Here is a 232,263-nt window from a genome sequence, read left to right on the forward strand (position 1 = left end):
AGAGGGAGAGAGAGGGAGAAAGACAGCACGGGCGTCGTGAGCGCGAAGGATAATTTATTGACTAATTAACGAGGATGTCCTTCATTACGGGTCGAGCAGCAGTCGTGGTCGCTTGCTCTCGCTCGGAACCGGCATTATTTGGCGCCCGAATATTTACGACCGCGTCCTCCTTCTGCCCGTGGAAGGACCCGGCCGGGTCCTCCGCCCCGATACCGATGCCGATGCCGATGCTGATGCCGATCCCGATGCCGATCCCGATGCCTCTTCCCCCCTCCCCCCCCCGTTCCTTCCCCGGAGGGGGGACAAACCGAGCGAGGGAGGGGCGCGCGCGGCGGACCCATAACGACGTGTCCCGATCTTACGGCGATTCGGGGACTTGGAATTTCCTACGCCCTACCCCACGACACGAAACTCGCGGGCGTTACTCTTCGGACAAAGGATCGCGCTTAAATCTTGCGAAACTCGTGCCCGTCCCTCTTCCCCTCTCGAATCTATACCGCCATCGTTATACCGTCTCGTTGTCCTCGATTTTATTATTTTTTTTTTCTTTCCTCTTTCTCTCGTCATCTTTCCTCTCGGACGATGACTCGAGTCAAGTTATCGTCGAGGGGGGATAGGATATCGTGCGAGGCGCGTATAAAGAGGGAAAGAGAAAGAAAGAAAGAAAGCGTGGAAAGGATGGCGTGCCTGTCCTTTCCCCGTCTTTATCGCGAGTTTATCACGGGGCGGGATGGGGGTGGAGGGAGGAACAAGGGGAAACCGATACGTAGAAAGGGAAAAAAGTAAGGCGAAATTAGTGTGAACTGCAAAGTGCTAAGAAGTCGCGACAGGATGGTTAGGTACACCGCTTAATGAAGATATAACGAGGCTGGCGCCCCGTGGGGTTGGCACGACGACGTCGGCACCGAGACGCCCCCTCCCCCTCGCCCACCTTCATTCCCCGACGCGGCTCGCTCGTCGTTTCTCCAGCCACCAACCAGCCCCTTTCTCAGAAGCTTCTGCTTCTGCTTCTGCTTCTCCGCCGTCGTTGGTGGCGAGGGGGGGTGCGGCGGGCCTCGGGTTACGCCAGAACACTCGTCCTCTTTACGATCGTGCGACGTGGCTCGCGAAATTCCGCGGACTTTATTCCTCTAATTACACTCGCCAACTTATGTCACTGCCACCGGAGAGAGAGAAAGATAGAGAGAGGGAGAGGGAGAGATTCTCCGTGTCGGTTAATAAACGATTCGGATACGTTGTTGGTCGGAAAAGCGGCCGATCGGCTTCCTTTGGAGAGGAAAGAGCCGTTGCTCGTAAAAGTGGTTTGCCTTATCTTATCCCGAAGAAGAAGACTATAAATTAGGCTCCGTTCAATCTCGTAGGAATAGTTGGGTTTTAATCCGCGAGGTGATCGATCGTGCCAAGGTTTATCCAGATGAATCCACGCGATACTTTCTATAGGCGTGATCTCTCTCTCTCTCTTTGCTTTGTCACCTTTTTCCTCTTACCTGGGACGGAAGAAGGAGCCTTTTTGTATTTCGCCTTGGCCGAAATTGGCGGGGATCCGTCGTCGGCGGGCCGCGGAACAACGAAACGCGAGAGAAGCGAGGAGAAGCGGGCCATATATATTTTCCCCTGGATGGCTCGGACACGGGCTCGCGTGTCTACACGCGTGAGCTCGATGCCACGTCGCGAGGAGACAGCGGGTGTCGGCCCGTACACGCACAAGCGCCGAAACGCCATCTTAATTATCGGCTCCGATTATTTATGTCGCGTCGCTCGCCAACACCGCTCGCCCACCTCGACGCTCAACCCCCCCCGACTCCCTTAATTTTTTCCGACGAATCCTCGTCTCTTTGACGACCAAGAGAGAATCTTCCATTTCGTCCTTGATACTCTCCTCTTTCTCCATTTTGACCAACTCGAGAATCTTTCATTTCGTCAATATTTTTCTTCATTTTGATGAAGAATCTTCCATTTTGTCCTTTATCTTCGTTAATATTCTTCTATTTTTCCATTTTGACGAAAAATCTTTCGTTTTGTCCTTTATTTTCGTTAATATTCTCTTTTTCCATTTTGATTAACTCGAGAATCTTTCGTTTCGTCCTTTATCCTCGTCAATATTCTCCTCTTTCTCCATTTTGACGAAGAATCTTCCAGTTTGTCCTTTATCTTCGTTAATATTCTCTTCTTTTTTTATTTTGACGAACTCGAGAATCTTTCGTTTTTAATCGAACTTTCACTCGATTAATATCCTGCTCTTTTTTCCATTTTGACGAACTCGAGAATCTTTCGTTTTGTTTTTTAATCGAACTTTCATTCGATCAACATCTTGTCCTTTTTCCATTTTGACGAACTTAAGAATTTTTCGTTTTGTTTTTAATCGAATTTTCACTCGATTAATATCCTACTCTCTTTTCCATTTTGACGAACTCGAGAATCTTCCATTTTTCTTTATCCTCGTCAATATTCTCTTTTTTCTCTATTTTGACGAAGAATCTTCCATTTTGTTCTTTATCTTCGTTAATATTCTTCTATTTTTTCATTTTGACCAACTCGAAAATCTTTCGTTTTGTCCTTTATCCTCGTTAATATTCTCCTCTTTTTTCATTTTGACGAACTCGAGATTAATATCCTGCTCTTTTCCATTTCGACGAAGAATCTTTCGTTTTGTCATTGTTTCAGGGAACGATGGAGTCGATCAATATCTTTCTCCATTTCAAGAATCTTTCGATCAAGTTAATTAATTACATATATATATATATCCCCTGGAATAAATAACAAGGATGACGGAATCGGGAACAACTTTTTCAACCGACGAAATAATCTTCCACTTGGATCGCCACTTTCCCCCGCGCCCCCGCGCTCCTTTGCCCGTTCATTTTCGAAAGAGGAGACGCGAGGATCACGCCAATTAATACCTCGAATCTCGTATCGCGTGGAAGGACGCTCCCCGAAGACGGAGGATAGAAAGGAGGCGAGTTGCCAGGACTGGAAAAGGGGACCCGCGGGGATTGATGGCCACCACCTTTAATGCCGTTTGTATGTAGCGGCGCGCGTAAGCGCCTCGCCTTACAGTAATTAGCTCAACAAACGCGCCACCCTGTCCCATCAATTGCTACCCTACGCTTTCGCTTCTCTCTCTCTCTCTCTCTCTTTCTCCCTTCCTTCCTCTCTCTCTCCAAGATTCCGCTTATACGCACGCAACTTCTGTATCTCTCCGCCCTTTACCCCGATGTTTCTCTCTCTCTGTCTCTCCCTCCTCCCCTTTCTCGAGCCCGACACTCTCACGTATCTTGAATTAAACATTCGATGCCTCCTGTCTTGGCGGCGTGCGCGCACCTCTTGCGTCGGGAATGCAAATGCAGAAACGTGGCTCCCTCCCTCCCTCCCCCTCTCTCTCTCTCTCTCTACGTGTGCGTGTACGTGTTAGGCCATCGTTTGGGCGACCAGCGGTCGCACAACGAAGAAGGGTGAACGAGAGACAGACAGAGAGAGAGAGAGGATAAGGGAGGGTGTTATCCTCGGGCGACGAATTAAAGGATACGCCGAAACCCGATTGAAAAAAACCACCGATGCGCGCATTCGTGTATAGCAAGTTCACGGCTCTCCCTTCTCCCTCCTTCTCCTCCTTCAGGATGTCCTTGTATCCCGACGATTTAAGGCCACGTGCTCGGTCGAGGAAACGAGGAACGGACGTTTCTTCACCTCTCCCGTTCTTTTTCGATTGTATTATAAATTAATCGCGAAAAGTGGGGGTGGAATAAGTTTAATAATAACGGGTCGGTTTAATAATCGCGGAATTCCGTCACGTACGCGGTGGACCACCGCCAGGCTCCCTGCCCTGCCCCTCCCCCTCGAGGGAGGAGAGGCATATTGCGCGGTCTTGATATTTACGATTGAAACAAATCAAACGTTATCAAGCATTCCGGGACGGCGATAAAGAACACAGAGGGGACGCGGAGGCATCCGTCCCTGGGGGGACGTCATCGGAAAAATCTTCCCCAGTTAACGCGCCGTCATATTTGCTCTCTTGTATCGATCTCTCGCCGATTACATCGTGTACGAATGTACGAAAACTCTTTTAAACGAAAAAAAAAAAGAAGCCCAATACCTAATCCTTGTTGTGCGAAAATCCATCTTTCCGTTTAGGAGGGATCGAGAGAAGGAACGGTGGTGGCGCGTTCCTCGGCGGAGGAGGGGCGGCGGAGGGAGGGGAAGGAAGGATGTGGCGTTCGGGTCCGCGGTGATTTAAGGGCGTCGCTTTACGTGTATCACACCGCGGCTCGTCCGTTACCGGAGAGGAGAGAGAGAGGGGAGTGGACGACCACGAAGGAGACGAAGGTCCAACGTTGTCTCTGGGACCGTTTCGCCCGTATCTATCGTACGCGGCCACGTTCGTTTGTCTTGGTGGAGCGCGAGGCCTCTGCCCGACGTATATAGCTTGGTTACACCACAGACCGCTGAAACAACGCCGGGCCCAAACGATCCAGTTGAGTTGATTTGTGACTACCAGGGTACACGCGGTCGGATGCTTTATGAACCGATCACCGTCCCTCGCCCGACCACCGTACGGGCCCATAAACGTCGCGCAAAGAGGGGGGCAGGGGGTGTATAAGGGCGTAAGGGATACCCTATCGTTAATCATTCGAGGATGAAAGGAGAAGGAGAAAGAGAGAGGAAGGAAGCGGATCGTCACGCGGATGGAAGGAACGAATTGGGGAACAATTTAGCATCCGCCTCGCGGATTCCACGAACTCGTTGCTTGCCGCGTCGATAATCTTCGCCCGGCAGACAATTCCTACGCGGCCGGCTCGATAATATATGCGGCAAAGATTCAGCAGACGATTCGTGGCGCGATACCAGAAGCCGAAGGGAAGGCTCGCTCGCTCGCTCGCTGTTTCCGAGACCGAAGTTTAAGTTAGGTTAGTCCGGCCTCGTCGTCGAAGAGAACGCGGATTTCTACGTAAACTCGCTCGCGAGATACGATCTGCGTTCGGGCCCTCCCGTTCCTCGTGAACTTCGATGCTCGACCACCACCTTATATACGTACGTAACGTATCGGTTTTTAGGTCGCTCTCGAGACTCTCCTCTCCCTTCCCTTTAATTCGATTAATTCGACTTCTCGAAGGAAAGATCCATCGTCGTTGCTGTTATTCGTTCTTATTCGAATTTTTCCCGGTCGAGAGAATCGAGAGGAGGGGCGTCGGTCACGATCCTCCGCCCTGGATCCACGAGGCAAGGTATTCTTATTATCCTGTACCCGGGCGGTGACAACCCTTATAAGGGCTGCCCTCTCCTCCTCTGGACGAGGAACGCTCGAGGTTACTCGAAAAATTTCTCCTCCCCCCTTATTAACATCGGGGCCGTTCGCGAGGCATAACGAGGGGCATTGTTGCATCCGGTTGATGGAAATTTTTCATTCGAGCGAAAGGGTTCGTTCTGGAATGGAAATTGAGGAAGGATAGTTCGGGGGATCGGTCGATTATCGTCCTTACGCGGATGACCTTGAACCTGGTGCCGCCGACTCGGGGTCGGCGTATATGCGAGCCGGTGTTTCTACTTTCTTGGGTGTTAATCACAGCCAAGGTCATCCGGGCCTCGCTCGTACAGGTGAAAGAGGCTCGGTGGAGAACGGCGCGGTGGAGGGGAGAAGAGGAGGAGGGGGGAGAGGATGGAGGGAAGAATATACACGGACACGCTGTTACGACGAACGGCCGATCCGTTACGTCGAACACTCTAAAGACCCACTTTAATCATGATCGGACGGAAAGATCGGCGCGATCGTGATCCATCGATCGCCCGGCCGGGACGTGTTTACGTGCTCGTTGGCGTCGTTACCTTATGCTAATCGATGCCTACACCTGTCGGCCGACGTGCCCCGACGTTTAAACGACTCCCCCGTCTGAATTATTCGCGGCCGAAACTGTCGTCGTCGTCTTTCTTTCTTTCTCCCTCCTCAACTCGAAATCCTTCCTTCCTCTCTCCTCGCTCCAAGAAAATGAAGGATCGAAGGAATAAAATTCGAAAGATGGTGCGTGACTCGTTATATATATCCGTGAATAATAATCGAATAAAATTTTCCTTCCCTCGAAGAAGAGAAACTCGTGTTATCGATAAAGTCGGCGAACTTGTCGAACAAAGATGCTCGACAAAGGGGACAGGAGGAGGAGGAGGAGATTCTATAAGGACGATGGGTGCCGAGTGTTGCACCAGGACGATCTAATTTACGAAAGGCGAGCGTTTCGGCCTCCTCGAGGCTAGCTTATCGGCTCGTTAGTTTTCGGTAGCCGAGCCGGCATTTAAACGAACCGTCCGTTCGTGCGCTACGCTCGCTCTCTCTCTCTCTCTCTCTCTCTCTCTTATTCTCTTTCTCTCTCGCTCCCTCGAGAGAAAGATCGGAGGTGGCTCGGTAATGATCCTTTCGTGGGTCATCAACGTTACGCCGGTGGACATGCATGCGCGGAGGCGAGTCCCTGTACCTGTACAGACGATCCGGAGGAAGGGGGTGGCAAGGAAGAGGGGTGGAAGAACGGTGGCCGGTGCATTATATGCAGAACAGGGTGCACCATAGTGCGCCCGAGCCGAGTCAAGTGGCGAAGAAGGGACGAGGGAAAGAAGAAGAAGAAGGAGAAGAAGGAGATGGGGGCTGGAGATAGGAGAGAGAGAGGGAGACTGTGGCTCGCCAACAGAGAGGGAGGGATCGGGGACGAAAAGATAGAGAGAGAGAGAGACGGAGGTAGCCAGTGGCCACTGGTCCTCTCCTCCTCGCGCCGAGGATTTATATCACGGTGCCTCTACTCTCTACGCGAGCGCGCGCGCACACACACCTGACTTATGCAAAACGAGAAGCCCACGAGAGTCCCCCAAATAAATGTCACCGGTGAAACAAAAACGTCCCTCTCCTCCCGCAAGCTCGCGCTCCACGATTCTCTACGCACGATCCACCTCCTCTAAGGAAGGTGGCCTTCCTCCCCTTCCACCCACCCAAGTTCTTCGGGCCTGGCCAGCACGAGGAGAGAAAGGGAGAACCATATTTCAGTGACGTCATTTCGGTACAAAAGCACGCGTGTAGAGGATCGCGCGAGTCACAATTTGGGGAAGGATTCGAGACTCGGCCCAGAAACTCGCGCGCGGTGACAAAGCACCTGCTGTCCCCCTCCTCGTGCGTGCATGTACGCCTCTTCCTTTCTTCTTCTTCTTCTTCTTCTTCTAACTTCTAACCTCTTGGTGGGTTAGAGTTCCCCCCTTTTTTTCTCTTCGCCTCTTTCTATTCCTCTCTCCTTCCCTCCCTCTCCCCTCTTTTCGAAACGAGTTCCAAAGAGAGATTCTCGAAAAAGAAGAGCACGGGCACGATCTCAGCCGGGGAGGAGAGGGGAGGGGTAAGAATAGTATAGGAAGGGGGACGGCGAGGAAACGGAAGTCGGGATTCCAGCGGGTACCATTGGCGCCATCTTGCCGAAAGCTCGCCAACCGACGCCGACCCGCCGTGCCTTACTCGCCTGATGTCCGGCCCTCTTCCACCGGCGGGTAACTCCCACGTCGATTTGCCCTCCGTTGCTCTTATTTTCCACCGGCTTTACCTGATTCTGACGGCCGATCGAACACCGACGTAAATATTGAGCATTTCTACGAAACGGCTGCCAAACCCAGCCGCATCTTCCTCCCGCTTATCGACAGATTCGGGGAATACCTTTGGGAAACGAACACGGCCCTCTCCTCGCGCGGGGGAGATCAGATAAAGAATACGATTTTACGTTATAACGTGTGTGTGTGTATATATATATATATGCTTGTTGGGAGGTATAGAATATTTGATTCTGCTCGAGAAGAGAAGAGAGGAAGAAAGAAGGAGGACGGTTGACTGATCGCGAAGGAAAAATTTTGGAGAGCGAGCAAGAATGGATTGAGAGGAGGAGGTTGTTTCTAATGCGAGCGGCTCACGTGGACATCGCGAGGGCTCACGCGGTGTTCGGTCCGAGCCGGTGCATCGTCTGATGAAGATAACGCCAGGCCCTGTTTGAATTACGAGCCGGGCCCGGCAATAATAAATTCCGGCAAACATTCATTTTCGTACACGCAAGTTTATGTCGTCCTTAGCAGGACTAAGCGCCCTCCACCGATGTCATTTAGCATCCCGGTGATGGTCCTAATAGCGGGCCCGGCTCCTCTCCTCCCCCCCCCCTTCGGTTCAATGGACCGGCCCCTTTACGATGATGCACACCACATCTTCTCTTGAAAGAATCGCCCCCTCTTGTTCTCCAATTCGTTATTTGCGAATTTTCGATTCGAGGAACGAGAGGTCACGAGATTCCTTTTCCTCTCTCGAGATCGTCGAGATCCGATTCTTCCTTCTTTCGGTGCTCGTGCATTCGCGGTTTGAAAAAAAGGAAGGGGGGGGAGAGTTGTTTTCGCACTAATTGGAGAGCAGTTATCGCGGTGGAGGGAGAATCGTTTCCACGGAATCGTGGATCTAGCTTGTGGATGGCGGCCGGTAAGCAAGCAAGCAAGTTCGAGCTAGCTTCGAGCAATGAAAAGCGCAACGGCGCTTCCCCGAGATAATGGCGATAAAGGGAGAAGAAGGAGGAGGAGGAGGAGGCCTGGTCCCGATTTTAATTGAGCCCCCCCGAAGAATTAAAAGAGAGATCTGCGGATGCGGGGGAGAAGAGGCGGCGACGGCGGGCGAAGGTAGGAGGAAAGGACAAGAGGAGTCGAAGGAAAGGGGGAGTGTAGGGCCAGAAAGCGTCGGGAACACCCGTGGCTACGACCAATCGCCTCCGCGGATGGAGGCCTGGCACGATGGACGGGCCAGAATTATGGGCTCCTCGCACGAGAATCGCGCGCCAACCCCCCTCTCCCTCTCTCTCTCTCTCTATCCATCCATCCATCCATCTCTCTGTCTCTCTCTCTCTCTCTCTCCCGAGAGACGCCTCGCGATTTACGCTCTCCGCGAGGATACTTCCGCGAAGATTGATCGATAAACGTCCCTCCCTCCCTCCCTCCCTCTCCTTCTTTTCGAATTTACGCGCCACCACCGTCGTCACGCGTGCGTCCAAGGCGCGAGAAATGAAACCGAGGGGAGGGGAAGGGGGATAAAAGGAGGAGAAGAAACGAAAGGGAAGGGGAGAATCTTGGAAAATTAAAAGCGGTCTCGCACGCATCCGGCCACGCACGCACGGTTTTTAAAGGGTTGTTGCGAAGGGAGGAAGATGCAAAGTTAACGGAGGGAAAGGGAGAGAGAGAGAAAGGAGAGTAATAAAAGAGGGACGGGGCAATCCCGGAGTCGAAACAAACGTTTTAATCCAGAAAACACGAGGAACTCTCTCTCTCTCTCTCTCTCTCTCGGCGCGCGCGCGAGTATCCCGGGGTAGGTGCGCGTGGGTGTTGGCGACGACGTATAATTTAAGGCTGCGAACGCAACGATTCAATTTCACAAGACCACGAAGTACGGACCGGGCTCGTATAAGCAAAACCGAGGGTCCAGCGAGGAGGAAATAATCTCTTGATTTGTGCCGCGAATAAAATCACTCGATTCATTTTCGTCCGTGCACGGCCCCCCTTATCTCGGGTGGAGGTAGCTCTCGGGCGGAGGGAAACGATCGGAAGTCTGACGTCTCTCTGCGTTTTGCGCAATATTGTCGAAAATATTCGTGTTCCCCTTACGGGCCGCCTACAGCTGCCCCTTAAATTCGTATCGAATTCGCGGCCGGGGACATTAACACGTAAGTATACGCGTGTACGTATTTCATCGGATAGGAGGAGGGGGAAGGTAGAAACGTATCTTTTTCGGAATCTTCGAATCGTTTCCAACCCGTTCCTTTCTCTCTCTCTCGCACCATCGAATATCGGATGTATATTGGGTCAGTGGAAAGTCTCTAGTCCCGTTGTCTCGGAGAGGAGCTCGATGGACGAAAATAATTCGATTGGCAGCGGATTCGATTTAACGTGAGAACCGGACCAGTTGCAACGAAGGTGAGGCCGAGGTATCCGGGGCCGAAGGATCATGTCATATATGTATATATGTATATATATATATATATATATATATAGACAGATACAGGATATAGGTGGTACACATACATACGTAGGTACGTATACACGAGGAGGCGCTCCACCTCGTCGGGGCTCATATAATTGCTGGCATCCATAACGCTGATGTATTTATGGCATTAACTCGCCTCTTTCTCGTACGCTGCCGCCCCCGACCCACCCCGCCGTGGCCATGCCCGTACCCGTCATGCAACCACAAGTAGAAATAATTGGTTGAAAACAGCGCGCTCTCAGGCGGCAATATATCCAGCTTACTCCCCGCTGTCGCATCGCTTAGATCACTTCCCCGCCACCAAAACTCGCTGCCAGCCCGCCTCCTTCGTTCTCCACCTTCTCCTCTTCTCTTCTTCCTCGCCGAGATTCTTCTTCGGAACTTCTTCTTTCGGACGGCTTCCCTTCTTCGTCGTCGTCGTCGTCGTCTACGTCCTCCTCGTCATCCTCCCTCTTCCCCCTCCCCTTTCGCTCTTCTTATCTCCACCTCACCCCGCTCATTTGAATAGCTCTTATTTATGAAAATTGAATTGAATGCTTCTCATTTATGAAGGTAATTGGTACCTGTCACGAGCCCAGGCCGTACGATATCCTACTTTATACGCGGATAAGCGGCGATAATTATTCTTGCAATTGAATTTATTTCTATAAGTCTCGTTTCCTTTCCCCTCCCCCCCTCGCTCGCATGCCGCGCTTCCCTGCGTGCCGATCGTTCAAAGAGAGAGAGAGGACGCGTCGCGTGCTCGAAGGGCGCGACTTTTCGACCGCCAAGGCGAAACTCTCTCTCTTCCTCTCTCTCTTCAGTACTCCCTCCGGGGAACAATCCTCCTCCCTTAAGGAGGAGGAGGAGGAGACTTTCCTTTCGAGCAGCAGCGATAGCCGGGGATCGGTAAACCAGAACAACGGAACTAATACTAATCTCTGATAAATTATTGCCGAATAACCAGTATTTACCGTGGCGGCATTCGTGCCCGAATAATCAATGGTGCGTAATCAATTTCTAATACTATCCCGATAATTTATCGTTAAAGCTCGGGCTAAAGTTGGGGCGAGCGCGGGGACATCGATAACGCGATCGGCCGCCTCCTTCTCCCCTTCTGCACATCCCCGATTTCTTATTTCGAATCGCCGCCTATTTTCGAAAGAGATTCCAACATTGTTATCTTCCTTCCTTCCGATCTCAGCACTCAGAAATAATTTTCGAGGAGATGGGGAGATTTCGAAAAAATCGATATCGTACTCGATCTTGCATATCGTCCGTTTTCGTTTCTCGAGATTGGCGCGACAATTTATGCGAATCGCTCTTTTCTTCGATGCCGAAAAATCATCGGAGGGGGGGAGGGAATAAGGAAAAAAAGGAAACGGTATTTGTCGCGTAACGCGAAAATTATCGGCATCCCCGATAGCAGCGTAATGCATCCAGCCCATTTTGCCAACATCAAGGCGTACGGCTTTATCTTCTTTACCTTATTAAAATTATCCGGTAGCAAGAACGTATACGATTATTCCACCTCTCGTCGTAAAAGTGGCCGTCGACTTTCGAGGCTGTAATCAACGTTCTCCTCCATTTCTCCCCCTCTTTTTCCCAAAAGAATATATATATACATATTTCTCTTCTCACCCTGTTGCAACGTAACGGAAGACGCGTGGGCCCCTCCCCCTCTCCCTCCAACGCTCGCGTTTCCCTTCGAAATCCTCGGCCTCCGAATTTTTTCCCTATCGCGATAGTCGAATATTTCGAAACGAAGAAGAAGAAGAAAAAAAGAATACATAAATGATACATATATATATACAACGAGCCACTCCCGTTTTCCTTTCCCCTCTCTCTCTCTCTCTCTCTCTCTCCTCGATATTGCGAGCCGCAAGCCAGTCGAGAGCCGAAACAGGCGAGAAGAAGAAGAAACGAGAAAACGAGAAGGGGAAGAAAAAGAGAAAAAAGAGCGTCGACAAAGTTTGGCGAAGGATTTTTCGAGTTTTTCGTCCGGTGGTCCTCCTCGGGAGGATCGAGGATCGAAGGACGGACGACGCATGCGTGGCGATAGGGCGTCAAAGAGGATCGGATGGCAGTAGGAGCGTCATCAGGGCTGCTCCGTCATTAAGCACACCGGTCGGCCGGTGTCTAATTAAGCGGGACGTTAAGTGGGGGCGTTCGATAAAGGCCAGGCCGTCCGATAAATTCGATTCGCCGGACAGCCGGTTAATACCCCGTGTTGTGTAGAGAGAGAGAGGAGAGGGGGGGGCCAAGATAAAACCGCGCGTTTTTCAGGAAGGTCTCGTTTCGCGGAGGATGACGGACCGGGGAAGTGAACGGTGGAGAGGAGGAGGGAACGTCCTTTCCTGCCTCCTCCCCCCTCTGACGTTCGTTCGTTCGGCTCGTCTCTTCCTAAGACGATCGCCTCCGTATAGGAGAGCGAAAGAGCGGAGATATGCAAACGTCTTGCCGCGAGACGGTTGAACATAACTCAGCCACACGAACGGGGCGCGCACACACCGAGCGCTGAGGACACTATAAACCTCGATACCGGGCGAATAAAATCCCGGATTTACAGTCCTGATACCGAGCGAGACGGTCCCTGTCCTGTCCCGGTGCTGTCCTGTTTGTCGCTGTCGCACGGTGTGGGTTGGCTCATCAGTGATGGCCACGTCCCGCAGTATCTTTTCCCTCGGCATCGAGTAGACCGGCCAATCTTGGACACGTACACGTATATACGCGCGCGCACGCACATACACGAGTCGTACGTACGTACGTACGTACGTAAGTACGTACGGAAATCGACGTAGCTCGGCTCGAAGGAGAGACCTTAGCCTCGAATCGTATGGTAACCGCGCCACGACGCTCTCTCTCTCTCCCTCTCTCTCTCTCTCTGTGGCTTGCGTGTGTGCGGGTTTCGCGATACTTAGAGAAACCGCTCCCTCTTATCACCCCTCCCCGCCTTCCCACCAGAACCTTGTTCGATACCATTTGAGGACCTCCAATAACCTATCCGAGCCATTCCGATAGGAGCTGTCAGCCCGCACCCACACGCTGTTGCGCGCGAGGGGCACCGGCGTGAGAGGCCGGATAAGCGTGAGCGCAGGTGTGCCGCACAAAATCGTCTGATCGACGTGCACGGGTACGTGGCTGATCTCGATGACCTTCGCCAAGGGTTTCGATTCGACGACGCCGCGGTACACGAGGCACGCCCCGGATACCATCTCTCGACGAGGTATCCTACCCTCGTATCTCTCTCTCTCTCTCTTACTCCTCCCCCCTCTCTCATTCGCTATTCTTTAGTTTTTCTTTCTATTAAATTACATTCGATTCGCAATCGATTGGAGGAGCGACGTAAGAAAGGATTAAGCGAATCGAATTTTTTTTCCAACCCGTTGGAATTTCGGGAAAGGTGAAAATGATGAATCGCGCATAGCTGGCTGACATTAGCCACGAGACCACTCCATCAACTCCGTGCCAGACACGTATACACACGTTATATATAAATGTGCGTCTGCGAAACTTCTCTCCCGAGCTTGGACTCGTTTCCTTCGCCCTCCACCTTTCCCTTGGGACCGAAAATTTCCACGCTCTTCGAGGAGGGGGGAGGGAGGAGTGGCGAAATGAAATGGTCGAAACTTCCGAACGGTTGATCACTTCCGTGGAAGGGAAGGGGAAGGGACAGGGGTGTATTATTATTCGATCGAATGGATTCGAATTTTGCGGGGGATAAAAGAGGAATTCGATAATATCGGGACGAAAGCGCGCGGTTTCATAAGCGCACCCTTATTAGCTCTGCCCTGCCTTCTCTCCCCCCCGCCCTGTTGAGAAGATGGAACGGTAAATGAGGTACGGTAACTATCCTTCCTTTCGCCGCGTAAACACGAGGCATTGCAGAATACACGGGCATTAAGCGGTGGAGAGCAGCGCGGATTCTGAGAATGCATATAATTAAGCACGTTGCATCTCCGACGGGGATCTCGTCTGTGTACGTGTGCGCGTCCAGCTTTGTGTGGCTGCTTGACTCGTTCGAGAGGCGAACGTTTGTCCGTGTGTACCTTATATAGATACGCATAAATATATGCCTAGGCCATCGTTGCCTCCCTCAGCCCCTTCGAGCTCCTCATCCCTTCTGTCTCCCTCTTTCTCTCCCCCCTCCCTCTCTCCGTATAAACACACGTACACGCTCTCTCTCTTTCTCCCTTCTCGTTCCCTCTCTCACAACCCTGGCCGAGTCTTCCCTTCCCTTTTCTTGCCCCGCGTTCAACGGTGATCTATGTATCAGCCTGTGCTCGCCGAACCGGGCAACGTGTGTCCGTCCCCCTCGTGTGCTTACTTTATTATCGGGGCTCAAATGAGAATTTATGCAGACATAAACGCTCGTGTCAGCAGCATGCCGCGTAGGTGGGGAGACACACCGTTGAACGGGCATCTGTCACCCTCTATGCTCTCTACCTGGTCTCCCCTCAAGACGGTCCCCTCGCCTTTTTTCTCGGGGACCGTGCGAAATTTAAAGAATCGACGAAATGCATTTAAAACATCGGACGGAACGGTTGGACGAACGACTCCGCCTTTTTTAAAACTGAAATGTGTGTATATATATATATATATATATATATATATTTTGCTGTTGATTCGTTCCATCATTCGATTTCAAACGAAATCGATCGATGCGCATCGATCTGCATGCGTATTGTTTCAAAAAGATCGGTTCGATTTTGGAGGGACAAGAAAGCGTGGGCTAAATAAATAAATGTTTCGTGAAAAAAGAGCGTACAAAAAATATTCTTTCGTAGGATGAATCGTCGTAAAAATGTCCGTCTGCCTCGATATAATATTTATATATATGTATGTATGTATTTATAGTCGCGAAAAGAATAATTTCTTAATTGATTTGAAGAAGATTTTTTTTTTTTTATAAAGGAGAATTGATAGATTTTTCAAAACGCGCCTTTGGTTATTATCGAATCAAGGAATAATGCGAATTTCAAATTAATATTTCATTTGTTTGATGTGTTAAATGGGAAGATAAATATTTGCTACACGCAAACCGATCGAGAAATTTTATACGCGGGAAAGCATTTCCTTTATTTTTCAAATTATACAAACGGTAGTTATATCGCTTGTCATTAATTGAAAGAACGGGCATAAATTTATTCCAGGAAGCTTTGCGCTTCGATATTTCAATATATCGGCACGATGATGTATTTCAAAACGCGTTTTCCTTTTTTCCGATTATCCGTTCAATATCAGCGTTGACATAAAATGTATCATCACTGTACGGAACGGAAGGAACGGTACCGCCATCACGCATCCGAAAATTAATCGGCGTGGGCGCAGCCGATAACGAATGGTGTTCCCGCCAAACGGCCAGTATATTTTACTTTGGACTCCGGTGTCTGTTATTTTGTGCGCATTCTAGCTGTCCAACTGCACGATTTACTCCTGAACTCGATCAGAAATTCTCGGCTACCGTGGATGGACAAATACCCACGAATCCATTAAAAAATTGCCACGTCCTAGGGAATTGTCTTTTAATTGAAATTGATCTCCCCGGCTGCGGAATATTATCCTTCAGTCTTCGTACGTGAGATATCGAGACGCATCACATGGTATTGCCAGTTTCACCATCTGGCATTCTATTTTTTCCTGACGTACCGGCTGATCGGTTAGATAGATATTCTTTTTTTTTTTCAGTCACCAAGATATGCAAACAATTAAATTTAATTAATCATTTATATGCAACGTTTATGCAAAATCATAGATCAAGTTGTAGATCGATTAATTTTTATTTGAAAAAAAAAAAAAAGAAACACGTTTGATCGTATCACTTTTTATTCTTCGCGTCGAATTACATTTATAACCTTAAAGTCGAAATGCAACGAGTAACTGATTTATACGAGTGCTTTAAAATAGACGTATAAAAAAGAAACAAGAATACAAAAGAAAGTAAATTAGTTATAGAATTACCGGAAATACGGTAAACGGGTTTCAGTTAGATACGATCGAGTATTCGCAAAGGGTAAAAATCGATAAATATTCTTCTCTACGGACAACCAGCTAATCGAGGTTGAGTAATATGGATATTGAGCACCTCTGCAATCTCGTCGAATCAGTTCAGTCGACAGGTGGCGGTAGAATCGAAGGTTCCGCGTCGTTTTCCGCCATCTTTAGTTGACGGATTCGAGGCAAGAAAGGCCAAGAGCTTCGTACGGAGAAGAGATAGGTGGATTGAACGTCGGGGGCAAAAGGGAATTTAGTGGATCGAGCGTAAGGTAGTGAATAATTCGTGTCTTTGTTCGAGCACGATTCACGAAATCGCCTTCGGTCGATCCTCGCGATACGGTAAGCGCAGTATAATTTTATCATTCGCCATTACATCGACCGATAGGGAAAAAATTGTCATTTCCGTGACGGCGGTGTTTACGCTGGGTGTGTCAAAGTGTTCTTCCTCTCTCTCCTTTTCTCGTTCGCTTTCTCTCTTCCATTAGTGTATCATAGTCCAGCACTCTTGTGTGTTGCCCCTTCCTTCCGTTCTCGCTTCCCTGCCACTCTCCGCTCTCCACTCTCCGCCGCTCGTGGATCCTCGGAAAATGGTGATGCATTGCATTCTCAGAGCCTTTGTTGTGCCGCACGCCCACGCGCGTCCCTCTACCTTTGGAAATCGAGCATCTTTCGCGCCTTGTGTGCATCTCTAGACACGATTTCCTACCGGATTCGATCGAATCAACGCGGCCCCCGCTCGTGTTCCAAAATAAAAGTGGAAGCTGCAACAACGCTCAGAGGAATCTTTCGATCGTGCCCACATTCCATGTAGTTGCATCCTCCTTCCATTCTTCGTGATACAGTGCACTGACCCTACGCGCGTCGTGGCGTCTTTGAAACTTTGAACGAGAAGATTAAACCTTCCTTCCTTCGTCGTATCGAGGAGATTTTTTTTTTTTTTTCTTAAGTTAATCTTGTGCCAATCGACGAGAGGTGTCCAACTCCAGTTCGTACTATATTTCTGTATTTCCTTCCGCGCTATTCACGCTACATTGAATGCGTTTGAAACATCGTGTTAACACGATGTTCGTTCACATGTTTAAATACATTATCATATATTGTAACGTTTTGTGTATTAACGTTTCCTTCTTCTTCCTTTTTCATATTAATATTATACACTTCTTATTACGTTTCTTGTTGTCGTGACAGGTTTATCACAAATGAAAAGTGACAGTTTTTAAAAATTGTATATATAGCATGATTTCTTTTTTTCTATTCTAGGTGTGGGTAGATTCTCCCGTAGGAGCCATGAGTTATCAAATGTCATCGAATCAATCTAGACCAAGTGAGTAATTCTTGTATGTTATTCGTGTTCAAAAGTTATCCAAACAATTTGTATTGATTTGTGCAAAATTAACTTTGTAGTGTCTCACGGAAATTATCAAGGTTTGGGTGATTTACCCATGGGTTCTGCCAAAGAACAAACTTTAATGTGGCAACAAAACTCTTATCTGGGTGACTCCGGAATTCATTCTGGTGCCGTCACCCAAGCACCATCTTTATCGGGCAAAGAAGACGATGAGATGGAAGGTGATCAATTGATGTTTGATTTGGATCAGGGATTTGCTCAAGGTTTTACGCAAGATCAAGTCGATGAAATGAACCAACAATTGAATCATACAAGATCTCAGCGTGTTCGGGCGGCAATGTTTCCAGAGACATTGGAAGAAGGTATAGAGATTCCCTCCACTCAGTACGATCCAGCTCAACCTACCGCTGTTCAAAGATTGGCAGAACCAAGTCAAATGTTGAAGCACGCAGTTGTCAATTTGATAAATTATCAGGATGACGCAGATCTTGCAACGCGCGCGATACCGGAATTAATAAAGTTGTTAAACGACGAGGATCAAGTCGTTGTGTCTAAGGCAGCGATGGTAGTCCATCAACTTTCCAAGAAGGAAGCTTCTCGCCACGCCATAATGAATAGCTCGCAAATGGTGGCTGCCCTGGTCCGTGCCATTTCAAACAGTGACGACCTCGAATCGACGAAGGCAGCGGTCGGCACGTTGCACAATTTGTCTCATCACAGGCAAGGTCTGCTGGCTATTTTCAAGAGCGGCGGTATACCAGCTCTCGTGAAGCTTTTGAGTTCTCCGATGGAATCGGTCCTCTTTTACGCGATCACGACACTGCATAATTTACTCTTGCATCAGGATGGTTCTAAAATGGCTGTACGACTCGCAGGAGGGTTACAAAAGATGGTTGCCCTGCTTCAACGGGACAACGTGAAATTCTTAGCCATAGTAACCGATTGCTTGCAAATTCTTGCGTACGGTAATCAAGAGAGCAAATTAATCATATTAGCTTCCCAAGGGCCGATAGAACTGGTACGCATTATGCGTTCCTACGATTACGAGAAGCTTCTATGGACGACATCGAGAGCATTGAAAGTGTTGTCCGTTTGCCTTAGTAATAAACCGGTGATAGTCGAGGCTGGTGGCATGCAAGCGCTTGCCATGCATCTCGGTAATCCGAGTCAAAGGCTCGTCCAAAATTGTTTGTGGACGTTACGAAATTTATCGGACGCTGGCACCAAGGTCGACGGATTGGAGGGTTTATTACAAAGTCTTGTACAAGTTCTTAGCTCTACCGACGTGAATGTCGTCACATGTGCCGCTGGTATTTTGTCTAACCTGACTTGCAATAATCAACGTAACAAAGTAACGGTATGTCAAGTGGGAGGTGTTGACGCTCTTGTGCGTACGATCATCTATGCTGATAGCCGGGAGGAGATCAGCGAGCCAGCGGTATGCGCGCTCCGTCACTTAACGTCACGCCACGTGGAGGCAGAAATGGCACAGAATTCTGTCCGCCTAAATTATGGAATTCAGGTTATAGTAAAACTTTTACACCCGCCTTCGCGTTGGCCGTTGGTTAAAGCGGTGATAGGATTAATTCGCAATCTGGCGCTTTGCCCCGCGAATCACGGCCCGCTGCGCGATCACGGCGCGATCCATCATCTGGTCAGGCTTCTGATGCGCGCTTTCCCCGAAACGCAACGGGTGAGCATCGCTATTCGATTGCTATTTTATTCTTATTTCTCGTTCTTTCTTACCGTACCGATATCGCCCTGGAATGCGAGAATAAAGAAAGATTGATTCTTCTTTAGCAGCAACGCTCGTCCGTGGCAAGCACCGGAAGCCAGCAAGCGTCAGGCGCGTACGCAGACGGTGGTGTACGAATGGAGGAGATAGTGGAGGGTACTGTGGGCGCGCTTCATATCCTCGCAAGGGAATCTCACAATAGGGTCATAATTAGATCTCAGAACGTGATTCCGATTTTCGTACAGGTAATTCATTAACTAATTCACTTTTCTTTTTAATAAATTATCTGTTGATGTATTTAAATTCTTTCTTTCTTTTCTCGTAGTTATTGTTCAACGAGATTGAGAATATTCAACGTGTCGCTGCAGGCGTGCTCTGCGAGCTCGCCGCGGATAAGGAAGGTGCCGAAATGATCGAGCAAGAAGGTGCTACAGCTCCTTTAACAGAACTGCTTCACTCAAGGAACGAAGGTGTCGCGACATACGCGGCAGCTGTCCTGTTCCGCATGAGCGAGGATAAACCACAGGAATACAAGAAACGGCTGTCCATGGAACTTACCAATTCTTTGTTGCGCGAAGATACGAATCTTTGGAATAACGCTGACTTTGGGATGGGTCCAGATCTACAGGTACGGGAAATTATTCACGATTGTACCGATTGCATGTTGTCTCGCTTATGTCGTGGTTAAATTTATCTCGTTCACAAAACACTTTGTAACATAGCCCCCCCCGATTTTTGGTTTTCTGTTTTCATCTGGCGGCATGTGCTGCTGCGATAATATAAAATTTTCATTCACGCTATTATTTACCGTGCCAGCTTTGAAAATAGATTGCAAGAATCCGTGAGCCGAGAAATTGCGAAACAATTCGTCATAGGTTCGTATAATTGTTCAATTGATTCAACTTCCTTTCTTTTTTTTTTCTTTTTTTTTTTTTTTTTCACATTTTGGTTACATCGTGTTAAGTAAATTGAGCCACGAGGGCATAATAACGATATCGTAATTTTTAATTTCTCGACTAGTAACACAGGCACGTGCGTATATATCTTTCCCTCATGTAAGTTTAGAAATGTATACCTAGATAGATTTGCAAATGTGAATGTCATCCATTATTCCACTTTGCACAATTTAATTAATATCGCTTTTATATTTATATATTGAATCAATTAGAAAGTAAAAATCCAAGTATACAATTGACAAGAAACTTTCACCCATTATCGATATACGATTATGAGAAATATTGTCCATGTGTTCATCATAATCTAACTTAACGAAATGAGAATGTACAATTTTTACATTCACTGCAAACACAAATCCCATGTTTACGCACCTATTACACCCATCGTAAGGGGATTCGTAAGATCATCGTGCCTAATGGAAGCAATGGAAATCTGTATTGACATATTTGTACAGCGATTATCTTTACCGAGATATATATATATATATATATATATATATATATATATATATATATATATATTCTTCATTTGCAACGTTATGCATGAGAATGCGTTTCGTTATTCACCATCCGTGTTCCACGACATGCACAACACCCTCCTTTAGACCGAGAATTACGACATCCGCGAATTAATCTATTTCTTGAGACTATTCGCGTATTCGACGTATATTGAAAAACGACCATTTTCTCTGCGCGGACTTGTCGGTGATACTGCTGTTGAAGAATACGTTTTGTGTTGATCTGAGCTACCTAATCTCTTCAGGACATGCTTGGCCCTGATCAAGGCTATGATGGTATGTATGGACAAGGACCCCCTAGCGTACACAGCAGCCATGGAGGCCGAGGGTATCAACCGCAAGGTAAGTTACACGAATCCTTATCCTTTTTTTTTTTTTTCTTTTTTTATCCAAAGTTATTGCTTTCGGACGATCGATAGAATCGATCGGGCGTAGATGATGAATTTTTACGAGGGGGGAGGGGATAATAATGTTTTTTTCGCGTTTTGTTTGAACGGTGCGTTCTTCGAAATTTTTGATTTTTCCTGCCTTTGTATAACCCACAAATCATCCTATCACTATTTGAGAGAATCAATTGGTATTGGTAATGCGGATTTATGTGTTTTTTTTCGTGTTTCTTTTTCTCTCTCTCTCTCTTTCTCTCTCCTCTACAACCTTTTCCCCTACTTGTGCGGTTTACGCGAGAGTTAAATATTTTTTTTTTAACCCTTTTCTTTTCTAAAAAAAAAAAAAAAAAAACAATCGATCATAAGAAGAAAGCAATGCATTTAATTTCTATGTTATTTTAACAGCAGCTTAACCCACGGACTTATATTAAAGTACAGGCTATCAACAGTATCTCGCAGTAACATAGGTGATACTCAGCTCTTACGTACTTGTTCTGTTATTATCTGCTTTGTTATTAAATCGCTATGTGTCGCTACATGTCTTTTTTACAGTGCTTTATTTTTTTTTTTTTTTTTTTCTTTTTTTTCAATTCACGTAAAATTCTTTATTTTGATTTTTTTTTTTTACTGTATTTGGCAAGTGTTGGGCGCGCAGACACATACACATATACATATACACATACGTATATATACATATGAATATACATACACACATTGCACGTTTTATGAATGTATTTTTTTTCCTTTTTTTTTTTTTACTTTCTAATTTCTTTTTTTTTTTTTTTTTTTTTTTTTGTCAAAAACATAACGGATTCGTCGTAGCGTGTTTTTTAATTTTCTTAATTTATCTTTTTAAAGTTTTATGCATGGTATATATATTTGTATCTTTATCATCTTTTCTCTAAGTGATCGTACTTTGTGGTGGAAAGAAGCATAGATAAGTATTCGTAAGTAATTAGATAAGATACGTTATTTTGCCATCGCGGAATAATAATAATAATAATAATTTAATCTGTTCTAATATAATCGGCGCGAAATATGCGATTTAAATTTTTTTCCTTCCTCGTGGCTGTCACATTATCTCTTTATCTCCTTTCGAAATTCAATCTAATTGGTTTTTTATCTTGCCCTGTTATCCGTTAGCGTGTATCGTTGACTTGATTGATCAAGTCGTTAAAAGGGATATATATATTAAAAAAAAAATCCAATCGATCGAAGCGATCGTTCATGTTTTATCACGCGGAAATAGAAAAATTAAAAAAATTCGACAATTTGGAGAGAAAGAAAAGCGCGCGAAATAGTTCGAACGTTTTTAACGCTTACGATTTAAAGACAGACATCGATCAATGTAGTAGTTTCTTGTCGATTAAAACGCGTAGAGTTTTTTTTTTTGTCACGCGGAGAGAGGCGCGGTTTTTACAAACAAAATTTATCGTTACGAATTTTGTACGAAACAGGTTATGACCAGATACCAGTAGATTCGATGCAAGGGTTGGAAATAGGTGGAGGGTCGACGTATGGCGCGATGGACACTATGGACGTGGCGCACGAGGGTGACCTGAGTTTCGATCATTTAGGAGAGCTTCCTGCACCGCCACAAGATAATAACCAGGTTGCAGCTTGGTACGACACCGATCTCTGAGAAATGTGCCAGCATCGTATCTCGCCAAGAGAAACGAATCCGTGAGGCTCTTGAGTAATTTCAATATAGACTAGTATTGAAATTACTAGCTTTGAGACTAGTATTGAAATTACTATTACTAGAAATCACTCGTTTCGGGGTTAGCGGTATAAATGGACGCTCGACTTTCTTTCTTCTTTTTTCTCCCTCCTTTTTTTTCCTTTCTTTTCTCTCTCTCTCTCTCTTTTCCTTGCGATTCAATAAAGATGCGCATTTCGAGGAAGGTATATGTGACGTAGCAAAAGGTAGCCGTGTGATCGACAATGGCGAGGCAATGTCGGCCAGGATGTCGAAAAAACAAATGATAACGATGATCGTTCGAACGAGGTGCGATATTATTGGATAAATCATCGTTGATTAATTAAATCAGTATTATATATCGTGTGTGTATATATATATATATATATATTTCGTATATATATATATATATATATATATATATGTACTTCCACTTTGTTGGATTTTTTATTTGACGAATAAAATTTGTCGTCGTTTCGTTATTACATCGACATTTAGCCAGCATTGTTTCGACGTTGCCGATTGTTCGAGTTGTATTATATAAATTCGTGAAAAAAAAAAACCTATCTGCGAATCGCGATTATCTATGAATACCGCCAACACCGAAACGATAGTATCATTCTTGAGTATCAGTGAATTACAATCAAGTATAAATATAAATGAATATCAATGAACTTTCGCATTACGTATTTTACAGGGTAGTTATACTTAATTTTTATTATTATCATTAACGTAGCTACGCAATCGTGGCGGTACTTTGCCTCGTTCGATGCTCTGTACGCGCCTCCGATCGCTGTCGATGTATTAGACCTAAGTGAGAGACACGTAATTCATACACACCATGTATATGTATCATTTAATTGTTCATACGAATAAACTGAACGATTAAGTATTATTCAATCTTTCGACCGAGCTGGTTCCATTCTCACCTTCTTTTTTTTGATTCTCCTTTGGATGAAATTACAAGAAACTCAGATGATATTTGTAACTATTTCAATAAGTACGTACGAAAAGAATTAATTTTTAAAAAAACTCGAGAATGTCGAAACTCCCAAAGATTATTATTAAAATTACAACAGATGGATAGAATCCCTTTAATTTAACGAAAAACAAAAACTTCCACGATAAAAATCTTGAGAATAATTTTATCGATTGTTAAAGAAGGAGATAAAACTATCTATCGTAATATTAAAAAAAAAAAAGAAATTAAATAATTTGCAGAAGGATGACGCCAACGAACGAAGAAAGTTTCGTGTAGAATTCGTAAACAATTGATCGAAGAGCGGGCAAACGGTATAACACGGCTGCGAAGCGTCGTTATGTGTCGGAGAAGGGCGCGTACACGTTTCCCCCCCGGGTCATTAATCGGCGGTAGACCGAGCGGCGCACATTCGTGCGTGTACCTCGCTGCTCGAAGGTTCGGCTGTCGGTTGTGCTTAACGGTTATTTCTTTCTGTGACACGAAGAAAGAGGATCGCCTTGACGGTTGCTTCGTAGAGTGTGAAAGGCCGACTCAACGTTCCCGGTAGTTGGAAGAGGGAAACGTTTCCGGCACGGTCCACGCAGCTGTCGTCCGATACATTCGTGCGGTGGGACGATATGATATTACGATGAATTTTACGTGTTAACATCGTCTCGCGCGTACCTACGTTTCTCTCGAAAAAAGGGAAGAAGAAAGAAATGGATTGGATCGTTGTGGCGTAAGAGCGGGATGGATGTATCGTGTAGTGATGTAAAATTGGTACACGAATATTGAACGATACCCGACCCCGATATCTCTGTCCGTAGATCTTTTTATGCGAACGGAGATAAACGAAAGTAAGTTTAACGCACGTAATATTTTTTTTTCTATATATATATATATATTTTTCATTTTCAGCGTTCCTTTTTTTTTTATTTACGAATCGTAAGATATTTCTTTTTGCATGTTCTTTATATTATTCAACGTATGCTAACGAAAGTATTTTTCTCGCAATTATTGTCGAATAATCGTAATCGTGCGATCGAAGCAACGCGCGCTTGTGCATAATCGAAATCGATACTGCTTAGGACAGGTTCAATTTCCATCCACCCTTGAAATTCAATAGTCTTGTGTTAAAAAAAAGTGCAACACGTACAACGCGTGTCGTAACGTAGAATTAAGTTCATTGACAAGCCCTTGGCGGATAAGAGAGGCGTTAAAGTTATTCGTAGTTTGATTCAACTAGTTACCCTTGGAGGAGTAGTAGTAAGTCTCGAGCGGTTTCGGTTGCAGTCAAATTCCTTGAGAACAGGTTAAAGGCTAAAAATATTCTTTGGATACCTTTCTATTTTTTTTTTTTTTTTTTTTTTTCTCTCCTTTCACATTCTCGACAAACAAACGGAGAATAGTTTATTCGTGCCTCGAATTCCGATTCCACGAAGAGGATTTGTCGTCGAAAACAAAAAGTTTCGTTGGAAAAATTTTTCGATTTTCCAACGAAAGTCGTAATAGCGGCGTCGCGGCGCGCCGCGTCGTGTCGCGGAGAACCGGTAATGACGTGAAAGTGCATCCAGAAGCGAAGGAACGATCTAGCAAACGGCGGGTCCCCGTTCCCTTGGCAGTTTCGTTTCGTTCGAGACAGCCTCCTTAACTCGTACAACTCAAGTCCGTTTCAGTGAAAGAAAAAAAAAAAAAAGAAAAAAGAATCGTCGCAATCTCGGTGATCGAACTTTTTTTTCCATATCGATCGAAATTTAATTAATTATTTTTTTCTCTTTTGAAAAACGCTTCTGAGATATCTTTATTCGTATATTAAAAAAAAATTTAGTGAAAAAGGATCTTTCGAATAAAAGATTGTAAAAGAAAGAAGCTATGTAGAAGAGCGTCTATGGTATAACGTACATATATATATACTTATCGCGGTAAATGCAGTGTCAAGTGCTGTATGCGAATAAGGTTTCGAAATATCTAGTTACCCGGTGTCACGTATTACGCGATTTTTCTCGATCGGGATTCGTATCGTGCGATTCGATTAATAACGTGACAATATGTTGCGTGACGCGCGCGCGTGTGCGCGCGTGTGCATGTTGCCGCGCGTGTCATCCGCGTAATGTAATTGTTGATTTTTTGCATAGGTGTCGAGAAGCGAAGGATACTGAAGATTGGGCGAAGAAGAGGAGGAGGAGGAGGAGGAGAGGGAGAAGGAGAAGAAAGAGCGGAGAGAAGAAAGTGGACGGAGTTGATCGAGAGGGTTATTTCGCTTCTTAAGAGAGCAAGTACACTACGTAGAAAGATATTTAGTGCGAATGGAAACGGTGAATAGAAACTGAAAATCGTGAAAATCGATATATAGAGAACGGAGTTGAACGAGACGAAAAATTGAATTTCACGATGATGTTGGCGCGGCTGCACGCCGCGGCTAATGTACCGAGGAAACGTTGATGGAGGAGAAAAGGATCGTTTTAACGGGTCGAAGATGACTGTCGCGATGGAGCACAAGCGTAAGAGCTCGTGGGACTCGAAGGTGAGACGTATGTGGCGCACTTTCCCCCCTGTATAGTAGTGGTAGTAATAGCAAGTGTCAGCTTTCCTCTCGTTACTCGGAATCGTCTCGCGGTTAATTAACGGCCGCTGTGAAATCGGGCGCGAAAGAAAATGTAGGGAAAAAGAATGCGATGAGAGATTGAACGACGAACGATCAACGACACGTTTTGTCTCGCCACGAAAGTGTGACGATGATCCTTCCTTCTCTCGGGGAAGGCAACTTTCGGCATAGCATTAACACGTTTTTCTCTCCGCAGAGGAGGAAGAGAGGAGGGAGGGGGAAGGGACGCGGCTGCGAAAGAAAATACGGGCGCTGTGCCAATTATTTTTTGCGGTCGCGTCGCGCCGCGCCGTTGGTCATTAAATGAATTATACTCGGGCCTATGCGGCGAGCCAATACAAGTTGCGCAAACTTGACTCGGACGAACGACAAACTTTAGAACGCGAGACGAACGATTAGGATCCGTGAACGGTGGATTCCTTTACCTTACCCGCGAAAATAAATACGAATGCCTGCCTCGAAGCGAGAGGACTAGGTCGGACGGAACAAAGAACGATGCGTTGGCAGGGTTGGGTTACCCTGGGTTGGGCCCTCCTCTCCTCCCGATGCACCGTTACTCCGTTTACCGACCGTTGCCCAATCCGGCATTCCGTTCAAATTATAACGCGAGCCGGCGTTTGTCATTATTCACGGGGAGGAGGGGCGCGCGGATTATATCGCGCCACGATCTTTCGGGTGGCGCGGTGGGAATCAATTTTCGAGGGATATCGCGCGTGTGAGAGAGAGAGAGAGTGAATGAACGTACGGGGAAGAAGAAAGAGAGAACGATTCGCGTTTCGAAGAGATAACGGTCGATAAAGCGATAACGCGATTGCTCTGCGTTTATCCTATTGCCCAGCCATCAGACTAGGTGCACGCACGTGCTCCTTATATATATATATATATATATATACACGTATATATAGTAGTACAGTGTAGACCGCTAACCGATTGTAATTTAAAGCAAGCAGAACTCGTTCCTAGATTCTTGCTCTTTTGGAAAGGTACTCAGACGTTTGGAATAACGGTAATAACGGTCAAGAAAGTCACGAGGAACCGGGCGAGCCAATGAAACTTGGTTGATTCTTTCCTTGGGTCGATGACACCGTTTCTTTCTTCGCGACAGACGGACATCTCTATTCTTATCTCTTCGAAATCGACGAAATTCGAACAACCAATTCGTTCCGTTCCAAACGAAATGAATGAACGTGAACGCGGAGGAGAGTGAAGGGGGAGGGGGGAGGGGCGACACGATGGAAACATGGAGGAGATCAAGATCGATTTTTTGCCGTCGTCCGTTCTGCCACGATCGGATTCTATCTATCGTCGATTCGACTCTGTTCTTGCGGAACCAGAACGGACGAAACTTTCACGAAAGTTTTGATCGCCGATGGAAAGCGCTTTTCTAACGTGCACTGTCAGCTCTTCATTTTTCTCGATGGCCTTAAAGCACATCGACCGTGTCCATTAAGCGGAAGCGTTCTCTTATAGATTCAACTAGTTTAGGAGCGCATCTTAATCTGTTCGGCCGATCTCTCTCTCTCTCTCTCTCTCTCGACACTGAATTCTACTTTCCAATTATACTTTCTGAAAGGCAATTTCAAATTTCGATCGATCGATCGATCGAAATCCTTGTTTTAAACGGGTCGCGAAATTATCGAGATACCGTGCATTCCCTCCCTCCCTCTCTCTTTTTTTTTTCGCGTTGGATCATAGGATCCGCCTTTCATCGGCGACTCGCCCGTTCCTCCAGCAAGAAAAGATCGAGTCTCTTGACCTTTCAGCCGCGTTGCATCGTTGCATCGAGGAAAGAAATACTTTTACCGCGCGCTAAACGCCGCCCGTTAAAGAATTTTCGTTCCCGAATAACTCTGTAATAATTCGCGATCGCGCTCGATTTAAAATAAAAAAGAGCTGAAATATGGTGAAAAGGAGCGTTTCCAAACGCGAGAGAATCAAAGATTCCCATTATCGTGCTCAGGTTTCGTGAACAGTACAAAGGTTTCGTGCTCAAACTTTCATTCGGCTTTCGTAATATCTCTATTGTTCGTCAAAGACACCCCTTGTCTCGATTAATTACGCAACGTTACGCGAATAAAATCCCGATTTGTCTTTAGTTTCGAGCACGCTTTTATGCCTGATTTATTCGCTTTTATCGCCCGTTCCAACTCGTCTGTCTGACTCGCAATTTCTTCTCTAAAAAGGAACGATGATGCAACGGAAATGACGAAAGACGAAAAATTTACTTTTCCCCGGGAAGAAAGTGCGTTCGATTTTTTAGCGAATTCACGCGAGGATAAAAACAAAAGGAGAGAGAAAAAAAAAAGAGAGAAAAACTCTCGCAAGAATTATTTTTTTCCCCGAGTAATCTTTTCATCGAGAGTGAAAATACATATACGTAAACTTTCACTCGCGAAAAATAATTTTCCTTCTTATTTTTTATTAACCACGTTCAAACTCTTATATCGATGTTGAAACTTGAAAATATCAAGAATCATTTTCACGACAATTAACAACTTTCGAGAACAACTCAAGTAAGTCTAAATGAATATTCCAATCGCGTCGAAGAAAGTGGAAAAAACTAAACGAAAATTCTTCAATTCTCTAACGAGAAACAATTCATTTATTTTCGATTAAAAAGGACGCTGTCTATCTATCGACTTTAGCGAAAGATAAATAGGAATTTTCATGTACGCGCATGAACATTCATGCGAACGAGAGAAGCGTCGAAAGTCGGGAAAAGGTAGCGATCCATCTTTGGTACGGAGCGTGTGCCGAACGTAACATTTGAACGAGGGCGTAGGCCCCTTTGTGCATTCGCGCGGACACACGCGCGCGAGCATCGCGGCTGTGTTGGTGACGAATGTGCACGCGCATCGGTGCCAGCACGATTACACGGCCGCTTACACACTTAGCGCGCGCGTCACAGAAGATAAGCTCATTGCTCCCGACGTTGGATGTTTAACGTTGTGTTCGTGCACACGCATGCGCGCCGAACACCAGCGCCGGTGTCGTAGCGCTGTATCGTGTATCCGTGGCACTCCGTGTTAAATGCACGCGCAAAATCGCACGCAACTTGAACGTGTTTGAACGCACGCCTCGAACCTGTTGTTACATAACATTTCGAGAATTACTTCGTAATTTTAATCGCGGAACATTTACAACCGTTCTTTAACGTATTATGTTTTTTTTTTTTTTTTTTTCATTTATTTATTTATAGGAGGTGTCGTCCGGTTGTAAGACATGCAAATTTATTGAGAAACCTTATTTGCCGTAATGACGAAGTGTGAAAATCCTTTCGAACGATACGTAATCTGGTGTAAATTTTATCTCTTTCTACGAGTTTTCTCCAATCTCTGTCTCTCTCTCTCTCGTTTTGGAGGATATAAAGATATGTAGGATAAAAAAAACTTATAATCGAGCCATTTCATTTATAAATTTATGTCGAAGAGAATTTGAAAGAAAAATTTTTTCAAGACTAAATAATTTTCATCGATTTTTTTTTTAATGTGTTCAAAATTCTTCCTCCAAAATTTATAATTCTTATTAATACTGTGATTATAAGTTTGATTCGAACACCCTATATATTATATAAGTAAATTAGAAAATAAGAAGAAAAGAACCGATTGTGTGTTTCATTTGGATTGCAAGACGGAAATAGAGAAATTGTTAATGCGAGTCGTGGTTCGCCGAGAAATCTCTCAGCAATGCCTGCTCCGTCGTCGTGTCTAGACAAATCTAGGGGCAAAAGAAAGGAGGGAAAGATTCCCAACGTTTCTCCGAACCGGAGAAACGATGCCAAACGATACATACCTGATACTTTTCTCTCTCTTAATTTTCTCTTCCATTCATTCGAAATAATTTTTACGTACACAACCGATTATTAATCTTTTCTTTTCTTTTTTTTTTTTTTTTCTCCCGTTTCCTTTTCAGATATCGGTAAGCACGGTAAGCACGAGAAGATTCAGCCGTGCAGGTACACCGAGTTCGATCCTGTCGTCGGACAGTGACATTCGATTTACGAGAAAACTCGGTGGACAGTATCGTTGCGGATGCTGCGTGTTAGCCGCGTTCCTACTCTTCCTTCTCTTCTCTGGAGTCTCCATATATCTCGGATGTAAGTACAACAAGTTGAACTTTCAGGCTGGCTGGTAATAAACGCGAAGTAGAAATTTCGAACGTTCAATAATTTCTATTCGATGTTTGCCCAACCAAGGAAGTTTTAAACGCATTTAGAAATTTCGCTCTTGCGCTTTCTCCGCCAACTTCGAGCGACGAAGTCGATTCGAGCGAAACTGCAAATGTAAAGTTACTCCACCGTCGGTTAACCGATTGTTCGTTAGATACGAGATGTATTTTTTACAAAATGGATGAGCCGTTCACGGTGCCTGAACATTTTGTGAAGCGTGAAGTGTGATCGTCTCGTTCGTAAGAATGTATGTGCTTTCCGCCTTGTGAATGTGCACTTCACCTTGAGATTGCATTCGTTTGTACGATAAACGGGTTAACGATGAAATAGCGGAAAAGAAGTATCTAATTAATGCAATCGCCGTTGATAAACAGGTAACGGTGAATGGAAGAGAAAGGATGTAAAATAAGTGGAACTTCGCGATACTCGGTGAAGACGAATTCCAAGAGATTTTTAAGGATATTTTAGAAATTATAGAATGTAAATGATAAAAATAGACAAGATCGAATAGACGTGGAATAACTGTTCAGTTGATTATGATGTTGAAAGAACATCTCGATCTATCGTAATGATCTTATCGAGTTTGGTAAGCTAAGAGAAAAAAGAAGAAGTGGATGATGCGGCCAGAGCCCATTGAGGTCTTTCAGCGTGCAAACATAACGGTACGACCGAGTTACCGAGAAAATACGTTTACGTACTCCGTAAGGATGTTTTATCCGCAGACGATTTAAGCGCGAAAAATTACGTGGATTCTTAGACGAGAATCGATTTGCCTGGGAAGAAAGCGAATACAGCCGTGACGAAGCGCATATAACAGCGTATGGAGCCCGATCTACGATTCATGCTGCGCGACTAAAAGAGAGGCAAAGGTCGAAGAAGATCCACGATCGTGTTGCGAGTCCAGCAAACAGGCCTTGAAAGTAGCAGAGTTAACGGTCTGACCGAGTTATCGAGCCGTCCTACCTGTCACCCCTCCAACATTCGACCTCAAAGGGGGGATCCGTGTCCTTGAATCATTTCGATGCTTCATCACACTAACCGAATTCCCATTTCGAAAGTATTTCGCGTTCAAAGATTATCGAATCTTTCGTTACGTCGAATTTAATCCCATTGTACATATTGTGATATTTCGTTATACGTATAAAACAATATGAAGATTCAGAAATGAAAAGAAATATTCGGACAGTGATGAGAACCAACCGAATTCCCATTTCGAAAATATTTCGCGTTCAAAGATTATCGAATCTTTCGTTACGTCGAATTTAATCCCATTGTACATATTGTGATATTCCGTTATACGTATAAAACAATATGGAGATTCAGAAATGAAAAGAAATATTCGGACAGTGATGAGAACCAACCTTTATTTTGAAGCTTTGTTCTAATGTTTAATTTTGCTCAGGATATATATATATATATATATATATATATATATACACATATGTATGCTTAGATAAAGATATATATATATATATACACACATACACATACACACTTAGATAAAGATCGAGAGTGAAGGAACTTTTTTTGAAGTTTTTTCATCCTTTTTCTTCTGAGCTGCGCGGACCATGGAGAATGTCCTTTTTATTACACTATACATCCAATTGACCGCTCGGTAGTAAAAACGCACGAGCCAATGAGGATTGTACTTTAACCTCTTCGGTTTATGCTTGTCAATTTTACATTTCATTTCATATTTCTTGTCCAGTTTCGTTCCTTGTAAGAGAAAAATTCTATATTTGAAAGTTACTTCTAAAGTGTAATGAAAATATCTGTTGTTTGCCCGATCCATAATCCGCAGAAGATCGTTCACTGTCCGCAAGAAATTGTATCGCGAACTGAAAAAAATAATCTTTGCGGCGTAAAAATAATCGACCAAAGGAACGGTGAAAGGTGAGCCTCGAGCCGTCTCGCTGTACGTGCCCGGTTGCCCTCAATTCCTTAGTTTGTATTTTCATTTATTGATTCGTTGAATGTTAACTACTTGAAAAATTGATAATAGTTTTTTTGATATAAAACAATGGGTAGTACTGTACCTAGCATTCGAACAAACAAAGCATTTTGTCTTAAGATGGATATTTAGAAAGTATCATTGAACATAAACAGTATCTCCCTGATAGTTGCTAAAATGGAAATCGGTCGATTAACCTAAAGTGAAACCTGTTCATTCGTTCTATACCGTGTCGTGAGTTATTTGCCAATTACGATAAAAAGAATCGATCTGACTCTTATTGACATTGTAAATAGTAATAGATTTTATAATATCAGGTAAAAGTATCGATTCTTTTCGTTTATTTTCAACAATTAGATATCGAATATATATCGAATATATATCGTAATATCGAATATCGAATAGATATCGTCTTGTATCGAACGGATAATCGTTGTTATTAAACTAATTGTTTAGAATGTCATTTTTAATTGTTTGATTTTTAATAATTTTGTTTTTCTAGACACGTTTTTAACGTCGGATCCTCCAGGTGATCAAATCTTCTTGGCAACATTCCGAGTGATCGAAGGCGATTCTTTCGTATCAGAATTAACAGATTCCTCTTCCGAAGCCTTTCGAATACGATCGCGAGAGTATCGTGATCGACTGAATCTAATATTTCGTCGTAGCTGGGTGAGAATTTCATTTCTTGCCGTGGAAATATTAGCACTTGATGGGTAAATATTTATTATTTAATAAAACCACCAATTTAATATGTTCAAATCTATAGATATATATATATACAATTTTACTTCGGAATCATATTCATTGTTTTAGTTTAAAAAGAATTGTATATAACATGTGCAATTTGAAGATTCTATAAATTATATAATTTACTATGAATAGTGTGTATACGCATAAAATTCATAATAATCAATTCACGAATAAATGATATTCTCTTGATTTCGAAAAATTGAAATTATTTTTTTAATTAACTGTTTATTGCACACATACAGATCCGAAGGTGGAAATTTGGTGGTCCATTTCGAGATTCGGTTTGATCCACGATATCAGACTATTACCACCGCCGATATCGTTGAAATTCTTACACAAGAAATAAATCCTGAAACCTCGAAATATTTAACAAACTTGACGATCGAGTTACCAAGTCTAGAAGTTCAAGAGAGCTTGAAAGCTCTCAACGCTCAAGTCGGTTTACAAACGACCATTGCAACACCTCCTCCAACGACTACACCACCACCTCCTAGAAGATGCACCAGTTTAAATTTGTCTTACTGCAAGCATCTACCGTACAACGTTACATCTTATCCAAATATATTGGGTCATCGTTCGTTGGCTGACGTGCAAGAGGATGTGATCGCTTTCAGGTTATATATATGTTCTCGAAACAAATTTTATCATATGCATGATCATTATTAATTCATACGATCTCGCTTCTACATTATTACAGAAACTTTTTCATTATAGAGAATTAGTCGATGCGGAATGTTATCGTTTGGCATACGACTTTGTATGCCAAATTTTACAACCGACATGTATATCCAGTCAACCGGAAGATTTGCTGCAATTACCTTGCAGAAGCTTCTGTAGAGAATTCTGGAACGGATGTGGCAATCGACTTCCAGATAAATTCAAACCGTTATTGGATTGTTCGAATTTCCCGGAATATGTGGATCAAGGTGGTTGTAGAGCAAAACCAGGTGAACATAACCTTTTATTTTTCAAACAATGAAAGATAATGGAATGAATTTCTGTAATTAATGAGCGTTATTTTATATGTAGGATGTGTACAAGCGCTTCAAGCAAAAGCATTATCACCGAGAATTTGCGACGGTGTAATTGATTGTCCTGATCTTTCGGATGAGAAAAATTGTGCTTACTGTCGAGATGGTTATATGCACTGTGGTATAGGTAGAACTTGTATTCCACGTGGCAAAAGATGCGATGGAAAAATGGATTGTGCCAATGGAAGTGATGAAAAAGATTGTCGTATGTATCTTTCAGATTTATTTATTTATTTTTCACTCTAGTTATTTTTTTCTTATCGTAATAGAATTTCATCTCTATATTCTCTATATTCTCCTCAGTTTCCTTAGCACCAAGTATTCGATCCCTTAAATCGCAATTTTCGGATACACCGTTCACTGCAAAATATAACAATGAAGGGTTTGTAGTATTTAACGAGAAAGGTACTATTGGTAAACTTTGTACCGCGAATCTGAATGCAACGTTACCAGGAACAGAAATGGAAAACGTTCTTCAAACTGTTGCCAATTCTTTATGCAGTATATTGACTTATACGTAATTATATATCATACATCTTTGATTTTTGCAACAAAGCATGTGAAATATTTATTTTAAAAACAATCATTTTTCTTTATAGAGGAATGAAATCCGTAGAAGTTCGAATCGATGATGAGGAGAATATTCAATATGTGCATATGCAGGATCCATTAGCAACAGAGATCACATTCGTTAGAGCGCCCTGTCCGAGCAAAGAAGTTATGTACATTCGATGTTCTGAACTTGGTACGAGATTCGCCTTAAAAGTTATCCATTTTTTCTTATTTTATATGAATCTCCAAAGTTAACTGACTTGTGTTTAGACTGCGGTGTACAATCTCTCCATGCAAAAAGTGATAATCGAGGTCTTAATAAAATGGCCGAGCCAGGAGATTGGCCCTGGCACGTAGCTCTCTTCAAAGAAGAGGTACACGTATGTGACGCCACGCTTGTGGCGGAAAATTGGTTGATTACGACAGCATCTTGTTTTCAAGGGTATATTTTATTATTTTTAGATTATTTCCAATATAAAAGTAATGTGTATGCAGCATTTCTTTCTGTATAACATAATCACAGACAGCCAAAGGCAGAATGGTCAGCGAGAATGGGAAGTGTACGACTCTCGAGTATATCGCCATGGCAACAAGAGCGTAGAATCATAGGTATGATTAAATCACCGGTAGAAGGAAGCACAACCGTTTTATTAAAACTTGATCGACCTGTGACCACATTTTCGGATTTTGTAAGACCGGTATGTCTACCTTCGAATCAAGATCCACCAATGAATTCGACTCATTGTAATACTCTTGGATGGGCTAGAAATCGTGAGTATTAAGTTTAATTACATATGATGTAATCTTAGTCTAAGTGTATCTAAGATTATGTTATATTATTGCTTCGATACACATTACATAAAAATATATGTAACTATATACTATATATTATGTATAAATATATGTAACACGCGTGTATTTTTTTATTTGTCACATCAAGAAAATGCTGAAGCGAAACGAGTTATACAATATCCACGTTGCGGTTATTGTGACCTCATAAAATAATCTTACTGATATCAATATAATGAAGCAATTTATTATTATTTATAATCATTAATATTAATAAATACTTTACAGTATTATTGATATATTATGAAAAAGAAATCTGTACGATTAATGAAAGGTATGAGAGTTCAGTTAATGATTCATTGTCTTTTAAAAGAATGATTTTCTTTAACTAGGAGACTTGCTGCAGAGAGTACAGCTTAGACACAGTGCGATGGAACGATGCGAAAATATTAGTATCGCATCGGTAAATAGTATTTGCACAGAATCGGCATATTTTACTGATGATTGTAATGTAAGTGACTTATGATTACGATACGGTACAAAAAGTCGTAAAGAAATATCTAAGATCATAAAATTATTATTTAAAATATTTACAGGAGGAAGAATTTGCTGGAAGTCCTATGTTATGTCTTCAACCAGACAGTCATAAATGGGCACTAACAGGTGTCGGTAGTTGGCGAATAGCGTGTTCAAAGACCGGTACTGAAAGGCCACGATTGTACGATAAAATTTCCTCGAATATCGCTTGGATAAAATCCACGATTTTTATCTAAAAATATTATTTAAATAAATCAATATGGACTGACAGGGACTGAAATTGCAATACATATACATATACAATATAGAATCATTTTTCGCTTCATCCAATTTTTCTATTGTATCTAATAGACTGTAAAATATACATATATTGTAAATTTATAATTGCGTGTCATCTTATCGTGGCATATATATTTTTCGTGTCGATTCGGTTTGAATCGATTGTATAGTTTTATCAGTTTGTTGTTATCATTGTTCGTATCGATATCTATGTATATGTTATCGCGTTGTAAAGAAAACAAAAATTGTTTTATTAAAGTATAGTCGAAAAAAACAATATGCAAAATTATTTTTTAAAGATAAATTTGTTGTTGCACTATGTACATGTCGTAATATGTATATTTTTTTCTATTATTATTATTATTATTATTATTATTATAAATAAATGTTTGTAAAATGTTTTGTAAAATTTATCATAGATAGATGGTGAAACATGATTGGTAAGATTGTATAATTAATGATCGTTACTGTGCGAAAAAAGTTGTGCGCAGTGTCAAGATATAAATGGTGGGAGGTTTCAACCAGGGTTACTTAATATAATGCTCTTCATGTGGAGGCAGAGCCTTAGTTCTGCAAATGCGTTGTCAGTTTTTGCGACGGTGTATAGAATCGAATCCAATTTACTCAGTGTGACCAAAAATATGGTAAGAAAATCCCTATTAATAAAATCTTTGATTTATTTATAATTGTAAAAAATATTACGTAACTGTAACATAGATTTTAAGAGATATCGCGTTTCAAATAAATATAAATATAAATGATGCAACTTAATACTTTTATTTTTGACAAAAATATACATAATGAAACGTATATTAAACATATATTAATTATAAATTAAAAAATTAAGCGTAATACATGCAGATTAAGTGTATTTATTATCAAAGATTTTATATATAATTGACAACGATTGGTATTAAATTGGAGATACAAATCATATATTTCATTATCTTGATTTTAAATTAAACCAATCAATCACCAAATTTTTTATCCAAAAAAATGTATTTTTTTTATCAAAATATTTTCTCAAGGAGTCGAAAAGTCAAAGGAATATTTCGGATTTAGCAAAAATCGAGGAGGTTGTTGATCATCCAATCGAGTTGTTTAGGATTTGGCAGGATGAAGCACGAAAATACAATTCGAAAGCGCTAGACATCTGTTGCTTGGCTACAACTTCAAAGTTGGTATTGACTATCGATTGTTGCCTTGAATACCTATTATGTACATTTTTTTAACGAAAGACTTTGTTGCAGAGATTGTAAAGTATCTGCAAGGAACGTTGTTCTTCGAGAATTTGATAATGATGGTTTTGTAATTGTAACGGATAATAGGAGTAAAAAGATTGATAATTTAGTAAGTTTATAGGAAATTTTGATATTCGACTTTTTTATTTATTAATCATTTCTGACAATTATAGGAAAATATTCCATATGCTGCAATGTGTTACTTTTGGTCTTATGTAAATGAGCAGAACCAAAAGATCCACAAACAGGTGCATAATAAAATCAAATAATCGTATATTTAATAAATACATAATGTCATAATGTTTATAGATAAGAATAGAAGGCATTATGAAAAAATTGGAGAAGGAAAATTTCAAGCATTTATATGACAGAGAGCCATTGTTTTGCAAAATTCGTTCTCATATATGCAAACAAGGACATAACGTTGATTGGGATGAATTAAAACAGCGACATGACAAAATATTTGATTCAGTTCGTAAAGGAGAAAATGATTTACCGATGCCGGATCATTTGTAAGTTTATCCACAAACATTTAATCTGATAATGAATATTCCATATTTAAATGTTGTTTCAGCGTTGGATACAAACTTTTTCCGACAATGATGGAATTTTATTTTGCAAGAGATTATTTTATAGCTGATCGTATACTATATCATGAAGATACATCGAATAATTCTTGGAAGAAACAACGTATAGCGGCATAATATCATACATTAAATAAACGATTATTGCGATTTATTATTCCATAATAAATTTTCATAATAATATTTAAAGAAAATTTAAAGAAAAAATTATTTTTAAAATCTAATTCTTTCTACAACCTACTCCTTTTTTATTGATTTCCATCATTAACATATGAGAAAATCCATGATAATCGAATCGTTTATCTATACAAATTAGATACAATAATTTTTTCTTTATTTATATTTTTATTATGGATAAAAATATAAAAAAAACGAAAAAGATTTTCTACGTCAATATTTTAAATTTAAATAAAATGGCGCTTAAATAAATTCCAGTGTATCGAACCGGTATTAGTCACGTGACATGCGCAAAGGATTGTACGCATAAGAACGAATAAGAGAAGTCCTATCGCCTGGAGCCGCGTTTTATACCGTTACGCGCAGGTCAGAAAGAAATTCCGTAAGAGCCTATGTTTGATGTATAAAGCGTACCTTTGACCTATACTATGAACAGTGTTCACCGGTCATCGGATCGAGAACACGCTAAAAGTACTGTGTGTTTCGTTAAGAAAATGCATAAGCATGCGGTCGACCTTAATCGTACACACAAAATCGCCTATCTTCTCCTCGAAGATGGTTCAGTCTTCCCGGGAAGACATTTCGGCGCGGAGAGACCGGTCGATGGTGAAATAGGTGAGTGTACGAGCAACACGTGCTCGTCCATTGCGTCTACGCACGTGCATGGCTGTTTCCATGATATAGCTTTATCTGCCGTTAGTTTTTCTGTTGTGTATATATACATTTGATTTTAATTCAATAAGCGTGATCGTTGTTCCCTTTAATTGAGCTATTATGAAACGGATGCTTGAATAAAAAACAAGAGTGAGATTTATACGTGATTTTTACAGACAGTGAATATTAAATAACCACGTGGATATATTAAAATCATTTTATTACAACTCTGTTTTCATATGTTATCGTGTTAAACAATCATCGCATTATTGCACTTCATACAAAAAATTTCTTTGTGTATCAGACATGTTTTGTTTATTTTTTCTGTGATACTTATCTTTATACTGACAGCAAAATTCAAACTTAAACACATGGTATATTTGAACATTTATATTTTATAATACATATATATATATGATTTATTTTAAATATATATAGTAATTTAATAAAATAATTTATCAAGAATATCATCTTGTCAAGACGAATAAAAAATTATTGCAGAGGTTAAAAAAATAAAATAAAATTATAAATAATATATAAAGATATAGGAAAATTAATAAAAAACATAAAGTGTCTGAAATTTTGATTTAATTAAAAAATGATGCAAAATAAGGATTTTATTAAAATACAAATAATTTGGAATAACGATATTTCAAATTATCAATCAATCAAATTTGTTTATAAGTTGATTAATCGATATCAACTGTATCGTTTATTATTTTTTCATCTTCAATATTTCGAATTGCAATATCGTAATTGAAACTCGTGTCACATTTTCGTAAAATTCACACGAAATCATAAAATTTTAATTATATTTTCTTGCTGAAAAATTTTTGGAAATTGTTTTATTTTTTTACAGATTAAATCAGAAATATTAAAATTACAATTTTTATACAAATGTTATCGATTAGTAAGTCATTCGTTTTTACTATTAGATAATTAGATAATATTAGTTTCTTTAGATACTCTGAAAAATTATTCCAAATGTACCGCATTTTCTTTAATAATTTATTTTTCAATTGTTTTCTCGATATTTTCTTTTTTCGATATAAATATTTACGTTTCGAATATTACTATTATAGTTTAAATTATTCTACATGTGGTATATATACACACTATTCGCATTGATACATTTTTTACAGTTTTCCAGACTGGTATGGTGGGTTATCTAGAGTCGCTTACAGATCCTTCCTACCATGCTCAAATTCTAGTGCTCACGTATCCACTGGTCGGTAATTATGGAGTATTTGCCCATGAAACGGATGAACATAAAATCCCATAGTAAGATGTCGAAAAAACGATTTAATGTTTTTAAAAGAAACAATTTTTTTTTTTTTTTTAATTTTTCGACTTATACATCTATACACTCCATATTCTATCCATATCTAAGTAAAATTTTCTCCAAAGTCACGTGACGATGACTTTTTGTCTTGCAGTTGGTTCGAATCGGATCAAATTTGGGCCGCTGGTTTGGTGGTCGGTGAAATTTGCGAAACTCCGAGCCATTGGCGTCAAATCAAAACCCTGTCCGAATGGATGAAGGAACAAAATATTCCTGGCATATACGAAATCGACACGAGAGCCTTGACAAAAATTATTCGCGAGAAAGGCACTCTGTTAGGTAGAATCGTGCTCGATCCGCCTTCGTCCAATCCCATCCCTCCGATAAAAGATCCGAACAAACGAAATCTCGTCGCGGAAGTTGTTCAGGTATAAACAAAGACGTTTACGTATTATTATTACACGTTCGATAAAAATTCCATCCCATATCGAGATTTACTTACCCAATAATACGGATCGTTGAAATTTTTAGTCCGCGCGAAGAACGTACAACGCCGCCGGTTATCCTCGCATATGTGTGGTAGACTGCGGTTTAAAGTACAATCAATTGAGGTGCTTGATTAGTCGAGGTGCCCGATTAGACGTCGTGGCTTGGGACTACGATTTAAAGAATATCGATTACGACGGCTTGTTTCTCAGTAATGGACCGGGCGATCCGGCCAAATGCGAGGCGACGATCGACAACATTCGATCGATCCTCGAATCACGAACGGGGAAACCGATATTCGGCATCTGCCTCGGTCATCAATTACTATGCATTGCCGCCGGTTGCGTCACGTACAAGATGAAGTATGTATCTGTATGTATCTCTTCTAAGTTCGTTGTTCGAATCTCTCCTCGAAACTGTTGTTTTTCACGCACAGTTACGGAAATCGCGGCCACAATCAACCGGTTACGCATCGTGGGACAGGTCGTTGCTACATGACTATGCAGAATCATGGATTCGCCGTGGACGCGGGCCAATTGCCAGCCGATTGGGAACCACTTTTTACCAACACTAACGATAACACGAACGAAGGTGTTATACACACCACACTCCCTTACTTCTCCGTACAATTCCATCCCGAGCACTCGGCCGGGCCCCAAGATTTGGAATGCTTGTTCGATGTTTTTCTGGACGTCGTGGTCGACAACGCGAAAGGGGGACGGCTCTCCGTCAAAGAGAGATTGGAACGGGAATTGAGCTTTCGCGGGGACGAGAATTGTCCCAAATTGTCCCCACGGCCGAAGAAGGTGTTGATCTTGGGGTCGGGCGGCCTCAGCATTGGACAAGCGGGCGAGTTCGATTACTCGGGATCGCAGGCGATCAAAGCGTTGCGCGAGGAATGCGTGCAAACGTTGCTCATCAATCCCAATATTGCGACCGTGCAAACGTCCAAAGGAATGGCGGATAAAGTTTATTTTCTGCCCATCATACCCGAATACGTGGAACAAGTAATAATCAATTTTACAATTTTTTAACGTTTGCTCTCTCTTTTCTTCTTACAAAATTCTTATTTTCAGGTGATACAATCGGAACGGCCGGATGGTGTGCTGTTAACGTTCGGTGGGCAGACGGCTCTGAATTGCGGCGTGGAGCTCGAGAAGAACGGGATATTCAAGAAGTACAACGTGAAAATTTTAGGGACGCCGATACAATCGATCATAGAGACGGAGGATAGAAAGATTTTCGCGGAGCGTATAGCGGAGATCGACGAGAAGGTGGCGCCTAGCGCAGCCGTGTACTCGATCCAGGAGGTAGACAATCGGTAGTTTTCGATTAAAAGGAAATTTTTGGCAATTAAATTTACTTAAAAAGCACGTGTGTTTTGTTACCAGGCGTTAGAGGCGGCCGAAAAATTAGGATATCCCGTGATGGCGAGGGCGGCATTCTCCCTGGGCGGTTTGGGATCAGGCTTCGCCAATTCCGTGAAAGAATTGCGAAATCTTGCCCAACAGGCGTTCGCTCATTCGAATCAATTGATCATCGATAAGTCGTTAAAAGGTTGGAAGGAGGTGGAGTACGAGGTCGTGCGGGATGCGTACGACAATTGCATCACAGTTTGCAATATGGAAAACGTCGATCCCCTCGGGATTCATACCGGGGAATCGATCGTCGTCGCTCCAAGCCAAACCTTGTCCAACAAGGAATACAATATGCTTCGAACGACAGCTATTAACGTGATCAGACACTTTGGCATTGTCGGCGAGTGCAATATTCAATACGCGCTGAATCCAAATACCGAGGAATATTACATAATCGAAGTAAACGCAAGATTATCTCGCAGCTCGGCTTTAGCAAGCAAAGCAACAGGATATCCATTGGCTTACGTAGCCGCGAAGCTAGCTCTCGGTGTACGTTTACCGGATATTCACAATTCCGTTACTGGAAAGACGACGGCTTGCTTCGAGCCTAGCCTCGATTATTGCGTTGTTAAGATACCCAGATGGGATCTAGGCAAATTTCATCGGGTATGCACCAAGGTAACGCGCATAACAATCTTTAATTATCATTTTCTTGACCCGAAAGATAAGATTTTTCGATCGATTTTTTTTCTCTTTTTTTCAGATCGGCAGCTCCATGAAGAGCGTGGGGGAGGTTATGGCGATTGGCCGGAAATTCGAGGAAGCTTTTCAAAAAGCTCTAAGGATGGTCGACGAGAATATTAACGGTTTCGATCCTTACGTGAAAACGCCGAACGACGAGGAACTGGAGAAACCGACGGACAAAAGAATGTTCGTGCTCGCAGCCTCTATAAAAGCTGGATACACGATCGACCGATTGTACGAGCTTACGAAGATAGATAAATGGTTTCTTCACAAGATGAAAAACATCATCGACTATTACTTGGTGTTGGAGAATACCGATCACACGAAACAATTATCCCACGATGTCCTGCTACGTGCGAAGCAGATTGGTTTCTCGGACAAGCAAATTGCCTCCGTGGTTAAAAGTTCGGAATTGGCCGTCAGGATACAAAGGCAGGAGAATAACATAAGGCCGATGGTTAAACAGATAGACACGGTTGCCGCTGAGTGGCCAGCCACGACCAATTACCTTTATTTAACTTACAACGGCACCGTTCACGACGTCGAGTTTCCTGGCGGTTACACAATGGTGATAGGTGAGACGACGACGAGATTTTCAATCTTCCAAATCTTACGCTTCTTTTTCCTTCCCTTTTCTTTTAGGATCCGGAGTGTATCGAATCGGTAGCTCCGTGGAATTCGATTGGTGCGCGGTCAGTTGTCTGCGAGAGTTGAGAAATTTGGGGCGGAAAACGATCATGGTGAATTACAATCCGGAAACGGTGAGCACCGATTACGACATGAGCGATCGCTTGTACTTTGAGGAGATATCGTTCGAGGTCGTGATGGATATTTACGATCACGAGTTCCCCGAGGGGATAATTTTATCGATGGGCGGTCAATTGCCCAACAATATCGCCATGGATCTTCACAGACAGCAAGCAAGAATTCTCGGCACCTCGCCGGAATCCGTGGACGGGGCCGAGAATCGTTTCAAGTTTTCTCGTATGCTGGATGGCATTGGTATTTCCCAACCCAGGTAAAAGAAATAAAAGAAGAAATTGTTAAGAGTTATTACTGATTATAATTGTGTATAACATTTACAGGTGGAAAGAATTGACCAACTTGAAATCTGCGATCGAATTTTGCGAGGAAGTCGGCTACCCCTGCTTGGTACGCCCTTCCTACGTGCTGAGCGGTGCAGCGATGAACGTGGCCCACTCGAACAACGACCTCGAGTCGTACTTGAAGAGCGCGAGCGAGGTGAACAAGGAGCACCCGGTCGTCATATCCAAGTTCATCCTCGAGGCGAAGGAGATAGACGTGGACGCGGTCGCCTTCGACGGGATTATACTTTGCATGGCCGTGTCGGAACACGTGGAGAACGCGGGCGTTCATTCGGGCGACGCCACCCTGGTCACCCCCCCGCAGGACATCAACGCGGAAACGTTGACGAAAATCAAAATGATGTCGAAGGCAATCGCCGCATCCCTCGGCGTCACCGGCCCCTTCAACATGCAATTGATCGCCAAGGTAAAACGTATCCTTCTCCAAGGAGAAGAGAATCGAGAATATAAGTGAAATCTTCTCGGCAGGACAACGAGCTTAAAGTCATCGAATGTAACGTCCGGGTGTCGAGGTCTTTCCCCTTTGTATCCAAGACTTTGGATCACGATTTCGTGGCTATGGCCACTAGATTGATCGTCGGGGAGGCCGTGGAACCGGTGGATGTACTCGCCGGATGCGGCAAAGTCGGGGTTAAAGTTCCACAATTCTCCTTCTCTCGTCTTGCAGGTATATATAGCTGAGAAAATAATCATATATATATATATATATGTTTAAATGATATAAATAATTGTGTATACGTTTGGATAGGGGCTGACGTGATGTTGGGAGTGGAGATGGTGTCCACGGGGGAGGTAGCTTGTTTCGGGGACAATCGATACGAAGCTTACTTGAAAGGGATAATGAGCACCGGTTTTCACATACCCCAGAGAGGAATCTTGCTTTCGATAGGAAGTTTCAAAGTAAGCATAATTCTCGAAATTAATGAAATTAATGAAGATAGTAATTAATTCGTTATTATTTATTTCAATTACAGCACAAGATGGAACTGTTACCATCTATTCGCAGTCTTCATAAGATGGGTTATAAATTATACGCTAGTATGGGTACCGCAGATTTCTATACTGAACACGGTGTGAAGGTAAGTGAGAAAGGATACAAATTGCTACAAATTTAAAACGTAAACGGATATTTAAATATTTACATATTATAAAATTAACTAGTCGAAATTTTAATTTACATTAGATATATAATAATTTAAATTTCGTTATTCGTATTATTCTATATGTATTAATTTTTCTAAATTAGATAAAGAAATGATAATCACGTTTTTTAATATTTTTTTTTTTAAATTACTCGCTAAAGCTTGAGAAATTTATTATTAGACAAATAGGAGGATCGTGTGTGCTTTGCATGCACATTTTTAAATATTCGTGGTATCGTTTAATTTTTTTTTTTTTTTTCTTTTTCATTTAATTACAAGTCAGAAACGGTAGCGATTGAGACTTTCGATTTTGAAATTTGATTTTCGTTTTGATTAATCGTCACGCTATCGCTCCCCTCGTTCAATCTGTCCGGTTCTTCGTACTGTGTCTCGTGAATAATTGCTTTTATAACGGTACGATTATTCTCTTGATGAGATCGCTTCTCTGATAATTTTTCTTTCGTTTCCTGTTGGACGGGCTTCGACGTGAACCGATCGCTCAACGATCCAACGTATATCGCGTTTTCCGAATTTCTCGCGGGAGCATTCGATTGCGGATTGCTCGATTTCGGGTTGTTGTGTGATTTTTGCGATTTCTGCGGCTTTTTCATCGTCCTGAGTGTTTTTATCTGGTCGCGATAACTTTGGGCGTCGTTCCTGTAATTCTCACCCTCGAAAAGTAGAATGGACAATCGATCGGCTTGATTCAGGTATATGGTTTTCTGCCGATACGCCTCGTATTGAATACAACGTTCAGCGATTTCTATGAAGTGTTTTATGAAGAATTGCAAAAGTATGCACAGCCTTGGACCTTCCAACTCGGCGCATCGAGTCTGGAAAAAAAAAAAGAAAAAGAAAAAGAAGAAAAAAAGAGATGAATAAATCGTTAGCTATTTTTACAATCGATAAAATGTCATCCCATTATGATAGATCATGTAGGATTATAGATATATAATACGATTAGAGTCAGATAAGATTAGACTTTGTTAGAAACACATATAAACTAATTCGATTGTATTATTCTCTTATCGTCGGTTAGAAGTAAATTCATTTATCAAAGAATACGTCTGTTACAAATTGTTAGAAAAAAGTATATCTCTCGTTTAATTAAACATGTATACCCGATGTACAATAAATATATATACTTTTCGAGCAAAGAACGGATTAGACAGAGCATTACTTACCGAGATTTCAATAATCGAATCCGTGGCTTTGCGTGCGTTGATCAACGTTTTATTCGTAATCGATTGGACGGAATGTTTGACCGGTTGCGTCTTCACCGTGTCCCAGAATCCTCTCTCGTCGTATTTGTCCTCCTGCTCGGACAAATTCGTATTCTTTTGCGGCGACTGCGACAAGATGTAACGGTTCAACTTTGGATTGATCAACGTCAACGTCTCCCCAGTCAATATTTTCAGCAACAGTTCAAAGTTCAATCTCGGGAAAAAATCGTTCCTGTACTGAATGTTCTCCATCGCGTGGAAAACGTACATTATCGGATTCTCGGTGATCCTCTTCAACTGTTTTTGCGTGTGCAACAGGTGTTCGCTCGGTATTCTTTGAAAGAGATTCCTACCCTTGACGAAGTAATCCTTCAATACAGGCTCGTTCTGGCTGATGTTGTAGTACAAAGAGTTGAGCAACCTCAACAAGCAAACCCCTGTCCCGTTCTCGGGCCACTTGGAAGGCTTGTCGTTCTCCTCGATCATCCAAAATAATTTGTGCCTTATGTGCGCGGTCGTCATTCCGAACATCGTGTCGAATATAGGCCTCATGAACGTCTTGTGAAGCATCAGAGCGATCAAGTACACCTGCACCTGGGCCTGCGTCATGCAGGTTTCGAGATACCTTTCCGCTGTCGGGAACACGAGCTGCCACTCGAGATCCTCGATGAGATTGCTGTTTCCACTTTTCGACACGTAGCCCTCCGGCGCGACGTAACAACCGAAATCCTTCACCTTGCCAATGTCCTCCTCGCTCGGCCAACTCTCCCTCGACCTGTTGAGCCACTCCTGGCCGCAGATCGGCCACTCCAGCCAGACGGCGGGTATTATCTCGTACTGCTCTATCTGGCTGTACTTGGACGCGTCCGATATCATGATTTTGTCGCAGTAGAGCACGCACCCCTCCCGCTTCATGTCCTCCACCGTCTCTCGATCGAAGTACAACGACTCGCCGAACCGGTACGTGAACAATTTCGTGAAATGTTTCATAAACTCGGTGCTGCTTATGTAGAAGAGGTCGTAGTTGTGACGTTTCATCGCCAGCCTGATCCTACGCTGCTTGCTGTTCAGATGCATCTTCTCCTCGGCCGGGTCGTAGATCTTCCCGTCCCCCGTGTACGTCACCTTCTTGAAGCAATGCTTGGGAAACTTTCCCTTCGTTACCCAACACTCCTCTATCTCCTCGAAACTGGACGAGGCCTGGGACATCCTCGAGCTCGGGTTGCAACTGCTCTCGCTGTATATCGCGTAATTGTCGGATCTGTACCCGGAACTGTTGCTGCTCGGGTGACGATGCTGGTCCTGACTCGTCAAACCAGGTTGGAATTTCGCGTTTTCCTTCTGTTGCCCGCCGCCCACCCTCGACCGATTCTGATTCCTTGCTCGCTCCTCGAACGACGAGGATCCCGCCCCGCCGGTCGCGTCGTAATCTTTCGTATCGACCGGCCGGGACAAATCCTCGATCAGGTTGGGCAACGATCTCGTGTGCTTGAGCCTGCTTCTCAACATGTCCTGCTTCGACTTGTACGAGATTGCCGAGTTGACGGACACGTTGGACCGCGCCTTCGCCCCGTAAATACTCCCGTCGCTGTACACCTCGTCATCGTCCTCGGATATGGAGGACAGATCCACGTCGTCCTCCTTGCTCGATTTCCTCTTCAAGAAGAAATCGTCCAACACTTGAAGCTGCACGTAACCTGCGACACACGTAGGGGAGCGTAAATCGTCAATTTAAAGAAGAGCGTTTTTTTTTTTTTTTTTATCGTTTCAAACCTTCGTGTCTCGCAGGTTTCAACAGTATGCTGTACATGGTCGAATCGTTGACGTTGCTGTAATGGGACGTGTAATTTTCCTCCGTGATGTCGATGTTGTTGTGGATCATGTATATGCGAACCGGTTGAAGGGGTTCGATCGTAGGGCGGAAATTTTGCCGCCTCGAGATGAAACCGACGTGGTTGGTGATGTGCTCCTGAAGAATGTCTGGAACCAGGACTCGTTTCTCCTGGATGTTCATTTTCAATTGCTCGTTCATCTTCCTCTCGCGCGAGGACTCCAGCTTCATCTTCAGATCCTTGATTTCCCTAAAAATGAAAAATTGGGCGATCGTTGATATCGAATATTTATTTTTTTCTTTTTTCTTTTTTTTTTTTTTTTTTTTTTTTTCCCTCCCCGAATTATCGATCGATAAATCAATCATCAATTGGGTTTTATCGTGGATGTACACGTGTTAATCGCCGTTATCACGAGGTCATGCGGGCAATGTGTCATAGATTCGGGAGAATAAAAAAATTGCTTGCCTATAATTATATCGAAAGAAGAATGTGCTTGGTAATTGATTATCTACTAGTTTTGTCACGTTCCACAGTTTTTCAGAATCGATCCCTCCATATTCTCGAAATTTATTTATCAGATCGGATCGGAATGTGGATCGATATGTATTAAGAGTTTTAAAATTTTTTCTAAAAAGAGAGACCGTGTAAAGTAATATATCATGCGTGATAAACGGAGTTATGATCTAATTTGCCATAATGGCTGTTACGTTATTTTATATCAAAGTGTATACACACGAATTATCATTACACTTTAATCGACGTTAAATTTTCTTTTATTAATATTCAATTTTTTTTTTTTTTCATATCGATATTTAAAGTATCTCTATTATATTATAAATATATCTATTTCGCCACTAATCTGCCTTTGAAGCAACAGGAAGTGAATATCGATAAATCAATTTTTTTCAAATCAATAATAAAAAGAAATAATCTGATAAAAGTAACGATAATGAATGCTAACGGAAAAAGAAAATTTTTTAAAAATTGGAAAAAGCAATTAACGATCTTGAAAAAGAAAAGAAATATATATATATATATCCTCACTCAATCTTACTTTTCGTAATTCCCGAAAAATTGAACGCACATCATGAGATTGTTCAGTATGAACAATTCCGGATTCTTTTTAATCATTTGTTTCAATAACAACAATTGCGGATCATTAAGGAATTCCTCGTTGATCGAACGATCGGACGATCTTGAAATGCTCTCGAACCGTGCACTTTCCTTGCTCTTCCTGCTCGTTTTCCCCGTCCGCTTGATCTTCGACTTCGAATTTCCCATTTTCTCCTTTCTTCTCTCTTCCCTCCAAAGGTGGGCAAACTGGTTTTTTACAAAAAAAAAAAAAAAAAAAAACTACGAACTATATAACCCTCTCATCTCCTCACTAGGCGGCAAAATATTGCTCCGTTCTCGAATCGGACACTTTGACGAAGAGTAAACGGCGGCGTTCATGACGCGTCTAATAAGCACAACGTGTAAGTAAAGTGTTCAACGAGACAGTAATCGAATATCGTCGATAGGTATCGTCCATCGTATCGTCTTATCACGTCGTAGGCAGCGAAAAACGTTTTTAATCGCTATATCTGCTGATCGAGGAGGAAGAATGGCGAAGGGCGGTTCTTCTTGTGTTTTCGATTCGCGCGAGCGAATCGTCCATGATCTGGAAAGGAAAAAAAAAATAATAAATAAATAATAAGCAAAGTATCGATAAAGCGAGGAAAAAAAGATATTTTAGTGTATTATATTGATCGGATCGTTGGATCGATTTCGATCGAAATTTTATCTTCGTGCGTGATTTTATCTCATCGGTTCTCATTAGTTGTTGTGGATTAATAATGGAAAAAGAATTGGGATTAACATCGTGGGGGGGAGAGAGAATTTTTTTTTTCTTTCACCAATAATTCACATATTGATTTCGTAAGATTTAAAACAAAAATGGAACTTTATCTAATCTCAAGTCTAAGTCGAAATCGATAATTATTATTATTATTATTATTATTATTACATATATATATATATCGAATCGAAAAAATATTTCTTGTATTTTTCAAATACAACTTGATACTTTTTTTTTTCTTCTTTTCTCTCCCATCTTTCGAATTCTCGAATTGTAAAATAATTGCGATTTCGAGAATTCGAAATAAAGCTTTAACGCGTAGAACGTCGTTATCGAGCGTAGATACGATGATAGATCAGATAGAATCTAATGGATAAATGTTACTTAGAAAAAAAAAAAGAAAAGAAAAATAAGATAAAGAGACGAAAGAGCGCAACATAATAATAATATAATTAATAATAAAATTTGAAAGGGAGCGAATGAATTGTTGTTTCCTTCCTTGGAAAAAATATTATTGGAAAATTTATATATTTATACAGGTAGAGCCTGTGCAATGGACGTTCGAGAACATCAGCGTGAACGAGGATTCGAGCCCTAGCGAACTTCGACACTTGGCCGACTTTCTGTCGAAGAAACAATTCGATCTTGTGATTAATTTACCAATGAGGAACGGCGGTGCGCGCCGGGTTTCCAATTTCATGACGCACGGATACCGCACGAGGAGGCTCGCCGTCGATTATTCCGTTCCTTTGATCACGGATGTTAAATGTGCTAAATTGCTCGTTGAAGTGAGTGTAAATAATTTGATATAATTATATCTCGTCTAAAAAAAGGTTCGTAATAATTTCAATTATCGTTTGAGACACGTGTAGAATTATTTCTTTTTTTATCTTTTCCTTCCCTTTTTTTTTTTTTTCGTTGAAGTGACTGTTGAAGTATATAACTGAATAATTCTTCATTAAAGGAACTAGAATAAAATTTTTTCGTTTCGAAATTTTCGATCGTGAAATTGATCAATTATTCCCCCAACATAATATATTTTCATAAAGTAATTATTATAATAAAAACACTTTAAACACTTGATTTTTCTAATAAAAAAGACTGGAAGCTATGGACGAAAAAATTTTACAATCTTATATCGGTTTGAACCCTGAGTGTAATCAGCCATATATATATATATATATATGAACGAGCAACATGCAATTGTCGACGAAGCAGCGGCACTGTTGTGATTATCGAGGCGTGACGTCACGATAAATACGCATTCTGTTTCGTAGGCTATGAGAATGCTCGGCGGACGTGCACCTCGAATGAAAACTCACACGGATTGTATGTCATCGCGGACGATGATTAAACTTCCCGGCTTGATCGATATTCACGTGCACACGCGTGATCCAGGCGCAGTGTACAAAGAAGATTTCGCTTCTTGCACGGCCGCCGCACTCGCCGGAGGTATCACCATGATCTTTGCCATGCCCAACACGAATCCCGCTGTCGTCGATCATCAATCGTTCGCTCTGGCCAAAGAAGTAAGAAAAAGCAAAACCGTTCGTTCGTTCCTTATCGAGTATAAAAATTAACACTTCTCTTTTCTTTCTTTTCCAGCGCGCCCTTTCGAACGCGAGATGCGATTACGCAATTTACGTCGGCGCCTCGTCCGACAATCATAACATAACGGCCGAATTAGCCCCGTTGGCGGCCGGTCTTAAAATGTATCTCAACGAGACTTTCACGACACTCCGATTGTCCGATCTCACCGTGTGGATCAAGGTATTGAAAGGTAATTTTTTCTCGTTTAATTGAAGTATTAATTTAATACCGTTCCTCTCAGCACTTCCAAAGTTGGCCAAAGAAGTATCCCTTGTGCGTGCACGCCGAGGGCCAGACAACCGCCGCGATTCTGTTGCTGGCCGGGTTGCATAACAGGCCTATCCACGTGTGCCATGTAGCACGAAAGGAAGAGATTCAAATAATACGCGCGGCTAAGGAGAAGGTATGCTTATTATTATTATTATTATTACGGACAAATTATGATTTCATTTCACTACGTTTGGCAGGGAATGGCAGTCACTTGCGAGGTGTGCCCCCATCATTTGTTCCTGTGCGTGGACGATCTCGAACGTATAGGACATGGCCGAGGCCAAGTGAGGCCATTGTTGGGAACGAAGGAGGATCAACAAGCTCTTTGGAATAATTTAAATATAATCGATTGCTTCGCCACGGATCATGGTCAGTTCTATTCTTCTTTCGAATTTCTCGCCGATTTTTTGAATAATAAAAAAAGATAAACTCGTTGTCTTCGTTGTTTTTCAAGCACCCCACACGTTGCAAGAGAAATCGAGCGAGAAACCACCGCCCGGATTCCCAGGCCTCGAAACTATGCTCCCGCTTCTATTGACTGCGGTACACGAAGGGAAATTAACGATAGAAGTAATTATTAGTTGCTTGCGTGAAATTAATTTTAAGATCCCAATCTCGGTGAGATATCGTAATTATGAAAACATTCCTTTTCGATGTATCATTTATGGCGAGATAACGTTATCTTGTTCCACTAAATTTTTTTTTTTTTGTTTTATCGGAAAGAAACTCTGCTTCCTTTTTTTTCTCTCCCTCTTTCTTTCTCTCTCTCTCTTTTTTTTAGGATATTATAGACAAACTCTATAGAAATCCGAAAAAGATATTTAACGTGCCAGATCAATCGAACACGTACATCGAGGTGGATCTCGACGATGAGTGGACGATTCCGGAGGCGATGCCTTTCAGCAAATCAAAATGGACCCCTTTCGCGGGGATGAAAGTTCGAGGTTCTGTTCATCGCGTAGTGCTGAGAGGGGAGGTCGCCTACGTCGAGGGGCAAGTTCTTGTAAATCCTGGCTTCGGCCAGGATATTAGAGAGATTCAATCGAAGATGAAAGTTCAGACAATTGTGAACGCGCCCGTGATCGACGTAACCACCAGTCGACCAAATTCGGCGTTGGACGGCCTTTTGTCGCCCAACTACGAAAAGTACAACAATTACATCGAGCGGATAACTGATATGTCGGAAGAGGATCAAAACGGTATGAAAATTCTTCTGGAACAAATAATTTCTCTCTCTTTGTTAAAAATAACCAGTTTGTTTATTCTTGCAGAATCGTACGCGCACAAATCGAACGTTCACTTCGCGTTGGACGTAGACACGCGCGAACAATCGAAACTTTTAACGAGCCAGCAACGCACAATCTCGCCCCTTCCCATCAGCAGCGCGACGAAATACAAAAGCGACAGCAACCCGAATCTCCTGTTGACCGCCCCGGTGCCGCCGATCACATCGGCCCACGTTTGCCACAATCTAGTCGGGCACAACATCCTGACGGTGGACATTTTCAACAAGGACATGTTAAAAGATATATTTAACCTCGCGGAGATCCTTCGCAGCGCTGTCAGAAAGGAACGACTGTTGGATCATATTTTGCGAGTAAGTTGAACGAGTGTATGTTATATCAGAAGAAAGATTTCAATTTTTGGCTTCGTAGGGGAAATTATTAGCTACGATCTTCTACGAGGTTAGCACGAGGACGTCTTGCAGTTTCGCGGCTGCTATGCAACGACTCGGAGGAAGCGTGATATACATGGACGGTACAACGTCGTCGGTAAAGAAGGGAGAAACTTTGGAAGGTTAATAATAATAATTAATAATCAATAATTGGATCTCAAAACTTAATGAATTTTATTGTAGATTCTGTAATAATGATGGCCGGATACGCGGATGTAGTGGTGCTTCGACATCCAGAGTCTACCGCCATTGCGGTAAATGTTTATCCAATTTTTTATTTTGCGAATGAAAATATTTTAAACGTACACTGTATCTGATATGACTGTTCAGAGAGCCGCCCAACACTGCAGAAAACCTTTGCTGAACGCCGGCGACGGTATTGGGGAACACCCCACTCAAGCGTTGCTCGACATTTTCACGATAAGAGACGAGATCGGGACGGTGAATGGGTTGACGATCACCATGGTCGGCGACTTGAAGCATGGTAGAACGGTCCATTCTCTCGCAAGGTCGAGAATATTATTTGCGCGCAATTTTAAGAATCTATAATTGATCGACCAGCTGTTGAATTATTCGTTACGCGTTTCAGATTATTGACACTGTACAACGTTGAACTTCGTTACGTGTGCCCGGCCGGCCTTGGTATGCCCGACCATGTCGTCAAGTACGTGTCCGATCACGGGATACGCCAGGACAATTTTGCCACGCTCGAAGAAGCTCTTCCCGACACCGATGTTCTTTACATGACACGCATTCAAGAAGAACGTTTCGCCTCCCAAGAGGAGTACAAAAAAGTAAGCCGTCGTATGCGTATACGGTTATATCGTTTCTCATCCTCGATGGTCTGTTATTTAATATGCAGAGTTGCGATACGTACGATAAATACGTACTTTGGTTTAAAATTTTTTTCTTAATCGCGATACGTTAACGTGGTCTTGACCGAAATTTTTTATTATCAAGATAAATCTGTTATGTATCGAGATATGAAGAAAAAAAAGAAAAGTTATATCGTAAAATCAAATTCTTCGATAAAAGTTATATCACGTATTAATTAAATTAACGCAATGTATGGTATGTTTACAGGTTTGCGGACATTTTATAATAACTCCACAGTTGATGTCACGCGCGAAAAGGAAAATGGTGGTGATGCATCCGTTGCCACGAGTATTCGAGATCAGTACAGAGTTCGACATGGATCCGCGTGCTGCTTACTTTCGACAAGCCGAGAACGGTGTCTACGTTCGAATGGCACTTTTGGCGATGGTTCTTGGACGCGCGTGACGTTATTAAGGAAAATAAGGAAAATAATATTTTCGATCGAGATCAAGATTAGCTTGATCTTTTTTTAAGTTTGTGTTATCAATAACTTAATATTAAAAAAAAAGACAAAATAATTCCAATTGCATTTCCAATTAACTGAGAGATAACGACGAAATTTTACTGTTGATCAAAGGAATAAATATATAAATGTCATAAATGACATGTTCAAAAATAGAAATAGAATAACGAAAACGATAAGGAAAAAAAGTATTTCGGCCGACGGCGACGAGTCAAAATATTATATTCGTCCAAATTATAATGGGAAAAAAAAGAGAAACATCATTATTATTAATGCCTGCGTAATTTGATAAGAGTATATTTTGATAATTTTTTATCTTTATGTAATATATTTACAAAAAGAATGAAAAATTTATCACCGATTCCCCCGTTTCCATGCAATTATTGTACACCGATGGATGAGAAAAACCTTATATTTTGTAATAAAAAATCTTTTATTTTTGACAATACATTTATTTACAATCTTCTCTCGTATGTACACGTATAACACATACACACGTAAATAAGTAAATACTTGTTTGGAATCAATATACAATTACACGTTTAAGTGGTTAAACGTGTATTATCGTATATTTCGCGTATCATAATAAGCGAACATATTCGCTTTTAACATTTCTTTCGCATTTTTATCATCAGTTTTAATCATTCAGTCGAATTATTAGTAATAAGATGATTAAAACATCGATGTTTCATCGTTTATCAATTGTTATAAGGTCGAAAGAATGAGTAGACCTCGAAAGAATAGACGATATTGTATATAAATGAAAATACTACTTCGTATTCAACTCGATTTCATTTGTTTCGATTTCGTAGAAAACTTTCCTTTATATATATATATATATAGTACATACTCTATGTACGGATTTGCACGAGTATGCATTCCTTCATCTTTGTTTTATCTCTCTTCAAGATTATATAAATAATCGAGTTATATAACAATATCTAAATCTACATTCGATTATTTGAGCAATTATTAAAATTTTATTAGATTATATCGTTGACTTTCGATCCCATTAAAATTATTATTTCAATTCGTATTATTTATAAATCTCTATGTTCGTTTTTTTAAAAGCAATCGCTAAATAATCGATTAACACGATCGAGATTAGTTGAGATGACTGAGATATAAATAAAAACATGAAAATCACAGTTTACGCGAACGATATTGAGTTGAAGAAGTTTGTGAAATATAGGTTATTTGCAAAATTCGATTCACGTCATTTATCTCCAAGCACGATAAGTCCACTCGATCTACGCAATTGGATTAACACAATTTTTCCGTGAATAACGCCGTAATATTTCTTCTGTCCATTTTTTTTTTTTTTTAATTTTTCCTCGAACTTATGTACTTGTTCCTTCGCGTTTGACGAAGGAATTGGACCGGTGGCATCTCGTTCCTTATGCGCGTTGAAAATCGACGTATCCCGAAAGATGTCAGACTATAACATCACGTGTTCGAAAGCCAGCGTCGCTAGCACCGTTTGGACACATATCAGACGCCAAGGATTTCGCGTCCTCCTTTTGATTTTTTCTCATTCGAGACAACGGCGGCATTTTCAATTTCAACTTCTTCTTCTTTAAAACATCCTTCTTTCTAAAAGAAAAATCAAATTATCGATCCTTCCTTTCCCCAAGGAGGAAAAATTCCCCAAAAGGATGATACGTACTGATGCTTGCAATCGATGAATATTCCCATTGAAAATAATATCACTATGGCTATGATGATACCGATCACGACTACCACCAGCGTTACTATCGCGTCCTCTTCTTCGGGAGTAAAGGGCTCCTCTGTCGTTGACCACGACACTTCTCCTGTTCAACATACAAAAAAAATACATGATATAATACAAATTTTAAAATAAAGCGATCTTTCGAAGGTATGAAAAAAATTTTTTTACACACATTCTTGCTTATTCTTTTTTCGCTTGTTTCTCAACAACTCGTATATAAATACATAAATTTCCGGCCAATGACCAAACGATATTGCAACGTTTCATTCTCTTGCAACATTCAAAAAAAAAAAAAAAAAGCATAGTCTTGCATATTTAAATTTCACGCGATACGTATGACAGATTTGGAAGGGAGGACGAAAGATTTAATAATTCGAAGCGATTGACGTCATCCCGTAGCTTCCGTTCTTCGTAAGAAGTTGCGGGTGACGTCTTTTCGTGCACGTACGTGCCGCCACCCTGATCAGATTCGACGGCGGCCAGACGAAACAGGAAATGAAAGGGTCTGAAACCGTTTGCTGGAACGTAATCGCTGGAAACTGGCGAACGAAAAAAAAAAAAGAAAAAAGAACGTCTTGTGTGTACTTATTCGAAAGCATCATTATCGCATACACGCTGTGTACTCGTGAAAGTTCGTTGTATCAAAAGTTGGTCGGCGGTTTTGGAATAACGCATTTAACGGTACACGGTTCGCGATACAACGAGTCTATCTATATCGCGTTAGATTCAGATTAAATCATCGAGGCTAAAACTTGTTCTGGATTAGGATTTAAAAACATAACAGGAAAGATCGTTTGAACACGATTGATGAAACATCCCTGTTTTTCCCAGTATCGTAAAATTCAATCTACTTCCTATCAACGTTTTTTTAAATCGACGATATTCGTAGAAGAAACTGAAAGTCTTTTTATCATCAATTCCAAGTATTTGATGGATAATTATAAAATTATAATTCCATCTTGGAAAGATAGAATCCATCTTTTATGTTCAATTTACGAATCGGAATTAATTGAAAATAAGTATTTCCCAGTTGAAAATGAAACTTTATACATTTAACGCCCATTGATTAATGCGAGGGGCGTTAGATGCATTGATATCAGCTCTATACAGATATAAATTTGTACGTAAAAAAAAATGAATTATTCATAATTTACAATCTATTTGTTAGATTTTATTCTTAATCTTGTGATATTATCTTTAATTTCATGGAAACGGCATTTCAATGAATAATTAAGGAAATATTTTTTTTTTTTTTTTTGTAGGTTACCAAGAAATTTTATCACATTTGCGCAATTGCTTTTAATTTCTGCCTCGTAAAAAAAAAAAAAACAACAAATCACACTGATAATATTGGATGATGAATATCGCAATAAGTAATCGTGTAACAAGATCCGACATAACTGTTATTACAATCGTGTGATCACGACAGGTTAGCAGAGTGTAACAATAAGTCTTTATCGATGCCTGTACGTACCAGTACCAGTGTGTATACCTATCCTTTCCTCTTGTGTCGCGATTTGTTTGTTATAAGCAAATACTTGTTTTCATCCAATAACTTGATTACCTTCTCCTCTTTTATAATGTCAGTATACATAAATCAAATTTTTTTTTTTATTTAAAATCCTAGATGTATATATATATATTTGAAATAGAACTCGATTTATTTTAAACATTCTTCGAAAGTTAAATCGTTTGATCCCACGATATTATTATTATTGATATTATATTACAGTTGAAGAATAAGTAGAAAAACCGGAATAATTTTTTCTATACGTTTCGTCCCTTACACAATCCCTTGTACAAACTGCCTAGGTATAACTGCGTATAGTGAAAAGCAACGTTCAACGTTTTGCCACCTGTTGCGTTTTGTACAGGACGTAGGTAAGATTTAGTCTCAAATTTTAACGTTTGAATTTGAAGCGAGAAAATACGAAGGAAGGAAAATCATCGATCGTTTCATTTTTCAAACGACACGTTTTGTGGTAAAATTTTTGTTAATCGGATTTTGATCGATAAAATTACTAATAATGGAATTAATAACAATTACCTTTGGTCGATAACGCATTTCCAAGACTGTCATTGACATTCCTGGCGTGCACCCCCATATCAGCGATGAATCCTTTCCTTCTTACTTCTCACTTTATTTGCAAAGAAGCGTTCGGAATCGTCCACGAGTTGACCGGTTCGAAATCACGAAGTAAACTGTCCGCCACATGCCTCGAGTCAAGTGATACGCTTGGTGAGGCCTCTACGAGGCAAACGGAAACCGCAAGCGTGCAATGAAGACCGACAATAATGAGCCAACAAGAAGAAGAAGGAGAGGCTAGCTACGCTCCGTGGATTGCGGGGAGAGAAAGGAGGGGGAGAGAGGAAAGAGAAACCTCACGGTCTCCGTCTGAGATTCCATGAGGATCGACATATAACTTCCATTCACCGTCCGTGATTCACGTACAATCTGGCATGTACAATTAACCTCGCCTGATAATCATTTCTTCTAAACTCTCCTTTACCTTTGCCAGTTTTTATGTCTTTTAGCGTGGAACTAATTATTAAAACAATAAGAGATCTTGTAACAATTAACTTAATACTTCTCGTTTAGTTTTACGTGATAATACATTAATATCAAGTGTTAATTATTTTTTTTTTTAATAGAATAAAGAATTTCCAGTTCCGAGGCTAAAGTTTTTAGCTAATTCTGCCATTTTAGAGGTTATACGCGAAATGAATATCGAATAAATAATCTAGGAAAAGATGAATCTATATAAAGGGATAAAAAAAATACACAGGACGTAATTTTCTTTATTGAATCTTCGCTTTAAAATAAATCGAGTCCAACAAATTTTCAACAAATGAAACCGGTTATTTCCGATTAGATATGAGTTTCCTTTTTGATGAGTAAATCGTTAGAAAAAGAAGTAATTATATACGTGAAAATTATATACGGAAAATATATTTTTTGAATAAATTTTTTCATATAGAAATTAATTTAAAGAAAATTTGACAATTTGCCAATTATATGATTTTTCTTAATATATATTTAATTTCAATTTTAATAAAAGCAAGAAGACTTGATAAAATTTTACTATTTTACTATTTTTCGATTGTATTATCAATGGTGGATATCTTGTATTTTGAAAACAGAGAAAAAGAAAATTATAAATAATTACTGTAAATATTAATTTACAGTAATACTTCTTTTAATTCTAAGAATTTATAAAAGTATGAATAAATGATATTGTGTTATACATTTCTTTGTATATTATATTCTATTTCTTTTTTCTTTTCATTCATTTCCATGTATAAGATATTTCAGTTGATACTATTCACGATTTACATCTCTATTATTGTATATAGCGAAAAATAATAAAATTTCAAATGAAACTTAAATAATTTAAAATAAAGAATATATATGAATTTATATTCTTGTATTATTAATTTTTTGAAAATAAGAATATAAAAAAATCAATGGAAGTTAATTTCATTCTTTTAAATAAAATTATATATTTTTTTAATAGATTGATTAATGCACCTCTTTATATTTCATAAAAAAATACTATTTTTTTAAAACTTTCTTAATTTAATAAATATTTATTTTTGTATAATTGCATTGTTGCTGAAATTTTTATATTATATTAAAAAAATATAAATTGATAGGAAATTGCTCGAGAAACAAAATATCTAAATAAATTTATAATTAAAAATATGTAATATAATTACTATGTAATGTATATTTATATATTTATATATTTACATATAATATGAATAATATACAATAAACGCTATTATTCAACAAATCAATGAATTTGTTACTTAAATAACAATATTAATTTATAGCAAGCTTTATTTCTATATTCCTTCTAGTTCTTTAGATTTAAGTAAATTACTAAAAAATGATTCGAGAAAATATTACAGTTTTCTAAGATAAGTATGTAAAAGGTAAGTAAAGAAAAGTATAAGGTAAGTATAATTTTTCTCTTCATTTATATTCTTTTGATAAAAAGTGAAAAATTTAAATAATTTTTGTATTATAAGAATGTAAATTGAACAGAAGTAATACGAGAAATTTTAGCAATTCTTGGAAATGACATCAAATTATTAGAATTTCTAAAATTCTGGAAATGACGTCAAACTCTTGGAATTATAGAAATTCTCTAACGTAGGAAAATTTTTAACCAAAAATTCATTTTTGTATTAGGAGAATATGACATGATAGGAAGTCGATCAAAAACTTTTTTCAAGAAATGACATCAAATTTTGAGAATTTTGAAATTCTAGGAAACTAATATGAATTTTTTAAATTTACAGGATTCTTGGAAGTGACATCAAATTCCTGGAATTACTCAAGGCCTTGAGCAAGATTGAAATTTTGAAAAGAAAGTCAAGAAAACGATTTTGTATCAGGAAAATAAAACTTAACAGGAGGTTGCTCACAAAACTTTTCAAGGATTTTTGTCAAGTCTTGGAAATGAAGTAAACACATTATTTTAAACATATTGGACACGCTACATAATTATAATTATAAGTTCGAAAAAGCCAAATTTACTTAAATAAATTGATAATTATGAAATATGTAAATTTATAACATGTAATTTTAATTGTAAATATTATTCAATAAATAATACTTTTTAATAAAAAAATGTCTTCATTATTTAAAAAACCTTACTCCTACATTCCTTCCATTCCTCTAGATTTAAGCAAATTATTAAAAAATGATTTTCGCAAATATTTAAGCTTTGTAAGACAAGTATATAAAAGGTAAGTATAAGGTAAAAATAAGGTAATTATAAGAAAAGTATAATTTTTTTAAAAAGTCAAAAAATTCATAGCCAAAAACATATAGTTTAGAAAATAATTAAGTTAAGCGAGATTAAAAAAAAGGTATAAAGGAAATTTCGGCGACCGAAGAAAAATTTTTGGCCAAAAACTCGACTTTGTATTAGGAGAACATGATATGACAGGAGGTCGACCTCCTACAAATTTTTAATTTTTGCTATATCTTTTAAACTATTGGTTTTTCGCTATAAGTGGGTTAATACTTTTTTATAGGAAATTTTATGCTCTATCGATTGGCGCTTTAAAAATACATGTTATCGGTAAAAAAATCAAAGTTGTGCTAAAAAAGCTCCTTATTGGTCAACCTACTAAAAAACTGAGAGCGTCATAATATAGCCCTTTCGAAACCAATCAACTTTTATTTGAAACATTTTTTAATATTGTGAATAATAAGCGAGATATTAAAAAAAAGGTATAAAGGAAATTTCGGCGACCGAAGAAAAATTTTTGGCCAAAAATTCGACTTTGTATTAGGAGAACATGATATGACAGGAGGTCGACCTCCTACAAATTTTTAATTTTTGCTATATCTTTTAAACTATTGGTTTTTCGCTATAAGTGGGTTAATATTTTTTTATAGGAAATTTTATGCTCTATCGATTGGCGCTTTAAAAAATACATGTTATCGGTAAAAAAATCAAAGTTGTGCTAAAAAAGCTCCTTATTGGTCAACCTACTAAAAAACTGAGAGCGTCATAATATAGCCCTTTCGAAACCAATCAACTTTTATTTGAAACATTTTTTAATATTCTGAATAATAAGCGAGATATTAAAAAAAAGGTATAAAGGAAATTTCGGCGACCGAAGAAAAATTTTTGGCCAAAAATTCGACTTTGTATTAGGAGAACATGATATGACAGGAGGTCGACCTCCTACAAATTTTTAATTTTTGCTATATCTTTTAAACTATTGGTTTTCGCTATAAGTGGGTTAATACTTTTTTATAGGAAATTTTATGCTCTATCGATTGGCGCTTTAAAAAATACATGTTATCGGTAAAAAAATCAAAGTTGTGCTAAAAAAGCTCCTTATTGGTCAACCTACTAAAAAACTGAGAGCGTCATAATATAGCCCTTTCGAAACCAATCAACTTTTATTTGAAACATTTTTTAATATTCTGAATAATAAGCGAGATATTAAAAAAAAGGTATAAAGGAAATTTCGGCGACCGAAGAAAAATTTTTGGCCAAAAATTCGACTTTGTATTAGGAGAACATGATATGACAGGAGGTCGACCTCCTACAAATTTTTAATTTTTGCTATATCTTTTAAACTATTGGTTCTTCGCTATAAGTGGGTTAATACTTTTTTATAGGAAATTTTATGCTCTATCGATTGGCGCTTTAAAAAATACATGTTATCGGTAAAAAAATCAAAGTTGTGCTAAAAAAGCTCCTTATTGGTCAACCTACTAAAAAACTGAGAGCGTCATAATATAGCCCTTTCGAAACCAATCAACTTTTATTTGAAACATTTTTTAATATTCTGAATAATAAGCGAGATATTAAAAAAAAGGTATAAAGGAAATTTCGGCGACCGAAGAAAAATTTTTGGCCAAAAATTCGACTTTGTATTAGGAGAACATGATATGACAGGAGGTCGACCTCCTACAAATTTTTAATTTTTGCTATATCTTTTAAACTATTGGTTTTTCGCTATAAGTGGGTTAATACTTTTTTATAGGAAATTTTATGCTCTATCGATTGGCGCTTTAAAAAATACATGTTATCGGTAAAAAAATCAAAGTTGTGCTAAAAAAGCTCCTTATTGGTCAACCTACTAAAAAACTGAGAGCGTCATAATATAGCCCTTTCGAAACCAATCAACTTTTATTTGAAACATTTTTTAATATTCTGAATAATAAGCGAGATATTAAAAAAAAGGTATAAAGGAAATTTCGGCGACCGAAGAAAAATTTTTGGCCAAAAATTCGACTTTGTATTAGGAGAACATGATATGACAGGAGGTCGACCTCCTACAAATTTTTAATTTTTGCTATATCTTTTAAACTATTGGTTTTCGCTATAAGTGGGTTAATACTTTTTTATAGGAAATTTTATGCTCTATCGATTGGCGCTTTAAAAAATACATGTTATCGGTAAAAAAATCAAAGTTGTGCTAAAAAAGCTCCTTATTGGTCAACCTACTAAAAAACTGAGAGCGTCATAATATAGCCCTTTCGAAACCAATCAACTTTTATTTGAAACATTTTTTAATATTCTGAATAATAAGCGAGATATTAAAAAAAAGGTATAAAGGAAATTTCGGCGACCGAAGAAAAATTTTTGGCCAAAAATTCGACTTTGTATTAGGAGAACATGATATGACAGGAGGTCGACCTCCTACAAATTTTTAATTTTTGCTATATCTTTTAAACTATTGGTTTTTCGCTATAAGTGGGTTAATACTTTTTTATAGGAAATTTTATGCTCTATCGATTGGCGCTTAAAAAATACATGTTATCGGTAAAAAAACAAAGTTGTGCTAAAAAAGCTCCTTATTGGTCAACCTACTAAAAAACTGAGAGCGTCATAATATAGCCCTTTCGAAACCAATCAACTTTTATTTGAAACATTTTTTAATATTCTGAATAATAAGCGAGATATTAAAAAAAAGGTAGAAACGAAATTTCGGCGACCGAAGAAAAATTTTTGGCCAAAAATTCGACTTTGTATTAGGAGAACATGATATGACAGGAGGTCGACCTCCTACAAATTTTTAATTTTTGCTATATCTTTTAAACTATTGGTTTTTCGCTATAAGTGGGTTAATACTTTTTTATAGGAAATTTTATGCTCTATCGATTGGCGCAATAAAAATACATGTTATCGGTAAAAAAACAAAGTTGTGCTAAAAAAGCTCCTTATTGGTCAACCTACTAAAAAACTAGAGCGTCATAATATAGCCCTTTCGAAACCAATCAACTTTTATTTGAAACGTTTTTTAATATTCTGAATAATAAGCGAGATATTAAAAAAAAGGTAGAAACGAAATTTCGGCGACCGAAGAAAAATTTTTGGCCAAAAATTCGACTTTGTATTAGGAGAACATGATATGACAGGAGGTCGACCTCCTACAAATTTTTAATTTTTGCTATATCTTTTAAACTATTGGTTTTTCGCTATAAGTGGGTTAATACTTTTTTATAGGAAATTTTATGCTCTATCGATTGGCGCATAAAAAATACATGTTATCGGTAAAAAAACAAAGTTGTGCTAAAAAAGCTCCTTATTGGTCAACCTACTAAAAAACTAGAGCGTCATAATATAGCCCTTTCGAAACCAATCAACTTTTATTTGAAACGTTTTTTAATATTCTGAATAATAAGCGAGATATTAAAAAAAAGGTAGAAACGAAATTTCGGCGACCGAAGAAAAATTTTTGGCCAAAAATTCGACTTTGTATTAGGAGAACATGATATGACAGGAGGTCGACCTCCTACAAATTTTTAATTTTTGCTATATCTTTTAAACTATTGGTTTTTCGCTATAAGTGGGTTAATACTTTTTTATAGGAAATTTTATGCTCTATCGATTGGCGCAATAAAAAATACATGTTATCGGTAAAAAAACAAAGTTGTGCTAAAAAAGCTCCTTATTGGTCAACCTACTAAAAAACTAAGAGCGTCATAATATAGCCCTTTCGAAACCAATCAACTTTTATTTGAAACGTTTTTTAATATTCTGAATAATAAGCGAGATATTAAAAAAAAGGTAGAAACGAAATTTCGGCGACCGAAGAAAAATTTTTGGCCAAAAATTCGACTTTGTATTAGGAGAACATGATATGACAGGAGGTCGACCTCCTACAAATTTTTAATTTTTGCTATATCTTTTAAACTATTGGTTTTTCGCTATAAGTGGGTTAATACTTTTTTATAGGAAATTTTATGCTCTATCGATTGGCGCAATAAAAAATACATGTTATCGGTAAAAAAAACAAAGTTGTGCTAAAAAAGCTCCTTATTGGTCAACCTACTAAAAAACTAAGAGCGTCATAATATAGCCCTTTCGAAACCAATCAACTTTTATTTGAAACGTTTTTTAATATTCTGAATAATAAGCGAGATATTAAAAAAAAGGTAGAAACGAAATTTCGGCGACCGAAGAAAAATTTTTGGCCAAAAATTCGACTTTGTATTAGGAGAACATGATATGACAGGAGGTCGACCTCCTACAAATTTTTAATTTTTGCTATATCTTTTAAACTATTGGTTTTTCGCTATAAGTGGGTTAATACTTTTTTATAGGAAATTTTATGCTCTATCGATTGGCGCAATAAAAAATACATGTTATCGGTAAAAAAACAAAGTTGTGCTAAAAAAGCTCCTTATTGGTCAACCTACTAAAAAACTAAGAGCGTCATAATATAGCCCTTTCGAAACCAATCAACTTTTATTTGAAACGTTTTTTAATATTCTGAATAATAAGCGAGATATTAAAAAAAAGGTAGAAACGAAATTTCGGCGACCGAAGAAAAATTTTTGGCCAAAAATTCGACTTTGTATTAGGAGAACATGATATGACAGGAGGTCGACCTCCTACAAATTTTTAATTTTTGCTATATCTTTTAAACTATTGGTTTTTCGCTATAAGTGGGTTAATACTTTTTTATAGGAAATTTTATGCTCTATCGATTGGCGCAATAAAAAATACATGTTATCGGTAAAAAAAACAAAGTTGTGCTAAAAAAGCTCCTTATTGGTCAACCTACTAAAAAACTAAGAGCGTCATAATATAGCCCTTTCGAAACCAATCAACTTTTATTTGAAACGTTTTTTAATATTCTGAATAATAAGCGAGATATTAAAAAAAAGGTAGAAACGAAATTTCGGCGACCGAAGAAAAATTTTTGGCCAAAAATTCGACTTTGTATTAGGAGAACATGATATGACAGGAGGTCGACCTCCTACAAATTTTTAATTTTTGCTATATCTTTTAAACTATTGGTTTTTCGCTATAAGTGGGTTAATACTTTTTTATAGGAAATTTTATGCTCTATCGATTGGCGCAATAAAAAATACATGTTATCGGTAAAAAAAACAAAGTTGTGCTAAAAAAGCTCCTTATTGGTCAACCTACTAAAAAACTAAGAGCGTCATAATATAGCCCTTTCGAAACCAATCAACTTTTATTTGAAACGTTTTTTAATATTCTGAATAATAAGCGAGATATTAAAAAAAAGGTAGAAACGAAATTTCGGCGACCGAAGAAAAATTTTTGGCCAAAAATTCGACTTTGTATTAGGAGAACATGATATGACAGGAGGTCGACCTCCTACAAATTTTTAATTTTTGCTATATCTTTTAAACTATTGGTTTTTCGCTATAAGTGGGTTAATACTTTTTTATAGGAAATTTTATGCTCTATCGATTGGCGCAATAAAAAATACATGTTATCGGTAAAAAAAACAAAGTTGTGCTAAAAAAGCTCCTTATTGGTCAACCTACTAAAAAACTAAGAGCGTCATAATATAGCCCTTTCGAAACCAATCAACTTTTATTTGAAACGTTTTTTAATATTCTGAATAATAAGCGAGATATTAAAAAAAAGGTAGAAACGAAATTTCGGCGACCGAAGAAAAATTTTTGGCCAAAAATTCGACTTTGTATTAGGAGAACATGATATGACAGGAGGTCGACCTCCTACAAATTTTTAATTTTTGCTATATCTTTTAAACTATTGGTTTTTCGCTATAAGTGGGTTAATACTTTTTTATAGGAAATTTTATGCTCTATCGATTGGCGCAATAAAAAATACATGTTATCGGTAAAAAAAACAAAGTTGTGCTAAAAAAGCTCCTTATTGGTCAACCTACTAAAAAACTAAGAGCGTCATAATATAGCCCTTTCGAAACCAATCAACTTTTATTTGAAACGTTTTTTAATATTCTGAATAATAAGCGAGATATTAAAAAAAAGGTAGAAACGAAATTTCGGCGACCGAAGAAAAATTTTTGGCCAAAAATTCGACTTTGTATTAGGAGAACATGATATGACAGGAGGTCGACCTCCTACAAATTTTTAATTTTTGCTATATCTTTTAAACTATTGGTTTTTCGCTATAAGTGGGTTAATACTTTTTTATAGGAAATTTTATGCTCTATCGATTGGCGCAATAAAAAATACATGTTATCGGTAAAAAAAACAAAGTTGTGCTAAAAAAGCTCCTTATTGGTCAACCTACTAAAAAACTAAGAGCGTCATAATATAGCCCTTTCGAAACCAATCAACTTTTATTTGAAACGTTTTTTAATATTCTGAATAATAAGCGAGATATTAAAAAAAAGGTAGAAACGAAATTTCGGCGACCGAAGAAAAATTTTTGGCCAAAAATTCGACTTTGTATTAGGAGAACATGATATGACAGGAGGTCGACCTCCTACAAATTTTTAATTTTTGCTATATCTTTTAAACTATTGGTTTTTCGCTATAAGTGGGTTAATACTTTTTTATAGGAAATTTTATGCTCTATCGATTGGCGCAATAAAAAATACATGTTATCGGTAAAAAAACAAAGTTGTGCTAAAAAAGCTCCTTATTGGTCAACCTACTAAAAAACTAAGAGCGTCATAATATAGCCCTTTCGAAACCAATCAACTTTTATTTGAAACGTTTTTTAATATTCTGAATAATAAGCGAGATATTAAAAAAAAGGTAGAAACGAAATTTCGGCGACCGAAGAAAAATTTTTGGCCAAAAATTCGACTTTGTATTAGGAGAACATGATATGACAGGAGGTCGACCTCCTACAAATTTTTAATTTTTGCTATATCTTTTAAACTATTGGTTTTTCGCTATAAGTGGGTTAATACTTTTTTATAGGAAATTTTATGCTCTATCGATTGGCGCAATAAAAAATACATGTTATCGGTAAAAAAAACAAAGTTGTGCTAAAAAAGCTCCTTATTGGTCAACCTACTAAAAAACTAAGAGCGTCATAATATAGCCCTTTCGAAACCAATCAACTTTTATTTGAAACGTTTTTTAATATTCTGAATAATAAGCGAGATATTAAAAAAAAGGTAGAAACGAAATTTCGGCGACCGAAGAAAAATTTTTGGCCAAAAATTCGACTTTGTATTAGGAGAACATGATATGACAGGAGGTCGACCTCCTACAAATTTTTAATTTTTGCTATATCTTTTAAACTATTGGTTTTTCGCTATAAGTGGGTTAATACTTTTTTATAGGAAATTTTATGCTCTATCGATTGGCGCAATAAAAAATACATGTTATCGGTAAAAAAAACAAAGTTGTGCTAAAAAAGCTCCTTATTGGTCAACCTACTAAAAAACTAAGAGCGTCATAATATAGCCCTTTCGAAACCAATCAACTTTTATTTGAAACGTTTTTTAATATTCTGAATAATAAGCGAGATATTAAAAAAAAGGTAGAAACGAAATTTCGGCGACCGAAGAAAAATTTTTGGCCAAAAATTCGACTTTGTATTAGGAGAACATGATATGACAGGAGGTCGACCTCCTACAAATTTTTAATTTTTGCTATATCTTTTAAACTATTGGTTTTTCGCTATAAGTGGGTTAATACTTTTTTATAGGAAATTTTATGCTCTATCGATTGGCGCAATAAAAAATACATGTTATCGGTAAAAAAAACAAAGTTGTGCTAAAAAAGCTCCTTATTGGTCAACCTACTAAAAAACTAAGAGCGTCATAATATAGCCCTTTCGAAACCAATCAACTTTTATTTGAAACGTTTTTTAATATTCTGAATAATAAGCGAGATATTAAAAAAAAGGTAGAAACGAAATTTCGGCGACCGAAGAAAAATTTTTGGCCAAAAATTCGACTTTGTATTAGGAGAACATGATATGACAGGAGGTCGACCTCCTACAAATTTTTAATTTTTGCTATATCTTTTAAACTATTGGTTTTTCGCTATAAGTGGGTTAATACTTTTTTATAGGAAATTTTATGCTCTATCGATTGGCGCAATAAAAAATACATGTTATCGGTAAAAAAAACAAAGTTGTGCTAAAAAAGCTCCTTATTGGTCAACCTACTAAAAAACTAAGAGCGTCATAATATAGCCCTTTCGAAACCAATCAACTTTTATTTGAAACGTTTTTTAATATTCTGAATAATAAGCGAGATATTAAAAAAAAGGTAGAAACGAAATTTCGGCGACCGAAGAAAAATTTTTGGCCAAAAATTCGACTTTGTATTAGGAGAACATGATATGACAGGAGGTCGACCTCCTACAAATTTTTAATTTTTGCTATATCTTTTAAACTATTGGTTTTTCGCTATAAGTGGGTTAATACTTTTTTATAGGAAATTTTATGCTCTATCGATTGGCGCAATAAAAAATACATGTTATCGGTAAAAAAAACAAAGTTGTGCTAAAAAAGCTCCTTATTGGTCAACCTACTAAAAAACTAAGAGCGTCATAATATAGCCCTTTCGAAACCAATCAACTTTTATTTGAAACGTTTTTTAATATTCTGAATAATAAGCGAGATATTAAAAAAAAGGTAGAAACGAAATTTCGGCGACCGAAGAAAAATTTTTGGCCAAAAATTCGACTTTGTATTAGGAGAACATGATATGACAGGAGGTCGACCTCCTACAAATTTTTAATTTTTGCTATATCTTTTAAACTATTGGTTTTTCGCTATAAGTGGGTTAATACTTTTTTATAGGAAATTTTATGCTCTATCGATTGGCGCAATAAAAAATACATGTTATCGGTAAAAAAAACAAAGTTGTGCTAAAAAAGCTCCTTATTGGTCAACCTACTAAAAAACTAAGAGCGTCATAATATAGCCCTTTCGAAACCAATCAACTTTTATTTGAAACGTTTTTTAATATTCTGAATAATAAGCGAGATATTAAAAAAAAGGTAGAAACGAAATTTCGGCGACCGAAGAAAAATTTTTGGCCAAAAATTCGACTTTGTATTAGGAGAACATGATATGACAGGAGGTCGACCTCCTACAAATTTTTAATTTTTGCTATATCTTTTAAACTATTGGTTTTTCGCTATAAGTGGGTTAATACTTTTTTATAGGAAATTTTATGCTCTATCGATTGGCGCAATAAAAAATACATGTTATCGGTAAAAAAAACAAAGTTGTGCTAAAAAAGCTCCTTATTGGTCAACCTACTAAAAAACTAAGAGCGTCATAATATAGCCCTTTCGAAACCAATCAACTTTTATTTGAAACGTTTTTTAATATTCTGAATAATAAGCGAGATATTAAAAAAAAGGTAGAAACGAAATTTCGGCGACCGAAGAAAAATTTTTGGCCAAAAATTCGACTTTGTATTAGGAGAACATGATATGACAGGAGGTCGACCTCCTACAAATTTTTAATTTTTGCTATATCTTTTAAACTATTGGTTTTTCGCTATAAGTGGGTTAATACTTTTTTATAGGAAATTTTATGCTCTATCGATTGGCGCAATAAAAAATACATGTTATCGGTAAAAAAAACAAAGTTGTGCTAAAAAAGCTCCTTATTGGTCAACCTACTAAAAAACTAAGAGCGTCATAATATAGCCCTTTCGAAACCAATCAACTTTTATTTGAAACGTTTTTTAATATTCTGAATAATAAGCGAGATATTAAAAAAAAGGTAGAAACGAAATTTCGGCGACCGAAGAAAAATTTTTGGCCAAAAATTCGACTTTGTATTAGGAGAACATGATATGACAGGAGGTCGACCTCCTACAAATTTTTAATTTTTGCTATATCTTTTAAACTATTGGTTTTTCGCTATAAGTGGGTTAATACTTTTTTATAGGAAATTTTATGCTCTATCGATTGGCGCAATAAAAAATACATGTTATCGGTAAAAAAAACAAAGTTGTGCTAAAAAAGCTCCTTATTGGTCAACCTACTAAAAAACTAAGAGCGTCATAATATAGCCCTTTCGAAACCAATCAACTTTTATTTGAAACGTTTTTTAATATTCTGAATAATAAGCGAGATATTAAAAAAAAGGTAGAAACGAAATTTCGGCGACCGAAGAAAAATTTTTGGCCAAAAATTCGACTTTGTATTAGGAGAACATGATATGACAGGAGGTCGACCTCCTACAAATTTTTAATTTTTGCTATATCTTTTAAACTATTGGTTTTTCGCTATAAGTGGGTTAATACTTTTTTATAGGAAATTTTATGCTCTATCGATTGGCGCATAAAAAATACATGTTATCGGTAAAAAAAACAAAGTTGTGCTAAAAAAGCTCCTTATTGGTCAACCTACTAAAAAACTAAGAGCGTCATAATATAGCCCTTTCGAAACCAATCAACTTTTATTTGAAACGTTTTTTAATATTCTGAATAATAAGCGAGATATTAAAAAAAAGGTAGAAACGAAATTTCGGCGACCGAAGAAAAATTTTTGGCCAAAAATTCGACTTTGTATTAGGAGAACATGATATGACAGGAGGTCGACCTCCTACAAATTTTTAATTTTTGCTATATCTTTTAAACTATTGGTTTTTCGCTATAAGTGGGTTAATACTTTTTTATAGGAAATTTTATGCTCTATCGATTGGCGCAATAAAAAATACATGTTATCGGTAAAAAAAACAAAGTTGTGCTAAAAAAGCTCCTTATTGGTCAACCTACTAAAAAACTAAGAGCGTCATAATATAGCCCTTTCGAAACCAATCAACTTTTATTTGAAACGTTTTTTAATATTCTGAATAATAAGCGAGATATTAAAAAAAAGGTAGAAACGAAATTTCGGCGACCGAAGAAAAATTTTTGGCCAAAAATTCGACTTTGTATTAGGAGAACATGATATGACAGGAGGTCGACCTCCTACAAATTTTTAATTTTTGCTATATCTTTTAAACTATTGGTTTTTCGCTATAAGTGGGTTAATACTTTTTTATAGGAAATTTTATGCTCTATCGATTGGCGCAATAAAAAATACATGTTATCGGTAAAAAAAACAAAGTTGTGCTAAAAAAGCTCCTTATTGGTCAACCTACTAAAAAACTAAGAGCGTCATAATATAGCCCTTTCGAAACCAATCAACTTTTATTTGAAACGTTTTTTAATATTCTGAATAATAAGCGAGATATTAAAAAAAAGGTAGAAACGAAATTTCGGCGACCGAAGAAAAATTTTTGGCCAAAAATTCGACTTTGTATTAGGAGAACATGATATGACAGGAGGTCGACCTCCTACAAATTTTTAATTTTTGCTATATCTTTTAAACTATTGGTTTTTCGCTATAAGTGGGTTAATACTTTTTTATAGGAAATTTTATGCTCTATCGATTGGCGCAATAAAAAATACATGTTATCGGTAAAAAAAACAAAGTTGTGCTAAAAAAGCTCCTTATTGGTCAACCTACTAAAAAACTAAGAGCGTCATAATATAGCCCTTTCGAAACCAATCAACTTTTATTTGAAACGTTTTTTAATATTCTGAATAATAAGCGAGATATTAAAAAAAAGGTAGAAACGAAATTTCGGCGACCGAAGAAAAATTTTTGGCCAAAAATTCGACTTTGTATTAGGAGAACATGATATGACAGGAGGTCGACCTCCTACAAATTTTTAATTTTTGCTATATCTTTTAAACTATTGGTTTTTCGCTATAAGTGGGTTAATACTTTTTTATAGGAAATTTTATGCTCTATCGATTGGCGCAATAAAAAATACATGTTATCGGTAAAAAAAACAAAGTTGTGCTAAAAAAGCTCCTTATTGGTCAACCTACTAAAAAACTAAGAGCGTCATAATATAGCCCTTTCGAAACCAATCAACTTTTATTTGAAACGTTTTTTAATATTCTGAATAATAAGCGAGATATTAAAAAAAAGGTAGAAACGAAATTTCGGCGACCGAAGAAAAATTTTTGGCCAAAAATTCGACTTTGTATTAGGAGAACATGATATGACAGGAGGTCGACCTCCTACAAATTTTTAATTTTTGCTATATCTTTTAAACTATTGGTTTTTCGCTATAAGTGGGTTAATACTTTTTTATAGGAAATTTTATGCTCTATCGATTGGCGCTAAAAAATACATGTTATCGGTAAAAAAAACAAAGTTGTGCTAAAAAAGCTCCTTATTGGTCAACCTACTAAAAAACTGAGAGCGTCATAATATAGCCCTTTCGAAACCAATCAACTTTTATTTGAAACATTTTTTAATATTCTGAATAATAAGCGAGATATTAAAAAAAAGGTAGAAACGAAATTTCGGCGACCGAAGAAAAATTTTTGGCCAAAAATTCGACTTTGTATTAGGAGAACATGATATGACAGGAGGTCGACCTCCTACAAATTTTTAATTTTTGCTATATCTTTTAAACTATTGGTTTTCGCTATAAGTGGGTTAATACTTTTTTATAGGAAATTTTATGCTCTATCGATTGGCGCATAAAAAATACATGTTATCGGTAAAAAAAACAAAGTTGTGCTAAAAAAGCTCCTTATTGGTCAACCTACTAAAAAACTGAGAGCGTCATAATATAGCCCTTTCGAAACCAATCAACTTTTATTTGAAACATTTTTTAATATTCTGAATAATAAGCGAGATATTAAAAAAAAGGTATAAAGAAATTTCGGCGACCGAAGAAAAATTTTTGGCCAAAAATTCGACTTTGTATTAGGAGAACATGATATGACAGGAGGTCGACCTCCTACAAATTTTTAATTTTTGCTATATCTTTTAAACTATTGGTTTTTCGCTATAAGTGGGTTAATACTTTTTTATAGGAAATTTTATGCTCTATCGATTGGCGCTTAAAAAATACATGTTATCGGTAAAAAAAATCAAAGTTGTGCTAAAAAAGCTCCTTATTGGTCAACCTACTAAAAAACTGAGAGCGTCATAATATAGCCCTTTCGAAACCAATCAACTTTTATTTGAAACATTTTTTAATATTCTGAATAATAAGCGAGATATTAAAAAAAAGGTATAAAGGAAATTTCGGCGACCGAAGAAAAATTTTTGGCCAAAAATTCGACTTTGTATTAGGAGAACATGATATGACAGGAGGTCGACCTCCTACAAATTTTTAATTTTTGCTATATCTTTTAAACTATTGGTTTTTCGCTATAAGTGGGTTAATACTTTTTTATAGGAAATTTTATGCTCTATCGATTGGCGCTTTAAAAAATACATGTTATCGGTAAAAAAATCAAAGTTGTGCTAAAAAAGCTCCTTATTGGTCAACCTACTAAAAAACTGAGAGCGTCATAATATAGCCCTTTCGAAACCAATCAACTTTTATTTGAAACATTTTTTAATATTCTGAATAATAAGCGAGATATTAAAAAAAAGGTATAAAGGAAATTTCGGCGACCGAAGAAAAATTTTTGGCCAAAAATTCGACTTTGTATTAGGAGAACATGATATGACAGGAGGTCGACCTCCTACAAATTTTTAATTTTTGCTATATCTTTTAAACTATTGGTTTTTCGCTATAAGTGGGTTAATACTTTTTTATAGGAAATTTTATGCTCTATCGACTGGCGCTTTAAAAAATACATGTTATCGGTAAAAAAATCAAAGTTGTGCTAAAAAAGCTCCTTATTGGTCAACCTACTAAAAAACTGAGAGCGTCATAATATAGCCCTTTCGAAACCAATCAACTTTTATTTGAAACATTTTTTAATATTCTGAATAATAAGCGAGATATTAAAAAAAAGGTATAAAGGAAATTTCGGCGACCGAAGAAAAATTTTTGGCCAAAAATTCGACTTTGTATTAGGAGAACATGATATGACAGGAGGTCGACCTCCTACAAATTTTTAATTTTTGCTATATCTTTTAAACTATTGGTTTTTCGCTATAAGTGGGTTAATACTTTTTTATAGGAAATTTTATGCTCTATCGATTGGCGCTTTAAAAAATACATGTTATCGGTAAAAAAATCAAAGTTGTGCTAAAAAAGCTCCTTATTGGTCAACCTACTAAAAAACTGAGAGCGTCATAATATAGCCCTTTCGAAACCAATCAACTTTTATTTGAAACATTTTTTAATATTCTGAATAATAAGCGAGATATTAAAAAAAAGGTATAAAGGAAATTTCGGCGACCGAAGAAAAATTTTTGGCCAAAAATTCGACTTTGTATTAGGAGAACATGATATGACAGGAGGTCGACCTCCTACAAATTTTTAATTTTTGCTATATCTTTTAAACTATTGGTTTTTCGCTATAAGTGGGTTAATACTTTTTTATAGGAAATTTTATGCTCTATCGATTGGCGCTTTAAAAAATACATGATATATTTAGAAATTTAGATATAAATTTTTTATCAAATATTTGTAGAATACTTACCTTTACTTACCTTTATATACTTACGTTATTTTAAAGATGGTTTTTCAGCAATGAAATGTTTTTTTAAACATTTTTTTAAATTTTTTGTAACGTTTTACTGAAATGTAGTTGTAGAATATAATATACTTATCTGTTTTATACTTATCTGTTTTTTGCCTACCTTTTAAGCATTCTTCTGTATAGAATAAAGAATTTTAATCAAAAATTCAATTTTTTAACAGGGGAATATAAATTGTTAAGAGGTCTACCGAGAATTTCGGCAATTTTTGGAGATGATGTCAAAAATAGGAAAATATTAGGAATTTTGGGACTAGGAAATAAATAAAAATATACAGATTGCTCACAAAACTTATTTTTTTATTTTTTATATTTTTTACAAATACAACATTTTTAACAAATATAATTACATTTATATTTACATTATTGCTATTTACAAAAATTTTTGGTAGGTTTAAGAAATTATTCGTAAAATATTTTCTTCTGCTTGCCTTAATGTACTTGTCCCATTTTGAAGATGATTTTTCTGCAACAAAAAATTTTTTAAATATATTATTGATTCAGAATTATAGAATATAATAAATTTATCTGTTTTATATTTTTTTTATATACTTACTTTTTAAACATGTAACTTCTAAAGAAATAAAGTTGTGCTTGATAAGTTTTTTATGAGTTGTCTTATTAGCCCTTTCGAAACCATTCAACTTTTATCTCAAGCATTTTTTAATATTAAGAATAATAAACGAGATATTAAACAAGAAAGATGAATATGGGTGATAGAAAAATTTTTGTTCAAAAATTCAATTTTGTATTAGGAGAACATGATATGATAGGAGGTTGATCGAAGAATTTTTTCAAGAAATAATGTCAAATTCTCAGAATCGTCAAAATTCTTGGAAAGTCATTTTAAATTCTTGAAAATTTCCTATTGAATTTCAAATAGATGAAACTTTTTGCTAAAAATTCAATTTTGTAGAAGAACGTGATATGATAAGAGATCGAAAAATTTCTCCTGTAATTGTTCAGCAATTCTTATGTAATGGAATCAAATTCTTGTGAATAATATCGATTTTTTAGAATTTCTAAAATTCTAATCATTATATTCTTGCCATAGATGGAACAAATTTTTTTCCATTTTTTAAATTTTCTATTAAAATAATATAATTAATAAATCTTCGTTATGAATATTTTTTCTGGAATTATTTATCTACGAATATTAATATCTTGTTCTTTTGTATTAGAAAAATATAATTTGACAGATGGTATACATCGTTGAATATTTTTTAAATGGTACCAATTCTTATTCTTATCTTTACCTTTTTTATCTCTGTACTCACTCTTATCTTTTATTTATCTTATCTATGAAATCTATCATCTATGGTGTTTTCAGAATCTTTTTCTTAATAGTTTTTAATCCTATAATGAAAATGCTTAAAGAATGTGTAAGATATATCTATATGCATACAGAACTTAAAATAATTTTAACATATCTATGTTCTTTCTTTCTATATGTAATATATATAGTATATATAAATTTCAAGTTTGTGTAAGATATGCAGAGAATATAGATATGTTAAACTCTTTTCAAGCTCTAACGAATATTAAAAATTATAAAACGAAAAAGTATTTTCTTTTTTTTTTTTGACTTTATTTATTTTTATTAAAATAATTACAAATAAAGATACTTAAATGTGATTAAAATATTCGATTGATACATTTTCTTTGTTACATATAATTTGGAATGCTGTGCATATTAAATATAAATAATCAATTAATCAATAATAATTTCCAATTGCCAATTCTAATATATAAATATATTTTTAAAACTATTTGTTTCACTTTTGATTACAAACTGTATAACGCAAAATCAATTTTTAAAAAAACTTCTAATATAATATACGATTGATATTATCTTACTCACTTTATACACGTATATTTGAGCCTCGATTCGTGTGACATTTTTATATTGTGCTTCGTTCCCCCTGGAATTCATCTTCCGGTCCTGTAATGGGTGTAGCAGAAATACGCGTCTGCCCCATGCAGTATTCCAACAAAGCCGCTCATAATCTGTAAAAGTACAAATAATCTGTTCCGAGAAATGATTGCAGTAGGAAATTATATAAATAACAAGCGCAACGTACGTAAGCGGCTGTCATTGCAGGATAAACATCGAATCCTGGCTTTATATAATATTCTGGGAGAAGAAATATCTTGGTGGAGAATGCCAAATAAGAAGCCGAGCTTAAATAAAGAAAAGAAGCTAATGAGTTGAACATCAGCTCCTGGAAAGGATGAAAATATGAATTGCAATTAATCGATTAACCTTAGGATAATCGCTTAATATAATATAATATAATTTCAACATACAAACAACGATGATTTGATTAACCTGTACGATTTTTCGGACACGATATAACAGGCAAGTAGTACAGCTGATGTTAAGAAACAAGCGGAAGAAGTGGTCAGAGATCCTTCGAAAGCCGACCCAATAGTTGTACTGTACCTCAGACCGTAATTAATCAACAAACTTTGTATTAAACCGCTAATGATCTGAGGAAAGATGCGTTCAATTGATTATCGTGCGATCGTCATATTTTGGATCATATTTAATGATCTTAAAAATCGAAAGGGTTACCGTTTCGCAGAGTTTCAGAACACCGGGCAGAGTTTTCAAAAATTCCAGATGTATACACGTGCAACATCTGCAGAAGCAACACTCGACACCTCCAGCGGCATGCGTGGCCGTGGAGGACATCCGGATCACGGGGCCGGTTCCGTTTTTAACCATGATATCGGATCCGTTCGTCGACCCAACGATCTTTATTTCCACGTGTCAAGCTGCTTCAGAGTACGGTATTCGTTGCCAAAACGTAGATAGGATGCCGCGATTGATTAAAACCGTCTCGCAGAGACTACACCACAGACTCTTGATTCGCCCTAATTGGTTAAACGGCGATTAATTCGCATCGTTACAAGGCGGAGGATGAACCGGCTCGATGATCCATTACGCGCTTCAACCTGTCGCTTGATCGATAAATGTGATCGAAGAGGAGAAGGAGAAAGAACGTCTCCTTCCGAGGGAACCACATCCGCGAGCACTTTGGAACGGACTGAGGGTGTTTTTCTCTCGTGCCGACGAGGAACGTTTTAAATGTCGTTGCACCCCCTGCGTCGCGCTCGGATACGGATGTGTCTATTTCTGGCACGCGCCGCGCCGAAATATGTAGCCGACCATCTCCGCTGTCGATGCGAGAAAAAAGTGATTATGTTACTATTAAAAAGAAAAAAAGAGAAAAGAGGAAAGGATTATTAAAAGGATATCTTTTTATTTATCGATCGATGTTTGGTTTAATTGAATCCGATGATCGTAAATGAAAAAAATGTGTAGCTTCTTCGATTGCTTGTATACATTTATGCGGTTGCATACATAATTCAATTGCAGTACGTTATGCGTATCGCACCTGTACTTTTTCTTTGCGCACCTTTATCAAAACTCTTCTCGCATACAAGTTGCTACGTGCAGATCTACGTCCTGTCAATGGCCGTGCGAAAGTTTCATTTTTGTCGACGTGCGCTCAAATTTTCTGACTCATATAATTGCGTCAGTTCAGACGTCGATCTGCATAAAGAGGAACTACGAGGCTTTTTGACTCGGACAAGGATTAATTGGGATTTGTTTTTTTTTTGGAGGTTAAGAAAGAGAGAGGAAGGAAGGAAGGAAAAATTAAAATACATTTCTATTTTGTGTAAATTAATTATTTTTCACAAAAATTTAATATTTTCGACAATCAAATTTGTAAGATTATACAAAATGCTAGAAGGATAACAAATTTTAATTGTGTTCATAAATGTATAATATCATATATAAAATATATATATATGATAAAAATAAAAAATACAGAAATTGTATTTCATAAAGTTATATATTGTAAATTAAAAAATATAATATAAATTTTTTAAAGATTGTAAAGAGAAATGATGAAAATGTATTCAATTGATATCTTGTACTATCTATGATCACCCGCCAAAAACAAATATAGATAAAGAGAGCAAGCAGTAGGAAAAGGATAGAGATAGAAAAAAATTATGGAATCAGCGCCATCTCTAGGATGCCGCAAATGAAACACATTTAGAAAAGAGAATAAATAATAGGAAAAGGATAGAGATAAAATAAGAATTGGCATTTAGCGCCATCTTTCTAATAATCCTTTTATATAAATGTTTTTAACAGTCAAAAGATGGGGTTGATTTTAATTCTTATTCTATTTTATTTTGACATTTAAAAAGTAGCACTGAAATTTTTATTTTGTTTTTCTTCTGTTTATTCTTTTTTTATATTTCATATTTTCTCTTCGTTCAAAAAACTTTCAATATCTAATTAACAACACTTCTTTGCCTAATTTTTTAATTAAAAATTTTAATCTGTCAGATTCATTTTATTATGTCATAAATATATATATTTATATATTTTATACATAAAATGTATCATTGATATACATTATTAATTATTCTTGTATGGATCATATAAGAATATTTTATATATAAAATTCTTTCTATATCTGTATATTTTTATCAGAGGTATATATTTTATATATAAATTTTTTAAATATTACATTAATTTATATATTTTTATAAATAAAAATTTTATAAATAAATCTTATAAAATAATATAAAATATTCTTTGTATTATTTCATGTAGATTCGCTGTATAAATATGTGTCAAATATATAAAATATGATAAATAATAACTTCTTTTATCATATTAAAAATCTTACTTCGTATAAAAATTTCTATTGAATAATGCTGATTGGTATCAAAATATTAATGATAATTTATGAAATATATATATGAAATATATGGTAACCAACTTCGAAGTGTTCGAAGATATTAAAAATTGTATAAGGTACGGTTCAAAGCGTTCAAAGTCCTCTGTATGTACGGAGAGCAATAATTGTACTGAGAAGATATAGCGCTGAATTTACCAATCCACAAATCTAAAACGAGATATAATAAATATAAAATTATAAAAATACGATGTTTTTAATTTTTCAACTTACTGCTGCCGCCATCAATACTTCGTATTCATTGTAACGTTTCATATTAGATACATGTACTATATATGTTAACGATGCTGCTAGATATAATCCAAATGCTATTGAATGATAAAGAAGTTCCTAAAATAGAAAGAGATAATATTTAATTTATCCATTATTTAATTTATTATAAATAAATAAGAAACTTACATAAGTAGTCTTTGCGATGATAGAAGATGTTGAAAGGGAAGCTAAACAACTTAAAAGCAAAATAAAAGTACCAATCATAAATGTTGTCGTCATTAAAAAGAAAAATAGTTCTGCAGCATATATATAATTCTGAGAAGATATGTGATGTCCCACTATTGCTACGCATATTATTCCAAGTATCTAAAATTTAAAAAAAATTCTTTTAAGCCTTGCATAATAAAAGATGATTAAATTTATATCATATTTTTTTAAACGGAAACAAAATTAATACCATCATAAATATATAATTGTATCGAGACACATATGTATATTTCTAATATAAAAACTTACTAATTCAAATAATTTAAACGAGCCGCTCCACGTTTTTAAGTAACCAGTATTGATGATAACTGCAGTAGAACTACTCGTTACCGTTTGAGTTCTAATAGTTACCGAATGAGACATAGTTATTTTCCTTACCGATTCTGAAATTTTAAAACACTACGTTATCATGTAAGTAATTGTAAATAACTCCAGAATATTCATGCGAGATCGTGAATGCAAAGAAGGCCAAGGCCAAAAATTTTCGAGGCTCCATTTAAGTATTCTCCACATTTCACCAGAGGCTCCTCCCTTTCGTGAAATTTAAGAATAATGCGTGTTTTTTCTCTTTCAAAAAAAATATAGATTTGTATATTAATTTCATTTTTTGAGTTTCTCACGTTACACTTAGTTTGCCAAGCAATGAATAAAAATAGAATAAGATTTTGTTTATATGAATGACATATGAAAAAAGAAATTCCGAATACTCTCACTTTCATTTCATTCATCTCGTCACACCCCTATTCTTTACTACCGATCGATACTTTCCAGACTTTCGGGATTACTCTCTCCTTTAATAATCAGAGATATCAGATAAATTTAACACATATATTTAATAGAACAAAATAAAATAAAGCAATTCTATCGATAAAACATTTAACAATAATACAATTTTATAACGAAATAAAAAATTGTATAATCCCCATACAATATATCGGCATTTTTTTTTTTTTTTTTTAATTCGAATCACGAATGTGTCCGAATTAAGCGCGACTATGAATAAACGTGAGTGAAATTTCGTCATCGGTTATTTTTAAATGAAAGTTCGTTTGTAAAAGAAAGTGATAACAACCGAAACTCGCACTTGTTTTTAATAAACTGTCAACTACTTTTAATCTTTTACTTTAGTTATATTTGATAATGATTAAATGATTAAAAAATTGTAAAGAAATAAATTCTAATACCTTATTTTATATAAATATGCTATTTCTAATATTTCTAATATCGAAATAATTTTATGTCAAAAATATATATATATAGTTGACTGAATAAGACTCCAGATAAGGATAAAGATTAATTATTTATCAATAATGATTTACTTTATCGCGATTATCGTAAAATATCTACGTGATAAGCTTATTCGATAATATATCGTTACGATTGTAATGCACTAATATGATTCACAACCGGCAAAAGTAAGCATTGTAGGCGCGATATATAATTTCGTAGTATACATATAAATCTCAAACTGACCTTAATAAGAAACGTGGTCGCGCCTTGAACGCCTGCGATTGACTGAAGTGCACGTTTGCGTTCTGGCGCGTTACCACAGTGACGTCATTGATGATATCATACTTTTCTAGTTCCATACTCGTAGAGATAAATATTAATATTATATAAATACAATTGTATTGTGGTTTTTAATCATTAAGTTTATTATCTTAATTTTTAATTATTATTTTGATAATCAGATTAAAATATAAAATAGTTTCAATTGTTCATAAAATTTTGTAATTTTTATAATTTTTTTCTCTTAAATACACTATACTTTTTAATTATTAAGTTCACTAGATAACAATTTTTTAATTATTATCTTAACCAAACTAAGGTTAACTTTTAATTGTTCAATAAATATTAATTTTTTATTTTTTTTTTTAATTTATTAAATACAGAAATTGTTGTTTCAGAATACAAATGTAATTAAAATATTTGAATTTGCAAGTTTTAGCAAGTAGATTCTAAACTTATTATTATTCAATCTTGAATATATACAAGATCTTCAAATATTATATACATATATCATTTTTACTTAAATCAAAAATAAATAAATTTTGTGCAATTGAATTTCGTTTAATTTAAAAAGTTAACAAGGAATAAATTTAGACATTTAAACACTTCGTTTTCATGTTTCACATTTTTAACTCATGAATAATTCTTATCGGATATCTAAAATTACTATATTTAAGCTTTTTCCTTTTAAACCATTGTGAAATGAAAACAAAAAAATTCCCTTTAAAAATATTCTTTACTTAATGTGGGAAGATCATAATCGAAATAAATAACATTATCGAATATGATCAAGAATAGATTTTGAAAACAATATCGAAAACGAACATATATTTCAAAAATAACGTGTACAGAAAAGGTACAATGTATTCGAAAACATTCATTCATTTTTATAATATAATATTAAATTTTTCAATGATACAAATTATATCTTATAAATATTCTATATGATTAAAAGAAAATAAAAAAAAAAAAGAAAAAAGAAAAAACGAGATGTACTGAATTCAATTTGTGCAAATATATTTTTTTTATATAAAACATATATGTATATGTAAATATATATATATATATATATATATAATGCGTGTATACATATAAATAAAAAGTCGCGATAATGTGAGAAAGGTACAGTGAAAAAGGAAAACTTGACGGGAAAGTGCCTCAATAAGGTACGTACATTAACGATTGAAACGTATATATAGTTAATTGCATAGAATTTGAAAATATCGACAATCCAATATGGATTTTATCGATCTTAAAGCACGATTTGCTTTTTAAAAGGATAATATTTTTTTTCCCCTTCTTAGCACATCTGTTTACACAGTGAAAGATTGAATCACGTAACGAAGAGAATCGACGAGACTCGTGGAAACAAAAAACTTAAGAAATCGTCGATATCTCTGATCGCAACCCGTCCAGAACTTCATTCCTCGTATAAGGGAATAATCCCTTATGAAAAGAAAACTATATAATCACAAATTGGCGCGACCCACCAATTCGTCAACTAATTTTTTATAAGGCACGTACACATAAGAGTTTCTTGTGTTTAAGCTACCACACACGATCAAGTTGGGGGCCTGGTTAGACTAGCTTCGACCCATTGATCTTTTTACAACCTTATGGCCGTCAACGGTCGTTGAACGACACGATCGCGACAACCCGAATGTATAGTAGCTTTGTCGTAGGTGCTCTTCAGGTACCTGATATTGTTTCGAGTACCTATCCTCTCCTTCAATGCGTGTTACTGCTGCTTCTCCATTCCACGTAGAGGAAGTATGTCCCAGCAGAGTACGCCAATGTGTTAAAGATTGCAAAGATCTGCAAAGAAAGAATTATTTTAACCGTTATATCCGTTGTCGTGTTTGTCGACGACTTAATATATATATATATATATATATATATATATATATATATATATATATACACACTCGTTAACAGATGAAAACCAGCCATTTTACGACTTCGACTGAATCGTTAAATTTTTGTCTTTTTAACATATAATTAGATAGAATATCATAAGATTTGTCATAAGATTCTTACCCCTGCGGCAATATTTCTCGATGTATATGTATGATTTAACGCGCTCCAGGCAGATAACTGTGCGATGAAAGCAATCATATAAAGTACGGTGAATATCGATGTATTCAACATTTCCTGTAATTAGATATTTCTTCGTAAGTATATATATAAATATATGTATAAAGTAGAAATTGTAGTCATCAAGAGCTGTTTTCCGAATTGTTTTTTTTACCGTTAAAATCCAATTGATAGGTAACTTAAGCGCCTCCCGAATCGACAGCAAATAAATGAAACACCATAACAGGGTGGCGATGAAAGATGTTACGATGACGAATAGAAACCAATGGGTTGCGGGAGTATAAGCCGGTGATGCGCATATCATGCATATTATACCAAGAATCTGAAACGAATTGAAACAATTATTCGTTTTGCTCGGCAAAATTAGATAAAATTTTATTAAATCAAGATTTCAATTTACCACTTCTTAAATTTTTCTTAAATTTCTTATCTATATTTATATAATAAGTATCTATATTTAAAACAAAAAGAAGAGAATTTAAGAATTTAAGAAATTATTTGTCAATCATTTCCTTAGCTTTACGCCGTATTTCATCGAATTTTTCGACGTAATCTTCGATCGATTTTTCAATTTTTATCGGAGCCAATTTCTCGAATTCCGAACTCTCTATCCTCGATTCAGAAAGTACGGGGAATTGTACGGATATCGCATTAAGAAAATAATCGTCCCTACGAGCAATTCTGTTCCGAGCCTTCTCCAATTTCGCATCCCTCTCCGCTTTCATAGTAACGAAAACAGCTCTTTTCGCCTCGAGCTCGCTAGGAACAATCCCTTTTCTATTCAACAGAACTTGTTTCATTCTGTCGAACTCCCTCGACCTCCATGCAACGTCTTTCGGAACCGGTGCACTTCGCGCTCTTTTCTCGGCTTCGAGCCTCGAACGCGTCTCTTGCTCCCTTCGAGCCTTCTCCCTCGCTTCTCTCGCCTTCTTCTCGCGTTCTTCGTCGCGCCTAGCCGATCTCCTCGTTGCTACGAGGGGATCGTTGGCGAGGAAATCGTTCTGCCAACTGGCGAAAAGTTTTTTCCTCCGCGTCTCTCTCCACGCGTATTCCTCGAACCAATCCATCGTCACGTTGCGAATTTCGGGCTCTTTGAACGCGCGAAACAATCCGCCACGATCGCCAACGCCGATCATTTTTACGCCTTCATCATGGAATAACGGAAGCAGGATCAAACAAGTGATCGATCTCGAAGACACGACTCGCGTGAATATCGGCTCGTTCGATTCGTTGTTTATGTTCCACATCTCGATATTACCGTCCTCGCTACCGAGATAAAATACACCAGGTTCATTGGCCCAGCAACAACTCGTGTACCAAGCGCAAGTTCTTCTCCAAAATAAAGGGGAATCCATATGATCGTCGTTCCAAATGGCAAACACTTGTCCACCGATCGACAACAGCACATCTCGGACATGCGAGGATCGTACGATCTCTGTAACGGGACCATTATGCACGTACGAGCAATTTAAAATGTTACAATCTACCGTATCCGTTAAATTTCCCTCGTGTGCTCGCGTTCCCCACTTACACTTTATCAATCCCTCCGCACAACCTATCCACAAATATTTTCTAAAATCTTTGCTCTCTGAATCGTCCGATTGATTTCCACTCGGCTCGTCAAGAGAAAAGCATAGAGGAGTAAAAGATTGCGAGCTCTCTGAAGCAAAAGTAGGAATTTTTAAACGAAAAATCGGGCGAAGAGGTTCGTCGAAATCCTCGCCATTGTGATTGACGGTTCGAAAACAAACGTTCCAAGCGATCGCTACGCCATCTTCGGAAACGGTAAGAAACACCATGTTAGAGGTAATAGATGATCTTGTCGTGTTTCCATTTGGCTCTATCCCGTATTTGGCAGGTATCCATCGAATCTTTCGAATAGGCAAGCGATGAGAGTGATGCTTGTGAGAAACAACTGTTGGCCGAATGCTTGGCAAATTGTTTTGCACCGCTTTAAATTTGACAGTTTCGTTATCGGAAATATCGTTCAAATAATCATTGATGTTCCAAATAATCACTTGTCCGGTGGAGCAACCTCCTATCACGTAGTCGCCGTTGTACGGGCAAAAGGAAACGGAATAAATTTCTCTGTGATCTTCGAGCGCAAGATGTGGACGGAGAGGATCGTTTAATTTCCAGACAAGCACTCTCGTCCGGAATTCACCTTCGCTTAAGCATTCCGTTTTTAAAGTTCGATTCGAAATGTTGATGTACGAGATTGCCAAGTGCTCTTTGAATTTCGAATGCAAAGAAATATCGGAAATTGCTCTGTTACCCGTGATACTTAGATAGATAAACGACACTTGTTCGGAAAGCGTGGCCACCTCGATCGTTGAAATTTTTCTTTCGTGTTTAGATAAATTTTCGATATCATCTACGTACAAATTAACAGCCGCGTTGTATTTAATAACGTCGATCATTTCTTGGGAACGAGTTTCCAAAAATAATTCCAAAGGTGTTTTTTGTTCCAGCTTCTCGTCCTCTAAATCTTCATCATTTCTCTGATCGATATCTTTTGCTTGTGATCGACCATCGTTATTTCGTTCCGATTCCTCGTTCAATTGTTTCGTCTCCTCGACAACAGGTGTCTCCTTCAAAATGTCTTCGTGGGTATATTGAGTCCAGGCGTTTTTAGGAAATGTAGGACACGTTTGAACAAACGTTTCTCGAGGTTGCAAACAAGTTTGACTAGCTTTACTGATGCATTTTCTTTCGATGATTTCGAATTTCTCGTCTTCGTTTACCAGTTGTATGTAACTGTCCCTGCAATCGCTCGCACCTCTATCGCTTAACGTTCGAGAGGTGTTTAACATTCTCCCAGGGAATAGGATTTCTATCTCGAAAAATTCTCTCCTATTCCTTACGAAATTATCATCCACTTCCGTGTCGCTGCCCAACGAGTTCCATGGTCTTGCGGTTTTTATTACTCTGTCGATAACTTTGCGCGAGATAATACCGGTGATGGCCTTGTTCCGTTCCCGAATAAGGCGTTTCGCTTGTTCGGTGAGGCAGATCACGAAATCATCGGAATTTAACCGAGTAGATGAATAGCCCACGAGAAATGTGTCACCTTCGTAAATATCGATTATTTCTCGAAAAGGTGCCAACGAATCCGACGATCTAGCGAATTTTACGATGACGTCTCGGTCCACGTATGCCCACGGATATTCCAGAAACACGTGTTCGCCAACTAAACAACCCAGTTCTCGCTGCATCTCGGGATTGAATCTCACGCGTTCCACATTTTCGATATTTTCGTCGATCAGCGTCCAACCGTGCTTATACTTGACTCTTTTCTTCGACATTTTGACTTCCTCTTTACTACTGTTTCGAACGTAATGGTAACAAACAAATCGATCAAACTTTATCGTATCAACCGGGTTCAATCGTCGAAATATAAACGAGCGTTATGTCATCTAATAAAATTATGTTTAAAAGGAGGGCAAATTTCAGACTCGGTCGATAAATATTCGTGTGAAACAATCTTAATTAAACTGCAAATATTTACTGCAAAAAATTATATATAAAAAAATGAAATATAATATAAATTATATATTTAATTATATTCGTATAAAATTATACAATTTCATAGAAGAATTCGCAATCTAATCATAATTTATCACGAATATTTGCTAGAAGCATCTTATATTGTAACTTATTTTTTATTATCTTACTATTATATGGGATTGCCTCGAGCCTCCTTATCTCCATTTCTTCCCATATCTGATCTATGAAATTCAAATATGCATAATAATGTATTATAAGAGACAGGAATGCATGAAAGGGTGAACGGGCGCGAAAGTGCGAAGGATTGGAACGCTGGAACCGTGTACCGAAGGAAGAATTTCACTTTCACCGTTTGAAAACCGTCGTCGACTGCGATAAACATTCAACTGAGAATTCCTAACATCGAATAACCCACACAAACAATCTATACAATTTAATAACATTAAAGTTAGACATCGTTCGAACGACTCATATAACTTTTGAAAACACTAGATTTTTTTTTCGTCCATTATTATTATTATTATTATTATTATTATTATTGGAATAATATATTTTGTTCATCATTCGTATGAGAGAAGTGGAATAACGATGATTCCTAAAATAACTTTACGGAGGATAAGTAGCTGTTAGGAAATATAGGTCGAGGTTCTACTATTAGCTTATACTATTATTCATGGTAGGGGAATGATCTGCATGTAACCTTAGCGTGCCACTTTTAATATACATACTTGTCCGTTCGAGAACGTATGTAATTAAAAAATTGAAAGGAAGCGAGATCGAGAAATATTTCAAAGAAAATCTGATCACGTTAAATGAGAAGAAGGAGCGAGGCAAGATTTTCAAGAAAGTCTATCTAAATTCTAAATATTACATGTTCAAGAGATCCAAGTTTTCGTTATTGAATAATCGTATGTGTAATCAAAGAAGAAGAACTAGAAATATTTTGATTGCTATGAATTAGATTCATGGCTAAGAGTAACATCTTGTGCCTATTAAGTATAAAACGTACGATATAAAATGAAAACGAAGCAAATGATAAAAGAATATGCAGATGCAGAAGTTGCAGTAACAGGAGTCTTTCCATCCACGTGAAATGTGATCATGTGAGCTATCTGCAACATGCAGAAAACCGCTTAGTTAGTTGAGGTTGAGATAATATGAAGAAATCCTTTGTACAATTTGTGCTAATAATAATTTAAAAAGTTATAAATGGTTTAAATGATAAACGATTAATTAAAAAAACTTTTAAACTAAATCGTGTGGCCTAATTCAAGATTTAAATTATAAAAAAAAAAAAGACACGAAGATCAAAACTCTCGAGACATCAATTCCGAATTTAAACCACGATATTGCTATGATGAGACATTGATTAAATCAACGAGATGAATTTTTATAAATCCATGTTGAAGATGATGTAAGAGTACTCTTTAAGACGATCATTTCGGATGTCCCACGCTTGATCCAATCTTTCCAGAAATAACACTTTTGTAATCGACAAAGAGGCGAGATTAGCCTGTTTTTATCTACGAATTTAATTCTCTCTCTCTGATGTTTGAACTCGTAAATTCCGAGAAATGAATAACTTTGTTTTTCATTTCATTGTAACAGCAATACCGGAAATCGGGAATCATAAAAAAAAAAAAAAAGAAAAGAAAAAAAAAAAGAAACATTTGATCGATTCGCATAAATTGATACGTTCCATGCTCGTTTCACTCATTCAAATTGGCAAACTATCAGGATTTACGCTACTTTGCGAGATGTTGTAATTTCTTTCTATTTAAATGTTATATCGTTCGCTTATGATGGAAATCTTTTCTTTTTCTTTTTTTTTTTTTTTTATCTAAAAATCTATTTGTTGTAATATTACGATTTGTTGAACAATTAAGCAACTTCAATGAGCCAACGATCCTATCACACTCGTGTAATCACGATGAAAACACATATACCGGCTATTAGAAATTAGCTGTATAATTAGCAATGTAAATCGCGTTAAATAAGGTTATATATTTATGGTTAAAATAATGATTATTCATATATGAATACATACGTTTCACTGAATTATCTGGTACAACAGTTACTTTAAGTTACTTTTATAAAAAAAAAAAAGAAAAAGAAAAAAAAAAACGTAAAATTCGCATTGCATCCATCATATTTTGTATTCTAAATATTTCTTTTAACATTCTCAAACTTTTTTTCAATGCTTATATTTAAGTCGCGTATGTGTATTTTATTACATAAATTACACTTTTATTGATTTGCATCATTCCATTAAAGAAGAAACAAAAAACTAAAGATGAATAATGCAAACAGGTTATTGCAATTCAAGTAGATTGTTTAGACAATCGTCTATAAACATAATACGAAATAGAAATAATGTTAAAACTTAAGTGATTAGATTGCAACAATGCACACACGTTACAATATTCAATGATTAATATCGAAAAATATGAATTATCAACGATTGAAAAATTCATAAAATAACGTAATGGACTATCCTTTCTCAAACGCGGAAAAATAATTTTTATGAATTGAATCTATAGTTTGTATTACAAGGTGCGGCTTGTCCTTGCGTATAAGATTCTTTGCGTTAACCGAGTTCGCTGAATAACTTGTTGCCGATATGCTTCGTGAACAACTTACACACCGTAGATACTTATGACCCTAGTGACTTTGCAATCGTGGTAATAATCGATAATTATGCAATCTCGCATTGCTCGACTATAGATTAACTAATATTTTTGTTCTTTAAATATTTCCATTTATCAAATATTTATAGAAGTGTTAAGTGTGAGTAATAATGTGTATCATCACACATTGATCTTTCGAAATTTTTTTCAAAAATACTTTAAATATATTTATTTAACATCACGCACAATATACGTGGTATTGTATCAAATAGATATAAGAAATGCTTATCTTTATGAAATTAGTAATAGCATGTATCCACATATTAACAATGTATACACGTTTCAACAATATAATCTTTTCGTTTCTTTCTTGCGATTCATCGAAGGAAATTATATATATATTAAAATTCTAATGAAATCATTCGTTTCTATTTGTGTGCATCATTACGAAATTTACGAATATAAAAGGGAAGAAATTTTCATTCCCTTGTTTTCATATTTAATGGAATAAATTCTGTGAAACAGAATTAAAAAGAATTGATTTACCGGTCGGTAATTAATTTATTAACGCATAATGAAATGCTATGGATATACATTTACTGGAACAAAAGTAGTTTACGAACACTTGGAAAAGTTGTAGATTCTATATCATCGATGACCATGAAAAATATTACATTCATTCTATTCATGGATAACACATGTATGTAATGTAAGATTAAAACTATGTATGGTATACGTATGAATATAAGAATAAATATGACGCATGTGAATGACACGACACATAGCAATTGTGTTATGCTAGTTGGATTATTTCACAATTATTCCGCGCATAATTTCGTTCTTGAACGAGTTCTCGTTGTTAAAAATTTAAAGTTCAAATGGCTAAAAAAAAAGAAAAAATAAGATAAAAAAAATTATTTATCGTTGATAATCATATTTTCAACAATTTGATTCCTCGATGCAAAGAGATATAAAATTTTGATGATTGTACACGTAGATTATTAGCTATAAATCAATCGGTAAAGAAGAACAAAAATCATCGAGAAAAAGTCAAGGACATCGTATAAATTTTTAATGAGTCGTTCCGATACCGTTGGAGCGGCCTCGCTATGGTAGTAGGATGGAACTGTGAATATGTGGGACGCCACGTATGGTCCCGGTCATTGGGATGAACATGTATGGTCATCGAACGTGTGTCTAGTTCTTAGGGACGTGTGTCGAACGAATCGAAACTATGCCACCAACCGGGAATTGTTCCAACATTTCGAACAATCATGCATGATTATCATGTTTGATTATAAAATCTGATTTTTCTTTCTTATCTTTTTAATATCGTTGATATTTCCGAAGTCTGAATACATTGTTGATAATTTTTCGAAACTTGATATCATGAAGTTTGAAATTTGTTGACGTGAAACAAGTCGTGGTGCAAAATAATAATTATACAGAATTGTTTTGCACGATACAACTTCTGCACTCTAATCCACTAATATGAGTTGAGGATAGAAAAAAAAAATCTCGTGAAATAAATAGCTTAGTATTTGATTTCTATCTGTTGGTAATTTAATCGCATGGTTACGCATATATTTTCTTGCTTATATTTTATTGCGTGTATTAAGACTATTTGCAGCAACCGAAAGCAAGGCGCTCTTTATTTACAAGCGAATGTAAACGTCAACGGGCGTGTCTCTGACTGCACGTGCGTGAACCAAAGAACGATGCTCACCGATGCCGATCAGTTAACGGTACCTTCGATTTCGACGGAGAATATCAGTGAAATATAGAAGATGTATGTTGTAAAATAAATATATATCGATAAAGAATTAATAATAATAATAACGTCACTATTCATAAATAGAAACTATTTTTTTTTTTGTTTTAAAATAATAGATAATAATTTGTTAATTATTTCAAGGAAATTACCGTTACGCAATTATTCCGTTGCAAATTTAACATCATAATGTAAATTATACAATTTGAAGCTACGTATATTTTCTTATTTCTTGAAAGATTGTAAAAATATATTAGACGCAAAATTATGCAACGTTCAAAATCATGCGTTTAAAATAACAATACCGTGTAAAAGAAACAGTGATCGTAGTGCTAAAAACAATAATGAATGTCTGCCAAAATCCAACGGGATTAACTACATCGCAAAAAATAAAACTTATTGCTAACCTAAAAGATAAACATGTTCTTAAATCTGATATGTGATAAATTATAGTACAATATAGCTTTGAAACGCAGAAAGAATACGTTAATATTTACTAATATGCGATATTCTATTTTCGTCTCACTTATGTAAAAATATCTAATCACTTGTTTTAAAAAAATAAAATATAATTTTAAGAAAATTACAATACAACAAATTTTGCTATTATCGTAAAAATTACTTTTGTAATGATATTCACCTATGCAATATAATTATATTTAATTTTATTGTCCATTTTATTCTCTATTGTAATTATGTATACATGAAAATTAAAAACAATGTTATGTCGTACTCACCACTTGTACAAGTTTAATAATACCGGGTATCGTCATGAAGTAGGGCACGTTCAATTTAATGTCTGCTAGAGGGCTAGGTTGAACCGGTTCTGTCTTCACGGTAGGCACCTGTCGAGGATTGTTGCTGGGATTGTTGCTGGAACCGTCCATCGTCACAACGGTCTCCGACATCATTACGATTATTTACAATTACGTTTTCTTCGCGGTATACCACGAGCTTTATTAATTTGGAATATATTCGACAATAAAAAAAAATACTAATGTGAACACTATTAGAAATGAAGGAAACCGGAATCGCAGTGTCAAATCTAAAACACCTGTTGTTAGATCACTACGGCCCTCACGGAGGCCTCACTACTGAATACCAACTAACTCATGTATAAGCCAGCGACCCGCTATTCCCCTACCCACTATTCTATTTTCCCCCACTTTTATACCATTCCTTCTTTAACTTGTCAACGAAGTTGAATTCAATCGCCATGTTTTATGTTTTCCGGTCTTTTTCTTCTTGATCATGTCAAGCGATATATATATATATGTTTCATTAAATTTTATGTATAATTTCCTAAAAATAATTTTTTTTATATTTTTTCAATTTTCTTTTTAATCTAATTTATTTTACTTTAATTTCTTATTTGAAATTATAAAATTATGATATGAAATCGTATTATATAAAATGTATATAAATAATAAATATTATAATAATATTATAAATAAATATTATATATAAAAATCTATTTAATAATCATACAAAATAATTTTTGCATTAACATTATATATATTTAGTTGATAAAATTTTAAAATATTTTAATATTAACGAATCTTGTTTTAAAAATGAAATAGTTAAAATTTAATCAATAATTATTTATATATTTATGAATGCATTAGCATTATATATATTTAGTTGATAAAATTTTAAAATATTTTAATATTTTATAATATTTTATAATATTAACAAATCTTGTTTTAAAAATGAAATAGTTAAAATTTAATCAATAATTATTTATATATTTATGAATATTCTATCACATCGAAAAGTAAAAAAAATTATTTGCAATTTTATTTTATTTAGATTGATTTTATTGATTAATTTTACGATGAATTTTTAAATTGTAGCACTTTTACATGGTTATAAGAGAATGTGAAAGATGATTGGTAAGGAAAAATGGAAAGGGTAATACGTAATGGCACATGAAGATAAAGCGATCCAATCACTTGTTTGTAATGTCACGTTATATATAATGACTTAAACCAATCAATACATTGCATTATCAGAATTGATGTTAACACGAACCAATAGCAAAGTTATTTTGTTCATCACTTGTAGTTTATCAATGATACTTTAAGTATTTATCGTGACGTGTACCTTCGTTGACGTATACATAAAGTAGTGCAATACCAAATAAAAATTATTGTAATATAAGCATCACATATTATCAGTTGTTTTTTAAAGGTAAAATATCTAAACATTTCTATATATAAACATTCATGCAGAAATCCTTAAATAACAATACATCATGTCGATATATATATTATATTATTTATAATATTTTTGGTGTTGTTATTGTAATAAATAATTTAGTTTTCTGTTATCTTATATTCTTCAATTAATTAAAAAATTGTTCTTATTTATTTATTTATATTTTATGTTGATATATTTATTTTTAGAAAAATTTATGCAAAATGTCTTTATATCCAACGCTCGAGGACATGAAAGTAGATCATATGATGAAGGTAAGATAGATTAATTAGAAAAAATTATCTACATAGTATTTGTGACATTGTAATTAACTTATATAATTTGTTATTTTTATAGGCTCAACTACAAAGAGAATCACAATATAATGTTCCACCTATATCACATGAACAAACTGGTCCATCTGCACCTGTTTATAATTCTCTTTCTACTGCATTGTATCCTTCATTGGGAAAATATATGGATTTAGAATTTACTGAAGAAATGATAGCACAAAATATGCCTGAATATTCTCTTGTAAATCGTACTGTAAATATACATGATATAATTTATATTATAGAAACTATATTTTAAAAATCTACATTTCAGATGACAGTAAATAATTCTACAACTTCAGGTTCTTTACCAGGCATAATTGCACCTTTGTCTGGACAATCTTTAGGACTACAGAGAGCACAAGTTACAAATGGAATAAGAGAAGTATGAAATAATAGATCATTTATGTTTACATGTATGCATTTAATGTATATATTAAAATTGATATGATATAAATAATTATCATATATCTTAAAAAAGCATAGTTTTTGTCAAAATTTCTGATTCTATCATTTTATATATTTTTTTTATTAGTTGATACTATGCAAAGATAAAGATGGGAAAATTGGTTTAAGAGTGCATGCTGTAAATAATGGCATCTTTGTATGCCTAGTAAGTCAAAATTCACCTGCTGCACTTGCTGGATTACGATTTGGAGATCAAATTTTGAGTATCAACGATGTTTTTGTTGCTGGATATACAATGGAACAAGTACATAAAATGTTACGAAATGCTGATATTAATGGTATTAAAGTAGTAGTAAGAGATAGGTTAGTTAATATTGATTATATAATATATAATTTCAATATTTTTTATTTAATATTTTATTGATTTTAGACCATTTGAACGCACAGTGACAATGCACAAGGATAGTACGGGACATATTGGATTCCAATTTAAAAATGGAAAAATAATTGCATTAGTAAAAGATTCTTCAGCTGCTAGAAATGGACTTTTAACAGATCACCAAATATTGGAAGTTAATGGAAAGGTTTGTGACATGTATAAGATTTACATGCACAATTCAAATTTCAATAAATTTAAAAAATATTCTTTTTTTTTTAGAATGTTATAGGTTTAATGGATAAAGAAATAACGGCAGAAATTGAAAATGGTGGAAATATAATCACAATAACAATTATTCCATCATATATTTATGATCATATGATTAAAAAGTATATGTCCATTAATATAGAATATTATGTGTAATATATCATATTGCAAATTTTTAATCACAATTATTTTTTTTAGAATGAACAACAGTTTATTGAAAACTTTAATGGATCATTCTGTGCCAGATGTTTAAGATAAAGACCAGGTATAGTACTGCGTTTATATTTACAGTATTGATAAACATTTTAATTAATATCTTTATAATAGTTATGTCTTAATTTTTTAACTAAAAAAAATATAAAAAAAATAGTTGAAGTTTCTCATAGATATACGCATTTAAATTGTTTTTTACATTTTCATAATATTACACATAATAAATATCTAATATTTTATTAATTGTGTTATTTACAATATATATAATATAATAATTATTTATTATTATTTACTATATGTAAGATATTTTTGTTATATAAAAATATATTTTAATCAATATTTTATCCTTTTAGAAAGAAAAGAAAAAAATAAAAAAAAAAAATAGTTTATAAATTTTTTTTATATTAATAATTCAATTTAAATAAAAATCTTTGAATAATTATATTCAATTATATATATATATACAAATTATATATATTACTTGTATAATATATATCTGCGCACATTTAAATAATTTTTTCTAAATTTTTAATGTATACATACTTTTTTAATGTATTTTCACTTAATTTTAAATTTTAAATTTTTATTTTTTTCTTTTTTATAATAATATATTTCATTCTATCTACTCTTTTATATAGTAAAAATTGTTAAATTAAAGTAAGATTTTGTACCTTACTTTTTTAATGTGCCAATTTTCTGTATAATATATGTATATCTATTAATAGATAAAGATAATATATGTATGTAATACATTGAATAAAATTTATGCTCGCAAAAATCAAAAGTTTCAAATTTAATATTTATATTTTATTCTTATCTATTATATTCTTATTTATTAAAATTTATATTATTTATCTTTTACATTTAAAAAGCAATTATCATTTTGGTAATCAATTTTGCATAGGCTTTGAAAATATATAAGTAATATTAATAATACTATAATAAATGTATTTTTTTCCACTTAAGGCGAGATTTATATTTCCTAGAAATTAAAACGTTTCTTGGAATTGTCAAAAATTTCAATAATAATATTTATAATTTCCATGTATCAAAATATACATTTTTTTTTTTTTTTTTTACTAAAAATTCAATAAAATTTATATTAAAGCTTTAATAAAATAAAATATAATTACGTTGATAAACAATGTGGATTTTATTAGTTTCGAAAACTTTCATTTATTATAGAAAACATATTTCGAAAAAGGTTAACAAATTCATTCTTTTGCAATAATTACTAATACGAATACGAGTGTTACTTGATAAACTTCTTGCAACGCACGCGCATTTGATCTGTTTGTTGAACATGGCAGTTGTTTTATTAATCATGTTTGCTAATATAGCACAACAATTATCAAAATGAAATGAAATATTAAATATTTGTAAAATGAATACAAAATTTGACTATTGGGTTAAAGAATTGTTATGTATCTGTTATTATCTATTATTATGTGAACTTATAAGTACCGTAAAATACTACTAAGTAGTGAGTGATATAAATGCGCTCGGCTATTAGCGTTATTTTGTCGAGTCCAGTACCCGACAACAAGATGTCTCATCCCGATTACGAACAAACTGCACATGATCATGCAGCATTGCTTTTACTTTTGAGACCTATTGGTACACAAATCAAACAAAAGACTATTACCAGGTTATGTGAACGGATAATTAAAACAGGCAGTAGATTTTCTGTTGCTGATTCTACTGGTGGAACACGTGAAATTCTTGCTAGATTCGTTAGGGAACATCCTGTTGAAAATAACGATTGGGGAGATTTCCAAACTCACAGAAGATTATTAGGATTAATTACTTTTGGCAAATATGACAATCAAGCAGAATTAAATGAGTTATGTAGAGTTCATGAAACTTTAAAAGTGAAATACAGTGCAACATTATATGATTCACGTGCTATTCTTTTTGGACCATTAGAATCAAATAATGTACACGAACCGCCAACATCATTTAGTACACCTTTGAATTTTAAAACTAGAGCAGTATTTTATACAGATGAGACATGTCCTGATCTTGAAGTTCATGTAATGGAGTGTCTAAATTCTTTATTCTGGATTTTAGAATCTAAAAGATTAGAAAGATCTAGAGAAAAAATAGACAGAGTCTCTCTCTTGTTGGCACCATTTGAAAAAAAAGATTTTATAGGATTAGATCTGGAATCTAGAAATAATAGAAAAAGATGTGTAGGCCGTATGACAAAACATTTAGGTGATTTGTGTCTTCAAGCTGGTCTACCAGCAGATGCCTTGAGTAATTATAATTCTGCAGCTAGTGTATTACAAGCTGTAAATGATTGGTTATGGCTAGGAGCAGCATTTGAAGGTTTATGTGCAGCATCTGCTTTAGTGTTATATCCAAATATGTGTAGAAGTCTTCCATTACAAAGAAATTCTTCCCTTCAAGAAGGTAGTCCAGGTAAGCAAAGGTATGTATAAAGTAAAATAATTTAAGATATGAAACTTTGATATCTTACATAATATAGATAATAATTTATTATTATATTTAGAAGAGGTTCACAAGCTATAGCTACTTTATTATCACCACCAGCTATAGAAATAGTAAAAAGTAATATGCCACATATTTTATTACCTGAAGAAATATCAAAAAAATATCGTGAGGCAATAGTTCACTATAGCAAATATCAATATGCTGGAATAATTGAGACAGAAGCTAGCTTTAAAGCTACAAGAATTTCAATAGAACAAAATTGTACTTTACAAGCTGCTTCTTATTTAAATAATGTCATACTTATAAACTTGCCATTGAGTGAGCAAGAAAAAGTATGTGACATAATCTGGAATGTTATTGATTTATTAAATATCAAAATATAACAATAATTCTGCAATATTGTAGATTGATCGGTTTACCACATTATCAGATTTATATACAAGTTTTGGTTTTATAAGAAAAGCATCCTTTTGCTTAAGATTAGCTGCAACACGACATGTATCTCAAAATAATCCTAATCCAGATTGGCAACAATGTTATAATTTGATGCTACAAGCAACTTCTGGATTTAAATTATCTTTAGATCCGGTTGATATGTCTCCTGGTAATTTCTTTTTATAGATCGATAAATTTTCATTGTGCTATGATGAAAATATTAAATAAAAATTTATTTGTATAGAATGTCATAGAGGTTGGCCTATTATTCAAATTCAAGTTATAAATGAACTTGTTACTGCTGCTAATCGTATGGGTAATCCAGCATTAGCAACAAGACATATGACATTCTTACTTCAAACAATGTACAATTATTTAACTCCTAACGAACGTAAAGAAACTGCTTTGCAACTTCAAAATGTATCTCAACAATGCGAAGGCGCTCCTGTACCTCTTGTAAGTTTCAAGGAAAAATGAAGATATTTTTCAGAATTGTTAATCAAATTGTTCTAATAGGTTTTAGATTCTGGTACAGTTATACCTCCTGCTAATTTAACGAATATTCCGAAAACTAAATCATTTATTTTAAAAAATATGCAACCGCATCTTCAACCTCAAAAAATCGAAAGAGTGAAAGAAGATCATGGTCCATTTTTATTTACACCAATTAATTTCGGATCATTAGAAAGAAAAAATATATCTAAAAGTAAAGTTGGTACGTACATTTGTTAGACGTTACCTATAAAATTATATTTATTGTAAAATAATGATTACAGATTATTTATGGGTAGAAGGTGATATTTGCGAAGTATCAATGCAACTTATTAATCCTTTGCCGTTTGAACTTCACGTTTCTAACATGAGACTCCTTACAAACGGCGTAGTATTTGAATCAATTCCTGAAAGTATTACACTTCCTGCTGAATCAGGACCAATTGCGGTAACGTTAGCTGGCAATCCTAAAGAAATCGGAGATTTAGAAATTCTTGGTTTTAGTACGCATACATTGGGAGTGAAATCAAATTGTAGATTAAGATATATGGAGGAAATGAGTCATTCTCAATATACAGTTGAAGTAGTTCCAGCTTTACCGAGAATAGAAGTAGCTACAAGTTTACCTCAAACTGCAAGTTTTTGTTCTGGAGACAATATAGTAACTAGTGCAAGTATATCATTATATGGCGGAGAAAGGTATATTCTATTAAATAAATAAAACATCGATTACATATTTTTTTCTATAGAACTTAATAATGTTACAGTGCCGAATGTACTATAACGATTAAAAATAACGGTCAACTTCCTATCGAAACAATCGAATTATCAGTACAATCAACATTAGACACGTTAACTGAAAGTAAAATATTTAAATGGAACGATGAAAATTTAATGGCACAATTACCTTTAAAACCTGGCTCTAATGCTAGTTTTATTTTATATTTATATGCAGCTACCGATTTTATAGCACCTACATCTCGAAACGGTAATATTGAACAAAAACTGTTTCTATTCTTATTATTATTTTTTATAACAATTATAATTTAATTGATTGCTAGATATTTTAAATATGTTTTCAGATACTAGTAGTAGTACATATGTTAGTCAACCCAGCAGTTTAATGTCTCATTCAGGACATAGTTCATTACCATCTAGATTAAGTTCTCCATCGCATACAAAGAGACAATCCGAATTAACTTCCTCATTCAGGTCAGGATTAAGTTCTCATTCAGGACATTCTTCCTTAGCGAGTTCGCGTTTGTCTAAACTTGCAGTTCCATTGCATACCTCAAATGTTATTGAAGGTCAATTAAAAATAAAATATTCGGGTGGTGCAGGTTTAACGGCAGGTTATTGTCGTATTTCTTCAGTTTTTATCACAGTTGAGATGTTACCTAGTGTACAAATTACAAATTGGGATGTACTTCCAGCAGAAACGTAAGTAGATAATATATTATTAGATTACGAATATATATATAAGATGTCGTAATATATAATATATATATTTTCAGACCATCACAATTTTATCTTGTATTAGATTTAACAAATATGACCAATCATGAAATGGAATTGTATTACACGGAAACTAAATGTATATACATGGAGGGAAAAGAACCTTGTAGAATCCCTGTCCCAGTTGATCGATGCCCATTGAATAAATTATCTATGGTAATTAAAAATCTTATTAATTTTCTTTATAATATAAAGAAAAGAAATATTTTTTTTTCTTGTATTTTATTAATAGTTAAATGGAAACGGTGATATCGGAGAACTTCAAAAAGTTTGTTCCGAACATATTGCATCGTTAGTTGATTTACGTTGGCAATTATTGGGCACAGAATCGACCGGAAAAGCGACTCTTTCTGGTATTACTCTTACCCAAGATATGTTAGATCTTGTTAGAATGAGCCCCCTACAATGGGGTACGTTTTACTAATCATTGCACATAATCATTGCATAATCTTTCATTTAATGCTTCAATTAATAATTTCGTATGTTTTTCAGAGATTAAAATAAATGATACAGTTGTAAAGGCACAAGATGAACTTACATGTAGCTTAGGTGAATGCGTTAGTGTCGGAATAGGAATATGTAATGCTTTAGAACATCCATTGAGTGATCTTATGTTATCTATCAATTTTTATCAAGATCATCATAATGGCGTGAACAATTATCAACTAGAAACAAGATTATCCATTGCTGGTGCAAATAAAATTATGCTTCCAGCAGTAAGTTACTTTATTGATAAAAAAAAAAATCTTAATAATATTCTTTATTGCTCTGATAACTTTGTTTCTTTTTCTAGTTACAGGAATATGGAAGAATTTATCACGAATGCCGTGTAGTATTTTTTACAGCTGGTCAATATAAAATAGATATTCAATGTAGCAGTAAAGAATCAGCTCCAAATACACCGATTCTTTGTTCAGAATTAATAAATGCTGGACACACTTGGCGTTATATACCATCAATAGAAATCACAGTTGACGATTATTAATATATATATATATATGAAATTATTAAATGCGTGATTTTGTAATATTTAATGAAAGGAAAAGAAAAAATAAAATATATTTATGCTTTGTTATGATGCAATTATATATAAAATTTAGAAACTTTTACTTTTTTTAATAAATTGTAAAAAAAAAAAAAATGTGTTTTTAATTCTCTCATCTTCTCAACATAATTAAAACAATATAATTTTAATTAGTAGTCAAAGATAAAAAAAAAATTAAAATTAAAATAATTAAAAATGAAATAAAATTATGAATGTAATAAAAATGTAAATAAGTAAAATAATATTTTATTTATACATGATTATTTCATTTATATTTTTTGCTTTTTTCCTACAGGAATTATTTCCATTTCTTGTAAATTTCTTCTAAACTTTTTATAAAACATAAGTACATCAGAATGAGCCCATACTTGTTGATTATTAAATTCTAAAACTCTTAAAGATTGCAAACTTTGTGCTCTTGAAAGAGCTACATATGACTGACCAGCATCAAATACTCTTGCAAGACACATTTCAACACAATCTAGAGTTAAACCTTGACTTTTATGAATGGAAAAAGCCCATGCTAACTTTAATGGAATTTGTTTTCTACAAACAATAGTTCCTATATTTGTTTTTAAATTCCATTTTTCGAGTTTTGCATGATATTGAATACCTGATTTAAATTGCACTATTGGAACATTATCTGCAAATTTAATAACCACCCCTCTTGCTCCATTCACTAACCCATTAGAAACATTTATATTTTTTAACAACATTACTTGGGCACCTATTTTTAATATTAATTTATCAGGAACAGTCAATTGTTGATTCAATATTTTAGTCATTGATTGGTCGGAATCTTGTGCTATATAAGTTTTAGATTCACCTTTTAACTCATTTAATTGAAATTCATTAATTTCTTCAACTTCATTTACATGAGAACAAAGTCTTGTTGCTAAAATACCATTATTCTCTATTTTTTGTTTAGCTGTTGCCTTAAGAGTTTTTGCAATATCGTCTGTCACTCTACCTATTCTAATATTATTTAAAATTTTGATAAATTCAGGATCTTTTTGTCTGTAAACAGTTTGTAATTCATAATTGAAATGTATACACTTTGTCCATGCATTACTTTGAAAACAAAATTTTGCTTTCTTATCTTTCTTTGAAACTGGTGGTAATTGGAAAAAATCTCCACATAATATCAATTGTATTCCACCAAAAGGTCTTTCATTTTTACGAATATGTCTAGCAACAGCTTCAATCTTATCAAAATAATCCCCATCTACCATAGAAATTTCATCTATGATTAAATGTTTCGTTTTTCTCCATAAAGTAGCAGAGGAACTACGAGAAGCCATTTCAAAACATCTTTCCGAATTTGCGGTTCCTAATCCAATTCCAGCGAATTGATGTAAAGTTATTCCGCCTATATGACATGCCGCTACTCCGGTACTTGCTGTAGCAATCGTAACGTCAGGTGGAAGAGCTGCTATTATTTTTCTCAATAAGAAAGACTTTCCAGTACCTGCACTCCCAGTAAAAAATATATTTTTACCACGAAGTACTGCATCCAAGATTCTATTTTGTTCTTCCGAAACTTGTTCTATTGTTGGGTTTTCGTAGAGTTTTTTCGCAGTAGATGGTTTCAATTTATTTTCATTTTCATCGATTCGTTTTCTCTTTTTAACAGCGCTAGGGGATGGTGTCGTAGTGGTTGCACGTGATACAACGAGAGCTTTCTCTTTAGCTCTATTTTTTTCGGTACTTGTAGCGGGACTAATTTCTTGATAACCAACGAACGGTTTATTAGAAAGTAATTTTTCTTTTAACGAATTTTTCACTTTATCTTCTTGATCCGAGATCTTGATGTATATCATTTTCAAAAAATTGATTAATTGAGATGTCGGTGCATTCGATAAAAATAGTGTACAATTTTCTTTTTTAAATTTAATAGAAGCTTTTCCTTCCGTCATAAATTTATTAAAAACCGATATAGATATTAGCGATAATTTCGTGATTGTGTTTGCTTTCTCTGCACGTATCTCGATATAAATTTCACGAAAATTGTTTCGAATTAAGCGTAAAGTTGCTGATCGATGATTTGTTTTCTTTACAATCGAACCTTGTGAATTAGTCCATTCGATTACAACAGAACACGTCACTGAACAATTGTCTTGATCCATATTTGTTTATAAAAATATTACATATAATTAATTAGACTATGTATTAGAATATGTATTGGACAATATATCTAAAAAAATTTTGCATGCATTAAACGAGAAAATTATAAAATTTTTATAAGAAGATACACTGCACCAACTATTCACATTCACTTGACGCCATAATTGATTTGGCGCGTAAATAAATACGCGCCAAATGCTAGGGACATTTTTTGTTTCAAAATGATGAGATAATATATATATAAGTATTTCATTGGTTTTTTTATGTAAACTAGAAACACTATATATACTAAATTATTGTATTTCATTTTATCAAATTATATGAATACCACAATCTAATTATGGTATTTATCATTAATAAATAATTACATGCACATAAATGCAAATAAATAGTTGGTTACATTTGTTAAAATAAAATATTGTAACTTAATGATTTAAACAAATCTAGTTACATATTTGTTTTTACATTAACTTAGAACTTAAAGATGTTAGTAATTAATACAATTTTCTATGTTGGACAGATTTTAGTAACTTATATATTATTTTTATCATTAGCATATTCATTTAAAATGGTGTTAATTTTCCTATAACTATTCATTTAAATGGAGACATATAAATAGATATACATATAATATACATATATTGTCTGACATTTAACATAGAAAAATCAGAGAGTGCGGGTCATTTGCTTTACGTAAGGCTTACTCGTTGAAAAAATACTGCATTCTGTGATATGAGATTCCACTGGAACAACACGCGATTTATTTTTTTTTTTTTTTATTCACATTATATTATAATACCGCCTTTTCATGTATTTTATTTCCATTCGCCTCGTTTATACAACATATAGTTATGGATAATGTTAAAAAGAAGCATAAGCCAGAAGATAATATGGTAAATATTTTCCGAAAAATTATTCGTGTCCAGAAAAATATGAGATGCATATATTTGCATGAAGTACAGGCACTCAAATCAGCTACACTGTTACTTTTTTTTTTTTTTTTTTTTTTTTGTTCATTTTGTGAACTGACCCACATCTTCGAGCTTATACTCCAAATCTTGTTTATGAGGCAAGACATTCTAAAGAGAAATATAGGTACATATTTGGCAACGGATATATTTAACGATACGATCATAATTGACTATCAGATTGCATTATTCATGTATAGGACTTAAAATAATATTTACGCGGAAATGTTAATTATTTTAAATATATACTTCTGTTTGGCTTTTACTTTCATTTTAAATCATAAAATTTATTTTCTCGTTAAATTAAGTTGTACGTCGTACGAAATTGATTAAATTTATAGAACTATGAAATTACGAGATAATCGAAAATTTAAAGGCGGTATATATGTATATTTCGTACGATTAATTAATCAATTATAGTTGTTAATTTCTTGTCAAAATGGGAGAACAATTATGTATATAATGCAAAAAAATATCGTGGATAATATTATACATATTGAAAATGAATAAATATTAGACTAAAAAATTCTAGGAAAGAAATAACATTACGAAACATTTATCTTAACGTTTGTACAATGATTGTGAAATGTAAAATTGACTAGTGCTACGAATGGAAAACATTGATTTTTTTTTTTCGGGTGCTTGCGGCCTCTAGCTGAATATTATCAAAAAATATAATATTGTTAAACAAAGTTGTGTTTTAATTTCAACAAAGAATACTTATATACATTTATATAATAATATGTACATATTGCACATGCCCTTACTAAATCCTAAACACAGTTTTATCATTATAAAATATTCTACAGAAATTAACATTTTAGGACAGATAAATTTTTCCATTCTTATGTTTCTTCTTTCTGTATGAAATGAATATTAAAATTATTACGAATACAAAATGTTTTAATATTCAGCCTATGAGGTTCCACGTTGACCTTTGCTACTATATGGATGGATTACATGTATTGGGCCTTTGTGGGCATAAAAATTCTACATGAACAAGAGATCTTCCATCGTATTTTACCATTTTCTTCGCTTATGATATATCTATCAGATCTATGATACGCTAGCATCATAAATAGCAGTCATAGTTAGAGACTTTTGACTTCATTGATTCTTTTGTTTTATACATATTCCCTATAATATTTTTAGAACACAATTTTTTTTTTTTTTTTACTTTTACACGATTGTACGTTTCGCGCGTTAGAAATATCTCGTTTCGTGATGAAGTTAAAACGAAAATCAATCGTACTAGTTTTCATTTCATAATTATTTCTAGATTTTAGTCCAGTCTGCAGATTATCGACGAGAAAATCCCACTTAAAATTTATCTATCTTCTTATAAAAAATCTAATTTTTATCGAATATAATTGAAACGTACTTTTAATTATTCACATTGGGCACAATCACACATCGATTTCCATTAATATTCAGAATGTTTTAAACGTCAAACGTTACACGTCGAGCTTATTACATTTTAATTTCTATTTTCTATGCATATCGTGTTCACAGTCGATGGCAGTTAAGCGCAGATCAGGCGAGTCTTTTGATGTTATCTCTCAATTTTCGAATCAAAAAATTAATAATTTAAATAATCTATCACACGTATTACTCGCTATAATATGAAAAATTGTATCACGTACAATATAATAAACGTGGATTTAAAGTTTCGATCTTATCATAATTCTTATAAGATGCTACGTATACCCACTTAAGATTGAAAGGGCGCAGTCGTGGACAAATGATTGCACATTTCGCTCGTTTGACTTGCGCTTTGGTATTAACATTTGCTCTGTAAATTAAATAATAGAACAATCATTGTTAAAGAATCGATTCAATATTTTGCGGTTTCATTCATTGATTTAAAAATATGATTATTATTACAATTATTTTAAAATGCAAGTGTAAAAAGCAAAGTAAAGAGAAAAAAATCAATGAATTAAATTTCAATTCATAATACATACTATTATTATCTGCATACAGATAATAATCAATAATCACGCGTATGTTATATCATTTAAGAGAATTATATCACTAATATTGGTATTTATTTAACGATATAGTATTCAAATATATTTATTCAAAAGAAAAAAGAGAGAAAATTACTTGAACATCATTTTTAAAATTACTTTATAACATAATATTTTTTAATTTAATATAACGATAATTAGAAAAAGAAGAAAAATAATTTAAAGAAAATAACTGTGGAATAATAATAATAATATATTATCTGACGTTGTAAACTCGAATAAGTAATTACTTACATTCTAATCACATTTCACATATTGCACTGTATATTAATTATATACTTTCCGATATAATATCGATTACTTAAAAGAGTCGAATACTATTTGTAAAAAAATGACTAGAAAAATGGACTTGACAGGACTTTTGAAGTAAAGTGCGTATTACCTGAACAGACGCGTTGTATTCAACGATAAATATATTGATATAGAAAACTAGAAAAGCCCTCTTTCTACGAGCTAAACGTGATTAATTGCAATGATATAACATTTGGCAATTAAGAAAAGTGCATTTATCGATTCTCTTCCTCTTCTCCTTCTTCTTCTTCTTCTTTCATAACATTTTAAAACACAATGGGAGGGAAAATGTTTCTTCGACGGAAATCTTTAAGAGAAATATTAAATAAGATTAATAAAAAAAGAAAAGAAAAATATAAAACGAAATCAACCGAACGTACTTATCATTCATTTTCTTTAAAAGATGTGTGGCGCTAATTGCAATTTCCACAATGAAACGGGCCTCGCGAACACGGTCACCTGTCCCTTTTCCTTCCCTCCAACTAAGAACACGTAAAGGGGCGCTGGTCCGTACGAAGGTGTCTCCGACTCTTCGATCGCGGCTACTTTCGCCCTCTGCCTTTCGGCCCTCGACGCGCTCACCGCTCTTCTAGACGGTGAGCCTAACGGTAAACTTTTCGGCGGTGCCCTCGGCACTCTCTTGATTTCTTGAAGCTCCAACAGTTCCGCGAACGTCTGCGACGCGGATCTTCCCGGCTCGTCCTCTAAAACACTGTCCGGTGGGCTGTTCAACAGTTTCGCGTACTTCCCATCTTGAGGTTGCTGCTGTTGCTGATGCTGCTGATGCTGCTGCTGTTGCTGCTGCTGATTGTGATGCTGATGATGGTGATGATTCTTCGTCTCATCGAGCCCGAGGTAATTCGGATTGCAAAATCCGAATTGGCCCTCGCGTATCGTGGATGGCGTAGCCATGGGCCGATACTGCTTGCCCTTCCGTCCCGACGGCCAATCGTCGTCGGCCAGGGGATCCCCGGGACTTCTCGCCTCTATGCTCGCGTAATCCGACGTCGACTCCTCGCCCTCCTCCAGATCGGCGAAACGGACCGAAGCCGAGGTGGGAATTTTCGAGGTGGTCGGCGTCTTCGGCGTTTGAAGGGCGGCCTCGTAGAGGTGGGAGCTGTAACTCTCGCCCCGCGTCGGTTGGCAAGCTTGGTGCACGGCCGCGAAATCTCTGGAGAAAATTCGCCAGAAAGAAAAATTCTCCATCTCTGCTATTTCTCTCTCGCGGATACGCAATAATACTCTCACCGTTTCTCCTCTTGCACTTCGATCAACCTCGATGTAGGAGGTTCCGTTCGCTCCTCGTTGTCGCTGTTCTCGTCCAGGTCGACGAACACCAGCCTTGCCGCCTCCACGGGGGTGAGAACGGGGGTGGGTAAGGTCAACGCGCGGAAATTCGGCACCGAGATAGGATCTCTGGTCATGCCGGTGTTGCTGGGAGGATTGTTCCCGGTTGTACCAGCGTCCGCGTTCCTCGACGCGGAACCCTCCCCCGCCGGCTTCTGCCTTCGACGGGCAAGCGTGTTGGCGCTTCGCGACTTCACCATCCCCGTGGACGGCTCGCAAACTTCCGAGTCCACTTGCTGAAACGGATAATACGTACTCGCCTGCAGGCAGGCTTGTATTTGTCACATGCGTTTCGTGTGTGCGTGTGAAAAAAACTAGTGGAGGTGCATTCATGTAATTTGAATAACAATAATAGAAGAGTAATAAAGAAAATAATAGATAATAAAGAAGAAAATTGTATTTCGTTTCTATTGTACTATTATTACCTCTTGAGGACTTTCCTCGTTATCGTCCTGCCCGCTCAAGACGGAATAGCTGCACTTGGTCGGGTGGCTCAACCGGGACAGGTTGATTTGTGACAATTTAGAAATCTCCTTGAGGAAGCTCGGCCTGGCTGGCGCCTCGTTAGGCGATATCCTGTTGTTGCACAGCCTGGTCCTTTGACTCTTCGGCTTCGGCTTCGTATTATCGATATTGGCCCCTCTGATCAACAACTCGGAAACAGCCAACGCCACGCTCTCCGCTCTTGGCTGGGGTTTAGGCCCTGGCACTGATAATTTCTCCCACGTTTCCGTACCTTTCAATAAATTTTTAATCTCGTATCATTTCCACGATCTTTTGTTTTGCACACGATTGGGTTGGCAACTAAGTAATTGCGGATTTCAGTTGAAGTTGATGACGATTCGGATCGTCACAGTACAACTCGTGAGATTGCAGAGAAGCTTCATGTATCGCATACATGCATTGAAAACCACTTAAAACAACTTGGCTATGTTCAAAAACTCGATACATGGGTTCCTCATGAACTGAAAGAAAAGCATTTAACGCAACGCATTAACAGCTGCGATTTGCTAAAGAAACGTAATGAAAATGATCCATTTTTAAAACGACCGATAACTGGCGATGAAAAATGGGTTGTTTACAACAATATCAAGCGGAAAAGATCGTGGAACAGGCCACGTGAACCAGCTCAAACAACATCAAAAGCTGGTATTCGTCGAAAGAAGGTTTTGTTATCAGTTTGGTGGGATTACAAAGGAATTGTCTATTTTGAACTCTTACCCAACCGAACGATCAATTCTGTCGTCTACATCGAACAACTAATGAAATTAAACAATACAGTTGAAGAAAAGCGGTCCGAATTGACAAATCGAAAAGGTGTTATATTCCATCATGACGATGCAAGACCATACATCTTTGGTCACTCGGCAAAAATTATTGGAGCTTGGTTGGGATGTTTTGCCACATCCACCATATAGTCCTGACCTTGCACCATCCGATTACTTTTTGTTTCGATCTTTACAAAACTCCTTGAATGGTAAAAACTTCAATAACGATGATGATATCAAATCGTACCTGATTCAGTTTTTTGCTAATAAAAACCACAAGTTTTATGAACGTGGGATTATGATGCTGTCTGAAAGATGGCGAAAGGTCATTGAGATCAAAATGGGCAACACATTACAGAATAAAATTATTTAGTTCCATGAAAAAAATTGTCTTTGATTTTCTAAAAAAAAATTTGCAATTACTCAGTTGCCAACCCAATAATTTATGATAATTTTTACCGAAATGAAACCTCCAGAGTTCGTTCGTGGCCAGACCACCGCTCTCCCCGCCGAAAATCAGCATGCAACTGGGTAGCCTGCAGGCAGCGTGGCCGTGGAGGGGGCCAGGTCCCGGTTTGTTCCTTAACAGGCACCAAGAGGCAGTGTTCACGTCCCATCTCCAGCAATCGCTTCTCTCCTGCAGGTCGGTCATTCCGCCGTAAATGTACATCGCGTCACCGTGCAACACCGCCGAGTGTTTGTGCCTCGCAGCTGGCCCACTCTCGCTCGAGGATAAAAGGTGCCAGGATTCCGTCTCTGAAACATCGACACGAGAAGAAGACATTGACGTCGAAATCGTGGAAGATTTTTCTTCTCTTCTTCTTCTTTTTACCGAAATGAAATGCCCACAATTCCGGGGAGCTGCCGCGTAAATCCTGATAACCGCCGTAAATGAGCATCTGGCCACGATGGACCAACGCGGTGTGACCTCTTCGACCCCTTGGAACGGCGCAACCTCGTTGCGCCCTCACCTTCCTCCACGCGTTGGTCTGCAAGCATGGAAGAACATTGAAGATCATGGATCATTTAATAATATAAAACAATAGATAATTTTCGAGATCAGTTGTTTAAGTTGTTTCGATTCTTAAATTTTATTCTCGATTCGATTCCACTCTCGAAGATGATTCGAGAGGAAGCGTGCAAAGCTGTCGCATCGATCTATTATTATTAAACACTTCACCTTGAAAAAAAAAAAAAAATGAAAAGATGTAGGACATTACATATCGTGAGTGACGCACGATTCGTTGGAGAAAGGGAGGAAAATAGCCGATATTATGGAAGGCAGGAGAATAATGAGGGGGATCCGTGAATTATACAATATTTCTGAAATAGGCAATCAGCCGGCCTTTTTTAATCCCGAGTCGGTCAACCGCGTTTGGCCGCGCCGTTTCAACGAGGGAAAAAAGAAATATGCGTTGGGTTCTAGCCATCTTACCTGCGAAAGGAAAAGAGTGAGAAGGAAGGCGTACAAGGGTGCTGAAAGTAATTACGTAACTCGAAGTACGTGCCTAAAGTTGATAGGCCACTTGCTACCCCTATATTACACGAGAGAGAGTGGAATACTAGTTAAATCCACCTTCGACGTTCGAAACGCTTGGCGAGATTTGGAAACCAGAGTTTAATTTTCGAAAAAAAAGATGAAGAAAAGACTTGGATACGATTCTTTCCCCTTCCACGGGGCTCGAAGGGAAGAGGAAGGGAAAGAGAGGAAACCGCGAGGCGACCCCTCCTTGGCTTAACCAATCGGGTTTGCCGGGCGCATTCGTAACGCGGATTTCAATAATACATTACGAGGAGACAAGCGGGGCGGGGAATGTCCCCGTGCATGTCACGGTTCAACGAGCAAAAATGCGGAGGAGCGAAGTAAAGTAACCATGGCGACCGAGGAAAGAAAGAAAAAAAAAGTTTAGATCGCGATCGTGGAAAAATTAAAACAAATTTATAAGAAATCGCATAAGATTCCTTTTCATACATTTTTCCGTCGAAAGAAAGATACGATAAACTGTTAATGCGAGGAAATACCGATCTCCTCGCGCGTGAAGCCTGGTTCTATCAATTTTTAATGATCGTATGGGTAGAGAGAAACCCTTGGGAGACGTTCAATCACGAGGGAGAGGTGTTGACACCGGTTAGTCATCGAAAATTGCTTCGATCAGAGAAAAGAGTGATAAAGAATTGAGAGTGAGGAGCAATCGGAGCAAATAAAAGCAATCAGATTTTTCGAAAGCAGATGAGAAGAATAATTTTCTTAATTTTAATCTGTGACGAGAAGCATCGAGGCAAGATATTGTCAATCAGGGCGAAAGGGGTGTGCATTTACCCTCGGGGCCCACCCTTACTTTCCTAAATCGAATCGGTTAAATTCGGACGGGACGAAAATTTAACCGAAGGAGAAGAGTTTTGCAATCTCAAAGGACGGAATGGTGCGTCTTGACGACGGGGAGGGCGACGCATGCGAGCTTGTTGAGGAGGAAGGGGGGAAGGTTTGGCCTTAGGCGATACGTTACCTTGACATTGTAGACCCAAAGCGGCGTTTCCGTGCCCGCGGAAAATCCGAGCTCGCCCCCAAAGATATAAAGGCAATCCTTGTAAGCTACCGCGCTGTGCTCCTGAAGTGCCGGCGGCCTTTCCCCACCAGGATGCAATTCCTCCCATTTACTGTCGGCTGGGAAAAGAAAATAGAAGAAAGGGTTAACAACACGCGTCGACTCGTTATCCCAAAACGGTTTTCATACAACCCAGACGCGGTGATCTCCCTTTGCGAGGGAGATCGAGTCGAGGACGTAAACGGGATTTATGCAGCCTCGCTTTTCCTCTTTCCCGAGTTGTTATACGCGCAGAGAGGGATGAAGTCGCGCGGTTAAAAAAAAAAAAAGAAAAAATACCAGCCAGAGATCGCGTGTCTACACGCGCAGAGGTGTAACTTCGTTCAACGAACACGTAGTTTTTATTCTAATACGCGTTTTAATTATTCCCTCGATACGTTGGATTCATACTTCTATTCGATGATAATACTTGTAAATCTTTATTTTTTTGAGAGTATTTTCAGAAATAATGGAAGATGATGGAACTTTTTTTCATTCGATAATAATCCTTGTAAACCTTTATTTTTTTGAAAGCATCTTCGAAAGTAATGGAAGATGATGAAACTTTCTTCCACTTGACAATAATCCTTGTAATAACTTATTTTTTTTTAGAGATCTTTGGAAAAAGTGAAAGTGGAAGAGCACGAAACTGAACTTCCTTTCATTCGGCAATAAAACTTTATTTTTTTATCTTTAAAAGGATATGGAAGAAGATGAAACTTCCTTCCATTTGACAATTCTTATTTTTGACAGTAAACCCTTATTTTTTTGAGAACATCTTCGAAAGAAGGAAGAAGAAGCTGGAATTTCCTTCTATTCGACATTAATCTTTGTAAATCTTTATTTTTTGAAAGCATCTTCGAAAAAAAGTGGAAAATGATGAAACTTCCTCCTAGTCGACATTAATCCTTGTAAACCTTTATTTTTTTGAGATCATCTTCGAAAAAAGAAGATGAAACTTCCTTCTACTCGACAATAATCCTTGTAAACCCTTATTTTTTGAGAAATCTTCGAAAGAAGGTGGAAGTAGAAGAGCACGATGAAATTGAACTTCCTTTCACTCGACAATAAACCTTTATTATTTTGAGAGCATCTTCGAAAGGATGTGGAAGATGATGAAACTTCCTTCCTCCACTCGACATTAATCCTTGTAAACCATTATTTTTTTTTTAGAGATCTTCGAAAAAAAATAAAAGAAGCTGGAACTTTCTTCCATTCACCAATAATCCTTGTAAACCTTATTTTTTTTTTTAAAGATCTTACAAAAAAGATAAAAGAAACTGGAACTTCCTTCCACTCGTCAATAATCTTTGTAAACCTTTATTTTTTTTGAGAACATTTTTAGAAATAGTGGAAGATGATGAAATTTCCTTCCACTCGACATTAATCCTCGTAAACCTTATTTTTTCTTAAAGATCTTCGAAAGAAGATAGAAGAAGCTGGAGCTTCCTTCCACTCCAATAATCTTTGTAAACCTTTATTTTTTTGAGAACATTTTTAGAAATAGTGGAAGATGATGAAATTTCCTTTCACTATTAATTATTTTTGACATTAATCTTTGTAAACTCTTATTTTTTTTAAAGATCTTAAGAAAGAAGATAGAAGAAGCTGAAACTTCCTTCCACTCGCCAATAATCCTTGTAAACCTTTATTTTTTTGAGAACATTTTTAGAAATAGTGGAAGATGATGAAATTTCTTTCCACTCGACAATAATCCTTGTAAACCCTTATTTTTTTTAAAGATGTTCGAAAAAAGATAAAAGAAGCTGGAACTTTCTTCCAATAATCCTTGTAAATCTTTATTTTGTTGAGAGAATCTTAGTAAGAAGATGGAAGAAGGTAGAATTGGAATAGCAGGTGAGTCGTATCGGGGAGCAACGTTGCGCAAAATTAAAGGCAAGGGAGGAGACAGACACACGCGAGAAGAGAAGTCTCTAAGGGTTATGTACCACTGTACCCAGAAAATCTTTTACGAACACGGTAAATCACACTTTCACCCCGCCCCGTCGATCTGCCTCTCTGAAATAAATCCTCCAAGCTTTCGTTCGGGGCTTCTTGAGAAACGGAGAAGAACTGAATGAATGAGAGAGAGAGAACAGGTTCGAGGGAGGAGGATTAAACGTAAGCAGTGTCAAGGACGCGGAGAAACGACGAGTTCGAGAGACACCAACGAATAATTAATAATCTCCTAGCGAAATTTTTTTTCTTCTTAAAATCTTTACTTAAAAAAAAAAAGGAGAAGGAAAGAAATCGAATAAATCTGAATTCGTTTAAAAACCTTGCTCCTTCATCGGATGGAAGAACGGACGACTCTTCTTTACCCTTCGAAAGTTTTACGAAAAGGGACGCTCCCCTAATCTGGTCGGTGAAAAAAAATAAAGGAAATCAACGGCGCATGAAGTTGTAATCGTAACATGGAAGCAAGCACTTTTTCTAAAATCGAGAGAAATATTTTTTTTTCACCGAGCCACGGATAACTTTCGTGCGGAGGAACGTGCTCGGGAACAAAGAGCGTGAAATTTACATAAGAGTCATAATGCGCTGGGTGAAGTGGTTGCAGTGTCTTCCTTAGACTGCCGCTAAAGATGCCCGATATTGATTACGAGCAAACGTGTCGTATCTAGAAGCTGGAGGAAAAAGGAGAAGAGGCAAGTGAGCCCCTTTTGTCTCAGCGAAAGTGCTGTTCACGGAAGAAAACTATGCTACGAAGAGAAAGAAGCTCGATTAGATACGCAAATAATAGAATTAATTGAAATCGTAGCCACGATTCATTGTCCAAATTTAACGAAACTCTGTTCGAGAATTAAACGTCGGTCACGGAGGGTCGAGAGAGCGAAAAGATGAAGCGCTCTCGCGGTCGCAAATAATACTTTCGCGAGACCAAAGTACATACATATATATATATCGTGCTTTTAAAAGGGGTTCTTGGATAGTATTTTGCCCCCCCGAGAGACAACCCTATCCATACACACACCGCTTTAATATTCACCCAAACTTGTGCTCGAACAATCCACGCTGATGAATAGGGCATCTCGAAGCCGCGAGTTCAAACATTGCAAATTCTGTTCCCTGCCTGCCCCATCCGCTTCGTAATATCGAATCGTAACGAGCTTCCGCCTTTCCTATTTCAATAACGATTCAAAATAGTTTCCCTGAACGAGGTGGAGAATTTAAAAAAAAAAAATCCCTCTGCAATTTTCGCCAATAGATTTCATCGAAAACAGGGGAGTACACTACGGGGAATAAACGTTTACAGAGCGTTGCCAAATCGAGACTTGGCCAGATTCAACGATCCTTAAGGGAGCTGGAAAAAAAGAAATGCTGATATCCTCTGGAACGAATTATCGAACCGTGGAACACAGGTATGTAATCGTGGACGTTGGCTTTAATAATGGCGTGTTATTGATCAGACTGAACCCCGTTTAAATTCCGTCGCGCACCCTCTCCGTCCGCCGAGAGGGTGGCGCGATGGCCACCGAGATGTTGTTACGCATCGTGTTATCAATTCCTTTCTGGCGCTCAATTTTTTTTTCAACGGCTTCGAAAAGAGGAGGGAGGGGAATAATTATCACTCACCGAGGCTGTATCGCCAAAGATCCTTGAGGGGAAGATTGCCGTTCCGTCCTCCGAGGAGGTATACGTGGCCGGAGAGCAGAGTGGCGCTGTGCTTGCTTCTGGAGGGTGGCGCGGGCCCGTTCTCGCTGCCCGCCGCGGTGACCGAGCTCCACATTTTCCCCCTGCGACAGAAAAAAAATCTCCAGGTTAGTTTCAACGAAGATGTCGGGACGATTAATTAAATAATCCGAGCCGAGGAAAATTAAGAACAATCGAAATACAATCCTTAAACGTATCAACGGTGCTCGAGATTCGATTACCGTAGCTTCGAAATCGAGTTTCGGGTAAACGAATGCACCCTCGCGCGCCCCAAACACGCGTACGCAAATAGGTGGTCCGGGAAGGCAATATGCTAGGTAGACGCTCCTCCTCGATACAAATGGGATTCCGCACGCTCTGCATGGTGTACAGCACAGGGAGGGAAATCTCGAAGGGGGAGTGGCGTGAAAAAGCCGGGGAAATATTTTTAAAAATTACGAACATTTTCAACGTCTCGTCGAAGAATAGCGAAGTACTTGTTTCAGTTTTGGGCGGTTTATTGGATTCAAACGTATGGAAATGCAACAATCCCCTCCCCTCCTCCTGTCATGTGTTTACAAACGTATGGAGAAGCTTTGATTGAATATTTCACACTTTGTCAAATGGAAACTCGTTCAATATTCTTCCATCCAACTTTACGGAATTTGTAGGATTGCAGAGAATAAGAAGATTACAAGAATTATTCATCGAAGATATATTGTTCCTCTCTTTGAAAAATCTACTCTCGAATTAAATTCAAAGATAAATTCTATCGAGAAGAGTATTTTTCTCTCACATTCCCTATTGTTCCACGATATTCCATCGACTCTTCGAGCGTTTCCTTTCTTCGAACCTCCCCTTCGAACGGAAACCGGCGCGTTATCGACCGGCGGCGGGAATTTTATTTTTCCCAGCCTCGATATGCCGCGAACGGCAAGATTCGACCAGATTTTGATTCCCCCGTTCCGCTTGAAAGCCTTCCTTCCCTCTCTCTCCCTTCCTCTTTCTGGTTAACTCGAGGGGATGCGTTACCGAAAAGGGAGGGTAGTCAGACAATTTCCTCCGTCTCGCTTCTCTTGATTTCTCTATTGCTCGATGTTCCTTTGCCCGTCGTTCAAGCATCCTTCCCTTCATAGAAGTACGTGCATCCTCCTCTCTTGGAAATGGAAAATCTCTCTCGATTTTCTTTCCTAGCGCGACGAGTAATTGGCCGACGAATGAAGAAACGCGATATTCGAGATCCTGAAAAGCATAGATCCTCCTCGATAGAAAAGGCGGGGATTAAAGAGAGTATTATCGATTATTTCTTCCCCGTGGAGAGAATTTTTCTTCTTCTAGAAAGAATCTGGATGGATATTCCTTCCTTCCTTTCTTCGCGAGTGCATGGTTTTCAATTATGCAGATGACAACGTGTTCCGCGCGAACAAGTTTCTCACTCGCGACAGAATCAAGAATGACTCCTCTCATTACGGTGGATGTGCATGCAAAGAACCACTTTTCCCTCCCTTCGCGTTTCCTTCTTCTTTTCTGTTCACGTTCCAGCGAGCATCGAACTCGAAAAGTCGCGCGGAAAAACTTGGAGAAAAAGGGATGAATATATTCGAAAACGCGATTCGTGAAATGGAATGGATCTCTGGAATGAATTTTTAATTCTATACCATCCTTCTCCTAGCCAACGTTTCTCGTTCCTTTAAAGATTTCCGCGCACGAGGAGGGGTGGAAACGTTCCCTGTCAACATCGCGTCACGATGTAAAACGATGTCCCTACCCTACGCTTTCGCAGGGTATTTTGAACGACACCCACTAGAAACTCTCGAGCGTGTCACTGGTGTCACTTGCGGTAGGATTACCCCACGCATTTCTGCGGACTCTACGTTTGATGATACGAGTCGGCCAAACAATCGGCCTGTAAAGTGTCATCGGTTGATCGTCGTCAATGAGAAACGTTCGCTTCGAAGAATTTGAAAATTGTGCGCGCGAAATGAAACCTTAAAACCTTAAAAATCGCAGATATATAACGTGAATGTGATAATCCTTAATGCTGTATCGGTGTCCCTGAGTCTCGGTTAGGTTTCTATAAATGAAATTAATGCAAACAAAGATTGGAGAAGTGTGTTATGCCGGTTCAGAAGATATTCAGCGACAAGTGGCGAATAACCCCCCTCGGGGAAGAATGCCAAGATTCTTGAGAGAAAAATTGCATCTTCTACTTTTTTTTATTAAATTCACTTCGAGATATAAGTATTTCCAAAGAATTTCATTCGTCAAATTTTAACTTAACTTAAGAGCAGAGCCTGATTATTAAAGAATTGATTTTTTCCCCCCGGAAGGTTAAGGACACTGTAAACCACGTGACTTTGACCCAACCGACTCGACGATTCGCAAATATATATCCAGAAACTTTGTCCTCTCTTCTTAGAAAAAAAAACGTGCTGTAAAACAGTGATAATTTGCATCTGTGACAAATTGCGGGGGAATGAAAGAGATTTTTCGGCTTTTTGCTTCGACCCACGATAATTCTCGAAGAATCCCGCCGAAAAGTATGAGAATAATAAAGAAAGGGAAAAAAGCATCAAGAATTAAGAAGACAATTAATTACACCGTTATATGTTATAGTGGAAGCGCGGTAAAGCCGGAGCGTTAACGCAATTTAACAAGCTTACCTCTCTACTCGGTAAACCTTCTATCCGGTTAGGTTTGGCGAATGCAACTTGTGACCCACATGCAACCGATTAAATGCGACTAAGCCTGTCTTTATGGTGGTAAGAATCATCTGATCTGGGATGCTTATCGGCGATTAACCTTGGCTATTTGCCGGGGAATACATCGTCTAATTGGCAGATGTTGCGAATTTGCGAGATGACGTGGCCCGAGAAATCGTTTTTTTTTCGCCTCGAACGATATATCTTGATGTATTCGCTACTAAAATTCAACCTGTTGTCTTTATTGGCGGCAGTAAGTGACAACGATCGACAGACCGAGTTGTTGTTGATTGTTCCCTTTCATGTCTTTTTATATATAGAGACACTATATAGACGAAACTCATCTAGGCTCATCCTCCAAATTGCCTCGCCGCGACATATTGACCATACTCATTCACTACGCGGTATATATGTATATATTTGCGATGCGATGAATGTTGAAAAAATATTCCCCTCAGACTAGAGATAACACTTGTATCGTTCGAAAATTGCACGTCGATCTTTACTTTGTACAATGATAAATCCTCGACTCGGCTATGACAACTGTCCCTCGTCATTTACGGTCACTGCAACGAACAGAAAACTGGGGATAACGCGCAATGATCGTCGTCCAATATATATATTATTACATATTACGGCTCACCGGACAATGTTCGACAATTCTTCTCGATAATACGACAATTCACCGGGCAAGCTTTCCCACGTTTTCTTGTTGCCATGGATCGAAAGGGGGGAAAAAAAAAAAAAGAGTGTAAGATATGTCACGAGGACGGCACTCTGCGTGCTCGACGTTTCTTCCGTACTGCGTCCGGGTCGAGCACCTACCTCGACGAGTCGTCATCGAGGACTCGACGCAGGCGCCGAAGGGAAATCACCCCCTGTTACCCGCAAACTCCACAGCTTCCATCCCCTCTGAGTTGGTCAAAAGAGGGGGAGGGGAGGTGAACATCCGAGAGTCAAACGTTTTACTGTAGTAACCCCCTACTAGTGACAACGATACATCAGCATGACTATCATCGTGGGAACAATCGTACACGATTAACTTCATTTCGATCAAAGAGGAACGAATATATGTATATATATATGTATTGCTTTTCGCTCTTACGTCGTCGAAGGGACAAATGATAGAATTTCATTCGTGTTTGAAAAGAAGATTGTGTACGGTGTAACGAACGCTGATTTGTTACGCTGGAAAATAGAATTGGATCCGGATTGCGTCTGCAGTAGGTTTAAAACGCAATGTTGATACATGTATGCACGTGGAATATCGTGGATAATGTCTGAGGCTCGTCGATTGGTAAGTTCCGCGCCGTACACGGACGGACTCGTCTCTGACGATAAGTAAATTTCTATAACGGTATGGTGTCGGTCGAGTCGCGCATGCGCCAGCGTCGGTTACCATGGAAACGGGATGCTAGCCACCGCGTGTGAATGCGTATTGATTACTCCACTCTTGTTCCATTCCGCGATCTCTTGGTCCTCGTCGTATCTTCTCTCTTGTCACCCCTCTCGCCCATCTCTGCCTCCTCTTTCTTCGTTTCCTTTTCTCTTTTTTACCTAACGAATCGTCCCGTTCCATCCACGACCTTTCCCTCCTCTTTTTTTCTTCTTCCCTCTAAATTAGCTCCATAATGTCTCTGCGCGTTTTTCAATCCCTTTGCACGGGATACGAATCTCCCTTCTGGCTAGCTTCTCTTCTTTAGCTACAAACGAATTTATAGAAATATTAGATACTTTTATATATATATGTATATATTTCAAATGTTTCGTTCAATTCCAATTCAATCATTACATAATCAATATAAACAAGATGAGATTCACTCAGGAACTACGCTCTTTGTCCATCCAAATCCTTCTCGTTATAAACTGTAGATACTTCCTTTCGTCACAGTTGTAAAATTGTCGTTTCTTTTGTTTCGAACTTGCAAACGATTCACGCACAATAGATGGATAAATTTTGTACCAACAATGTTGTAATGTGGTACCACACACGGTTATTAAGTCGACAGGCACTAAAAATATCCAGGCGGAACAGATTATCCTATTGTGTTTTGTAATGTTGATTATGATTAGAAAAAAAATGAAATATTTTTATTTAAAAAAAGAAAAAAAATATCTTTGAGTCCGTTGAAGTTTAAAAATGACCAACAAATATTTATATTAATTCGTAAATGAGAGTTAAAAAGTTTTGAATAAGGAATAAATTTGAATCTATTTGAATGAAGTTCTTACAATGGCAATCGACATCTGTTCTGAATCTATTTATAAGAATAAAAATATGATCTAACATTATTGTTTATATATGTATGTATAATAGATGTATGTATAATTCTTTTTACAAATAAATCGCTTTCGAGATTTGATCTGCTGTTGCTCTTTCTGTCAAAATGTGAAATTTCACTTAAAACCGCGGCAACAAAGCGAGGTTAATTAAATTCTTAGCGTGACGGTAAAAATGTTGTTGACTTACTGATGACACTTTTATTTTCACCAACAAAAGTGCACATCTTTTGGTCATGCTTCGTGAATTACAGGGACGCAACCGAGTCCATAAAATTTTCATATTGAAAATAATATTTGTTATTGTGATATTAACTATTACTTGCAACGCATAAATGTAGAAATTGAAATAATAAAATTGTAATAAAAATTGTATGTAATAATAAAATTCTCTCTAACGAAATAAAAAAGCTTGTGGAATAATTATATAATATATGGTACATGGAATAACTTTCTGAAATAAAGTAACGACAGGAAGAAAGCTGATACCACTCCTGAAGGGTATAATGCGCGACAATATTCCATGCGTGGCAACTATATAAAAAAGGTGAAACTCGTGGAAAGAACCACTTTTCTTCGTGACTTTGCTTCTTCTCCAAAAACTATTATTATATTATATTATATTATCTAATTAGAGATTCGTTATCATCATGTCGCAATTCATTTGTGCTTTGTTAACGTACAGCGTTATTTGTTGTTCATTAGCGAAAAGTAATGAATTTGTCACGAGTTCCGAATTCGTTAAAAAACAATCCGAAAATAAGTCATTAGCGAATATCGTGCGTAATAAAAATTCTTCCAAATCGTACCTGAATAGCATAGTGTCTGGTAACGAGAAATTTGATCGTTTGGATAAACAATCACGGGCTTCGGATCAACGATCGGAATCGAAAGATAAGTCGACTATTTTTTTTTGGAAATTATTTTTCATCCCGTTTGAATTGCAAGTTGAATTTCGAATTGACGTGCAAGTTCTAGTTGTTGCGGATCCAAATACGGTTCTAATTCATCGATGCGACCCGATTCGTACTACAGTAGAATCCCTGTGGAAAACAATCGATATCCGATTAAATTCGACGAACGTTTACCAATCGACAGGTATTTTTTTTTTTTTTTTCTTTTTAAATGCGATTAATTTAACGAAAAGCTCAAGTCTTACGTCGAAAGAATATCCAGATACGGTTGGCAAACTCAAGGATCATCAGCAGGAAGCACGAAAAGACCCGGAAGTGTATTTTACGAAGGAAGTATAATAGGAGACAGGTAAGCAGTTAGTTTGATATTACCTATAATTCCTTCCAATTTTCTTATATTAATATTTCAAACGGTTAATGCAATTTCACACAAGTATTAGATTTGGTTCACGGCCGAATTACGGAAGCGAAAGTTCACGAAAACCCAATGGTTACGATTCCAGCGTATCTGGAGAATATGGTTATGTTAACAACGGTTACGGAGGATATAGCTTTAACCGGCCAACGAATTATGGAGGATCAGGTAGTAGTTACGGTATTTCAGGAACTTTTGCAAATGGCGAAGAATTCGGACCTGTGGAGCCAAATCATCCAGAAGGACATGCTCCCTCACATCCGAATATTCAAGCGCAAAAGGTGACGATTAAATTTGCAGCCAATTTGTTAGTCCATGTAGTCTTAACGTATTAACATTGATTGTAATCATTTGCGTCAGGCTGTAGCTTTAAAAGCATTGGCAGGTGTTGCATTAATTGGTGCAGCCGCTGCTTTAGCAACGAATCCCGTTCTTCTTCCGCTTGGAGTTGTATCGGGAAGGAGGAAACGATCGAGTGTCAAAGACAAAGATGCTTATATGAATTATATTTTAGCAAACCTAAAAAGTAATATTACCAAGGTGATTTCACAATTTTTGTTTTATTAATTGTTATTTCCAACTATGAATTTCATTTTAATTGTTAATTTTTACGTTAAACAGAAGGAAAATGGAAACGAAACATCTTTGACACCACCATGTATTGCTAGATTTACGTGTGAAATTCAATGGAATTATTGGTTTAATCATAGAAAAGATGTTGATTTTTTTATCGGAAAATTAGCATTGGAACGTCAACTTAACAATTTGTACGTATATATTTGTTCTTTATTTATGATAATTTATAAAAAACAATTTAAAAACTTTGCACGCACGATTTAATATCGTTACAGATTGTTAAATAACATATCTAAAGAACTTGAAAATGTTCGTATTAAAAAATTATTGAAAACAGCAACTATAATTGGTTCGAATGGAGGTAATTGTAACATTCTAACGTGTACACTTATAAAAAATAAAAAAGCTAAAAATTTATCAATTTTTAAATTTTAGAATTTATAGAAAAAATTGTATTTTGATATTAATTAAAATATTTAAAACAATAAAAAAATCATCATGAAAAATAAAAGTATAATTATTTTACCGAACAAAAATGGAAACTTTAATGCGCATGACTGAATAAATGAACAGTAACAAGATAATCAACCGTAAATATATTTTTGATTAAAATTTTCTTCTTATTTTCTCGTGTTAATCAAACAAGCGTAAAGTTTATTTTCTAATATTTTCTAAGTTTATTTTCACAATCTAGGAATTATTAATTAGTTAAATCGTCGAACAAAACTGAAATAAACGTATTCTTATTCTTTCTCCACTATTCCTCACTAATAAAAATGGCGTACTGATCATGCGCATAGCCATCATTTATGTAACTTACATCACAGTACTATGAAATTTTTATAGTCAATGACTTATTCCTTAAATATTATATATTACGTAACTCTTTTGAATATTTTAAATAATATAATCCATTCATTTTTAAAAATATTATTCTAATCTCTTAAAACCCATTGAAGAAATAATTGATTTCTATGAAAATATTATACATGGCATATAAAGGCACATTTTTATGTGAGAAAATAAATTCGTTCAAATGAATTTAGCTACAATATTTTGCTCTTCTATTGAATGATTACATTCAGTAGTAAAGGGTTTACACGTGGCTTTAAGACTGAAAAAGATAAAGTATAACTGACGTGTCCTTAATGAAAAACAACGTGGCATTTATGAGCCATTACAAATTTTTTTTCAATGATACCTCGCTAACTCAATGAAAGCGAAACAGTTTGAGATGCTGTTCGTCACTTGTTGTTCGTAACATAATTATAAGATATTTAAAAGTATTTATTTTTTATGAAAATCTCATCTGTCAATTTCTCATATAAGCATACATTTCGTTTTTGTATATGTTATACAAATAAAATTAAGGTTATATTGGCAATGACCACGTCAATGATAATACATTTGTAATAAGATACATTAATAATTAATTTTATCATCACGTGAGTGGTTCTTCCGTTTAGAAATGTTTATGTTGATTGATCAAAGAATCTACGCTGAAGTATTTTAGGATGGTATGTTATAATATAATTACCATCTAACAAGATGCTTGATAACATTGTTAAAAATTTAGTTAAGGATTAAAAATTTAACCTTCGCATAAAGAATCTATTTCGTTGGAAAATAAAGAAAAGTGTTCGAGATCATCGTTGATCTCTTATATCGTTCTCCATGGGTACTAGAAGAAAAATGGAAAAGGACGACAAACTGGAAGATGGTGTTCACGAATCGAATCACGTACATGAACGTTCCGATTTACGAGGTGACGAGACTAACATAGCTATTCTTTTATTTTTATATCTGTTACAAGGAATACCATTGGGCTTATGCGGTTCTATTCCTATGTTACTTCAGAACAGAAATGTTTCATATCGTCAACAGGTAATTCATAATGTTTATAGAATTGTTTCAAATGACAGAAATGATATCATATGAATATTATTTTATCATTAGGCTGAATTTAGTTTTGTCCAATGGCCTTTTTCTCTGAAACTATTTTGGGCACCAATAGTAGATTCTGTATTTTCTCAAAAATTTGGAAGAAGAAAAACATGGTTAATTCCAACGCAATATTTAATGGGTTTTTCTATGCTATTATTATCTAGCCATGTAGATCAATGGTTGGGTAATGAAACTTCAAAACCAAACATAGGAATGTTGACCATAATATTTTTTGCTCTAAATGTATTAGCTGCAACTCAAGATATTGTTGTAGATGGTTGGGCACTCACTATGTTAAAAAGGTATAAATATAATTTACAATTAAGATGTTAATATATATATTGTTTCAATAAAATTCTATATTTTTTTGTTTTAGATGTAATGTGGGATATGCATCAACATGTAATAGCGTAGGACAAACTGCTGGATATTTCATTGGTTATGTATTTTTTATAGCATTAGAATCTGCAGAATTTTGTAATACTTACTTAAGATCCACTCCTTCTAACAAAGGCATCTTGACCCTGCCTGGTAAATTAATTTAAAGTATATTAAAAAATTGACAATTGTTTTATTAATCTTTTTTGTAGATGTTCTTTATTTCTGGGGTTGGATATTTGTAATTACAACCACTTTAGTTGCATTGTTTAAACACGAAGATTCAGAAAAAATGCATAAAGATGGAGAACTAAATACAGATGTCAAACATGCTTACAGATTATTATGGAACATTGTTAAATTACCATCTATAAAAATTATCATTGTATTTTTGTTAACTGCCAAGGTTAGTAAATAATATAATACAATATAATTTAAACTTTTTTGATATTAATTTGTTTATACCAATTACAGATAGGGTTTTCTGCTTGTGATGCTGTAACAGGTTTAAAATTGGTAGAAGCTGGTATACCAAAGGAAAAGTTTGCTCTTATGGCTGTGCCTATGATACCTTTACAAATATTACTACCATTAGCAATTTCAAAATATACAGTAGGTCCAAGACCTATGGATGTATACATAAGAGCTATGCCTTATAGGTGATTAAAAAAATATGTATTTAGATTAAATAAATAAATAAATACGATAAATATTTATAATCAATCTTACAGGTTAGCTTTTGGACTTGTAGCAGCATTTTTAGTATGGTTAACACCATATGTTGTAACAGGGGGACAAGTTCCAGCTTATTATTTCATACTTTTAATAAGTCTATATATGATACATCAGGTGAAATATCGAAATAATAAAATGAACACGGGAATAAAACATAATATAAATTAATAAATTCATTTATGTTACTTTTGTTTTTTCTTTTTTTTTTTTTTTTTTCAGATTTTCACAAGTAGTATGTTTGTGGCATCAATGGCATTTTTCGCAAAAATTAGCGATCCAGCAGTCGGTGGTACTTACATGACATTATTAAATACTTTATCTAATCTTGGAGGTAATTGGCCAGCAACTGCAGCTCTTTGGTTTGTTGATCCGTTAACGTTTCGACAATGCAGCACCGATTCCTCGAATGACTGTAGCACAATTTCGGAAAGAGAGGTTGGTATTAATATTAAATACACTTTTTGACGTAATATAAATAATTACTTATAAAACACGTTTGAGAATATAAAAATTTCCTTTTTCAGTTTTGCACGAACACGCACAATGGTATTTGCAATATGAACTTTGATGGATATTACATAGAGAGTATTTTGTGCCTAATAATAGGATTTGCTTGGTTAAGGTGGGGTCGACGAAAAATGGATTTGTTACAGACAAGACCGATATCAGCTTGGAAAGTTATTCTTTCAAAGCAGAATAGATAACAGTATTGAATCCATTTTGCAACTTGTTGATACGGTACCTGTAATTATTAAGAAATTGTACAAATTAAATTTGAGTATGTACATTGATCGCGTGTGCCCGGGTCTATTTCCCGCACGTTTATCAAGTGTTCCAATTTTATGAATGCAATATGGACTGAACAATTTTTCCAATTTCACTTTTTTGCCTTCTTTTTCTCTCTTTCTCTCTTTCTCTCTCTTTACTCTTTCTCTCTCTCATTCTCTCTCTCTTTCTCTCTTTCTCTCTTTTTTTAATTATTTGTTGTGCTATTTTTTTCCCCGGTGTAACACGTAATGAAAAAAAAGCGATACTTGTCGCAAAATTTGATACGAAAAATTTTTACAACATCTTTTCATATAGTAGCACAAAAACAATGTTACAAGAACAAGTACTGCATTTGCTTAAACATTTATAACTTTAATTATAGCATGTCGTTTATGTCACAGTAGCATTCCATTCTTTATATATCACGTCTTACATAGACATGCCAAGAATAAAAGTATATCTTTTTTTTTTTTTTTTTTTTATCTATCTCCTTATCTTCTGCGATGAAGGTTAGCAATTTTTAGTTACAATGTAATATGCAATATGTTGCACTGGTGTACTGCATATTTATAGTTGCTATTGGGTTTAAATAACTTAACAAAAAAAAAAAAAAAATTGACGTTCGCAGTGCTTGTAAATCATTATGTACGAGTACATAATGTTTAATAAAAGTTTTCCATACGAATTATTTTATTTTACCCTTATTAATATCTGTTGAATTTGTGGCATTGACAAATATAGGAATGACAAAAAGAAATATTTCCTAATTATCATTATGCGGCATGATAGCCATTATTTTATTTCATTTACTATCTTATCTGTGAAAGAAACCAAAAAGAGGAAAACGTATTCATAATATGCGTTTAAATACCATCTATAATTTGTACGTAAATACTTTCAAAACAAATATTCACGAGAAAGAATTTATCGATGACGAATAATCCACTTTTTATCCACAACATCCAGGTCGTAAATCTTGTTGCTGATCTTGTTCCTTGTGACTTGGCGTTCTTTTCTTGAGGCGTGCCATATCCGAATTCATTATTTTGTGATGATTAGGAGGTATATTTATACTTGCATGGGTGGTCGGTGGAAGAACGCAGCGTCCATCCTACGATTATATTCATTTATTATATTAATCTTGATTAATAAAAAGTTAAAGAAGGAAGTTATTTTTTTATACAATAAATAAGCATTTAACAAATATAAATTAACTCTTTAAAATTATAAGATTAAAAATTATAAGAAGGATAGCGAAAAGATATTTACGGTGACGACTGATTCAGCATCCGTGATAGAGTCGGGATGAATAGAGGAGAACAATGATAAATGCTGAACTTCGTTTTCGATACTTCGTACGCAAACGAAGGTAAACATCATTGAGACGAGCAGTATCAACTTGACGAACATCTTGCACGTTTTTACTTTGACTTCGGAATCCGTTCTAAAATCCTCGGGCATAAGCCTTGCTCTTTTATATGGATCAATATTTGCTCGTAAATCTTTGTCATGTTACATTATTAATGACCCTTACTTTGAAATTCGATCAAACATCGATCAAATTTGAGATATTTTAAAATCGCATATTTCTAGTCAGTATTGTCAAAGATATATCGCTCCAAGAATAAACATACATTTTTGTGTGTATTTTAAAAGGATACGTTTAATTAAATGCAATTGTAATTGTGGAACATTTAATTGCCATTAAAAAAAAAACAAATGATTTTTCAATGACAAATATTTTATATTAGAAGACACAGTATGCATGTATGTATATATATATATATATAGTACAGAACACTAACAATAATTTTTGGTACCATCTTTATAAACGATTACATGCACACGATAATCACGTACAGTGCCTTTTTTTTTTCCTTTTTTTACAATACCTTTCTAACGACTGTCATAATTTTGTACGTATTCACGTGATTACCACCAGTTAATTAATCTGCTGTATATATACAATAATTCAATAATTACGCATACGTTGGCTATTGTACTTGGCAATTGTGCGATAAAAGGATAATTGAAGAACTTCATCTCGAGGAAAATAATCTGCGCAATTGAATTTTCTCCTTTATACACTGTCTATTTTAAAGATGGATCGCTCCAGACGGAACTTATGTACGGAAAAAAGACTGTACAAATTTGCGGAAAGCGGGAAGAAATATTTGGGATGGAAAGTCGCGCGATGTTTTTTACACGGATCGTATTACAACGATGAGTCCTGAAAAGAATAATAACCTATTCGCGTGACTCGTCCGAAGCGATACATTCTCCTCCGTAAAACGTATCACCTTAAACCTTACGTAAAACGTAATTATGGTGTTTGCTACGTTATTCTTCGTCTATATAACATCTACGTCGCTTTGACGATTAAAGGTGGTAAACCTTTAAGATGTACCAATACACTTTCTTACGTAACATCGATTACATTATCTGCTACGGTATAGTATCGATCCTTGCTGGATCTGCTGAGCGAAGGACTGTCAAAATAATGCATATAATATGCTATAGTTAGTTGTTTAATTAAATCGAGAAACGATAACTTTTTTTTTAGATGCGATATATTAATCGTTTCTTTTACGTCAAATTTATATTTTACATATTTTTTTCTTTTTTTTTTTTTTCTCTTTTTTCTCAACATAAGAGAGATCGTGTAATAAATTGGTGTATTAGGAACGGTCGTCAATCCTAGAGGAATCTCTCAAGAATAACATTCTTCTGATTTTTATCGGAATCACTGCGATTACGATTAATTGGTTAAAGTAATAAAATTGCAAAGTGAAACTTGTTCTAATCTTGAAAGAGGTTTATCAAATAAGTTAAAGAAGTTATTTACTCAGTTATAACGTAACGATGATATATCGCCACCGGGCAATCCACGTGCTTAGCAAATCCGTGTATATAATTAATCTTAAATTTAATCGCTCGCCATATAACAGGCGAATCTATTGTCATGCTTTTAGATTCGTACATCTTACTGTATATAATTAGTCTATCCGTTCCCAAGGCACCATGTTTTCGATCCTTGCGCCAAAGCGTTAACATTTTTTTTTTTTTTTAATCTGGCCTTTATATATATATATACTTTTTTTTCTCCTTCTTCTTTTTGATCCTAATTCACAAATATATCCTGAATTTTTCTTCAGATCAGACCAGACACGATTATCAGAAATTAAAATTTATTGAAAATACGATTTCCTCCTTACAATCATACTAAATCATACTATTGTATTTTATATATATATATATTTTTTTTTAAAGTTAAATTTAGTTATGCATTTTTGTACAAGTACAGAAATAAAATGTTCGTTTCAATGTACAATCGGCACATACATACATAATTTTGCGTACCTACATCGTGTCACAAGACAGGATGTTAAATAATACACCTGTAAAATGCAAAAGGACTTGTATACACTTCAAACTTGTGCGCGATAATAATATACATACAAGAACTATATTCCCAACAAAACTTCTGATATTACTGATAATAAAAAATTAAATTAGGAACGAAATTCAATTGAAAATCATTCATGATTAAATGTAATCAACGTACCCTTTGCCAGAGATCCACATCCACAATTGAATCGCTTAATTTTTTTTTTTTCCTTTTAGACAAAAGAAGCTTCTCTAACACGGGGATGCAATTGAATGGAATTGGCATTTCTTTTTTTTTTCTTTTCTTTACATAACGTTACACAGTCGGTATGTACAAAGATATTATATACTTAAATTTCAAATCGGCGTGTGTACGTATACAGGGAGATACAATGGTCAAGTATTTTTTTTTTTCCTCTCTTTCTAATAATTCCTCCTAAAATTCCTCTACGTAATATATAATTTACTTACATTTCAGCATCGTTTCGGCACACGTCTTTACACGGTTCCCTGACACACGGTTCCCTCTAATCTCCCTAATGTACGAAATCTTCCTCGTTCAATATCGGTACTTTATCGCTTTTCTGGTTCACCCGTAACGTGGCGCCCCATTTCGCGCCCCTCCCCGCCTCCGAGGTGGCCATCAGTATCGAGTAAGAGTTGGGGCTCGCCGCCTCTTTGCTGTAGTGAATCCCGTATAGAAAGTATATCAACATCCCTGTAACAATTTCTTCCAATTAATTTTCACGTCCCGATCTTTCAAGGAAGGATCGACTCACCGACTACCATCCAAACGAGGAATCGCAGCCACGTCAAAAGCGACAAATGGAACATCAAGCCAATGTTGAACAAGATGCTGAGGGCTGGTATAACGGGTACCATCGGGACGCGGAATTTACCGGTGGGGGGAGATTGTTGGTGGGCGATGATAACGAAAAGGCCTGTGGAATTGAATTGAACACGAGTTGATAAAGAATCTGAGATCGAGAAAATTCGAAAATTCCTCTTCTTACTTCCGATCAACAAGAGGATGACGTTTGCCAGGACGAAATAGTCCCACAACGCGGGGGCAAAGTACGTTTGGGATATCAGTATGAAGAGGAAACACAGGGAGATGCAGCCCGCCGTGTATATCATCACGGAACCCGTCACCACATCCCCTGGTTTGCAACTGCCCAGGAAGTTGGCCAGCCAAATGTATCGGGATTTAAGCTTACCCGTGCCTTCGCTCAAGTCTAGGAGCTGCAAAGTTAAATTTATATATAATATGTGTATATAATAAAATAAATGTAAATGTAAATGTAAATGTATATACAAATCACGTGCCTCGGATTCGGCAGACGTGACGCTGTTGCAATCGCTGTTGGAGTCTGCCCCCTCGGTGGGTGGCGACGTCAAACTGCTCGGGGTGCCGGCGTTGGACGGGGAGGGTGTGACCTTTTCAGGCCGATATCTGAGGATGATGACGCTGGCCGAGACGATGGTGTAGGCCAGGAACGTGCCTATGGACATAAACTCGACCAAGTGTTGAAGGTCGAAGAGCAAGGCGATTAAGGCACTGAGGAAACCGCTGATGGCCAAATTGAGGACGGGTACTTGGGTACGGTTGTTAATGTGGCCGAGGAAGCCGAACAGTAGACCGTCGTTAGCCATTGCGTACATTATCCGCGGCAACGAGAACAAAGATCCGAACAGGGTTGTCGTCATTCCGCACAATGCCCCAATACTGTTGAAAAATAATCATTTTCGATTATTATTGTAATACAAGGAATTTATTATTCGATCCCTCTTGCCTTATCACGTATTTCGCCCATGGTATCCCAATCGACGAGAAAGCCTCGGGAAGGGCAGCGGTGGGATTGATCTTCCAATAGGGTATGACCAGGGTGAGAGCGGCGCCAACCAATACATATCCAACAGTCACGATTGTCATCGAAAATAACGTTGCTCGGGGTATGCTGTATGCAGGATCGCGTGCCTCTTCCCCGGAAGTAGCGATAGAATCGAAGCCGACATACGCGTAGAAGCACGTCGCAGCACCTATTTATATATGTATAAAGATGGTATTCGCCGCATAAATGAATAAGGGAATACCTGCTAATACGCCTGTGAATCCATAGGGTAAGAACCCTCCATGCTCGCAACTCCAATTGGAAAGTTTCGCGTAGGCGAATCCTAATCCGATCACCAATCCCATCACCCCAAGATTCACGAGCGTGAGCAAGGAGTTGACCGTTGCCGAACTCTTAACGCCCAATGTTAGCAGCATCGCGTAAAACAGGCATAACGCGGCGGCTAAAACGTCTGGAACGCTTCCAAGCGGTTCTGCCATGGTGTACCCGTGCATTATTCGACGGCTGTAATTGCTGATCGATCCCCCTGCCAAAGAATCGACATATCCGCTCCAAGCCCTTGCCACGGATGCCGCGCCTATTCTCCGTACGGAAAAAATTTCATACGCATCAATTCTATCGATCTGTGGGATGAATTCGAGGGGATAATTAATTTAAAGGGATCGTCTTTACCGATCATGTGCTCTAATATAATGTTCCATCCGATTACGAATGCCCAAAATTCACCGACAGAGATGTACGTGTAAACGTAAGCGCTACCAGCTTTAGGAATTCGTGCACCAAATTCAGCGTAGCACAACGCTGCTAATAAAGAAGCTATACCGGCGAGTAAAAAGCTTAAAACTACGCCTGGGCCGGCCGTGTCGCGAGCTACTGTTCCTGTCAAAACGTAGATTCCAGCGCCAACCATATGACCAACGCCTGGAAGATAAATTTATATATGTATATAACATATAAATATATATATGTCAAATGTTGTAAAGTAGAGTGAGAATTTTTCATATTATTTAACTTGATATATAAGGAAGTAATAAGTACGGAAATACGTAATATAGTACTGTGTATGCAATTGTATTATTCCGGTTAGGAAACTACTTTATCTCGTACGACGATAGGTGGCCGTGCATGTCCTTACGATTGAAAATGAACGAGAAAAGGATATGCTTACCGAGTAGAGTAATATCGAAGGTGGAAAGACATCTTTTCATCGGAGTTTCGAGTAAATCTCCTTGGAGTTTTTTCGTGCGATTCATTTTGGTACATAAACCGGACATAACGTGTCCGAGGATCATTCGGCGTACCGATGGCATTTTCACTTATTTTAAACATAACTTCTCTTAGAATTTTCTTGTCAAACAAATATTACATTCCTTGGAAATTGCAATGCGTTTCACACGAGTAATTCGTAACTCGAGTTTACAAATTTTTCGTGAATCAAATGTCAAAACTGCTGATTATCGTTACCGATAAGGAACATTTGAGAATGGACGTTTGTTTAGAAAACGCATTGCCATTCCGCCAATCGTACGTTTAATAAATTATTTTTCTACTTACATGGAATTGATTATATTCGTTTCGATTCACAATTGTTCGAGGCTTGACCGATTATGACAAAATCTAAACTGCAACGAACGAGATTACGACGGACGCTGAAATCTACGAAGAAGTCGCATGGCGCCTCCGTTAGCACGCAGGCTCGGATGTTCGATCGATTCAGCTGTGATAAAACTATTTATGTCATTCGACCACAAGAATATGAATGAATATTCTTTTAATTGACATTGTCGCGATAATATAGAAGAACTTGTCCTACCGTATCTCCTCATATCTAATCAATTGGAAATTGATTTTCTTTTTATTCTTTTTTGACCTGATACGTGATTATTTATTTCTAGGAGACTTACTGAATTTAGCTCTATGTGTGAGAAAAATGATTATCGATAAATTATAATGTTACGATCGATTTATATTTTAATTTACAATTAAAAATAATTTATCATTGTATATTAATTAATTATTGTTCGATATAATATACGTGAGAAAATGCTATCTGACAAATATTTCTATATCTAATGTAAAAGAATTCTATCATATTTTGAATACTACTTTTAAAAATTATACTATTGAATTTTTTTTTAATTTACAAATTGTAAAATGAATTTTATTCATTAGAATGTACATATATATATATATATATATATATATATATATATATATATATATATTTTAAATTCTTAAAATTATACCATTCAGATGATGCAGGATAGCAATAACTCCATATGGGGGCAGCACCGTCTATGTTGTAATATATACTACAAACTTTTGTTCGATATTGGAAGTATTTGGAGCATTTTGTTAGATGTAAAGTAACTTCTTGAAGGGTATTTGTGTAAGGTAGATTCGCTTTTAGTAATCGCTCTAAAATATCATTCGAATAGTGAAATAGTGTTTGTACATAAAGTATATGTATTTAAACATTCTTCGACATATTAGTAGGTTACGAAGGTGTTCTAACCTCATTCTTTACGTTTAAACAGAAAAAATAAATATAATAATTCAATGGAAAGGATTTTTTAATAGCTTTGAAACGATCTTGTTGATATTATACGATATATTTTTACATTTTGCACATCATATTTATTATTGTAATTGATATAAATAAAACATAATAGGCTGTGCAATTGACTTTTTGTCATATATATATATATGTATATATTTTGTGTCTTCATTCAAAATGTGTTTATTAACAATGTATTTTATTGATATTTAATCGTGCAAGTGATAAAATATGTTTCTTTGAATCGAAGAGAAACTGTGGAATAATGATGATTGCATTAAAAAGTAGAATAATTAAAGATGATTCGTGAATATATGATTCGCTTGAGTTCTTTGCTGTTTTAGCATAAGAATAAATTTGGGGTACATAAGTGATAATATACTCACATTTTGGCACAGAATAAAATAAATATGAGTTATCACCGTGGAGGGGGTAATAAGCCAAAAGGCTTTGGGTTTGCCGGCTTTCAAATGACTGGCACAAAGAGAAGTGGTTCTAACGTACCACCACCTCCACCAAATTCTGCTCTAAGCAAACAAGGCTATCATACTATGAATTCCATCACTGAAAATGCTTTATCTGCATGTTGGGGAATGCCAAAGAAACGTAGCAAAACTGAGGAAGAGTGAGTATAAATATAAAGAAATTAGAAGAGATCAAATGCAAAGACAAATGCAAAACTAACGGGTAAAATTAGATATTTTGAGGATGACGATGATCCTCCACCATACTCCTTGGAATATATTCCGGCGCCTGGATCTCCCACTTATGATTGGATGAAAAAATCAACACCAAAGGAAGATAGCGATAGTGAAGAAGATCCTCTAGATGCATTTATGGCTGGTATAGATGCGGAAGTTAAAAAAAATAATTACGAAGCTCAACTGGCTGAAGATGAACGAAAAGAAGAGAAATCTAAAGGATTCAGAGCGGATATTGATGGTGAGGACGATGAAGAGAGTTATTACAGGTAAGAGTTCTATTAATTTTCTTAATGTGTTATAAGAAAAAAAATTCGAGAAAAGAAATAACGAATTATTGATTAGGTATATGGAAGAAAATCCAACCGCGGGTTTGCAACAAGAGGAATCTGATCAAGAGATCGAATACGACGAAGACGGGAATCCAATCGCGATTCCAAAAAAAAAGGAGATAGATCCTTTACCACCTATCGATCATAGCGAGATACAATACGAATCTTTCGAGAAAAATTTTTATAACGTTCACGATGAAATTGCTAATTTAAATAAGCAACAGGTTGACGATTTAAGAAAAACTTTAGGGATAAAAGTATCTGGTCCATCCCCGCCAAATCCGGTCACCAGTTTCGGTCATTTTGGTTTTGATGATGCGTTGATCAAAGCTATTAGAAAAAACGAATATACTCAACCTACTCCTATTCAAGCTCAAGCAGTTCCTGCCGCACTGAGTGGCAGAGATATAATAGGTATAGCAAAAACTGGTAGTGGCAAAACAGCAGCTTTTATTTGGCCAATGTTGGTTCACATTATGGATCAAAGAGAATTAAAGGAAGGTGACGGACCTATCGGTTTAATTCTTGCTCCTACAAGAGAATTGTCGCAACAAGTAATCATAACGTTAATATAATATAAATACTATCTCCTAAAGACAAATTCATGGAGTATATTTTATTCACAGATTTACCAAGAAGCAAGAAAATTTGGAAAAGTATATAATGTTCAAGTATGCTGTTGCTATGGCGGAGGTAGCAAATGGGAACAAAGTAAAGCATTGGAAGGAGGTGCAGAGATAGTAGTCGCAACACCGGGTAGAATAATAGATTTAGTTAAAATGAAGGCTACAAATTTGACCAGAGTAACATTTTTGGTATTGGATGAAGCTGATAGAATGTTCGATATGGGTTTTGGTAAATATATTGTTATATTATCGTTTAATAATATTATAATATAGGAGAAAAAAAAATCTTTTTCTTCATCGATTTTGTGCGGTTGTTGGGAAACTTGCAGTCAGGAAAGTTTCTATTAATAATACTTTTATTTTGTTTGTTACCGCTCTGTTTAATTCCAGAGCCGCAAGTGCGTTCTATATGTAACCATGTAAGACCAGACAGGCAAACATTGTTGTTCAGTGCAACTTTCAAAAAGAGGGTAGAAAAGCTTGCTAGGGACGTTTTAACGGATCCAGTTAGGATAGTCCAAGGGGACGTCGGTGAAGCGAATGCCGACGTCACACAACACGTGATAGTGTTCAATAATAATCCAACCGGTAAATGGACATGGTTATTGCAAAATCTGATTGAATTTTTAAGCGCTGGTAGTTTATTAATTTTCGTAACTAAAAAGGTCAGCAACTGTGACATAGCTTATCAGATGAAACCAATAATCGATCAATTTTTCTAATTGTTCTTCCTTTTTTATAGCTCAATGCTGAAGAACTTGCGAATAATCTTAAATTAAAAGAATTTGATGTTTTACTTTTGCATGGTGATATGGATCAAATTGAAAGAAACAAAGTAATAACGGCTTTTAAAAAAAAAGAAGTCAGTACATTAGTTGCTACTGATGTTGCCGGTAATTATATTCTTACTTTAAATTCAATAATTTTATTAATTAATTTCATAACTCGTTTCAATCTCTCCTTCTAGCTCGAGGTTTGGACATTCCACATATCAGAACCGTTCTTAATTACGATGTCGCTAGAGATATCGATACTCATACACATAGAATAGGTAGAACAGGTAGAGCAGGTGAAAAAGGAACAGCATATACTCTTGTAACGGAAAAAGACAAAGAATTTGCTGGTCATTTAGTTCGAAATTTGGAGGGTGCGAATCAAGAAGTACCAAAGAGCCTTATGGATTTAGCAATGCAAAGTGCTTGGTTTCGCAAATCAAGATTTAAAGGTGGAAAAGGAAAGAGTTTAAATGTTGGAGGAGCTGGACTTGGATTTAGGGGAAGACCGGAACCTTCTTCGACATCGGTGTTTATTTATTAAAATCTGTTTTGAATTTTCTTTTCAAATTTGTTTATGATGTTTAAAATCTTTAAATTTAATTAAATTATCATTTAGAGTTGCAGTTCCTCATCACAAGGATCGAAGGACATAAGTGAAGTTGTTAAAAAATTAGAAAGACACGGACCAGGTAGTGATCGGTTATCAGCCATGAAAGCTGCATTCCGTAGTCAATACAATTCTCAAGTAAATTTCGTTTCAATATATAGAATAAATGATCATTTACATAGAATACAAAATTTCGAATGATATGTGAGAATTGATTTTCAGTTCCGGGCATCATCAGATCACACGTGGGAACAAACTATTACGCGACCTTCAGTGATAATGCCTCCACCACCTCCTGTACCTCCAAAGCCAAATACGGAACAATCAAAAACTCAGGATACACAAGCTTCCGGAGGAGAGAGGAAGAGAGTGAGAAAAAGTCGATGGGAATGAATATTGGTGACCGAGAAAAAGATGCTGCAATTATTTTGTGTATATTAATATTATTATCGCTAATAATATGTGCGATGAATGCCGAATTGTTTTTATATTATAATAAGATTTAATTTTACCAAATCTTTGTCCAATTAAAATTTCTTTCTTTACCTTTATCACATTTTGGAAGAATTTAAAATAATAATATAGAATAATGGATACTTTTCGTTTCGAAAATGAAGAGGAACTGATTCGTATGAATTGAAGGAGATCCAAAACCGATGCAATGCGATCCTTAATTGTAAGAATTTTTTATTGTCGAGATATCTTCGATACAAAATTGAACGAATCATTTAAAATTTAAATGAGATATACTATAAACCGAATCTTTTTAATAACCTAATTACTACTACGACATAATGATGTTATCATTTTTGTTATGCCAATTAAAAATGTATTTAAACGAGTTCCTACAAATAGCATAGAAAAAATTAATAGAAACAAAATTGTATCATAGAAAGATAATCTCTGATGAATGAGCAATTTTTTTGAACGCAAAATTCGCATTCTTTATATAACATACAATTAAGCTCAGCTTTCCATTAATTCACATTGAATCTCTTTAAAATTGACACAATCGATACTTCCTTCCTGTCATTCGATCGGTATACCATTTTTCGGTTAATTAAAATCGAAAATTAAAAGTTTCTTGGTTATTCAAATACATATAATGTATCCACGTGTTCATCGATACTACGCACTTGGAAAAAAAAGTAGTTCTCGAAGATCGCTCAATATGGAGATTAAGTCAAGGATAAGGCTATGACGATCAATCACGTTCGATCGCCTTCTTTGATCACGCAACGCCCAGATGGGATGTTAATGACAGGTTTGTCGTTCAAGCATTTGATGACACACGTTTGCAGATTATTTATCCGCCAATTTGGTCCACTGAAAGATGACTACGTTACGAACGTTTATCAAGGATAAATTGCAAGTTGATCCTAGTCAAAGAATTCGCGTAAAAAGAAGTGATTCGATTTCCGATATGAATCACCATAATATTGGAAAAGGCCAAAAATTTTGAAATCAGTCTTCATGGAAGGGAAATCTATTTCTATGGATTAATATATTGAGGCATGGCAGGACTGCTTTTCCTTCTAATCTTTCCATTTTGTTGCGATCCGTTTAACTGACCGACAGCCTTCTTATTCGCATCGTTGTTTTTGCTAAATTTCTCCATCGCTCTGTTGTAAGATCCCGTGCAAACTCTGCCCCAGAGTCTTTTGTCTTCCGTATATTGTTTGTTTTTTCCTTCGCTTGAAGTTCTCTGAATCTCGGTTCTTCGTTGAACTTTGCCAAAATCTTCTTTCTCTAAAGACACGTTCGATCCCACTGTACTTCGTTGAACATCTTCCCAGGAGGCGTTCGCATCGGAATGTATACTAGAGGGCGTTGGACAACTGCTCTCACTGGACATCGAAGAAGATCTCGCAAAGGAAGGTGATACAACTAATTTCATTTTGTGATCTTCTTCCTTGGGATTCAAAGTCAAGGGTGGTTCGCTTTGTGCTCGACTACTTGACCGGTTCTCCCCTTCGTTCTTCTCCTGATTATCATTCAATGGCAAATTATCGTTTAAAATTATTTTCGTAATCGACGTTCTTTTTCTTAAATTTTCCAAATTCTCTTTCGGATTATTTTGACAATTATCTACCCGTTGTAAAATATCTTTTAAATTTACATTGATATTCTCTGTATTATACGTTGATTTTGTTCGATCCATATTTTGTATCTTCGGATTTTTAACGTTCGTTGTTACAAAACTTGTCTTTTTAATCGAATCTTGAGAATCATTTTTAACATGGCACGCCATTTCGGGATAAATATAATTTGGTAATCTTTCTTTTTGACGAGTAGCGATCACCGAACGATCCGGATTATTTAACGTCTTTTGAAGCTTGTCATTGACCGTTTCCACTACATTCGACTTGGCTCCTTTCACGCACTGTTTGTACTTCTCATCAATCGTTGTATCGACGTTTTCTTGAACCGTGGCTTCCGCAAAAATAGAATCTCCATTGATTTCTATTAACGGCAATGGACTCGACCATTCGGATGATATGCGTTCGTCTGATCCTTTGCTCTTCTGCTCCTCCATGCTATCAGATTTCCTCGTGCCATTTTTGGAATCAATACTAATGACGTTATCCTCATCTTCATCTTCATTGGCCGAGTCGACGAAATTCTTCAAAATCCCCTCGTCTTTTTCGTTCTTCTTTCTCAATTCCTCCCAATTTTTTCGCGGCTTGTAACTCGTTTTCCGTCTCACGATCTTGCTCTCGCTGATGTTAATGTCGGGTATGAACAGTCTCAAAGCTTTCGTCCCGGTCGGGAAAGTGACCTCGTTCACTCTCTTCTCGGTCATAATTGCTTCTAAACTCGTCCTCGAGGCGACTTCTTGATGTTTATTAAAGGCAGACACGAGTTGGGCCACGGTGTACTTTGGCTCTTCGGTTTCGGATTCGGTCGATCGATCTTCCTTATCGTCCGATGTTCCAGAGTTGTTTGAGTGACTCGAAACGTCGGAGTGTTGCCGTTGACAGGGTCGTTTTCCGGCCACGAGGCTCGACTCGGTGTCGCGGTTCACCGGCGTTTCGTCCGAGTCCTCGGTCAACGTGTCCGATTCGATCGATTTCAACGAATCCAAATTCTCCTCCGACTCGAACGCTGCTCGGTCCCTCGATTCCGCATCTTCTCCTCGCACCTGCGTGTATCGATTGTCACCCGCGACTTCCTCATCCGTCTTCATCGACTCGTCTTTCTTCTCGTCCGTAACGTGCTCCTTCCTCTCGATCAATCCGGAAACATCGTCATAAGATCGGTGATCTCCCACGTTGGACGTATCTATTTCAGCACCTAACCTCTTAAAAATCGGCAATATATCCTCGGTTCTGGCTCGCTGGTAGCTCTTCCTTCTCCTAAGTCTAAGACACTCGAGACTTCTGTATATATCCAATACCCCTTGAGACTTGGACAACGATCTCAATCCGTACAGTTTCTCGCGCGACTTGCTGATCACGGGATTGATTATCATCCGAGGCTGCAACGAAGAATTTCTGGCCGATGAGTTTTCGTTGAGCAAACACGCTTGGGACTGGATTCGATTCAAGCTACGTATTCTGGACAAAAGTCCACGGCTGAGGCTGTGATTCAAGTTGGCCTGCGACCGACTTTGCGCCCGATCGAGCAACCCTTGAGTTTGCTCCTTGTTCAGCAAACAGCTCTGACTCGCGCAGCTAAGATTCGTTCTCGACGAGTTCAAACTCGTTCGAGAATCGGCCGGGCTCGGAAAATCTTCCCCGCTACCCTCGAGACTAGATCGGCTTCCGGTGAGCCGATGACTAAGGCACATCTCGCTCTGGCTCAACAAGCAATCTTGCAAGCTTTGGTCGGGATGACTCGATGATTCTTGGCCGTCGCACGACAGATTCGCTTGACTGCTCGCCTGGCTCAAAAGCGCCGCCCTCCTTAGATTCTCCCGGCTGACAACTCGTTCGAGAAGGACCTCTCTCGATTTCGACAGGTACCTTCTGAGATGAGGCGACGCTTGCGTAGGCGCGCCGCGCAGCCAATCGTGACGCAGGCATTGTTTCGCGGTCATTCGTGCACTGAAACACACGCCATCTCGTTATGATTTATGATTTTTATAAGTGACGATGGAATTCGAAACACTTTTATTTTTAATAATATGTAAGATAATCAGAAAGAAGATTTCAAGTTTAACCTAGAATTATTCAGCACAATCGTATCTATCGAGATCTTCTGTTCCAACAATTGGTAAAGAAGATCGCTACGGATAAGATGCCAGATTATACGTAAGTAATGTGCAATTCAGATGACAAATAAAATTATTGATTCGATAGAAATATAAGTTGTGACTATACTTTTTATAATTGAAACAAAAAAACTTCATCTTCTTCCTAATTCAAAATCTAAAATTTTTTTAGAAAAGCTCGATAAGACTTGAAAGTTTCTTTATTATTTAAAACTTTTGAAGATTTGTAAAAACATTTAAAGAAAACTTTTAGATTTCAAATGATCGTTTGATTATTGGATTTACCTCGGGTCCAGCACCAAAAGCCTCGCGACGAAATCTTTCGCCTGCGCCGATATGTCGCCGAACAATTCCTCGGGAAAGTCTACCTCGCCCAGGGATATGTTCTGGAACGTTTCTTGATCGGTTTCACCGCCGAAAGGGGAGAATCCCGTTAAGAGAACGTACGTCGTTACACCCACGGACCTTGAAAAATAATTGCAAACGATTCCATAAACGATTCGATATCGGGATGTAAATTTAACAATCCGTGTGTTTACGTACCACATGTCCGCGGCCAGAGTGATCGGTTCGTAGTGAAGAATTTCGGGTGCTGGAATTTTAAAAAAGAAGAAATTTCGTCGAAGCGTGGTTTAGGTCGAACGGTCATGATATCATCACATATATTTTTATTTTGGGAGAAGAAATCGATCGACGACCGCCTCGTGGGCGGTGATTGGCCGCGATAGACGGAAGCTGGCCCAAAGTTGACAGCGTTTCACCGTTGCCGTTTGTTGAAAAAAACGTTGGGTCGCGATTATTACACGTCGTTACGAGCGAGTTTTCTCAAGGCGCAAAGTTAATAAAATTCCCGTGGCGAGAATTAATTCGACGAGGCAATTCTCATGAATAAAGCATCGGGACACGATCACGATTATCCGTCCTCGCGTTCATTTCGAGAAACGTTGAGCTCGATTAAGATATTCAACGATACGGAGCTAGCTCTGTTATTCGACGAATCGATACGATCAACGAGGATAATGGGGCGCGTCAATTATTACATCGTTAAATATGCAACCTACGAGCCTTTCATTCAACGACATTTTGCTCGAGAGATATTGCGTTCGAGGGAAACTTGATGTCGAGAAGTCGATCATAGCCACGAATATATTTTATTATATTTCTTTTCGATTCGATTTTATCCAACGGTTATTAAACAATGACCAACCGGACAGATAGTGTTGGATACGTGTTGCGACAGGTTTGAACAAAATATAATATAATTTTACATACTGGATGCACGCTGTTTCTTGACTTGTTCGTTCGAACTCGATAGTGGCACATATCCATCACTACCCAGTATTTTTCGTTAATAGTGTTGGATATGTGTTGCGGCAGGTTTGAACAAACGAAAGATCGAAGCAATGCGTGTCAAAGCTGATTAGTTTATTCATTGTTCGTTGAAATATAAAATACAATATAATTTTACATACTCGATGCACGTTGCTTCTTGACTTGTTTGTTCGAACTCGATAGCGACACATATCCATCGCTACCCGGTATTTTTCGTTAATAGTATTGGATACGTGTTGCGGCAGGTTTGAACAAACGAAAGATCGAAGCAACGCGTGTTGAAGCTGATTAATTTATTCAATGTTTGTTGAAAAGTACAATATAATTTTACATATGGATACACGCAGTTTTTTGACTTGTTTGTTCGAACTCGATAGCGACACATATCCATCGCTACCCGATATTTTTAATAGTGTTGGATACGTGTTGCGGCAGGTTTGAACAAACGAAAGATCGAAGCAACGTGTGTCGAAGCTGATTACTTTATTCATTGTTTGTTGAAATGTAAAGTACAATATAATTTTACATACTCGATGCACGTTGCTTCTTGACTTGTTCGTTCGAATTCGATAGCGGCACATATCCATCGCTACCCGGTATTTTTCGTTAATAATAATAACTCGTCAACGAAATCAAATGGAAAGTTTTCGTAAAGAAAAAAGTTGCTTAAAATCGGCTCAAGAATCGCTTCGATTAAACCTTGTCGGCCGATTCCTGGTCGACACATCGCGTACTTGAAACGAGCAAAAATAAACATCGAAAAAAAAATTCTCCTTCTCTTCCTGCTGCCGGATCCGATATAATTAGGTTTATTAAAACTCGATCCAGTTTCAGTTTCAGACTCGCGATCGCGTAATGAGGCTAACGTGTCAATTAATATCGATTATGCTCGCGATCTCGCTCAAGAACAAGAGATCGTCAATTAACGGAGGCTAAGATATCGATTGGTGGCAATTAACCGGGAGCAAAGTGCCGACACACGCCTGTTTACCTGTCCGTTCGCGGTAAACTCGAAAAGTAATGCGAGCGATTCATTATCGCTTCGATATATCGACAACGCCTATTATTTATACGTTTAATCGAAAATTGAGAGGCTGAAACGAGAGGCTTCCACTCGTCACACATATATACCTTTCTTATTCGTGATAAGATCGATAAAGATCGTCATCATCGAGAAAAATTGCTTACCCACGTAATCCGGTGTACCGAGGATCTCTCTCACCTCCGTCCCCTCTAATATCACTCTCGAGATCTCGAAGTCGCACAGCTTCACCTCGCATTCCGGGAAAGTGCCCATCATCACCAAATTTTGCGGCTGAAAAAGTATCGATCGATATATAATGTAATTCGATATATATGTCTTTCTCTCCGATATCAATTAGTCGCGTTTAATTGAGCCTTTAATTCAGCTCAAAAGCGTTTCTTTTTTCTTTTCTTCTCTTAATCGGATCTCGATCGTAAGTAAAAGACGCGTAAACAGCCTGTATACGATCGAGCGGCGTACTTTTCGTCTTGTGGCAATGAACGAAAAATGAGCTCGTTAATATTTTTTATGTACCCGATTATCGCGCGATCAAATTTAATTATAAACAAGCTCCCTTATTGTTCGACCGATTTTCCTCCTGTTTCATGCCCGTTTCTCCTTATTAAGACGTAAGCCGTTTACCGGAGACAGATTTTTAAATGCTTAATAAACTTGCTTGTCTCTCTCTCTTTTCTTTTTTTCATTTTTTTTCAATTACCATCATTTCCAAAAGGATCTTGACGTTATAATACACGGTTATGAGATATTCTGTGATCGATTCTGTTCTTATTCTATAATGTAATATTAAATTGAAATACATCAGAGATTTCTCATTCCGCGACAATATAATTCCTTATACGTTATATGGACGAGATATTCTTTATTATTCCGTCCACGTGATGGAGTACGTATATAATATCGTGGAACATCACACCAGCGCCATTGACGAGATATTCCGCGACGTCACGGACCAATACTCGCGAGACATCTCGCGGATATATCTTATCCATGCCGTCTCCCAGACGATATATATTATGCCGCGAGATATCTCGTCCGCACGAACTGGTGGTACTGCGTCGTCGTTCGAGTAGTATCTCGCCTGGGGCATCGTATAAACTATATTCCGTCGCGTAATATCTCATCCGTGGCGTCGTATAAAGTATAGTATCGCGGAGGATCTCGTCCGTGACGTCATATAAGGTAGAGCGTCGCGGGATATTTCGTCCGTGATGTCATGCAAAGCATACACCAACTATCTCCGTTCCGTTCCGTTCCGTTCCGTTCCGTTCCGTTCCGTTCCGCGGCTTCGTATCATAAATTACATCGTATCGTAGGGGAATACGTAGGGTCGCCGAATAATCTCCCGATTCGCGATTACAATGCTTTTAAGCTAATGAGAAATATTGCGCCGATAGATCCGAGTGATTCACGCCGAGTGATTATTGTATTCCAATCCGCGAAGGAAAGAAATTAGCTATGCCTGTACACGTTGTTTCCCCTCTCCCAAGCATCGCGATGCGTTTCGCGAATCCTCGATGATCCATGCACGATCCCAGATAAAAGATCTCGGCTCTTCGGTTCCATGCAAACGAGGCTGCAACCAACTTAATCGTCGTCGTTCCTTTTTTCTTTTCCTCGCGTCACGCTGTTGCTCAGCAGGATATCTCTGGAGGACGGGTGGGGGGAAGGAACTAAAGGAAGGGCGTCTCTTGCTACCGCGTCGCGACTATTTCTTCTCTCTTTCCCTCTCTCTCTTTCTTTCGCCACTTTTTCCTCGTTCCCCATTCACTCACGAGCGAGTAAAAGAGAAGGAGGAGTGGGAAGAGGATACGATACGATACGATACGATACGATACGATACAGAGTTGGGGAGTTGAAAACTGAGACGAGATTCTGCGGGGGGGGGGGGGGGAGGAGAGGAAAAGATCGGAGAGGAAACATCGCGGGCTCGTGATTCGCGCTTCATCGAGGAGAGGAGAGTACATAGCGATCATTTACATAAACACGGTAGATGCTGTTACGATAAATTCGTGCTCGCACGAAGGAATAGAATGGAATATTAAGTTTCCCGGTGGAAGCGAGCCACGAGGCTGGGATATCGAGGCTGCGTCCGAAGCGAGCGCCATTTTCTTTTTCTTTCTTTCTTTCCTTCTTTCTTGCCTCCGTGGGTAAAGGAGGAGGAGAGGGCGCTCGCGTTCGGTTTAAGTTGCGAGTGGCGTTCGATTGACGAGAGAATATGCGGGCAACCTATATCCTAGATCGAGCGTCTCTCGCGAAGCCTAGATTTCCCAACGGCCGGTTTCTTCGCGTTTCCTTATACACGTCACCCGTCGCGATTTCCCAGCCTAACAAGTACACGATTCGCGTTGATCGTTACGCTAGACCCACGCTCGTTGCTCTCGAATCACCACCGATCTGGTAACGATCTAACGAAATAATCGATCCGCGTTACGTAAGCGGCTTACGAGAAACAAACGCGGGCAAACATAGAGAACAAGAAGAATGTTTGGCTGTCACTCGGGAGGCTCTCCTCGGGGTCCTTGGAGATGCGAGCGCGTGGGCGGTTCGTATCTGAATATTCAAAGTGTATTCCCCCCCTCGATAGTAGTAGTGGACAGTCCCAGCGGTGGCACGCGGCTAATAAATAATGACAAAAGGCGTAAAAATAATTCTCTCGAGGAGATGCGCAATTTGCCCGCGAGAGGGAATCAAGGGGAACGAGACGATAAATCTTGCTATCGCTTCCTCGATGATCGACCTCTGTTCCTTTATTATTATTATTATTTTTTCGAATCCCACGCCACAATCTTTCAGCGTGGGCCGCCCAGAGAAGAATCTTCGGCCCTTCCTCCTTAAAATTTCGACTTGCAATAATCGTCGTGTTATTACGAAACAAACTCACGTTTGAAACAAACCAAGTTATCGCTCGAATTACCCGTATTACAAATGATTCGATTCATCTATTCGAGTTTTATTTTTGGATTGAATTTACAACAACCCGTTCCGTTCAATTTCCTCTCCCCCGCCGGAAAATGTCGCGAGATTACCTGCTCCAGTTACCTGCCGTCCACTATCTACACACGACGAGTGATTCATCGAGCGCAATCTAACAACGATCGCCTTCCTCGAGAAATCCCTCGATCGATCCTTGCCTATCTCCGAGTCACCGAGGAGGACCCGCTCCGTTCCTAGATCCTTCCTTTCTCTCTCCCGGCCAATTTCGCTCGCCGGTTATCAACGATTGCTCCAGTTATGGCGGCCAGACACGGCTCTATATATATATATATATGTATATACACATCTGGAGATAGGGACCAGGTGTGATTCACCTGGAGAGCAAGGGCGTGGTCACAGAGGAGCGTGGGGTCTCTGTATCCGAGCGCGGTATTCCGAGAGAGAATTTTCGGTATCGGCGGACGAAGGTGTGTCGATCGAGAAATTCGATTCGGCGGCGCACGCACACGACGCGATGCGCTCGAGCGCCCGTCCCTCTCCCCTTAATACGCGCCCCACTATACCCAAATACGGCGCTTCGGAGCGTTTATGGAGCGGTGGAATAAGAGCGGATTCGCGCGTGATCCACGGATGATCATTGGCCGAACGGGAGGCGGCCAAGAATTCGCCAACCGTTCGCCAAGGTTCCCTTCACGGCGAATTAAATTCGCCCAACTTTACGATCGAATTGTCTCGCGCCTTTTGTTCGACCGCGTCGAAACATGTCGCGGATTAACGCGGATCGGGAGAAGTTTTTCAGGTGGTTCCGCTTCGCCGGATTCTTAATCGCGAATTCCCTTTCTTGCGGATCCGCAGAGAATTTTTTCTTTCTGCTAATATCATCTCAAAAATCTTCATGAGAATGCAATTTTGTTCGTTCATATAAATTTATGAAAGGAAAGTAATTCAATAAAAATTCTTCATTTGATAAAATTGAATCGAAGAAGAAGAAAGTAAAGAGATAAGTGCAGTTCGATTCGCATACCCGCGAGAAATTACCATCGAAAGTAATGTACAAACGCGATACAAAAATTAACTGTAAGCTTCGAATTACAGTTCCATAATCTTTGGGATCCTCTTTGGAAAGGAGAGTACACGGAAAGCCAGGCAAGTACAGGCTGGAGTGGAGAGAAGGAACAACAGGCTTGCGAACGCAAATGCAAATAAGGGGATTCGGGGGTAAGAAAGGATTTACGCCGTCGATAAAAGTCGGCACGCGCTCGATCGCCCCGTAAAAACGTGCACGTGCAACCGCCTTGGTTCGAGGATCTTGTTCACTAAAGGCTCGTCGACCTTTCTCGTCGAATTTCTCGCGAGGATAACAACAATCCATTCTCCCGGCCAACTTTCCTCCAAAGTTTCGTTCCTCGCTCGATTCTCACTCGTATATACCCGTTATCGATCGCCTCGAACCGTTTTCATGCCGTTGCACGCCCGTTAAAAGCCGCGAGAAAGTCGTAAAAGTACGGCTCTCGTAGCGAAACCTCGAGTCCCGGGCGAAACTCTTAATTACGCGGACGTGATATTTTACGAGCGTGGGTCGCGCGGGCAAAAAATCCTCGAAACGGAGGATTCCGCGAAACCGGTCGTTATTGGTCGTTAAGAGCGAGGCAACGGTAATGCGGTGGCTCGAGAGACGAGTCGAGGAGGGGGGGGGGGGGGCTTTTATTCGACGACACGCCGCGCGTTGTCTCCTTTTCTGTTTTCTTCCTTTCTTTCTTCCTTTTTCTCTCCTTCTCTCTCTCTCTCTTTTTAAAACGGGCAGAACGTTTCCGCGATTGGAGAAATAAAAGGTGGCCGTGTATCGATAAATTGCGCGGCTACGCATCGCTCTTTCGTTTGCGCGAATATCTCGCGCTTGTATCTCCCCTTTGTCCGGCGTAAAAGGCAATTGCAATTTGTTTACCGGCCCCCTTATCGCGGAATCGGCTCGCTTCGATCGCAATTAAGAAGCTGATCATTTCGATGGTTTCGCGTGTTGGATAGATTGCTTGTTCCAATGTTTCGTATGAGAAAATTCATACAAGAAATGAGGAAGGAAAGCAAGTATCGATCGTTTCGTGAAGAACTCGGAAAGAGTATTAGGGACAGAATATCGCGAACGAGGAAGGGAGAAATTGGATTGTTGACTCGAATGTTACGATAGATTTTTTTCTTTTTTTTTTAGAGAAAGCTAGGAGAATTTCGGTTCGGAACTATGGTTCGACGGTATTGTATCGGGGCTCGGTTCCGGGATCCGGATATTCACGAGAAGCGTGACAAGTTCGTTTCGACCTTTTATGGGCCGAACTTACCTTGATGTCCAAATGGGCGATATTTCTCTGGTGGAGGTAGGCGAGTCCTTCCACTAGCTGCCTCACAAAGTGCACCACGTCACCTTCGAGGGGCACCAAATCGCCGTCGATGAGCGTCTGCATATCGCCTCCGGGGGCGCTGCAAAGTTCAAAGTTCGATCAGATCGAATAAATTGGGGAAATTCGAACGACAGAGAGACAACTCACTATTCCATCACGAGGATGATCTCCTTCGGGGTCTCGTACACGTCGTGGAGGCGGACGACGCGTGGCGATTGCGAGCACAGGGAAAGCAAAGCAATCTCGTGCCTCAACTCGGCGCTGCAATCCGCGTTGAATCGATTTCTCGAGGAATATTTCGCCGCGTACATGATCCCCGTCGATCGGGATCGACACCGATAAACTTTCGCCCATTGTCCGCTGCGAAACAAATACGGAATAAATTAATCGCCGGGGGGGGAGAATGGAGGGGGGAGAAGAAGGAGGAGGAGGATCTCTTAAAGCGCGCGATTAAAATACGCGCAGGCTCGTAAAGTGGCCGAGAGGACAGCCGTGAAATTAGCCGACAGCCGGATTTTTACGATCGCCTCCAAGAATTTCGAGCGCCTCTCTCGCCCGGCAAGGTCGACGCCGCGGCGCCTGGCAAGGCTGCGTTTTTAAAAACGACGCAGCTGTTAAACTTGGGTTGCGCAAAATGCGTCCCACACACACACACATCGTTCCAATGATAATGGAACGTCTTCTTCTTCTTCTTCGTGGCCCACGAATCTCGAGGCGATCGAGAATTCCCCCCCCCCCCCCTCGTTAAAAAAAATTCTCTTCCCCAGAGAGAGAATCCTTCTTCTTCTTTCATACCGGAAGCGCTCGCTTCGTAAATTTGCAGGGAGAAAGTAGACGCCCTTGCTTCGACGCCCGCAATCCTCCTCCTCCCCCTCCTCTCTCCTCCCTCGCAATTTCACCGACGTCCTTTTCTTTCCGGATAAGCGCGACAGTCGAAAAAACGAGGATCCGATAACGGGTGCAATTAACTTCAATCGTTTCGAATTTGAGGGAGGAGGGGGGCGCCTCTCGTTTTCCAGGGGCCTCTCTCACCCTCGATATCCGTACGCGAGTCAAGGCGAAGCGTTTCTGTGGTAAGTAATTAACCTGTGTATCGAACTCGTGGATACATCGCGCGCTATTGTTATATTAATTGTTGACACACGCGAAAAGAGAGAGAGAGAGTTGGGAAAGTTGGATTTATATATATATCCTTATACTATGTATTTCGTTCCCCTGAATTAATTCCCCTCCGTTTTTTGCGCGTCTCGACCTGTTTTTAACGAGGCAGTCGCGACTCGAAAAAACCACCCTTCGAAACTTGCTAATTCGAGGCGAGTAGGTTTGCAAAGTTTCCAATTCCCTTCCCTTCCTCCTCTGTTTTTTTCCAAACCGACTTTCCAAAGTTAAAGATGCGAAGTCACGGGCGGCAATTGCATTATGCGAGTTTATTAAAACTAATTTTAAATATTAACAGTATTTTGAATCGATGAAAAGTTAAAGGAATGTTTGCGACTACCAACGAACGTTGATTTCGACAGCCCCTCTGGCCCCTCAAGAGCACTCGAGTACCACCGACCAGATGGTGGCCAGAACAAGGACGATTCATCGGTGAGGAAAAAAAAAAAGAAAAGAAAAAGAAGAAAAATCGTCGCCTCGATATATTACATCGTCCCCGACGGGAGGAGGAAACGCTTACTTCGCGAACGGTTTCGGATCGATCTCGTAATGCTCCGTGATGGGCCCCGTCTTCACCACTCTGGCAAGCTGGGCCTCCTGGACGAGGACCAACCCCTCCTTCACGTGTTTCTCGCTCCACTGCACTCTGCACCTTCCCCTGCACCTCTCCTCGCTCCCCGCCCGCTCCTCCCCGCGCTTCGCCTTCGCGCACTTCCCCGACGAGGCCTGCAAGTTTCGACGCTGCGCCCGTGGAGACGTCCTCCTCGCGGATGACATGGTCGGTGACTGATGATGATGATGATGATGATGGCTCGTCTGATAGATCATCCCTTCCGTTAACGCCTCAACGAATCAACCATTACGACAGGTGGTGATGATCACCCGGGCCCGGACGGGCATCGAACGCTGCAACATTCAGATTCGTCGAGGAGAAACTTGAATCTCCCATAACTCGTCCCATATTCCTCGAAAATATATATTTTCTTATACCTCGATTTCCCGACTCGATATGTATATATATATATACGCGAGAAATTTAGAAGAATTTACTTTCTCGCCGGAGAGGAAGAGAGAAGAAGAAATGTGGAAGAAGTTTGGAACACAAGGTATATCTACGAAGACGAACGTTCACCGCATCTCGAGTTCACCGATAAGAGAAGGTCCGCGGCGAGGATGTTCGCATCTCGAGGTGAGCGACAGGGATCGCCGTTCCTGCGAGAGACGGTCGCGAGCTTGACGGCCGAGCGCCGCGGCAGAAACTGGCCACGAGTTGGCGAGAGACCACAAGCTTCGGCTACGTTTTCTTTCTTGCAGCCGAGCCGCTGGCCCATACACTTTACCTACCGCTGCCTCTCGTTCCCTCTCTCTCTCTCTCGAACCGTCCTCCTCCTCCTCCTTGGTCGCTCGTCTCCGGCCCCCGCCTCCCCTCCCCGCCTCTCCAGCCCCTCCTCCCGACTACATGCCCCCACTCCTCCCACCGCTAGTGGACACCGACCGACCGTCGCTGCTTTTAGCGCTGTTTACGCCGCTGCTCTCTGCGCTGGTCTTTGCGCCGCGTGACGTAGGTGGTATCCAGCACGCGATCCAGAACGCTTTCACGGGGAAAAAGAAAGGGAATCCTGGGCAATCGTGAAGGAAAATTGTAACGATTTTCCGTAATCTCTTTTTTCCTCGAGATATCTGCGAAAATAATTTATTCTGTTCTTCGAGTTCAACATCGTAAAGCTAATAAATATCCCAACGTGTCATAGCGGCGAATCGTTTGGATCTGCGGCACGATCAAGATCTCGATGACAGATATCAACGCAAAATATAACGGTTTAAACGTAAAATGCGGTTGATATTTCAAGCTTAATTCATAATTCCTCGACTTTTTGTCTCCATTATGTGCACAATATGTAAATTCATGATTATATAGAAATTCTAACAACAGCTATGTTAATCTTAGATATCTCGAAAAGGGAGATAGTCATTGAAAATTATCGATTGTATAATTACCGAAAATAATAATCCTCCCCGATGTTTTTTTCTTCCCTTTTCTTACCTCTTTCTCTACGGTACGTAAACACGGGAAACGTTGGTGAGAAACGTTGAATAATTCGACGAAAACACCTGTACGCCGGATCGTTTTCTCCGGATCGTTGAATCGTTGCGCGGATTACAGGCATTATTCGACTGTTTCAGCCGGCAGTTCTCGACAGCGACGGCAGTAGTGAAACGAGATACGAGCACGATTGTAAAAGCGTTAATATGTTAATGAAGACGCGTGGGAGTCTTACCTTCGAGATTTCCATGCCCGATTACATCGCTTCTTGGAAACGAGTCGCGATGCCGATCTCGATTCCGATCGGAATGCGCGCTCCATCATATTTCCTACGGCCCCGCTGCTCATTGTCTCGTTTCTTAGAGAGTTTTCGCTACACGATATATATCTCAATCGTTCGAGAACTTCCTCCATCTATCAACCTAGATGGAAGATGGAAGATCGCTCGTCGAGGAAGAAAGAAACGACAAGGATGCTCGGCGAACGAAAGGATACAGGCAAAGGTTTTTCCTGCTCGGCCCGTCTGTAAGGAGAAATCGATTAACGAGCCGTTTCCATCGTTTTCCAAGGAATCTGGAGTCGGGAAAAAAATCTTAAATCTGGAAAATAATGATGGTTATATATAAAAATAGGAATGATCGTTTCTTTATTAGGAATAGAACTTTTCGAATATTCACGTTACTTTGTCCAATTTGTTAGATGTTCATTTAATTTGACGAAGGGAAAAAATATGTAACGTCGTTTTCTTCCATCTCTTCCTCCTTTGATGATATCTGAAAAAAATTATAAAGTCAAATTAAGAGATCCAGAATGCATGCAGAAGGATTCTCTTGATTCAAGAATCGTTAATAAACAATTATAAAACCTGAATATATATCGATGCCGTGAAAATAGATTCTTGATAAAAACAAACGAAATATATACGTCTTTTTATGAGTTTTTTATTTTAATACAGAGAATTAACTTTTAGACTCGACATCGATCACTTTGTTCCTCGATCGATTACGCGGCGTGACACGCGCGAATCACGAATACTCGGAACCCTCCTATCCACCACGTTTGTTGTCCCTAGGAAAACGTATGTACGTGCGAGTGACCACGAGACCGCGAGAAGCGGTGACAAGCAATTAGTACCGACAATTAGCAGCGACGTGTTCGGTCGCGATCGTGCCAAGGATAATTGCTCGTTTATCCACCGCCCGCCGCTCGCCTAGTTTCAATGACGAATTCGCAAACGGTTTTTTGCGGTTTCGCTCGCCTTCGACGCGAGAAAGATAATGCTCCCTCGGCGCGCCTCTCGATTCCATGCCCCGTTCGACGAAAACCCACGTTCTGGGCCAATTCCAACATATTATTCCGACGATATTACCTCTCGATTTACATCGTGCTTGTGCTAATTCTTTGCACGCATTTTCTGTATTCGTTCTATTGAGAATAATCTCAATAGAATTGTTTAATTATTTGACAGGAATTTTCGAAACTTTTAGTCAATATTTTAGATAGAAAACTCGGCATTATCGATTATTACTCTCGCTCGGAATAATCGTCGTGCTTGTGCTAATTGTTTGCACGCATTTTCTGTATTCGTTTTATTGAGAATAATCTCAATAGAATTGTTTAATTATTTGACAGGAATTTTCGAAACTTTTATATAGTATTTTAGATAGAAAACTCGGCATTATCGATTATTACTCTCGCTCGGAATAATCGTCGTGCTTGTGCTAATTGTTTGCACGCATTTTCTGTATTCGTTCTATTGAGAATAATCTCAATAGAATTGTTTAATCGTTTGACAGAAATTTTCGAAACTTTTATATAGTATTTTAGATAGAAAACTCGGCATTATCGATTATTACTCTCGCTCGGAATAATCGTCGTGCTTGTGCTAATTGTTTGCACGCATTTTCTGTATTCGTTCTATTGAGAATAATCTCAATAGAATTGTTTAATCGTTTGACAGAAATTTTCGAAACTTTTATATAGTATTTTAGATAGAAAACTCGGCATTATCGATTATTACTCTCGCTCGGAATAATCGTCGTGCTTGTGCTAATTGTTTGCACGCATTTTCTGTATTCGTTCTATTGAGAATAATCTCAATAGAATTGTTTAATTATTTGACAGGAATTTTCGAAACTTTTAGTCAATATTTTAGATAGAAAACTCGGCATTATCGATTATTACTCTCGCTCGGAATAATCGTCGTGCTTGTGCTAATTGTTTGCACGCATTTTCTGTATTCGTTCTATTGAGAATAATCTCAATAGAATTGTTTAATCGTTTGACAGAAATTTTCGAAACTTTTATATAGTATTTTAGATAGAAAACTCGGCATTATCGATTATTACTCTCGCTCGGAATAATCGTCGTGCTTGTGCTAATTGTTTGCACGCATTTTCTGTATTCGTTCTATTGAGAATAATCTCAATAGAATTGTTTAATTATTTGACAGGAATTTTCGAAACTTTTAGTCAATATTTTAGATAGAAAACTCGGCATTATCGATTATTACTCTCGCTCGGAATAATCGTCGTGCTTGTGCTAATTGTTTGCACGCATTTTCTGTGTTCGTTCTATTGAGAATAATCTCAATAGAATTGTTTAATTATTTGACAGAAATTTTCGAAACTTTTATATAGTATTTTAGATAGAAAACTCGGCATTATTACTCTCGCTCGGAATAATAGTTTTAAAGTAAAAGCGAGACACGGGTCAAGTTAAAACAATTTTGTTCCATCAGTCTGGTAATTAGAAGGGTAAAAATGAAAAGGAGACGTAAGAATACTTTTTAAACGAGAGAATTCGATTGGCTCGCGAGAAGAGCTGTCGAGACAAGTATATATATATATATATAATAATGCTGTTAACGCTATTCGCGAGGAACGACGCGTGGCGTTATACTTAAGTACTCGCTACGTTCCGTCGTGGTTAATAGAGTAGATACGGCAGGCGAACGGCGGAAAACCGCCATTTATGGGATTTGATCGGCAAACGGGAGTGCGAATCCGAGGCCGCGCGCCTCTTCCCTTGGGACGAAGACGAAATCAATTATCCGACGGCGATTGAACCTCGTCTCGGACGTAACACGACGTCACCGTCCCGCTTAATGATCTCTCTTTATAGATTTACCGACAGGTGTATAATAAATTCTACGAAACGCGTCGTTATTATTTTCTACTCGTCCTCGAGATTCGAGAACAGAAACGAAAGGATTTCTTCCTCCCTTTTTTTTTTTTTAGTGAATGAAAGTGTAACTCATTCTCTCAAAAATGTTTGCACGATTTCCTGCTCGTTTCCACGATTATCAAAGCATCGCGAAATTTCACATCTCTTATATGTGTTATAATTAAACCATGCATATCTTATTACATCTTAAAAATAGTAGTATTATTCTTTTCTCAGTTTCCTTGAAACACGTTCTCGTGTTTTTAATGAAATTTATTTTACCAAGGAAATATTATCTTTCATCAAGTGGAGAGAGAGATTGTAAAAATTAATACTTCTTGAAGATCTTGATATTGATATTTAATTCCATCCTCATTTTCTGAATTAAAAGAGAGCGCCGACTCTTTCCCCTGTTTTAAACGGTTCGCTCGTCGAACGTTCGTCCGGGGGGAGGGGAGGGGAGGTTTCGTTTCGTTTAATCGACGCGCGAGAACAATGGGCACGAAGGCGACAGGGAGCAGAGATTGAGCGACTGGAACTCGTTAGATTCGCGAACGAGGCAACCGGCTATTATTTACACAACGGAGGAGACATGCGCCAGTATCCGCGGAGAATGCAAATTACCGACTACCATAAAGGACGGTATGATGCGTGCACTGGTTGCTCGTAATGCGCGACGTGCGCAGCATGCACGTGCAACTTCTCTACGATTTACGATCCAAGAATTAGACACAATAGGAACGGCCGGCTCGTGTCTAATAACCGAGTTACAGCCATACTTGGCGGCCGATTAATGACCACTGCCTCGCCAGAATTTGCAAGCTACCCGTTGCAAAATATTCGCGGCATTTATCTCTCGTCTTTCGAGCTTCTTGTTAAGCCTTATCTAAAACCGACGACCTTCTCTTAAGTAAAAATCTCTTTCGAGGTAGAAATATTATATTTGAGAGAGAAAAACTCTCGAACGTATCTATAATTTATAATATTTTTCCGAAATTAAATAAACTGATTTTTTAAGACTGTTAAATTTAATTAAACAAAAATTTTCAGCAGAAATATTCAAAGTAAATTGTGATATTTGAAAAAAAAAAAAGAAAATTGGATTCAAATTTCATTAAATGGAATGCGCCATTTGGAACACTTCTCGAACGATTGCTTCTCACTGCTGGCGCCTGGGAATTGTTAAATCGACGCCCGGGAAATGTTGTGTGCCACCTGTCGAGTTCGAATAAGGAGACGTGCTCACGGTTGCTCACGGTTATGATTTGCTAATTAAAGTTTAGATCGAGTCATGGAATCGAGCGTTTCATCCCGTCAGGGAAAAATTGCACGGGCGAACGGCGAGCGCCGACAAAAGCGGCGCATTACGGCCTCTAATTACGGTCCAATCCGCAACTCCATCTTTGTCCACGCTACTTTTGCGAATTTATATACGCGCCAATTGTTCGCCAAAGGTTACCCTTGACCGAACAAAATTCCTCGTTGAGTTTCAACACGCCTTCAACACTTTTGTCCTTTTTCAATGACGAGCGTTCGTGATACCAACTTTTGAAAAATTCTAGGTTAAAGCGACAATTCTCTGGCAATACGCGTATTATTTATATATAGAATAAACGAAATAAATGAGAAAAAAGCATTTTCTTTATCTAAATGATTTAGAAAATTCTAAAAAATTGTAAGAAATACAAATTTGGATAAAAAATTTGCAGACCGAATACTATTTTTCCAAATTTTATTTCGAGTGGCATCATTCGTACGAACCGTTCGTCATTTTCGCGATACGTACTTTGTTCTATATAAGAAAAAATTCGTTTGATTTTATCGTCGGTTGAATAGTGTTCCTTGTTGGAGCACGTTCCATGAAATCCTTTTATATGAACGTGAGTTCCTATTATGTGAACGAGAGAGAGAGAAAAAAAAAAAAAAAAACATAAGTGATGGGGTTATATGAATTTATCTGCCGACATATAAACGCAGTTTTATATGCGTGTACAAAAGTAATTTGATGATGAGAGTTACGATGTGCAACGCGACATCTTTTATCTTATCGTTATTACGAATCTAATTTGTCAGTCCATTTCCGTTTATGCGGCAACGAAAAATCGTACAAAGGTTAAACTTTCCGGTGTCGGATTAGAAAGGCATTAGCAACGACTTTTGTCTCGACAGGAAATCTTGTTGGTGAATCACCTGTGTCACCTGTGTTGGCCGCTACGTTTGCCTATTTATAGGATAAAAAGAAAACCGACGTTCTTGGAGAAGTTGATTCTCTATATGGGAAAAAATACTCGGGCTCGAATCGATGAAGTATGTATTCATCAATCACTCTCCGTGTGTACGTGTGTATTCCATTTATCACCGATTTTCGAATGATTTGCGGCATTTATTTTCGCACGTTATTAAAATTAATACAATGACAGTAGATATTTACAGAAGAAAAGTTCTTGTATAACGTCTATATGCGCGATTTTTCTCATCGTGATCAATCTCGATATTAATAACATTATAGTAATAACGTAATAGTAATAATAATAGCGATAATAATAATTATTATTGTAACAATGATAATAATAATTAATTGATCATGACAATAATAATAATAATAATTATAATTATAATAATAATAATAATAATAATAATAATAATAATAATATTGATAATCGATTAGATCGGAGAAGAGGACGTGCCCGAGAAAAAAAAAAGAGAAATGGCGTATGCCCTTCTGCGAGGGCCAACAACGATCGGACTAAAAATCACGCGAACAAGAGGCGACACGCGAATAATTAAATACGTTATACCGTTTACAAAACAGGCGGAAATAAATAACGACGGATTGGCCTCGAGAAATGGCAATTCGGCTTGCTCGGATGCACGCGCCCCTTCTCTATCGTGATAATAAAATTATATTACAGGTCTCTACGATTTTCTTTGATTCTCAGAGAGATAATCGTCGATTCACGCAATACACGTTCACTCGTTTCTCTCTCATTCCTTTACTGTTCGCACTCCACGACGAGATATTTATTCGTGCGTCTGCGTATCTCATTGTGCGTTTCGGAATTTCAAAGGACGAACGCTCGTGGTAATAATATCCGCGAAGCCAAAAAAAATGAGATTCCTCGATCTACGAGGTTAGATTTCACGAAACAACGACTCCAAATTGCAGCCATCTTTGTATCTATTTCCGTCATTTCGATTGTATACTCGTCTGTCCCGTTCGAATTTTCTCGCCTCGTTCTTCCGTGTCCCCGAAATTTATAACTTTTTAGGGCACTATTTTATCTTTAGAAGGCACTATTTATCGAATCTGCGAATCCGAATTTACGATTCAGAACAGACAGGAACACGAACGAGTTCGAACGAGAGGACGAGCAACTATATGACTAGCATTTACGGAGCTTGCTCTTCGATTATGGAAGTTTAACAACGCTCCACAAGGAAGTTTAACAGCGTTCGTCCTTAGATTTCATCTACATAAATATCTACATTTATGCGTATATTTATGCGTTTCATTTTTAATAATGGATTTAAAAGAATCACGATCCTACCTCGTTAATCAAGCTTCTCCTCTTGATCATTCCATTCTCCACGAATGAAACTCGGTTCCGAGTATCGGTTCTTCGACGGTTAAACGATTAATTTCGTATCTACGGCAGTTGTCTCGCGATGCATTGCGACTCGTCGATAAGATAGATTTCTAGTTGTACAAAGGAGAGAAGGGAAGAGCAGAAAAAAGGAAAAGTATTTCGGTGGTATAGCGCGATATTCGACCGTTCGAGGGATGCAACGCATCGAACACAGATCTCCCTCGAGAAACGCTTATCGATTCAACGAGAAGAATTGGAGATGCCTAGAGCTAGTCTAGGCTCTCAATTTCGTTCGATCGTCGCCGCCATTGGTTAAATCGTCCGTACGACTTGTAAGGCACTTGTTCGTTTGCTCGTTCATCCGACTTTTTCTTCGAAGCATTCACTCTTTCATCACACACGCATTTTATTTTCTCACGATGTAACGAATCGTGTTTCTGCGACGAAAAACACTACGAACAGGATGAACAAAACTAGGCACTACTTTCTTCGCGTACAATCCATACGCGCATGCGTACACGCAAAGATAAATATTAATACGCGAGATTCTCCTTTGTATCGCACATATGTTGATATAAGCATGCGCGTTTGTTATAATAAAGAATATTAAAACGACTTACACAAATACGCGGTTCTCTTAAACGTTTACGATAAAGGCACCCAAGTTATTGGATTTAGATTTTAATGGGATCCGTGAAACGGACTCATCAGCTAATTCGAGTTATTGGGAAGATCTGGTATATCGCGACCAATAATATTACAACTAGGTTAGGTAAACTTGCCGCTTAGCATCGAGCTATTTACGCGCCATTTTTCTATCCGCCATTTTCCATTCTCTCTAGAATTTCGAACGGAGTCTGACATATGCCTGACATTTACCCGTTACGTAACGATCACAAGCAAAAGTTCCTCGACCTCGAGAGTAGAATAAACGCGAGACGAACTAATCTTTACAAACTTTCGTTTCGCGAACAACTCGATGCCCCGAATGCGTTCTTTTATTCTCGCAGTTCGAAAGGACGGCTGGTCAGTCTATCGGTAATGGCAGACGACGTGTCTCGCTCTCGCGATCCATCGTTCAAACATTTGTCGTCACCAATCGAATTCAATTTTTTATGTACAACGATCGCGACACGCACTCCTGTTTCAGTATCAATCCAATTGACCACAAGCTCTTCGCTCTCGCAAAATCTCGGTCGTCTGAATTTATTTACAACACGCGTCACGAACAATCGGTACTCAACTATCCCCACTCTACATATTTACAGCCGCCCCACTCCGCTGCTCTCGCCTACCTTTCACCACGATTATTCGTTCGAATACCCATCTATCGTAACGCGTACGAACTATGTACTGTACATCGCAACGTAATATTTACAACGGATCCATCCATATTTGAACAATGGATCCAGAACTTTGAAGCTGCTCGAGAAAGCCCTTCATAGACATATTTATCGTCCTAATATCGATGTCTACGATGCTCCTTGAACTTGAAATCGTCGAATTCGTGCTTGTACCGATTCGCACTGCACTTCGCTATATCTGGTATATCTGCCAGCTCTGACAGGCTCGCGGATCACTACTAAATTCCCGCCTCTTTCACGCAGCGCTTCTAGACCAGTCTTCCCATGAGTCGTTGGAGGCGTGGACGCTTTCCCGAATTTCGCGTTCGACGTTTCCGACGAGAATCGACTCAAAGCCTTGCTCACTACCCCGTTACATTCTCTCGGCCATATTCTCGTGTGATGCCTCTGTTCCCATCTGTCGGAAGACGACTCGGTCGCCGAAAATGGGAAACTGGATCGACCTTGACTCTTTCCGTATAAAATAAAATCTAAAGAATCATCTGAGTAGATGCTACTTCTATCGCTCGAACTATCGGTCGATATCTCCGATACCGAATCGCTGCCGCTGTCGCTGCACTGTTGCTCCTCGCCCAGAATGAACACAGGCGTGCATTTGAACACTTCGCCTGCTGGCATTGTGTGCGTAGCCGTCGCCCTTCTTTGCGTGGTTGTCGTTACATTCGAAGAGACTGTTGTACCGGCAGAGGAGACAGGCTCCATTAACACGATCTCCGTCCCAGAGAATTTTTGCGCCAAGTTGTCCATATTTCTTTTGAAAGTGTCCCTGCGATCGGAACTCAGGCCAAATTTCATAGGTTTGGACGATAATTTTGACATTTTCGAATACAAGTTCTCAGTGTGGGAGGAGACCGCTCTGTTCGCCGTGGATTTCGTTTCGACGCTTTGACAAACATTGGACGATCTTTGTTTCTCGGAGTCGTTTTTAGAGGTAGCAGTAGACAGACTCGTTTGATGTTCCGTACTCGTGCTCGTGCTCGTGCTCGACTTCGAGAACGATTTCGCGGTTGGAAAAGCCGCGTCTTGGACAGGGGATTGATCCATGGAGGGGCAGTTGAGCGTGGATAACGATGGACGAGGGTCCTCGAACATGGCGAACCATGGATGTTGCAGGCATTCCGTGACGGTCAATCGTTCGCTGCAAAAAGGAAATAAAAAATTCGATTAAACTCTCAAAGTGTTAAACTTGCCTGTGATTTCTCCGCTATTTATGATGCGTTCTGTCCCGTTCTATTCCTCCCCGTGGCTTCCGGCAGAAGCCGCGGGACATCTTGTCTCCGGTAACGGGCAATCTAGTTGCGTAACGAGTCAACGAGCGGATCGAGAGAGGGAGGAAGGAAAACGATGCATTCACGGCGATAAAGCGCGTGCTGACAACGAGATAAGCCGAGTTTCGCGTTGGAAAGGCGCGGATATTCCGGATGGAGACTTCCTCCCAGCTGTCCGACTGGTCGTCGATAAGGAAATCTACGACTTTTTCAGCGGAACTCGTTCAACGTGCCAACGTCCCTCTTCCCGTTTCGAAGAAAGTAGCCGAGCGAATGGAATGCCGATCGTTCCGTCTCGTTTCCATTTCCACGTACGCTCGCAAGGAACTGAATTCAGGAAGGCGATCGAGTTTCGAAAGTTCGTCCGGCCTCGCCGCGTTTATCGCGATGCGAAAAGGCGTCAACGGTGGTGGGTCGCGTCTCGGTGGATAAGGTATTATCGGTGGAACGCCGCTACTCGGAATTCCGGCACTGGTGAAAATAATGCTTTCGAAGAAGCGTGCCGCGCCACCATCTACCGAGAACGGTTTACCGCTTACCGTATATACCTCGAAGCGAAAGAAGATAGGCCCCCGTGGAAGGCGTCGATCTCGAGAACGTTGTTAGTTGGTCGGCCGCGTATTATTTAGCTTCTAGGAACGAAAGCAATCGCTTTACGCGGTAGACGCGGCCGCGATGTTAGATCGCGACATTCCATTCGCGTAGTTGCCCGAACCGTTTTCAACGAAATACCGACGGAGGCTCGCGGATTCATCACGGACTGCTACTCACTTTGGATCCTTGACCATCAGCTTGCGCATAAGATCGCGCGCCTCTTCGGAGACGTCCTCGAACAGATCGTCGGGGAAATCTAGGCGACATCGGCTAATGTTGCAGAACGTTTCCTGTTTTGTATCACCTCCGAATGGGGAGCATCCCGTTAGCAGCACATAGAGCAATACCCCAATGGACCACATGTCTGTTGCCAGGCTGATCGGCTCGTAGTTCAACACCTCCGGAGCTGAAACGACCACGAGACGCGACTTGAATGACGATGGCCAGAAGAAAAAGAAGCATTGAAAGACGCGTAACGAATAACAGTTCGTGGGAACAGTGGTATACTGTTACTCCTGTGTATACCATATGTATATGTATGCATATGACTCACGAAATTATGCATTTTGAATACGGTATATCTTGTAAGGATATTCATCTAATCCTAAGAGTGTAATTTGAACGAAAGTATACGTAATACGTGGAATAATTTTATCGAGAAATCTCTTTGAAATGAAGTTTTACAAAGTAAAAATAATTCGTAATGAAAATTACATTTTTAAAATTACAAAAGAGAGAGAGAACGTATTGTCAGCTTGTGGATTTTCACTTTTTTAATTCCTTATGTATTATTCAATATCGACGTATCCTTTTTACTTGACATAAAAATTGGAAATTTCTCTTCGAAAGATTTTCGAAATCCAATTGAACTCTTATTATTCCTCGTATTTATATCCAAAAAATTGAAATTTTATTTGAAAATAAACGAGATCGGAAATTTTATAATGTTTCGACCTGAGATAAAAATTCATCGTTAACACATTGTTGAAAAAGTGTACAACAAATAACTTTCTCGTGTACAACAATGTACATCGTTCAACTTGGCTGCGACCGTTAGAGCAATGTTAAAAGTATAATCGCAAAAGTAATCGCGCGGCTTGTAAATGGGTCTTCCCGATCAACGATCGAGGCAGAGCCCACGCTCAACTTTCTTACTCGTTCGAAAAGTGGCTTGCACTGTTCAATTATGCAACGGCCCCTGTTCCCCTAATGGAATTACGCGGTACAAAACGAGCCGCATAGTCCGCATTTACCTTGCGAATTACTTGGCTCAAGTATCAAATATACAACTGTGGAAAAATTTCACGATTAACGAAATAAGTGAATAAGGCATATATGCACTTACCCACGTAATCAGGCGTGCCCAGGATCTCCCGTATGTCAGCGCCGTGGCTGATGTATCGCGAGATACCAAAGTCGCAAAGTTTCACGTCGCAATCCGGAAACTCGCCAGTCAGCACCAGATTTTGAGGCTGGAAACAACGAACGGAACGAGATTAGAAAAAAGATGGATAATATGGAAAAGAATTCGGTTAAAAAAAAAAGGGAGGAGATCATTTTTGATTCAATTGATCTTGCGCTCGAGGGATACTTTCAGGAGGATCGGCCAACAAAGAGATATAAAAGAGTTCGTTATTTTCTTTCATCGTTCCGTGTAATTGGTTGCAGCTCGCGAGCTCTTGAAAAAAAAAAGGAAACGGTTGCATTTCATCTCGAAGAAGCATTCCGTTTCTTAATAATTTCATATTTTATTCCGTGATATTTACAGAATGAGGAAAAAGAAATGAATGAAAAATATAAAAATTATTGTTTCGAAGAAAGGAATCAAATGGTATAATTTTTAAGAAAATTATTAATCGATCATTTTAACTTTTTAAAAACGTACGATTTATTTCGATCAACGTGATCTTTCGAAATGTCTTGCACCGAATTTGAATTTTGAATGTTTCGAGATCACTGCTCGGTAGAAACGATATTAATCGACGGAGGAGAACGTGCTTCGGGCAAAAGTTGCTGCCGTGGGTAGCAACATGCATTGGGATAATTTTTTTTCACAAGTTGCACCAAGGTTTCAACGATCATTACATGTCTTGTGCCTACGCGATGCCACTTAATTAAAGGTATTTAATAAACGACGATTCCCTTTCACGTACACAGGGCATGTATGGCGAGGTAATTAATTATTCCAAAGCCATGGATCCATTCGTATTTTTATTTATTTTTTTTTTTCTTCCCCCCTCGACTTTTTTCGTCAATTCTCAAATCGACGAGTTTGCATTTCGTGTCACGAAATCTAACAGTACCGATATCGATATATTCACATTAATATATGGGAAGAATAAAATGCACGACATCGATATATATATATCTCCTGATCGAGAGAGGAGATCAATTAATCTGTTAACGAATAGAACAAATCATTTTCGTATGATATAAATCATAAGTAAAAAGAAGAAAAAAAGTTGGATCGAAATTTAAAGTTAAATAACATACATGTTGCAGATATATATAATTAAACATTTGTGAATATCAATACAACTGATCGAGTGATTTGTACAACTTGATCTCAATAAAATCGCGTTTTCCACGTTTTAACTTAACGAAGAATCTATTTTCCCGCCCGTATTAGGACGATTGTCCGTGTACGAATAATGGGAGTGGAAACATCTGCTCCGCAAGTCGAGGGGAACGACAACGACGGTAAATTACAGCCGTGGTTCGTGTTACAAGAATATAGTTAACGATCTGGTGGTTTGAATGGGTACCGGCGGCGCAGTACCGGTTAATTAAAAGTATCGAATAAAAGCCAATTCTGTGCGCGCACGCTAGAAGGTAATCGACGCGATTAATCGCGACACTCGAGTAGGTATTTAATAAACCGCACGCGATAATGATGCTTTTTCGGCTCGCATTGGGAGGTCGGGACGGTCGCTCTTGAAAACATAATCGTCGCTCTACCTAGGAGGTTGTAAACCGGAACTTCCCCCTCCTCCCCTTCCGTCTCTCTTCTTCGCCTAGACCCACGTCCCCACAGGCCTCTGCCTCTTGCACCGCTGTCTCCCCCGCGCGCAACGGCCCGAAGCATTGTTCGATTGTTTCGAGAGGAAAGAGTTCTCGAGGAGCAAGAAGAGGGGGAGGGGAAAAAGAAGAAGAAGAAAAGGAAGAAAAGCACGAATCGCTCGGCTAGGCCGTGCCACGACCTTTTCTTATCATCGATCGTTCAGGTATCGAGTACCTTCGCGTACACTCGTTCCAATACGACGCCCACGCATCCTTTTCCACGCGCCCACGTTTTCAAACTCTTCTTGCGAGAAAAACACTTTCGAACTGCCACGAGAATCGAGGATCGAATTCATCCTCGTGAGAAGAGAAGAGATTTTTCCTTTTTTTCTTTTTCGATCGATTGAAAATATCGTCTCGTGAGTTTGCAACTTATTTCGCGTTTTTCCAACGCGGAGCGTATCGATATATACACGACGGTTGCAAAACAGTTCTAGATCGTTTCGCTTCGCGGGATACGTAGCTCCCCTCTCTGCCCTCCTTCCTCCCCTCCCACCCGCTCGCCCGAGTTCGTAAACAAAAGTTTAGATGGAGACACGAGATAGGTCGAAAATTGGTAAAGAGCGGTGGGAGGGGGAAGGAGAGGGGCGTGGAGGGGGAACGATGGCGTGCACGCTCGTTCCGCTCGAGGATTCAGTTTGCGCGTTATGTTTCGTTATACCGAGTTACGAGTCGAACGTGACCGGACTGCGTCTTATGATACTTGGAATAAAGTCGCTCCTGTAAAGTCGAGGTCGTGGGACGTTTCGCTCGTGTTGGCCCCTTTTGCTTTCGACATCCGTGCGGTGCGGTTCGGTTCCACGCGCCTCCTCGTCCATCTTGCCCGACGGGTCCTCCTCTTGTATTATAACCCGATATAACCCTTCTTCCTTTACTTTCCTTTCGCCTCCCGTGTATTTCCAACGGTTGTTTCGAAAGAACGAACGGGAGGATGGGATGGCCGGCCCGTTTGGAAACGGACTCGTTTCCAGTCCCGGAAGTCGTTCAATAAGGAACCAAGACATTTCCATAATTAGCCATTACGAAGTTCCTGCGTCACTCGGGTTTCGCCAACGTTCAAAACGGCCCTCGGCGAGGAACGACTGTAGGCGTAGCGATCGATTACCGAGAATATTATTGCCGTGCGCGCGATTCTCTTGGTCGAATGGGATAATCGATTCGGTTCTTCTGGCCGTTCTTCTTCCAAGTACTTAAAACGCCCAACTCGGAAAGCGGAGATTCGAACCAGTTCGATAATAGTCGGTTATAAAGAGTCGGTTACGTTAATATATTCGCGGGACAATTGTTTGAAAAGGCACAAAAATCGATTAAAATGTCGGTTGAGGCTCGTTTAATCAAGTTGTAAACAATTGGATTTATAGATGAAGCAATAAGGATCTTGTTCTATCTAGAATTGGGATTATCGATTACCGATGTTTTATTGATACATTTTTGATACATCGATAATATCGATAGCACGTAAACTGTAATTAGTATCGATAATATTTCATTTTTTTCTTATTCAAAGTTGATATTAAAGCAGGAAAAAAATGTTATTTATAATAAATTGCAATAAATATAAATAGGTTATATTGAAAGATTGCATTGAAATCTATTTCAGTCATCTCTGTTCGTTTTATTGATATTTTAAATATAGTAGAAAACTCAATAAAATATCGTTAATCCATACGTTAACATATTTAATGATAATTCTGAATAAGAAAAAATTGGAACTCTGGTTATTTTCAACCGTTTCATCGATATTTTATCGATGTATCAAATTATCGGTAATATCAATAACATGTATAACGTGTATCGATAATCACAATTATATATCCCTGTTTCGTTTGATTGAACGAAAATTTAAATTACTTTTTAATAATAATTATTTAATAAGTAATCATTACTTAATAAATATTAGTAAGCAACAAAATTTTTATATACTAATTGTTTCTAAAATCGATTTTTCAAAAGGTATAAAATATATATTTTAAAGGTTAATAACCTATATATATATATCGTATCTGTGCGATGTATCGATCGAGCGTGTCTAGGAGAATGTAACAGGTAAGCACGGTTGTCGGATGTCGGCGTTTAACGTAACACAGAGCAGTCGCAAAAAACTACAGGAAGAACGTAAACTATCGAGAGTCAGGGTTATCTACCTTTTCGAGAGAAGTCGTTAGAGGTCGATGATCGAATTTTCTCGATTAAAGAACCTTTGGCGGATCGGAATGCGAAGCACGCGCACAAGCGTCTGCGTGCAATTGGAAGGCAGAAGGCTTTTTAACCAACGGACAACGAATTTATGAGGATCCGTCTCTCGCGTTCATTGAAACTTCCGGCGGTTGAGAAAAGGGGAAGCGACCCTACGCTCTGCTCGCAGACAAGAGAATGTGTCCCGAGTGTATAGTATAAGTATATATATATATATACAGATATTTAGAGATTTTAAAGCTAAATCTTTTTAATCTCAATCTAATCTTTGTAATAAAATTGAATCGTTCTATCGATAATAACAATATAATAATGCAACATTTAAAAAAAAATAAGTCAAAATAAAAGCGGGACGAGACCTCTCTGTACGTTGACAAACCCGTCAACATTTTTTTAAATGTGGAACCAGAGAGAAAGTAAACCACGAAATAATGGTACATACATTGAATGGCCGAAATACCATTGTATATGTACTCCACAGTGCAGATGGACTCACTGGAAAATTGGGCCTGGAACTAGAAAAGTTTATAAACATTTTCTAATGTTGTCAGGTTAGGTTAGGTTATCCGACAGGTACACAACACTGTAGGGTGTATGTACCCAACTCGTAGCCCGCAATTGAGTATAACATGTTGATCCGCCGTATATATAGAAAACGTTGATCACGCGACAACTAGCGAGAAACTATAGGTGATGCGAAATAAGAAGGTAGCCCTCTGTCGAGAAATACTCGAAGTATCGAATCCCAATAACTCCGGCAGAATTCAGAGCGTTCTTTGTATTTTATCGAACATAGACAAGTGCGTGAAAGAATAAGGGAGTCGAAAGAAAATAAACATATCGTTTGTTTCGTGGTGAGTCAAGGGGAACATAAGTAAGTGCTGGCAGCCAAGCGTAACTGTGAATGTAATGTACAGAGTTCGGAGGAACGAGTTACGAGAAAGAGCTGTTCGACTGACCAGTGAACGAGCTACGATACGCACGATATGAAAACATGTCTCGATCGATTTACTAACAATCTAAGAAGCTATTTTCCAAATCGTTTCTATGTAAACGCCATTCGTTTGTTCTTTACTGCACGTAAAACGAACGCGAACTACTTTATCGAAACGGTAATCGATGTGCGACGCTCTCGTTGAATTTTCACGATTTTTAAATGAAAGAAAATTTTAGGTTATGTTCGTCGATAAGTAATTACCGACATAACGAATTACGACCTATCGATATCATTAATATTAACATCATAAAATCGATAACGCATGAAAATAACTGAAATTTCTATTTTTTTTTTTCTTATTCAAAGTTATTATTACAAATATTTCTAACGGTTAACCATGGATCCAACGATGTTACACAGAGTTTTCTATACTATATTCAAAATATCAATTTCAGATATCAATAACGCGAAAATAAAACTGGTTACAATTCATTTAAAAAACATTTTTACATCGATAATAACTTTGAATAAGAAATAATAGGAACTCTGGTCATTTCTTCATCCGCTATCTTAACGATATCATTGATATATTGCAAAAAAAAAATGATATCAATAAAATAACGATAACATCGATAATACATAGTTACCGCAACATAAAGCGCACTTGGAATCGTTTCGCCATTCGTGTAATAAGTATCATCTTTAACAAACTAACAAATAAATATCTTCAATACGTACGGAAACAAGTTGTTCAAATCTTGTTCCCTATAACACACATCAAAATCCACGAGAGCGTCACGCATCGATAAGTCGATCGTCGAAAGGAATCGTTTGTACGAGGTACGAGGCAGAGAAGGGAGGAGGAGAGATCGGTCAGTCGCTTTTCCCTCGACCTAGCATGAAATATCGATATCATTATTATTTTTCCTCTTTTCTTTTTTCGCTCGCTTGGGAACTCGGTTGGTTCCAACAGGCGGAGCACGGCCTATTCCATTAAGAGGCGGATGAATCGATTTCATCGAATACGCGGCGGTATTATATATCCCGCCTAATGAACGAAACGGTCGGCGCGAATCAGCGAAGCGGAGTCACTGACCACGCGAGAAATGCAATTCTCGGCACAAGACCCGGCTTCTTCGACAATCAACCACACTCGCCGAGAGTTCATTGATGAACCTCCGCCTTTCCTCCTCTCTTCGCGGAGGTCGATCGCCCCTCTTTCTTGGAAAATCCGGTTAAAACCGATAGCGGCCCCGGATATCACGCGGCCAGTTTCAAACAATGCGATTACCGAGCGGGAGGAGAGGTTAGGGTGGACGGTGTTTGGCGCCAGTTTCGATAGCCGCGTTTATTATTGCACGCCTGCGTCGAGAACGGCGGAACGATCGTTCGTTCGTTCAACCACGAACGAGAACAAAACCGCCGCGACGCGCAAGATCCGGTGCACGCGATTGCTTGCCGCAACAGTGGAAATTATACAGGTCGAAAGGTATCAAAGGTGAACGTGCGAAAGGTGATTTTGTGCAGTGGCGTGAAACTGGTTTCGACGGCGCCTCAAACATCATGTGGACTTTGGCCAACGAGGCCTGTTGGAACCGCGCCAAAGAATTCGCGTGCATTTTTCCATTCATAAACGCGAGATCTATATTTGGGTCAGGCATATCGCGTGAATTCGTGGCACGGCGTTATTTTCAGAACTCACGCTCTTCGAGTTCGAAGCGTGATCGAAAAGGGGCGATGACTTTTCCAAACTTTCGAATATATATAAAATAAATCCGTAATCGATTATTTCGCGTACCGAGAACGAAATTATCTTATCGTTTCTATCGGCGCGGAAAAAAGAATCGATAAAACGGAGGAGTTTCGAGAATTCGCGAATTTAACAATGTATCGCTGTAACGCCCCGTTCGTAATTTAGCCCGGTAACCTGCATCTCGTAGCAAATTGCTATCAATTTGCGAAAGGTGGGTAATTGGGTTGCATAACCGCGATCATAATCCGAGCCGCGTTAAACGCGAATAAAAAAAAAGGAGGAAGGCTGAAATATGCGACTCGCCACGTGTGTCGCCTAAGGAATATTATTAATACGACTCGTTCGCCTTGGCTCACCCATATCGATCACGTCGATAATCGATAAACACGTACTCGTGTGTACCTACGCCTCGTGTTTCGTCGCGTCTCTCTCTCTCTCGCTTCGCCCCTCGTGTTTCGTCGCGTTGTGTGCACGTTGCTTGTCACGATACATGTCATATACGTGTACGCGTAAATTGTGTAAATCCTCAGTCACCGAGCAAGGAAAAAAAAAAAAGAAAGAAAAGAAAAAAGAGAGCTTATCTATCGCTACCGTCGGGATGTGCATCCTCCGTTGCTTAGCGTAATTTCAATCGATTTATTGGCAAAATCGAGAGATTAATCGACGGATAAAAGTGAGCTAATTATGCAAATATACCGATCCATTTTTTTCTTTCCTTTCGTCTCGAGAAAGGGATCGACGCGTCTCCGCTGCATATCATTATTCTCGATGAAAAAGCCGGGTGGGGAGGGCGTTCATCGAGCTATTTTCGTATCAAAGTTTCGCGGCGAGACACGGACTCCCTCGTAGCCGGTACAAAAATAATTTAAGGGTAGGCAAGGGAACGCCGTATCGGAGCCAGTTTCGTCGAGGAATTCCATCCTCTCTCTCTCTCTCTCTCTCTCGTTGCACGTGCTGCCGTTGCTTTTTTTTTCCTTTCAACGATTCTTCGCGATAACGCGAATACGTCTCTCGAGGGAAAAATCCATCTCTGCATTCCAACGAGAACTCCGCTCCGCTCGTTCTCCGCTTTCTAGCAAATATTTGAATTCGCGAGAAAGTTGGTTCCCGACGGCAACAATGCGCCGAGTCCACGCGTGGAAACGGCGAATTAATGCGACCCTCGTACGCGACTCTCATTGGTCGAGGTAAAATCGATCGACGCCCACGCGACCGTTGCTCGATGCCCCCTCCCCTTTAATTCGTGCGAAACGCATAAACGTTTGCCGAGACGCAACAGATATTTCGAATCGTCGTTTTTTGGCGTCAGTCTGTGTAACCTGTTGCGCGTTTGTCACTTTTTACGCAACAAGTTTAAATCAATTCGCGTGAACATTCGAAGTTCAAGCATCGAGAAATTGGTTGGTCGGTTGGTCGGCACGGCAGCGAACGTTATCGTTGCCAGCCAAGTCTCTTTTCGATTCCTTCTCTCCGTTCCAATTTTCCGTCGCTTCGTCCTTTCTCCTCGCACACTCGAACGGGTCACAACACGCGCGCCAATTGCGGGAAGGAAGGTTTTTCAACTCGGCGAGAAAAATTTAGATAAGGATTGTTTGCAGAAACGACAATCTAGCGGCTCTTATCGAGCCTCCACTTGTTGTTAACGCTGATAAGAACTTGTTGGAACGCGGCCGGAATTCTTTGTTCCGCCAATTACCAGGCGCGAAAATATTCGCGCGAAGCGGCCAACGAGCGCGGTTTGGGGACTCACCTTGATGTCGAGATGAGCCACGTTCAACGAATGCAGGAACGCTATTCCGTCTAAAATCTGCTTCAACAATCTGGCCACTTGTCGTTCTTCCGGAACTTCGTCTCTATCCAATATCATTTGTAATTCACCGCCGGGTGCCCTTTGGATGAAATAAAAAAAATAATAATTTTTTATTATATAAATAATAATTTTTATTATAAATAATAATTTATTAATAAATAATTTTTTAAATCAAACATGTTTAAAACTTATGATAATTTAAGATTTTTTATTATATTAATAATTTTTTATTATAAATAATAATTTATTAATAAATAATTTTTTTAAATCAAACACTTTTTTTAAAACTTATGATAATTTAAGATATTTGTTTGAAAATGAAACTCTCATAAATTATTTATTATCATAAAGTATTATTTTTCTCTTGTTGAGAATGAAAATATCGGATAGTCGTATTCTTAGAGAGCAAGTTTTCGAGAGTTTTATTTTTAAATGTATTTATTACGAATACGATAACGATAAATTTTCTAGAAATTCGACTTACAATTCCAAAACCAGGACCATCTCCGTGTTCGTTTCGAAGACTTGGTGTAAGGATACCAGACGGGAACAATTGGCCGCAGCATCCAGCACCGCGACTTCGTGAAGCGCTTCCGCTCTCAATTCCTGCGCTCGTCTCCTCTTCCGTAGAAATTTTGCGGCCCATTGTCGTCCACTGGACCTCTCTCGACATCTCTTCACTGTCGCGTATTTACCCCTGCAAATAAATAAATGAATTCTTAAATTAGAAAAAGTCTAGGGAAAATTGTGAAATGTGGAACAATATACACTTCAAATTATTCACCAAATGTTTATACTTTTTTATCAATCCTTACCCTAATATTGATCCAAGAAAATAGCATAGATTGTTGCAAATGAATGATAATAATTTTAATTATGATATAAAAAATATATTAAATTTGTCGAATCAAATCTTGTTTAATATTATTTTCAATAAAACTATAAATATTATAAATTTAGTCGCTTCATTTGCAACTAATAAAGAAAAACAAATTTGAATCCTATAAAAACTCATAAAGATCATGTTAAAATTTTAAATTGAAAACTCGATAATTATTTCTATATCGATTAAACAATTTTTTAATTATTTTATTATTATAGATAATGAGTAATATGTGAGTATATTTGAGATTAATTACTATCGATTCGATAAAATATCGGTCGAAAAAAATTCATCCAAATTGTCTAATGAACGATATTCCGATGATCCGTTTTGAACTCGCTGTAACCCGATGATCGCAACCTCTAGAAAGCGAAGTTGCGCGGCCAACGCTCTTGCCAAGCCACTCTTTCGATCCTTAGCTCTTTCGATCTCTAAGTCTTAAGAACAACGGTGAAAGCATCGCCGTTAATCGCACGAGCCTTGTTTCTTTTTATAACAGGGCCGTTTTTCCATTGCGCGAACGACCCGTGTTTGGGAACGTGTGTCACGAGTTCTGGAAGAACTTGTTCGTACAAAGGATCGATGAAGCGAAAGAATCGACAAATGAATATCATTGTTAGAGAATATAGTAAAAAATCATTTTTAACCGAATATTATTTTAAATCAACGCATTTTTTACTTTTTGAACATAATTCTATAATGGCATGAAATAAAACAAATTGAATTTTAAATTGAAAAATATATAATCTATTATTCTTTACGTACATATAAACTTTTGTTCAAATCAAATCAGAATCGAATTAAAGCTTAATTTCTATGTAAAATAACATCTATAATTAAATATATCTATTTTTGTTCAGGCAATCATCGTGGTTATTTCGCGTGAATACTTCCGAGCGGAAAGTATGTTACACGTCGATTTAATTATCGACGAGCATAAAACTATTAACGGCTAGGTTGATTTTGCAGTGGGAAAAATTTTACGACACCGAATAGCATGAGATCATCGATGCAATTATCAGTGGTATTAACCTGGATCGGCCAGATTACGTAGGGAACACATACCATGGACAAAAATCTGTGATACCTTGGCCGATAAAGTCCTTACACTGTTCGCGCGCGTTCCATTTCAGAATTTTTCCAGCCTAGCCGGGTTATCTTCGCAGCGTTCCAAGTATCAACATGGATGCTTTTCACTCGATAAACTGGTCGCGAGATCGACGTCGCGGAACGGCTTATTCGTGTCCTGCGATAAGTCTCACCACAAGTTTCTCCGACAAGTGAGAACCACGGTCTAGGTATGTAGGTTGGCAAATACCGATAGAATTGCCAACGATCGTGGTCAGATTGTACCGAATGGAGTTGCGTTATCTACGTTCTAATTACAGATCTATCTGACGTTCCTTCGAGTGTACACCGAACAAAGGGGAAAACAGAACCATGCTCGATCCTCTTTGATATTAACTATTCGTTTCACGATGAATGACAGGGCGAATGAAAGTATAGCGCGGCGAATCTATGGAAAGGAAACTGCTTTGACGAAGGAAGGCTTTAACGAGATGGCGCTCTTCAAAGGGGAAAGGCAATCGTTCTCGAGCAACGGGAGATCGTGATAATTGGTGGTTATTTGAAGTTTCGTTTATCCAAGAGTTCTAATTTTCAACCGAGACTCGCCAATAACATCGAGAATCGCCTTGCTGTAATTACCGGGTCGCGATCACTGTTTTTTATTATATCGAATTTATTTACACTTGCGCCATCAGGCGGGACAAAATTGCGACTTTTGTTCGCATCGCGAGAGGTTAGTTTGCGAATTTTCCTCGACGAGGAAGTGAAGTTTTCGATCGGGTCAGCGGGAGAAATGCGGACAAAGGCAGGTTTACGTAATAAACGTAAATGCTAGGAAACAAGTTCAGAACTGAAGGAAGTGAACGCAGTGTGTACTCGTCGTGGCTGCATTGCTATACACGTGATCTCGATTTCCCTGGTCGAGCCCAGGTCGAACTCCCACGCTCCCTTCTTTCCGCGCACGTATGCACGATTCTCGTAAAGATCGCACGCCTTCGTTCAACAAATCGCATCTACCTTCCACTCTAATTTGTCTTGGAAAACGCAATATATCGGCCGTCTTGAGCAATTCTCGTCGCGATATTACCCTTTGATTCGTGCTCGATCTTCTCGCGAGCAACTCGTTTTGTTTTAATTCCGACTCGATGGTTCAAAATATTGTGCAACGACGAGTTTATTCGCGTTACGAGAAACTACGCGATCAAAATTATTTTTAAGAAACAAATTCTAACGAAACATGCACGGTGATAAGAGGAACAAAAGTCGAAATTGTATAATAGTATTCGTCTGGTCGAAGTAGCACCTGCGAGAAGCAGCTATCGTATTTGTTCGTCGTGAACGAATTTTATTATTCCCGTAATAGCGAGGAGGCAGCTGCGAACACCTAACAGGTGGTGCGATATAAATCGGGGCCAAAATTTTATGTGCAACCGTTGCCGAAGAGCTCATTTCTATTTTAACTTTGCAACCACGGACGAGATATTTCGCGATATTATTCTTATGCCACGAACGAGATATCTCGCGAATTTATTAGGACAAGAGTCAATTCTAGTGTTATTCTATTCAATAAAGTATTCAGCTGTTGATAAAATTGCACAAACTTTTTTTTATATAGAATAGTATTCTTTATTAGTTCGATAAACGATATTCAAATTCGATATTTTATTTTCGTAATATTTTGTGATATTTGTTTTATAAAATATCCTGTGCTTGTGAAGTAATGAAATTAACAAAGGTACGAAATTTATTTTCTATAGAAAGAGAAACATTATTTTCGAAAGATAGATCGAAACTTTTATGTGTTTCCCGCGAGAATATGTCTCGAGCGAAATTAATGGCGACGTTATGAAATGCAATGAATTTCAAACAGTTTAAATCCGAATTTGATTGAAATATTAGCTGAAAAAAACAAAGTTGAATCAAAATCTAATGAGAAGTCTTGACTATGCCTCTATTCATATTCAGATTTCTTCTTGAAAATATAAAGTCCCGCTCGACAACTCGTCAGAAATTAATTATGGAAGCATTGAATCCTAACCTTCAAGTATTATGACAGAGATTCAACTTTCGTCTAAATGAATTCGCTCAAACTAAATTACAACTGACAAGAAGATACAAACTCAACTATAATTGACTCTTTTATAACATAATATTTTGAAAATATATGATAAAACAGTGCAAAAATAGTGATAATACATGCTATATTAATAAATTTAGACAATTCGTGTAGCACGATACATATCATACTTTTTTTTTTGACACATTATTTATTACTAGCTGTTTAATAGATCGTAAATTCAACATTAATATCAGTAATTTATAAATTTTAACGTTCGGTAATCGACTGATGAAATTTATTGACTTTTTCCTAAATCTATTATTTTTTCAAAGTTATTATAACAATTTTCAGATCCTCAAAAATGAATCTCGAAACGAAAGTGAATATTTTTAGATTATTTGTCAAAGTATTCTAACTATTTATTGGACAACACGATAATAAAAATGGATATTGATAATTCGAAGACGTTTACCTAACCTTACTTTTATAATATATCGACTCGGAAAGTGATCATGATACAAATATTGTTAATGTGTATCTATTTTATTTTATTTCACACATTTTTACCTGACAATTGAAACTCTTTAAAGAATTCAGACTTAAACTGATTGATTTGTTATATATATTCGTTTAATTCACACCCGGTAAGTAATATATTTAACATTTCTTCATGATTTGTATTAGTTTTAAGTTTTGCTTAACACAATTTCAGTACAACATAGAACAAATTGGCCATGTTACAGGAGAATTGACTATATTAATTCACTCTTTCAATCGTGTACTCCCCGTTGACATGATTCCTCAATTGCGAAAGAGAGCGAGACACGCGAGAAACTAAATTCGTGTTTCAAGAGATTCTGCATTCGATGAAAGGAGATGTTCGACTTCTATGTGGCGATAGTAGAAACCAAGCCTGATCAACGGGTTTTGATGAGAAATCACAAGACCTAAGTCTGGCGCTTCGGATTTCTCCGCGGAAATGTAAAGTAGCAGGTACGAGATAGGCTGCGTTTTTTTTTTTTTTTAATCGATACACGTTCTCTTTTGATCAACGTATCCTCCATTTACAATTCTAAAGTGTTCATCTCTTACTTTTTTTTTTCTTTACCAGGTAATCAAAAAATTAGTCGAGAAGGAAATGATACGTTTTTTTAATGAGAATTTGTACTTTCTTATAACGTCGTTCATTCACAAATAAGCAATGAAACAAATAAGGAAACGTCTGTAGAAGAAAACACGACGAATAGAAATAGAAAATTACTTGGATGGAAAATGATTAATCGCGAAACAAATTTTAATTATATAAAATGAAAGAGTCTGAACGAAGCCAATGAACATACACGAAGGAATGAAGAAACGTGAGCTACTAATTGAACGAAAAATCATTTCTGACGGAGAAATTATGTAACATGAACTTCTATTATACGAACAATCTGATTATGTGAACGTGTTTGTTATTCAACACGTATAAATGAAAAGTTCGACTATACAAATATAAAACAAATAATAAAACTTATATATATCTCATGATTGATATTACTTCGTAAGATTAACTATGTGAGAAATGGTTATGCAATTACGTGTACGCAGTGTTGTTCAATTTATCGCGGTTTCCCGCGACTCGAATCGAGTGGCAAGCAGCTTCCGTAAGAGAGGAAGGCAAATCTTGCCGCGGTGCGAGTTTTTTGCCAAATTAAAGTCGTTAGAGGATAAACGAGAGAGGAGGCTTGCTCGGAACAGGCAAGTGGCAAGAAATCTTCTTCGTGGAGGGTCTAATCGAGCGAGGCGCGCGATCCTACCCATCGCCTTTCTTCCAAGAAGGAAACGAAAAGAACGGAATATCTCGAAGAAAGCAATTTCTCGGGAAACGCGAAAACGTAGCGGGATCCCATTCGTCAAAGTTGAAGGTTTGTCTAACGTTACAAAGCGGAAGACCGATCGAGGGAATCGTCACGTCGTTTCTTCTTTGTTCTCAGCCAACGACATCGTTGAACAACGGTTCGAATTTACGAGCTCCACGAAGCGCGAATAGCGTCAAAGTTGCAGCCTCGACACGCCACCAAGGGTATATACACCGAGCAGGAAACTGGACTGTTCCACTGCTCAGCTTCTCCGGTTGAAGAAATTCTTGGACACTTCCTGCTCTTCGATCCCCGCCACTGATACAGGCGTGTTTCACAGGCAACGTTAACCTTGAGGCCATCCCGAGTTAATGAGAAAACCGGAGAAAGAACGTTCGGTTTTACCAGATTGTTTTACCAGTTTTCGCAGGTTGATTAGATCCAAGCATAGATCGTAATTATTCATCGAGACAAGAAAACAATTATATTTTTCTTTTTTTTGTAGGCAAGGATAAATAGCAATTGAAAATGTTATATAGGGATGCCATAAAAGCAATGAATAGATGGAAATCAAGCATCACTGTTCACAAAACAATATATCTTTTTCACTTGTTTCATATCTCAGGATGGAGATAATTTGACCAAACTAAAACACAATATTCAAGTATTAATTTAATCAATATATCATTTTAAATGTATTATATAGCATTTGATATATATATATGATACATCAAATACATATGATACTTGTTAGTTTTACTTGAAATATTCAACTTTTTCATTTCTCTTTTTTTTCTTTTTCAAAAATTTCAGACATAATTTGACCAAACTAAAGCAAATATTCAAGTATAATCTAATCAATATATCATTTTAAATATATATAATATTATAATATTATATAGCATTTGATATATATATGATACATCAAATACATATGATACTTGTTAGTTTTACTTGAAATATTCGACTTTTTCATTTCTCTTTTTTTTCTTTTTCAAAAATTTCAGAGATAATTTGACTAAACTAAAGCACAATATTCAAGTATAATCTAATCAATCTATCATTTTAATTATATAGCATTTGATATATATATATGATACATCAAATACATATGATACTTGTTAGTTTTACTTGAAATATTCGACTTTTTCATTTCTCTTTTTTTTCTTTTTCAGAAATTTCAGAGATAATTTGACCAAACTAAAGCACAATATTCAAGTATAATCTAATCAACCTATCATTTTAAATGTATTATATAGCATTTGATGTATATATATGATACATCAAATACATATGATATTTGTTAGTTTTACTTGAAATATTCGACTTTTTCATTTCTCTTTTTTTTCTTTTTCAGAAATTTTGCAATACCTATATATATATACAAACCGCCATTCAAGATTCAAGGATCGTCGTGGAATCGTTTGCGCTTGATTTTGTGAACACAAGGTTTAATATTTAAAGACGAGGGAATACTTTCACTATGTTTGTTTCTCGTAAGTAGCGGCTACGTTATTATTTCACCGACGAGCCTTTGGCATCCGCACGAGAGTTAAAGCGTACTTAGGACCTTGCTTCGTTCCCCTCAAAAAAAGCCAGATCCTAGGCGTCGACGATTTCTTCTACTATGACCCGTCGAATCTTCGGTTACGATATTCAGAAAATTATCCATTTATTAAGAAATTGATTCTCTCTTTCCCTTTTCCAGCAACGGAGGAACGAAGTTCTAACCGAGGCTGAACGCTAGCGCCGTCAACTCCATAGAAAGTTTCATACACACTTTCACCGTGGTGGATTGGCGCGAAGCACGTCAGGGTGTCTTGTTTGGAGCTTTTACGGTTTCGAGAAGAAGGCAAACGCGCGTACCGACCTCTCCCTGTCCCCTTTGCGGTACGTTTCGTCTTTGCGCACCTCCTCCAGGTAGTCTCGAATGCTTCTCACGACCGAGCATCGACCACAAACTTGTGCTCTACTTAAAAACTAACAGAGAGCGTAGACACTAACTTAAAACTTTATATATATATATATATATACGTATCTTTGGTAGGTTGATGCAAGATCAACGACCCAGGGTCAAGAGGAGGAAGAGGTAGGAGGGCATGGAGCAGAGCATCAAGTGCTCGTTGCCCTCCGGTGGTAGCGTGGCGGACCAGGAAATCGGTGCTGCCAACACCGGGACCGGAGAGCAACGTCTGCAACGTCGTGCAACACAACCTTGTGTATCCATCTCGTCCTTTAAGGCATCCATTAGCTTCCTAACTACTAAACACACCGCTCGGGTCCGACGACCCCGTCCTGCTTCCTACCCACCGCACCGTCCGGTCTACGAGGAAGAACCTCTTCTTCCACCTCTTCCCTCAGACCTTGCCTTTTTATTTTCCCTACTCTTCCATCTTCGTCTGCCCCCTTCTGCCATTTCATCCTACTCTTTCCTCCTCCTCCTTCTTCCCTCATCCTCTTCCACCGTCGTCCTCTTCGTCCCGATACCGACGTTCGAGGGTCATCGACATCCGCGGCTGGAGACATTGTACGCAACGTTGTTGCTCGGTTATCGTGGTTGGCCGCGCACCTTGCGCGCGTTAACTTGGTCCGATCCCCTCGTCGAACCTCACACCTGACGCATTCAAGAGCATGGAACGAAGAATATACAAAACTTGTATATATATATATACTCTAACGAGAGAAGGAAATTTCGCAACTGAGAAATTGCGCGATCAAGGATCGTAGAACGAATCGTAACTGGAACGAATTTCATCGGATCGGTAACGCAACAACGTTGCACAATGGAGATTTGCATTGGAGACCATTGCAGCGAGTGAGACTCTGGTTAGGCTCTCTGCCTACCTATCCGCTAATTTCCTTAATTGCCAGCCACAGTATGTAATTAACGACGACCGTACTCGCTCCGATTTCCATGATATACGTACCCTCTAATGAGATAAATTTAACCATCCCTTCGAGGAGGGGAGGGGAGAGAGAATTAAACAGCTGTGAAGCAATATCTCTGGATGGAGTAGGATGTGATCTCGTAGGAACGAAAGAGGAGCAAGTGGACGCATCATCGTCTTTTCCGGAAGGGACGAGTCATCGAAGAAGCGAGATATCATCAAACAGAAGAAACGCGTAGCCAAGCCGACACGTTTGCAGTATTCTCGTCGATTGTCGCTCGTTAACGCCATTGTGTGCCGACTTGGACACGTTACGCAATACACGCACTTGATACGGCTTGCGGCCGTCCAGGATGAACCGAGAAAAATAACCGGAATATCGCGTCTCACCGCCGCATTGAAAGACCGAGAGAGAAGGAAGTATATGCTCGATGCTTGTTTAATTACGTCTCTTGGAAAGGTCTGGTTAAATTTAATTTAAGAGGAGTTAAGTTTTTTAAAGCGGATTTTGAACAAGTAGGCAAAAATGTATTATGTCGATAATCCAATGTTGATACATTTTTACAGGATCGGCTGCATTCCCGCAAAACCGCTTCGAAATCGTTTCATTCGAAATCTTTTGCGGTGCTCGACCGCAAGACATTTTTGCCCCTACGCCGATTGCGACATTAACCACGGCGATGATTCTCGATCCTCCTAGGCTGTTTCCACGGGGAGATCGCGTGAAGTTTCGCTAAATTAATTACGTCACTGTCGCTGCACCTTCGTGGCTGAAACTTTCACGCCAATCGTTCCTTATTTCCGTTACTTACTCAAATCGTGGATGATTTTTTGAATGATTGAAAGAGATTAAAGAAGGTAAGATCGCGTGAAGTGAATATCTTTTAATTGTAAAATTGATTCGTTAGCGACCATGATTTATTTGATCAAAAAGAAGTGAGGAACACTTGACATAATTTGTACGAAATTATATTGAATTGTATGATTTCAGCAAAAGGAAATCTTGGTTCAAAAAAGTATGAATGGAGGAAAAAACTTGGAAATTTTGAATATGATTCCTTTCCCCAAAGATTTATTGGGTAAGTTCGAGGATCATTGTATAAAACAATATAAAAATTCAACAAATATAATTTCAACAAAAAACTGAATTTACAATTTTTCCATAAACATCTTCAATTCTAGACTGATTCGTGTTCCTTTGACCATCGCTAAGAATCAACTTTAATTATCCCAATCCGCACAATTATTGCGGACCAACAAGTTTCATTGCTAACTTTGCCCAGGTATATTTCCAGGTATGTTTACCAACAACAATGAAAACCGGCCACCAAGTGCCGGAACAGAAAACAAGGAGAATTCTCGTGACGTGCGCAAGTAAGTATTATTTCTTTATGCTCGTGTAAAAACATCATTTAAGACTAAGTTTGATTAACTCGAATATAATCGAAACTGATTGCGATAGAAGGACAAAAGAGCGCGTCAGCTCGAATTCATCGAGTGAAAAGAGGAAGAAGAAGAAGAAGAAAAAAGAAACGGAATAGAAAGGAGAAGAGGAGAAGGAGGAGGAGGAGGACCGGTCGACTCGATCGTTCGTCTCGACCGCACGCCAACTTCCTGCTGTCAATCGTTGAAATATGGCCGATGCGGACCGACCGACCAGTTCGGTTCATTTCAAAACTTCCCATCGACGACCGCAAATAAACCAAGCCACGGATCTCCCCCTTTGATGTTTTGCGAAAATAAAGCGGACGTTTCCTCTCTCTCTCTCGAATCTCGAATCTCGAGCAACATTGTAACGAAGTACACGAAGACTACTGGGATAACGTTTCGTAAACTATTCGATTCACCGTGCTGATTTGGAAGAAAAAAAAAAAAAAAGGGATATATAAATATATATATATATATATATATATATAAGGAATGTGTAACGGGGTGGAGGAAGATAAGAATTGCGTGGCACGTCGAATGAAATTACGAGAGACAGAGGAGGGAACGAAAAATCCGTTGATATGGAAGCATCGGTTTCTTAGGGGGTCCGGATTTAGCCACGGAACGCCACGAAATGCCAATAAGAGGATACTTTGATCGTTGTCGGAATGAATGCTCGTCACGAACGAACCAGGGGATGGGCGACTTCCAAATTTTGCGAAGAAGCAAAAAAAGAAGGAGGAGGGCTTGCAGGCGCTTGGCCCAGTAGCGATGGGATCGAACGTGTCGCGAGCTGGTTTGAACAAGAGTTGGTTGACAAGATTCGAATTTTTTATAAATAAGTAGAATCGAATAGTAGTCTTATTAAATTTATTTAAAATTATTTTCATACTTTCCGTTGTTTAAATATAATTTCATGTAAATTAAATATTCTAATTATAAAAGATTGGATTAATTTTAATATCAAAGTATTTCTATTATAAGCAGAGTTGTGATATTTATTTTAAGATTCGAAACTTGTCAACACTCTTCTAGGTATTGGAACTAAAAATAATATAGGAAGATACAAATCAAATATAATAATAAATCTTTTTTCAAATATGCATGCATAAATAAGATAAAAGAAATTTGCAAAAATAATCAAATTGTTCCTTAACTTTTCAGTTCAAATGCACATCCTGCAATTCCATCCCATCGCTCATTGGGAGCGTGCACGAAAAGGAGGAAGCAAGGAGGAGACAAGACCAATTCCCTTGACGTCCTTCGTCGGTCGCCACAGTTTGCTGACCGGGTTCGAAAAGAGCAAAAATCGATGTCGATTCGGGGGGAGGAGGAAGGGAGCGAGCGGTGGCCAAAATCGACCAACCGGTTGACCACTGCTACGTGTACACCCTCAAACTCTCTTCGCGGTAATCTCGCGGACTATTAATATACCGCCTTCCTCCTGCGTGCCGCCTTTGAACCGAACGGAACTAAAACTACCGGTGCACTGCACGGTCGATGCATCCGGTCTCTCGACGCCTATCGGTTAATAACGCGTGTATTGATCGCAGTAAGTTAAGGATCCATCGTTTCTATCGACGCCTACCGTCTATGAATTACAATTAACCGTGAAACGTGTTACGGATTTTTTTTCCATCCGCTTATGCGCTACCGCCATCTTGGATTTTCGTTAAACAATGAGAGAGTTTGCGGTGAGTAATCGATTCAAAAGGAGGAGGAAAAACCGAAACGGTAAGAGTTGTGCAAATATCGCGAAAGATCTAGGAGATTGTTTTTTGAAACGCAAGCCACGATGACTCTCTCGAGACTTTGTTCACTTTTTCGTCGACTCACCGTCCTTGCGAGATATCCAGAAATTGACTAATAATACAAATTAAACGCCCACCGGCATTATTGCATCAGAAAAGAACGACAGGGAAGGGAATCGTTTGTAACCTTTCACTGATTGCCGCACAGATAATCGTGTAACAATCTCTCGACGCCTTCCGCGCGGTGATAACAGTATTATCAGCCTCGGCTAATCTCTCTAGGTTACCTTCTCCACAACGGGGAACCCTGTTACTTGGTATCTTCGGTAAATACATGACAAGCCCTGGCGTATACGTACCTGGAACAAAAACGAAAAATTTATCGTTAGCGAGAAATTGTGAAAAGGCGAAAAAAAAAAAAAAAGAAAAAGAAAAAAAAAATACGGTCGGTCAAACGCCTCTCGTTTTCTCCTTCGAGCGATAAAGCATCCGCGAAGGCTGCGGAAGGTTTGGTGCATCGAACTCGGTCGCGCGAGTCACATGCAAATTAGCTGGGAGAGAGAGAGAGAGGAAGAAGGAAGGAAGAACGAGCCCGTTGGCTCGTTCTCTCGGTTTCGACGCGACGACGACGGGAAGCAGAGGCAGAAGTCTCCTCCAGAGGAGACACACGATCGAGCATTCCCGTGCACACGAGGAGGAACGCGTCCACGCGAGAGGAGAACGCCGGTTTATCCTCGACTCTCGACACGTTACGGCCGTATACGTGTAGGAAGGAGCTATCGAAAATCTCAAATCCCACTAACCTCGTTGGCGAGCTACCAAGCCGATGGTGCACGCCTTCGGTACGGATTTCTTTACGGCCCGCTGGGAATTTATTTCTTCTTTACGTGCGACGGATATATATTCGCGATAGCAGCCACCACGGGTAGCCACGAGAGAAACGCGGCGAGAACCCGTGTTGTTCCCTCCCCTAGGACGCTTTAACGACCACCGATTCTTTCCACGATGATACCTTTCCCCTTTCCTTTTCCTTTCTTTTTCTCTCCCATTTATGCCGCTAATAAAATGCAAACGATGCGTTTCTTCGCATCGTACGCAAAAAGAAAAAAACAAAAAAAAAGAACGAAAGTGTGCCAATCGATCGACGGAGCTTACGATTATTCGATAAATAAACCAATTTGATTCCTCGAAAGGGGAATGAACCGTGGCAAAAGAGCATGCGATTCAATTGTAAACTCGACTCGATCGGTAATGGTCGAAAATTACCATTGGACGATGATGAAGCGAGCGAGGTCGATCGAGTTAATCCTGCGAGACGTGTTTGTTATTTTCTAATGGAAATAATTGCGACGGGTGAAATTAACTCGATTTCGTATCCGTATGCACGGGAGAAAGAAGCGGGGAATAGGTGTGTATGTATGTATGTATGTGTGTGTATGGAGTGGGGATATCGATCGCGGAATAGTCGGAGCAATCGTCGTTAAACGGGTAGAAACTCGGCCGTGTGACGTAACGTCGCTTTATAGAGAGAGACTAACGATTATTACCTTCTTCCCCCTCCCTCCCTCCTCCCTACCTCCCTCCCTCTCTGTCGGTTAGTTGCCGGTTTTCATCGTTGCCAGCGAAAGCCGGCGACCACGTGAAATTGTGACAAGTACTTAAGCGTGTCGCAATTATCTTAGACGACGCTTAACTGCGAATCCGCTAGCCGTTTTTGTATCGCGCGCGCTTTGCCATTTTCTTTATTGTTCTAAACACGAATGCGGCCGCATTCGAGACACGTAACTTCTTTAACTTCTACCACGTAACGCTCGGTCTTCTTCCTCCTCGACAAACACTACTGCCTCACCTTCGTCTATAGAGAATAAGATCGACGAGATTCTCGTTTCTCTCTTTGCCGCGTAATTCGCAAACATTTCGAGCATCTACGCGATGAAAGATACGCGTCCAATCAGGTGAATTCATTAAGGAGGAGCGCGTACACGATACACTCGGACACGAGAGAGAGAGAGAGGAGGGAGGGAGGCCCCCGAGAAACCGGTTATCAATTACCACTGATTCGAGGCCGTTCCGCAAAACAATCGGCAAAAATTCCGCGTTCCGTGGCCCCCGTGCCGTCGAAACGCAACTTAATCACCGAGAGAAGGAAAACCGGGGAGACGCGGCCATCTTTGATTATTTTACAAGCGTTCGTTGCGCGCGCAATTAGGATCGTAATGAGGATACATTTGCATTCGAACGGTCGAACGGTAGTAACGAGTAGTAAGGATTCGCTTTATCCGAGATCGTCGTTTTTTTTTTTTTTTTTTTTTTTCTCTCTCTCGCTCGTCCCATACCAATTTGTTCCCAGAAATCGTGCCATTTCTCGCCGCTTTCGATTCGAATTATCGTGAAACGAGACGATAATCTATCCGTTGGTTGGTGTTGGTGTTTATGACGCGCGTCAAAATAAAATTAACCGTATGCATAATGCATAACGCGTAACTCGGCAAAAATACGGTGTAACTGCGATAAACAGTAAACTAAGTTACAAGTTTGTTTTTTCGCCCCTCCCTCTCTCTCTCTCTCTCTCTCTCTCTCTCTCTCTCTCTCTCTCTCTCTCTCTCTCTATCTCTGTCTCTCTGTCTCTGTCTCTGTCTCTCTGTCTCTCGTTTTTTGTCGCGATGGGAGAACTGGCGATTCTTTCACACGTTCTCGATGAGGAAAGCAGAATGAAAAGCAAATGGTAGAGTATTCCAGATGGGTCAAGCGTAGCCACCTTAAGGACGTTCTATTCTTGGAAGCTGCATCTATCAACCGTTAGCCGTGATAGCTTCTTTCCTGATGAATCCACTATATTTTGCCGTGCATCGCGCGTATTCCCCGTATCGCCGTTTCGATTTATTGCTTTAACTTGACTTTAATTGCTTCGCCGATACTCCTCGTGTTTTCTTCCACTCGCTACTTCGGTATTATAATTTATCATTCTTCAGGCCTTCCAGAAGACCTGTGTGCTTCACGATTAGATGCACTTGCGTGTGAATTGCGCTGCGAAAAGCGTGCACGAATCGTGTGCTCGCCAGACGAGAAAATTGACATGAGATGGATTGAATCGGGGGTTGTTGAAAGTTGCGCGAAAAAATTAACCGACCCCTGTGCAAACTTAAATGATAAGTGAAAAAAACGAGATTATTCGAATATTTCGATGATTCGATGATTTTTCCGTAATTTTATTTTCGTATAATTTTGTTTAATTCGCATCTCGAATATTTCCACGGGTAAAAACGCAGCAAGCGCGGTTTCGAAAAATAAAAATATTGGCCACATGTTGCGAGTTGAAGAAGGCAGACAATAAAGTGGCGAGGTTATTAACGTCATAATTATTAGCGGAGATAAGTCGTTCACGAGGGACTTAATGAGTTTTCCGAATGAACGATTAACTCGAGAGGCCGAGAGGTGGTCGTGATTTATAGCTCGAGTGAAAAATGAAAGGAATACGCGGCGCATTTGTATGTGAGACGCGTGGGCGCGCGTTTCACGTTCGCGTTTCGGTTAAGAGGAAAGCAAACGCGACGGCTGAAAGAGCAGAAGTTAACGTAAACCTGAATTTATCCGATTTATCCTTTCGATCAACGAGTTGGCCGAGTTCTCGAGAAGCAAAAAAAAAAAAAAGAAAAAAGAGAAGAAGAGGGGAGGGGAAAAAAAAAGATGGCAGAAGTTTGACGAAACGAGATGAAGTTGAACGAGAACGCGTCCATGCGGCAAAGGGAGCGCATCCGGGGCAAGGCGGGCAGACCTGCATCCGGTCTGAAAACGGATGAGACCTGGTATTCAAGTGCAAATCATTTCACGGCATTGTGCTCGAGAGACTTGGAGACCGTGGTAATGACAGAATCGTTTCTACAAATACCATCCACCACTTCGAAAGAAGCAGACTGGTGTCGACGCCTTGTTCCGAGAAATCGCTCGACACAGTTTTTTGTCCACGGTTTTTCGTGGAAAAACGGCAAACTCGGCTCGATTCTCTATTCATATACGTTGGCACGATAGATAGGTAATTTACAATTGAATGAATCATTTCTTATCGAGTTGAGACGCATGCGACACGTTTCTCGAACGCTTCCTCCGTTTTATATCGCACACTATGTGACGAGATAAATTTCCTTTTCATCGCGCGATTAACGCGTTATTGGATATTCGCAATTTCACGTACGAGATTGCTCTTTTCCTTAAAGCTTAATTGGAACTCTCTCGTTATTGCGTCGCGATCCGTCTTCAGACTTCTAATTCTTCATCCTCTCTGGTAAAATATTTACATAATGCCGCCAATTCGAACAACGTTGCATCGAAATCTCGATGCGCAGCTTGTAATTTAAGTTGGTTGCTCCGAGGTATATAGCTTCCAATTCCGCCCGAAGCGATTCGTCCACTTAGGACAAACTAAGACGCAGTGCCGCTACTACCAACGGATTGTTTGTGCCGCCTTTTCAAGGCAGACATGGTGAGAATACAGGTTTTTCGCAATGCTTTCTTGGAAGACCTCAAACTTACTTCAATTTCTTCTCCACAAATCCTCTTGACATTGTTCGAATTAGAATTGCGGATATCGATACCGTTATCGATTAAAATTAATATCAAACTGTATGTATAAATATTAATAATAGTTGTTTAATTTGTTTAAATTGATTTGTCGATCAAAAATTTAAATAATAAAAAAGATTTCAGAACTAATAAATTAGTTACAGTAATTGGAATTTTTGAATTTTTCGAATATCGATAATATCAATATGTATCGATAATTCGATGTGTCGATAATATCGTCAAAATGTCGATGGTAGATGATGATAATTGGAATCCTTATTTTTAAAGATATTGTTAACGATATTTCGTTGCTTTTTTGATATATTTAAAATTAATATTTATTACAAATATAATTTTTACGTATCTTAATAATAATTAATAAAAAAAAATAATAACTTATTATTCATTTCTATTCGTTAACAATATCGTAGCGATATATCAAATGAATAAGATATCGATTAAATATCGATAGTCGCGAGTCTAATCCAGTTCCAATATGGCGGAAACGTGCGAGAACGCGTGAAACGTGACAGTCGATCGAATTTTGTTCTTGTTCTATTTTTCAATAGCGAAGTGGATAATAATTATCAATCAAACTGCACTAGTTGCGCATTAAACAACGGATACAGATAAGATTGGAACTTCGCACAGCGGAAGAGACGAAACTGTGTGTTCGCGATCTTGCACGAGTCGTTAATGAATGCAACTCAATTGGTAAGATCGATCAACGTCTGATGCACGCAGCATAGATTACGTACAAGATCGATACGTTGAAATGAATTTCTAGTAATTCGATTGACGTGATGTGCGGAGGCGAGGCGCGACTCCGTTGCCTCGTTGCCTCGGTTCGCTTGTTCGCTTGGAAACAGCGGGAGGAAACGAAGAAAGGAAAAGAGAGAATGGCGAGGAGGAAGAGGGCGGGTGTAAGGGTAAGCACCGAACCTGCCGAGGAATAGCTTCACGCATGCTTCCCACGTGACTCAGCCGCTCGAGCATAGATACGTATCGTTTGGTAAGCCCTCTGTGTACAACCTGCACGCACGATGCGTGGCGAAACGTCGACGTTTCGACTGGTCGTGTTCATGACTCAACCGAGCCACTAACCTGCTCCTGCGTTTTTCAGTTCTCCCTCGTTTCTTCGTTTATGCTCCCTTCATCATATATGAATATGACGCATCTTTGGAAACTTCGATTCAAAAGAGCCAAGCTTCCGCCTTTCCAAGTATCATCGTTACGAGAAACATTACGTGGACTTTGAGGTTAGTGGGTTGAATCGACGTTTCGTAATATTCAAATGATTCGATACCAAAGTATTTACTCGGTAAGAGGTTAGGAATGAATGTTTTAGATATTTACTCGATATTATTTTTTTATATATACTTTTTAAAATTATATTAAATCAATACAATATCGAATCAGAATTTTCGTTTGACAACTGTTTCTAGTTGCATCTATTTACTTTTGATTTTTTATTGTAACATTTAAATTTTCTTAAATATCGAACGAATATTTTTTTAAATTACTAAGTACGCGAGTTAGATCTTTGATTCGACACAATATTGATTTGATATTATCTCGGTGAAAAATGATACCAAGTATCTAAAACTTGTAGATTCAATACTGGTATCGATTCTAATACTACGTGATGTAACGCACGCGTGTATTACATTGCATCCGTTTGATTCTAGGAAGCGAAAGTCACGTCCCTTTCCCGACACGCGAAACGTTTTCGCAGGAGTCAGAATGTGTGCAAAGCTCGACGAATAATTAAAATTCTCAAACCTTGACGATTGATCGTTAATTCAACAACGAGGTTTCGATCGATTTCGATTCTCCAGTAGTTCCAGACTCGAATACGCTTTGTTTAAGAATTGAATGGCTATTATTATAGGTCATTCGCATCTCTAAATACTTCACGTACTTTTATTTCTTTTTTTTCTTCATCCATGTATCATCATTTTATACCGATAGAATGTACAATGTAAGTACAGAATATCATTATACATGTATCCTTTAATGATTTAGAATAAATTGCAATCATCAGAATTATCCAACGGGGGCATCTATTTACCGTGTGAAGATACAATAGGAATAGATTCTTCTTTTCCAATTCAATTAATTCTATTATTGAATTAATTGAATTATTGAATTTTCTTCATTTTATAATACACGGAATTTAAATACACTACGATCATTTATACATCCAAAATGTAAAAATTCTAACTAGTTTTTATACAAATACAAGTTAAAAATTACTTCTATTTATATTCCTATCGCACAACAATAAGAAATGATGAACAATAAGAGATGACTAATTCGTAAAATCCACGATTCCTTCGATTATCCATTACATTCAATGTCACGATATGTCCTCGAATAATATTCCCTCTCACATCACAATACCAAATATTCCTATTTTGCATTTTCAGGGAAACGAAACCTCTCCTAAATTAAACAATTACAAATAAACGACATAACGAATCTCGAACGACAATTGAGACTTGAAGAGCGTGATTTACGAGCGTATTTCGTAAAAAAAAACGTCACGAATCTAAAGTGTCGCAAGTTGATCGAAATAAGGTCGTGCACAACAGGCACGAGATCCGTAGTGGTGGAAGGGTTGTTATTCGCAGGTTAGTATCGGTGATACCTAATCGCGTTTCGAAGGAAACCGAGACTATAAATCAACTTCAGCTTTCAAAAACTGGTTGCTCGCCGCAGACATGATCTCATTAATACCGTGTGCTTCGGTCACGGTAATTGGACAGTTGTTGGCGCTACGATCGACGAGTTTCGGTCGGTATCGCGGAACCCACGCACGAATTCGCGTATACCCGCGTCGTGACACGAGAGATCGGTAACGATATATATATATATATGTGTGACGAAACCGAGAAAGGCAGTCGTCGATCCGAGTCGGCCTCCTTCGAGAACCGTGGCCGTCAGTCGATACGATTACTACGTACGTGACATTTCGAATCTAATATCCACGACCGAGAACATTAGCTACATAACCTATACATCATCATATATCACCGAGTGTATAAATGTTGCGTATCAAAGTATGAAGAATAACCAACCCGTACGATCTCAACGTGAGGAAAATTATAGTATCCCTGCGAATCTTGTGCAAACGTTGCATCCCGATTTCTCTAATCCTATCTTACTTTCATCTCGCTTTATCTAACTCGAATTTATTTTCACAAATGAAACTCTGATAAAAAAAATACTCGATAACTTCACTTTTATATATATATAATTCAACAACGAATTAATAAATTTCGCAAAGTCGGAAAAATGCGTGCAAAATTTATCGAGCTATATTGAGGTTATGTTCGATGCTTCGGTCTAAACCTTGATCCTCGAGTTAACGAAACTTAATTCCCCGCACGGAAATATGACGTTTATTTACGGGCATCGTACGATCATCGTCGAAACGAGACGATGGACGGAGGATGGAAAAGGTGAGATGGGTTCGTTCGTTCGTTCGTGAGGAGGCCTACTTTGCACGTGGCCTACTTGCTGAACACCGGCGGTCACGCGAGAAGGCATCGAGAGGCCTTCGCACGCATCTTCGATTCTGACCTCGAACCGAATCGGAAGTACCTTGGATTTTCCCTATTCGCAATGGAATTTCGCAATCTCTCTCTCTCTCTCTCTCTCTCGATCTACCAACGAGATCGCGCGCGAGAGAGAGAGATAGAGAGAGAAAGAAAGAGAGTAGGTGTGCAGAGAAGGAGGATCTCTCGCGTCGAGACGTCGTCCTCACCTCTGTGTCGCGACGACGGGGACCCAGAGACCTGGATAACCGTAGCCGGCGGGCCCGGCAGGGCAGAGTAACGGTCCATCGGATGAAGGTTACTCGCATTATCCACGGGCCGGTGTTTCTCTTCTCCAAGATCGAGCGACGTCCACGAGGTATCTCTCCAATTGGGAACTTGGACTTGGTCAGCCCTTTCATCTTTCGGTCTAGGGGATACGCCAAAAAAGGAAAAGTTTTGGCGCGAGCTTCCACGAATATTATACGCCCAGTCTTTGAAAACTCGGGGATGAAAGGATTCGAGGGTTTTTCTTTTCTGGCCCGGTTCCAGTAAACGTTGCACAGAAAGGAGGGGGGGAGGAGAAGAGCGGCGTGGCCACGCTTTGACGAGGAATAGGAAAGCTGCAACTTTTCGAGGCGAAATTCCGCCGGGATCGCTCACGATGAACGAACTTTTACGGGATGGAGGGGTGAAGGGTATCGCAGAGAGGCGGCGTGCAGCGACAAAAGGCGAAACCCTCGGGATTTTTGAACGGCCTTGCTCGTAGAAAGGGCGAGCTTTTACCGCGTCCGTTCGAAACTCATTCCCTTTCGGTTTTACCTCCTCGCGTGTGCCACTTGCTCCTCGCAATTTGCAACGTGAACGCGATACGCGAATAGGCGTTTTACGGGGAAACTCGTTTCGAACTTCTCGAAAGCGAGTCGTTCTCTTATACCCGCTCGTATATCCTCGTAAAATTAACGCCTGGCAATTCGTTTTCCGTTCCAAACACTCGTCCATTCATTGCACATCTCCAATTTTTATATTATATTATTGTATCGCGAAAAGTGAATTACCCTCTCGAGTGAAGTTCGTGGAATCCTCATGGCTATTCAGATCTAAATTTCTTCTCTCTTATTTTTAATTATGATATTGGAAATATCATTTATCATAGTTTCGAAGTTGCTCATGGCCGACGCTATTTTTCCAATAACCTTTTCCGTTTCGTTTTTATTAGATGCTATAAGTCTTCGAATTATATATTATTTTTCTAAATTGATCATTTGGATCTCTTCGTAGAAGAATATCTAATAAAGGCAAAGGTTTCTCTTGATAATTTCGTTTCAAAAAAAGGAAAAAAGAGCATCGAATACTTATAAGATACCATGAGTTTTGATCAACGCACGAGTCCAAGGCGAAATTCACCATGGCGATTAAATGGCCAGAGGTCAGAAAACGAGTTCCGTTTTATTACAGCCGCGATTCACTACCTACTTCCTGCAGCAGTTGTACATCGTTTATATATATCCTCCTTCAGCCTCGTGCCTCCTCTCTCGGCCATTGACAGCCATCGGGTTCCCTCCGTCTCGTTATGAATTTCGCTCTTCATCGATGATCCACTCTAAAACTCGCACACGACCCACTTTTCCAAACGTTTCATCCTTTTATTTATTTATTTATTTCTTTCTTTCCATATCCGTTCTCCGATTGTGACGGGGAGAATCGTGAGAAAGAATTCTTCTCTGACTCGACAATTATATATTCGTAATCGATCGCGACTCAAATATAATTTTCTAATATTATTACAGAGAAAACGTAAAACGTGTACTTTTTGATCCATTTAAATACGTTTCACAATTTTTCGATTCTTCCGACTCGCTCACAAATATATCACTCTTCTTAATTTAATTAGAAAAATAAATTACTACTTTTTCGAATATACTTCAAGCAGTTGTAAGAATCGAATTATCCACCGATTATTCTTGGAATAAATCTTTGGTGTTAAAAACTTGGAATTACAAGTGTGCACGACGTTCGTAGCAGAGGGAGGGAAGAAGGATTAATGGAGAACGGAAGCGGAGTTTCCGAGAGGCGGCTCGGCAAAACCGCGAAAACCGGCTTTTTTCGTCTGCAGCATTTCTCCGTATTATCCTGAGGGCAGAGCAACGACGGCGCCGCTTGATAATACAACGCTCACTCTTCAGGAATGCGCACGGCTGTCGCGGCCGAGGGAACGCGCCTGCGATATATTTGTGTACTAACCCGGTGCATTCGCCCGGCGATCGACGAATCTGGAAGCGAGCCGAGGTGGAGGGACCAAATCTTTCCATCTTTAAATTTAGCCTCGAATCGCGACCACCTTCCTTGCCGCGCACCTTTGCGACCCGTTAAATCCCTTCCAAAATAAAAAAAAAATTGTCCAAGAATGAAATTCTCCCAAATAAGGCGAGCATTTGATCAAAATTATTAAAAATCGTAGTAACAAAATCTCGAAGAGATAGATGTATGGAAGCATGGAAGGAAGATCGAAGGAAGCATGGATATCCGATCTCGTTTTGAACGAGATTTTGAACGAATGAAATTCTCCCAAATAAGGCGAACATTTGATCAAAATTATTAAAAATCGTAGTAATAAAATCTCGAAGAGATAGATGTAAGGAAGCATGGAAGGAAGATCGAAGGAAACATGGAAGAAAGATCGAAGGAAGCATGGATATCCGATCTCGTTTTGAACGAGATTTTGAACGAATGAAATTCTCCCAAATAAGGCGAGCATTTAATCAAAACTATTAAAAATCGTAGTAACAAAATCTCGAAGAGATAGATGTAAGGAAGCATGGAAGGAAGATCGAAGGAAACATGGAAGAAAGATCGAAGGAAGCATGGATATCCGATCTCGTTTTGAACGCAGTTTAGAAAGGAAGCCAGGTTTCGATACGGAATCGAAAAATGGCAAAAGTATCTGAAATTTTATTATTTATCGATATAAGGGAAGAGCTTCTTTCCTGGATAGCAAGCAAACAAAGAGGAATTATAATAATTGCATGAAAATATAATAAATTTAAGAAATAACGTTTGCTCGTCAAACAGGATGTTCCTTTGGAAGCAGAGAGAGAGAAAGAGAGAGAGAGAGAAAATAAACGATTCCAAAAATAGTGGTGTATCAAAGGTTTACAAGTTTCGTCCCAACAACCCTGTTTCTGTTCCGTTCGCGCGAGAGAATCCCGTGTATCCGGGCCAGTTTTTGCGATCGTGACGTTAGAACGCGTGCCACCTCCACCAGAGAGAGAGAGAGAGAGAGATGCTCGTGACGCATCCGGTGCAAAAACGTGGCAAAAATGCGAGACGTTCCCGTGGAGGATCGAATCGTGGTTACAAGATCGAGGGGGAGGGGGGGTAGAGTGAGAGACACCGATGTCAGGTTCGATCGAAAAGGCATGCAAACGGTGAAAGGCGGTAAAATTTCACTCCTCGATCCGTTTGAGAATTCCTCTCCCCCTGGTCGAAGGCCGTTTATATGCCGATTTCGCGGCGCTCGAGCACAGAAAAGTTTCACGACAGACCGGGGAGGACTGGTTTGGCTTCGCTTTTTAATCCACTCGATATTCAACGCCAACTCTTGGCTGGGAATCTAGGTTTGTAGAGCTGCGCGGGCTGAGACAGGGTTGATGGGCGAACCCTGTTCACTTTCCATGTTCGGGGCGATAATTTTCGATAAATTAATTTTTCTAAAATTTAAACAAAACTCGAATCGATTGATTCGATTTTAAGAGATCGATCTTTATTTTCATTTCGAAATTTCTTAAACATTCGAATAAAATTTTTTATCAAATAATCATTGCACTTACGAATGTATAAAAATCTACAAAATGCGATGTACAAAAATATTCAAACTACAAGTATCTTCAAGTGTATTCATCTTGCATTAAAAAGTGATCGAATATTTTTCGCCAATTGATAAAAAAATCGAGGATCGCGAGATAGCAAAGATAAAGTTCGAACAGAGAACAAAGGGAGCCGAAGGATGGGTGCGAGCACGGCGCATATACACAGCCCAATTAAAACTTACGCGCGATTCGTAACGCGGTGTGTACACCGAAACACCGTGAAATTTTCTCACGTGGATATAATGCTTGCGACGAGCCGGGCCGAGCCGAGCCGAGCCGAGAGCGAAGGTGAGCGCGCGCCCACGTGGCGCTTTCGAGGCTGCCTTTTAAACGGAATTTCCACACCGGTAGGATACACCGCTCACGCCTCTTGTCCGAGAGAAGCGGCCCCCTATCGTACCCATTACTCGCGATGACACAATAACAAGGACAAAGACCGTCGTCGAGCCGCTTACGCAAGGACGCGTGGAAGGTAAGAGGCGATTCGATTAAGCGGATATTAGTCGGGTCGCGATTCGTTGTTGCTCGTCCGTATAACCGTGTCTCTGCAGCTTATTCGCGTCTAGCGTTGGGTATAAGCGTATCGCGAGCACAAGATAGGGAAAGACTTTTTTTAAGTAAAGAAGAGATATAGAGAAGTGAAAAAAAGGATTTTGAAACGGAAGGTTTATTCGTGATGGGATTCTTTGAATGAGGAGGGTTATTGTGATGTATTTATTATTTCTTGAATTATGTGTAAAAAAACATGACGAATTCGAAACTTGATAAACATCTATTAGAAATTTTGAAATTAATTTTCATAGTTATTCTTGAAATGTATCATTCAATTGAAATTATTTTTTTTGGAAAATATTGTAAACCAAATGTTACAAATAAAATAAATCGAAATAAAATTATAGAAATTTTATTGATATATGCTTGTAATTTTATCAGAATTTGTGGCGAGAGTTTAATAAAATATATTTTTCTATGAAAATCAAAATACTAAAATATTCGATAAATGAGTCTTTTGCATTTAATAACACGTTTAATTTAATCCCATTGCTACCTGTATCTGTAATTCTTTTTCGCGAATCGCGTTTCTCCCGAGAGAATGAACTAGCAACTCGTACACACATCGTAGTTATTTTGCAATGGACCGCAGAGATCGAGGCTCGAGACGTTGGCGAGCAACAGTGCGCGGCTTTCAGCTCGAGCGGAACGGAGGAACGTTTAAATCGGCGCCACGTCTACGGCCTCGACAACGTTCACCAACGTCTCGAAGAGAAAACTGTGCTAACTAAACGCGATCCAGAATCGACTTGTCCGTCCTGTGTGTGTTTTGCCACATTTTCGAATCGAATAGATACATGGAAATTAATAACAACGATGATGAAAATGAAAAGATTAAAATTCAAATATTCCTTTTTTTTATCGGAAAATCATGAATTTTAATCCATCAAACGTAATAATAGAAATAATATCTGGATTTGCCCACAATGGAAAAAAACATGAATAAACATAAACGCGGTACAGTGAAAAAGTGAAAACTGTGCAACAGGTGCGTAAAAAAAAAAAATTGCAGGTTTCGAGGGGAAAGCATCGTGGACAACAGCGTCGAAAAATGACATTCACGGGGTGAACAAGTCGATAATTACGAAGAGTCGTAATTAGTCGAGTGTGTGGAATCGAAAGACCGTCGAACGTCCCACGCGATCATTTCACGGCATTTGGGTCATCACCAACCATCCCACATAAAAATATTCCGTACACACGTTCAACACGCGTCTGCACAGACACCCACCTTTCATCGCGCACTTATCGATCGTTGAAAAAACAACATGGAACGAAAGTCGAGATAGAATAACACTCGAAAAGGCTTAACATAATATAATTACGCGTGAAAAAGAGATTGTACGTTTCTGTGTTAATACAATCACGGAGGCTATTCGTCGGCGCTATCGGAAGAGGAAATGCCAAGATGGCTCGATTCCGAGGAAGAAGTTGAAGAGAAACGGGGACACGTCCCAATCTCGCGAACGAGCACGCCAAAGGCTTACGAACGAGGAAGCGACAGTTAGACGGTTCGTGTCATCGTGTTTGGGCTACGCAGACCTTTCTTAACGGGTCGACTGTCCGCTTCCGATCTACTTTCGTGATTAACTTTGTATATTTTCACTTCCTTTCTTTTCTTCGATCGTTCTTTTCTTTAAAGTTCATCGTTCGACGATGATAAAAATATATACGCATAGAAATACGCGCAAAAGTATATACGAGATAAAAGAAAATCGGATGGTAAAAAGTTCGAACGGTGCACAGTCGTTAATCGAGTGAAGGCGGTGAAATAAATCGATTTCGAGATCGAATCGATTTCTCTCCATGATATTCCAAAATATCAAGATAAAATTTTCACTTTGAGACGGATCGAAAAATTCGCCGACGTGAAACGAAATACCGTCGTATTGTCGATATTGCCACTATTCTTTCCTATGTCGTCGATATACGAGGAGAGCGATAAATCGAGTAAAATAATCGACCACACCTGTCCACGATATTTGACACTAAGTGGGCAGGTAAAAATGTGTCTAAGGCAGTCACCCGCGTTCAGATAGCCTCGCGCATATATATCTAACTATCGCGGAACAGTATTTTATGTCCGTTACGAGCATGAGCGACACCATTCGCGTACAATTCGCACTAGTTTGCGAGAAAAAAAATAGACGAGGAAAATATGGATGAAATCCACTCTTTTACGACGAGTCCACGCCCACGTATCGATATACACGTTTATTTCCTACAAGTTTGCCGTCCTTTCTCTCGGAATGCGGTGTACTTACAACGGAATGTCATATCTCGTGTCATAGCTATAGAGACACCACAGGTGTGACTGCAGTTTTTACGCGTTTCACCTTACATTCCTTCGAGAGAAAAGAATCTCGACGTGGATATAAACGCAAGTTTTATTCCCCATACTTATTTTTCCCTCTTTTTGGATTAACGTACAATACGCGCAGTAGTAAAAGCGAGACCGCGATACGAAACAACCTTCGGGATTATTTAAGTCGCAGGAATGGCGGGGCGGAGGGAAACCATGCACAAGCCGGTGATTGCGTGCGAGAAACGTGCACAGACTGGCTCGTCAGCTGTCAGTCCCTGGAACGAAGAATGTGCGTGTCGAGGGGAACGAATTCTCGTGTTTCAGCTGACGACCGGTGTGTTTCTGTTGCTAGGCTTGAAAAGGCCGTGCCTCGAACAACGCGTAAACTTTTCACGGCGCACCTTTCACGACCGCGGTCGCGGTGCACCAGCCACGTGTACGTGTACTGGAGAATTGCGAAAATCCTTGCAACCACTTCCAAATATAGCGTTGCGCGCACTCCGTATCTCCGTCACGGTGACTTCTCGTCTCGAACGGAATCTCAACTCGAACGCGTGATATTTGCCACAAGTCGCGAAAGTCGTGAAAAATTTGTACAAGTTTCGCGAGTTTGCTTCCTCTGCGGAAAAGGCGGCCATGACACTTCGACTTAGCGCGACCCTTCTTACCGACACGGATTATTTTACCAACGCGCATGCGCAGGCTTCAACGACTGCTATTTAATTGCAATACGAGTTACGCGTCAAACTTTCACGCGGCTGACGTCATTGGCATAACGCCGAAACGAAGAGCCTTGAACGAGCCAATGGAGATTCCGGGCCCGAAGTTTCGTTATCGCGCATAAGTGCATTCGTCATCGATCTAGTCATAGTCTCTTCCACGAGAGTTCCACCTGGCCTACATACTTGGACAATTACGTATTCGTTGCTGTCGTCGTTGCGAGTGTGGCGAGTGTCGTGGATGATTTCGAAAATTCCCGTTAATTAACGCGTACGAGAGGTAAACGCGAATGTTATGGAGACGAACGGCCTTCCAATCCAAGCGAGTGAGCGTGTTCATCGAGAAGCTTCGCGAACACAATACCCGATCGATTGACCCGCATTGCGTTACAAGGGCCATGCACAGCTGGTCCTGATGTTTACAGTCATGTACTGTGTGCATCGTATAGCATCGAATCTGGGACAGAGAGAAAGAGAGAGAGAAAGAGAGAGAAAGGATACCGGTAAAGCGATATCGCCGGACTATATCGACCGCGGTTGCTGTAAGTGGTTCGAGAGACACGAATTCGCCCTTGGGATTCCTGTGAGGCGTGGGTGATCGGCTTTGTCGAGCGCCGATCAGAGAACGGTTTATTCCATTCCTTTCTTTTGTCGACCATTCGAGATTTCGAGATTTCGTTCTGTCTTTTTCTCAAGAGGAGGAAAAACAAAGTTTTTTTAAAGACGATAAAGCTAAGTTGCAAGAATCTTAATACGATAATTACGTATAAAGAAAAAAATAACATAAAATTCATCGAATCGATATATTTGTATATACACGAATCTCGAAATCTCGAATAATTAATGCACAATTAATTATAGATCACGTATAATAATCTATAATTGCAAAGACTATCTCGTTTTCGCCTGATCATTCATCTAATTGCAACTCGATCAAAAAATCGAATAAATTCGACTCGAATTATCGAAAACCAATTAATTATTCAAATTTATGTCGAATGGTCGCGTATTTTTTGGCAAAAAATAAATAATGAGATCACTTTGGGATAATTTCTATTTAACGATTCGTCTCGAAACGAGCCGAAATGATTATCTTGCGACACGATAGAAAATGCGGGCAAGGTTATTCCTTTTCCAATGCACGCCACAATGGATACGCGGAACCACAATGATCGGATGTATGTACACGTATGTATAGCTCGAGAAGTAGCACACGTTCGAACAGGATAGTTAGACCAAGATACTTTCCAATGATTTCTGGATACTGCGCACTCGAAGTAATTTTAAAAGACGAGAGTAAGAAAGAAAGAAAAATTATAGGGGAGAAAAAAAAAATCGAAATCAAAAACAAGATATCTCTATCTACGATCAAATAATCGGGGATAAGAAAATTTGGTATCGATTTCAAGCATTCGAAATGATTTTTTTTTCTCTTTTTTACCGAGAGAATAAATGAAATGCCGGTCGATCGGTATCGTTGTTTGCGTCGTTCGCTCGAGTTGGCCGACCTTCACCCGGCTACCGTCGCCATTATGCTCGTTACACACCGGTCGTGGTTGTAATTTACGGTTAACCGAACGGAAACCGAAGGGGAGCGACCGCGTTGTAGTAACGAGGTCGTCGTATATGCGATATTAACGAACAAGCTACTCACTTTTTCTCTTTCTATTTCTCTTTTATCATCCGTACAAATTCGCCCCTTGATTTTAAATTATACATTTTAAATATACGTAGCTGCACGTACACAAGCACGATAAAGATAGTGGCGAGAAATGAAATTGGCAAGAGAAGCTCTTTCATCAATCGAACCGACCGAAATCGTTTCGAGAAAAATCTTTTTCAATTAAACGGCTCACGAAAAAGCTTGCGATCTTAAATCGAAAAACTGTTTCCTCTTAAGTATACTTTTCGAACGCGAGGGAATATATTCGAAAAATGCGTCCGACGGTAGAAAATCGTGACCTATAGATCATCGTGATCGCCCTTCTCCTCTCGTGCTCGACTCCCTGCTACTCCGTGTCGTAATATCTCGACAGCTATACCTTCACCTTTCCTACCAGTTTTCTTGCAAAAAAAAAAAAAAACTCGCAGTCCTTCCCGACCTATACATCATTCTAGGGAAAAGCGCCACGAGATTTACTCGATTCCTTAAAAATATAACGAAAAATAAACACTCCTTTTTTTTTCAGAATCAGAAAACGCGCGAATCTAGAACAAAGAGATCTCGCTTTTCTTTCCTCGCCGCGGCGAGTTAGAAATCGAGTCTCGAAATTTTTCTTTTTTTCCCCTACCAGACCGCGCGTAACGATATCTTTATATTATTCGAAGGAAAGAGAGAGAGACAGGGAGCATACACGGTTGGTATTCGGGCCCTTTTGTAACGGGCACACGAGTAACACACAGCCTGTCTAAATACGGTACCGGTAAATAACGACGGCTGGAATTTCTCGTTATTTCTCAAGAGCTACGGCTACGGCCGTCTGGGTGGCTTCCACCGAGTTGTAGAACACGATCCACGGGAAGAGAGTTATCGATCGGGATGAGCGGGCAACGCGCCGCCGGGCGGACAATGATCACAGCGACCTTGAGAAGAAGGGAACGTTTGTTCGTTGATGTTGGCGCGCGCGGCATACCATCGTATTTTCTCACCCGTGAAGATCGACCAGCTTTTTTCCTCGCTTAGAACGAGAGAGAGGGAGATAGGGGAGGGAGCCGTGACGATCCAAGCCGAGATCGTTCCGCCGACCGTTCCGATCGACCGACCCGATAAATATAATTAAGGAGACGGGAAGCTCGAGAACCCTCGACACGGAATGCCACGACCGTTTTATCATTCGCTGAATCTGTATCGCCGATAATCGTTCCACACGGGGATGTTAATAAACGTTAATGCCGCGTTAAAAATTTCAATTTCACCGATCGCGAGTCGAACAGATGGGACGAGCTAATTAACGATCGTTCGTTCCGTTTCTGGAAATTCTTTTAACTTAAGGGACGGAAAATCGAAGCTGTTGTTCGAACGTCTTTCGAAGAGCATTGTTATGCTAAGTGAAACGAGACACCGTCTCATCACGGAGGGAAGCAGTAGTAAGTATCCTCGAGAGCAAAGGACACGGAGGCGTCCAATGGCGCGAGCCAATGGAAGAAGCACAGCTGTTGCTCGTCTCAGCGGACAGCTGCCGTACCCAGAAACATTGTCGAGGGGAAAAATCGTGAAAGAACTCGCAAAAATCCAGAAAAATTGGTAGAAATTTTCAGATTTCGACAATTTTAAAAAGTGAAACGTATACATGGACGAGCTATTTGGAATTCGAACGCGCGTTTTAACGGTAAGCGGACAAAGGGGGAATAAGGCAGGCAAACCGGATACGCAGAAGAGCGTGTCCTTTTGCCGAGGAGGCCGACCGATACGTTCCGAGATCTCGTTTTTCCCCCTCGACGGAAGGTCATCAACGACCAGCTCGCGAGCGAGAGACTCGAACGAGTCGGGCTGTCGCACTAATTGCAGGTGCCGTTACCGTTACTTTCCAGATGGCATGCCCGTTTCTGTCACGTTGCCTCGACTCCACTCCAACCAGAGCCAAGTCTCCAAACAGAGGAAGAGGGATTCGACCGAATCACCGCCATTTCGTATTTCACGCTCCAGAAGAATCGCGTAGAAGAACATATTCAACCCCCTTCTCGAGCGGAATACTTAATTAAAACTCTACGATAAATTCTGCCTATACGATACATTACAACGAATTATATCCGAATCTAACTTTATTTTTTGTTTACAATAATCTATAAACGAGGATTTGGATATCGATCATTCGAGTGAAAGTTTCCAATAATTTCATACAAATCACAGTATGCATCACAGACGTTAAAAATATCGCGTATAAGTTTGGACGTACTTCGAGGATATCGAAATGGATTAGGTTTGTCGATCGTCACCGAGACCTTTTTTTTTCCTTGCATACGATTATAGAATAATCGATAATCCATTTATCCATTGTTTCAGGTAAATGGTTGGTGCACTGGTACGACCCGCACGGGGACAAAGATAGGCCGTAACGTACCTGCCTATTATAAGGGTATAAATATCGAGTGGCAAGTGCATAGCGGACGGTCTCTGCATTCTCAGTCCGGCCACAAGCTATTTTCAACCCACGCTAAACTCTCTCTCTCTCTCTTTCTCGCTCGCTCGCTCGCTCCGCACCGCGATCCCCCCACTTCTCCCCGCGTATTCTAAGACGCGACCCATAATACCATAAAAAGCGTCCCTGCCCGCGCTCCGCCGCTGTCCCACGAGGCCACGAAATATCTTTCTGCCGTTTGAATTTGTTCCTCCGTCCGATCCGCTTGTTAAAACTCGAATCGACATGCCGCCCCTTAACCGTTTCCTTACCTAAACAACCTTCGCTCGTCTGTTTCCCTCCGCAGCTGGCTGGACAATTGGCCACGATGTATCGAAAGTATCCACGAATCGTATGATATTTCTATTAGCCATTCTCGTTTTTTCTTACACGTTTCAACGAGATACGGTCGCGGCTCGTCGGCTACCCCGTTTTTCCACGCGCAAGAAATTCGCTTAGCCTTCGACAATGAGTCACGCCCGAGAAATTTATCCCTATTCCAAAGTGCGATGATCAACAAAACGGGATATAAAATAAACGGAGAAAGGTATAATGTACGGTGTCCAAGTGGACACAGATTTTAGTTTTTGAATTATTACGAATTATTACGAATTTAGATGCATCGTTAGGAAATGTTATTACGATTGAAGATTGCCTAATAAATATTGCGATACTTTTAAAAAATTATTTCTACTCTCAAATATTATTCTCGAATAAACAACAAACTTTGGAATTCCTTTTAATCGCGGATAAATATTTTATTTCTCCGTCCAGAAGAGAAAAGAGCATTTCGCAATGCTCGAAACGAAACTCGAGGAATTTAACGAAAAATCTTAGAAAGCGTCGTGTCGAAAATAAAATACACGCGCGGGGGGGAGGGGTAAATTATCGATTACGCGTGCAAAATCTCTTTAATCGGCGAGACGAATATCGTTTCAACCTATTTACATTGGCGAGTGTATACACCCTGTACGCCGATCACAGTCATAATCATAATATTTATACCGAGGCCCCCCCCTTTCTTGCGAAAGTTTATGGCGTCGCTCTGGTGATTCGTGACCCGAGATTCTCGAATAATGTACCTACACGATCAAAGATCCAGCTCTCCTTGTCGTTGTCCAACGAGTTTTTCCTTCTGACGCGTTCGTCAAAACGAAAAGAGAAAAAATGGAAAAAACGAATCCGAATAATTGATCGTTCCGTTCTGCGTGTACGATTTTCTCCGCGATTCTTACGTAATCGTAAAAAAACTTTTTCAAGGAATCGCCACGGTTTGTTTGCATTCCTTTCCTTAACACAACACGAGTACGAGTTTATATCGCGGTTTCGCGTGCATTCACGAGCTGGTCAAACAATTTGAAAAGGATCGTTTCCTCGAATCACAAATTAATATCAATTCTTGGGGCGCGCGCGAGAGAGAAAAAAAAAGAGAGAGAGAAGAAAGAAAAGAATCACGAAAGATGGACAGCCGTTTTTTTTTTTTTTTAAATTGGAAACTGAAGCGAGGCGCGCATCATCGATTCGCAATTTATCATTCGATCGAAACGAGACGAGTGAATTCATCCGTTTTACAATGTCCCCCAGGAGGAAAGTCTTTTGTTCTTTAATGGAGGTAAAGTAAATTGGATAGCAATAGAGTTAATGTTTTAATAGCCTGGGCAATAAAAACTAATGTTTGGAAATTGATACTTCTGGTAATATTAGCAGGTAGAAACAAACAACGGGAGGCTAAAACGGGACGGGAGATTTCAGATATTTAAACATTTAATCCTTTGTCAAAAAGAAAACTTTTCTAACTAACTCTTTGTATATTGTAATCCTTTCTTTTATATTTTTCCCAACTAAGGACAATTGCAATAATATTTCATGACACAGTTACATGGCGTATTTTCAATATACCAAAAAAAAAAAAATAAAATAAAATAAAATAGAAATTTTTATTCGAAATATATGCAAAAATTCTTTTCCCCGATAAAAATAAAATCTCTATTCGTTCAAAAGATATAACGAAAAAATTCTTTGATTCGATCGATGTTAACGAAAAGTAACTTACTCGAACAAATGATAAATAAATAAAAAAAAAAAGAAAGAAAGGTTTTCCTCGTACGAAAATGCGTATAAATTTCGAATGCGGTAGGTATACGCTATTTCATACGATTCTGATTGATGGCTGCATAAATCTTTCGCAACGGTTAACATCTTTCAGGAATATATCGAACGTATCCGGTCGTCGGATGAATACCAATTTGATCATGGCGAAAGAACATGTCGAGAGTTACGTCGAGAGTTAAACTTCGTTCAATGATAAATATTAATTGCGCCTTTGTAATTCATCGCGTGTCCCTTTCACCCCCCCCCCACCTTTCAAAAAAATCGCACGATTTAATCTTTACAATTTTATCTTGCGACGCGATCGAAGATTACACGTAAATACGTGAAACGACGTTGATACGTACGTTTGATCAACAACCGAACATCGTGGCTGGTGGCCTACATTATCGCCGAGAGAATATCGTTCGACTACCTACTTCCACCGACAAAAGGACCACGAATCGAAATCGCACTCGAGCAAATCGAGGATGAACGCGCGATTGGCCGTCGTGACCATAATGGGAGATCTGTTTCGAATTTTCTTACTACGCACCTTCTATGAGAAGAAAAAGAATAATATTCGGCGTGAGAGGTTGCGTCACGATTATGCGCGTTTGCGTACAAGAAATAAAAAAATGTTCCTTTCGTAATTTGGAATTCGGAATATGCGTATCCTTCGTGATTAATTGGCCAGAAAACGGTAATTTCAAGCGTGAATGTGAATGTCGGGCACGTGTCTCATTGTTACGCGATTTTGCAAAATCTGTCGAAATATCGCGATAACAGCTAATCTAATCCGTTTGTTTGCTTTTTCAAATCGAATATCTTGGTGGTTCGCAATTAGGATGAACTGAAACAAATAAATAAATAAATGAACAGCAATTTTGTTCTTTTTCGGCAAGGAAAGAATTATTTTTTTTCTCGACGAAAAGATTAATATTAGAGACAAAATTAACGGTGTCGTGTACGGAAGACCGAGCGACCCGATTCGAGGATTTCTCTTCGACGTCGTGTCTCTTGCCCGATCGAGGAGCCATTCGGGACATTCTATGGTTCTCGTCCTTGTATAATTTCCAAGTGGTAACAATTTCTAGCTTTTTTTCCTCCGCCAAGCTCTTTCGTCACGGAACACAATGAAATTTTTGGAAAAGCGTGAAAAAAGAAGAGGAGGTGAATTCCTGTGAACGCGTATCGCGTTTTAAAATAAAAGGCACGCCGAGGCTCGACCTCGATCTCGCGCGGTAGGGGCACTTTCTTTCTTCTCGATTGTGTTCAGGGCCGAGTCGAGGGTGGTCTACGCCCTATCCGAAAATTCTTTCGCTAAATCTTTCCTGTTTTCACGCTTGACCCCTGCTTGGAAGCTTTTTACGTTGTGTGTGTGTGTGTGTGTGACGCGCAGTGTGAGTCACGCAGTAGCAAAACGAGAAAGCATATTTACGAAGGAAAGTATTTCGAATGCGAAAAGCAAACAAAACAAAGAGAGAGAAAGATAATTATAAACAGTCGTAATTACGACGACATAATGCGACCGATTTATATAACGACCTCGCGAGGACATAAATATATCCGTATCTACGAATCTACGCATCTCGAAAAAGGAACGGGCTAGAAAAAATGGTGGTTCGAGTCGGAAGCATACTCTCTTTGTGTAACGAGGTTACCGCGACCGAGGAGAGAAGATAGAATATACCGTGGCGAGGCGAAGAGAGAAGAGGCGAAGAGTGGCAAGGTAAAGTAAGGCGAAGCGCGACTGGACTTACCGTGCGAAAGGTTGTTCCTCGACCTCGTACAGCTCCTCGAGGGTCTGTTTCGAGAGAAGCCTCTCCAGTCTCTGGGGCGTGGGAGCGAGATGCCCTGGGATGCTGGTAGTCTCAAACATGCTGTCCGCCGTCATGGCCGCTGGCGGGTCGGCGGTGCGTCAACTGAACGAAAGGCAAAGACACACGATAATCCAAAATTTCGATGGTTTCGGTCGTACGGCCGAGCGTGACGACCGAAGCGATGATGGTTGGCCAGCCGCACGAGTCTCGTACAAGTCACACAAAAAGAATATTATTATATGTTTTCACTTGTAGCGATCACAGCCGGTACAAATAATACTCGCGTAGATAATAAATCCGTGTGCACGAGCGAACGTTAGAAAGGGAGCAAAAAAAAGGGAAGGTGGGCTTCCTCGGTCACTTGCGTTTACAACACGGCCTGCGTTTACTCACGCTGATAACGCGAACGAAGGCGAAACAATCACCACGTCACTGCCGCGATTAATAGCACGCATTTCCGTGTTTAGATTTTCGCTGCACGTCTCGCACAATGGTCGGTAGCGCGATGTCGTATGCACGAGTTCCCGTGTGCCACGCACCGATCGCGAAACGGAGCACGCGCGTCTATCGTGCGAGTCGTCTATCACGCGCAACCACTCTTCGCGATGGTTGACCAACAATTGAACCTTCCGCCGAACCTTTGCGCCGATTCCCCACTCTTCATTCTCGAGCGCCTTCGCTATCTCCGTTGTGGTGGGGAAAGCGTATCCCCACTAGGGGCCACGGTGACAGTACCGAGTCGAACCGAATAAAACCGAAACCGGCCGAACAAACGTACTCTTGCACCAACTTTGAACGGGAGAGAGACGGAACGCGTGAAGCATGCACCAACCGACTACTTCCTCTTCCCTCGCTCGCCTCCCCCCTTCTCCTATTCACGCGTATTTCATCCGTGCATCTTTCTCTTTCTCTTAATTCTTCCTTTACCTCGAATCCAACTTTTGAACGATTGCGAATCGATCTCTAAATTGATGAAAATCACGCGGAAATTCGATAACGAGATCTCGAGAAATCGTGAACGTTTTCGACTTGGACGCGGTGATTTCAATGCCGTGCTGTTCGAAACGAAAACCGAGCCGAGAGCATTCTCGTCCGAAACGATCGAGACACGATTGATTTTTATCGATAATTACTAGAAATTAATAACGATGAACTCGATTTTTAACGAGCTCGTATTATCGACAACGGGCAAGTAAGTTAAGAATGGCTACACGAGCAACTCGAGTAGACGGAACTCACCTTGGGCTAGCGAAAGAAATGGGGAGAGGCAGGAGTACTTGTAAAGCGTGCCAGGATCTTGTCAACCACCGTGCACGATTATGGCCACCGAGCATGAATAATTGAATGCATAATTTATCGATTTCGCGACGAAAGAGCAGTAACGAACCGGAGAAAGAGAGGCTGCACGTCTGCATTGTAGATCTCCTAATAAGTCGGTGCAACTTCCAATGCCGAGATAAATCAGTTAATCTCGATAATCTCGTCTCTACGAAGTAGTTTATCCCGTGTCGCTTCGTGGCACGTGTCAAGATTTCCAAACGTAGTAGAAATTTTGGAAATCGAGTTAATTCGACTCGAAACGACAGGATTCTTCCCTTCCAATTTTGACGAGATTCGAAAACTCGAAGGGACGGATTCAACAATTTTTGGTTAACTTTCATCGAACGTGTAACATTCCATTAAGAAATTTGACCGGTCGGACGAAGAATCACTCGAAGCTGTTTCTTAACAGGATATTGCGAAACACGCGGACGAGTTTCTTAATCGAGTTATCTGCCGCTTTCGACGAGCCTACCTGACGCAATTAATGCATACCGCCGAGATAATATTTCCGTTTCGATTAAATTGATTTGCAATGTACGCTCTTCTCGCCGATTCATCTCGATCGGGAACATCTGATAACACCGTGTTCAAGTAGGTTAGACAGCAGCAAATTGACGATTCTTAATAGACTTTCTTAGGTGATAAGAGCGATTTAATTGTAAATCCTTTTGACCACCCATTTCGAGCAGCACCACGAGTATATATATATATATACACGTCTCTCTGAAACCTGAAAATCAAAGGGAAGGGATTCGAATTATCATCTTTCGAAAAATAAGAAGAGGAGGAAGACAAGGTCGCGATGCAAGCACAAGTTACGCGAGGTCGAGACACGCGGAGAGGTTAGGAGCTTTATCTCTGGAAAGCGACGAGGCAAATACCGGATGTATACAGCGTGGTGGCGCGCATACGATGGTATTTCAAAAAGATAACGCCAAGGATGGCAAATATAGCCGGTCGAAAGCACATTTTAACGCAGATATGGCGGCAACACCTCTTCAATCAACAACGGTCGATCTCTTAAAAGACAAACGTCTCTGTGTATATATATATATATATATACACACGTATATATTCTCCTCGATGATACGCCTCTGATTCATCGATGAATCCACCATATAGACACACAACCAGTTTTCTAGGATACAACGCTTATAATCGATGATTCCCCGCACACATTGTATCATATCGAGCAAATGAAGCTATTTCCTTCCCGGTTATCGATTTCACGGCCAATCCATTAATATTATCGCTAACGTGTCCAACGATGATTAGACTTAAGTGATCGGAGAGCAGAGAGACGTTCCATTTGCCCGATCTACTTTGTCCACTCTACGCTAGAAACAGAAAGGAGAGATTCTAATTTATCAAATTATTAAAAAATACTTTACATACAAGAATAATTGAAACTCGTTCAACAAACTTGGAAATAATTAAACGAATTTTATTCAACTCGAATTCTTAGAAAACGAAATTTCCAAAATTCAATTTTGTCAACAACGATCTTTCTTATCAAAAATTCCAAGCATTAAGAAAGATTAAGATTGATTCACGAACGCGAGGAAAAGTCCTCGTAGGACTCACGCTTTTTACGGAACAGATGTCGATCGTTCGAGAACGCAGCTTCCCTTCAAAACAGGAGGGGGGGCATCCTGGTAACTTTCCCTCCTACGCATCGACCGCGAGGGGAGGGGAGGCGGTGGCATGCGAGAGAGCCTTTCTAATCCGTGCGACGGGTTGATGTTTTCGCTTCGGTCAGTAGACCCGTAACGGAGTGTTGCCTGGCGTAAGGGGCAAGGACGGCCGAGGCCGATCATGCTCTGCAACATAGCAGGAAGTGAACTCGGGGGAAAGAAAGGGAGGATGCCGATCGGCCAACACTGCCCACCATTCAACACGGCACGCGTACACGCCATAGTGTTTCTCTCAACTTTCGATCGGTGGATCTTTAAGAAAGAAAAGAAATGTGTTAATTGGCTCCAAATTTTGAAAAGGATGGAATTTGAATTCGACGGCGAGGAAAAATTAATTTGATAAAAAATGATAGGCTTGGAAAATTATATCCTTTCTCACCCGCTTCTTTCTTCGATTAGAGAATATTATAATTTGAAGAATAGGCAACGAAATTCTCTATCATTTTGTTTCGCGATCCAGTTAAAGATGTGCACGAGTTTCTGCATTTTGCAAGTTTAAAATCTTGTTAATCTTGCTTCGAAGGATAAAAGGTATTGGATTTTGAATTTTCTTGAGACATTTCTTTTCGTAGATCCAAATATTTAAGTATTTATATTCTTGAGATATTTAGAATTTAGTATATAAAAAAATTATGTTTCTTTTCCGTAGATCCAAATATTAAGTCGAGTCTTTAATAACACTTCCCTCCTCGTTGTACACGTTTGTAAAAATTTCATGCTCGTAAAATTATAATTTACGTTTTTTTCACAAGTAACACGAGACGTTGATGGGAATATCCATACACACCGGGGGGCTTTCACGGCTGTTTTCAAAAGCTGTTCCTTTATTGCACGAGATCTTTGTACACGAAGGAAGAGTCTGTGAATCTGTTTCGGATCCTTTGTTCGCCTGAAAGCAGCTTCCTTTTTGGATTTGCAGCCGGTGATAAGGTCCAGATGCCGGAATACTGTTCCACACTTGAAACTTGGTGCTTAAAAGCCCCGTGCATTCTCACGGGCTGACAATCTCGTGGGGTAGATCGTACCCACGTGCTCCTTGGAGGAGAAGGGGAGGAGTAGACAGCGATTTGTCATAGTCCAACGAGATAAGACAACGATGACGCTCACCCGAAAATACCTTCCTTCCTTCCTTCCTTCCTTCCTTCCTTTCTCCATGTTTTATTCCTCTCGATTCGATACTTTTTACTTGACTTTAATCGAGAAACTTGTAGTATCTTGAATCAATCGAGAGAGAATTATTAACTAATCGATACATTATCGATTTTCTATATCGAATTCTATAAAAAAATTTGCTCGAGATATTGGAACTCAAGCTTAAGAATAGATTTATATATATCTAATTTTCTCTCTGTTCTAGTCGCGTAATCCAAGGCAAAAATAAAGAAAAAAAATTCGTGATTACAATTTAAAAAGTGACGTCGAATCGAAGGAAAGAAACACCCTAAAGAAATTATTCCGCGCGTGAAACGACCCTCGCGAGGATGCAAAGAAAAAAAAAAGGGTTCGTAATGGAAAGGAACTCGTGCTGGTGCAATTGGATCACAGATGCCTGTTACTCGGATGGCCTTATATATTTATAAATATACGCGCGCGCGTATACGTGTGTGTCAGAAGGCAGGAAGAGGGTGGCAGCGCGACGACACAAAGGGCTTAATTGTATTGGCCGGTGACTCGCGTGGTTTACACGGTCGATGGCCTGGAAATGGTTATTTCTATCGTTGGAATACGCAGCCCGTACGCACTTGGCCACCAGGGAATCGGAAAGGTTGGGGAGGATACGTCTCATTGACGATCCCTTTGTTGCTTACTTATTTCAAATTTCGTTATTTACGAGCATTGCCTCTCCATACTTGGTGGAAAAGGATGTAATACTTGAACGAATTTTTAAAAAAAACCCTTTGAATCCGTTTCGCTCAGCTCAACAGACGGAAAGTCGATGGACTGTCGTTGGAAAAAAAACTCATCCCTTTCCCCGATAATGCGGCGAGACGATACGTCTCCTCTGTCAAAGCAAGGGAAATGCGTTTATTCCGATATTTTTCGTATCAAAGACAGACGTCTCTTTTGTTGCATGTACAAAATCTGTCTGAACCGTCTCGATTCGTTATTTCCTTGTCTACGTAATTTTTTCTTCTCCACTTCGAATAACTTTGTTCCATGAAGATTATTTTTTTTTATAAATAATATCGAGAGGAGGATCGAGAATATGACGCAAGAAGGGAAGAAATCGGTGGAGCGATATGCGTAACTTGCTCACTGTTATTAGATTTAGCGGAAGTGAAACCGTCAAAACGAAAGATTTACGCGCCATCGATTTACGGGTAATTGCTCGGCCGTGTCGTTGACTCGCTCGTGGAAGAGGATAATTTCCATGCTTTCCTCATCAGCTTTACGTAAAAGTATTTTTAACATCCTTGGATAGACATCGACACGCGAAAAATATTTTTCAAGATCGACGTTGCACAGATCGAACGACAAAAGCGCCTCCGCGAGTAACGTAATTCCTTCCACGTGTCCGTAAACCGATACGTAAACCGGGACTGTCCCAGACTCGAGGATTACACGTGTTTTTTCCCTTCTTTCCTTTACGTCAAATTCGCTCCGTGCAATTCGTTGGAACATTGTCCGTCGGTCTTCTAACGGCCAACACCCATTATCGTGGAGCGCCGCTCGTATTACAAGGAATTTGTCCTTCGAGTCCCTCTTCTAAGAAGAGGAGACGTCATCGGTTACGAAGGCACGATCGCATTAACGACTTTGCCGATGCATTCCACGACCTGTCATACGCACACTCCTCGCGTTCTGTGCCACGGGGTTAATTAAGACGATACGAAGCCGATTCCCCAATGCAATGCATAATAACATATATGCACACGCTTCTCTAGTCGAGAATCGGGTTTTCTTCTCTCCTCCCCCCTCCCCAAGTAGCGCGTCAGAATCTTTTTAAGAGGGTCTGTAACGTGTTCCCGATAACCGGCGCAATCTATTTCCGGCCGCACGAGCCACAGGCGCCAGACATTAGGCATTCCACGTTCGTCTAATGCCTGCTGGTATATAGCGATCGGTTACTGACTTAGAACCGAGGACACGCGCAGCAGCAGCAGCACCAGCATGCGCGGCCCTCGTGCGCGCGTGTATATACACGTAATGCAACTCCCTGTCACTCGGCTCGTTTTCCTATTAATTCCGCGCGGCTCGCAAAGGAAGCGCACTGGAGTCGGATATGTGGCGCCATGCATCGTCGGGAATATCTCGCGTCTGAATCATCGTCCTCGCGAACCCCCGTCCGTCGCGTTCGAGATTCGTTCTCTCTCCCCTCCTCTCTTTATTTCCATATTGATTTTCCATCTTTCGAATGAAATTTTCGAGAAAGAAAGAGAAAAGAATGGAAGTCTAAATAGGAAACGGTGGTGTGTCATCGTAGTGGTCGGATTGCCCATGGTCGCGCCGATTTCAGCAGCTGGCAGAATTCGAGCGGGCATACTCATCGTCCCACCTAAAATTACGCAACCGTATTTAGCGGGGTGATTCAACCAGAAGTAGGGCCTGAGCCAGAGCTCTCTCGCTGGGGAGCTACTACCGTACGTATATACGTGGGCCGGCTCGCGGGATGCATCGCGTGGTATACTAATACGCGATGGAAGCCTCGAGAATACGTACACACACACAGACCCAAGCGTGGCAAGCGTGCACGCACTCTCCCGCGGTCCCGTGTAGTGATTCATGCCGTGGAACGCGAGAAACACGACTTAACCGCGCTGTCCGTTAAAGAACCGTTCTATTTCTATTTCGGGCGTACCGCGATGTCCATTCGGTCTGTTTGTGACCGCTAATAGAAGGAGAGTCGCGCGGCCCAGGCCCGTTACCCCTCCCTCCACCGCGATCTCGTTCTCAAACGCTCTTCCAATTTTCCCCTGACTCGTCTCTCGCACGCGGCCACCAACCGACTCGGTTTTTACGACGCTATTATTTTTATTTTTTTGCAAATTATATCTCTGCGAGGATGACGCGATTCGTTCTTTTTTCTCTTTTTATATATATTTATATATATATATATATATATATACGTCGATCTCTCGTTGCATATCTCGTTTCCACCGACGCTTTCACTGTACGTAAGTGAAAATAGAAAATCGTAGGTTTGAGGACGCGAATTTAGATTCCAAAGTTATTGGTCAGCCGGAGGAATAGGTTGCGGAGTAGAATTCCTCTCGATTATTTTTACATTCCTTCGAGAACGAGATTCAAGGTTCGCGAGATTTTTTTCCTCATGTGACGTGACTTTTTTTTTTACGAACGAGGTTGATATTTGAAAAGAAGCAGGGGAGGGGGGGGGGGGAAAGTATGCTTGCTCGTGGATTAACGGTTGCATTCTTTCGCGCGATATAGTCTATCGCGTGTTGCCGAACGGAAAAACGCTACGAGAACACGATTATAACATCTGATTAAATTCTAATGACGGGATATCTCTTAACTTTCATAAGGAAATCTCGTGTATGCACGTGGAAAGTGGAATTATATTCGTCACGGTAACACGGCGATATCGCTTCCGACAACTCCTATTGACCACACGAATCCGTGGTTTTCCGTAATAAAAAAAGAAAAGAAAAAAAAAAGAAAAAAAATCGCGATGCAAGAAGGAGAAGCCGGCGACCCGAAACGCGCCACCCGAATCGGTTGAACGTTTCGGCACCGGTGCTGGTTTATTTTAGCCAACTATTTGGCAGGCCACGTACTTGCCAAGTATTTTCCAAGTTCTATTAACCTCGCGTTTCGCGTCGAGGTAGCCTCTATTACATAAATGTCACCCTCTTCCTACACGACCGGTTCGTGGCATCGATCCTTTTCAGGCAGTGGAGACAGGCCACCACTCCGATCGAGGCACAATTTTATGAATGGCGGTGGAGTAGCGGAATAAAAAATTCTCAGAAGCTGAAACACCGAAACGATAAAACGACGGCCAACTTCCGGTTTCCTGGGTGGTTTTTCTCTATGCCGTATTGGTAACACCGATCACGCGCCGTTTAGTTTCCGGTGATTGCCAACAACTTTAAAGCCTACGCAAGCTTTTAGGACGTCCAACATACGTGTAAATCAAACGCGAGATCTCGATTCAATCGTAATCGGTGGTGGCTCGTAGAACTTGCAGCAGCCCCCAAGAAACAAATGAAAAATTAAATATATGACGTTGAGAGATTAAAAAAAAATAATAAAATTACGGACTTTTATAATTCATATTATATTGTTACAATTGTATACGAAATATTATACGAATATATTCACAATATGAAGAATGAAAAAATAATAAGATAAAAAAAAGTACGGATTTTTATGCAAATACGATTCATATTATATCGTTACGGTTGCATATGTATGAAATGTTATACGAATATGAAGAAAGAAATGAAATATATATCGTTTAAAAATTAAAAAATAATGAAATAAAAAAACTATGAATTTTTTAGTAAATACGATTCACATTATATCATTCTATTTCTTTCTTAATATTGTGAATGCATTCATATAATATTTCGAATATACATAATTGTAATAATATAACATAAATTGTATTTGTATAAAAATCCGTAATTTTATTATTTTTTAATTTTTAAATTTTACATATTTCATTTTTCATTTCTTTCTTCATATTGTGGACATATTCGTATAATACTTCGTACTATGATCGTAATAATATAATATGAATCGTATTTGTATAAAAATTCGTAATTTTATTATTTATTAATTTTTAAAAGTGGCAATACATTTCATTTTTCATTTCTTTTTTCATATTATGGACGTATTCGTACATATACGATCGTACCTATATAATTATAATATAAATTTTTATAATATTACAATTATAATTTTATAAAAATTTTTCGTGTTTTTTGATAAATTGCTATTATTTATCTAAAAAAAATTTTCTATAAAACGTTACGTGATATACTGATTCAATATTATATTAAATATTCTTATATAATTTAATATTCAAAATTTTTTCGCGATCAAAAGTTTTCGGAATATAACTACATTTATTTATAATTTTTATAATTATTATACAAATTAATATCAAATAAAATATAGATAAGATATTTATGTATATTGTTTTTACATAAAAAATATATAAAACACATTATTGTATTCAAGTGACACTCATTTTTTGATAACGCGTTTTTATTTACACAATAGTTAATTAATTTATAATTATTTTACATAAAATTAATTAATTTATTAAATAATATAATATTCTTACGAGCAATACGTCCGTCTTGTTCGGTGTTTGGAAGACGACTACGTAAAATCCATATTTTGATTACGAATGATAACCGATATTATTATGTCTTATGTCGCGATTCATATTGATATTCTCGATTGTATACATATTCGTATAATATCTTATACATATATATGATCGTAACAATATAATATGAATTGTATTTGCTTAAAAATGCGTAGTTTTTTAATTTCATTATATTCAATTCTTAAACATAATTTTTTATTATATATTTCATTTCTTTCTTCATATCGTATAATATTTTGTATACATAATCGTATATACATAATCGTAACAATATAATATGAATTGTATTTGCTTAAAAATGCGTAGTTTTTTAATTTCGTTATGTTTAATTCTTAAATATTATATATTTCATTTCTTTCTTCATGTCGTATAATATTTCATATATATAATAGTATATACATAATCGTAACAATATAATATGAATCGTATTTGCTTAAAAATTCATAGTTTTTTTATTTAATTATTTTTCAATTTTTAAACATTATATATTTCATTTCTTTCTTCTATTGTATAATATTTCGTACATATATCGTAACATATTATATTATTACAATTATATATCCGAAATATTATACGAATGTATTCACAATATGAAGAAAGAAATATATATAAAATGAAAAATGAAATATATAATAATTAAAAATTAAAAAATAATAAAATAAAAGAACTACAGATTTTTATACGATTCATATTATATAATTGTAATCATATGTACGAAATATTTTACGAATATGAAGAAAGAAATGAAAAATGAAATATACAACATTTAAAAATTAAAAAATAATAAAATTACGGATTTTTAGACAAATACGATCATATATGTTCGAAGTATTTTACGAATATGTTCACAATATGAAGAAAGAAATGAAAAATTAAATATATAATATTTAAAAATTAAAAAATAATAAAATTATACATTTTTAAACAAATACGATTCACATTATATTGTTACAATTATATATATACGAAATATTATACGAACATGAAAAAAGAAATGAAATATATAACGTTTAAAAATTGAAAAAATTGATAAAATAAAAAAATCATGGATTTTTATATAAATACGATTCATATTATATTATTACAATAATACAGGTATGAAGTATAATACGAATATGAAGAAACAAATGAAAAATGAAATATATAACTTTTAAAAATTAAGAAATAATAAAATTAGGAATTTTTAGAGAAATACGGTTCATATTATATTCCGAATAAAACTTTTGATCGCGAAAAAATTTTGAATATTAAATTGTTCAGGAATATTTAATATAATATTGAATCAATATATTACGTGATATTTTAAAGAACATTATTTTTAGGTAAATATTAACAATTTATCAAAAAAAAAGAAAAAACTTTTATAATATTATAATTATAATATTATAAAAGTATATACATTATAATTATATAGGTATCGTAATAAAATTATTAATACTTTGCAAATATTATATAGTTTGAAATATATTTTATATTACATATTTTTTTCATATTAATTAAATATTCGATTATGTTTTAAGTACAAAAAAATCCGCAATCTATTAAAAAATATCATATATGTAAAATACAACGTAATATAATAAAGATCATATAATTAAGATTATAGATTGCTGAATTATGTTTAGGTATTGTGACAAAATATTCAAACACTTTAATTAGAAACACGATATACACTATTTAACACTATTATTTAACATAATGTCGTTGTTATTCACTAGATTCGTCAATATTAATTTGCATTATTACACATTTATTCGCGTGAAATAAGTAAAGACACTGATACTGTTTTCTGATCAATAATATTTAATTTCATCTATCATATTTATATATATACGTTACAATAAAATATAACACTTCAACAAAACTTTCAACGGTTACAATTTGATTTCACGAATATTTCCGAATTCCAACGAATATTTCCGAACTGTAACGAAATGACATTTCCGAATATTACCGAGTATTTCCGAATCGCGACGAAAGGACACTTCGGAATATTAACGAATGTTAAAAAATTATTAAATTTTGGATTTTTATACAAATATGTTTCATATTATATCATTACAATCATATATGCATTATATGAATACGTCAACAATTTGAAGAAAGAAATGAAATATATAACGTTTAATAATTGGAACATAATGAAATAAAAAAACTAAGGATTTTTAGAGAAATACGATTCATATTATATTGTTACGATCATATATATATACAATATATATACGATATATATACAAGATATTATACGAATTTATAAAGAATAGAGAATATCAACAAGAAACCCGACATAAGAAATAATAATATCATTCGCAATCAAAATATCGATTTAACGTAGTTGTCTTCCGAGAACTGAACGAAAGGGACCTATTGCTCGTAAGAATATTATATTATTTAATAAATTATTTAATTTTATGTAAAATGATTATAAATTAATTAACTATTACATAAATAAAAACACGTTATCAAAAAACGAATGTCAGTTGAATACTATAATATGTTTTATATCTTATGTATGAACAATATACATAAGTACTTATATATTTTTTATTTGATATTATATGATTTCATTTTTATAATAATTATAAATGCTATAAATAAATGTAGTTACATTCCGAATAAAACATCTGATCGCGAAAAAATTTTGAATATTAAATTGTATAAAAATATATAATATAATATTGAATCAATATATCACGTAATATTTTATAGAACTTTTTTTTTAGATAAATAACAACAAGTTATCAAAAAACATGAAAAACTTTTAAAATATTATAATATAACTTTTATAATATTGTAATATTATAAAAGTATATATTATAATTATAATTATATAATCATATATATACGAAATATTAAATGAATATGTCCGTAATATGAAGAAAGAAATGAAAAATGAAATATATAACATTTAAAAATTAAGAAATAATAAAATTTTTCGACAAATACAATTCATGTTATATTATTAGGATCAAATATGTATGAAGTATTATACGAATATATCCACAATATGAAGAAAGAAATGAAAAATAAAATATATAATATTTAAAAATTAAAAAATAATAAAATTTTTAGAGAAATACGAATCATACTACATTATTATGATCATATATGTACGAAATATTATACGAATATGTCCACATATATATGAAGAAAGAAATGAAAAATGAAAATATATAACATCTAAAAATTAAAAAATAATAAAATTACGAATTTTTAGACAAATACGGTTCATATTATATTTCGAATAAAACTTTTGAAAAAATTTTGAATATTAAATTTTTCAGGAATATTTGATATAATATTGAATCAATATATTATGTGATATTTTATAGAACATTTTTTTAGATAAATAATAAGAATTTATCAAAAAACACAAAAAAACTTTTATAATATTATAATTATAATATTATAAAAGTATATATATTATAATTATATAGGTATCGTAATAAAATTATTAACACTTTGCAAAAATTATATATTTTGAAATATATTTTATATAACATATTTTGTTAATATTAATTAAATATTATGTTTTAACTGTATAAAAATCCGCAGTTTATTAATAAATATCATATATATAAAATATAAGATAATATAATTAAGGTTATAGATTGCTAAATTATGTTTAGGTATTGTGACAAAATATTCAAACACTTCGATTAGAAACACGATATACACTATTTAACACACTATTATTTAACATAATGTCGTTGTTACTCACTAGATTTGTCAATATTCGTTTGCATTTTTACACATTTATTCGCGTGAAATACGTAAAGACACTGATACTGCTTTCTAACAAAAATATTTAATTTCATCTATCGTATTTATATATATACACGTTAAAATAAAATATAACACTTCAACAAAACTTTCAACGGTTACAATTTGATCTCAATCCTGACGAAACAATATTTCCGAATTCTAACGAATATTTCCGAACTGTGACGAAACGACATTTCCGAATATTACCGAATATTGCCGAATCACGACGAAAGGACACCGGAATATTAACGAATATTAGAAAATTATTAAATTATATATTTTTATACAAATATGTTTCATATTATATTATATTTATATATAATTATTATATTATATATAATATATATTATATATTATATATAATTATTATATTATATTTCATATTACAATCATATATGTTTTATACGAATACGTAAACAATATGAAGGAAGAAATGAAAAATGAAATATATAACATTTAAAAATTAAGAAATAATAACATTAGGAATTTTTATATTTTATATTTTTATATAAATACATGTTCATATTATATTCATATTATATTCCGAATAAAACTTTTGATCGCGAAAAAATTTTGAATATTAAATTGTTCAAGAATATTTAATATAATATTGAATCAATATATTACGTGATATTTTATAGAACGTTTTTTTTAGATAAATAATAAGAATTTATCAAAAAATGGAAAAACTTTTATAATATTATAATTATAATATTATAAAAGTATATATATTATAATTATATATATATATTATATATATATTATATAGATATCGTAATAAAATTATTAACACTTTGCAAAAATTATATATTTTGAAATATATTTTATATAACATATTTTGTTCATATTAATTAAATATTCGATTATGTTTTAACTGTATAAAAATCCGCAGTCTATTAATAAATATCATATATATAAAATATAAGATAATATAATTAAGGTTATAGATTGCTAAATTATGTTTAGGTATTGTGACAAAATATTCAAACACTTCGGTTAGAAACACGATATACACTATTTAACACACTATTATTTAACATAATGTCGTTGTTACTCACTAGATTTGTCAATATTCGTTTGCATTTTTACACATTTATTCGCGTGAAATAAGTAAAGGCACTGATACTGTTTTCTGATCAATAATATTTAATTCCATCTATCGTATTTATATATATACGTTACAATAAAATATAACACTTCAACAAAACTTTCAACGGTTACAATTTGATCTCAGGAATCGTGACGAAACAATATTTCCGAATTCCAACGAATATTTCCGAACTGTGACGAAACGACATTTCCGAATATTACCGAATATTTCCGAATCACGACGAAAGGACACCGGAATATTAACGAATATTAGAAAATTATTAAATTATATATTTTTATACAAATATGTTTCATATTATATTATATTTATATATAATTATTATATTATATATAATATATATTATATATTATATATAATTATTATATTATATTTCATATTACAATCATATATGTTTTATACGAATACGTAAACAATATGAAGGAAGAAATGAAAAATGAAATATATAACATTTAAAAATTAAGAAATAATAACATTAGGAATTTTTATATTTTATATTTTTATATAAATACATGTTCATATTATATTCATATTATATTCCGAATAAAACTTTTGATCGCGAAAAAATTTTGAATATTAAATTGTTCAAGAATATTTAATATAATATTGAATCAATATATTACGTGATATTTTATAGAACGTTTTTTTTAGATAAATAATAAGAATTTATCAAAAAAATGGAAAAACTTTTATAATATTATAATTATAATATTATAAAAGTATATATATTATAATTATATATATATATTATATATATATTATATAGATATCGTAATAAAATTATTAACACTTTGCAAAAATTATATATTTTGAAATATATTTTATATAACATATTTTGTTCATATTAATTAAATATTCGATTATGTTTTAACTGTATAAAAATCCGCAGTCTATTAATAAATATCATATATATAAAATATAAGATAATATAATTAAGGTTATAGATTGCTAAATTATGTTTAGGTATTGTGATAAAATATTCAAACACTTCGGTTAGAAACACGATATACACTATTTAACACACTATTATTTAACATAATGTCGTTGTTACTCACTAGATTTGTCAATATTCGTTTGCATTTTTACACATTTATTCGCGTGAAATAAGTAAAGGCACTGATACTGTTTTCTGATCAATAATATTTAATTCCATCTATCGTATTTATATATATACGTTACAATAAAATATAACACTTCAACAAAACTTTCAACGGTTACAATTTGATCTCAGGAATCGTGACGAAACAATATTTCCGAATTCCAACGAATATTTCCGAACTGTGACGAAACGACATTTCCGAATATTACCGAATATTTCCGAATCGCGACGAAAGGACACCGGAATATTAAGAAATATTATAAAATTATATATTTTTATACAAATATGTTTCATATTATATTATTACAATCAGATATGTTTTATACGAATACGTATAAACACAATATGAAGGAAGAAATGAAAAATAAGATAGATAAAAGTTAAAAATTGAAAAATAATAAAATTATGGATTTTTATACAAATACGATTCACATCGTATTATTACGATATTATATATATACGAAATATTATATGAATATGAAAAAGGAAATGAAAAATATAACGTTTAAAAATTGAAACATAATGAAATAAAAAAACTATGGATTTTTAAGCAAATACGATAATCATATTATATAGTTAAGATTATATATATACGAAATATTATACGAATATGAAGAATGAAATGAAAAATATAACGTTTAAAAATTGAAACATAATGAAATAAAAAAACTATGGATTTTTATATAAATACGATTCATATTATATTATTATAATCATACAGGTACGAAGTATAATACGAATATGTCCACAATATGAAGAAAGAAATGAAAAATGAAATATATAACATGTAAAAATTAAAAAATAATAAAATTTTTAGACAAATACGATTCATATTATATTATTACGATCATATATATACGAAGTATTATACGAATATGTCCACAGTATGAAAAAAGAAACGAAAAATGGAATATATAACATTTAAAAATAAAAAAATAATAAAATTACGAATTTTTCGACAAATACGATTCATATTATATTATTAGCATCAAATATGTACGAAGTATTATACGAATATGTCCACAATATGCAGAAAGAAATAAAAAACGAAATATATAACATTTAAAAATTAAGAAATAATAATATTAGGAGTTTTTATATAAATACGGTTCATATTATATTCCGAATAAAACTTTTGATAGCGAAAAAATTTTGAATATTAAATTGTTCACGAATATTTAATATAATGTTGAATCAATATATTACGTGATATTTTAAAGAACATTATTTTTAGGTAAATATTCACAATTTATCAAAAAACACGAAAAAACTTTTATAATATTATGACTATAATATTATAAAAGTATATACATTATAATTATATAGGTCTCGTAATAGAATTATTAACACTTTGCAAAAATTATATATTTTGAAATATATTTAATATATAACATATTTCGTTCATATTAATTAAGTATTCGATTATGTTTTAAGTGCAAAAAAATCCGCAGTCTATTAATAAATACCATATATGTAAAATACAACGTAATATAATTAAGGTTATAAATTGCTAAATTATGTTTAAGTATTGTAACAAAATATTCACTTTTGTTAGAAACACAATATACACTATTGAACACACTATTATTTAACAAAATATCGTTGTTATTCACTAGATTCGTCAATATTCGTTTGCATTATTACACATTTATTCGTGTGAAATAAGTAAAGACACTGATACTGCTTTCTGATCAATGATATTTAATTTCATCTATCGTATCTATATATATATATACGTTACAATAAAATATAATACTTCAACAAAACTTTCAACGGTTACAATTTGATCTCACGAATATTTCCGAATTCTAACGAATATTTCCGAACTGTGACGAAACGACATTTCCGAATATTACCGAATATTTCCGAATCGCGACGAAAGGACACTTCGGAATATTAAGAAATATTATAAAATTATAAAATTATTATACAAATATAGATTTTTATACAAATATGTTTCATATTATATTATTACAATCATATATGTATTATACGAATACGTCCACAATATGAAGAAAGAAATGAAAAATGAAAAATTTATAACATTTGAAAATTAGAAAATTAGAAAATTACGAATTTTTATACAAATATGTTTCATATTATATTATTATAATCTTATATGTATTATATGAATACGTTCACAATATGAAGAAAGAAAAATAAGATATATGAAAGTTAAAAATTAAAAAATAATAAAATTACAGATTTTTATACAAATACGATTTATATTGTATTATTACGATTTTATATATATACGAAATATTATACGAATATGAAGAAAAAAATGAAATATATAACGTTTAATAATTAATATATAACGTTTAATAATGAAATAAAAAAACTATAGATTTTTAGGACAATTATATTATATAGTTAAGATTATATATATATGAAATATTATACAAATATGAAGAAAGAAATGAAATATATAATGTTTGAAAATTAAAAAATAATGAAATAAAAAAACTATGCATTTTTAAGTAAATACGACAATCATATTATATTGTTAAGATTATATATACACGAAAATTATTAAATATTATACAAATATGAATAAAATGAAAAATATAACGTTTAAAAATTGAAACATAATGAAATAAAAAAACCATTGATTTTTATATAAATACGATTCATATTATATTATTACAATCATACAGGTACGAAATATAATACGAAATATAATACGTCCACAATATGAAGAAAGAAATGAAAAATGGAATATATAATATTTAAAAATAAAAAAATAATAAAATTACGAATTTTTAGACAATTCATATTATATTGTTACGATCATATATATATACAAGATATTATACGAATTTATATACAATAGAGAATATCAACATGAATCGCGACATAAGAAATAATAATATCAGTTATCATTCACAATCAAAATATGGATTTTACGTAGTCGTCTTCCAAACACCGAACAAGACGTACGTATTGATCGTAAGAATATTATATAATTTAATAAATTAATTAATTTTATATAAAATAATTATAAATTAATTAACTATTATAAATAAAAGCACATTATGGAAAAACGAGTGTCAGTCGAATACAATAATGTGCTTTATATATTTTCTATGTATAAACAATATACGTAAATATGTTATATATTCTTTATTTGAAATTAATTTATTTTTTTATAATTATAAATATTATAAATAAATGTAATTATATTCGGAATAAAAATTTGATCGCGAAAAAATTTTGAATATTAAATTGTATAAGAATATTTAATATAATGTTGAATCAATATATCATGTAACGTTTTAGAACATTTTTTTTAGATAAATAATAATAATTTATCAAAAAACACGAAAAACTTTTATAATATTATGATTATAATATTATAAAAATTTATATTATAATTATATAAGTACGATGATATATGTACGAAATATTATACAAATATGTCCACAATATGAAGAAAGAAAGGAAAAATAGAATATATAACATTTAAAAATAAAAAAATAATAAAATTACGAATTTTTCGACAAATACGATTCATGTTATATTATTACGATCAAATATGTATGAAGTATTATACGAATATGTTCATATGAAGAAAGAAATAAAAAATGAAATATATAATATTTAAAAATTAAAAAATAATAAAATTTTTAGACAAATACGATTCATATTATATTATTACGATCATATATATACGAAATATTATATGAATATGTCCACAGTATGAAAAAAGAAACGAAAAATGGAATATATAACATTTAAAAATAAAAAAATAATAAAATTACGAATTTTTCGACAAATACGATTCATGTTATATTATTACGATCAAATATGTATGAAGTATTATACGAATATGTTCACAATATGAAGAAAGAAATAAAAAATGAAATATATAACATTTAAAAATTAAAAAATAATAAAATTTTTAGACAAATACGATTCATATTACATTATTATGATCATATATGTACGAAGTAATATATGAATATGTCCACAACATGAAGAAAGAAATGAAAAATGGAATATTTAAAAATTAAAAAATAATAAAATTATGAATTTTTCCACAAACACGATTCATATTATATTATTAATATTATATATATATGAAGTATTATACGAATATGTCCACAATATAAAGAAAGAAATGAAAAATGGAATATATAACATTTAAAAATAAAAAAATAATAAAATTACGATTTTTTAGACAAATACGATTCATATTATATTATTACGATTATATATATATGGAGTATTATACGAATATGTCCACAATATGAAGGAAGAAATGAAAAATGGAATATTTAAAAATTAAAAAATAATAAAATTATGAATTTTTCCACAAACACGATTCATATTATATTATTACGATTATATATATATGAAGTATTATACGAATATGTCCACAATATGAAGGAAGAAATGAAAAATGAAATATTTAAAAATTAAAAAATAATAAAATTATGAATTTTTCCACAAACACGATTCATATTACATTATTATGATCATATATGTACGAGGTATTATACGAATATGTCCACAATATGCAGAAAGAAATAAAAAATGAAATATATAACTTTTAAAAATTAAGAAATAATAAAATTAGAAATTTTTATATAAATACGGTTCATATTATATTCCGAATAAAACTTTTAATCGCAAAAAAATTTTGAATATTAAATTTTTCAGGAATATTTAATATAATATTGAATCAATATATTACGTGATATTTTAAAGAACATTATTTTTAGGTAAATATTAACAATTTATCAAAAAACACGAAAAAACTTTTATAATATTATGATTATAATATATATATATATATATATATATATATTATAATTATATAGGTATCGTAATAAAATTATTAACACTTTGCAAAAATGATATATTTTGAAATATATTTTATATAACATATTTTGTTCATATTAATTAAGTATTCGATTGTGTTTAAACTGTATAAAAATCCGCAATCTATTAATAAATATCATATATATAAAATATAAGATAATATAATTAAGGTTATAAATTGCTAAATTATGTTTAGGTATTGTAACAAAATATTCACGTTTGTTAGAAACACGATATACACTATTTAACACACTATTATTTAACAAAATGTCGTTGTTATTCACTAGATTCGTCAATATTCGTTTGCATTATTACACATTTATTCGCGTGAAATAAGTAAAGACACTGATACTGCTTTCTGATCAATGATATTTAATTTCATCTATCGTATCTATATATATATACGTTACAATAAAATATAATACTTCAACAAAACTTTCAACGGTTACAATTTGATCTCACGAATATTTCCGAATTCCAACGAATATTTCCGAACTGTGACGAAACGACATTTCCGAATATTACCGAATATTTCCGAATCGCGACGAAAGGACACTTCGGAATATTAAGAAATATTAGAAAATTATAAAATTTCGGATTTTTATACAAATATATTTCATATTATATTATTACAATCATATATGTATTATACGAATACGTCCACAATATGAAGAAAGAAATGAAAAATAAAATATATGAAAGTTAAAAATTAAAAAATAAAATTACAGATTTTTATACAAATACGATTTATGTTGTATTATTACGATTTTATATATATACGAAATATACGAATATGAAGAAAAAAATGAAATATATAACGTTTAATAATTGAAATATAATGAAATAAAAAAACTATGGATTTTTATATAAATACAATTCATATTATATTATTACAATCATACAAGTACGAAGTATAATACGAATATAATATGTCCACAATATGAAGAAAGAAATGAAAAATGGAATATATAATATTTAAAAATAAAAAAATAATAAAATTACGAATTTTTAGACAAATACAATTCATATTATATTGTTATGATCATATATATATACAAGATATTATACGAATTTATATACAATAGAGAATATCAACATGAATCACGACATAAGAAATAATAATATCGGTTATCATTCACAATCAAAATATGGATTTTACGTAGTTGTCTTCCGAACACCGAACAAGACGTACGTATTACTCATAAGAATATTATATAATTTAATAAATTAATTTTATGTAAAATAATTATAAATTAATTAACTATTGTGTAAATAAAAACACGTCATGAAAAAACGTGTGTCAATCGAATACAATAATGTGCTTTATATATTTTCTATGTATAAACAATATACATAAATGTGTCATATATTCTTTATTTGAAATTAATTTATAATTATAAAATATTATACATAAATGTAATTATATTCGGAATAAAAATTTGATCGCGAAAAAATTTCGAATATTAAATTATATAAGAATATTTAATATAATGTTGAATCAATATATCATGTAACGTTTTAGAACATTTTTTTTAGATAAATAATAATAATTTATCAAAAAACACGAAAAACTTTTATAATATTATAATTATAATATTATAAAAATTTATATTATAATTATATAGGTACGAATATAATTAATAGTACGATAATATATGTACGAAATATTATACAAATATGTCCACAAGATGAAGAAACAATGAAATGAAAAGTGAAATATATATAGAAATGAAAAATGGAATATATAAAAATTAAAAATTAAAAAATAATATAATTACGGATTTTTAAACAAATACGATTCATATTATATTATTATGGACATATATATGAAGTATTATACGAATATGTCCACAATATGAAGAAAGAAATGAAAAATGAAATATATAACATTTAAAAATTAAGAAATAATAAAATTTTTCGACAAATACAATTCATGTTATATTATTACGATCAAAAAAGTACGAAGTATTATCGAATAATATACGAATATATCCATAATATGAAGAAAGAAATGATAAATGAAATATATAACATTTAAAAATTAAAAAATAATAAAATTTTTAGACAAATACGATTCATATTATATTATTACGATCATATATGTATGAAATATTATACGAATATGTCCGGAATATGAAGAAAAAAATGAAAAATGAAATATATAATATTTAAAAATTGAAAAATAATAAAATTTTTCGACAAATACGATTCATATTATATTATTACGATCAAATATGTACGAAGTATTATACGAATATGTCCACAATATGAAGAAAGAAATGAAAAATGAAATATATAACATTTAAAAATTAAAAAATAATAAAATTTTTCGACAAAGATGATTCATGTTATATTATTACGATCAAATATGTACGAAGTATTATACGAATATGTCCAGAATATAAAGAAAGAAATGAAAAGTGAAATATATAACATTTTAAAAATTAAAAAATAATAAAATTTTTAGACAAATACGATTCATATTATATTATTATGATCATATATGTATGAAATATTATACGAAAATATCCGCAATATGAAGAAAAAAATGAAAAATGAAATATATAGTATTTAAAAATTAAAAAATAATAAAATTTTTCGACAAATATGATTTATGTTATATTATTACGATCAAATATGTACGAAGTATTATACGAATATGTCCACAATATAAAGAAAGAAATGAAAAATGAAATATATAACATTTAAAAATTAAAAAATAATAAAATTAGAAATTTTTATATAAATACGGTTCATATTATATTCCAAATAAAACTTTTGATCGCGAAAAAGTTTGAATATTAAATTGTTCAGGAATATTTAATATAATATTGAATCAATATATTACGTGATATTTTATACATTTTTTTATAACATTTTTTTTAGATAAACAATAACAATTTATCAACAAACACAAAAAAACTTTTATGATATTATAATTATAATATTATAAAAGTATATATATTATAATTATATAGGTATCGTAAAATTATTAACATTTTGCAAATATTATGTAGTTTGAAATATATTTTATATAACATATTTTTTTCATATTAATTAAATATTCGATTATGTTTTAAGTGCAAAAAATCCGCAGTCTATTAATAAATATCATATATATAAAATACAACGTAATATAATTAAGATTATAGATTGTTGAATTATGTTTAAGTATTCAAAATAATTATTATACAATAATTAAAATATTTAAACATTTTAATTAGAAACACGATATACACTATTTAACACACTATTATTTAACAAAATGTCGTTGTTATTCACTAGATTCGTCAATATTCGTTTGTATTATTACACATTTATTCGCGTAAAATAAGTAAAGACACTGATACTGCTTTCTGACCAATGAAATTTAATTTCATCTATTGTATCTATATATATATATATATATATATATATACATTACAATAAAATATAATACTTCAGAAAACTTTCGACGGTTATAATTTGATCTCACGAAACAATATTTCCGAATTCCAACGAATATTTCCGAACTGTGACGAAACGACATTTCCGAATATTACCGAGTGTTTCCGAATCGCGACGAAACGACACTTCCGAATATTAACGAATATTTCCGAACACCAACGAATATTTCGTTGATCGAATGTCAATCCGGTAAAACCTCTCGACGAATAAAGGTGTTACGTTCGCTTACGTATCGTTCACATTTTTCTCGATAAAAAAACGATATTTTGCATGCTCGCCGCATGATTCATCGGCTGATAAATATTTATTTCATGCGAATCGCTTAACCGCAGTGATTCAAGAGAGCCAAGCC

The 232,263-nt window shown here is 37.2% G+C and overlaps 20 protein-coding genes and 3 long non-coding RNA genes across 66 annotated transcripts; 12 read left to right on the forward strand and 11 right to left on the reverse strand.

The window, feature by feature from the left end:
- The first annotated feature begins 16,133 nt into the window (after positions 1-16,133).
- Positions 16,134-23,539, forward strand: arm (armadillo segment polarity protein). Of its 6 annotated transcripts, none has more exons than XM_006557800.3 (7): positions 16,134-16,336; positions 17,258-17,321; positions 17,402-19,038; positions 19,146-19,325; positions 19,406-19,708; positions 20,800-20,896; positions 22,398-23,539. In XM_006557800.3, exons 2-7 carry the CDS (start codon positions 17,285-17,287, stop codon positions 22,580-22,582), a joined length of 2,439 nt encoding a protein of 812 aa, XP_006557863.1. In that variant the 5' UTR covers positions 16,134-16,336; positions 17,258-17,284; the 3' UTR covers positions 22,583-23,539. The 6 variants fall into 6 exon arrangements, 4 of the variants coding, with proteins under 4 accessions (XP_006557863.1, NP_001172034.1, XP_006557864.1 ...); NM_001185105.1 differs by having other exon boundaries at positions 19,149-19,325; positions 22,398-22,991; XM_006557801.1 differs by lacking the exon at positions 16,134-16,336 and adding an exon at positions 16,575-16,982.
- Positions 23,540-23,998: 459 nt separating this feature from the next.
- LOC551502 (atrial natriuretic peptide-converting enzyme) lies at positions 23,999-37,026 on the forward strand. 3 transcript variants are annotated; one of them, XM_006557830.3, is made up of 14 exons: positions 23,999-24,457; positions 25,736-25,893; positions 25,954-26,124; positions 30,118-30,301; positions 32,827-33,040; positions 33,320-33,691; positions 33,792-34,024; positions 34,107-34,313; positions 34,412-34,625; positions 34,708-34,853; positions 34,931-35,102; positions 35,184-35,431; positions 35,842-35,960; positions 36,046-37,026. In XM_006557830.3, exons 3-14 carry the CDS (start codon positions 26,023-26,025, stop codon positions 36,220-36,222), a joined length of 2,388 nt encoding a protein of 795 aa, XP_006557893.1. In that variant the 5' UTR covers positions 23,999-24,457; positions 25,736-25,893; positions 25,954-26,022; the 3' UTR covers positions 36,223-37,026. The 3 variants fall into 3 exon arrangements, with proteins under 3 accessions (XP_006557893.1, XP_006557894.1, XP_026300485.1); XM_006557831.3 differs by having other exon boundaries at positions 25,736-25,872; XM_026444700.1 differs by having other exon boundaries at positions 25,736-26,124.
- Positions 36,774-38,284, forward strand: LOC551533 (pyridoxine/pyridoxamine 5'-phosphate oxidase). Its single transcript, XM_006557829.3, has 6 exons — positions 36,774-36,909; positions 37,294-37,442; positions 37,516-37,615; positions 37,680-37,754; positions 37,816-38,018; positions 38,081-38,284. The coding sequence occupies exons 1-6, from the start codon at positions 36,805-36,807 to the stop codon at positions 38,208-38,210; spliced, it is 762 nt and encodes a 253-aa protein (XP_006557892.1). The 5' UTR covers positions 36,774-36,804; the 3' UTR covers positions 38,211-38,284.
- A 179-nt stretch (positions 38,285-38,463) lies between these two features.
- LOC410408 (conserved ATPase domain protein) lies at positions 38,464-55,255 on the forward strand. Of its 2 annotated transcripts, XM_393888.6 has the most exons (26): positions 38,469-38,882; positions 40,064-40,202; positions 40,358-40,631; positions 40,735-41,051; positions 41,126-41,696; positions 41,766-41,999; positions 42,081-42,725; positions 42,811-43,366; positions 43,434-43,809; positions 43,877-44,303; positions 44,366-44,564; positions 44,646-44,797; positions 44,872-44,976; positions 50,471-50,719; positions 51,209-51,460; positions 51,537-51,701; positions 51,763-51,924; positions 51,989-52,160; positions 52,246-52,361; positions 52,573-52,990; positions 53,063-53,388; positions 53,447-53,588; positions 53,650-53,720; positions 53,797-53,975; positions 54,056-54,260; positions 54,550-55,255. In XM_393888.6, the coding sequence occupies exons 1-26, from the start codon at positions 38,696-38,698 to the stop codon at positions 54,745-54,747; spliced, it is 6,837 nt and encodes a 2,278-aa protein (XP_393888.4). In that variant the 5' UTR covers positions 38,469-38,695; the 3' UTR covers positions 54,748-55,255. The 2 variants fall into 2 exon arrangements, with proteins under 2 accessions (XP_026300484.1, XP_393888.4); XM_026444699.1 differs by having other exon boundaries at positions 38,464-38,882; positions 52,573-53,388.
- Positions 45,273-49,956, reverse strand: LOC100578100. The gene is made up of 4 exons (XM_003249136.4): positions 49,149-49,956; positions 48,036-48,343; positions 46,224-47,959; positions 45,273-45,872 (listed from the first exon to the last, which is right to left on the reverse strand). Exons 1-4 carry the CDS (start codon positions 49,373-49,375, stop codon positions 45,312-45,314), a joined length of 2,832 nt encoding a protein of 943 aa, XP_003249184.2. The 5' UTR covers positions 49,376-49,956; the 3' UTR covers positions 45,273-45,311.
- Positions 55,256-56,075: 820 nt separating the features above from the next.
- Positions 56,076-58,813, reverse strand: LOC726669. Its single transcript, XM_001122391.5, has 3 exons — positions 58,582-58,813; positions 56,472-56,616; positions 56,076-56,398 (listed from the first exon to the last, which is right to left on the reverse strand). Exons 1-3 carry the CDS (start codon positions 58,637-58,639, stop codon positions 56,239-56,241), a joined length of 363 nt encoding a protein of 120 aa, XP_001122391.1. The 5' UTR covers positions 58,640-58,813; the 3' UTR covers positions 56,076-56,238.
- A 17,256-nt stretch (positions 58,814-76,069) lies between these two features.
- LOC726677 (protein singles bar) lies at positions 76,070-79,326 on the reverse strand. Of its 4 annotated transcripts, none has more exons than XM_026444742.1 (5): positions 78,274-79,326; positions 78,006-78,188; positions 77,780-77,879; positions 77,560-77,705; positions 76,070-76,164 (listed from the first exon to the last, which is right to left on the reverse strand). In XM_026444742.1, exons 1-5 carry the CDS (start codon positions 78,424-78,426, stop codon positions 76,093-76,095), a joined length of 654 nt encoding a protein of 217 aa, XP_026300527.1. In that variant the 5' UTR covers positions 78,427-79,326; the 3' UTR covers positions 76,070-76,092. The 4 variants fall into 4 exon arrangements, 3 of the variants coding, with proteins under 3 accessions (XP_026300527.1, XP_006557896.1, XP_001122399.1); XR_003305970.1 differs by having other exon boundaries at positions 76,082-76,164; positions 77,780-77,920; positions 78,274-79,301; XM_006557833.3 differs by lacking the exon at positions 76,070-76,164 and having other exon boundaries at positions 77,356-77,705; positions 78,028-78,188; positions 78,274-79,312.
- Positions 79,327-80,336: 1,010 nt separating this feature from the next.
- Positions 80,337-82,538, reverse strand: LOC726696. The gene is made up of 5 exons (XM_001122418.5): positions 82,436-82,538; positions 81,212-81,345; positions 80,882-81,061; positions 80,696-80,812; positions 80,337-80,632 (listed from the first exon to the last, which is right to left on the reverse strand). The coding sequence occupies exons 2-5, from the start codon at positions 81,323-81,325 to the stop codon at positions 80,558-80,560; spliced, it is 486 nt and encodes a 161-aa protein (XP_001122418.1). The 5' UTR covers positions 81,326-81,345; positions 82,436-82,538; the 3' UTR covers positions 80,337-80,557.
- A 732-nt stretch (positions 82,539-83,270) lies between these two features.
- On the reverse strand, positions 83,271-93,590 carry LOC408400 (CKLF-like MARVEL transmembrane domain-containing protein 8). Its single transcript, XM_391948.7, has 4 exons — positions 93,208-93,590; positions 84,720-84,887; positions 84,509-84,622; positions 83,271-84,286 (listed from the first exon to the last, which is right to left on the reverse strand). The coding sequence occupies exons 1-4, from the start codon at positions 93,379-93,381 to the stop codon at positions 84,200-84,202; spliced, it is 543 nt and encodes a 180-aa protein (XP_391948.3). The 5' UTR covers positions 93,382-93,590; the 3' UTR covers positions 83,271-84,199.
- On the reverse strand, positions 84,996-93,018 carry LOC102655268 (WD repeat-containing protein 63). The gene has a single exon (XM_006557834.3). The coding sequence runs from the start codon at positions 87,868-87,870 to the stop codon at positions 85,060-85,062; it is 2,811 nt and encodes a 936-aa protein (XP_006557897.2). The 5' UTR covers positions 87,871-93,018; the 3' UTR covers positions 84,996-85,059.
- A 913-nt stretch (positions 93,591-94,503) lies between the features above and the next one.
- Positions 94,504-96,443, forward strand: LOC551650 (syntenin-1). 2 transcript variants are annotated; one of them, XM_624040.6, is made up of 8 exons: positions 94,504-94,660; positions 94,876-94,941; positions 95,024-95,212; positions 95,273-95,383; positions 95,534-95,769; positions 95,837-95,990; positions 96,065-96,174; positions 96,251-96,443. In XM_624040.6, the coding sequence occupies exons 2-8, from the start codon at positions 94,891-94,893 to the stop codon at positions 96,303-96,305; spliced, it is 906 nt and encodes a 301-aa protein (XP_624043.2). In that variant the 5' UTR covers positions 94,504-94,660; positions 94,876-94,890; the 3' UTR covers positions 96,306-96,443. The 2 variants fall into 2 exon arrangements, with proteins under 2 accessions (XP_624043.2, XP_006557898.1); XM_006557835.3 differs by having other exon boundaries at positions 94,505-94,660; positions 95,024-95,200.
- A 1,101-nt stretch (positions 96,444-97,544) lies between these two features.
- LOC408401 (protein brunelleschi) lies at positions 97,545-102,198 on the forward strand. The gene is made up of 12 exons (XM_391949.7): positions 97,545-98,699; positions 98,781-99,054; positions 99,128-99,326; positions 99,402-99,613; positions 99,674-99,872; positions 99,934-100,348; positions 100,417-100,637; positions 100,732-101,089; positions 101,164-101,320; positions 101,397-101,574; positions 101,657-101,880; positions 101,958-102,198. The coding sequence occupies exons 1-12, from the start codon at positions 97,762-97,764 to the stop codon at positions 102,147-102,149; spliced, it is 3,567 nt and encodes a 1,188-aa protein (XP_391949.4). The 5' UTR covers positions 97,545-97,761; the 3' UTR covers positions 102,150-102,198.
- Positions 102,199-102,478: 280 nt separating this feature from the next.
- LOC410410 (ATP-dependent DNA helicase PIF1) lies at positions 102,479-104,620 on the reverse strand. Its single transcript, XM_393890.5, has one exon. The coding sequence runs from the start codon at positions 104,333-104,335 to the stop codon at positions 102,479-102,481; it is 1,857 nt and encodes a 618-aa protein (XP_393890.1). The 5' UTR covers positions 104,336-104,620.
- A 700-nt stretch (positions 104,621-105,320) lies between these two features.
- LOC100578321 (host cell factor 2) lies at positions 105,321-124,099 on the reverse strand. Of its 13 annotated transcripts, XR_001705306.2 has the most exons (13): positions 123,869-124,077; positions 122,247-122,480; positions 120,950-121,169; positions 120,263-120,860; positions 116,399-116,559; positions 112,745-112,902; positions 111,070-111,226; positions 110,697-110,993; positions 109,395-109,705; positions 108,871-109,229; positions 108,003-108,793; positions 107,714-107,929; positions 105,321-107,093 (listed from the first exon to the last, which is right to left on the reverse strand). XR_001705306.2 is itself a non-coding variant. In XM_016915715.2 (12 exons), the coding sequence occupies exons 5-11, from the start codon at positions 116,550-116,552 to the stop codon at positions 108,019-108,021; spliced, it is 2,211 nt and encodes a 736-aa protein (XP_016771204.2). In that variant the 5' UTR covers positions 116,553-116,559; positions 120,557-120,860; positions 120,950-121,169; positions 122,247-122,480; positions 123,869-124,077; the 3' UTR covers positions 107,472-107,929; positions 108,003-108,018. The 13 variants fall into 13 exon arrangements, 12 of the variants coding, with proteins under 12 accessions (XP_016771204.2, XP_006557906.2, XP_026300544.1 ...); XM_016915715.2 differs by lacking the exon at positions 105,321-107,093 and having other exon boundaries at positions 107,472-107,929; positions 120,557-120,860; XM_006557843.3 differs by lacking the exon at positions 105,321-107,093 and having other exon boundaries at positions 107,472-107,929.
- LOC100576994 lies at positions 121,733-123,846 on the forward strand. Of its 4 annotated transcripts, none has more exons than XM_006557840.3 (7): positions 121,733-122,331; positions 122,409-122,535; positions 122,605-122,700; positions 122,786-123,047; positions 123,127-123,306; positions 123,388-123,533; positions 123,618-123,846. In XM_006557840.3, exons 1-7 carry the CDS (start codon positions 122,088-122,090, stop codon positions 123,775-123,777), a joined length of 1,215 nt encoding a protein of 404 aa, XP_006557903.3. In that variant the 5' UTR covers positions 121,733-122,087; the 3' UTR covers positions 123,778-123,846. The 4 variants fall into 4 exon arrangements, with proteins under 4 accessions (XP_006557903.3, XP_026300547.1, XP_006557904.3 ...); XM_026444762.1 differs by having other exon boundaries at positions 122,855-123,047; XM_006557841.3 differs by having other exon boundaries at positions 122,614-122,700.
- Positions 124,100-124,170: 71 nt separating the features above from the next.
- Positions 124,171-127,852, forward strand: LOC408402 (acetyl-coenzyme A transporter 1). Of its 2 annotated transcripts, XM_006557838.3 has the most exons (9): positions 124,171-124,859; positions 124,919-125,226; positions 125,299-125,588; positions 125,663-125,817; positions 125,877-126,070; positions 126,139-126,323; positions 126,396-126,513; positions 126,619-126,834; positions 126,924-127,279. In XM_006557838.3, exons 2-9 carry the CDS (start codon positions 125,017-125,019, stop codon positions 127,101-127,103), a joined length of 1,548 nt encoding a protein of 515 aa, XP_006557901.1. In that variant the 5' UTR covers positions 124,171-124,859; positions 124,919-125,016; the 3' UTR covers positions 127,104-127,279. The 2 variants fall into 2 exon arrangements, with proteins under 2 accessions (XP_006557901.1, XP_016771212.1); XM_016915723.2 differs by having other exon boundaries at positions 124,171-125,226; positions 126,924-127,852.
- Positions 127,853-128,140: 288 nt separating this feature from the next.
- LOC551796 (cationic amino acid transporter 4) lies at positions 128,141-134,137 on the reverse strand. Of its 2 annotated transcripts, XR_003305975.1 has the most exons (10): positions 133,962-134,137; positions 133,576-133,722; positions 133,080-133,328; positions 132,649-132,984; positions 132,348-132,594; positions 131,881-132,280; positions 131,568-131,796; positions 131,334-131,495; positions 131,026-131,272; positions 128,141-128,278 (listed from the first exon to the last, which is right to left on the reverse strand). XR_003305975.1 is itself a non-coding variant. In XM_026444761.1 (9 exons), the coding sequence occupies exons 2-9, from the start codon at positions 133,715-133,717 to the stop codon at positions 131,091-131,093; spliced, it is 1,947 nt and encodes a 648-aa protein (XP_026300546.1). In that variant the 5' UTR covers positions 133,718-133,722; positions 133,962-134,137; the 3' UTR covers positions 129,046-131,090. The 2 variants fall into 2 exon arrangements, 1 of the variants encoding a protein (XP_026300546.1); XM_026444761.1 differs by lacking the exon at positions 128,141-128,278 and having other exon boundaries at positions 129,046-131,272.
- Positions 134,138-134,665: 528 nt separating this feature from the next.
- On the forward strand, positions 134,666-138,522 carry LOC551822 (ATP-dependent RNA helicase DDX42). Of its 2 annotated transcripts, XM_006557846.3 has the most exons (10): positions 134,666-134,801; positions 135,363-135,589; positions 135,662-135,934; positions 136,011-136,551; positions 136,624-136,852; positions 137,014-137,288; positions 137,366-137,516; positions 137,591-137,925; positions 138,016-138,144; positions 138,229-138,522. In XM_006557846.3, the coding sequence occupies exons 2-10, from the start codon at positions 135,375-135,377 to the stop codon at positions 138,397-138,399; spliced, it is 2,319 nt and encodes a 772-aa protein (XP_006557909.1). In that variant the 5' UTR covers positions 134,666-134,801; positions 135,363-135,374; the 3' UTR covers positions 138,400-138,522. The 2 variants fall into 2 exon arrangements, with proteins under 2 accessions (XP_006557909.1, XP_624210.1); XM_624207.6 differs by having other exon boundaries at positions 134,700-135,589.
- Positions 138,523-138,676: 154 nt separating this feature from the next.
- Positions 138,677-159,974, reverse strand: LOC726790. 8 transcript variants are annotated; one of them, XM_016915708.2, is made up of 10 exons: positions 159,839-159,974; positions 153,808-153,898; positions 153,361-153,648; positions 151,602-151,987; positions 150,071-150,283; positions 149,864-150,002; positions 144,740-144,866; positions 142,763-142,811; positions 142,505-142,684; positions 139,499-142,052 (listed from the first exon to the last, which is right to left on the reverse strand). In XM_016915708.2, exons 4-10 carry the CDS (start codon positions 151,907-151,909, stop codon positions 139,499-139,501), a joined length of 3,570 nt encoding a protein of 1,189 aa, XP_016771197.1. In that variant the 5' UTR covers positions 151,910-151,987; positions 153,361-153,648; positions 153,808-153,898; positions 159,839-159,974. The 8 variants fall into 8 exon arrangements, with proteins under 8 accessions (XP_026300469.1, XP_016771200.1, XP_026300467.1 ...); XM_016915709.2 differs by having other exon boundaries at positions 153,361-153,724; XM_026444684.1 differs by lacking the exon at positions 151,602-151,987 and having other exon boundaries at positions 138,677-142,052.
- LOC551895 (serine/threonine-protein kinase 17A) lies at positions 158,226-209,122 on the reverse strand. 5 transcript variants are annotated; one of them, XM_016915721.2, is made up of 7 exons: positions 208,291-208,401; positions 184,965-185,136; positions 173,344-173,556; positions 172,800-172,938; positions 164,449-164,575; positions 163,281-163,509; positions 158,226-162,379 (listed from the first exon to the last, which is right to left on the reverse strand). In XM_016915721.2, exons 2-7 carry the CDS (start codon positions 185,111-185,113, stop codon positions 161,350-161,352), a joined length of 1,887 nt encoding a protein of 628 aa, XP_016771210.2. In that variant the 5' UTR covers positions 185,114-185,136; positions 208,291-208,401; the 3' UTR covers positions 158,226-161,349. The 5 variants fall into 5 exon arrangements, with proteins under 5 accessions (XP_016771210.2, XP_006557910.2, XP_624284.3 ...); XM_006557847.3 differs by lacking the exon at positions 208,291-208,401 and adding an exon at positions 194,353-194,594; XM_624281.5 differs by lacking the exon at positions 184,965-185,136 and having other exon boundaries at positions 208,291-209,122.
- Positions 176,170-181,701, forward strand: LOC107965402. 2 transcript variants are annotated; one of them, XR_003305951.1, is made up of 5 exons: positions 176,170-178,776; positions 178,846-179,140; positions 179,216-179,374; positions 179,886-180,600; positions 180,758-181,701. It is a non-coding gene; the product is annotated as an uncharacterized LOC107965402 (long non-coding RNA). The 2 variants fall into 2 exon arrangements; XR_003305950.1 differs by having other exon boundaries at positions 178,846-179,374.
- On the forward strand, positions 189,688-193,091 carry LOC102656111. 2 transcript variants are annotated; one of them, XR_001705334.2, is made up of 4 exons: positions 189,688-190,051; positions 190,125-190,349; positions 190,461-190,596; positions 191,026-193,091. It is a non-coding gene; the product is annotated as an uncharacterized LOC102656111 (long non-coding RNA). The 2 variants fall into 2 exon arrangements; XR_003305952.1 differs by having other exon boundaries at positions 189,690-190,349.
- Positions 200,004-206,365, forward strand: LOC102656087. Its single transcript, XR_407599.3, has 3 exons — positions 200,004-203,408; positions 203,853-204,241; positions 204,325-206,365. It is a non-coding gene; the product is annotated as an uncharacterized LOC102656087 (long non-coding RNA).
- Positions 209,123-232,263: the final 23,141 nt, after the last annotated feature.

This window comes from Apis mellifera, linkage group LG13 (genome assembly GCF_003254395.2).
Source record: "Apis mellifera strain DH4 linkage group LG13, Amel_HAv3.1, whole genome shotgun sequence".
NCBI classification, from domain to species: Eukaryota; Metazoa; Arthropoda; class Insecta; order Hymenoptera; family Apidae; genus Apis; species Apis mellifera.

What these genes read in the sequence shown, in the direction of transcription:
- arm (XM_006557800.3), top strand. Translation starts at nt 17,285, where the DNA reads ATGAGTTATCAAATGTCATCGAATCAATCTAGACCAA. An exon ending in CTTTCCCCGAAACGCAACGG is followed by an intron (nt 19,039 to 19,145) that starts GTGAGCATCGCT and finishes ATTCTTCTTTAG; the next exon opens with CAGCAACGCTCGTCCGTGGC. An exon ending in CCGAGGGTATCAACCGCAAG is followed by an intron (nt 20,897 to 22,397) that starts GTAAGTTACACG and finishes TGTACGAAACAG; the next exon opens with GTTATGACCAGATACCAGTA.
- LOC551502 (XM_026444700.1), top strand. Translation starts at nt 26,023, where the DNA reads ATGTACCGAGGAAACGTTGATGGAGGAGAAAAGGATCGTTTTAACGGG. An exon ending in TGCAGTATATTGACTTATAC is followed by an intron (nt 34,626 to 34,707) that starts GTAATTATATAT and finishes TTTTCTTTATAG; the next exon opens with AGGAATGAAATCCGTAGAAG. An exon ending in ACAGCATCTTGTTTTCAAGG is followed by an intron (nt 35,103 to 35,183) that starts GTATATTTTATT and finishes ACATAATCACAG; the next exon opens with ACAGCCAAAGGCAGAATGGT.
- LOC551533 (XM_006557829.3), top strand. Translation starts at nt 36,805, where the DNA reads ATGCTCTTCATGTGGAGGCAGAGCCTTAGTTCTGCAAATGCGTTGTCA. An exon ending in GTAAAAAGATTGATAATTTA is followed by an intron (nt 37,616 to 37,679) that starts GTAAGTTTATAG and finishes TGACAATTATAG; the next exon opens with GAAAATATTCCATATGCTGC. An exon ending in TTACCGATGCCGGATCATTT is followed by an intron (nt 38,019 to 38,080) that starts GTAAGTTTATCC and finishes ATGTTGTTTCAG; the next exon opens with CGTTGGATACAAACTTTTTC.
- LOC410408 (XM_026444699.1), top strand. Translation starts at nt 38,696, where the DNA reads ATGAACAGTGTTCACCGGTCATCGGATCGAGAACACGCTAAAAGTACT. An exon ending in CGGTTACACAATGGTGATAG is followed by an intron (nt 43,367 to 43,433) that starts GTGAGACGACGA and finishes CTTTTCTTTTAG; the next exon opens with GATCCGGAGTGTATCGAATC. An exon ending in TTTCGATAGGAAGTTTCAAA is followed by an intron (nt 44,798 to 44,871) that starts GTAAGCATAATT and finishes TTTCAATTACAG; the next exon opens with CACAAGATGGAACTGTTACC.
- LOC100578100 (XM_003249136.4), bottom strand. Translation starts at nt 49,375, where the DNA reads ATGGGAAATTCGAAGTCGAAGATCAAGCGGACGGGGAAAACGAGCAGG. An exon ending in TTTTTCGGGAATTACGAAAA is followed by an intron (nt 48,344 to 49,148) that starts GTAAGATTGAGT and finishes TTTCATTTTTAG; the next exon opens with GGAAATCAAGGATCTGAAGA. An exon ending in GAAACCTGCGAGACACGAAG is followed by an intron (nt 47,960 to 48,035) that starts GTTTGAAACGAT and finishes CGTGTGTCGCAG; the next exon opens with GTTACGTGCAGCTTCAAGTG.
- LOC726669 (XM_001122391.5), bottom strand. Translation starts at nt 58,639, where the DNA reads ATGGGGGTGCACGCCAGGAATGTCAATGACAGTCTTGGAAATGCGTTA. An exon ending in AAATGCGTTATCGACCAAAG is followed by an intron (nt 56,617 to 58,581) that starts GTAATTGTTATT and finishes TATGTTGAACAG; the next exon opens with GAGAAGTGTCGTGGTCAACG. An exon ending in TTCATCGATTGCAAGCATCA is followed by an intron (nt 56,399 to 56,471) that starts GTACGTATCATC and finishes TTTTTCTTTTAG; the next exon opens with AAAGAAGGATGTTTTAAAGA.
- LOC726677 (XM_026444742.1), bottom strand. Translation starts at nt 78,426, where the DNA reads ATGGTTAAAAACGGAACCGGCCCCGTGATCCGGATGTCCTCCACGGCC. An exon ending in TAATCAAATCATCGTTGTTT is followed by an intron (nt 77,880 to 78,005) that starts GTATGTTGAAAT and finishes TCTTTATTTAAG; the next exon opens with CTCGGCTTCTTATTTGGCAT. An exon ending in CTGCAATGACAGCCGCTTAC is followed by an intron (nt 77,706 to 77,779) that starts GTACGTTGCGCT and finishes GTACTTTTACAG; the next exon opens with ATTATGAGCGGCTTTGTTGG.
- LOC726696 (XM_001122418.5), bottom strand. Translation starts at nt 81,325, where the DNA reads ATGTCTCATTCGGTAACTATTAGAACTCAAACGGTAACGAGTAGTTCT. An exon ending in TCATCGCAAAGACTACTTAT is followed by an intron (nt 80,813 to 80,881) that starts GTAAGTTTCTTA and finishes TTTCTATTTTAG; the next exon opens with GAACTTCTTTATCATTCAAT. An exon ending in AAGTATTGATGGCGGCAGCA is followed by an intron (nt 80,633 to 80,695) that starts GTAAGTTGAAAA and finishes ATCTCGTTTTAG; the next exon opens with ATTTGTGGATTGGTAAATTC.
- LOC102655268 (XM_006557834.3), bottom strand. Translation starts at nt 87,870, where the DNA reads ATGTCGAAGAAAAGAGTCAAGTATAAGCACGGTTGGACGCTGATCGAC.
- LOC408400 (XM_391948.7), bottom strand. Translation starts at nt 93,381, where the DNA reads ATGATGTCGGAGACCGTTGTGACGATGGACGGTTCCAGCAACAATCCC. An exon ending in TTATTAAACTTGTACAAGTG is followed by an intron (nt 84,888 to 93,207) that starts GTGAGTACGACA and finishes AATTCGTTTCAG; the next exon opens with ATTCTTGGTATAATATGCAT. An exon ending in CGAGAAATATTGCCGCAGGG is followed by an intron (nt 84,287 to 84,508) that starts GTAAGAATCTTA and finishes CTTTCTTTGCAG; the next exon opens with ATCTTTGCAATCTTTAACAC.
- LOC551650 (XM_624040.6), top strand. Translation starts at nt 94,891, where the DNA reads ATGTCTTTATATCCAACGCTCGAGGACATGAAAGTAGATCATATGATG. An exon ending in TTACAAATGGAATAAGAGAA is followed by an intron (nt 95,384 to 95,533) that starts GTATGAAATAAT and finishes TTTTTTTATTAG; the next exon opens with TTGATACTATGCAAAGATAA. An exon ending in TATGATCATATGATTAAAAA is followed by an intron (nt 96,175 to 96,250) that starts GTATATGTCCAT and finishes TATTTTTTTTAG; the next exon opens with AATGAACAACAGTTTATTGA.
- LOC408401 (XM_391949.7), top strand. Translation starts at nt 97,762, where the DNA reads ATGCGCTCGGCTATTAGCGTTATTTTGTCGAGTCCAGTACCCGACAAC. An exon ending in TCCGGTTGATATGTCTCCTG is followed by an intron (nt 99,327 to 99,401) that starts GTAATTTCTTTT and finishes TTATTTGTATAG; the next exon opens with AATGTCATAGAGGTTGGCCT. An exon ending in ATAAAATTATGCTTCCAGCA is followed by an intron (nt 101,881 to 101,957) that starts GTAAGTTACTTT and finishes TTCTTTTTCTAG; the next exon opens with TTACAGGAATATGGAAGAAT.
- LOC410410 (XM_393890.5), bottom strand. Translation starts at nt 104,335, where the DNA reads ATGGATCAAGACAATTGTTCAGTGACGTGTTCTGTTGTAATCGAATGG.
- LOC100578321 (XM_006557843.3), bottom strand. Translation starts at nt 120,408, where the DNA reads ATGTATCAACATTGCGTTTTAAACCTACTGCAGACGCAATCCGGATCC. An exon ending in TCTTTGGCGATACAGCCTCG is followed by an intron (nt 112,903 to 116,398) that starts GTGAGTGATAAT and finishes TTCTTTTCCCAG; the next exon opens with CCGACAGTAAATGGGAGGAA. An exon ending in ACGAGGAAAGTCCTCAAGAG is followed by an intron (nt 109,230 to 109,394) that starts GTAATAATAGTA and finishes GCCTGCCTGCAG; the next exon opens with GCGAGTACGTATTATCCGTT.
- LOC100576994 (XM_006557840.3), top strand. Translation starts at nt 122,088, where the DNA reads ATGTCGCAATTCATTTGTGCTTTGTTAACGTACAGCGTTATTTGTTGT. An exon ending in TCAACGATCGGAATCGAAAG is followed by an intron (nt 122,332 to 122,408) that starts ATAAGTCGACTA and finishes ATTGACGTGCAA; the next exon opens with GTTCTAGTTGTTGCGGATCC. An exon ending in GAACGTTTACCAATCGACAG is followed by an intron (nt 122,536 to 122,604) that starts GTATTTTTTTTT and finishes TTACGTCGAAAG; the next exon opens with AATATCCAGATACGGTTGGC.
- LOC408402 (XM_016915723.2), top strand. Translation starts at nt 125,017, where the DNA reads ATGGGTACTAGAAGAAAAATGGAAAAGGACGACAAACTGGAAGATGGT. An exon ending in TATTTTTGTTAACTGCCAAG is followed by an intron (nt 126,071 to 126,138) that starts GTTAGTAAATAA and finishes TACCAATTACAG; the next exon opens with ATAGGGTTTTCTGCTTGTGA. An exon ending in GTCTATATATGATACATCAG is followed by an intron (nt 126,514 to 126,618) that starts GTGAAATATCGA and finishes TTTTTTTTTCAG; the next exon opens with ATTTTCACAAGTAGTATGTT.
- LOC551796 (XM_026444761.1), bottom strand. Translation starts at nt 133,717, where the DNA reads ATGCCATCGGTACGCCGAATGATCCTCGGACACGTTATGTCCGGTTTA. An exon ending in TATATTAGAGCACATGATCG is followed by an intron (nt 132,985 to 133,079) that starts GTAAAGACGATC and finishes TACGGAGAATAG; the next exon opens with GCGCGGCATCCGTGGCAAGG. An exon ending in ATTCACAGGCGTATTAGCAG is followed by an intron (nt 132,595 to 132,648) that starts GTATTCCCTTAT and finishes ATATATAAATAG; the next exon opens with GTGCTGCGACGTGCTTCTAC.
- LOC551822 (XM_006557846.3), top strand. Translation starts at nt 135,375, where the DNA reads ATGAGTTATCACCGTGGAGGGGGTAATAAGCCAAAAGGCTTTGGGTTT. An exon ending in GATGAAGAGAGTTATTACAG is followed by an intron (nt 135,935 to 136,010) that starts GTAAGAGTTCTA and finishes ATTATTGATTAG; the next exon opens with GTATATGGAAGAAAATCCAA. An exon ending in AGTTGCTACTGATGTTGCCG is followed by an intron (nt 137,517 to 137,590) that starts GTAATTATATTC and finishes CTCTCCTTCTAG; the next exon opens with CTCGAGGTTTGGACATTCCA.
- LOC726790 (XM_026444682.1), bottom strand. Translation starts at nt 151,909, where the DNA reads ATGATCTATCAGACGAGCCATCATCATCATCATCATCATCAGTCACCG. An exon ending in GATCCGAAACCGTTCGCGAA is followed by an intron (nt 150,284 to 151,601) that starts GTAAGCGTTTCC and finishes TTTGTTTCGCAG; the next exon opens with CGGACAATGGGCGAAAGTTT. An exon ending in TCGCCCATTTGGACATCAAG is followed by an intron (nt 144,867 to 149,863) that starts GTAAGTTCGGCC and finishes ATACTTTTTCAG; the next exon opens with CCGCAAAATTTGGTGATGAT.
- LOC551895 (XM_006557847.3), bottom strand. Translation starts at nt 194,467, where the DNA reads ATGAAGAGCGAAATTCATAACGAGACGGAGGGAACCCGATGGCTGTCA. An exon ending in TGTGCGGCAATCAGTGAAAG is followed by an intron (nt 173,557 to 184,964) that starts GTTACAAACGAT and finishes ATTTATTTGCAG; the next exon opens with GGGTAAATACGCGACAGTGA. An exon ending in TGGCTCATCTCGACATCAAG is followed by an intron (nt 164,576 to 172,799) that starts GTGAGTCCCCAA and finishes CGTTGTTTCCAG; the next exon opens with CCTCAAAATCTGGTGCTGAC.